Source organism: Pagrus major, chromosome 15, assembly GCF_040436345.1.
Source record: "Pagrus major chromosome 15, Pma_NU_1.0".
In the NCBI taxonomy this organism is placed as follows: domain Eukaryota; kingdom Metazoa; phylum Chordata; class Actinopteri; order Spariformes; family Sparidae; genus Pagrus; species Pagrus major.
In genome coordinates, this window is record NC_133229.1 from 23,933,972 (window position 1) to 24,178,368 (window position 244,397).

Genomic DNA, 244,397 nt, shown 5'->3' on the forward strand with positions numbered 1-244,397 from the left:
TGTAAAGACAGTTCAGTCAGCTCTGAGTACTTGTGAATAGCTCTCTCCATTCTCCGCTGAAAGCTGTCTATTTAATTTCTCTCTTCTGTCCTCAGAGCAGTAGCTATTAAGTGCCTTCATATGTCAAGCCAGTGACACCTCCTCCATTCTCTTCAGCTTGTTTAAGCGTGCCCCTGTATTGTTGCCCGCCGTGCTTGACGTGTTAATAGCTTAATAACGTAATCTGGCAAATAATGACACCTCATCACAAAGACCGAGGCCAAATGTTTACAAGGGAAGCTGTAATGTATGATGACAGTAATCTGAATAAAAATGAATTTACTGGCATCGTCTCATTTGCAGTAAATTTTCACTTCTTCCATGCACAACTGATGCTCCGCGGACACCTTCCTTTGCTCTCTAGCTGTCTCATTACCCTGCCTTTCAAGTGGTGGGAGAAAGGGAGAGACGGGAGAGAAAAGAGACGGAGAAGGGGTGAGAGTGTGAGAGAGGGAGAGAAAGAGGGGGGGAGAGAAAGGGGTAAAGGAAGCGAGACAGAGAGGGCAAGGAGGAGATAGGCACTGATAGAGCTTGTTATTTTCAAAGCCTTTTTCCTTCTCTATTGTTTGCCGTGGAACAGGAATAAGGAAAAAAGAAGAAGTTCACACCGATTTCAAAAAGTCTCACTTCCTTTTTGACAGATGTGGTGTCAGCTTTGCTGTTTAATTAAAAGGAAATGGAGGTGATGATTGCAACACAGACGTGATCTGATATGATAATGTATTTACAATCATCAAGATGATCGTCATTAAGGATGTGTCAAGGACGAATTCATTGTGGGATTTGGGGTCCTGAGCTGTCAAGTGTATTTTTCTGAGGCAGTTGTGAGATTGTCAGGAGGATGCTGCGACTATGACAGTCACAATTAATAATTTGCCAAAAGAAATGTGATTGAGTTTTATACACAGTTTTGTCGTGGCCATTTCCAAAGCCCAGAATATTCATACCAGCAGTGTGAGCGACGGGGAGAGAGAGAGAGAGAGAGAGAGAGAAAACAAGGCCCAGGCAAGACTGAAACAAGAGACAAAAATACCCTTGATACATATGCTGCATGGGATTCTATTATTAAATGACTTTGAATTATTTCATGCACGCTGGCTTGAATTTTTCATACGAGGTGCATATGGAAGGTTCATCAAAACAAATTGTTCGATTTTGACAATTACTACAACAATCACACCCGTCTTTCGCTGCACCTGTTTGAAAATGAATAATTTGAAGTCATTTTAATTGCTTATGTGACAGCTAATCATCAAGGCATTAATTTATTTATCGAGCTTCATTTGAACTTCCTCCTTAGTGATAACATATCCAGCCTTACCCTCTAGAGTAACAAGATACTGATTAAACTGTAGCAACCTCCTTCAGTATTATGCAGATGCCGAGGAGTGAGCCCTGGAGTGGCTGCAATAATAAGATGCATGATCCGCGCTAAGTCGAGATGAACCATGTGCTGGTCATAGGATTGAAATGCATAAAATAATACTTGTTGATCTGATCTTGATATTTGCAGCTAAAATAACTACTGTAAGATGACTGTTTTAGCTCCAAATGTGCTTTTAATCATGCGTCTGTTTTCCGTTAAGTGACCCAAAATGTAACATTTCTAAACACTGGAGTATTCCCCAAATCAAAAGACAAACTTGACAGTGTTGAGTTATGTGACGAAACAGAGAAAAAGTGAGGAACATCTGCCCCAAACTCTCAGAGAAGCGGAGCATTAGCCTGAATGTTTCTAGCTGCTGGTGGCTCATCTGCAGTTGGTGGTGTGCCGGGATTGGTGCGATGGCTATGGGGAAATCAGCCACTGTTCTCTCTCTCTGGGTCCCAAGCATGGCCATTAACTGACTGCCAGCAGCTCTGGGAAGAGGAACAACAGATGCCAGCAACTGAAAAGCCTCCAGCTCTTCAGCTAAACCAATCCCAACTGAGTCGGGACGGGCCTCTGTAGATTTTTGGACATACAGCGAACAAATGTGGACATGAAAGGGGGAAGAGGAGGGCTGTTCTGGAGGTAAAGATTTGTTAACCCTCTTGAACTTGACAAGAGACGGGACCGAGGCACAGATTAGCCCTCTCAAAGCTGGCTTTTGCAAAAGGTTGCTGTGTGAATATGCGAATGTTGGTGTGAAGTGCTGTGTGAGTGCGCACATATGTTTGTGTGTTTGCATGCGCCTGTGCAGCGGTGTTTAAACAAGTTTGCCTGTTTGCACATTCTATATGCCGACACGTACAGTCGTGGTGACAGCGGCGCATTAAATGGTACGTAATTACAGCGATGAAACCATTTAATTATGTTGTAATTACATTTTACTTCTCTGCCATTACCATATCTGTTCTACAGCAAAAGGTTTCTTTTCATCTGATGTAAGTAGATATGATAGTACCCACAGCTAAAACTTTCATTTCTTCCCGAAAAGAAGAAAAAGGACAGGCTAGGCATCGACCCTGAAGGAGTCCCCACATGTTTAAATGATTCAAATACTTGTCTTCTGACTGGAAATACGTAATGAGGCTAAACTATTTAAGGTGCTAATGCTACCTCCGGGTGCAAAGGTCATTACATTATACTTAAGCAAAGACACATGAGGGAAGTGGAATGATTTTGACCACATCAAACTGCGGAGCAACAAGGAAACGGAGAAATGACGGGACGGCAAAGTAGGAAGTGGAGGTGGAGAGCGGGGTGGGGGAGCAAGAAAGCACAAAGCCTGGGTAAACACAGCTAGGTCTGCATCTGGAACCAACTAAAAAGATGCTTAATAATGCAGAGCCGTGCAGGCGGGCCCTGTGCAGCTGTTGTGTGCGCAGGACCATGAAAGACTCTCCATCTGACAGCTGGCTCCATCTAGCTGGCTCCATCACCCTCTCCCTCTCTTTCTCCCTCTCCCTCTTGCTTCCCTCTCTCCTCTGTGGTCCAGAGTGGCAAGGAGACAGCAGATTAGGGATTAGCCAATCCCTGCCATCCTCATCTGTCCCATCTGCCTGCCAGCCAGCCAGGCTTCTGATTCCAGGGAGAGATGGGACATTACTGGGGAAAAGGGGGAGAAGGGGACAACAGTGGAGACAAAGCGGGCTGACTGGGGGAAGCCGGGAGAAGTAACAGAGGGTGAGCCCGGAGTGGGAGTCGGGCCGAGGGGGAGGAGAAGGTGGGTGTCAGAGAGGACAGCAGGACTTGACTGGGAAAGACAGAGACACACGACTGCACAGTTTGGGGAATTAAAGATTAGAGACCTCACCCTCACGATGAACTTCAGGCTACTTTAACAATTTCAGTCAATGCCATGATACATGCCACGATTCTGTAATCTCATGAAACATTCAGAGAACCTGCCACTCTGAATATTCAACAGCTTCTCGACGTACCACTGTATCTTAATCCATGACTTTCTGGCTACAGGCAGCACATGAACGTACATTATTTTCTGTGCAGAAATTTCACCTGAACAAAGCTGGCACCCCTTTATAGTAGCTAAAAATACACCCTTGTATTTTGTCTCGGTATCAAAGAGACCACTTGTCTTTTTAATAATCTGCCAGCTCACATTTGGCAGAGACCAGAAAGCGCACTCAGAGAAATAATTGCTGTTATCTGTTAGAGTCAATAAAACCTCTACAATTGCACTATTTGAGATAAGAGTGTGCTCCTTTGCCATGTGTTCCCCTAAACGAAGTCCCGCTAAATGATTTAGATGTACACTCACTAAGTATCTGCTTATACATTATGAGTGTAATAAGCTCCAGGCAATTGGAGGCTATTGGAAGCATCAGTCATTGAACTAAATAACAAGGAAGCAAACTCTGCACACATGCAAATTCTGGGTTTGAGCCAAAATAATTCAGATATCATCAACACTCTGCTCGCTTTTCATTTCCTGAACATCTTGCAGCCTTTTCACATATCTATCTTATCCAACAAGACACGCATGTAAATGTATTCACTGTATATTTTCAAGTGTTAAGTGAACAATATCAGGTCGCAGCAGCATTATAGCTTTTGTTTTATATTACGATTCAAACTTAAGGGACCAAGTTCTGCTAAGCAACAGGGGAATTTAGAAAAAAAAAAGTTAGCTCCTTTACCTCTAGAAAGGCACCCGGTAGCTTAACAGGCCCTCAGCTGCAGTACCTGGTTCCCTCTGTGCACACCTTTAAATCACACCCAGGATAGTTGCCTTGTCAAAGCTCTCTCAGTGAGCCAGGCATCTGAGAAACATTAAAACACTTCCTCATGCAAGCCAGAGCCTCCCACAGGGCAGCGAACGGGAGCAGAGCCTTTCTCTCAGGCCCAGTATCCGGGGAGGATACTGCTCAGTACCGCTTGGAAAGTCCCAGCTCGGACAGCGGTGGTTAATATTTTAATAGCCTACGGCTGAGGCAGTTATCATCCAAGAGTATTCTTGTTGGTGGATTTAAAAAACCCACTCTCTCACTCGCTCTCTCTCTCTCTCTTTCTCACAGTTAAAAACCCGATTTGAGTTTTTAATTATTCTTTTTTGAATTCCCCAACCAGCTCTCCTCTGTTCTTTTTCATTTGTGCTGTGCAGTTTTTCCAAGACTCGTACCGAGGGAATCCCTGACAGTGTCCTACTTAACTTTTCACTTTCTTTCCTGTGATTTGTTCTTTTTTTTTTCCAGGGTTGAGGGACTATTACTGATCAATCCACAGCTTCTCTCCAAACACCTGCGTTTATATTGATCAGTCATCCGCTTTCCCTCCTTTTGAACTGAAGGGAAGACTTGTCAGCATTACAGGTAAAAGTGATCAAATCCCCTCATGAAGCCACTGCTCTGTACTCTGAAATCCTTTACATGGGAACAATGTTTGCCCGCAAGTGCTACACAGTGGACTTGAATGGGCACCAAAACAATTCCCACCATTGAACTTTTGCAAAAAAAACTTTTGTTGTTGCCACTAATCCACATTTAATTCTTTAATTTCATACAATTTATAAACAGATGAAGAAAAATCATAAAACAAGAGCGGAGTGGAATAAAAGTGATGTGTGCGTGTTCTCTGTGTTAGTGCTTACACTGGCATGTGTACATGTGTGTATTTGCATATGTATGCACGGGAACATGTGTGTCCATGCAAATGCGGGTCTACAGGTCTTTTTCTATGCGTGAGTGTGTGCATGTGTGTGTGTGTGTGGCTGCTCTGAGCCAGCCGTCAGCACAGCCTGCAGGGAAGGGGCCGGGGTTACGGCATCAGCTGCAAGCAGGAATGAGAATGGCTGAGAGTCAGACAGACACTGCCGTGGGTTATTATGTTTGAGTCAGACCAAACACTCCTGGGAGCACCGAAAATATTGCTGTTACAGTTGTAACATTATCACAACAGAATAAATAAGAGCGGACCCGGGACACCCAGGGAAAGATTTAAAAAAAGGAATATATGCACGGGCCAAAAACTGAGCAGGAATAATTAATTAAATAAATCTCATCACGGCACTCCTCTGCACACTTAATTGAAGTGCGCTAAACGTGGCGAGTGCTTTCAAAATTGAGAGGATGGGTCAATCCGAACCTCTGCACCTCCATAATGAAAGAGAAAAAGGAAGATAATAGCACACATAACCTCAAGCAATTAAAGGGCTCTAGAATGTGGTGAACAAGCTTTGCCCTCTTGGACACTGTTGACCCACAGTGCCCAACATGGCCCCCTGGGAAATAAGCACTTATTAAAAATGGAGGAACAGCCACAATCCCACCGAGGCTGTAATATGCTATAGAGTAATTTAATTCTACTTACATGTATCACTTCAGCTTCCGTGCCGAAGCAATTCAGCATTTCATTTGACAAAATATGACCTGTCAAGAGACTGAATAATAACACAGCTAGATCAGATGTGTGGACATGCGATACAGTCTCGTGCATGGCTCCAGAAAAAGGTCCTGCCATTCATGAAGATAGCATCTCCCCATAATTGTCATTTCCTCCGCTATCTTGAAACATGCTGCATCTTACAATAAAAAGCAATACATAAAAAAGCCTCATCTACTTAAGGGATTATTTTGAAAGTCTCTCTTTACCCTCCAACAGACTGATGAAACACACTTCCATGCTTGATTTGATCATCCTTCATAAAGGAGTGGAAAAAAGTATACAGCGGAATCACAAGTCCTGGCATGGGTTTGGGAATATTGGTTGTACCCTTCTCAAGAGTCAGGAAAATCCCCTGGTGTGGTTGCTCTTTCTTTGTGCTCTGTAGCTTCATCGCAAATAAACATACTGTCTGTTATTGTTTTCCCACAAGAACCTCAGAGTTAAAAAAGTATATTTTTTTTCCTTTTGCTCTTCAAAATGAAATACAGGTCAGTGTCCTACATAAGTTTGCTGCAGTTTGGAAAACATTTCCGCAGCATATTTAAAGTGTGAAAGTGTTTTTCTGCTAAATTCTGAAATTCCTCCTTCATTCGACCATTTCCAGTCTTTAAACCTGTTTTTTTTTCTTTCTTTTTTTTTTTAAAGATCCCCCTGCTTGATGTAAATAATGATCATTTTAATAGATATACGTTTAACTATAGAAGGTGGCAGGGGGGGAAAAAAAAGATCTCAAATGCGACCATGAATAAAACAATCGCTGTGGGGGAACAATTTGGGACGTCTGATTTTCTCTGTGGGTGTTGAGATGAATAAAAAAGGCCCTTCTTGAGCATGCATGTGTGGTTGTCTTTGGGAGAGCGGCCATGCCTTGTGGACAGATAAAGGAGTGATAGGACACCGGGGGATAGGGCAAGGACACGTGGCGGCCCGCCCCTGGTCATTGGTGACAAGAGCAGGGGGACGTTAAACACACACACTGGGCTGACTCCACACTTTGATTTAGCGCTTTTGCCTAATGTTACAAAGGGGGGTTACAGAGGCCCACTGGAGATGGGATCAGCAGATCTCGCCGACTGTCGTCATAAAGAAGCCTGCGGAGGGCTCAAACCTCGACTCACATCTGATGCGCGAGCCAAAGCTAGCGTGCATGTGTGAGGGGAAGAGAGAGAGAGAGAGAGAGCAGGAAAGAGGGGTGGTCCACAGACCATAGAGAACAATACACAAAGGGCATTTAATGATTCCATATTGATGCTCTGTAAATGGCTTAATTTGTCTGAAGGCACACAGCAAAGGCAGTGCTGTGGTGAAAACTGTATTGACTCAAAACACATAATTTAATACGTATTAATATTAGATGAATGACTCATTAATGGATGCATCAGACAAATCATAATACTGTGTCATAAATAGATTGAGGGCTTTTAAGAATTTATGGAATATTTTTCCCAAACAGTGCTTCGATACACATCCAACTTCCTTCAATAAAAGTCTTATACTCTAGATGCAGGTAAATAATCTCTCCTCTCTCTCTATTTTTTTTTTTTTTTTTTTCCAGCTAGTTACTCTCACTGTGGGCTGGGAGCTGATCTCTGCTCCAGACACTTTCAAGTCTACTTAATGTAGCCTACACGGGGCTTCACAGGCTGTTTCATGCTCTTATGGAAAACAGGCCTTTGAAATCCCTCAGCAGCCCAATCTTAATCTCATTTGTGAATATGAGCCGAGCCACGACAGGACCAGGAACATCCTCGTCTTCCTAAAGCACCGTTTCATTTGTCAGGAGATTTGGGGCGGTTGACACTAGAGGAGTGATTTAATTGATTTTAATCACACACCTGAGATAGGGAGAGCGAGGGGGCTGCCCTTAACGATTATTCAGAGGGCCCATCCCATGCAGTATCTGTGCTCTCAGCCCCTCTGTTTGTTTTGATACATCAGCATTTTGATGGATAGGACTTGGATTATGAACTTACAAAGCGGTCGGGAATTTCAAGCATGACCTTGGACCTAATATGCAAAAGCGGACCAATAAAACCATTGTTCGTCAGAGAGAAAGTGCATCCCAATCCTGCACATTTTGGTGAAAAAGCGTTTCCCAAGAAGCGGCATGCAATATGGATTTCCTATTTCCAAACGTCGCTGTCATCTTCCTGACAGCGTTGACTTATTATCTGCAGTTGACTGTCTACTCAATGTTTAACGGACACACACTGTGAAAATGTTCCACAGGCAATGCTCAACTTTGTACCGCTTAAAGATGAATTTTTCCCTTTTGCCTCCTCAGGAAGTTGGAGCCTTCTCCCTTCCCTTGGCTCACCACAGTAATTTGTTATGAAAATCTAGACCAAAAGCAGAGGGGGGAAAGCAGGACCACGTTGTTGCAAGCCATTAGTTGGGAAAACTGTTTGGTGAACATTATAATGCAAACCCAACCCGGGAAAAAAAAAAGAGTGGAAGACAGCCTGGGGAGAGAGATTTAAATATGTAATAAACTAATATTTCATTTATTTCCCTCACATGGGAACCTGACCATTTAGCTGCAGCATACTCAGATCAGAACCCCTCTCCTTTAATGAGTGAAGCCAGCAATTAAACACATCTTGGAAAGTATTTGAAAATAGATCTGAAGTAGCCAGGCTAAACATTTCAACACACAAGTCACTGTTAGGCTTTTATTGTGTTTATTTCTGTTGATTCCTTTGTGGTATTTTCACCCGATTCTCAATCATGGTTTAACTTCACAACGGCGGTAAAAATAAAAAGTGAGCTAAAAGTTATAAAACTGCATTTTGCTCCTTATTTCATGATTTCTTTTTGCCCTCATTCCTTCATTCACAGCATTTCTCTGAGCTCTGGTTTTGCACCGTTACAGATGCACTGTGGAAGCTCGTGTTTTATTATCTGATTTTTTTTTTTCTTTTTCTGCTCCGTGTAGAATACAATGGCATTCATTCTTGATGAGGTTGCTGTCACTTTTAATTTCTGTTAGTTCGGGCAAAATGAATGACAGTCAGCCTTGTAATAAATATAACATGCGCTGCATTAATTTTTCAGAGAACAAGAATGGGAGGCTCCCGTTACTATATCCTTTTCAAATGTTTAGATTTATGGCTTTTTCAATGAGCGCCTCTTTCTCAAACTTTGCGGCAGAAATATATTTCCATCTCATTAATGAGCAATTAAGGAAAAGGGGAGTATACAGTCAGAATCTCCATACTAAAGGACATGTCTTTGATGAGTCCTCATAGCTCTGTGTGTGTGTGTGTGTGTGTGTGTGTGTGTGTGTTGGTAGGTGCACGTGTATGTACTGATTTTTGTGCATATGTGAAATATTTACTGTTTTTAAATGTAAACATATTTTGCCTCTCGAGCAGACTGCTGTTTGTACACACATCATGATATGTAGAGTGTGTGTTTCTGTGCATGTGTGTGTGTGTGTGTCTGTGTGTGTGTGTGTTCCCACCTCCCCAGATAGATTCTAATTACTGTTGACTCTTATCCCTGAGTTTGCACTGTTCCTGCTGTCTGGATATCATCATTGACAGGTCGGCTCAACTAACCCTCAGACAGTAAGGGGGAAAGCCTCACCTCACCTCAGCTTGTAGCCACATCAGCGAAAAAATTCAGGACATAATGGTGCTTCTCAGTCAACGTTTTCAACCCAAAGTGAGAGTAATGATGGTTCTCTAATAAGCCCTTTATCAGCCATCTTTGTACCCTGTTAGGCAGGAAATTCACTCCAGCAGTTTTTATCACGGCGAATTAGTTTGTGTTGAGGCCCCTGCTTTATGGCAAAAATAGATTTAAAAAAATGAGAGGGAGATGAAAACGTCTGGATATGCTCAAAAGAAGTCCTCTCTCAAAGGCAGTACATCCTCAAAGAAGTTGGGGGAATCTGATATTCTTTTTAATGTCTGGAAAGCTGTTGAAGACATGAGCTACTGTATGTCCTTGTAGTGGCTCCACCGTGATGATACATTACACGGGTCCGGGTTAGCCACCGGGTATCCCCAAATATCAAATAAAAGTGACATGTTGGACTAAATAAACGCTCATTGTCATTGTTAAGGGAGCGAGAGATAAAATATGGAATTATCAGCTTGTTAGCAACTAAACTGTAGCATCACATGGTGGGATTTGTCACAAATATTTTATATTTTAATTTAAAAAACGACAAGGTGGCCTCGACTCTCACTGTGCGGTAATATAACCTGGCTACACCTACAACGTGCGAGCCATTTCACAGATATACTGCTGTAAGAATTCCATTTTCATACAATGACTCCAGGCTATGCAGTATGTATGAGCGGTAGTTATGGCGATACTTTAGTTATAAGTTGGCAATGACCACAATCATTTCAAGAATGTCTGTTTTGAAAGAGGAACGCTGTAAAAAAAATATATTAGGCATAATTTAAAGACAGGGGGAGATAATCAGGCGAATTGAATCAGCGGCAATCCCGCTTCCATCCAGCCTCTTCTTGGAGCAAATGTCATTCATATTTTAGCCCCTTATTAGGAATGTCTGCTCCCGACTCTCTGAATCACATTTTCAGGATTTCCACTCATCTTGAAAGACAAAATCATTTGAATTCTAAAGATGGCAGACGTTGACGGAGGAGCGACAGAGTGAAAATATATATAAACCCGGAGATACTTTTTCTTCTGGGCCTTTTTTAATGAGCTAAAATCCCCACTTCTTGCCATTTCCCTGCCTTAATTGATGATTATGTTGTTACACAGTAGAAGCGCTTCCCTCTCTCCTCCCAGTCATTATGATATGGACAGGCAGCTCTTGAAGCTTCAAAGGCAGGATGGAGTGATTTAAGCTCAATTCAGCCATCCCCTGGCCCACAGGTAAAAACCCTTGTAAACAGTGAATGCTAATTGCTAATTAGCCCTGTGGCTGAATCACACAATTTCTGTTTGAGCTGACCGCTGTTACGGTCCTGCTTAAGGGCATGTTGTATCTCTTTTGACGGCCCAATTAGAAATTCAGCTGCAGAACCATAAGGCAACCTCGTCATGAATATTTAAAAAGACTGCCACAGATGAGCACGAAGGGGGCACTGAACCGCATGTCATGGAGGGAATATTCGGCAAGTAACCACAATCAATAGTCTCTTGATGTTCTCTGTATTAACGTGATGATTGCTGTTTTTCTTGGGCCTGTAATCGAGGGAGACTACAGGTCATGTGATGAGGGGGCTGAAGTAATAAGGGTCGGGTTCACACCACTGAATGTCCAAATTAAATCTCCGGTGGACATGATCCTATCTGACTCGAAACATAGCAGGCGCCGAGGAATCAAACTCCAGCCTCGGTGGTTCAGCTCAATCTGAAGGGACTGGCAGGTCTGTGCCACTGCCAGGGAATAATTAGGCTACTGTCCTTCACAATATGTCAGGCTAACTGACTGAGGAAATGCTGCGTGCTCTCGCTGCACTTTCACTCCCGTCGCTGTATGGCGAGCACTGAATATAGAGGCAGCCGGTGTGCTGACTCAGTAATGTATGAGGATATTGTGGAACATATATACCGTGTCAAATGCAGACAAAGTCGCAAAGGGCAATAAAGCTGTGCCATTATCACTTCTGCACAGGTTGAGAGCTCCATATTGGCAGGCGTGGTGCCAATCTGCTATTTTTGTGTGTTTTTGTCAAATTCCATATTTTTTCACTGAATTTTTAGTGATCATTTGTTCCTGCATACATCAGACGTTTCCCCCTTTCAAGACAGACGGCGTGTATTAGGGAATAATGGGCTCCTATTTCCTGTTTCCACAATCATTACGACGCACGTGTCAGGTAGAGGTTGGGTGTTATGTGGTTAATTGGTATTTTAATGCACTATCTGCGACACCTACAATTGTTTCTCATTTTACAATAACACTGTAAAACAGCGTGCAACCTCGCATAATTATTTCTGTGAATATGAAAAGTGCCTCTTCAAACCTTATTCACCTCACCTATTCTTCCACACGCGGAGCTGTGAAATAGCTTCAAGAACAGAGGAGTTCTGGCAATGCATCAACAGGATTGTGTTGCTTGTCACTGAATTACAGAGGGGTTCAAACACCTTTCTCAAGTAACCAAGGTAAACATGTTTTTTGAGCCTAGGGGCAATTGAATGAATTACCATTCTTCATCATTTCATTATACCGCTATACTGTATGTTAAATAGCTGTGTATACGGGAAAAAAATGCAGAATATATAGGTTCCTTTTCGCTCTGGAGGGTGATATTTTTCCAGATTACCTCGATAAATTTAACCCATCCGCCTCATCACAGGTAAAAGCGTTTTTTTCTGCTTTGATTTCAACACGAGAGCATCATTGGGATGAGTAGAAAACAACAAGTGTAAACCACTCGCCCTCCACTCACTTACCCCATATCACTCCAGGCAAATTGTTTTTACTCCGGACCCCACGACAGCAACTAAAGACCCACCTGCTCATCCAATAACAGCAAATCAAATCACATAGGCTTCCCTTTCTTGGTTTCAAAGGGACATTCTCTAAGTTGATTCTTTTCATTTAATTCCTGCAAAGGGATAGAGCAAAACCCCCCCTCACCCACACACCCCCCAACCCCACGCTCGCCCTTTATCTGCTCGTGAGAGTGGGGGGAAGAAACAGAGGATTATCGATTTGCACTCAAACAGTGGGCCAACCTAAAAAGCCCCAATGAATTGTCACTCATTATTGAAATTATCAGGCACTAATTAAACTGGCAACCCTAAGCCCCCTGGGCTGTGCTCATCTCCAACTGAATTTCAGCTCCTCAGACAGTAATAGGGAGGCAGCATTAGCCGCTACTGGATGCTAATGAGACCTGGAAGCTGTCTCTCCCTCTTAGGGTTTCACAGAGGCAAGTGCTGAATGTGAACCACAACTACAGTGCAGCACTGTTTGTGAGCGCTTGATTGGCAGAATGAGAGAGAGAGAGAGAGAGCGAGAGAGAGCGAGAGAGAGAGAGAGAGATTCAAGCCAGCGACTGTATGAAGCTGGATGGTCCTCCGAGTACAGCGTCAACAGTTACATTCAGCAATAATTTTAGTACATGGATTTGAAAGATTTGAGGTTTTTTGCACATAATGCCTCCCCCTCAGTCGTTCCTCTGCATATTTCCACCTCGCTCTGCATCTCTCATAGCTGTGCCGAAGTTGTTGACTTACTCCTCGCGCGCTCTCCTCGTCTCCTCTACGCGAATCAACAGACATGGTACCAGTGAGAGTCTGACTGACTTTATCACATGGTACACAGCTTGTTAATAACTTCCTCTGACAATTCCTCCTCATCTTTGCTGATGACCAGAGGGACAGCGGTGATTGTCATGTTTGTAGGGGAAGAAAGACTCTAAACAATGATGTCACGTCAGCCTCTCTATTAAAAGACTTCATATTTTGAGCGGCATAATTAATACTCTTGGGCACGTCGCTTCCAAGTTGGCACTCCAGGCAAAGGGCTGCCACTCACCTGATAATTATTTTTGGAAATGGAGCCCAAATTACAGTGATTGACAAATGCAACAAAGCAGAGACAGCCTCAAGCATTCATGAAGAAAGAAATGAGAAAATAGTTAAGTGGTTAATGCACTTTCACAGTGGATTTAAAGTTGAAATCGCTTGTCCTTTCATGTCTCAGATGGAACTTTGGCTCGGGTCAAATCATTTAGCCCCTGTATCCTCTTAAAGGAGCACACTAAAAGGCCTCTGCAGGAATAATTAACACTTTTATCATTTCTGTGGTCAAAATGTAAAAAGGTTGTTTTTGCTATTTTTAAGCGTAGCCGTATGCTCAGATATATTCGGGGCAACATGCTGCAGTTAGCCAACTGTTATGGTGTCAGAAAGCTCTTCACAAATCACAGACAGCAATTCATATGAATCCAAGTGTGTCCTCACTTCACAGTTGTCTGAAAAAAAAGGCAAACAGTTGTTAGCCCGTCGGGTTGCATCCATTAGATGGTGGATAGAGAAAAGCGGCATGCCTCCATGCTTTTTACACCTCTCGCCATGCGTAAATCAGCCACTCTGTCATTCTACTCGGAAGAGAGGGGGAGGAATTATGTCAAGTTATTTGTTTTGTACCAAAATGAAATATTTATCGGGAGTGAACACCTACCAGGAACAGACGATAGGCCAGGGTGCTTCATCTTCTCAGACTCATATTTGGCTTCCACCTCCGCAAAGGCCAAACCATGTCCTGAGGGTTTTCAGTGATTCAGGGAAGTCCGCTAGCTTTGAATCCACATTTCAAAGCCTGTGCTGAACTGGAGGACTGTGCTGGAACTGGAGGGAGACATGTGTACACACACTCTAACCAATTATATGGTGATCTCCTCCATTTCTCTCTGTGTTTGATGGGCGCAAGATACATAACTTCATGCTTCCTTATTTTTCCATGTTTCCGTATTGGCTCTGAAAATATGATTTAACATTTCTATAATGAAACATACGGGAGAGTGTGGCTGATTTATGCCTTCGCGGTCGGGAAGTTTTCCACTTAAACATTAGGCCGTGAGGGAGATGTTTAGTTACAGTGCAGTCATCAGGGGTTATTTTGTTTTCCCTCACAACACCCCGAACACACATCATTTGCCATAATTTAAGCTTGAAATACTGGTTTAAGGGAGGAAAACAGAAAGATTGATGGAAAGCAGTGAAGAAAAAACGTGAAGGTGGAAACCTTAAATCCTCTTAAGTAAAATCAAATTTTAGGTCTAGTTAACAGAAACAAACTCTGACAGGAAAACCAAGACACAGAGGTGCGGTTTTCAGAACAAATTCCTCCACATCGGATCTCATTGGAGAAAATACTTTTCACAGAGAGAGGCAGCCGGGTGGTAAAAAGGGAAGTATTATTTGCCTATACTCCAAGTGGACCACTTAAACAGTTATATTATTGATAGTGGCAATAATGTGGACCTCTGCTCTACGTCCTTCGGTACGTCATTAAACGTGTTTCAACAACAGCTTCCACTCCCCCCCTTCGCTGGGAAACCCATTACAGACGCAGAATGCTAAATGCATTAACAGAAAAAGGTCGGAAAGCAAAAGAGAGAATCATTGTACCTTTGTCCAAACCCATTACAACACTGACCCCTCTGACTTCAAAGTAACAATGATTGAGTTGGTGTCATCACAGGCCCAGACTTCCCTGCCAGTAGGCCTACCTGGAAAACTCCTTTTCTGAGAGGGCTCTCGTTTGATCATGCATGCGGGCGACGCATGTCAAGCCGGGTTATTCCCACAGTTAATATTCTTTCATAACCTGCCATGCGAGCTGAACTTGATTATTTTGGCACCTGGGCAAACAGCTACAGCTTTCAGGTGGTGCATACAGTATCAGAGACCCTGGTCACAAGGGTGATCTATTCGCTGAAAAGGCAGGGTTCTGGCAAAAGACTCAGCACCTTGGAGTAATGAAGCCAGCCCTACTCTGTGAGCATGGGCAGAACAGGTTACATTAGAAATGCATGAAGGCCAATAGGTGGTTACCTTAGGTCCGCTCCAACCCATTTATATTCCATCAACCGATATCAAAGCAGGAAAATGTTTTTGGAGAGGAGGAAAAGCGGCGAGCGGAGAGGTATATTGAAATGTCTGTGGATCAACAAAACATGCAAAAATGGCTGTCAAATAGCACTGGGCATGTGAAAATGTGCTGCCGTGTCCAAGTCGATGGTTACCACAGAAGGCAAGAGGCGTTTCTTTGGACGCCTCAACTATGGCTTGGATAAAGCCTGGCTTGGATAATGAATCTTTCCTTTAACAACACTTTAAAAAAAGCACCATGATTTTTACTTTGCTGTCTCATTACCAGTGTCCACTTGGCAGCAGCGGGAGAGTGTGCTGCCCAGAATTAAGGCCTGAACCTGGGCAACTTTCCTGCTGTCCACCCACCCTCTCTGCTTTTGCTTTCTCTCTCAGAGACTTGGTGCTTACTTAATCATGATTAATCGCTGCCTGGATAATCAGATACAACATCAAAAGGTTGGAGATGACAGTCCAAGGACGCTTGGGAGGAAACAAGGTATACCAGGCATTCATTAGCTTTGGCATGGCAGTCATACATTAGCCCATAACCCTTTATTGTCCTAATTAGGCTGGAGAGGGGATGCTAGTGTTAACACTTGCAATATTATACATATAGAAGTATAGTTTACCTCAACTTTTGGCCACACAGTGTAACACTCACATGAAAGACTTTATGTCCTGCACTTTATTATCATTTTATTTTCTCTCCCTTTTCTGCCCAGGTAGCAGTTTGTCCACACAGTGTATTATGTTAGCTCACATCCAGCCCCTAAGCCGGGCAGTGTTTTTGATTTACAATCACTTGCTCGGGACAAACATAAGACAGGCTTCCCCTTCCTCCATTATTTTACTCATCTCACTTCACACTGTGAGGTGCAACCCATACTGTATATTTCATTTCTTTTTTTCCCCCCCTCCCTCCGCTGTTTTAAGTCTCCCTGGATGGAGCCTGGCTTGCGGTGCACCATTTTCCCAGCTACAGTAGCAGTGGTGCTGGGCCCTGTTCAACCCCATTATTTCTGGGAGCCAAATTCCCATGGTCCCAGGAACAGGCGTGCCAGCTCTGCCTTCTTGGCTCTCTTCCCTGGTATTGTTTCCTTTGTTACATCCAGAGCTGCATTTCAGCCCGTTAATGTTTGCGCTGGGAGGTCCAAATTCCCAGTGTTCAGCTTTAGAAAAGGTAACTTGAAGTTCAGAATGCAACCACTTTTTTTTTTCTTCCGCAAATTATGTTTTTTTCTTTTTTATTTCTTCCATTTTTGTTCTTTGTTGGGATATAGTATATACAGTGATAACAACACCATAAACTTGTTCAAGATACAAAATTTTGCATGCGGAGCAATCATAAAATCCCTCCCCCTACAAATGGTTCAGCCGGGTGTCTCATCTGTATCTCGTTATTACTTTACATCAATTAAAATTCTATTTTTTTTTTTTAACCACACACTGAATTTACCTCTTTAAAGTAAATTTACACATTACAACTTTTTACCTAATGTTATGTGAAATATCTCCACCCCTAATTCTCCCAACATGACACGATCTCCAGATTATACGAGGCTGATCACCAAATACCGAATCACTATTATTAACATCCTGAGTCTGACTTACTATTCAAGCGTGATGGCATTTCCCCATCTGTAATCCACTTTATCACCCATCATTCCAGCCTTAGCACCCTAACTCCTTTTCTCTGATGTCAACTCATGTAGCCATCATGGCTGCTCACACATGGGATTAAATGCAGGGTTTGTTGGCTCAGCGCAGCATGGAGGGAGCATTTCCGACTGATGTTGGCTGTTCCACTCCGAGCCACAGCACTTGTCTCCCAGAGCGCAGACACGACGGTGTCAGGTAATTCTCTGAGGAAGAGCCACACGCCCCTGCAGAGAGCAGTGGGGGAGCCTGTATCACATCTCAGGAGTTGTAATAGCAGCTTTGAAGACTCCAGTCCACTAATCCCACATCATGTGATCATGTGTCTAATAGACCGGTTCCTAATTCACAGCATTGTGGGGGATTTTTAGCTGTCACTTGCACCGGCAGAGGTTTATAGTGGGAGAGTGTTATGTTTTGTGAAAATAAATATAAGAGACTCCTGCGCATGGCTACACACGGACACACACACACACACACACACACACACACCGCTCGCGCACTCACACACAGACACATCTATGAAGACGCATGAAAGTGAAGGCAGACATTTTGTAAAATTTTGAAGAGTAAAGAGCAAAAGTGAGGACAGGAATTATTTGATCGTTCTGGAGTCATCAGAAGTGTGGTCCACAGTGAAATAAAATGATCAACAATGAATACTCTTTGTGCAGGACTAAATCTCTTCCTTAATAAACAGTTAACAGAATTTATATTAGGTCGGCCTGTGATCAATAATAGCATCTCTGGTGACTCTGCAGACAGTCTGATTATACATCACAGAAGATATTCCTTGTAAGAAATTTGAATCAAATACCTTGAAGACTAGTTTCATACAGTAGAAATTGTCTACTCCATAGTCATAAGCTGTCAAATCTTAGAAAAGAGAAAAATGCAACAAGACCCTCTGAGTATAGTGTGTGATCATCGCAGAAGCCCAGGTCTGTTGAGGTTTGTGTGACATTTTTAAGTCCTTTTTGAGTGATTATCTCTAAGGTACTATGCACATTAAATGGCTGAGTTAACCTTAACACATGTAAAACCATTACGCCTATTGACGACAGCAGTGTGTAATCCTGCTTTGCAGTTTGATATTGACACTCATGATCAAATGCTAAGCTCCGCTAGCGGATAGGTTGTCCCTCTCTGGGGGACTGAGAGACAGGCAAATGAAGCAGCACCAGATTGATGAGAAATGAGTGCTCTGTAAATTGTGTGTGTATGTGTGTGTGTGTGTGGGTGGGTGGGTGTAGTGCATGTGTGTGTGTGTATGTGTGTGTGTGTACTCTTCTCCTGTAAGGGATACTGCAAAGCCAATCAATTAATACTTAAAGTGGAACCAATTCTTGTTTCACTTGGGAACTTACTGAGGGCTTTGCCCCTTCATTTTAATACCGAGGTCTGCATTCCTAATTATGAACAGTGCAAATGGATGTTAAGCCATGCCAAATTAAATCTTAGTTCATTAGATATAAGCTCTTTAAAGATTGAAAGAAAATATTTGAATTTTTAAAAAGTTTCAATGTGCAGTGTCCCATTTTTAATGAGGACGTTGCAATGTGAGGGAGGAAAAAAGGGAAATGTCTTTGTGTGGATGAATAATCTAACCAATATGAAATATTAAGTCACTGTTTTACCCAGTGTTTCTCCTCAGGCTGCAGTGTTAGGCTGGATAATAGAAGATTTTCCTTTGGTGAGGTTCTGCTTTGAATAAAATACAGAGGTGCATGAAGTGGAAGCTCAACTGTCTAGAGGCAACTGGAGTTCTGAATTACATTGTAAATATATTCATTATTCCTCAAGAAAAAAAGGGGCATTGTTGACAGACGTCAGCTTCATCATTAGAAGTGTTCCGAGTCAGACAGTAAATAAGTAAACTCCTTTTATTTTCTGCAGGAAATTGCGCAAAAGTTCAGGATTTCAATTTTTTACAATGTTTGCCGCCTGGAGGAACCTAGTTATCATAACGTCGGCTTAATCTATATTAAATGTGCAAGCTTATAACAATATGGCTTTGCCGAGGAGCAGTGCATTAACACTTACCTGTAGCTTTTAATGTGCTCTTGTAATGGAGGAAGCAGATGTTCAGCGTGGCGGCACCTACTTGCTGCCGTCCCAACTCCACTTTCTCACACCACATGAGGAGAGGCTGTAATGAAAATCTATAGAAAGTTTCACACCAGTGCTATTAAGGGAACATTTTCTTCACAGTCGCTGCCTCCTGAATACAGCATCAAAAGAACACAATGTAACACACTGTTTGCATTATAGATGGCCTACAATTACATTGTCTTGTTCTTTTCTTTGCCCTAATATCTTTCTGTTATTTGTCTGTCATTGTCTGTCTTACGGAGACAGATCTAGTTCTAAAATGGGGAGCTCCGAGGCCCCGGTGTCGTAAGAGGTTTACACAGTGTCCATTGTGTAACAGCTGTAAAACACAGACCAAATTATTATTAACTCCGCATGCTGCTCTGCCTCTGCCTCTGATAAAGTGGAATCCCAGAACAACCTTTGGATTTTGGCCAATAACCTTGGAGGGAGATGGTGATTGAAAACAGTAGTATGAATCCAGGTCAGTCATTATGTCTACACTGCTGAGACAAAGATACAGGACTAAGCCGAGGGTGTGGTGATGCCGTTTCATGCATTAAAGAAAGAACGAGGCAAAGTGGAAAGAGTATATCTCCTTTTGTAAAACACTCAGGGCTGTGTAAAAAGAAACCAAAATCTAGTTCTCCATAAAATTTCAAAGGAAGAGACTTGCCACTTTTTAGCCTGATGGATTTTTCAAAGGAAATCTGCCGCTTAGAATTTCCAACTTCCTCTAATTTCACAATCACTTGTGCTTTTTTGATTCTCACTTTACCTGTTGGGACAGACGGAAATGTCGAATTTGCTCTAGCATCTTTCAGCGTGATATGACACCCAAAACCCAGGAGTGACGGTGTCTCTTTCCCCGCAGGAGGAACAAGGAAGATGATTTGTTGAGGGGCCCCGGGGAACGACTGCGCCTTGAAAACAGGTGGCGCAACATCGCACTGCAGCGTGCCTTCAGGGAATATTTGTAGATATTCAGGAAATGCACAAAAACAAAACATTTCCCTGCGACAGAAGCGAACGCCACCTACAGTACAACACACACTGAGGAGGTGATTAACTCTGTGCCTGACACGTTTCCCCTAATGTCATTTCCTCAGACTTGAAAGCAATTTTTTCTTCTAAAGTAAGTTTTTCATGATGATGAATGCTTTGTTATGACTCCGGCTCTCATATATTCAACATGAGCCACCCTGAGCGTGAGCAATATGTCGCTCGTCTCGTCAAGTCTCACCAACTGAGTCACTCACAGCTGAGCGAGATAGGTCAGCAAGAACAATTTCTTCATTTTGACAAATCACTCCAAAATGTATTAGCAGGGAGGCCAACTGTCAATCCAGCTGCCCAAAGGTCCTTACAGGGCCTTTTGGTGGGTCTGAAAAATGATGTAATCAGCCCGTCCTTCCTCCTTACCCGGGCTCCATCCATCCTCTCTAAAGGCCCCGTCCCCTTGGCCTCGCTCTGGATCAAGTCCCCATAAGGCCCCCTGACCCCGTTAGAGGCGCATGATGGGCGGCCCTGTCACTTCAAATGGCTGCCCAGGTCCGGTCTGAGAGTAACCCCTCACTGTGAGTAAACCTCTGCGTTATTTCTGTTTTATAGGCTACGGGTGGATAACTGCGTGGAATGGATGTGGACAACTTAGTTATTGTCACTCAGGGCGAGGGAGTGAATGTCGTTACCGGGTTGCGAATGGGAGTCGATTGAAAGGTATGAAAAGTTATGTGGTGTAGTTTCACAGTGTGAGAAAAGTAAGCCACATTTCTTACCCCGGCGCTCGCGATGACGGGGGAGTCTGGCAGCCACGAAATTGTCTTCGACGAATGTTATACATTGCAGCGCATGCGGAATTACATATTTGGCCACAACTTACCAAAGACAATGTTCAAAGGAGTTATTTAAATTTCAAGGAAGATGAATGACTCATATATGATGTGTATTTTCACTTCTAGAGAACTGCGCCTTTGATGGCGAGAAGGGAAGACGTGGGTTTGTTATTGAAGTAAAGAATAATAAGGCCACTGCATGTTGGCCGACTCTCCCTGTACAAAGACCTTGATATGAATCCAATGCACTATGTATGCCCCTTAGAACAAGCAGGGATACAGGAAAGCATGTGGCTTTTGATCCTGCTTTCCTTCTGTTGTCTTTCATCTGACCCATCCTCCAAAATTGTCACTAGGACTCATGCAGAAGACAGCGCTGAGATCTGCTAATCTAACCCTCAGGGGCTAAGCTGTTTTTTTTCTTGCTTCCACTTCCACTTTTTGGATGCTCCTGGACATTTTGAGTCATTAGCTTGCAGAAGACAGCGCCTTAAGTCTTAAAAACCTTCCGGTCTGTACATTGTGCACCAAGTGGGTCTGAAGTGGAGCACAAAACACAATTCGGTTTTTGATTCTTAGATTTTTTTTTTTTTGTTACCTTTAAAAAAAATAAATAAATAAAAAAAATCCTCTTCCATGAGTAAACTGTGTTGAATCTTTGAAGAGGTGCCAGGTTTGCTACAGTATCAGCTCCGTATTCTTCCCCTCAGAGGTAGACAGAGAGCATGTTCTCCTAAGTCTCTGCATGGTGAACATGTCAGCGAATTACACACTGTGAGCAACTGATTGAGGCTATGAAGAGGAGGGCATACCAAAAGATAATATGTTTGGTTTGGAGCCGATCCGCTGAACATACATTTTTCTCCCACATAAATTTCCCTGGTCCGCCCTCCACAGCCGAGCACAACCCCCCCTCCAACACAGAAGCTGCCGACTTTAATTCTCTGGATTCAGCATTTCGACTTTATAAATTTCATCCCTTTCACCTAAGGGTAGCATTTATAATCAGAAATGTGAGTTTATATGTACGGTAAATGATGCATTTGAAAGTTTTAGTGTTTCCATACCACACCATAGTGGTGGATTTGCTAGTTAGGGAGTATCCACCTCCGGATAGTTATGGTCGGAGCTTAAATTCCAGGTGGTTGAAACGGACGAGCCTGTGAAACGAACCGTGACATTTGGAAAATTGAACAACAATAAAATTAAACTGTCGCTGCAAAACTGCTTAAAAGTTTTTTGTGAAGTTCAAATCTGCATCTAATCTTCCCGCGTATTTGTTTTGTCCGGCATGGCAACAGCTGAGCGCTGAGTTCCCACTGATTTATCTCATGCACATATAAAGGAGCTTTTATTCTCAAATGCAACAACCTAGAAAGGCTATTATGTCAGTCTTCCACATCGATTTTAGGGCAACCTCGCCACTTCCTAGGTAACAACAAGGTATTCGTATGATAATAATCATAATATGTCAAGTATCTGCAGCCATCAGAGATGCTAGTCTCAGTTTAATGACTCTGGGAAATTGAGGATTACCCAGGATATGAGAGCAAGCCTACAGTTTTCATATGGTGTGGGAGGTTGCAGGGCTCTGTATTAGTAATCACAGGGGAGAGCCGAGAGGTGGGAGAGAAAATCTGCTTCTTCTCTTCTCTCATTCATCATAGCAGTCCTCTGGTGAGGAAACATGGCAAATGGCCAAATGAATGCACTTCATAAAGCGCAAATGTCTCCTCTGATGTGCCTCTCACTGAGGATCTGCAGAGAGGGGGAAAGATTTCCACAGATATATTATTGTCAAACTCTGCTGCCCCCGCTTCCAAGTGTTATTATGATATTGTAGGAGATCTTACAATAAGATTTGGTGACTTCACTCAAGCAGTTACCATAACAATGTTACAATGATGGCAGCAGTTTTCAATAGCCGCCTAAACTGAATGAAGCATATTGTCAGGCCGGATGATAAGTTTTCGCAAAGAGAAGCGCTCTTTTTTAATGTTTTATGATGCTGTAATTTAACGGGGTAATCTTAAAATGGAAAGAAAATTCTCAGTAGGTAGATAAAAGCGACTATAAGCTGAGGACGTGTGAGATAAGATATCGAGAGTGGAACCAATTCACACCACCACACAATAAGATGGTCAGCACCACAGGGAGGTGCTATGGATCTGTATCCCCTATTACATGCAGCACATGTACTTTAATACATGAAAAACACTTTGAACATCTGCAAGATCGTTTTTTTACCCAACACATTTTTGTTGCACTTATTAAACAACAAAATAAAACATATAAAAGACATATAGTATAAAGCAGGAAATAATTTAGAGAGAGAATGTAAAAAGACAAAGCTTCCATCCTTTTATTGGAAATTTTTAGAAAAGGACATCTGGAGTGGGGTAAAAGAGGGGTCATATTTAAGAAAGAAATGTAGAATTATTTACAGGTATTTAAAATGTAATCTACTGCAAATAATTCCTGCATATAATATAATAGATAGATAGATAGATAGATAGATAGATAGATAGATAGATAGATAGATAGATAGATAGATAGATAGATAGATAGATAGATAGATAGATCATTCAAGAAAATGTTTATAAGAAAAGGTGGTGACACACTTTCATGAATTTATATAAAATGTTAAAGTTCAGCCAAAGAAAGGACCCACTTTAAATTTAAACAGAATATAAATAATATGCAAAAAGCATATCTCTAAATGACAAAATATTTACACAGAAATAATGAGGCTGAAATAATCTTCCGTTACCTGGAATATTCCTCGTCTCTTACGCATCTGTTTCCTATCTCTGTGTGATTAGAGCAATTATGCCTTTTATGTACAGTCCCTCATTGTATCACTGTATTAATTACAATATTGAATCAATTTAACACCTAATGCCCAAAAAACATAAATCATATTTTTCTTCCTCTTAATTGTGCGTTTGAACTAATTAAGAGCGGAGCTGGAGCTGCTGTCTTTGAAAAATAAATGTGTAGGATTGTTATTTATTATTTATTCCCTGGGCTGTCACGGTGTTATTCTAATGTGATTAAACTGTTTGTACACTCTAAAGTATACATTTATATTTCTCTCCAATTATGAAGATGTCATTCATAGTAATATATTGTTTTGATTTTTTCTTTATCCTTATTTAATTCAGGCGGACAAAGCCTTTCTGAATATATTTTTTAAAAGGATGCCTCAACAAATTAGATCTTCATTTTTCAATCTCTCTAACAATACTGTACAGTTGCCAATCATGGCATACGTACAGTATTGTACTGCAGCTTTGCTTCATTTATCATGCCAACTTACAGTTACATTTGGACATCTAAAGTGAGACTGTAAGGAAAACGAGTGGCAAGAGAGGGCAAAAGAGGCGGGAGAAAGAGATCCAAGAAGGCTTGGCTTGTATAATTACACTCTCAAGATGGCATATTTACCGTCTCTGCCAGCGAGGTCATGCCTTCTGTCGTAGTAAACGTAGTGAAGTATGAAAGAGCCAATTACAGCACACTGGGTGACCTTTTAACAACTATTACCACATCCCATCAACACATTATCATGATGGAGATTGTGATTCCACGAGAATTACAACATTATCCTGTCACATCGAGCCCGAGACGGGCTTGTTGTGTGATGGCAGTGACAGCACAGCTTTGAAGAATCAGCACAATAAAGGAAGACAAGTGAAATGAAAAAAAGAGGGTGAGACGGAGAGAGATATGGAGGAAGGATGAGAGGGGGGTTAGAACAATAGCCCCGTACAGTACATTAGCTGTGGATGTCAAGCACCCGAGTCGTTCCCAATGAAAAGCACAACAAATAAGACGTTGGCCTGTTTGTATTCATTATCAGTCAGCACATGCCCCGGCTCCTGCATTAAACATTAGACTGCCTCTGATGTCTGCTTAACAGTTTAATTCCCTCCCCGCCGCTCAGCCTGTCATAATAAACCCAGCGAAGCACACACAAAGTCAAATAAGAGTGTGAGGGGGCCGCCTTTGTGTGTATGTGCGTGTGTTTGTATGGCTGTCCTCATGTTTGTTACTGGGTGTGTGTGTGTGTGTAGTTGAGCAACATACAGATCATTCATAATAGCCCTTGCCCTCTATTGCCAGGCTTGCCTTTATTGTAGTTTATCTGATCACAGATTAAGTAGATTGGAGAGTGGCAGCCCCGTCTGCCCATGAGTCCATGTGCGTGTGTGTGTGTGTGTGTGTGTGTGTGTGTGTGAAAGTGTATTATATCTGTGTATACATCAGTGTTACAAGTGCATTTTCGAGTATAAGTGTATATTGTTGTTTTGTTATGTGTGTGTTTACTGTGTTTCCGCCTGTGTGTGTGTTTTTCTTTCTTTCTTTTTTTTTTTTTTTTTCCCGAGCGCTCCCTATCTCCTCGCCACAGCCAGAGGTTGGCACGAACACCACATGGTCATAACAGTCTCCTTGAGAAGGGGACCAGCCTCTTAGGCTGGCAGCCTGGCAGCCTGGCACAAAGACGCCAATCTCAGTCAAAAAGGAGGAGACCAATGGGCACAGAAATCCCTATTCAAAAGAGATGATTGGATTAATTAGATAAATCCACTGTATCCAATGCAATTGTGTGTTGTCCAGAAATATGTTCATGTTATTGGTAAAGGTATGGCCTCTGACACGAGCGTTCACACAGTAACACTGGCATAAGGGTGACCATCTGCTCCCTAATCTGACAGCGCTGGAAATATGAAGTCCTTCACTTCCAATGAACATTTGTATTATTAGATTTATTCCACTTTGATAATTTAATCCACTTATGAATTTATTCAGTGTGGCTGCTTGTGCTAATCACTGGCTATGAAAACATTGCAACAAAAGCTGTCTTCTAATATTAATAAATCACAAGCAGTGGTGCACTGTAAATATGTTTCAGCAACATTATCAAAGAAGGGGAGGGTTTCTCTTATTTCTCTCTCTCAGGGAAAATATTGTAATTACCCCTTGGCGTTGTAAGAGAGCAAAACAGTTTCTGGTTTTACTTTTTCATGACATTTGAACAAAGATATAAAATTTGAAAAAAAAGAAAAAAAGAAGAAGAAAAAAAGAAGAAGAAAATCATTGGTTGTCTATTATTCATATGCTAATGTGTACTCCCTGAATGAAAAGGGTGTGACATTAGGAATTCAACACATTATTATTGTATTTGGGGTCCTTTCTCTTCCTGCTGGAAAGCCTTTATTTGTCTTGTAAACGAGAGGAGAGTAATACAATGCATGTATGTCTTTTAAAAGGCATGTTTAGCCAGCAGAATGTTAACTAAGGTAAGCAGTGTTGTTTTAGCCCCTCAGTAACCACGCCAATTATCTGTAAACTTATTTTTTTCGACTTCCATGCATACTTAATGCATCCCCTGTTTCCCTCTCGCCATCTGCCCCCCCACTCTTCCACCTCCCCCCCTCTCCTCCCCTCCCTCACCCTACCCCCTCTCCTCCCCTCTCCCTCCCCCCTCTCCAACACTCTGGAATTTTTATGAGATAGGACAAAAATGGGCACTTCCCTTATTAACATCTCACAGTGGAAATCAAATATGCAAGGAAAGTAGTGTATCTACTAATTAGTGCTGAATTCATAATTACTGTGCTCATTGATGGAGATACATTTGAATACGTTCATTTCCTTAGGGAGAGAGGCAGGCTGTCCGGGATAGACTGGGAGAAAAAAAAAAATCCCCTTCAGCCCCCCCCCCCCCCCTTTCTTTTGGAAATTAGGGATCCGTGGCACATGGCGATACTACCAGACTAAGATCCGAAGTGCCCGCAATTTTCTTCAGATATAATTAATCAAGTGAAGCATGTAACCTAATGAATGTGTTTGATATCCGCTCCTATTCAAATATGGGCTTTATCACGATGTGTGCCGGAATTGCTTAGAGCTATGCATAGACAGTGACATTGCTTGGAAATGTTCTTCAACAGTTTCTCTTTGCGTGTAAACAATATCCATGCTTGTCAAGGCATGAAAAAAAAAAAAACAGACAGAGAGACACATTTTAATTGCAGTAAATTAATAACAATTAAGCCGCAGGATGCTGGGTATCTTGACAGTGCTTTGTTGTTGCCCTGGAGATAATTTCAGTGAGTGCCTTGCAAGTCTGACAAGCAGGTGGAAAGGTAGGAAAGAGGAAAAAAATTTGACAATTTCACAGAGAGGAATTAAAGAAGGAAACAAAGATGGGGCTGACTCTTTTATTTCTCACAGTAGATTAAAGAAATACAGACTTAATTAACCAAAACATTGACTTTGGAAGTTGCTGACTTATTTTAAGCCTTTGACCATGAAAGTTGACTGATGAGTTCAATGTTCAATCGAAGAACTGTCCTACACACACTCTCCAAAAAATGAAATATGTGAGCGGGAACACACTCGTGGACCGGTGCGAGTCGACAGATAGACAAACGGACGTAGCGGGAAGAAGATCCATAAGTCCTTACTGTGACCTCAGAGTGTCAGACCAGCGGAGTCACGTGACGGACAAAGGCTCTCTAATTAACAGAGAGGACTCTGGAAAGCCGCTCTGTAATGAGGCACCATGCTGGACGGGCCTCCAGTGAGGCACTCGGCCCATATGCAAGGCCAGCATTGCAGGAATTTACATACTGCAGGTCAATTGAACATATGCACACTCAAAACTGACTAATGACTTCCACTAGTGCTCTGATTCTATTTCACAGCCTGCTCTCAGGATGAGCATAGTATAGAACACTAATGAGGATAACATTGGGAGGCGTACGACTGCAAACATTAATATATGTATCCAGACATGGGTTCAATATTAAACCTGGTTGCCGGGGGGAAATGGGTACAAGCACAACATTTCCGAGGGTACAACTTCAAGCTGCATGACTGAACCTCTGGTACAAAGGTAGAGCGGCGTTATATAGTGTGGCTGATCAGCAGGGAGCAAAAGCCAATGTCCAGTAAAGTGCCCATCCTTGTCTTTTTGCCGCACATTTACTCCCAGACAGCTGATGCCCAGTACCTGTAAGGCCACCCATTCACTATTAAACTCTTCCCCCAGCACCCCACAGTTTGGACAGTTTGGGGGCTCGGCAGGGGTGTGTGTCCATCTGTGTGTGGCTGCATGCTCGCGTGCTTGATTGCTCGCGAGTGCGTGCAAGCGTGCAGCCCGCATGCATGTGTATGTATGTGCATGAGAGAGGGGGGTTTATGTTGAGGGGGCGGCGGCGAGTAGTCGGAGGGTGTTAAAAGAAGGAGTGCTGGTGGTGGTGGGGGGGTGGCTCTTATTTGGCTGGGTGTAAAAAAATGCCCCCAGGTCTCCTGATGGAAGAGACAGGTATTAGCTCTGAGACCTCCATAGTCCCAGCTTGCCATTAGTTTCCTCTCCAGCTGCACCAGGATCCGGACTATGAATCTGCCATGGCTGGTCATTCATCAGTTTCACAGTCCGCACCAGCACACACACACATTCCAATAACAACACTGTGAAATAGTGACTGAGTGAGAAAGAGACACAGAGAGAGGGATGGAGTGAGAGAGAGTAAAAGTGTGAGAAAAATATCTTGTCATACAGAGACTTTTACTTCAGCAAGTGTGTATGGCCACTACATACTGTACCTTTGACTCAAATGGGGGGTACATTACCGGTCCATGGAGAGTGTGTGTGTGTGTTCGCGCACAAGCATGCATGACCAAAAAAAGCCCCACGCTCAAATGTTTGTCTCTGCCTGATTGTGTACATGTGTGGGTGCAGTCTTCCACAAAAAGGTGATGAGACATGATATAAATTAACTCGGGGGTTCTGCGCGCTGCCGTTTCGCACAGTTGAGCACTAGCCCTGGTCCCACAGAGTGATGTGGAACTTCCTGTCAAACAGGAAGCATTTAAATGTTGGCTGGAGAGTTATGGAATTGCCTGTGGAAACATATTTGGGGAGGTCAAACGCAGAGGTCAGCACTCCAAGACTTTCCATGTCAAGGTCCTCACTTGTCAGACCCCTTCAAGTTTTTCTAGTTCTGCTGGCTTGTTTTAATTGTCGTGTTCTGCGATTGGAGAGCCGTGCAACTTTATCAGTTCCATCACTGCTGACTGCGGCGCTCTCACCGGAAATCTTTCAAATTCAAATAACTTTTTGTTGACAGCGCTTCTTTTTCTATCAAAAGTGTGCTGAAACAAAACAAATCAATGAAAGTACTGTCTCATCCACACGACATACCGAACCAAAATAACCCCCCCTTTTTTTTATTTTTTGCTGCCCTGAGTGAGTGAAGGCCACAAGCTCTGTCATGTAGTGTATATGCTAACTCAAAAGGAAGGACAGGTCCTAGCGATTCGGTCGCTTGGGTTGATGTGACCAGGACATGGCCATGGCAGCAGTGAAAGCCCGGTTGAGCCATAGTGACACGTCGTCTCCATCCATCTTCAGTCTGAAACATTTTACGCTAACTGACAGAGCGTGGCGCTTGCTTACCCACCTCCCAGAGGAAATAGTCCAGACTGGTGTCTTCTTGACATGCACTAAAGAGTGAGCAGTCCAGAGGTCCAGAGGGGCATTGTGTATTCAGTCCAAGACGAAAGGTTAGATCCTCTGAAAAGAAAGAGTAGTTCAGTATATATTGTTGGAAGTGACAATGACTTTTTTTTTGTTGTGTTATTCAAGCAAATAAACAATTCAGTCAGGCCTTTCAGATTTTTTTTTTCTTGTTGTTGTTATTGTGCAGAGGCGCTGTGTGCAGGTATAATGTAGGTGTGTATGTCTGTGTGAGAGTGTTTTGATCATGACTTCATATGAAAGGCAGATTAAGTTGACTGAGGGAATACCCTGTTTGAATTATCAAAATAAAAAAAGAAATGTGTGAAAAATGCAATTTAACATCACTTGAAAAGGGAAAAATCCAAACTTTCTAGTTAATTTTTCATTCCTCTTTTGGCAATTCAAACAGATTTTTTAAATAGAAAACAACTAAAATATTCCAACACAGATGTAACCTGCTCGCTGACACACTGAATTTTGTCTACACTTCTGTTCATATCCTGTATCTCGGTCAGGTACCTAAAGAAGGGGGGAGGTAGAAAAGGAGAATTGAGCAGTGGCTGTAGTAATAAATCACAGGATCGCTGGTGACATTCATACAATACGGATACAGTGTTAACTCAATGAGTCGGACAGCCCTAGCCTGTTCCTCCATCCTGACCTTGCCTCCCTGTCGTAATCAATCATGTTGGCACGGCACACACGCTCCTTATTTATTATTACTCTGGACCCGCATGTACAGTAAACAATGAGTAGAATACATTGGAAAGACTGAGAGAGTGGGGTGCTATTATAAGAGAGGAGGTAAAGGTCCGGTGGAATAACCGGGGGGCATATGTGTCCGGCTGGCTGGTTAAAAGACTACTGAACAGGACGGTGAGCAACCACCGTGGCCAATAGTCGGCTATAACGTGCAGAAATGACCAATACTAAGTGCCCATTGCACCAAAGAGGTCACGATATTGTCGCTAGTTTAATTTACGAGTGTTGCTGTTGAGAAACATCACAGCGTTGTATTCATGCACTGCCCTTTGTGTGGAGACTGGCTACATACTTGGAGTCTATTTAAAGGAAGGTGTTGTTAACGCTGTTTACGTACTTCGAGATCACATTAAGAAACCGTCAGACAGATGTCATTTTAATTCTTCGCCTTTTGGCTGTTTCCCTTTTAGAGATATTGTAATCATACTTCTGTTATTCTCAGGTAGCAGGTGTATATCCTGAGTGACAAACCGTTTTCTTTGTAAAACTAATAGCTTACAAAGTCAGTGTAAATTAACAATGACCCAATGTGAAGCCTTCATAACACCACCATAACAATCCATGAAAGCCGGCCAAGCCACACGTCATATAGTCCCATATGCAGCCTATGCAGGGGGCCTGTCTTGGCAACAAAACAGGGCCCCCATGTACAGCAGAGGGCCCCTGAACTCTTCATGAAGGATGGCTGGCTACGAGGAGGGCCGAGGGGGAGTCAGTTTAAAACACATACCATATGCAGTTAGGAAGAGCCTCATTTATCAGCCCCTGAAATTCCTGGGTTTTTACACCTCAGACCCCCCAGCACTTTCTCTCCTCCCCTAGGGGTTAGCCACCTCCTAACTGTACACCACAGATGACAGGTCGCTGAGACCCGGCTTTAACCATAGACCACAACTCTGATTTGTCTCTCCGTTGAAATAACAAGGAATTGATTATGTAAGTAATCTAGTGACAGGCTGTGCAGCGGTAAGAATGCGATAAATATGCCATGAAATGAGATCGTGTCACTCTTCTTTTTCATCATTTTTGTCTTGGTTTTTGTTTTTTCGTCTTCTTGTAAAGTCAATCAACCTCTCCTGTCTGTTTTGCCCTTCTCCTACCCTTCCTGTCCAAGCTCTTCTTCGCAGTTGGACATCATCTGGCCCGTGAATGGCACATTGTTATGCCTGTTCCTCAGTGGCCGTCTGAGCAGATGCCACGAGCAGCCGCAACACCGGTCCCTGCACAAGGCTGGTAGCTCGCATTCAACACGAGGCCGTAAATTACATCCCGCGAACACACAAACAATCTGCGCTCAAGTGAGTTTCAGCAGTTAGGCGCGCCATTGAAGGAGCATGGCATATCCTGATTTGGTTTGAGTGAAGACCGGTTTCAGGCAGCGGGGGAAGTGGCCCCGCGGCGCACGACCGTGGCCTAGACGAAGAGATCACACATGGACAGCTGGGCTTTGAACTTCTTACCCCAGTGTTCCTGGGGTCAACAGCTTGGTGGCCGCAAGGGTCAACCAGCAGTAAGAGGCCGTCTTCCAGTGAACTGCCGGACTTGTTTTGACTGGGTCCCTGTGGCATGATTACCCCATGGCGACTGGAGGCGATACTCTACGGAGGGATCAGGTGAAACAAAGTTTAGAAATAACATTTGGATTGTCTGCGTGCACGTTGCGAGGCGTGTGGGAATGGGAAATGCTACAAATGCCTTCTTGAATTGGGAAATGTCTGTTCCATTTAAGACTTAAACAATTAAAAAAGACTTGCCAACATTGTGAGCCTTTATCTGAACAAAACTTCAAACAAAATCAGGGAGTTAAGCTCACTAGAAGTACAGCAAATAACACTATAGATCTAAGATGAGACACAATAAAGTATGATTTGTTATGATCTTGGGAAATACATGGCTCAAAATCCAATCAAACATATCACCAAAGTGTGTTTGAGGAAGAATCATCCTTGTTGCGACTCGCTACAGACAATATTTACACACTCAAATCCCACATCTAGTCAATGCATAGTGGCTCGCTAAGATATATGGGTTACTTTATTCATAGCACTTCAATTACAAAATCATGTATTGGGGGAAGAATAAATTAATAATAAAACCCCCTATCTGAACTTCTAATATTTTGCTTGGCGAAGGGAAACGAATTACCCTTTTCAGAACTGATGATGTATTACTAGCGTTTGATCCTTGGAGGTTTCACCATGCTCACATTCATTACTTTCAAGTGCTGAGGTGTATCTGCAATTAGAAGCACCTTGCAGTGGATTTCTGACACTCCCGCAGACTTGAAACACCAGATCATAGAATCATCACAGCATTATACTGCAGGAGAGGGGACGGTGTCTCCTTCGAATGGAGGCAAAGACGGGGGGGTGGGGTTGGTGGTGTTGGTGGTGGTGGTGGGGGTGCTTAATTTAACCATGTGCCCGTAAGTGAGGAGAGCCGGTAAGCAAATGAGGACCTTTCATTAAATCAAAGGTGATTTTTGTTCTGCTAATGGGTGCCCCAAAAATCTAGTACAGCGGCGAAACATGTGATCATTCTCTGTGGAGCCTGCTATACTGCTACAGACCGGTCAGGGCTATTCTTATTACAGTATGCATAATGTAATGAGCATGCTTGTTTAATTTAATCACACTGAGTGGACTGTGTTAGTATTTCTTTGAAACGACAAAGCCATACAAGCATGTGGTTTGATAAAAAAGGGAATAAATAATACAATCACTCACCCGGCTTGTACACTTAATGCACTTGCTATTTCACAAATGGCAGCCATTTACATGGTATAGTGACTTCATAGTATAGAGTAGTCTTATGGCCCTCTGCAGTGTTTTTTTCCCACCACGGAGCTCAATTTTACATTTGAATGCCCAACTCTCAAATGTCTTTAGAATTATCGTCCTCAAGAATCGCTATCATCCTCAAGTCCTCCACTGATTGGTCATGACAGGGCCAAAATGGCCACTGTGGTGAAACACCTCAGAGAAGCAAAGGAAGTTTAGCCAAAAAACACGCTGAGCCATTATGTTAAAGTAAACGACAGCACTTCCTAATGTCATTTGGCAGTGCTAGCACTCAGCAATTAGGGCCTCTCTTAATGCGACGCTGGGAGCATTTCTCCTCAAGGTTAGCGCCTCATTTCCCCACGATGGGTCTGCGGGGCCGCACCAGATGCATTGTGGGAGCTGGGGGGCGCAAGTTAGGACAGGTGTCCGCCACCTTGGATATCTCCCCTCGCAGCTGGCACCAGCTGGCACCCCCAGTGCCCCATCCGGACGGTCTGCTCTCTCTTCTCCATGGAGGAGAAGGAGGAGGAGGAGTAGGGGGGGCATGTCAAGGGCAGACCTGGTACAAGCTCACTCACAGGGCACCCATGCCATGACATGACCTGGCCCCTAGGGGACCTGCCAGCAGCGAGGGGTAGGAGTAATGTGGTGCAGCCGTGCCCGTTTGGAGACCTGCTCCAGCATCCCTAATGGACCGGCAATGATGAGGCCCAGCAGTGCCAGAGGGTCAGAGGCAGCTTCTGTGGAGGACGCTGCTCCTCCCGCTAGAGAGCAGAGGATGTCATGTCTGAAGGTGGTCTCTCTGGATGCACCGCAGCAGTTTTGCCAAGAGGTAGATGAGTGACGCATCTTTGAAATACTGACACATCTACTGTATGTTTGCACAGACATATACACATCCACAGTAACAACAAAATCTGCAGGAATTGTGTAAATCATGTAAAAGGTGCAATTCCCAGACTTTATTCATGAAAATGCAATGTTTACATAATTTGATTTGCATGACTATGGACAATTTAACACTGATGTGATACAACATAATCTTTACACAGTTTGCTATTTGCTAGTTTAGTAGCCAATATTCATACCATGTGCCAAACACAATATGGGAGACTGAATTACTATTTACAAATAATACAGAATATAAAATTTGAAACAAACAAAAGAATATGTTTATGCAATGTCTATATTTCAAAACCATGTTTTAAACCATACAATATGTGTTTACCTTTTATCAGGCAAAATATTTAAAGTTCAGGTAGATAATATAAGTATTCTAAAATGTATAATAATAATTCTTATAGATTTAGATTTAAGAAAAGAAAGAAAACATTTGTGTCTGCAGTGAAGGGCTGAATGGAGCAGGGTTAAAGCAAATTATTATGAATGTAAACTGGCTTCCTTGCCTCCAGTCAGGAGAAATCACTTCACATTATAAGCACATTATGTTCCAGGCAATACCACAGTGTTGTTCCCTACTCATGATGTGAGTTAATTCACTTAATATGTCTTTAATGGGGAGAGGCTTTTCTTTGTGTAAAATGGTTTCCGCACTGACCATTATCTGAAATCAAGCCTAATGATGGCTCCGGTTTATGATAATGACCATTATCACACAGACCACCATCATGTCTGCCAAATGATCAAATGATCTTGCATTTCTTACTTGCGGTCTGAATTCGTTAGTCATGTAAATTTAAGCCCTTGATGAAGCTTACCCCCCGTTTCTCCTCACACCCTCCTGTATAATATTAGACATCTGATGCTTTTGCTGCTGTTGTTCAGACCTTATATTGAACTAAGGGTGCTTTTGAAGTTCTTAACAGCATATAAGATGCCATCTTTGCCCTCATCAGCCCTTAATGGGACAAAATAATAAGAGCAATAATAATAATAACATGCAGGAACCTCATAGTCTCCTTAGTTAACATCCTCATCAGCTTCAGTATATAAAAGTAACTGTGAGGCAATAATAACAATTTGTAATAACACACAGTGGCTCTTGTGTCTGATGCCACATGAATCCTTTGAAGTGCAGACTGTTGATTACTGTAAATGAGAGCTGTTTCAGGGTGGATTGTGGGTAATTATATGCAGTGCACCCCAGGGAGCAGTGCTAGGACCCAGGGGACAGCAGTTCCACAGGAGAGTGAAGCACAGACAGAGCAACACATGCTGGGCCACCGATTCCCAGCATGAAACAAGTCAACAGGCCTGTCTTTTATTTCTAATGCCTGTGATTTACATGAAAGAACCACTGTCACCCAACCGCAACAGTGTGTTGTATACCGCAGTTTGATTGACAGGATTTCATATTTCACATGTCCCTGCACCCCCTACTCCCTCCCCGAACAACTTGATGATGATTGCAGCATTATAACGTAGAACATATTGCCAGTTCAGCTACTGTGAAATGTAACTCCTCTGCATTTAGCATGCGATACGGATCGCAATTTTTATCTGTTACAGTATGTCAGATCCAAAATTACATTTAGGCAATTAACAGTAAGCGTAAATTTAAATTAATGCGACCAAAAATGTAAGAAAAGAGGACGTCCTGTGGTTCTTTTTTAAAATATTTATTGTATGCAAAGAGAAATAGACAAATAACAAACAAAACATCAGTTATTTTGGTATAACTTTACTTTTACTCCCCCTGCTTTGATGCAGTATATAACTATTTAATAAATGGTTTATAACACAATTCAATGTAGTTGTAAGCAGATATAGGTCATGTTTAAGTGTTTGTTAATATACAGCATTTGTCAACAATTAGAGCTCCCTCTGTGAACCAATATTTTGCATTATTGCATCTTTCATAAATTAATTATCTGTCTATGCACCAGCCTCCACTTATGATCACCCACAGGAGGCGTTATAGATGTTTACATATAGGCTACTGATTCATAGGCTGCATGTAAACATTTAATAAATGCTTTGTAAAACACTATAATTATTTAATTCTTTACATTTGAAAAGGGACAGTGTACCTTAATCAATATTCAAACAAATGTAAATGCACCAGAGGTTTTCATCAGCAGTCCCTTTGCCTGATGTTAATGGACATCACTGAATAAATAAAAATTATACAACATGTACAATAGTTTAACATTAAATAGCATGAGAGAGCAAAGTCCATTATCAGATGGTATAATATAGATGGATAAAAAAAGAATTAGTGTTCACATTTTTGGATGTCAACAAGCCATTTCTTAGCATTACACTTGATATGATGGGGAATATCTAATTGATTGTAGTACTGAATTCCACTGATGTGATGCTCTGAAGTATTTAAAGATGTTTATACTCTATTTACAAGTTGTATCTCAATCTTAAGTTTCAGGTTTATAACACACTACAATGTAATTGTAAGCATGTTAAGTGTTAATATACAGTGTTTGTCATCAATTAGAAATTCCAGCATGAAGACATTATTATTATTATTTTTAATTAATTAATACCAGGCCACCAGGCTCCTCTTATGGGTGGCCATATAGATATAGATCGTGGTTATACACTGCATTGAGAGGCTGCATATAGACATTTGATTAATGGTTTATAGCTAATGTAGTTGTGAGTAGATACAATATTTTTTATTTATTTATGGGGACATAATGGATTATAACATATTACAATGTAGCTGTAAGCAGATATAGAACATAACACACAGTATTTGTCAATAATTAGAACTTACAGACATATTTTGTATTGTTACAAATGTATTTCACAAAGTAATTATGTTATGTTATGTTATGTTATGTCAATTATATTTATGCACCAGCCTCTGCTTATGGGTGCCCATATAGTTATAGATGGTGTTATATGCTGTGTTTATATGCTGTATATGAACATATAAAAGATGTTTTATGACTCACTATGCAGTTGTGTGCAGGTTAAAGTGTTTTTATGGAATTGTCGGTACTGGTAAGTGGAGCTGGTGCGTAAAAGGACAATTAATGACGACACTGTGAAACACATTTGTAATAATATCACATGTGTCTTCATTGAGGATGTTATAATTGTAAAGAAATACTATACATTAATAAATGTCCTTATGTCTGCTTTCATTTAGTGTGTTATAAACCATGTATTAAGTGTTTATATACTGATTATAGATGCTAAATAGGGGGTGTTAAAGTCACCAATTTTTCTAAGTACATATTTTCTAATTGTCCTTATCTATCACATATACATTGGAAATTGAATTTAAATTAGGATGCAATGTGAGGCAAAGTTTCCAATCATGCTGGGAGCCCCGCAATCTCTTTCTCTTCACTTGAGCTCATTTCTCCACTAATGACTTTGCCCTCTGATGCAAGCCAAGGGATCATCAAAGGTCCTTGAAACAAAAAGGGAAATATAGCAATTACTGGGACTTTCATCGGCAAGAAAGAGATTAAAAGCCCTGTGCTTGTATAAGCACCCAAGAAGCAAACCGAGATGTGTTTCACTATTAAATGTATATTCAAGCACTTCACTGCAGACGTTATTCATCGTCACCGTGTTCTTCCTTTCACCACCTTCATTCATTTTTTTTTCTCCATGCATGATAATAGAATCAAATGTATTATGTATTACTAATCACATGATAAAAGCCTGTGGTGCTAGTAACGCATGTAGATTCCAAAATGCTGTGCATGTACAAGAAAAGTCATTGCCTTTTTAACAGTGGCCTGAGGGAATGGAATTGTCCCTTAGCCTCCATAACCATTGACACAAAAGGTCCCCAAACAATTTCAAATTACTGCTTTATTTCTCTCTCTTATATAATCCACCCACATTATTAAATCTTACCACCTTCTGGGACTTTACTGATACAATAATATTACAGTGCTAAGATGTTTACATTCGAGACCGCCAGCTTTCCTTGTTATAAACATGTATGCCCTTAGGACTTGTACAATACGTATGCATACTACTTGGCCTAAATGAGGCACAGGTCATTTTGTTTTTAAGAGGGGTCAATATTACCTCAAGCAAGGGGCCAAGGCCAGCGCCAGAACCTGACTGAGCAGAAAATGGCTCCTGATACTCACAGATGAGATCTATTATACATTAAACATGCTTGTAAATATTCACTAGTCAGACCATTCAAATGGAAAATATGGTTTAGGTCAAAGGTCTATGAAAATGTTGTCTCCAGAGGAAGTCCCCGTAGAATAGAGGCAATGATGATAACAGGGAGAAACACCCATAGGGGACTGGGGAGAACATTAAGAGTTGTTTTACATGTTTGACTGTGGGACAGCGATGATACCAGGGAGATAAATGATAGGCACTTATCAGACTGGACTGACCTAGAGTTATGTACCATGCCTAATGGAATGTAACACTCCCATCAATTATACACAGCCAAGCTGAATTACAATGAATTAACGTCCAATAAAGTTTACTAAATAATTCTGTTCAAGCGTTTTATTAGCATAAAAGATAGAAATAATTAGACCACACAAATATTAGGAATCTCCCCAGGACAGGTAAGCTTTTTTTGAATACAGCAACACTTATTGAAATCTAGGAATAGCAAAGCCGCAAAAGGTACAGAGTAATTCCTGGACGTCAGTTTTATTAGCGGTTTGTCTCGCTGACAGGATCACATGGCTTGAAAATTATTTCATCATGTTCAAGTCCAACTGTGGGACTACGGTGTTATCTTCTATTTTTGTCTCTCTCTGCCGTATATTTCAGAGGCCAGGAACAATGTAGTCTGACAGACATATTCTTTATGAGGGGCTCGTGGCCTCTCTAATTTGACACAGTTGTCAGAGATAAAGCTCCTTAGAGAGTGTGGCCATGCTCTGGGTAAGAATGGGGATTAAATTAACACCCCCACCTTCACATCCTCTGACCCCAATACTGGAGAATAAAACATACATGGTGACTCACTTCAACACCCCACATCTCCCTTCCAACTTCATCTCTGGATGTATTTGATTTTATTGCCAAATAAAACAATGATGCACTGCTCAGCTTCTTTTTCTTGAAGCCTTTTATTTTAAGACAATTCTGTAAAATCGTCCAAGAATGTGGGGCGAATGTAATTAAATAAAAATGTAAAAACAATTTTGAAAATTTAAGTAATTATAATATAAAGAAACATTGTTGTTTATCAGCAAGAATCTTTACTGTAAATGTAGCCAGTGAGAGTGAAATGACACCCAGAACAGCTTACACAGTGTAACAATACACGCCCTCTCCTTGGTAGTTTCATATCAAATGACCCGAGCACGTAAAATCAAATCAACACTGGAATGGATCATATCAAATTCTAATGAAAACATAATGTGCTCTTAAAATGTGTGTTGGCCCGGCAGCCAGTCATCCAGAGAGTCTCCCCCAGATGACGTGATGAATAGGGAACACTGATGGAATATGCATCAAAGTCGAGCTCATGATTTATGTAATAGCAGTCACTTGGACACTGATTAGCTGCTCTGTCAAGCGTGTAATACGAGAGGCACAACCCCTGGTTTATCAGTCATTTATCTGAAGTGCGTCCTGATATTATCACTGGATCCTAATGTCATCATTATGCCGCACAGCATGTGCGGGCCAGTGTGTCATGGTGCCGGCGACACTGCCTGTCAGGAGTTCAAGCCTCTTCATTTGCAAAGTGCTCAGACATTCATAGCACTATGTCAACAGTAAAATAGAGAAGCCACATCATATCAGATATGGAGGGACAGAGGCACACAGGCACACTAAATAAGTGGGCACTTGAGGGTACAGAGAAATTTTGTCACGTCTTTGTGGCTGTGGCATTGCTTATATGATGATCAGGCTAATTCTTTTGAGGGGAGTGGAATAACAGTGTCAAAGTGAAAAGAACAAAATAACGGGTTGCCTTTTTCATGCCTGCCTCATGGTTTGATTTAGAGGAACAGGCATAACATGTACTGTACACCGGGTATACACAATGTGAACACTCAGACCTCCTCGATGTGCAATGTGAGGCCCACAGAGCCATTTTTCCTGATTAAAATGCACACTCACACACACCACTGTGTGAGAGGATGGTGGTTGTTCAGTCTGTCAGGACTTTCCTGCTCTCCTAGAGAATATCTGATATCATAAATGACTTCAACTCCTCCCACGCCAACATGAGAGTGAGATTGCGAACACAGGAAAAGAGAGCAAGACACAGACAGGCAAGTATATGACTGAGCCATGACAATCATACATTACCGGATGGACAAAACTGCTAATAAACAATTTCTGTCATTATGACAAAAAGGTTAGGGTTGTTATTCTCACAAACATCTGGTGCTGTACACTAAAAGGAAGCTGGGCAACGTATAAGTCTATCAACACCTCACACAAACAAAAATAGTGAGGGAAACTGTACAGGAAAAAGAGCTCTTTGAGTCTCAAACAAAAGATATCAGCCCGGCTGCCAACACAGACAGGGCACCACACCTTGGCAACGATGCCGCTCACAATCAAAGGAACAGTCGTCATCAGTGCAGCCGTGTTTTTAAAGGATATCTTAAAAAGATTGAAAATATGTGTCATTATGGAAAACAATTGAGCCTTTAGTATACCATGTTGTTATGTCACTCACACGCACTTCAGGCTGTTTATTTCAACACACCATGGCCAAAGTATTTCCTGTTTTTAAAATAAATTATTTGCACTCATCAGAATGAGTAAATGTGACTGTACAAACTAAATACAAAATGTACAAAACAGCTTTGATGTGCCAACGGTAATTAAAATGAATTTACAATAAATGTAGGATGCCAAAAAGAAAAGTTGTCTTTAAAACATTTTTTATTTGCACGTATGAGATTTTTTTTTTCTCTCTGTAAATGCAGTAAAGCTAATGCAAAAACATCCACTGTGACTGCCACATATGATAATTGTCTGGCCAGTGAATGCAGCATTAAAATGATTTCAAACAGTATGGCTCAGAAGATCCAGCAGAGGGGGCTGCTTACTGCAATCATATGCTGATTAATTGAGCTTGATTCTCCCCATGCTGCGAACATAAGTTGTCCCACACTGTAGGCTACATGTTGGTATGTGGGTAAAGGTTACAAGGCTTTATCGAAGTCACCTTTTACCACAGGTAGCCCTTCACATCATTTTTGATGAATATTAAGAAAACAGTGATTTTCTGATTATCCCTCATCAAGCCTATATCAAACTAGGTTATGTTCATTTTTATTAATTGTGCATGTTGCTCTCTAATTAGCTAATGAGAGACAAAAAGCAGGTTTAGAGCAGAAAAATGCAAATGACTCTTAGAAAATAGCACAAAAAAGTAAATGGCAAGGCTGAGAATCATCCTTCATTGAAATGTCAGAGATAAATGGCTCAAATGTCACATCAATTAAAACGGGGGACAGTTAGTAGTTCATTAAAGAGAGAGCCATATTGCACCGTCGGGTACCGTTGCCAACCCTTACTATCTGGGGCAGACTGGCAGCGGGTCCAGATGGCACGGAAATCCTCACAGATTTCAAAATGGTCTCTGCAGGGGTGGCGTTTTCTCCCCCGCTCCCACCCTCACCGCTGAGATGGGGTGTGGGCCACAGGCCCACGCCGGCCTACACATTCCAAACGGAGGCATGCAGAGAGCTGAAGGCAGCACAGAAATAAAAATAAAGCTGCAGAGGACAACAGACACTTTTAAACAATACATGACTGATGCCACACACTTGGTCATAATGACTGAAATATATGCTTCAGTTAAATCTATGACTGCTCCAGGCAACATAAGGCAACTCCCTCTTCTTTAAACTGCATAAAACCCTGATAAAAGGATTGTGCTCTGCCTCATGTGTTGTTCATAATAACATGCTGACTTTATTAGTTGGTAATACATGAGATGTTATTGGATGTTGGAGTCACATAGGTGTTGTTTTTTTATTTTTTATTCTCAAACATTATCCCTGGGACTCTGAGGACCTCGGTGAAAAGCTGCCACTGGAGATACAGATTTGGATGAATGTCTCAGCTATAAGTGAAAAGATGTTTGAAATTAATGCTCAAAATGTGCATTATCATATTTATTTATTTTTCCTGCTGCAAAAACATCAAGCAAATCAAATATCTGAATCACTACTTTTACTAGTCTTCGGTGTACTGGGGACCCCCTGAAGGACCCCAAATCCCAACTTGAGACCCATTAGACAAGCCTTCTGTGTCTGTCCCTGGCAAGGGGGCGGAGCGGGGACTTTATACCGACCAATTACAGAGCGAGCGCGGACTTTTGACTCTTGTGATTGGCCGGCGCGACCACGCAGTTCGGAGAAACAGGAAGAGACTTTCTGTCACATTTGTTTTGCTGAGGAAGGAGAAGCGGACATCGCACTCGCACCGTATGCTTGCCAGAAGGCTTATTGTAAGCTCAAGAGCTAGTTTACTGCATTAAGCTTCCTTTAAAGAAGCCTGACACAATCGGGCAGTTCAGTAATTACACGTATCCTTTTAAGCTAACGCGGGCTATCTTTTGAGGAAGTTAGCGCCGAACCCCTGCTTGTCTTTTGCTCATTTTAAGTGCACAACTATTATTAAAGGTGTCTTTAATCAGTTTGACGACATTAAAGACACTTAAAGAATTGCGGGGGTCTTCTTCTATGTTTCGGCATGAATTCCCTTAATATAAACAGCACAACAAGGACACATGTTGCATTTTTTTTTTTTTACACCTGCGCAGTCACGGCGCGCTTTCTACTCAATTAATCACGCAGGTTTGACCAGGAACTAGTCTAATGAGAAACGAGTCAAATGATTGACGAGCATGAGGATGCTGCCAGTGGATTTTTTTTTTTTTTATAACAACACAAGCTGCTTATTGTTTGTTGTTTCTCACCGTGAAGAGCTGGGTAAACATCCAAACATTCAAATAGTCACTTAGACTAGTCTGCCGCACCGAAAACGCCACAAAAACAAACATGATAGCATTATTTTTAATCAGTGGAGACTATTAGCCGAGGCCATTATTGCCAAAGTCCATTATTCTATCTATGAGTCTATTACCAGCTTGCTAAATGGCAGGCAGTGTGTTCAGCGCTTATCCAAAGTGCACTGTACCATTGTTTGGCTCAGAAATTTCTCGCCTTTATTGTCAGTTCAGGCAAACCCCCGATGAATACAGTGAGAGCTGCAAGAGTAGAAACAAGAAAGTTGAAGCAGACGCATTTGTGATCGCATACCATGACAGATGTGGTGGTGGTGTGTGTGTGTGTGTGTGTGTGTGTGTGTGTGCAGAGAGGAGGGTGGGGGGGGCAGCTGAAAGTCTAAATGAAATGCTGTAAATGCATGACTACCTTTTATCACATAACCTTTGTTTAATCTAAAAATAAATGCATGCATTCTTAATTTAAAAGTACATGTTACATTAAGCAGTGGAGGATTTTTATTCTTACTTAACAATTTGTTTTATAGCTGCAACTCGTGATTATTTTAATCATCGGTTTATCTGTGAACAGAAGATAGTTTAAAATGTCCTAAAGCTCAAGGAGATGTCTTTAAATAGCCCCCCTTTTTATTGTCCGACCAACCAAACCCCCCCCAAAAAATTCAGTTTACAATCACCGCAGACAAAGGAAAGCAGCAAAATCCTCACTTTTGAGAAGCTCGCACCAGGAAATGTTTCGTATATTTCCTAAAAAATAAAATAAAGGGATGAACTGATTATCAGAATAGTTGCAGTATGCAGTTAATCACTTAATTGTTTCAGCTGTAGTTTGTTAATTGTTGCTTGATTTAGGAACTAGTCTACAAGACTGCATCAAGTGAAGTAAAGTACATTTCTGATGAACCTACTGATTTTAAAAAAAATCTTTTGAGATTTAAAATGTAAATATTAGAGTGTAAGCAGTCTGTTTATATACTAGATCTGCAATGATGGGTTCATTAATTTGTAGCATTTTGAGAATCGATTATTTGTTTGAGTCGCTTTTGTAAACAAAACCTCCAGTTACTCTCTGGTAATGGTCTCTTAGAGTTGAAGATTTTCTACTTTTCCTGTTTTATATCTTTGTAAGCTAAATATCTTTTTGTTGTGGACTGTTGCACGGACATCACAACATGTACGACAAACAACGTATGTAAACGTCACCTCGGACTCTGGGGAACTGTGATGGATATTTTAATCTATTTTCTGAGATTAAACAATTATTTGAATAGTTGAGAAAAAAAAATCAGTCGAATGATCAGTAATGAAAATAGTTATTAGTGGCATGTAAGTCACAATTATTATACAAACGTGATTTCAAATTTATGGAAGTCAATTAAAAATGACAAAAGAGTGATATTGTATTTGTACCCTTTAGACACTTTTCAGTTCAAGGTTCCAGGAAGGAAAGGTTCCCTTAGTTGAAACTCTTACAATCAATGTGACCTTTATTTATTATAACCCCCATCTCTCAAAAACTCACATATAACATAGTCAATCATCTCTCCTTCCCCTCAAAGTAAAAATAAAAAAGGAACTGCTGTCTGGTTATTGCCAGTATCCATCTCAGTCGTCAGAAAAGCTGCACGTTTTTGCTGTTGTTAAGGGCTGGAAACCAGAATCCCATCGGAGTTGCACCCTAAGGAACAAATTTAATGCTAGAAAAACATCCCGACCATCAACCAAAAATGACGGATTGAAAATAATGTCGAGCTATCTTGGGAATCCCCCACCAGACAAGGGAACAGACTGCATTGTTTTTCTCATTTATGTGATATATAGAACAGAAAGAGGGGAAAAAATGGGCGATTTATTGGTTAGATAGGCGTATACTTTTCCATGCACAAAAGAAATATTGGATAGTAATGTGGGGGATCAAGTCACATCATGACATTGTTTGGAGGCTAGGTGTTCAAATATGTAAGTCATCATCCGTTGGTGGCCCGCTAGGTTTTCAATAGATCATTCAATGCAAATATGTGTGGGAAATTGTGAAAGTTGCCACATGAATATGTCAATGAAAGGAGTGTAATTTGTGCTTCCTTAGCAGGGCAGCAAGATGAAGAAGCAGGGGGAGAGCCAGTGCACTCAGAAGACCATCTCATTGCTGAGCCCCCTGGGGACGATCCAAGTCAGTGGATGTGAGAATGGTGTGCACACCATCCAGATCCTAATGGATGTCGCACCTGCTGAAAGGTACTGTACAACAGCCGGGATGGTGACGTGATAAACAAAGGTGTGAAATTTACAGGCGGACAGAATCCACTCCTGTGATGGAGTGCCACCATTCCTCATTGGAAGCAGGGCATTTTTGTAGATCCCACAAGAAATATCCTGGAGAAAGTTGGGCAAATATGAGCAGGCACTAGAAATATGAGGGGCACTAGAATACAGTTGGGCTTGAAATTAGATTTCTGATGGCATGTGGTTGTGATTCTTCCTGCAGTATATTTGAAATTTCAGAAAAATAACTTGTTTATTACCCACAAGGGAGTCGATTAGAGCTGATGTCTATAGGGTCAGCAGAGGCCATGAGGGAGCATGGACTGTTCACTCCTGTTTATTTATGTTTCCTCCAAGTTGTATGCAGTACTTCTGAGTGTCAAGCGACACTCAGAAATGTAATATGTGATTGCTTTTCATGCCCTACCCATCCCTCAAAATTGTTAGAATGTAGACAGTCTTACTGAAGCGATTGAAACTGATTAAACTCTGCGTTAATAAGCACTTATTCCTTATTTTTTACAGGTCCAGATCCTACATCTCAGATTAGTTTTGATTAGATTGAAATTAAATATCCATGTATCGCAGATTCGCATTTGATAAACTTGAATGGTTTGGGAAATTAAACCATTTTCAAATGCACCCAGATAGGAAGCTATCCTTTTGAAAATGTATGTTCAAATTCTAATTTATGGAAACCCATTAATGACCTTGTATATTATACCTCAACATGTGTTTCCTTCTTGACTGTCTGCTATTTCCTAAAATTCATCAAGCAGTAAAAACATTCCACTTGTTGTTAATGAGTTGAAGTGAGAAAATTAATAATATGGAATTTTGATTATGGAAGATGTCCTGTAACCATGCGCAAGCACCTTTCTCCGTCTCCTTGTGAACAGGGTTTAATTTGTGTGTTCAGGTTCAGTAGGAATATGCAAATGAATTTAATGATTCGCATCACTAGATCATTTCTCAGTTTAATATCATTTGCTATGTCGGTCATAAGTGAAGCTCCGATCACATCGCTGTCTGTATGTTCTCAAAAGGTGTGAGCAAGAAATCATTAAAGAAAAATGTTTAGATTGTATCACGACCAGTTGAATACGATGTTATTGTCGTAGGACAGGGGAAGCAGAGCCGCCTCAGATATATGGAGTAACGCAATGTAAACAGGCATTAAGGGAGGCGAGATAAAGTGACAAAATATGGGCTTATCTTTGCAACCGGCTTTACATGTAGATCTCACAAAAGCCCGCCTGTAGCAGTAATAGTTCAAATCAGCCATTTCCATTGATTTATTTATGACATACTAAACAAGGCTCTTTCCAGCTTTGGATGTGGTGTGGTAAAGGCTTAGGAAGTCAGTGTGATAAATGATCTCTAAGAGCATATTTTGGATAAGGGAAATAGATAACGTCCATGCATAACATAAAGAGAGACCTACAAGAAGACGTGTGTGAGCGAGTCAAAGCTTCGAAGGCTTATATGATTGTGTTTGCTTTCTGTTTTTTTTTTTCCAGTATTCACTATTGGTTGGTGGTGAACAGCTGCAGCAGCAACAAAAGCATTCTTGGCATTGATAGATAGTTATTGATAAATGCCATTATAGCTACATAAACGATCTTGAAGTATTGCTTACACACCATGACCGTCAGCTCTTTCTAATAGAAACGTCTCAAGCCCCTTTTGCTTCCTAACTGATCTTAGGAACATTTCCTAAAATCAACCTCCTCTGCCAGTCTAACGACAGCCCTGAAGGCACCATCAGATGAACAAATTCATTACATCTCAACAACCCCTGTTGGGGCCCAACGCACCAGCCTCCCTGTTAACCAGCTTTTCCCCCCTTTAGTTTTTAGCACGGCCTCAGCGTTGCACAGAAAAATGATACGCATTTTGTTTACAGGAGATTACTATTATCTGAAATATGATGCTTCTTGCCTCTTTCACACAGAGCACAGACACATAATACAGAGGAAATCATAGAGTACTTTTTTTATTAGGGTGAAAAATGAAAAAAGGGCTGGACTCCTGCCCCGAGACATTTTGTGAGCATATTATTTTACAATGCTTTGATCAATTTGTCTGTCAAGCTGGCTGAGATGTGGGGGAGCAGGAAAAAAGCAATTTAGCTTGTGAGGTCCTCAATAGAAATGTACTACAGGAGCCTGTGTATGACATGTTGCATTAGAACCTGAGTAGCCTTTATTGCCTGATAATGTCGCGAGGCAATGCTGATATCAATCACCCTTTAACAACCAGTATGATGTGTTTTTATGAAAAGAAAAGAAAAAATAATGCATGAAGCATTTCTTGGAAAATAATTGATTTAATTCTGAGCTGAGGGATTTCTGTTTTTAACAACATAAAAATATTGTGTTGGAAAAAACAGGCACAAAATGTGCTAGGAGCTAAAAATTGTTAAGAACAAGCTCTTTGCATATGCTCCTATAGAAAATTGTAATTAATTTTACACGGATAAACATTCTGTCTCATTTGCATATAGATATAAACAATATATTTGTGCATCTGAATTCCCAGCACACTTGGATCACGTGCTCTGCCTAAAATCCTAAGTGGCTAAAACCCAAAATTATCATTATATTTCCCAGGCCATAAATCCGCCTTTTTTCTCTGACACAAAGCCTTATAAATCTGCGTCTGATTTTTCACATTGCACATTGTTTTTAGTTAATGATTTTCATCTGTTTGTTGTTGCTGTGATAGTGGGGAAATGTACCATATGCTCCGGCAAAAGACAAATGATTAGCAAATGAAATTCTGGACAGCTGTCTGACTGAAAGCGTTTGGTTGATAGCATTCTGCTACCATAATTAGCTTAAGCTTTGGGTTAATTAACTTTCTACCTGGATATGCATAATAATAGCATTCTGCAGAAAGCCAAGGAGCTTCCAGTATATCAGCAGCAAAGGCTGGCTTTTTATTTTGTATTTCGGCAGCATATTTCAATTTCAAGAGGCGATTTAGCTCGGGAGCATCGTCAAATATTGTAGATTTTACTCCCCAAGCCAGATAATTCTGAAACAATAGGGGTGTATTATGTGGCAGAAATGCCATTTCTGAATGTAATTAAAGCGGATGAAAGCAATCACCAATTTTTAAACGCTTTTGTCTAGCATGAGGCCTACTTGTAAAAAAAATACCCATCAAGAGGAGAAAAGAGGCAAGAGAACCCCCAAGTCCTTATATAAGAGGCCTTTGAGACTGAAGTGAAGTACAACAGTAATTAGTCTTTTGTATGAATTTGCCGGCCATGGTCATGATTAGTTAAGCATATGAGAGGGACTGCAGGACTGCATTGGTCTTAAGGAGGAGGGTGTTAAAGTCTATTTATCACCAGTTATCCTCACAGCTTTCCATTATCACTGACAACACTGGATGGGGCCTGAGAACAGCCTAATTGTTCTGAGGTGGAGTGTTTTTGTGTCAAACCCGTCACCCCAGTCACATTGGCATTCATAAGCAGCCAGACATTTTCCATCTATCTAGCCCTAATACCCAAGCTGTCACAACAGCTTTTACACACTACCAACGCCGGTGTGAAATATCTGAGGTGATGCATTTATCGTTTTTCTCACACTCATGTAGTGTTGTGAATCAATGTCCTGGTTCACACTGAATAGCTGTATGGTAAATGTGTTCCCTGTTTGGGGCCTGTTTACATGATGTGCTCGCACACCGGGAAACACATCAACAACTTATTTTTTTCCCCCTACTATTATTTCTCTCTTTCCCCGTCTCTTTTTCCTTTCTCTTTTATTTAGTCTACCACGTAATTTTAATCAATTTAATTCATTATTTCGCTCGACAAAGAGACGCAACTGTGTGCTAAATAAACTGCTTACATTTGTTACTAAAATGCTTTGTCATACAAACTGTGATGTGCTGAGATATTGAATGAAATCATCAATAAAGCAGGGAGGAGACTTTTTGACGTGGTCCCTTTAGAAATGGTATGAATAATTCATTGTGTAATGATATTCAGATGATTTTTGTTCTGTTTTTTACTGCGGCCTTAGAATATTGTTTTGCATGTTGTGAAGTGTAGTACTCAGCTGCGTATTCATTAAGGTGCTGCTCCCACTGGCCCTTGGACCCATCTGTGCTCTATGTTTATGCCTCCATCTCTGGGGACCGTCCCAATCAGGCTGCATGTGCCATTTCCTGTGTAAACCAACACCTGTGTAACACGCTACCTGTAAACCGCCCCACGCAGACGAGACACTGACATTCACTCAGATGAAAATCTGCAAATGTTGTGGTTTCTAAAGCAGAACCTCCAGGGTGAGGACGGGAGCCGAGCGAGACTTACCCTTCACTGTCGAGATGCAGCTAAAAGCAGCTCCTGCACTTTTTTTTTGTTTTGTTTTTTTTTTTCCCTTCCCTGCTGTCGACCGGGAAGTTTTTCTGGCGCGGAGGGTTGTGCTAGTTTGTTTTAGAACTTGATTGGATTCTATATCTGCAACATGCAGAAGTGTACAGTGTGTGACATACTAAAGCAATATGCAGAGAGATGATTCCGCTCTGACATCTTGGAGAGGAGTACGAGTCAATTATGCCCAAGTGTTGTTCTTGCTTATCTTCCTGCGGCACCAAACAAGGATTTAGTCAAGGATTTAGGGGTGAGGGGGCGGTGGTGGGGATCATGGTAAGCGGTTCACAACAAAACACTCAAAACTCCTGGGAGCGGGCACTGATTTAAAAATAAATTACAGAAGACGAAGCGCTAACACTCAAGGGCCCTCAGCAGTGCTGGCGTACACAGGTGAAGATTAGCCTCCTCGCTAATCAGAGGAACAAGGCAGTAATTTGCTCTGAACACAGACAGTAATTAGGACTTGGTGACACTGGATTCCCATAATGCCTTTGAGCTTGACGTGGTCAAATTTTGACAGAGGCTATCCATGCAGGGTCACTGTCCCCCCAGTCTCCTGGCCCTCTTCAGTGGAGGCTCTAAAAGGTCCCTGCAGTTACAGGGGATCCCTAATGTACTTTATGCCTCCCTCACTGGCTCCTTACCATTCGGGTAATTGGAATCTCTTACTGTGGCACTTGAGAATAGAGGCTAAAAACACTATTTGAAACTGCTCAGTAGTCTGTTGTAGATAAACATTGCTGCGTCGGGGTGTGGATACACTACATAATGGAGTAAGAGTTAAGGCTCTGGTAATACATGCCTTCACTGACTCCTGTGGCTAGCCAGTTGGGAGAAGACCTAATTGTTGTGTGCTTTGTTGCCTACTCTGCAGTATTTTACCACCACCTTTATGTATTGGATTGAGTGTTGCGGCCTCTTCGGCGGACATTCGCTAATAAGAGTTGTTGGATATCTAGAGAGCAGTTTATACGGCCGAGTTGTTTTTATTTTGAAACAGCGGAGCACAAAACGTGCGCCCCAGAACAGAATGGGGAAGCGCTCCTAACAGCTTACCACTCCGAAAGCTCTCGACTTTAGCGCTGCAGTAGCTAGATAGGCATCTGAATGATCTTCAAATGGTTGAACGAGCCGCATTGAGCAAGTGGCTTACAATTGTATCACAGCCTTTGGCTCAGAGACCATCAGGATCTTGACATTCATAGAGACATGCTGTATTTTTTTCCCTTTTTAGACAGTCATTTTAGGCTTTTTTCATGCTCTCTTGAGTCTTTGACGTCTCTGAGTTAAGTATCTGCAGCTATAAGGCTGAGGAAAATATTGGACTGCTCTTGGCCTTTTCTATTTCATCCTCTGACCCGCCATGTTACCCATGATCGGTGAAGGAGAACTCTGGCAGGCTGTGTCAAAAGTGACAGCCGATCGAGTCGGGATGAGCGCCATCACGCTTCACAGGATGGAGGCATGAGTTCTGAGTTTTTCCCCCTTTTTGTGCAATATACCATTACACCCTTCGCCAGATTCCTTTCAATTAGATCCTGTGGTTAACCTGTTTCATTCTTACGTCTGCAGCTGATAGAAAAAGTCTTACTTGAAGTCTTGTGCAACTAGAGATACGGAATATGCCAAAGGAAATTGACAAATTTAATGTCAGCTATTCTTTTTCTCCCTTTGTCTCCTTTGATTGTTTCTCGCAGGATGAATGAAATAACCTCCAACATTATATAAATGCTCGATTCATTCTTTATATTAGAGTTGGAAAATAGGTAGAACTCCAAATGACTCCCACTTTACGCAGCAATGATTTATGGTAATTGGAAATTGATTGTGACAGGAGCACAATATTAGAAATTTTCTCAAATCACAATCTTCTATCAAGGGAAATATTCTCTTTAGTGCAGCAGATCCTGGCTAGTTTGGAATTAGTTTCTTATTTCCTTACCTGTGATGAAATAGCAAACGCCTGAAGGACATTGAGAAAAAAAAAAAAAAGGACTTCAACTCGTCAAAAGATAATAAATAACAATTTTGCTTTAACCAGATTTGAATTGTTTATTCAAACTCAAACACACTTGTTAAACACAGTTATTGAACTACTGTTTATAATCACTACTAATTAAAATGATTGGTTTTTTATACAGGAGACGGCAGTAACTTTAAGACAATATAAAGATTGCTCCTCCTCTGAGAGCTTCTTTATAATTAGCCCGACATTTATTACACATCTCTAATCTCTCATTTGAAGGGCAGAGTTTGTAATGTGCCGGTCTGGACTCTATAAAGATCATATGATGCCGCTTGATTTGTGATTCATTGAAGCGACTGGAAATGTTGCCAGCTACAGCAGCTACATCTCCACTGCCCACATGCTCTTTAAAAACAATCCCCCATTGCACCCAGAGGTGACAGACTTCAGCCCGACTGATGTTGTTCCACTTTTATTTATTTATTTTGGTGTTGTTTACCGGCCATAACATGTACTGCATTGCATTAACTTTTAGTACTGTCAATGTTGTATCACTCAGAGCACCTTTAAAGCCAGCGCATCCATAACGGAGGGCTGAAGGGAGAGGAAAATTAGCCACGGTGACAAGTCTGAAGTGTGAGTTGGAGGTCAAAGGTGCCAAGCCTTAAGCAAAGGTGCTCTAGCCTTTGTCCGGTAGATTGTAAGGGCCTGCGGGTCCAACAGGAACATTTCCACACACAATATCCCCGAGCTGTCAGTGTGCAGCGGCTGGAACATCCTCTCAGAGAGAAAGAGGGGCTGCGGAGGGGTAGAGGAGGTGGTGGTGGTGGTGGTGGTGGTGGTGGGTGGAGGAGGCGCGTTGAGGGGGCGGTGGTGGAGGGGAAGGGAAGGGAACAGTGGCCTGAAGATCCTTGCAGAGAGAAAGAGAGGTGGGGGGATGGTGGGTGGGTGTCTGGGGGTGTAGGTGGTGGGGAGCCAAAAGAGCTGGAGTGGGAGGATAGAGAAATAGAGAGGGGGAAATGAGGAGGGAGAGCTGGGGGGAGGAAGGGGAGGGGAGGGATAGAAAGGAGAGACAATGACAAGTAGGGGCTGGCTGGGCACTCACCCATGCCGACAGAGATTGCCATGAGCCATGGCCATTGTTTGAGCGGGTCTCAGCGCAGGACCCGCCGGTGGGTTTCCGAGTTTTCACCACTCGACTATAAACTGCTGTGCGGTTTATTTAGAAATGAGAGTATTTACACATTTTACTGTATTTACACCCACTGTTAAACGGCACCCGAGAGATTTTCATCACACGGCCACAAACTAGCAGGCAGAGCGGCTCCCTGAAAACTGACCTGCTCAGTCATAACACTCCAGTAAACCTCAGCTTCACGTGTCCAATATAAAACGTTGCTCAAACTGTGACCTGCAGAAGTGTAAAAACACTTTAGGGCCGCGTTGTTACGGCGGGCAGGAGAGAGACGGTCTGTGTGTTTAACAAAGTAAATGTCTATTATTAATACCATACAGGATAAGCCAATTTTGAAAAAGGGGCACTTAAATGGTGATATTATTTATTTATAAGTCCTGTACACCAGTTAATGGAATTGGCGGCCAGCTTTAGATCCACAACACAGCTTGAGGTCCACTTTGCAGTAATGCACATGCTAAGAGAGGACCTTCCCAGTAGGGTCTTTAAGTGTCAAATATGGGTCAGTCTGCTTGCATTGACCTGGGGGGTGGTCAGCAGCGCAGAGAAATTCAGCTGTTAAGTGATGCCAACTCAACCATCGGCAAATTCCTCCAAGCATCTACTCATGCTAAGATGCACGTCCAAGTGCAGCGCTTTGCCGGCCAGCGCTGGTCTGGCCAAAAAATCCATTTATTCTTGTCATGAACTATAAACTAGACCCAAGCAGAGTTGAAACTGTTGTTAACGCTGTGCTCTTAACTTTTTCCCGTAACAGCTGCAAGACTTTTAAAAACTCTCTCTCTTTTTTTCCCGTCGGTTCTGCTTCCTTAAAGTTGTTTGAAATAAACTGTTAACGCCTTTCCTTATGACCCGACAATGTTTTTCTTTCATACTCTATCATGCTGCACTTAATATAGATATATATCTACTGTAACTGGAATACTGTCTTTATATTTTCTTAAACCCTTTTCGCAGCACTGATATTCATCTCAGCCCAAATGCATAACTTAAGATTTTAAACACGTCTTGATTGACCAACTTTAGTTTCACAAATTATGTCATCTTGCATCTATATCACATGTGGCGTGTTATTACACTCCTGTGACATATTTTAGCACTGTTCAACCAAGAATGGGGTATTATGATTGTTCCTCTGATCCCCACCTCAACTCCCCATCCTGCCTTATATCCCTCGCAGGAGCGACGAGGCCCCCCTGAGCTGTGTGGTCAACGATAGCCCGGCAGAAACGAGCCCCGAGTTGCAGCGCTGCGTCGAATGGCTCCAGGCGTACTTCAGTGAGCCGCAGACCGCTGGGAGTCTCCCGCTCCCTGCCTTTCACCACCCCGCCCTGCAAGGAGGTCTGTCATGGATAAATATTTGCAGAGCCATGACTGGGATCAGGCTTTCACTCTTAATTGTCAGTTACATCACTTACACTCACTGGCTCACTGTGTTATAATGAAGTATTTTATGGCTGAGAGAGAGAGGGAGAGAGCAGAGGAGAAGCGAGTGAGTGGGTGAGCGAAGGAGAGAAACAGAACACAGAGCTGTAACTTGGTTCAGTAATCTGTGGCAGCTCTTACCACGCGTGTTAGTCTTGGCAAGCTTTTCCATGATTCTTGGCACATTCTTTGAAACTGATCGAATTCCACTCTTGACATTTTCAGACAGGAAGCTTTTTTTTTTTTTCTTCAATGACAACATGTGAATGGTGGTAAAGTTTGAATGAGCTTATTGTTGGCTTGACCAGTCACCTAGGGCGAGTAAAATGAAAGCACCTCAAAAAACGGACAATTAGCGTCCTTTCAACTGGTAGCTGTGGCTGCGGAGTGAATGGCCGAGGATAGAAATGAGGAATTGATTATCCCGGGCGTTTTTGGTTTTTTTTGTTTCGTGGACGCAAACAATACTCGCAGCCTGACAACTCATTTTTGCAAATCGCAAACTTATCGCGCTCGTGCCCTTTTCGAAACAATTACTGTTTCTTTGTCACACCGAGACGCTCGTTGCATTTTAACTTAAAGGTTTTCGCAGAAGCGCTCATTTAGATCCAGAAGCACACCTACGCACGGAGAAAAAAATAACTCTAATATATGCATTTAACAATTGTGCCTCTCTTCCCCTGCAATCAGGCCTTAGTCGCTCTCTAATTTCATGCAGATCTGCAGTGCTTGAGTGATGGCATTTTCAATGAGCAGGTACTCCATCGAGACCCTGTATACAGCTATGAGTCCCACGCTCCCGCAAAGGCAATGCAGAAATACATCAGGACCAATTACGATATCAACTTTCAGTGTGATTCCCTTCGCCACCAAGTGCTTGTGTACCAGCCCCAGGCTCTTTCAAATCGCATCTCATCTGAAGTCTTTGGGGTTTTAATTAAATTTCAGGATAGATGGAATTCTTCATTAGTACCTGATCTGAATAGGTGATTGTGCTGTGTTCCACCTCTCTCCCTCGCCTGTTGTTTTGGGGCTCAGTAAATACAGGGTTTAGGCTTGGATTGCTCTCAGTAGTCAGAACCACAGGCCATGCCAGTATAAAAATGTTAAATGTGAGCATCAAGAGTATTTGTCTTTTGAGGGAGGAAAATAGAAGGTTTCCTTTTTTTTTTTTTTTTTGCTTGTTGATTCACAAATATTAAGCACTATTTTTTGCCTTAGTGCTGTGCAAATTCCTGCTTGATCCAGTCATGCAGCCGCCGCCTGCCTGGGAAAAAAAAAAAAAAAAAAAATACAAGTTTAATCAGGTCATTACAATCTGTGACAACCAACTTTTGTTTGCTCAGTTATCTTGTGGGAGAACCTGAACGCGACAGCGCTCTCGCTGCACTTGTCATGTAATATTGAGTTGTGACCTTCACTTGAAGTGTTGCCATGTTTATTTACACATTTCTGACAAAACAAGCCACTTTTCATATTAGCTGTCACACCATACCTGAGCAACAGAGGTGACATGAAAGGAGACGCGAGGTGTGGTTTTCTATACTGTCTGACTGATTGTCACGCGCAACATCACACGCAAGTTTGGTCGCCAGAGGTGGAGGAATGGCGAGCGAAAGCATCGGTGCGTGCGTGCGTCCTGCTCGGGGAGCTCGTGCATGTTTGTGTGCGCGCGTGCACTCGCGTTCGCCCCCTTCAGAAAAACACAGACACCATCATGAGTTCTTAAAACGATGCATATTCTTATCTCATTAATTATACATCCATATGTAACAGACGAGAGGATCTTAGTCTCGGTAAGCGGCACAGGGAATATGCGGGGAGGGGGGCAAGGCAAAGGGGGGAAGGGCGCTCTTCAAAGCCCAAATGACTGTGTTCCTGCAGGAGCCTGAACCTCCCCCTGTGCACAGCGCAGGGCGAGATGAGACACTCACCAGGACTCGCCCCTGTGATGTGGAGAGGAATTAGGGAAATGAACGTTTTCAGAATATCGAATAATCAGAGAATCATCAGCACCCCGTCAGCCTTCAAAAGTATGGATCCCTCAAGACTCAAGAGACACTTTGACTGGGAGTCAAAGTCTTCCCTCCCATTAGACACAAAGGATAATGAGGTAGCTGCATTTCCACTATTGTCTTTTTATTGTCACTGGCATGTATAAGGTGACTGTCAGCTGGAAGTCACCTCTCCAAATCTATCATTAGCTGGGCTGAGTTCACTTTAATGTTTTTTTTTTTTTTTTATTCCTTTCAAATTGCTTTCATATACAAAATTATGAGCAAATCAATCATATATGTCAGTATCTTCATAATCACTAGATTGGTTCGATTTTTACCCGCGGTCGATCTCTGCCTCTGCAGCAGCCCTATAACCTGGCCTCATGGTAGGTAATGACCTGTGACATAATTATGGGACGTCTGTAAACATGTAAGTGGTTCCTCTCAACTTTTATTTAAACAATTGACATCACTGCACCCCGATCTAAAGAGGGTCCTGACCCCAGACACACCGTATTAGGCTCTTTATGAAGTATGGGGCTAGGGGACTGCTCTCCAAATCATTGCTGGTCACCTCGAGTGACCCGCATGAAGTCTCTGTCACTAACACTGATGAGGGCAAAGTTCTTTAACCTCTGCAGCCGCAGATAAAAAGCGCACACACTTGTTTTGGTCCAGAACTGTTGGAGATGTGAAACCTTTCCAGCAGAAACAGCTGCTCGGGATTTATAAAAGGTGTAAACAGCCCTGTAGCTTGTTGCTCGGTCTGCTCGTAGGCGAAGGAGCGCTCAGCGGCGTCTGCTGGCGTGACGCTGACTCCGGTTGTTTGTCAATAACGTTTGCATCAACAGGGATTTGTCCTAGCCACAGTCTGGGCAAGTTGTCATCTACCCACCAGTGACAAAGCGATCTCAATATGTACCACGCACATCATGTGGCCAAATCCGAGCTTTATGAGGGAGAATAATGCATAAAAGAAATTTCAGGGGTGTATCTTATCTCCTCATAACATTAAGTCTGTCTGCGTAAGAGCCCGTCATCTCGTTGACAGCGTGATTATTACCTGAAAAATTATTAAACAGTACCTACGGGCCTTGTTCAAGACAAAGAACTCACATGGGTGCGCATCAATCAAATATATCCCCTTTAGGTTTTACACTTATTCCCCCCAGTTTAGGCAAATTGCCTTGTTCGCGTGGCTTTGTGTAGCGGAGAGTGACTATAAGGTAGCGAGGGAGCCTGGGGAGCAAAGGATGTTCACTCTGTAGAAGAGAGACAGGGGTGTGACATGTTTTCACACAATGCCAATTTAGAGGGATTTCTCATAGATCACTTGTCATGTGCTCTCTTAGACCATATAAATGAGAGAGAATGGGAGATCACTAATTGAATTTTCATGACTGAGTACATGTATATACTAGAAGAATGTCACCCCCCTCTTGATAACGAGACCATTGTTCCCCCATCTTGTTCTCCGTGCAAAAAAAGAAAAAAAAAAAAGTGTTGTTCGCTCGCTTCACAAGCTCAGTGCATCAACGTCTTAAGGTTTTTCGAGATGCTTCAAATACTTTTCTCCTCTTCTTCTTTTCGGCAATCAGAGCTAGACAAACATGCCTCTCAGTCACTGCCTGGTAATCCAGAAAAAAAAGATAATGCTACTGCTAAAGTGCTAATGAAATCAAAGCCGTTAATGTGGTCGGTTAAGCTGCGGATGATTTGAAGAATTCCGCCATTTAAGTGAAGATGATATAATGAATCTACTCTGAATAGAAAGCAATTAAAAGGACAAATTGGTCTGATTAACCTCAAAGTCATCCCACTGCCACAAATGGTATGCAACATTCAAATTATTATTATTAAAAATCTGGAGCAGATTTGCAGTCTTTTTGGCCTCTCTTAATCCTTTTAAATGAAGGAGCGAACTTTTTTAATTTTAGCTGTGACCTTTCAAAGCATAACCTAGATTTTTCTGCCATAGAAATAATTTTCTCACATCTGCTTCTGTAGCATGTTGATACTAGTTCTAAGGTCAAATTGAGGGACTTGGATGTATTTAGTTGTTTAATGAGTCTTGTAAAGGAGAACGAGGGAGTCATACAGAGGAGGAATTAGACCTTAGACATGGGGTCGGACATTATGAAAAACTATTAAGTGGATCAAAATGTTGTTATGTGTCAGACTCTAAACACTAGTTTATTTCAAAGGTAGTAAAAATGTGCTTAACTGTTGTCTTGTTGTCATCAGCCTCTCAGCCAGCTGTCTCAGTTTGATTGATTAAATGAGGAACTCTCTCTTCCTCTGTTCTCTCCTGCTGTCTCCCGCTCGTCCTTTTCTGTCCTCCGCTTTGTGGCGAAGACGCGTTCACCAGCCGCGTGCTGCACGTACTTCTGAGGGATGTGAAGTTTGGAGAGACGGTCTCGTACAAACGCCTCGCTGAGATGGCGGGAAACCCCAGAGCGGTGCGGGCGGTGGGAGGGGCCATGAGGAGGAACCCGGTGAGTGTGGCTGACATTGATTGACAGGCTTCTCTCTTACTTACTTTATTTCGTCAGATAAGGAAATTAATGGTTTTTAGTAGTACCAGAGACAGCATGACATCATTTCTTCAGTATCAAATATAGAGCTGCAATGATTTGTCGGTTAATCGATTCTCGAGAAAATGGATCTGCAACTGTTTTGATCATCTATTAATCATTTGAGGCTCTTTTTAAAGCTGAAAGTCCAACCATTATCTGATTAAAGCTTCTAAAATATGAGGATTTGCTGCTTTTCTCTGTCTCATATCACTGCACACAGAATATCTTTTGGTTTTGGACCGTTGCTCTTAAACAACAAGATACTTGAAATCGTCACCTTGGAAACTGTGATGGATATTTTTCTCTGTTTTCTGATGTTTTATAGATTCAACAGTTATTTGCAAAAATAATCATCAGATTAATCGATAATGGAGATAATTGTCAATTGCAGCTGCAAACAAATATTAAAATATAACAGCCACACATAAGTTTCAATAGATTAATTTAGTTTTTAAATTTTAAGAGTGTGTAATTCTTTAGAAAAGAGGTTAAAGGGGCACTATGTAGTTTTGGAGAAGAAATTCAAACTCAGAATTTTATTATTTACAATATTAATGAGGTAATAATACAAAGTCAGACATATTTTTTTTTCCATAACTGAATAAACAAGCTGCTCTCAGAGAAAAATAAGGTCCCCAGAACACTGTTTGAAGCTAGGAAGGTGGCAGGGTCCGCCACATATAAACAAAGTGAAACAATGTGAAATTGTGTTGTCCTTTAAGGTCAGTTTGTTTATTCAGTGTTGAAAACGATGTTTGACGTTTGTTTATTTAGTTTGTTTAGGCATTTAAAAAAAATCAGTCAGTGAAGATGTTAGTGCATAGTGCACCTTTGAATGAATGAATGAATGAAGTAAGTAAGTAAACACATACAGAAACAGATTAATAAATAGATGTGATGTGTAATCCATACTGTGGATACATTTAAACATATAATCAAATAATCACTTTTAAAAATGCATTAAATAGTGACTGATTTTCTGTTTTCTTTCCTTGTCTTCCTACAGAAAAGTCCTTGTGAGCTCCGCTGTTGTTTTCCAATAACATAATTTAAAAAAAAACATCTCTCTGATGCAGGATATGTAATCTAAACCGTAGGTGTGTTTCGAAATATGTGCAACGGGCGAAATAAACGCCTCCCACTGTGAAGGGCTGAGAAGTAAAAGTCTACCTACAGCGCAATTTTAAGCCCACACCTTTTGTTCCCGTCCTCTCAAGTCTTTACTGTAGATGTTCGCTGTAAATCTCCGATTCTTGTAGGAAACCTGGCCCGCATCGTTTTGCCCATGAATCCACTGTGTACAAAATGGAGGGCTAGAGGGCAAGTGGTGTGTCTTCTTTTGATCAAACCCTTTGATCAAAGCCCGTTTAGCTCTGCCCATGTAGTGCTGTGGGCACCACCGGTGTGCTCTGTGAGGCAGAGAACACTTCTTGTACAGAAATGCAGCCAGTGAGATGTTCTGCCTCATATGTGCTGTGAAATATCTCATCTAAGTGCTGCGCTTCTCCTCTGATGCTGTTTTTGTTATTAAAGTAGGAAGAAAAGTCATTTATAATAAAAACAAAGTCATTCCAAACACAAAATAAATGCAAATAAACCAGAAAAAATAACATTTGAGTGTTTTTAAAACTACCCCTCAGTTTCTTTATACACTTTATATGTTACATTAGCCAATGGCGTTGCTTCTGGATGGCTGTATAATACCTCTCAGTCTCATGTTTTACAGACATTTCTTTCCTTTCGTCAGGGAGGCTGGGAGCCTGAGCCCTCAGCTCCTGATACAGATCCAGAGTCAGATTGTCAGTGTCAATTACTTGTCAGTAGCGCTGCTCCACTCAGGCTTCAGCTGTGAAAAGCTCAGTGTGCTCAATCGATCCTCGCCTCTCTGTGGCACTTCTTCTTCACCAGGATTTGAGTATTGATAAGCCTGGTGTAGCGCTCTTTTCCCCCCAAGTGAAGAGGCAGATCCGAAGGCCTTGAGGGTACCCTGCTCTCCCTCCAAACCCGGGGAACAGTATTGATCGGAATACTCGAGCAGTATTTCTCTGTCTGCAAGGTTAATCTGGGGCTCGGAAAGTTTTATTGCTGTTGATATGGGAGCGGGTTTAATGATGGATTTGTACCGAAACACACTGCATGTCCAACTTTTATATAAAAGGTTGGATGTGCAGCCATCATGTCAGGATAACTCGGTTAAATTGGAGGAATAGAGTCACAATGCAGCAGCAGTTATGATGTTTTTCTGTCTGGTATAACGAGAACAAAACAAGGGCAACATTAAGAATATTTAAAAAGAAATAATTGCCGTGATTCTCTCCAACCGTTGCCACTCTTCTTGTTCCGAATTCACAATGATCGAAGTGTTTTAGGCTTGCTTGTTTAATCTTTCTCCAGCCATTTAGTTTACAAAGAACTCGGGACCCCCCTGGCAGTCGTCTGCAACAAGAGTAAACGCTCCACCGACTTCCTCTTTTTAATGATCACAGGGTTATCAGATCTTAATGTTGACACCCTCTCGATTGAATATTCATCCTGCTGGTGTTTTTGCCCATTAATTTTTGATTGCTTCTTTGCTTTACACTATTAAAGAGTAAAAAACATTTATACCCAAAGACTGAGCCATCACCCTGAATGTGGATTTGTGCAGGATCAAACCAGACACTTCTGCTGTGGCACTTTGTTTTCATGCAGTGCATGCACATAAAAAAGCACACACAAAAAAAAGAAAGTGCAGATTCATATTTTCTGCACGTTGGTTACTTTTAAGTCACACCGTTTATGCAGTAAATCAGAGGTTCTTTAATACATAATACATAACTGCTATCAAGAACTCCAACTGTTGTGTTGCTGTGGCAGTAAATGTCAACCTGAGAATAAGAAAGCAGTTGAGTTTTAAAGCTACAACCTGATTTTTTTTAAATATTAATTTTTTACTAACACATCATAGCATTGTGGTAACAGTGCTCATCCTTCAAGGGATTTATATTTTTTTACTGAAAAAATATGCTCTTTGCAAACTCCTCACTGAATTTTTAAACTGGAAAATAACATTTAAAACAAACATTTTTAAAGCGTCTCAGTGTGCGTGTAAAAAATGTTCTTGCGTAATATTTTCAAAAACTCGCACACATGTTTATTTCCTCAGAGTTGAGTTTTCTCTCTGTTTTCTGTCCGCCCGTGCCAGGTTCCTCTCCTCATCCCCTGCCACCGAGTCATTTCGAGCAGTGGACAGAGTGGGCCGTACATGAGCGGCAAGGGCGACCATCTCAAACAATGGCTGCTCACCCATGAGAGGCAGTGAGGGGAAGGCTAAAGCATGACAGAGGCCAACTGTCCTTCATTCAGTTCACACACACACACACAAGGCCAGTATTTTTTTGAGAACACAAAACAGGGCCATAAAGTTTAGCGTGCTTGGCACACACTGTGGAACAACTGGAGATACTTGTAGATATTCAGTTTATACTCCTTTTTTTTTTTTTTAACCTAAGAATAGAGATGCTGCATAGTTAATGTGATACAGAGTTGTTGCAGAATTAGAATGTACAAAAATAACTTAAACAGAGAACAGTAGGAATTACAAACATATGCTCCCGTGGGTCTCCGTTGCGTTTGCCAGATAGTGCTGGAATGGTTTTTCTAAAGAATTATTATTCCCTTAAAAATATGTCTCTTGCATTGTTGTTGTTGTTGTTTTTTTTTTTTTCCTAAGCAGAATTAGTCTTTGTACCTCTCGTTGGTTTTTTAATTTCCTGCCAAGTGAATGCTTTGTTCAACATCCAGTGATAAAGGCTCTGAATTTTACTGCTACAAAGCTTTGTAGTGGAGCATTTGTTTTGTCTTCATTTAGATCTCATTGTTTGCTCTCGCCTTATAATCCACCTTCGAGTGGAGACGTCTTATGCATTATATACTGTACTTTTGTTACGTTAGACATGTTTAAATAAACACATCTCAAAATGACAAATCTCGCCTTTTCATCACTATAATTGTATTTAATTTTAAAATTGGTTTCATGTAGCGTTCACTCAGTTCAGCTCATAATTAATTATGCTGTATGTCTTCTCTCCTCGCAGCAGCCCGTCTGTATGTCAGAGCTCCTTTTTTTTTTATTTCTGAGGAGTGTTTTCCATTAGAGGGCAGTACAGAACGGGAAACAGAAATCAACATTTCAACCTTGAATTCATCCTGCACATTTAATCTGTGACTTAAATGTTTATATGTTATTTTATTTTCATCACAAGCCTGTTAAATCCCTCTGGGATGAATTATTCTTTCTTTAAAAAGACCGTATGGAGAGGGCAGCAGCAGTGGTGCTGGTGTGAAAAATCAGTTTAGCTTTAATTGAAAATGTCCTTTACTTTTTATTTTCTGCATTACCTCAAGACGATCTGTTGTAACATTGACAGGGTTTTTTTTTCCCCCACTAAATTCTTGATTCTCCTAACTGTCTGCTGCAGCTCCAGAGTGACCCTTACTTGCCCATCGTTATTCCTCTTCTGTTCAGCCCAGGTAGCCTAATAATCCACCCTCCAAAAATAACCTCGTCTCTAACCTTTGCAGAACCAATTCAAGTGGCCCACTCGCTGAATACATTTGAACTTTGCTGCATTTTTGAATTTCTTATCCGATCAGCTTGGTGCGGCTGCTGTCTTGCCGTGCTGCTGGACTCACTTACTCTGCCGTTGGAGCTCCATCGCAGGCGTAGATGTTGAGGCAGCAGACAGGCAGATGAAGAATGAGACTCAGTCTGTGGTTTCACAGAGGGCTAATGATGCCTGTGGTGACTACAGGCTACAGTCAGCCCCCTAACGAAGGGAGCTGTGACACAGCCACAAGGGGTCCCATTTAAGCCAGGCGCACTCTGAAGTGCACTGTAAGCACCCTCCTTTTTTGCTTGTGGCTAAGTAAATTCTGAGGAATGCTACGAATTTAGCAACCAGAGATACTGATGTCTGTAGAGTTCTGGAGTTGATGTTAAAAAACAAGTCCAGCATCAAAGCGTGAGACATGCTGCCAGTAATTGACCATGTAATTGCTTCGGTACCCAAGGAATCTCTCTGAAATAATTCACACCTTTTATTTTCTCCACAACTCTTCACATTTTCTTTGCATTTATCCGTGTTAGCAGCAGTGTTATTATTATATCTGTATTATTTTGTGGTTGTATTTTCACCATGTGAGCCACTTCCGTATCACACTGGCTCCGAGATAAAAAGGAATTAGATTAAAAGAGGCTGAGACGATCTCATCATCCGCACTGTTAATCTCTGTGAAACCTTTAATTTTGGCCTAATATCTGCCTCCATTTCAGAGAGAGAGGGAGCGAGTGCACGTGCTGCATGCTCGTGCGTGCTTGCGTGTGTGTGTGTGTGTGTGAGAAAGAGAGAGAGAGAGAGCATGTGGCCATGCGTGTTGGTGTGTGCACATGTGTATGTCCATATGTGTGTGGGTGAAGTGGATGATATTGAGTCTGACTTCATAAATCACCCAGACACTGATAAACTCCCCATGCACCCACACACCGCTAATGGGCAACCCTTAAGGAGTGTGAGTGTCTCGTGCGGCGTTTGATTCAACATTTATTAACCCCCTCACACACACTCTCTCTCTCACATACGACACACACTCATTTGAGCCCCCAGAAAGAGCGAGGATATAGTTGGTGGCATCGGCAGCGTTAGTGCGGGGTTTTGACCTGGCCGGGCTGTATTAATCATGGACCGATAGTAGTAAGATACATTTTAGCTTATACAGCCACAACAACAACCTCTGCATTTCCCAGCATTAGTTTCCTTCTCATAACTTATATCCTGTCTCCAAGTCCCCACTTCCCATCTCATATCCTGGCACCCCTCCTCATTATAGAACAATTTTCTGCCCCCACATCAAATACAAACACACTCTGCGCTTCCATCTCTTGCTCTTCATACATGTCGCCTCATAATTCTAATGTTATCACAACCTGCGCCCCCTCGGTACAAGTCGCGAGGCTTAGTGGTGGGGACCCTGCAGAAGTTAATCCTGCAAGCCACATCGGTGATTCACAAATAGCTGCTTTTATTCTTCTTAACAAGTTTGTACGCTTACAGGAAAAAACTTTTTGGAAACAAATTAACTCTGCTGCGAGGGGCGCTCTGCTGCTGGGAAGCCAGAGGAGTATCCGGCATGCAGATAGGCAGTGTCCAACAGTCAGTCAGACAGATAGACACAGGGATAGATAGCTGGATAGACAGACATTAGGCTGGGGCTTGGCTGCACTATCGGGTTTCCTCCCCCTCTGTCTGTCTGCCGGGACAGCCTGGCCTCGGAGGCCCTGACACCGAGGCACCGCGCAGCCAGCCACGACAGCTGCCACAGCAGCATCTAATACCAACACACTCCACGCTACGCCACAACTACAAAGAGAAATATCATTTCAAACATGGCATACTTTGATGCTCTTGTAATGATCTTTGTGTTTTGAGAGAGAAAGCGGGAGGATGGAGGATTCGTATGGTGCCTTTCTTTTTGTTTTGTTTCTTTAGAACAAAGAGACCCCCCCCACCCTCCCTCCACATGAGCAGGTTTAGGACAGTGATGATGAGATGCAGCAGGATTAAATGAGAAAGTAAAAGAAACCCTGAGAGGTATCAGCATGCCAGTGTGTGCACGTTAGTAACCTTGTGTCAGTGTGTCATCGTAACCTTATGAACCCCGGTTGTTGAACTGGGGGTCTCTAATTAGGAACGGCTGATGAACGGCCATACGTTACGTGAGAACGGGTGCCTGCGAGCGCGTATCAATCTGTGACTGTGCAGCGCGGTTGTCAGCGTGGTAAGGAGAGTGTCTCAGCCTGGAGAAAGTGCAGGTCTAGCCTTGGTCATGTTGACGGAGGGGCGGCACTTCACAGGCTCCAGGACCCCATGGCACCAGTCTCCCCAGTCCCCCAGACAGACTGGGAGCATCTGGGCTCTGTCAGCGCCTCTGGCCCCCGCAGACTCCGATCTATATGACGGGGGAGAGGAGTGGATTGGATCAGGGAGAGGGAAAATATGAGCCAGATTCCTCAGCCTTGTGCAAAATGCATGCTTTGCCAGTTAGCATGTTTCATGTGTGTACTTGTGCGTGCGTGTGTGTGGCTGCCTTAAGGCCTGATAACAGGTCTTACTGATTAATTTTATATGATGTGAGATGTGGGCTTATTGATTAGCGTCTAACGTTGGAAAAGTCCTCTCTATAAATTGTCCAATTAAGCATTAATTAAAAGTGTGCAGCTCAAAACATGCAAAGCCCGGTTCTGAGCGAAAACATCAAGATTAGACTGACAGATATCATTCCAGGGTTTCCTTATGAAAGCAGATATGGCTCCTAAGCTTCGCCGCATGGAAACTGATACACACACACACAAGACTAATTAATCCATACACTAAATTAGGAATATAAATTGTGGTCCCAATTTAACAAGGTCAGTTTTAACTTCTCCCTTTTCACTTTATTTAACTGTGTAGGAGAGAAAAAAGGAAGCCCTATCAATGTGCTTCGCTTATTATGATTGACGATTGATGATTAAGTCCTCCAGCTGACACACACCACCAAAGCCGGTGAGTTGGAATTGGATGTGACACATACACAGTTCTGCGTGTTAGGTAATTCGTTGACGAGGGGCCAAATTCATTTATGGAACAGCGGTATTGGCAGGCATGGACACTCTCTGCAAAAACAACGATAATCACAGAGGTTTGGCGCGGCGTGACAAGGACTCTTCAGGGAAAGGCCCTTACACGCTGCTTTGTTGGCCGTTCCTCCCTAAGATGGAGGGAAACATCCGCCACTGTTCTTAAGATGAGAGTCGCTCAGAGCGGGAGGAGAGGTTTATGTAAGGTGTGGATGATGTCTAAAAGGGCTTGATTAGCACTTGTTGGGTCTGTTTTGATGGGAGCGCTTGTAGTTCATTACAATATCTGGAATGTGTAGATTCTTATAAATACAAATTCAGCCAAAGTCTTTACTTTTCAGGGGAAGCAATAAGTGATTTTCTCTTTTTTTTTGCAGGGAATTGATGAAATAAAAGCTCTGATAAATCCCCCGTAATGAAACATGAGGGGGACCCTGTCTCAAGCCATTTAATCTCTTTTCGCATTCTCCATTTTTTCTGCTAATGAGCCTTATTGACAATCAAACAGAAGCTGTCATCCCCCAGGATGCAACACTCCCAGCCCCTGCGTGTTTGTCATAGTGTCCTGGCAATCAGAGCTGCCTGCAAGACCAGGCTGGCAGTTAGTGGTTCTCACAGCAGCACTGCCTGAAAATGGCACACTTCCTGTAGAGTTGCAGCTGCCACCTCTGCTACTTCCATTACTTTCTATAGCATGCAGATGTTGTATCAACATTCCCTGCCAAGGGGACTGCAATAACTGTGAGATTCATGCCATGTTTCAGAGGCACGTCAATTTCTCAAGTGGCACAATTAAAGAGGGAAATACAGTACCAGGTTTTTCACAGGCGCTGAAATCGGAAAAGGGCTTTTTCACTTTTTTTTTTTTTTTCCAGGGGTGGGGTGGGGAGGGCTGTTTCATAAGGGTTAAGAAATCCACCCGATTTTTACTGCCCTTTTCCTGAGTTGAGCTGTTCTGTGAGCCTTTGTGAGGCAGACCTGTCGTGACCCACAGCGGATATGGAAATGGGGCTAAGGTTTTATGGGCCAAACGGATTGGACACAGTCAAGCTCAGGGGGCATGAATATTGGATGTTATTTCTGGTCCCTTTTTATGTAATCCATTGCCAATACATTATTAATAGATGATATCATATCCAGAACTACTGGACAAAGCACTACAGAGGGGTGCTATGAAAGGAGCTCTATGTGGTGGAGACTGTGGCAGAAAATACAGTTCAAGTGATATTATTTTATCACCGTAGCCTAACACTCCCTGACCAGGCGATCTTTACAGTGTAATTTTTGGACTAAGCGAAGTTCATAGAGGAAAAATATAGTGAATACTGTATTTCTACCAGGGGTAAATCCTGCATTTGTGGGTTTGAAATGCACTGAAACATTGATGAAGTATCAAATGACACCCAAATACAAGTTTAATGGATTTTGAAGCACTGGGATACTTTGCTCATCCTCCTTGACTGCAGTGAGTGAAGTGGAAATCTTTTGCGAGGATCTAGAGTTTTCCCCTGCAAAAGCTGACTCCCAGTGTAAAGTAGCAGGGGAGCAGTGTCTTATCTGATGTACCGATTCACAGACAGGAGGTTGTGCAAATGTGGGACTGTTTTTTTGTTTTGTTTTTTTATGAAAGAGGTCAAATTCTCTGTTTTCATTCAAATGTGGAAATTGTTCAAAAAAAGGTCAGACTCTCGATTTTTTTTGATTCATTGTCATCTCGAAAAGTTATGATCTCCTGCTTGTGCAGTTTTTATGAGTCAGAGCAGCAGTATCCCGCTCCGTGTATAAACTTCACGAGAGTTGCAGCCGCTTTTTATTTTTTTTCTTTTTCTTTTACCTTCGCAAAACACATCACTCAGCGGTTACACAAATCCTGTCTGTCCAAGAGAAAATCCTGAAAAAAGTACTTCTCAGCACTGGCCATCGAGCAGAGAGAAGGAAAAAAAACACTACCTTCCACCTTTGAGTTTTCTGGCCTGTCTTCATACTGTACACATGTTGGCACAAAGGTATTATCACATCAACATCCATTAAAAGTGAAGCCCCTCAATGAGAGTTACATAGGGAGCGGATGCGTAAGGTAATATTCTCTTTTTAAGGTCAGTTTGAATTGTTTTTTCTCATGGGAAACGGCAGATTGATAAAGAGCAAACAAAACCTCTTTTCTGAATGCGTGTCCTCCATGGCCTCAATGAAGGTTTCATTCCTTTATATCATCCAGCCCAATTCCCAGCATGCACGGCCATTGTGGCTCTTTCAACTGGAGCTCTCCATTGACTGGCTCATTGTCCGGCCGCTCTTTTGTGTGCGCTATCACCGGAGCACAATCTTTCACCTGAACAGCACAGGAGCGCAGCCGGGATGTGCTCACGTAAAAAAAAAAAAAAACCTACTGAGTCACCCGTGTAGACGCCAGGCTGCACAATTAACCTGGGCCACTAATTAAGAAATATTCAGCGCATGTATCAACATTTAAAAATCTTCCGGTGATGCTCGTTAATAGCGTGGTTTATTTGTCATGCGTCACACAGAGACGTTCAATATTACCGCTCAGGCTTATTTTATTGAGAGGAGTTTTTTTTTTTCTTTTTTTTTTTTTCTTGAAATATAACAATGCACGAGCAGATGTTTGAAGCGTGGCCCTCGGCAACACAAGGCTAGTTAAGATCGATATTGCTTTCAATATTTCTTTCCTTTGACAGATAACCAGTACTGAGGAAAGTCTTGATAAGAGTGGCAACATATGGATGTGGCGAGCCTCGCTCTCTTTTGATTGCGTGACCCCGTGACCTTTGCCTGCGTTTGAGAGGGAGGCGGCCACATGGTACGGTGGGGGTCTGTCAGGCTCTGGTTATGGGGCATTATTGACCCAGGATTTATAAATATTTAATGCACACATTAAGATCATGGTGGAGGGTGGCCATTAGAGTTCTCCAATAAAGAGGCTCTCACGATGATTGAGTGGTGTGGCAGAGCGAGTAGCTTGGGTACAGAGAAACCTGCTGAGACAATATACCGGACCTCCAGCCTGCCTGCCAGGCTTCACAGCTCTTAAAACTGGCAACAACTGAGCAAACTAGTCGTTTTTTGATTGTACGTTTACCCTCAGGATTGTTCTTTTTGTCTTCTCCATGAGAGACTGTTTCCTTTGCTTCATTTATCGGGCAGTTCAGACTGAATAAGTGTACAGTTTGTGCAACATTTTGCCATTGAACAGTAGAGACAGCAGTAAGCAGAGTGCGATAGATCCAAACCTGTGTATGTGTATCTGAAACAGATAATGCAATGTCAGGAAGCAGATGTGTGGCCATTGTTATCAGACACATTGGATTATCGAGGGAATGATTTGAAGCACAAGGCGATCGCAGCTGAAAATTAAATCGCTCTTTTGAGTGTATCTGTCCTCTGCGCTATCAGCAGCTCCTGGACTATCTCCCCGTGCTGCCGAGAGGTCCGTGCATGCTGGTTGACATAATAAGCCGTGATATGCTGATTGCCCACTCGGGTTGCTGTCGTTTAATTGTGCATTAAAGGAAGAGGTGGCCTCGGACAATGTTGCCTTGATGAGAAATTGACATTTTGTGACCTGCCCTGCGCGACCACTCAGGATGCCAGATAAGATGCTCAGTTGTTTTTAAGGAGAGCCACCATTCTTCCCTCAAACACTTCTATCCTTCTGTTTGACCCACTTGATGAGTATAGATTTCACAGTGGCCCCCCTTTCAGCGCTCAAACTATAAGAGGTTCAAAACGATACCAGCCCTTATAGACAAAGGATAACCTTGCTCTTTCAATGTATTGATTCTTTATTAACTAGGTGGCTTAATGCAATGAAATGAGGGATTTGAATGAGCCCCATTTGGGGTGCTTTGAATAAAAAGCTTGCACTGTTTATGAATGACTACAATGAACCTTTGAAGCACCACAGATGCAGGATATGCTGATACAAAGACCAGTAAGGAATATGTCACAATGTCAGAGTGCTTTGCTTGAAAGAATATGAGTTGAGAGCAGTTTTCATCTTTTATGGATGTTACACTTTTCCACAGGTTTCAAACAATTATCTCTATGGCAAAGTCTAAACACTACAACTTACAGACGAATCACAGGTTTGTCCTCAGAAGTTTCGACTGTCTCTTTTTTCTTTTTTTTTGTCCTGATTGTCAGTTTGTCTGCCAGCCAAACTGTACTTATAACTGAAGAAGTCCACAGTTGAGGAGCTATTGTGTTTTTACTGAAAATTTTAATAAAACATCACTTATTCATTTCTGTTTCCATTCCAAATGTTGACATTTTTAAATTTTCTTCCCTGTAAACACATGTAAGCTATGTGGCAGAGTCGTAAGTGGTGAGTAAAAATGACTTCTATACATTCTACAAAACAGAAAAAAATACAACCACAAATGGAGTGTTTTTTTTATCTCCAAGGTTGTCCCTCATGCACATTAGTCTCTATTGGATCTTAACAACTATCATATGGGTCACAAACAATTTATTTTGACAATACAACCAACAAAGTTTTCTCCAAAATGGTCTGTATAGATAATTTAAAATCAATATAAAAATAAACAATGAAGTTTGACTTCCCCTTTAAAAAATGGACAGAGAGTCTTGACGGAGTAACACAAATTTTTGAGGATACACATGAAATATATGCACATTGCATTTCATCAAATACAAAAAGAAAACAAATGAAGGCAACAGTTCTTGGCTGAATTATCTGTGCTGCATCACTATATTAAGGGCATGACGATTAATACATACATAATGAAAAGCAATATACAAAATTTCAGAGATAAATACATTATTTATAGTTGATATGTTACAAAATTTCCCTCAGTGAGCGCAAGTGTGTGTTTGAACAGAAATATGACAATGAACTACTATACTCCTACATTCTCAATGGATTTTAAACTTGTTTTTTAAGTGTTTTTTTGTTGATCTAAAAGAACATGAAAAAGACAGATGTATAAATATTTAGCACAAGTTTGGCAATATCACAATAGTCTACAATTTTTAACCACATATAAAACACATAAGGGAGTTGGAGCTAGAAGGGGGAGACTGCTCCTCATCAACAAGAAACAGACTTCACAGTAGCCTAGGAATGCATTAATATACAGTGCTAGCAAAAAAGTTGAAAAACATGGCAAAACACACTTGCTTAAAAGGAAGCTCTAGACATGGAAGTACATCATATTCATCAACAGAGCAGTGTTTTGTACACGTCAGTGTGCTTGTTGAATCAAAGAGGATTTTTTTTTTTTTAACTTTTGAAGATGAGTTCTAGCTACAATAAATTACAAAATTTAAGTTAAAATGCAGGAATGAAACATGATACAACCTTACCCACCCAGCCCCTGTCCCTTTTTACTCGTATTTGTTGTACTTTTATGATCAATTTTTCTACATTATATATCTCATATATTTTCCAGTTGAAATTCAAACTGTCTTGGCCCCTGTGTATTTTTCTCACACATAAAAATACAAAAAGTCACATTATAAAGACACACAACTGTTGTGAATCTATTAAAAGAGAGTTGAAACAGAAAAAACAATTTCCGAAGTTCATTGGCAAATGTACTGTACATCAGTGTTTTTTTACTTTACAACCAGATGGTGAGTCCACAGAGTCCCTTCCAGTATTGAATGTGTGGTTGATTGGACAGATCCAAGGCCGAAGCGCAACCCGACAAGGTATACAAAATAAACCCTCCATCATCCTGTGTCCTCTTCAAGGGTGATAAAATGTGGGGCCAAAAAACAAACAAAAAAAAAAAAAAATCCCACAGAAAAAAAAAATATTGTTCCTCATGAAATCCTTTTTTTTCTGCAGGTTTTTGCGAAAAGTCATTTAAAAGGAAAAAAAAAAAATCGTTCTTTTCTCTTTTTTTTCGTCTTCATCTTTAAAAACAGAACAAGCGGTTGACTATACATTACACCAGCGTTTGGCTGTGTGCTGAGGGGGTGTCCTGTGAAGTGGTAGTGTGTAGACTGGTGCTTGAGATGATGAAAGTGCATTTACATTGGAGGGACAACCAGGCCGGACATGGCTGGAAGAAACAGAGACAGGAAGAAAAAGATTAGTTTATTGGGCTAAAAACAGGTTTGGATATAAATTTTAAAATTTATTAAAAAAATCTTTGAGCATGCATGTGTGTATGTATGTGTATGTGTGTGTGCATATGTGTGTGCATGTGTGAGTCCAGCCATCTGATGCTGCACGAGTGTGTGAATGTAAGCCTTAATGTGCCTGTTTGCGTATGTGCCTGTGAGTGTTTGCCGTGTCCGCCAGCCTGCTGCTGCACGTCCTCCTAACGGGGGAGAGTTTGAAAACCTCCCTCCTGCTCTGACATTTCAGCCCCCAGCATGCCAGTCTTGCTATGTGTGATATTTCTCCTGGCGTTGGGGTAATGGCAAACAGTGGCCCAGACTCCCAGGAGACGCGGCCGTGGTGACGGCAGAGCAACAACACGGTCACTTCCCACAATGCCACAATGCTACAGTACTAGACTCCCCTCAGATTCCTTCTCCCGCTTCCTTCCCTCCCCTTTCCCATCCCTTTATCCTGCGACTCTCCCCGACACCGCACCGTTACATTGCCACATTCCCCGAGTCGTGCGTCTGCGTCATTATCTAAGAGAGATTAGGCAAGATCAAAGGTAGCTCCCGTTATTTTACCAAGACCATCTGCTGAGGATATCATTAGCAACTGTACCTCACCCTGAGAGTTTATATATTCAGTATTTTCACACGTTTTAACAATTAGGCGACTAGTGAAGTGCTGGGATGATATATTATTATATTGCTCTGAGTATATTTGTAGAGTCATGGTTGAAATGCTTTTAAGTTTGCCAGCGCAGATGATGGCAAGGCATTGCTCATTAATTTCTGCACAACATGTATTAATAAGTATGAACGTGTAGCAAGATGAACTTTAATTTCCCACTTCATTAAGCCCAATGTTATTAATCTTGGGGCACACACTACGGCTAAGCTTGTTTTCAAAGCAATCATGTTGGTCATGACACATGCACAAAACCTAATAAACATAATTACTAAAACAATTCTGGGAAGGTCTTTTCCTGCGACATCAGAGGGGATCATTTGTATGAAAGGGCAACGAGGATGTATGTTTGCGTGTATGTTTGCGCAGTCCTGCACAGTGCTTGAATGATGTGTGTGTGTTTGTGTGTGAGTGTGTGTGTAAAGATCTGTGTGTGAACTGAAAAGGTGTAAATTGGCCTGTCAAAATGCATATATTTGTAATGATTAATCCCTCACCAAACCGGACAGAGGCCTGAGCAGCGGTATCTGACCAGTAGTCCGTAGGGAAGGGATGAGGGGGTGAGGGGGGCTCACCTTGCAGTCCGTTGCCGTTGGCGCTGGTGCAGGAGGGGGGTGGGGAGGCCTGGGGTCGGACCACAGGGGCGAAGGCGCTCTTTTGTTTAACTGCAGAGAGGATAGGGAGGGAAGAGAGGAAGGAGGGAGGGAGAGAGTGAGAACGTGCTGTGAGTAGTGCCGGAGAGGGAGAGGGCAGTTAAGGTAAGGCGAGGATAGTATTACTGCCAGGGGGGATACATGATCAGTACTCACAGGCCCCTACCATCAACATCTTGTCCGGTTGAACAAATACAGGTGGCATATGGTGAAATACACATAAAAATGAATATTTCTCCTACTCTGATGTGTGTTCTCCGAAGTACTAAAACTAAACAAGCCCCTGTGAATGAATAGTAATATATTATCGCCATCAATAATGTTATAACCCTGTCAGAAGTGATTCATAGAAGTGAAAACGAATGTGGGAGCTGGAATTAAATCAGCAGCAGCTTAGTGCTACTACGGCGTGCGATAGTGGCAAGCTACTCACTTCCATATGGGGAGTTGGCAGAGGATCCGTTGAGGAACCCAGGGGAGCTTGGCACTCCCAGGTTCATACCGGCATTGCCGTAGCCATTCATGCTGTTGCTGACGGTGTTGTAGCTCGACTGCTGCGGGGTGCTGCTGGAGATGTAGCCCCGGGGGGACACGCTGCTGGTGTTCCGGCTGTAGCCCACTGAACAACACGGGTGGGGAGATGCAAAAGGAAATTCATTCATTTTTCTTTTATTTTTCCGTATGTACAGTATTTACCAGGGAAATGTTCACTGATTAGACTAAATGATAATGGGAATTTACTGCAGCAATCACACATTTTCATACCAGCACATACTGCAGATTAATAAGAAAAGAATTTGGCTCTTAATTAGACTCTTTAAATGCCTATATTGTGGGTGAAAATGGGGCCAGTGAATGCTGCGTTTTAATGAGTGGAATAAAAAGTGAAATTTAACTATTTCTCATTTTCCTACAAACCCTCCTGGAATCCCCTTAAGGACCCCCGGCGGCTCCCTGGACCCCACTTTTGAGCACCACTGACTTATGGAGCCGTATCCTAAATCACATACCTTGGTCATTCCCTTGTGACTCAGACACATTGACTGCTAGCTGGCTGCTGAAGGAGTTGACTCCCATCATGCCGTGGGAGGCTGTGTTAGCGAGCGAGGGGATCTGGTTGTGGTTGCGGGGAACGCTGTACAAGGCCTCTGCGATGTCAGCTGCCCTCTTCAGAATGATCTCCTGAGAAGCGAAGAGAAGGCAGAGGTTTTGTTATTTATGTGTTTTTTTTTTTATAGCTGCGCTTTTGCTTTGATGCATGCTTCTTGGCTATATGGTTTAACGCATGTAGCCTACATTGTTCCAGATATAGTGGTGAGAATACCCTTTGGTGATACTATCAGTAAATTTTCAATGGTTTTTCTCATGTAGCAAGAGGCTGAAGCAGCTGCGAGGATACGGACCTGATTGTTGTGGGGCATTCCATAGAGGGCTTCGACGAGATCAGCCGCTCTCTTCAGTAACACCTCCTGATGAGGAAAACAGGAAGAGTAAATGTTAAGACCTAGGCAGATTATGTTTGAGACCCCAGTGGTCTGCACAGCAACAAACAATATCCAAAACAACATTACACAGCGGGGTCGGGGAGCGCTTTAGAAATGTTTACATATTCAAGCGCTAAATAAAAGCCACCCTGATTTAAGAGGCACCAGTGTTGCATTTATACAGCGCTACCACTTTGCTCCTTCCAACCATGCAGAGCAGTGAATAATGTTCCCTATCTTAATTAAACTGGCATAGTCCTTTAAAAACAACACCTCACCCCTGATTCTGGGCTTCACGTTTGCTCTGGAGTTCAGCGCCGAGTCCCCTCTCTTCAGAACAATAAAGTGAATTAGCTCTGGGTTAATCTAGTTCTGTTGTAATGACATTAAGGAATTTTTCAATTAACCTCTTTGACTGGCTGTTGCAAAGGACTTCACAAATGACTTCCCATCCAGCAAGAGCTGGGTGCTTGTGCCTTGGGGACACGGATGCTCAGGATGTGGTCTTATCCATGTCTGCATGCTTGCCCCCGCTTGACAATGCGGATTAGCTGTGTTGCTTTGGCTCTTAACACTGAAAATGAGTTGGCCCCGGATCCTGTTCCCCCCACTCTGTTTCGGGCTTTCAGCAAGGTGGGGTTTGGCCCGTTTGTGTGTCTTTATCTGCTCTTTGAATTCAGCACTTACAATTAAATCCCTCTCAAGCAACCAGACTGCTCTCTTTGTTTTCTATAATACAGAAGGCAATATGCTCTATGAAAACCCTCTTCTCCTTTAGAGTGCATTTAATCTGACAAAGGCAAGTTGCAGACATGGCTGTTGCGTGTGTTTTTTAAAATGCTCGCTTGTTGTCACCTGCTGTAGAGCAGAGATTTGTCGACTGTGCTGTTAGAACCCTGGTTAAAAGCAATGCAAATCTGTCACCAGAAACATCTCAGATGGTGCTTGTTTTCTTCCCACATTCGCTGTGTTTTCTTTTGCGGGCCTCGGTAATTTGTCTGAAGTGTTCCATCACTTGGCAATAGCAGTGTGGGATTAAGACGGCAGCTGCCGTAAATGAATGTAAACACAGCCTTCGCGCCTTCAAACAGCGGCCTCCAAGACTTGGCCTGCATTTCCAAGGCACAGCGTATGTAGTGTGTACGGAGTGTGTGTATGGGCCCTTTCATCCTGAGGAGCATATCTACCACAGTCCTTGATTTATCAAGATGAATCACTGTAGAAGCCACTTCCAGCGTATGCCATGCTCTCTTATAGAAACATATCGCTTAATCCACCCCAAGTTACCGGATGGGTGGCTCTTAGAATGGGCATTTACCTCTGAAATTGGTGTGTATGCTCAACGTTGCATGCATCTAGTTTGCATACAAATAAAGAATTATGGTTGTCGTGAGGCAGGTAGACTAAATGAGAGGACCAGCTGTCTTGATGTGTTCTCATCAGGCAGAACAGATTTCTCTCTCTCTTGCTGAGTGAGATAAAGTGGTTTTCTTTCTTTTTGTCTGCAGTTAATAATTACCAATAATCTATTCTATCATATTTCAAGATCTCCTACATGGCTCTCAATTTTAAACAACAATTAAAGCAATTAAGACTGTCGCGTTCACAAGCCATGTTTCATTCTCTGTAAAACGTCCTCTCCCTCCTTGTCCATATGGTACTTTGCAGCAGTGACATAAGGACAGCTTGGAAAAAGGAGGAGAGAAAACGATATTGCCTCTCATCCTTAATCTGTCGTTTACCGCGTGGTGTCTTAACTAACCAAGCTGACTCGCAAGGCTATGCTTAAGTGGCAACCTAGTCATATCCGAGGATGATGAGAAGTGCTGCACCCAATCAAGGAAGAAGTTTGTTTTCTTCTGACGAGACGCTTTCATGCGTATCAGCTCACGCTGTGAATACGATTAACACGGAATAGTGTTCTGAGGGCATTTCCATGTAAATCTCAATACTACTCCAGCATAAGTGTAATTGGCTTTCTTGTCATGGAGACATATCAGAACACACCATGTTAAATTGAAACAATTAAAGGCCTCAAATGATTTCTGTTGTTCTGTGACAAATGCGTGACAGATTTCTGCTATTGTTTGCCTTGCTTTGCATAAAGGTCCCGTGTTCAACAACTGTTTAAATGGGGCTGTACAGATGACAGATCACCCAAGATTTAAAAGCTGTTTTCCGTTATTGCCGGGAAAAAAAAAAAACGAGAGGAAGCCATAACAAATGATGTGTTATAAAAAATATCTAACAATAAGGAGATGTGGTCTAAATCAGCCCGAATGTGATTCTTCAAGCACTAGATTAACATGAATGTTGTATTTATATTATCACAGTTAATAAAAGAGGGCCTAGGTTATGTAGCTTGGAGTGCTAATGCCATTATAAAACTGTAAGGCAATTACTCTGTTAGCTCTAGCCTGAGGTAATGAATGCATTTAGAAGCATAGGGCCATTAGATGAAGGTACTTCAAAGAGCACAGGAAGAGAGATTCATTTAAATACATGGGTAATTGCTTGACATGAACACATTTGTAATATTTTCTCCTTGTGGATTACACAAAGAATTGGAAAAGAATGGGCTTATGCTCATTTTGGGAGGAAAGAAAAGAATCCAAAGCAATCAGCTTAATAATAAAACAATATTGAGTTTCCACTTTTAATTTCATAATGAATCTAATTTGTTACAGAAGAGAGAAATTGAGTGTGATATAATGTGATATCCAGTCTATTTGTCCATTACTGCCAGAGGGCACAAAATGGTATTATAAATTGTCTTTTTTATATTATGAATAGAAAATTGTTTTATAACAAGATCTTAAAAAGGAGGGTGAATTCCAAAGTCTCTCTTCACTTAACGCGATGCCCGCAAACCAATCTCCTTTCTCATCACTTGACTGCTCACACTTATTACTTTCATATTCACCCTGGACTTTGCATTGAATTTTTATATCTCCACTCCTCCCACAGGGTCAGACTGTCATCTACGATGTTGTCTTAGAATTACGAGGTAAACTTCAATCAGAGGCAGCTTCCCCCCTTTTTTTCTCTGTGTAGCAACAATATTAGCGTGCATCCCTTGCTATCCATGAGCACTCCCATATTGGCTTTCTGTCTCCTTACAATTACCACGTGTCTTACTGGTCCCAGGGAGAAGGCTGGTGGAAATCAATATAGCGCAGTAATATTATCAACTGGAGGGTGAAGTCATGGGAGGGGGGGGGTATAGAGGCGGTGAGTGGGCTTGGTGTCGATTTGCCTTTCTGCTAATGCACACCGCGCGTCCTCCAGCTTTATCTTCTTTTTATAGAGTCTCCCTACCTCACCTGCACCCTGTAATGGCTGCTCTCTATATGCTGTTTCTGTTCTCATTCCAAATGTACATGCCAGCCTCAGCCCCGCCGCGGGCTGTTTTATTGGGAATGTGCTTTTGACCCCGAGAGCTGACCCTCAGATGGCAAGCTTAACAATGACGAATCACTTGGTGGGATCATTTACATGCCCCCTGAACCCCATATTTGGGTCCATTAGAGAGCAAATCAAATATTTATGTTGTTTATTGGAAGTGCAGGGTTTCATCTCACTCTGTGATTGTTTCATGCAAAGGCTGGGAGACCGTGCTATATTAAGTATACGCGCAGCCAGGAAACTAATCTTGGGTTCAGTGTCAAAATCTGTCTCACGAACCAACAACGCTTTGTATTCGAGGAAAAGGAGTAAGGTTGCTCTGTAATAAAGCTTTGTTTAACGTTGTCGCGCTCTTTGTTCAAAAAGATGTGGAATTTCGCAAAGACGCTGTGACTTTATAAAATTGAGAGAGTGTAGCAAGATTGACCAGTGATGCCTGCGGAGATGGAGGAAGCCATGTGGATATTAAAGGTAAGTGTACTTTACCTTTTGGTCTACGTTTACAGTTGAAATTAGAGTAACATTTCATGTCTGGGTGTTGTTTCCTGTCTCCACAGGGACTGAGTCTAATTGAAACACTTCATATACTGAACCTGGGACTAGCTGTGATGCTCCATTTCTCCACACCGCCTTGGTCAAACGTCTATAGCTACCACACAGTCTGTTCTTTATTAAATTGTCCGTTGGACGTTAATGATATTGCTGTGTTGCATGCTGGGATTTAATAGATAAGGTCTTTAAAGGTTTTACAGTATTATTAAAACTCTGAGGTGGCCACCGCTTTACTACATGCCAAGGGGTTTTGAATGTACTAATCAGTCATATTATTACACCTGACACATCTGGAACGTCAGTCAACGAAATTGTTACTGGCAGGGTAGCAATTAGTGAAAACACACAGATAGATTTTATCAATAGGAAATGGAAAGAATAAAAGAATCAAAGGCAAACGAAAAGAGTAAAAGAATCAAAGAGTTTCTGCAGGGGAGGAAAATAGAAGAAAAAAAAAAACGTGTGCACCTTCATGCTCGGGTTTTTCAATATGGCAGCCTATTCATGTGCCACACCGGTGCTTCTAAAAACTGACGTGGCTTTCAGCTCCTTCACCCGGGTTCAAAAGAAAACAATAAGAAAGCCAAAGCATAATAACATGCAGTCTTTGTCTATTAGCCGCGGTAAGACGAGGGGGTTTACGGCACAGGGTTCTGTAAACAAAAGATTAAACCAAATCGAGCTGCAGAAAATGAAAGGAAAACATGAGTGGGGTAATGAGGGTGCAGACGTCGTTTCTGACCAGATTACCATCTCCACAGACTACTGGAGAGGAAAACGCCTGATTGAGCTATTTTACCACACAGAGAGTTTACGCCTCTCCCCACACACAAAACCAATACCATTACCACGCTGGTTAGTGGGTAAGCCACATATGTGGAGCAAAGCTGTCACGGTTTGGGGTCACAGTGCTCGGCGTTGATGGTAATGTTGTTTTGTTTATTTGTCACATTCAAGAGTATTAAGGCGTTGGGAGCCAGACAGCTCTGTCTCATTGCTGAGTTTTTTCCTGCAGTGCGCAGACTGACCTTTGGTAACCTCTCAGGATCGCCGGGGTGTCTGGGGATGACCTTCTGGAGCCTCTGGAAACCATAGTCGATGGTTGGCTCATTCAGGGCTGAAAGAAAAGACGGGGGGAGATAAAAATTAGAATCATTTAGGGGCTAATTTTGCCAGAGACAGGAAGAAACTAATTGAGAAATCTGCTGGAATTTACAGTACAAAAGTCATTTCAGAATGCCTAATTTCAAAGAAACCTCAGGGGTGAGACGATGTTTTATGAAACATCACCGGCTTCGGGGAAAGCGAGCGACGGGAAAATGACACGGGCTCCTCTGACACTTGTGTCACCGAGTGTTATTCCATTAACAGCCGTGATGACCTACATCAGTCTGAGAATCCTTCAGAGGGACCCTCCCCCTTTTTATCTGCTTGAGAATATTGACTACAGCAAACTACATAGCGGGGGTCTTTTAATCTAACAGAGCTTTAATAATCTGTGAAAGGCTGTCCACACATTGATCTAGTGTAAGTTGCTGTCATTTCACCCTTCTGCACCAACTGTACTGCAACACTGGGCCCGTGAAATACGGCGGCAGATCCCATGGAGCCATTAATCTCTCCCACCCCTCAAATAGTAATCTGGGGCATGAGGCATATTGGGCGATGAATCAGAGGCACAAAGTAAATGAATCATAACCCAGACTTTGGTGAGAGCAGGGCGTTTTATGTCTGACAGTCCTAATGGGTAATTGAAGGCTTCCTTACAGCTCCGCCTGATTCTAAACAATCATGTGTACACTCATAGGCAGGACAAGGCGAGGGCGGGAGGGAGGGAGGGCAGAGGAGAGAAGGAGGGGAGGAGGGGAGGAGGGGAGGAAAGGAGCAGTGTAAAGGGGGAAGGAATGACTTAATAGAGAACATCACTTCTCAATGTAGATATCATTTTCAGGAGAGTAACTCCGCCGAGCAAGGCGCTTCATAAATCAATGGCTTTCTATGGAGACTAATAAGAGCTGCCTGCCTCTATTCATTGTTCAGCCTGTAATTTGGCCCATCACTCATTACTCAGCATGTAATTTCAGCATTAACACCGCACAGCTCGCTGAACCTGCTGAACACCAGAGAATGTGAAAGCAAGCGAACACCCCCCCCACACACACACACAGACACACGCAGAGGCAAGCAGGGCCACTGAAGCACAAGCCAGGGAGTCACGGCAGGAAAACGAACATTTAGGCTCCTCGCTCTTCCTTTTGTTCCCTTTCGTCTAAACACACATGCAAGCGTGTCACACACACACACGCGCGTACTGTACCTACTCACGCATACGTACAGTAGTCATGTACTAACACATGCACCACTTCTGCCAAAACCTGAATGCAGTAATTGCCAGCTCGACCGTGATCAAATGGAGCAATTATGTGTTCAAGCATGGACAATGCGGGGTGCTAATCGATAGCGAGGATCTAGCTTGCGGATACAGTGGCGTTCAGCCCTACCGGCCAGGCAGGCACACCTGAATAAACCCCACGCCACAACAACATACACTGCTGGAAATCTGATTTGACATGTCATCATGCGTCCCGAAACGACAAAGGTCCGCGTCGGAATGCAGGGGGGATGCCATCTTCTCCTTAATAAAGGATTGATCTGCCGTATTGATCGTACATGACAAGGCTGTAGCAAGGAATTTGCCCCCTTTCTTTTGTTATTTCCACCCCCTTTCTTATCTATGCACTCTGGCAAGTACATGTGTACACACACCGGCATGCATATGTGTGAGTGTGGGTGTGTGTGTGTGTGTGTGTGTGTGTGTGTGAGTGCACGTGCCCGGCCGAGGGAGAGCGTATGTGCACGGCAGCCCTGCCAGACCCCGCTGCTCAGTGTGATGTAAATTGTGTATGTGTAAAAAGCACTCCATAATCAGGCCATCCATCATCAGAGGCTGTCAGTGGGCTCTCTCAGGGTGATACATCACGCTCTCCTGTCCTCTGCCTCAGCTGGGGCCTACACAACCCGCCAGGCATGCTGGGAACACAGCCGGAGAGACGTACAGTACAGGACGAGACCTAGGTTGGGAGAGGTGTTCTGTTTGATGTGCCTTTGCAATGATAATGATGCCCTACTGTAAATGCAGTCCTAAGAATTATGATGAATGTGGTTTGGAGGGAAGGGTATCCTGCACCTTTAAAGAACACTTTAAAGTGGATTTTTACGGCATATGGAGGAATTTAGATGTGTCATACAGAACAAAAACACATTTAATCTTAACACATGGCTCAATGTTCCTCAGCCGCAGTCCAAGCGCCAGGCATGATCTCCGCATGTCGACATGTCGCCATCTCATCTATCATGGAGATGATCTTTGTAACAACCCCGGCGTAATGAAATTGGTGACACAGACCGCCATCTGCTATTGATTTCATGCAAATGCTTTTGACAGCTGATGGAGACTTGCATTAGCGCTAAACGGTGCTGTCAGTTGATGAGTTGACAGTTTTGTAGTCATAGCATGTACACTGGTGCAGACAGACACAGACAATGTCAATAATCCTGTAAGAGCCGCTGATGATATATACTGAGCACTTATATTGAATCTGGAGAATAAATGTGTTATGTGTGTATTCATCGCGTCGCTCCGCACATTTTTTCTCCCCGAGCAAAGATTTTCTTTCATCTGCTGAGCTTTTACAAGAGTCATTGGGGCTGCTCTTCTTACTTTTCCTTAAACCACACACATTGACAGCAGCATTTCCTCCCCCCCTTTTCACTCCCACCTCTTCACCCCATGTCTTTTTTAATCTTTGGCACATTATTACGTTCCGACTTCACACTCTGTCGTAAACTTTACTCTCTTCTAAAGATACAACAGGCAAATCTGGCGATGCCCTTGCATGACTCCATGCATGCCAAAATTAGTTTGGCCCTCCTCGTCCTTCCAACACAATATGGGGATAAAGAGGGAGAGGGGGGGTTGAGGGTGTGGAAGGAGCGTGCCCCCCCCCCCTCTTACCTCCCCCCGTACGGATTCTCAGTCGCTGCAAGGAAACATGAAACCCTCCACACACATCCCATAAATCCTGCACAGGGTGGGGAGTCTAGCCGAGGGGAGGAGGGACCGAGGAAGGTGGGGGGAACTGTGGGGGGGAGGTATGATGGGGTGGAGGGACGGGAGCAAGGAGGAGGGGAGGGGGGGGTCGCTGGCACGTTCCAGTCACGCCCGCTTCCCGGCTCGCGGCCAATCAATACCACTTTCCTGTTTTAGAGGCGGGTAATTATGAGGTGGAGAGATTGTGTGACCTCTCACCCCTGCTGCATTACTCGCCTGATATTAAGATAAATTGCCTGATTTTGGGTAAACATATGCTGCAATTCAAACTGTCAGCACTGGTTTGCTCAGGGATAATTTGTATTGATCTCCTGGCTTCTTCCCCATTTTGCTTACTGACCTCATGGATAATTAGAGAAAAAGAGACACGGGGAGGTAAGGCAGGGCTTGCATTTGAATACTTTGCAGGAGAGATGAAGAGCAAACGGGAAGGGGGGGCAGAGGGAACATTATGGACCAATAGAATTTTCATTTTCTCTCATTTTCCGTTCTGATTTTGACAGGTTGCATATTTTGTTCAATTACAACACTTATATCTTTTTCCTCTGCTACCCTTCTGGTACATATAAAGAGATATAATTGGTCATGGCTTTGTTTCCAAGGTTTGATTAGAATTTAACAGAAGTAATGAGACAACAAAGTGACAAGCAAATATTAAATTTAACAGCCTCTAACTAAAATAATTAGTGCCATATTTGAGTAAAAGAAACATAGAAACTGATTTCTTGACAAAGAGAGAGAGAGACTCGCTCCCTTCTTCATGGAGGTCTGGAAGAAAAATTTCTACGAATATTTCAGTCATTTTCTCACTCTGGAGAGCGAATGATCATGTTTCAGAATATGAAGAAATGGAATGCATGACTCGGTGTGCAGCTGCGACCATATCATTTCCAATTTTGAATATCGCGCATGCGCACGAGCGTCCGTGGCAGAGCTTCAGTGGAAATTCCACTGCCTGGAATGTGCACTTCCCAATCTTGTTTTGATCTGACGCCTTAATCTGCCCGTCGCCTTCCATGCTACAAACACATTTTCTCTGAGAGCTCCTTTAGCCGCCCCAGCTAGCCACTTCACTTAAAATGTAGAGTGGATGGCGTGTACATGGCATCTGAGTGTGGTCTGCTGCTCCTTCTCCATGTTCTCCAGAAATAGGACACGAGTAACCGCTCTGCAGGAACTGTGTAACATGGCCGACGTTGGCAGCCAGAAGTGCTTACATGGCAATACACCACTGTGTGCCCTCGGTCTATATGGAAGTGGATTGAACACATGTATTGACTTACAGTATCGGGGTATAAACATAGGGAAATGTTTGAGCAAAGCAGTAAATTTAAGGGAAATTGTTCCTTGTTAAGTCTATGAGCCTGAATGGAGGCTCGCACAGAGTACTAGCATTCCTGCCAGCCATTACAGCTTATTACGATAACTCTATCTTTCCAGGAGATAAAAACCTAGCCTTGTTGCCATTTGCCAGCTATTACTTTCGCTAATTATACTTAACTGCTTCGAGCTTATCTCCACTCCTCCTACACCATTGAGCAGTTATTTTTTTCTTTCCCCTTAACACAAATTAGAGGTGGAGTGGGAGTTGGAAAGGGGGAGACAGATAAACAGCAGAGGCAGAAGTTCATTCAAGTGTTATTGCATTTGTGACTTGTCAAACAGTCTAACTGAAGCCTTCTAGGCACCTGCAGTCTGTTAGATGGATGCAGTTCAGGAACGGCATCAACACACATAATGACCTCGTCTCGCTCACAGAGAGAGTGAATATCTACTCGGTGTTACTGTGAGGAGTTAAAGTTGAATGCTGTGCATACAAAGGAGGTAAGATATTCAGAGGTCATGCTGCTCCTCCACAGTATACATATGTTTCCAGTGTTGAGAGAGGAGAAAACACGCATGCACATGTAGAGACCATCCTCAAAAAACCAAACCAAGCCAAATTGGAATTTTTCACAGCAAACCCACGCAAAGCAAACCTCATCTGTTTTAACACTGACCATATCATCTCCATCCACTGCAGCCAGTTATCACTGAGTGATTCCATCTCCAGCAGTCTCAAGATGAACAGGAAATTAAAATTTCAAAGATCTGCAGTTAGGATAAATCAATGGAGACAGATCAATGTTCATTGAAATTTCATGAACTTTGAGCCAATACAGATGAAAAAAACCTAGACAGTTACAGTCTCCAGCAGATATTGCTCCTGCAACAGATAAAATGTAATTAACACGGTTAAAAGGGAGCAATGTTACAGATTGCACATCCATAATTTCAGACTCCCTTCATATCGGTCGTATTATTAGAAAGGGCCAAAGACACCTGTTCAATCCTCTTAGATGACATCTAAAGTATGTGTGCCACTTCTCTAAGGACGACGGCGGACTTTCACACATTACCGGCCAACAGAAATCAAATGGGTTCCCTTCACAGCTGATTGCAAGCGCAAATTAATATTGTAAAATGAAGATCAATACATGGACGGGGCACAGATCGATGACGGCTAAATTACGGCCGCGTTTTCCCCCTCATTCAAGATGAGTTGTGTTTTCCTCTCAAAGTCAATACCGTGCTGCCTCCCTCATTCATTTCTCAATAAACTTGCCGATGAATTTCAATCAAAATGCGGCAGTGGGAGGAGGAGGAGGGGGGGAGTTCTTTTAAAGCCCGTTGGGTGTGGATCATACTGAAAATGGGGCAAGAAGAGGAGGTAGAGAAAGGAGGAGGAGGAGGAGGAGGAGGGGAAAGATCCTCGTCTATCAAGAGCCCCCCTCCCTGCCTCCTCCGTCTATCTTTCCTGTGGCAGAGGACTGATGCTGTGACTTAGTGAGGACAATCCATTTTAAGAGCCATTACAAAATAGACCTCTAACGATACTGTGGGACAAAAAGTGGGTCCAATTAAAATTAAATCAATGAATACCATCCTTACTGCGAGAAAAAAAAAAGAAACACACACCCATACTTTCATTTTTCTCTTGAAAGATACGCACAATACATTTCACAGAGCGATGTAATGGGGGGAAAATACATGCTCAACTGCAAGTACTTATTTCAATCAATTTCCCGGAGCTGGATTTCACAGGTCACTTGCTGATAACACGCTGCGGAATAATGCCACAGTGTGCTTCTCAAAGCCTACCTGACAAGCTGCCTGACAGTGGGGGAGTGCGAGCACGTGTCACGTCAGCCCTCTAATTGGACACAAGGACCTTCCTCCGTGGAACCTTGTCGCGCTCCACACAAGCTCACAAGGCCTTCAAACCAGGCCCATCTAGCTTGGCAACGAGTGTCTGCTCCACTCCTGTGGAGCTGGTGCTAAATACCAGAGTTGTAATGAGACAGGCAGGTATGGGGACATGGCTAGTGGATAACATGCTTTGACACATGCTAAAACTGTTGTGCCAACTGGTTACAACCCACTTGACTGTGGCGATGACATTTATAAATCCCTGTTTCATCCTTACGTGCTGCAGTTCATACTGCGGGGTGATTTTAAAAAGAAAAATCAGCAGATAAATTGAAAATCGTCCCAAATCTGAAATGATGTGTGAAGAAGATTTAGGGACTTTTTAAGGCACAGTTTTTTATTTCTGCCACTAGGGGTCTCTCAATCAGAACAGAACAAAAGACGTAAGTAGTTGTTGTCTTCATTGTTAAACAGCCACTATTGCTGATGAAAATCTCTCTGGCGTGACTGCGGTAGAAATGTTTACGAGCGAGATAATGTTTTATTCATGTTATGTTTAGTCTTGTTTGTTGACTTCCTTCCTCACGCTGACTCTCCCGGAAGTCACAGCGACAGGCAACCACATGAAACGCACCGCAACTTGAACAAAATTACGGATTTCTCTGTGTTTGAACATTGTTGGAAACATTTAGGATAGAGTGAGTACACAGCTCAACGAAATATATAACAAAGATCTAGTCATTTGGGACATTTTAATGCAGAAATGTTTCATATCTTTAGGAAAATATATCTTAAAAAGCTCATAGGGCCCTCTCCAGAGCCTTGGTTTGGTTTGTCAGCTCTGGGCTACTGTAGAAACATGGTGGTGCAACAATGCAGACTCTGTAGAAATGAAAGGCTCATTCTGAGGTAAAGAGCACACAACGATTTTTAATTTCAGGTGATTACACACTCATGAAAACATAATTATGAATATTATATTTCCGTCCCTAAATCCCCTCTTAATCCTGCACACTGGACCTTTAAGTATACAACACTTATACGGAGTACTTGGTGTGTCCGTCTCTAAAGCCGATCTGTTTACATACCGCCTGGAATGCCTTTGATTATAGCATATCTTTGCTGTAGGCCACACCCCGTCACTGACCAGGAACCATCGGAGCGCCAAACCCAACCCTGCAGGACAGGAAATGAAAAGGAAGCTCTCCATCTGATCAGCTTCTGAGACTGGGACTTCAAAGCGACGGCAGGGCGGAGAGGAGTGTAAGGATAGGCCCGATTCACCAGCTTGAACGGCAACAGGGACCTATCTGATGTGGTCCGATAAAGACGTCTGAGTTTGTTTATTTAATTTTTTCTTTCTTGAAAGGAGGGTCCGAGACTACAAAACATTTTGTGCCTCTTTCTAAGAGTGGCACAGGAAGTGAGTTTAATTTGGGATTCGAGAGCTGGATATCACTATTTATATCTCTGTTTTGCTGCACTAAGAGGTTGCCGGTTTAAATGCATGTAACTAAAAAGAAATCAAGATAGTTTTTGCAACATTCATGAAGTAGGAGATTCTAGTTGAAGCTTAATTAGGGAGACTTTACTTGTACACCTTTTCCATCCCTTACCAGGCTGACATTTCTTGATCTCGACCAGTATTGAGTGAAGCACACATGACCCTTTTGTCCTTATGTTGATGAATGACTGCCTCATACCCATTTTGTCAGATTTTGGTGCAGTGGAGTCGATAGCGTCACCTTGACGAGGGAAGTTTGTGATCCATCAGCCCTCAAGGCTGTCTGGCCTCAACTAAGGCCTGGCAAGAGCAGCTCACTGTATGGGGGCATCTGCTCCATCCAAAATCCTTCACCCAGTGTGCTGCGATCTTGTGAGGTCGAACGAGCGGCTCTTATTACTGCCGCTTTACAGTGAGGGGAGGAAGAAAAAAAAAAGAAAAAACACTTGACTTGTACTAATAGCTGAGAAGCCATGCTGGTCACCAAAGGTCTGAAGACGAAGCACCCTGTCAGTGCCCAGCTTGGGAAATTAGCAAATAATGTTCCCTTCCCCCTGACAAATGTGTGACAGCTCGCCTTCGCCAATCATTCTCGCCTAACGTTATGATGCATGTCCTGGATCCCCACTGGAGGATACAGGCGAAGTTTACTGACCCTCAATTTACCCATGACAAATGGGGTCCCGGTAAATGTGCGTTTTCTGGGGCGCGGAAGGGGTTCATTTTAAGCAATCCTGGTTATGTGGATGTCACTGATTAGGATAAATAGTGGCTGAGTGTGTTAGGACTGCTTGCAGAACCATATTACCAAGGGCCTGCATCGCTGCCCCTGGAGGGGAGCTCTCGTGGAAACTTGGCCAAGATAGAAAACCAAAAGCTCTGATGCAATTAGGAGCTTAAATTGGATAAATTGTACGCTCAAAGTTTTTATTTATGATTTACTCTTTCATACAGTGCCGTAACTACGCGGTAAAAAGGTTAAGATGCTGCAAATGGGGCTGAAAATTGAGAGTTTTTGTTCGAGAAATATCTGATCAAATGAGCATATTTGCACTGCTTAATAAACTGGAGAGTATAATAAAGTATTGACCTCAGGTACAGCCAGGACTTTCTCCTTTTGATTTTCTACAACCTTGCTGACAGTTGGACCAATGGATAACCAATACATGGATTAGACAGAGGACAAGCCAGCAAGCTCTAAGGGACAACATTTTGTTGGAAGGAAAAAAGTATAGACTGTATAATAGCTAATATAGCCAACATGTCATTCCTTTAAAAATGTGCCAATTAAAACACAGATATAAGCTCCTTGAAGCAGTCTGTAAACTACGGCCTACTAAAGTTTTATATAGTATGTCTGTTTGTCTCATTAGTGTTTTAAACATCCAATAGTCAATGCCAACAGGATTATTTGACATACACTACAGGGTGCTCTCTTTCTGAGAATGGATTGTGAGTTTTGGAGCCGTTCCAGGGTACTAACCCGAGTGAGGACGTGTCCCTCCGCTGTTCGAATTGGCTGCAGTCTCCTCTGTGTTGACTCTTGGTAATTTGTGATAATTTCTTAAATTGAGCGAGTTAAATCTCCACAATTAGGGTGGTGGTGCAAGAAGAGTCAACATGAAGAAGAAGAAGAAGAAGAAGAAGGAAAAAAAAAATGTCTAAAAAGGCAGTCCTCTAAAAACCGCGCACTCGAGTCACGCTTGAAGCCATATGCTTTGATAACTAGACCTTTGATATGCACATGTTGCTCTCCAATATGACACCGGAACATTTTGTGCCTTTTAGACAGCGCTGTGTCACTACATGCCCTTTTCAGTCCATGTAATTTGCTATTGTAACTCGAGGTCATTCCAAACCCATTTGCTCGTGTAGTGACATTTATTTTCAAGTGCTGTAACACAGAGAGAAAAGCTGTGGTTTGAAATGAGCTGTTTCACTCTTAAATACATGATCCACTCTCTTGCACTCGATGCGTCCGCCCATTCACTTTTTAATGTCTGAGAGGAGTAGCTAACATCCTTTCACCTGGCAATTACTGTACATATGGAGTCAATGATACCTCATTCTGGCGTTATGCATTCTGCTCTCTTTAACGGGTTCATTCTCTAAAGCGTCAACCCTCGTACAATCAGGGTGAGCCACACAGGGAATAGCACAGCAGAGGAGCCGGACCTGTCTATTGGTGACTTTCTCTTTTAATTCAGCGCACTAATCAATTGTACCACCGTTGCCTCCAGGGGTAATTGTATCTTTATACTAACTGGAAGTGAGTAGGAACCCAGGGAAGACAGAGAGGAAGAATGGGGTAGGGGGTGTGTGGGGGGATCAACAAAGATAGAGAGTAGGGGACACGTTTCCCCAGTAAAACCTGATGGTAATCATCCCAATCCGCTTAGCCTCTGTGACTAATGGGGTCTGTTCTTAAGGGACCTGGCACTTTCACCAGGGTGCTATAGAAGCCATTAATGTCTTAACTTATACACCTTCTCAGGGCTGTGCAGTAACACATGTACACACAGACACACACTGGCGCACACACATTTTCTCGCTCGCTCCTCGCACAAACAGACACACATGCACTTACGCAGCCACACTACACTCCTGTTTCATTATCCTGGTGCCTTGTTGGCCTCTGCTCCGCTCCTGCTAGGGAGGTTAAATGCAGGAGAGCCGGGCCAGACTGCACGGTTGGAGGAGAAGGGGACGGATGGCTGGGGGTGGTAGGGGTGGTGGTGGTGGTGGTGGTTTGGGGAGCAAGAGAGAGAGAAAGGAGGAGGGGGGGGGGAACTTGATGAGAAACAGCTGCCCCAGGATGGAGGGGTCTGGATGGGGGTTTCGGAGAGAGGAGGGGAGGTGAGTGAGGGGGGGTCCGGGCCCCCACTTTGCAATTCTGCCGTGCTCAAGGCCAGGGCTGTGCTGGAGGCCTGGGGGAAGTGAGAGTGCTTTGACGCGCCCCCGTTTTATTCTGCCCATCAGAGTTAGAACAGACAGAGGCTTCCAGGTCAGACAGGCTCTGACCCCCACAACCTCTGTCTCCTCACCAATGATGACAGATAAGACCACCACTTCCTTCTGTTAGCCAAGATAATCAGATCCCTTACTTATAGTGTGACACACACACCCTTTCTCTCTCTCTCTCTCTCTCGCTCTCGTCTCTTTGCACACTTTCTCTCCAATGAATTCATATTGAACACACATGAGAATAACTTCAGACCCACTCATGCACTTAACCTGGATATTGCGTTTCTAATCTGACTCATAAAAAAATGAAACCACATTTTGCCTTACAAAATCAGCAAATTAGCAGGAAGCACTATCTGTCTCACAACAGGGCAGATAAAGAGAATTGGCAGAATGAGTTATCCTGACAGCTTGAGTTTAACAGAGCTTGGCAGCGCCCTTGTATGATGGCAGGTCAGAGGGGGATCGAGTTGCACTCGTAGGTGCCCCCTCCACGAAAAACCTTTTCGCTAGCAGTGCAGATCTCACACATTTTAACATTCAGCGAGCGGGGCCCTGGTTAGTTCATTATTAGCGCCTGGACTTGGGGCTGAGGGCTCCATCCAGACAGAGGATGGAGGAGGAGAGGGAGGGAGGTGCAGGGGGGGCAGGCACAGGAGAAGCCTGGAGAAAGAGAGGGAGTGAGGAAAGGAAGGTTTTGACTTACCAGTATAGACAAATCTCCCAGGGGCACCTTTGCAGAACTGCTTGGACTTGTAGGACAGCGTGACTTCCACAACACCGGGGATGTGCCGAGGTGGAGTCTGGACGCGGATGGCGTGAGGAGTTATCAGCTGATTACAGAGGGAAAGAACAGAGATAATGAGCCCTCTGAAATAACAAAGTCTGTACGGTTAACACAAAGTTAGTTTTGAGTGGATTTTTCAATATAAAACCAGCTGAATTTCTATACCTCACTCCATACGAGCATGGTGCCGAACACGACTTGTAGGCCATCGAAGAAGTTGTCTCCTATGATGATGACAGTGGCTCCTCCGGTGGTCCATCCCTCACTTGGGCTGATAGCCTTGATGCATGGGGTGGCTGCTTATCCAAGACAAAGAGAGAAGAGCAAATTCAGCACCCGAGCTTCAACATTCCTGCCCATGTCTCTTTCCACAAAGACACATTACTGCATCACCTCCACGTTCAACCCTCCATGTCTCTCTCTCACAAAGACATATCATGGAAATTGCCCCCCTGGAAAAAAAAAATGATGGATTTGTCCTTTAAGGCATGAGAATCAAAATCATTTATCAGCGCGCTGGAGTGGTGTAGTTAAGCAGACCCTTCAAATGGTCCACTTCACAAAGGCTAAACGCCGGGCTCGCCAGGAAAATGATTTGATGGAGCAAATTATGTGTCAGGGCAAATGTAGCTATCAGAATTGATTAAGCATGCGCCCGCATGTACAGTAGAATTTCAAAGTTGAACACATCTTAAATGAGTCAAGAATAGAGGCTGTTAAAGTGGAAATGACAAGCTAAAGCTTTGCTGGTTCATGTTATTTCATTACCTTTGTTCTGCATATGTAGTAGTACAGTGCAGGCGCACTGAGTGTAGTTTCAGGTTTCATAACGTGAAATGCACTCATGAATTATTCAGATTGAGTTTTTTTTTTCTTTCTTTTTGTGATCGATTCAATCCATTTCATATTGTTTATTACAATGCTTTTCATCTGGCATGACTTCTGCTACGTAGCTCTGCCATTCATCAACAGTCTGGGTTGTTATTATAATCTAATTTGAGTGATCTGGTGCCTCACATCCACTGTCATTTGATGCATTACCTTAATATGGTGTTCAGCACAACACCGTGTTTACAACAGAAATAGCATGACAGCTCGCCATAAAATAGCAATATCAAATTTAATGTATTTCCATCAATATCTTTTAATACACTATGAATCGTGCATGTTTTTTCCTGCTCCTCAAAATGTGAGCAACTATTCCGGCAAGTTCCTTTTTTTTTTTTTTTTTGCTTTACAAGCTCACTTCTAAACCTCTATTATCCTTTCCATCCAGTAAGTAAATCACAGTCGGCCATTGTTGTATGGATCACCTCAGACAAGACATCTCCCTTTGTTTGCCTTGCTGTTGGGTCTGTTCAGGTCATGTTTGCTCTCTCTCCCTGCCCATAAAGTGCACACACACACAGTGGTACTACAGGGAATCTGACTTTAACAGGCGCTGTTGACTTCATGCTAATCACCTCGTACAGATTTTCATTTGTGAGGCCTGGAGGAGTGACATTTGCTTTCCTTAATTGCGAAGCGGAGCGTCTGAAAGAGGACCAACCCTCTATGGGCATGCTGGGCCCCCTCTAAGGGCCTGACCTTCATCAGTGCGGACGATTACAGCAAATAATTCACCCTTCAAAATTACTGTAAACAAATTGACTTTGGGGATGAGAGAGGAGAGGGGGGGCAGGAAGGAGGAGGAGGAGGAGGAGGCAAAAAGAGGGCCTGATGGTGACGGTGACTGTTGGGGGGCAGCTGCAGCCTGAAACCTACGACAAGCACACACAATCACGCACAAACGCACACACAAACACAGACGCACCACGTCGGAAATCCCAGTGCCCCCTCCCACACACAGAAGGACCCATGGAGAGGCAGCGACTGAGGCCCTAAGCCGTCCACCCTTCTGCCTAAAAATTTGCATATGTCTCAATGCACAGACAGAGAGGGGAGCATGTGCTGAATGGGGACCGTGGCGAAGTGGATTACACAGTCAGCGCAGGCGATCTGATGACAGACACGCACAATGCCCCCTCAGCAGATGATAGGCATCATGAGGAGAGGACGGATGAGGATGCAAAGAGCCGACCCGACGGTCTGAGTGTTGCATCACTAAGTCTTTGCAAACTTTGGGTTACAGTAGAGGAAAATCTCTCGATTTGAATTTCATATGTCGCGGCTTGTTTTATTTTTTATACGCTGAATTGTTACCCTAGCCATTTTGTTTGTCTGCTTAAATGTATTTCAAGATCCACTCTGCTGCGAGATGACCCCAGGCAGCCGATCTGTGATCCGTCCTAATCTTTTCACTCTCTAGTGAGGGTTAGCCGTAGAGGACGTCAAAACTGATCCGAGATCTGAGCAGAGGAGGTCCCAGCTCTAGTATTGTGACACTCAAACAGGTCTGATGTGGCCCCGCGAAGCCGTCCTTTGTTCTGCCTGCTGAAATGTGTTGTAATTGTGCTGTGGGATGTCCAGATGGTCGGTTGATAGTGCAGCTGATGGGATTATACCTTTTACCTCTCCCTGGGCCATCTGTTCCCTTTGACTCTCTCTCCCTCTCTTTCTCTCTCTCTCCCTCTGCCTCCCTCTCACTCTCAACCTCTCTCTCCCTCACACTCTCTCCTTCTCTTTCTCCTTTCCTCCTCTGCTTTTTCCCCCCTTCCTCCTTTTTCTCCCTCTCTTTCTTCCTCTTAGGCCCAGCAGTCTGGATTCACTTGTCTTTATTGCATAAACCCTAACAGCATTACAGCCACTTGGCATGCAAATGAGGCAGGCGCTGCAGGCTCTATGCTGAGTCTCCTATATTGTCTGGGGCTCTATAATGGTGGAACTGAGCTAAGGAACGTGTGTGTGTGAGAGAGAAAGCGAGTCTGTGTGTGTCGGTGCTGCGCTGTTCGTGTGTGCGTGTGGGGGGGTGACGGTGTGTGTGTGTGTGAAAGACTCGGCTATTTGTGAGCATGTTTATGCACCTTTGAGCCTGAATCTATACATGTTTGAGTGACAGGCAGCCACAAAGCACATTCGTGTCTGAATGCATAATATGCTTGTTGTGTGACAGTACACACAAGTGAACAAAAATGTCACATGGTGAGATTCAGTCTGTCATCTGCGAGCTATCCCGTCCCTGCGCCAATAGGGGGCAGCACCTCTTGATCAATGCGAGGTGAGCGGCACAAGTGCAGCAGTGTGAGCTTCAGAGGAAGGATGCCTCTCTGTTTCAACCACATATCTGAGGCTTCTCGCCCAGTGAACTCCCAGTGAAGAATGTGTTGCTAATTTAAAGCACGCTGCCTGTCTGCCTGCTAGTTGTCAGAGCAGTATGGGGGACATGGCTGGAATTACATTTTATGACCGGGCTCTCCTTTTTCTCACATGTCACGTCTCTGTTTGTTAAAGGTGACTCAAACAAAGCGAGTGATCGCTGTTGATGCATGTTAAATTAGTTTGTTATGGAGCCTGGGAGGGGGAGTTTAAGAAAAGAAAAAAAAACAACTTGTAAGAGCACACGCGGTTAAGCAGAGGGAAGGTGTATTAAAGTTATTAGACAAAGACATGTTCAACGGGGCGGTTGACAATAGCTTCTTTTCTTGCTTTACGGGGCGTCACTCTGCTGCTTTGAAGAGTGTGGTGAAGAGAGGAAGAAAAGGATGGGTTGGGGTAACCTGTAAAGAACACAAGCACACACATACACACACACACACAGACACACAACACATGGGAGTCCCATGGGAGCGGGGGAACATGGAGGCGAGGGCTCAACCTCTTTAATTGCTCCCCTCATTAAGAAACTGGTTGCTAGGCGATCCACACCTATCGTGTCATAAACGTGAAACACACAAACAGAACGTCAGCGAACATAATGACTTTGGTGCTCCGGGCAGGACTTTAATTATTTGATTTTGTTCTCCAGTAGAGGAGTCATTAATAAAGACAAAAACAAATAGATTAGCTTTTTCCCCCACTAGGACTAGAGAGCACCGAGATATATTAATTGTCTAGTCTTTTTTTTTTTTATTAGTCGTTGTTGTATTAAACATTACATTTGCTTTTGGTGATAGAACCATTAATGCCCATTAATGTGTAGAGAAGCTTGTTTTAGTCAGTGGTGTATATAAACTGTTTGCCCAGCCGTAATTGGCTCTTGAAATCTGAAGATAAGCAATTTGCACAATTGGCCCAAGTCAGTTCTCTCCTTCTTTTTTTTTTCTTACAATCTTTCAGCTGTGTGTGCTCCCATCTGCGAGTGGAGGCCACGCGGGTCATAAGGTTATGTTTAGTGCATTTTACTTTTTGGATTTCCCATGGTTTGGTGGTCCTTCTCTTCTCTCTCTTTTGGCTGAGCAGGCAATCAGTCTATCATATGGAATCAGTTGGAAGAAAAACAGTAAGTTCTGTTTTTCTCATAGGCCGCCCCCCCCTCCACCTCCACGCACACACACACACACCATCAACCCACCCTTCTCCCCCCCCGTCCTTTCTCTCGTTCTCCTTTCTCCCCCTGTTTCAGCTCTCTCACAGCTAAATCTGCAGAACCCAATGACAGGAAATTGACCTCACAGCCAAATTCTTAAGCAATTTGATCATGTTTCACAGTGGCTTTTAGGACAAATGTAGGTGCATTAGGGGACTGGAAGTAGTATAACATTTTGAAAATCATGACTTGGCCTGAGAATTATTGCTATCATTAAATGATATCAAAATGATAAACACACTAAGTGGTGCATACTACTTCCAGTCGAGGCACAGCGATAGGTATGAGGGAGGCAAAAAAGCAACTTAAAGAGTAAAAAAAGTGATGGAGGTGCAAAAGGTTCGAAGGAACTAGAAGCAACTAGGTGTGTGATTTGTAAAAAATAAAAATGGGAGGATGTCTGAAAGAAACTATGAGGTGAAAAAGGAGCGTAGCAAATTATAAGATGTAAAAATGTGCCTACCATTCTCCAGATAAGGAGGCGTACCTTCTGAAGGGTCGAGTCTGCGAGCCCTTCGCCCATGCTTGGAATTGTTGTGTACGAACATGTTGTCGGAAACAGCCAACACATGGCCGTCCACATTGACGGTCGTCGATACGACAACCTGCAACAGGAGTGAAGGTGAAACGTGTAATTTAATAACAATTTGACACAGACAGATTTTTACAAACATTCTGGGAAAAAGGGGGAAACATAAATGCTGCGTTCAGGCACAATTGACGAGCAGTGTCAAACCTCTTGAAGTGGTTGTTCTCTTCGGACATATCACATTACGGTTACTTCTCAGCCATTTTGCTTTTTGCTTTTTAGTGTCTTGCATTTGTGTACGGCTAATTGACTTTTCAATCACTAAAATACCATTTCCGTTTACCCACTCTACCAACTGTCATCATAGCCGAAGCTCAGAATTATTGATCAGCTTGTCCATCTATTTGAGGATGGAAGGCCTCCCTTTTAAAATATTACTGGAGTCATTAGCAACTGAACCGTGCCCCATCCCATCACTCAACAAACATTTTACTAGGATCGGATTCCCGGCCACACTCCATATTTCATAATGCTTATTTTTGTTGTTGTTTTTTTGGCTACCACATCTCAAAACAGTGAGCCGCATGTGAATGGCCAAAGTGTTTCTGAGCCGGAAACAGAGAGCCCCTCTCAGGTTTGCTTCGCCGGTGAGTGACCTCGGTGTAGCGGTGGAATTTAGGGGGGCGCTTTTTTTTCTCCTTTTTTTTTTTTTTGGTTGGTTTGGAAAGGGTGGGGGTGTAAGGGGAGAGAAGGGGAAGTGAAAGAGCTCCATTCTTGTGAGCAGGTTCAGAGCTGGGCCAAGCTGAGGATGATGGATTGGGCCCTCTCTGGCCTCCAGCTGGTTTTTGGGGGTAATAAGTGGAGTGGAAGGCATGCAGAATACACAACTTTGGCCAGTGAAACACCTATGGCGGAGCATCTGGGAAATCTATTTAGGGAAAAATGGCATACTAACTGATGGACTGAAGACAAGGGATGATCATCAGGGAGGAAAAAAAATCCAAAATTATGTTGTTTTCGACTTATTATGCATGCTTTAGAGCGATGCTACAACTTTCTTCTTTCCTGCAATTCTTTTGACACACAGGAGTGAGAGGTGAAAGCCCTTGGTGGCTGTCATGCATCAGCCCACATTCACCCTGAGGGAAGATTTGAGGAGGCAGGGGAGGTCTGATGGTGGTGACATCAGGAGGGGACACCCTGTCTTGTCTGTTTCATGTCTGGGCTTCCACCTGGAGGAGGCTGGCTTGTGTGTCTATCACACAACAGTGCTGTCAGTGACGGACGCCCTCCTGTAGTTTGTCGCTATCCTGATAGGACAAATCACACTAAACTCTCGCTCTCTCACCTTGACCTAGTGGGCTGCTCTGTGGTGAAAATGTCTGGGTAGGATGGATGGATGGTTGGATAAATGGATCAGCGAAGGGGGGGGGGGGGGTCAATAATTTCAAGGCTCAACTACCTGACACATTAGACATGAGAGGGTTAAAAGACGCAGTAAAAGTGCTCGACAGTCATGTCCTTTTAGTGTAAATCGCAGCATTTTGTCAGCTCGCGATGATGATGGTTTTCAGATGGCTAAACAGAGAGCTGCATATGCGTGACTTTAAGTGCATGCATATGTGGGTAAGAATGAGAGAGGGATGTAGAGAAAGCAAATATATACACTCCTAGGGCATGCATCCATATGCGTGTGTGTCTGCGTGTGTGCGTGCTTGCGCATATGTGTGTATAAGAAGGTATGCGTTTCCGCTGCCAGACAGATCCTGAGTTAACACTGTTGTTACATGTGGTTGGATCGTCCTCCCCTCTGCGCCGGGGCTCAGAAAGCTGTCAGGAACACAATTGATGGCACTCTTAAATCCTATATCCTTATTTGTGTCAGATGGTATTCCCTAATAAATATTCTGTCCAGAGCGCACAGGACACAGAATAGCCTCACTCTCTCTTCGCCTTGGTTTTTGCCTCCTTCAGTGCCAATAATAGAATTGTATTCATATGTGAATGCGTGTGTCGGTGTGTACGCGTAGTTGCGCATTTATACACCTGTGTGCGAGATGCAGAGACAGAAATAGTCAGAGCATATGTGTGAAATAGATTCACCTGGAATCTGCGCATGTCTCGTGGATTCCCTGCATTCTTCAGACAGTTCTGATTGCACTTGAGAAAGAACTTTAGGAAGAATCTGAAAGAGAGAGAGCACAACACAAAAGCAGAAACTATTAATCATTGTAAATGAAGGTTTAAGTGAGAATCATCAAAACACTCCTCCACACTGATCCATTCATCCAGTCAGTCAGAAGCAAACGTGACGTTACAGTATTCGAGGAAGCCTCTCTGTTTATGATTCCCTCAAAATCACGAGCATCAGTCTCTTTGTCATCTCATCGCCTCACCTGAGTTCATGGGTCTTTCCCAACACCCATCTGCCACTAACATACAGGAAGTCACTTGATATTCCACCCACCTCTTTAATCCCAGGACACCCCCTGTGCAATTAAAGTTCTCCTGTTCAATAGGGAAGCAAATGAGGCCCACCTGTGACCAGGTCTTGTTTGAAGAGCATCAGGGATAAAGGACCTAACAAGGTGAGAGCGCGCCACAAAACTTATAGTCCTGTCAGGCAATTAGGCGGACACTCCTGGGACCACCGTATGCCACACACACACAGACACACAAGCATAACGCATACACACACACACACACACCCATGCACTTGTGGGTGGGTGAGGCAATTATGCCACAAATTACAACCTGGCTAATCGTCTCTGAACAAATGTCACGTCTGAGTGAGATCTGGGCTTGGTTAGTTTGTAAGCTGCCTTCCTCTCCCGCGTTCTGTCGGGTCGCGCAGAAATTTGTTGATAAAGCCTCGTATTGAGAATATCAGATGTGGCCTCGCAGACGTAAAATAGTTAAAAAAGAGGAAGATTAACAACGAGGCGAGCAAGAAAAATCGTCTCAGATGGAGCCCATTGTGTAAAATCTTACACAACCACACAGAACAAACAATGAAATTGACTTGTTGTTTTTGCAAATTCTCCCCACAGAATCATGACTGATTGTGCTTTTGCTTTCTCCGATTCATTATAAATACAGCGCCGTGATATTTATTTTTCATCACATTGCACTGGCATTACTATATGCAATACTGTGGTTGCAATTGTAACACTGCCTTGGCTCGCAGAATCACAGCGGCTCATTGGATTACCATAGATTGCACCATAGATTGCACGGCCATTTCATTCAGCTAAATACAGTGGCTTGTGTGGCTTGCGAGGACGCTTTCACAACACTTAAGTCTTCTCCTTCGCCCAGTGGGATCCTGGCCAGGCCATAAATCAGAGTCTGAAATGACCCTTCTAACCCTGGCCACATTAACACATGCACTGGTCATTTAGAAGCGTTCTTCGATAGACTCCTATACCTTGTGCTTCACTGAGGGCCCAGGAGGGAGAGGAGAGGTGAGAAAATATTTTCACTCCACATCCAAGGAGCTTTGGCTCGGACATCAATAAAAGACGTTTTAACCCATGCCAGAATGCTGATTGCCTGTCGGTGTGTGGTGAGGCCATAAAAAACCTGACTTGTCATTAGTGCATTTCGCTTGATTGTGTTCGCTGTGTTTTCGGGTTGCATCTGTTGGCTGATCATCAAAATGACCATTATGTACTCTAATTCCCTGACCCTGTTTTTATTTCCCCAAAGAGTCATAATGTAGAGCAGCAGACATCTGCGGAAAGCAGACCTGAAATACGACTTTTATTTGTCTGTCGCCTCTCATACAGATTGGGTAAGGCCAGTGTGTGTTTGCGGGTGCGTGCATGCGCGCTCGTCTACACGTGAGTGTGTGTGTGTGTCTGTGAGCTAGTGTTAGTACATGCATCACCCGTTGGTAGACGATTTATGTCAGAGCGAGAGATAGAATACATTTCCTTGGCAATGCATTGACTTCATAAAAGAAACACATTACTTTCAGAGTTAGTCTTGTCTCTTTTCTTGGAGACTTTAATGCTTTTACATACTGGTTCCGCTGCAGCCAAAGCAAAAGTTAAGAAACAATAAACACAGGATATTGAGTGCCCACGCTATCATAAAGTAGCTCCTTTATGTTTACTGTTATGAAGGCAATTAAGCACAATTTCTCTGCTAAAAAGATAAGCTTAATTTTCATAGTCCACAGCAGTGGCAGTGCTATAGCATCCATTACATTTGAGTTGGTTAAGATTCTCCACGAGCACAGTGCAAATTGGTCCTTGGTGAAAAGGGGAGCAATTAAGACAAGGCCCCTCTCTCTCTCTTTTACTTCTTAAATATCTACAGAAGTTTGTGCTGGTGTTTTGGCACGCACGGAGACAAAAGGAGGTTGTTTAATTGTTTTTTAATGGGATATCAAGTCGTCGCTGCCATTAGATGTTGGCAATGGAGGGCAAAGGGGGATAGAGAGAAAGAATGAACTGCAATTAGGTTTGATTAAAGCTATCCTTCTCAATAATCAGCTGTTCTGACAGGACAGGGGGACCCTGGTGGCCGCTGAGATGGAGGAAGGTGTTGAGTGATATTAAGGCCAATGAAGGGGATATTAACATGGCTAATTAAAGCTCTTCCAAAGCCGGGCGAGGAGGCTCTCAGTGGACCGCACTGGATGAAATAATCGGCCAAGGCAGCTATCAGTTGGAGGAGAGAGAGAGCGAGAGAAAGGGAGTGCGGGAAGGGGTGGGGAGTAGTCCATCTGAGGGAAGGGGGGAGTAGAGGGAGGGATAGTGGGAGGCGTAAAGGAAAACTATGAAGTGTGAAGAAAGACAAAGAGGAAGACATCGACAGGCAGATAGAGAAAGACTTCCAGGGCAGCCGTGGAAGCTCATTTTGACATCAACCCTCTCTGTCTGCTTGCCCGAAGTCTGCCAGTATAACTAAGACCTGACATCAGCTTTTTATCTCCGACAGCTAGTCATACAGGTCCACAAATCAACGTTAAAACAATCCTGCTCATGCCTTGGTCTAAGGCAATTAATACGATTCTCCTGTAGTACCTCCATGCTCGCCCACTGCCGAAGCTACTAATCATGCCATAATGATTTCTCTCCCTCTGGTCAAAGGGGAAATAGATTGTCTCTTTAGTAATGCAGCAGGCTCGGCGCCTTCCACTCCCTGGCTTCACAGACCCGGTAATTGAGGAGAAAAAGGCCGACTTTGGCACTTTGACTGATTTGAGGGCTGCTAGACCCTCTTATCTTTACTCTGATCATTTTAGGCTGACACTCAAAGGAAGACCCATCGCCCTAATTCTAGCTCACCCTCTCCCATCATCAAACAGAGAGGGGAATAGGAAAAAAAAAGAGAAGAGAGAGGGGGAAAAAAACAAACAGGCGAGGTGAGGAAGGCCTTCTCTCATTTAAATGGCCAACTTAATTGCAGGGTTGATGTCACTCATGCATAAATGTCCATCCCTTTGATTTGAGTGGAGAGGGCAAATAAGGATAATGTTGTATTATTAAGGAGGCTCCATCGACAGCCGAGGCTAGCTCTCCTGTCAATTTCATTCATTATTTTATCCAGTCATTTTTCAGATTATTTTTAACGACTTGTGGAAAAATTTTAAAGTTAAGTCTGAGCTGTTTTAAATTATTTCCACTCGCCGGTTGCTTAAATCACATTCATAAGAGCATGTTTCTTTTTCTTCAATAGTACACCTTGTTCTTATTGTACAAAAGAGCCTCCTCCATTTGTTTAGGCCGTTACACAATACACTGACAGATGGCCACAGTATCTGTAAGAGTCAGGTATTGACAACTCTAAGCTCCTGATTGGTGCCCCGGCACTAATGACTAGCATGCAGTGTCCACAGCCGGCAGCCATGACAGTGAGGTCATCCGTTGCAGGGCGGTGAGTATCGATCACCACCCAGCTCCAGCCCATCAGGCCCCAGCTGCCTCCCAGACTCAATGGGCCCCTGTTACAGGAGCCCTGTAAGAAACGGCTCCCAACACCAGACTACAATCTGCTGACACCAGATCTCTACGCTGAGATAGTAGTACACGGGTCAATAGCGTATCGGATTTCCAAAACGCCAGGGTCTTAATGTCAAGCCTCCTGCCTTCCCTACCTACTGCTCCAGTTATTAGGCACTCCACTGAACTGCATTCAGATCCCTGTTGTGACAAGGCGGAGCAGGTAAAACGAGAAATAGAGACACTTATAGATCTTAATCTTCCCCAACACTTATTTATGCAACTGAGTGGTCTTGGATATATATGCCAGTTAAGTCCCCGGGAGGCCGAGGCCGCGCCGGCGTGGCCATTTCTGTCGTATTCTGGTTCGCCGCTGTCTTCTCTCGTCAAGCGGAGCTGTTTTTCTCGCCTTAGCTGAAGTAAACCACAGCACATTAACAATATTTGCTCTACCCCTGTACAAGCGCCGAGGGACCAGACCCACAGATCCTATCACTTCTTTATCAGGGAACAAGTGCCTCACTATCCAACCTTATTGGGTTTGGGAGATTAACCCCTTCCACTCTCGAGCTTTCTGCCCATCTCCTCCGAGAGCAGCAAGGCAGATGTCACTGTGATTATTATTGTTCGACATCAAATATCCCAACTGCATGTCTCAGTGAATTTATTGGGTATTTCCAAGGCTTCTTTTTTGGTTTTATTTCTTTATTTTTTCAGCTGCTATTGTCAGTTCATTTTGTTGTTTCATATTTCATATTTTTGTTGGTGGTGTGTGTGTGTGTGTGTGTGTGTTGCAGGAGTGTCACAAATAATTTATGTGCTTCCTCTGCACCCTAAGATGTAGACGTGTCCCTCCATTCATCCCTCTTTACCCTCTCCTCCACCATCCCCCTTTCTCTCTAATGGGCAGAGTGGCATTGACATTATTTCACTTGAGGATCCCTCACTCTGTCAATCCCTCTTCATTTACTCCATGGCTACAGGACTCATTATGGTATCTCTTCCTCCTTCTCTCTCGCTACTCGTACTCTCGCTCATTCTCCTCACCTCCTCTCTCTCTCTCTCTCTTTCTCTCTCTCTCTCCGGACACTGTTAGTTTCTTACTTAAGAGAATCGCTCGTCTTCACAAATGGTTTCACGTCAAACCCACTCCTAGCGAGCCCCTACTGATTCCCTTCAGGCTTTGGCACAGGTTTACTGTAACAGATTAGACGAAGACTCGGAGCTCCTGCTAACTATCCATCACTTGCTAACAGTGGACTAAGGCTGTGTGCTTTATGCAGCTTTAAGCTCCAGCCCGCCACATACTGCATGTTTAGCCCCGAGCTTTCTCTCTGCCTCTCCCATCCCCTCACATCAAGATACCGCTGAGGCTTGTGTACTGTTGCACGTTGCTCTTTGTTTTACTCTGAATACGCCTTTTCTCTACCAGGACTTTGAACACAATATAATAAGGCACAAAACATAAATAATTCTGCGTTGTTGTGCCTTGCGCCACTCCGTTGTAAAAGCGTATCAAACACTGGTTGCCGCTATAGAGCCAACATCATCTACATCCAAACTGGAATTCATAAATATCATTGAGTCATCACCGGCGCCATAAAAAACGTATGATGATGATCACTGATAATGACTACGGCAGTCTCGAACGATGTCGGGCCATGAGGCTGCTGACATTACAAAAAATAATCGCGTACATTAACAATGCAGTTCTCAGGATTATTTACTCTGCGCGCCAGCTGGACGGCTGAGAGGCATCTCCAGGTTATTTTTGCGCAGGAGGAGAAATATGGTGCTTTGATTACTGGTCAGCACTGGAGCTCGGGGCCTTGAGGAAATACCAGTCAGCACCTCCCCGCACTAGTGAGATGGAAGATAAGCATATGTTGGAGTAGCTGGCCTGGGTGAATAGTAGTATTTAGGGTGTTGGACGTGGGGTTCTGGAAGGCCCCAGAGCCGGTCTACAATGAGAGCCATACAGCGCCGTCTCTCTCCTGTGGCACCTTGGAGTGATCAGACCCAGGCAGGGCGCAGAGGAACGCAGCTGTACAGGCAACGCCAGCAGGGGGGCTTTGACCGTTTACTGACAGCCACGCTGTATCCAGCACACCAGTGGGGGCTTATTTGCATGTGTGTGTGTTTTATATATAGGTCGGCGAGTCAGTGGTTTTGCTGTCTGTCCATGCATGCTCAAATGTATGCGAGTGTATTTCTACATCATATTATTACTAATGTATAATACATACATCTAAAGTGGCTGTCAGGACTGGTCAGTCATCATAAAACATGAGGCAGCCACTCTGACATCGCCGCCACATTAACGCATCCTCAGAAGAAGAGGGAGAAAAAAAAACACCCACTGTGGACTGTCATGTAGGCAGGGGGGATAGAGACAGAAAGACAGAGAGCGGGTCGGTGCTTAAAGCTAACAGGTAACCTTTCTGTGCACCTAGGACAAAGGCAGGGGGAAAAAGAAAATGTCAAATTAAGAGAGGCCAGGCAGAGAGACGTGGCTGCCATATTTGTGTGAAAGCCCAGTGCTGTTGGCAGCAGAGATGGCTGCTTTCTGATTCATCTGGGGCCGTATGGCAAAGCTTTGTCAGTCTGTGCGAGGTATAAATAATTCAGGGTGAGAGATGGCAATTACAGGGCCCTGCACAACCAAAATGAATATTTTATAAGGACTAAAACTGCCCTGGAATGAATCACACACATGGAGTCACACACACATACACACACACACGCACGCACACACAAGCATAAGTGAATGTGTGCACACACGTAAGCACACATGCACCCAAACACACACACACACAAAGGTAGCACATATGAACCCTTAGCATGGTTGTAGTATTGTTGACAATATAACTATTATATTACATACAGCCCTGCATTGTGGGTTAATGATTTTTAATATGCTTGCATGTGTGATTTCTCTCAATATTTGGTTAAGAGGGAAGGAGCCTGTTGGATTTGTAGTTTTGTTGTTAAAAAATAAATGTATTCACCACCACAAACAAACAAACAAACAAACAAACGTACCTGTTTAAGATTGTACTATATGAAATACAGAAAAATAGAAATAAAAGCTAAAAATGTTGCGTATATATAGTAAAGATCTACACAAAAAGCAGTCTCCAGAGACTCTGAGCCTTTACTTTTGACCCTGTAAATATGGTCTTTGTGTGTGAGCAAGAGGGAGGGAGGGGGGGCAAAATGCTAATGGGAAAAGATTAAACCCAAAAGCCGCCTGGAGCATTTACCTCTAAAGGGTTTTGTCTGTCAGGTTTCCTGCAAAACTCTGTCTTTATAATTCTGAGACAAAAAATAACATTGTTCCCTAGTCCTGAGGAGCGCAGTGGCTTGGTTGAATGGCCATTGTGTGGGCCTAGCTAATGATACCTTAGCTTTTGTGAGAGGGAGGCCAGGTAGGTCTGTGACATCAGCGCCACACAAGTGCTTCTCTGTCCGGATGTTTAGGGAAGGATTTCGTCCATGGTGGGAAAAGGGTATAGAGAATAAACAGGTCCTGTTTTTGTACCAGAGTTTTCAACCCCTCTGCCAAAGACAGGGGTATCCTGGGAAAAAATACATGTAAAATCACTTTTTTTTATTTTAAATCATTACTTGTATCTAATTATGTGAATAAAAATATATACACATCCATCAATTTCTGGAAGAACTGCTTCAGCAGAGAATGATGTAATTCCAGGAGTGTCTTTTTCTTTTCCCCCCTCTTTTATATTTCAGCGGGAGTGTGGGCGTTTTATTTGTCAGTCCAAAGGGAAGATGGCAACCCTCTGAGGGAGGAGAGACCCCAAGCATGAAGACACAGATCGCATGTGTTGGAAAAAGTGACAGCGAGGCAAATGCTAAGAGAAAGCTGCTTCCTTACCGAACCGCACACTGTTAGCGATATAGCTAGCTGTTGTGAAGGCAGCTGACAAACCCGTAGCGTGGCATGTCTCGCCCCGTTTGTGAGTTTTCAAAGAATATGATTTGCAAATAACATGAGTCTCTGGGCATAGACTGGGCATGTAAGTACGGTGAACAAAGCCCCCCTGCTCTGCTGAGGGAAACCCTTACTTGTCAGCTCAGTTCTTTGTCAGGAACCTGACAGATAAATAGACAGTGTTTTGCCGCTCACTCCTCCTGCCTTATGTACACAGAGGCGTGTGTCTGCTTCCACATACAGGTTGACTTGCTTTAGGGGAGGAATTTGTTAAAAGATACCCCGCCGCCTCTCAGGGCAATGACTGAAAATATTGTGGGCCACTTCAGACGGCCTCAAACAACAAACAATGGGGGTTGATGTGTAACCAGATAAAACACAGATCGAATAGCTGGGTCTAAGCACCACTACAGGGCTTATTTTTCATGCAAATTACTACTAATGAGCTTCCTGAAATCTGACTAATTATATCAAAGTGATTTCTTTAATTAGTTTGTAATAATTCCTCGCATAAACATCATAGTAAACAGATTAAGCTATATAAAAATATCAATTTGTCACACTTTATAAGAGATGCTTGTGCAGTTGACGCTAATCTTGCTTCTCCAAAATGCCAGAGCAAACATTTATTAAAGAATTAAATATGTACTTAGAGAATGTTTGGTAACATTAAGGAAGCATATCTTTTGCATATTTGTCATGGTTTCTTCACAATTATCTCTGTAACATTTAAGAGAGAATAAGAAAACATAATGAAGGGTGCTTAATGATGCAACCGGTGGGAGAGAGTCGAGTTAATAATTCAGCGTTAAAATAAAAAATACAATATGTAATCCTTTTCTTAAAAGTGATAAAACACTGCGAGAATGTCTAACTAAAACAGAGGTAATGTTGTTGTAATCCGACATCAGAGATTACACCACTGAGTGACTGGAAATACTGCATGTCAAATCCGAATACCAATTTGAAAAATAACAGACGACCCCAGAAAAGATAAGAAATTGCGTTTATCCACCACTTTGCACCTCTTGTTAATCCAACAACATTCCTCAAACCCCTGAAGAGTAAAAATATCTAATATACTACCAGTCACAAGAGAACTCCTACGACTACCGATCTTTCTGATACCCTCAATCTGCACTGAGATGGATTAAACATTCAATTTGTTACTCGCCAGACCACCACCCAGGTTCACCACTTACCATACAAATGGAAAACACGCTAGTAATCTATTAGCCTGCCTGGCCTGACACTGTATTATGTTGTATTTGTATTATATTTACTTCAGGGAAATTACGATTCAAGTCATATTTATCTTCATGTGGAAATGTGTGTCTAAATGGAAATCACCTATAGTGCGAGTGTGGATGCAGAGCAATACTAATGTGATCCATGAACCGTGCGATTTAGTCACCCTCTATGGATGCACTATGGGCTGATTCTACATATCAAACATGCTCTCCCCCTGTTAAAGCCCATACCCAGAGCCCCTGATGCTGTTTGATAATTATTACGCTTACATTACAACACAGGACCTTGCCTGTGGAGCTGGAAGAGCAGCCCCCCCCCCTTCCCCATAAACACACATACACACCCGCGTGCACGCACACGCATGCACGCACACCCTTTGTCATATACAGTAGTAAACAGCTTCCCAGTAAGCTGTTTGCACTTCACTGCCCGCTCTAGGAAATAAAAACAAAGAGCAAATTGGGGGTTTTGCGTCTCAGTGAATAAATAAGGTTGTTTTACTCACAGAATCCATTACCTTTTAAAACATGTGCCTAATGCGTTCAGCCTTTTCATTTTACAAACAAAGCCTAAATTAGGAATTAAATACATTCGTATTTAGATAACGGCATTAGCTTTATGACATCAATGTGAAAAAGTTGGACGCCATCCATATCATTCCCATGCTTCCATTGTTACGTTAAATTGCAATATTAATCCTGGCTCAAACCAAGGTACTGTAGCTTTTATGCGGTGCTCTTGAATTATGCTATTGAAGTAATTGATAGTGATTCAGTCATTGAAGGTACTAATCCCATGATTCAGTTCATCTCTCTCAGTGCCATTTACCTCCAGATGTTTAGAGTTTGGGGTAATCAATAAAGAGGGAATAAAGATTGGCATTCACAATACTCCCCTTGACAAGCTCCAGCCGAATGTTTGTCAAGCAAATTAAACACACTTAGACTTTTCACCTGCTCCTACAACGACACCACATATGGCCGTGAAGTTAAAAATAAGAAACTCTGCATACATTACCATGCATAATGCACAACTCCCTCCATTTAATATGCAAATTTTGTAAAATATTACTGAATACCTTCTGTTCGGAATGAATAAATTTGAATTGCAATTAGAATAATCTTGTATAATTAATGAAAACTGTCAATTTTGGTTCCGAAGTAATTTGATTAGCATGTTGATAGGACACTTATCAAGTTCAGTAAACTGTTAGATTAAGAAGATGAAAAAAAAGATTCTAAGGATATTTTTCTCAACGGCTCTGACATTTTCCCTTGGCATTGTAAACAAAGACAGTAGCTGGCAAACTTCCTGAATCGAGGGGCGAGAAAGGGAGGGTGGAGAAACAGAAAAAGAGAAATAGAGACGAGGACAGAGATAGAGAGCCTCTTGAGATAATCTGTGAATCTCAGTCCACAGATGAAAAGGAGTCTATCGTCAAGGCTCCTGAGTGAGCTACTCATCTCTGCCCTCTGCTCTCCAGCTAAGCCCAAGTTTATGGGATTTATCTCGTGAACCATTTGTAGTTTTCACATCACATGATGAGTTAAAAACAGCACACAGCTTCTCTAAATGTTTCGAGGCTATAAATGTAGAGTTCTCAGCTAAAACCCACAGACAACTGATCCCAGTCTGCAATCCTTCTGAGAGTAGCTATCTATTAGCGATCAACAAATTGATGTACGCCATTGTTGTATTGTATAAAACAGAACCATCTGTACTGTCTACAGATGAACAGAGCTAGTGACCTCCTTTTCCCCTCTCTTTCTCTGCTCATTAGCTATCCTGAACCTCTTTCTCTCCTGCTTTCAGTTTTCAAACCCCCAAATGAGACCTAAATCGCTTGCAATACAGGTTAGCTCGAGGAAGGGGGGGGCAAACATCTGTCGTGCTAGGTACCCACACGCAGCTCGGGGTATCTCCTGCGAGGAACTTTGGGGATGTTTAATTCATAAACGCTGTCATCCATGTAAACCTCCTGATTTCATAATGACTAACTCTTGGTGGTTTAATTAATTTAATAATGCCTTTCAGAAGCCATAAATGAAAGGGTCTCTGAAGTGGTGCATTAATTAGCCAGCGCCGATGCTAGCCCTGTCAGACTGGTGGCTGTCAAAAGCGGGGCAAAGCGGAGGATGGGCACAGCTGACGTCCTGAGGTCAGGGGTCATGCCAATCACGCTCCTCACCACACTTAATGAGTCATAATTTGTGTCGAGTGTACACATGTATCAGGGTCAACCTGTGGTCATGTCCATAATTCTCTCCCCTTGCTAGACTACATGAAAATAACCAGCCGGGCGACAAGGTAGTTACATTCTCTGTAATAAGCTGTGGCACGGCCACATTATGCCGCTACTTGTATTTACATGGCAACCTCCTCCGAAAGCACACTCTCTTTACCTTAAGGTTGATGCCATTACTGAACATCTTTTGCTTTAATTACAATGTTATGGCTTACTTGTTCACAAGGTTATAACATAGAATAAATCAAACTTCATTAAAAGTCTCGGCAACTCAACGCATGAGCACACAAAATCATCACAGAGCCGACCAGATTATATTCCAAACTAACTCTGTGCATCTCATAAAGAGGTTGTTTTCCTTTTTCATATTTCATAAATATGAACCAGGGAGGTTTGTGTCTGTGCCTGTCCATTTATTACCATAAAAATCAGCTGACTGAAGTATCTCACTATCTGTGGAGGCAATTAACTGTTTTGAGAGAATGCGTAATACGGGACTTTGTAATGGTATCATTTGGAGTCAAGGCACAGATGCGCCGTGCGGAGCCATACTGTAATTAGAGAGAAACGCTGTACAGGTTTTCCACTAATTAGCAAATTATGCTGAAAATAGCATCAAGCTAATTAACAGTTATTATGGCATTTTTGAAAGTATGACTTTAATTAGCAAAGTCCTGACGCAGGCAATTTCAAACTCGTCTCCGAGAAGATGAGGAAGAAAAGAAAAAAAAAAACACGGGGCATGATCAAGAAGATACCCAGATTATTATGATGCCGTCAAAAACTAAAGGAAGGGGAGAAAAAAAAACAGGAGGGGAAAAAGAGAGACTGACTGAGTGAGGGAGGGAAGGGAGGAGGAGGAGGAGGAGGAGGAGGACCGGGGGGGTAAAGCTTTTGTGTGTTGTGTCTGAATCTCCATCCAAATGAGGGGACATGTGTGCTGTGCCACGTTGCCAAGAGGAGCCCTGAGCCGTGTGCCCAGTGTCAGGTGGCAGCGGCTCACCCCTCAGCTACCAGGCGAAGACGAGAGTGAGCTCAGCTGGTGCCCACAGCCACTCACTTATTCTACTCCGCTGCACATTAAAGGAGCCCTCGAGTGGAGCCAAGCAACGCCAGCCAGCCAACCTGACAACAACACTCCACCTCCTCCTCATTTCCAACAGCTCCTCTTAGCACTTCCAGGGACCCACCTTGGACCTAATGACGGTCGGTGACAGCCGATAAACCTGAAGAGTTCTGCATCCACTTAGTTAAGGAGGGAAAATACCTCATTCATTTGTCAACATCACAATTGTTGATATAATGGCCGAAAGTAAGTATTTGGGAGGTGTTTCGCAGAGGATGTGTTTTTAAAGGCACCTGTGCAGAGGCTTTTGAAGGGAGGAAGTGTCACCAGTGGAAGTGAGGAAAAGAGTAAAAGAGGAGTGGAAGAGATGGAGGAAGAGAGGAGAGAAGGAGAGGGGTGGACTGAAGGGTCTTTGAAGGCCCAGTGTGTGAGAGAGAACAGAAGTGTGCCTAGCCCCAGGCAGCCTACGGCTCAGGCCCATTAGCTAGACTGACCTTGCCCGCGCCTTTGTCTTTGTGCTCTCCTCCCGCTGCTTCCCCTTCTCAAGCATTCCCTTTTTGTTGTCTCCGAGCGAGATTGGGAAGGGGGCCATATCTTTCAGCTTTCTAAACCTCCCAACCCCCCATCTACCACTCCCCCTCACCCCCCCCCCCCCCCCCCTCACACACCCCCCCTCCCCCCCCTACTCGCCTTGCCTGGAGCTTGTGCCCCAGAGGGCTCAGTACAGTGACACCCCTAGCCGGTGGCCACCTCTGCCCCGACGAGAACTTGGCTGGAGTGGTCAGTGCCCCGAAGACCCCCAGAGAAAATGCTACATATCAGGGGGCCCAAATCATGGCGCTGCAGGCCTCGCATACGTGCACCCACTCTGGGCAGCCTGCCTCTTTATTGCCTGCCTCTCATTTGAGAGGATGGAGCTTGGCTGCCAAGTTTTGACACCGCCACATATGGCCTCCTCCATCAATCGGACTAATCAAGCATCAAGGGGAGGCAGGACCAGCTTAATTGCCAGCCAGATATAGCTGCTCTCACTTGACGTGCAACCTGAAATAGAAACAGGTCTGAGGAGACATGACAGAAGATAAATGAATACAGCCATTGTTCTAATAATTATATCAAAATACACTACTTTACACTTAATCCACACTCCACACAAATAACAGCTAATGCAACAGATCCTGTTATTTCAACACGCCAAATCAACACAATTGCAAATATTGCCTTAGTATAGCGTCATCTTCTCATTAAAATGTGGATTATGTCCACATTTGTAATGTTTGATACCCCAGGTTAGAGAAGTGTACAGTAAGTTGTTTTTTTTTTTTTGTTTTTTTTTCTTCACATACAGGCTGCAGTGCTCTGCTCCTCCAGAGTCCTTGAGGCGTTCTGCCTGCCTCTCTCAACTTCCTGTTTCCCTTCACCCCCCACTGGGGTAGCAGCCACGGAATAACTTAGCACATGGAATGAGGAGGAGAGATCAACAGCGGTGATCCATTCATCTTGAGTTTCTCCTGTCACTCTCTCTTTCCGTTTGTAAACACTGAGGGTCTGTGGTCAGAATGGCCTTTTGTCCACTGTGTTTTTCCGCGTCCCTCTCTTATTCACTTCAAAGGTAACAAGTGACAGATGTCTGTCTTCTCCGCGGTCTTAAACACTGAGGCTCCGCGATAGCATCTGGGCTGAATGTCAAACTGTGAATCTTCCCTAAGAATGTACTGTGGTTATGCCAAGCTCATTGTTATTAATGTCAGGGACACTGCCTACAGAAGTATTTAAGATACTCCCTGTAGTTCACAGCGGGGTGCACGTGGGCGGGGGGGCACGTATGTTAAAATGATGGACAACAATTATTTGAAAAAAGAAATATTAAAAAAGATAACAAAGGACAAAGTGAATGGATGAATAGCTCAATTAGATCTATATCAGGATTTCCTGGTGGGCGTGCAACTTTGCAAAGAATCAGACTCTGCATGAATCAATTTAGCCACAGGAGATGATGAAAACAAAAAGAAAAGAAAAAAGAAATGTATAATATGTTCAAGCAGAGGTTTAGCTGGATTAGAGAGTTCCTTGGTGTTGCAGGAACTAAAAAAAAGTAGCAAAGGTGGTGGTGTTTTGAGCTTGTAATCACAGCACGGTGCTGTGTTTATTTAACTTTCTCATCTCCGTCGCTGCCTGCTTTTGGTATTTACATGTTTAATTGAGAAGTGTGCTGCCGGTTTCTTCTGCCCATCTGCCGAGTCCCTTCCTCTTATCAGACTCATTCCTCAAACTGACAGCTCTCCCTTTCTGCATATCTCTCTTTCGCTCCCGTGCCACTACACTACTGACTCCTCTCTCTCTCTCTCGTTGCCTGTCCCTCTTCAATCTGTCAAAGCCGGATATGAGTAATGACAATGCATTTTCCCGCAAATCAAACCAATAAGTAGAAACATGCACAGGCAGCCTAACGAGAAAATTCTGTATCGAGGCTATCGTGTCACGAAACTGTGTTGTGTGGTCCAGGTTTTTTTTTTTTTGCCACCCCACGTCTAAATCACCGCCTGTCAGACGCAACATGTGCGTCATTGTATCCCCATCAGCGTGTTTCATTGTACACACTACCACCTCTGAAGAGCTGCCTCTTATCAGTCGAGTGTCAGAAAGCCCCCAGCACCACCACCTCCTCCCCGCTGCCTTTCTAAATGCTTTTCTATTAAGAGCAGTGTTGTGTCCCTCTGATAGCGGCGGCTTCTCCACTTCATCATTCATAATCCCAATGGGCATCAATGGACTCTATTGCCTCGCTATCCACACCAAAGGCTTTGTCAGTCAGTGCAAATGAAAACAACCTAAATGAGAGTGAGAATCTGAGGAATTCACTTTAGCAGACAAGGAAATGGCCCAACAGGCCAAAGCACTCAAGTCATGAATAGTCCACTCCACAGCAAGGCATTGGCGACACCTCACATGTTTGGAGTGGGCTTTGAGTCCGCCTTTATTCTCTCTAGATGGCAGCAAACATATGGAGGGCATTTTCCAAGTGTAAAATGGCCACTACTTATGTGCTTTGTCTTTTAAACGCTGTTCTATTTTAGCTAACTGCATGGTATGACAGAGAAAAAAACAATAAATTCCCTGAGGTGGACAAGTGCTCTGAAAAAAATCAAGGAATGAGAGCCATATGAGAAAAACAAGGAGGGGAAAAATATCACTACATTATGTCGACGGCGTAGGCTAACTTTCACTCAGCTCAAAAAGTCTAAAATGATGTTCCCGCCCTTCCCAGCATGCAGAAGTCCCGCTGGGGGCCTCAATGTGATCAGCAGCATCCCCACCACGTCTCCTCATTATTGAGTAAATAGGTTTGGGCATGTCCTCAGTAAACAAAGCCAAGACTGACAGTTAAGGGAGTGAGGGGAGTGGGAGGCAGCCTCGTTCCCAATTAGAGTCGCCTCAGGCAAAACTTTAAAGAGGAGATCAATCCTACAGATCGCTAAACTGATCCTGTCACAGGCTGGGGATATTTAAACCGTGGTGCAGAGCAGAGCGGTGCAGGGCAGTTCTCAGTACAGTTTGACTGTGTGTGCTAATGACTTGGGGGTAGGCTCTCTCACCAGGACACACACCCCACAGCGAGGCGGCCGTGATTGACGGGTGAAATCGGACCTCAGCTGCAGTTCTCGGCACAGTAGGGGCCAGATGGGGAAATAGTGATTTGCGTTTTTTAGTATGCAGCTCCTGCACTTACGGATATTCCCTAATTGTCTCCCTTACTTACCTGTGAGGCTGTTTCCCATCACAGATGCAGAGTACATTTCAAATTAACTCAGGATGTTTTGATTTTTTTTTTTTTTTATTTCACCCTACACCTTTGAAGCAGACTTATTAAAAATGTGCCGGTGGGGCTCATCCCTGTCCGTCTACTGGGGGTGAAAAGTTAGTTCTTGCTAATGTTGAGGTAAAATAAAAGGGACTAACATGAGGTGAGTGAAGCTGAGATTGGCGGAGATGACACCTGAGTTGAATCGCGTAGTCAATCCGTGACATCCTACTAAAGCAGCAGATACTGTATCTTTTACTACAAGCGAGTATGGCTGGCACACTGCAACTCCCAGGCACACACGGGTAATGTGTAATGAGCTACCAAGCTCTCTGCAACTGCAGAGGAACTGAACATTTAAATGAGCGAATGATGCATTATGTATATCACCGAGGTTCCTGTGCAGGAATTAATCATGATCATAAAAGCCAAAGACAAAACAACATACTCAGGCCATTGCTAAATTGTTGTGATCTAATGCAAAACAAATTCATTTTTCATGCCATTAAAGATAAAGAAAATCTTAAAAGGTTTGGTTTTGCTTGTCTGCGTCTCTTATTGAGAGTCATTCACTTTCAACTTTATTTGCGGATTATTGCAAATCCCCGGTACAAATCATATCATGAAATCATGTAGCTGGGACATTGGATGTGTTCTGCTAATGCTCAAGGAAGATCCCCTGAGGGAGCCATTGAGTGGGGGAGAAAGGGGAAGGAAAGAGAGAGGGAAGGAGGAGAGGCAGATAGAGGGAGAGAAAAGCGAAAGAAGAGGTGGAGAGAGAGCTGGAGGATGGGGAAGGGAAGGGAAGGGAAGGGCGGGAAAGAAAGACAGAGAGGAGGGGAGGGCGGCAGCAGTCAAGCTGCACTTTATCCTGACAGATCTCCTTTACACACTAATTTCCTTGTTAAAGAAGAGAAAATGGCACTCAATCCGGAGAAATCCTTTTCTCCTGGAGCAGGCCTGTCAGCTGAGGGATGAGTGGATACAAGCAGAGCTTTCCTCCTCGGGCTAGCTCCCTCTGGCACACAGCAGCTAGGCTACCGCTCACAGCAGAGCTCTCTATCTATAGCCATAATTAATACACCATCGGAATATAATGAACCATACCATGATACATGAATTTCAGTGGGTGCTGTCGACAGCAGTCATTTAACCGCTCGCTGGAAATCAAATGTGAAGGGAATTGATTTTTTGATCATGTCATCTCCATCACAAATGGCAAACAAATCGTGTACAAACATTTCATGCTCAGTCGCTGTTTATAAACATTCCCCATGACAAAATGGTAAGCCCCCTCCCTTCGTTCACAGTTACTCGCAAAGACAATAAAATCCAACGAGGCCACATGTTTCACCGCAACATATTTATCACCGAATTTGTAATTCACCAAAGTGTATTAGCTTGGATTTGAAAAAGGGAGAAAAGAAAAGCCTCTTTTATTTTAAGTCAGGGGTGTTAGCTGTTCAGTCTGGATGTTCTCATCTCCCAAGATTACTATTCGCGGGGTGTGTGTCAAGACTACTTTTCAGAAATCTCGGTAACAATTCAGATGCGATCGATAAGGAGTGACAGTTTATTCTAAGGCTTAGCACAGGCCAAGAAAAGAACGACTGGAGCATCAAGTTTAGAGGAATGAATTTGTTTTGTATTTGATTTTTCCATTAAATTTATCACCACTTTAACTCTGCCTCTTCTCCCCTCTCTCCTTCTCACTCCTTCCCTCTCACTTTCTCCCTCGCTCTGTCACTCACATCGACAACAAGGCTGTAAACGGCTGTCAATTTCTCATCTGTGATTTCCATGTCTTCACTTTCATCCATTTTTGATTGCTTCGCACCCTATACCTATGATGCTTTAAGTGCTCATCGGTGACCTTGCGAGATGATGGGGAAAATTATAAAAATAAATTTTCAGTGGCAGAGCGCTGCTGCCCTTTATAACACTTCATCATATCTGCTGTGGACGGAAAATAGTTGAGAAACATTTTCTTACACAACTGCCTAATGCTGGTTTGGCACAAAATCATATGGTAAATCTATTACCACTTTGTCAAGAGAAACCACTTGAGGTTTCCTACAGTGTAGCAGCAGGCAAAGTGGGAAATCGTGACCCTGAAACTACTGTCCGATTTCTCTTATTACAGTGTTTTCAAAATCTTCTCCCTTTCCGGATTTAAGGGTCATTGAGAACGCCAATCAGAGGGACAGGCCAGTCAGAAAGCCAGCGGCGTGAACAGGACAGGAACCAGCTGATGAAATTCATCCATACTTCTCACTTATGATGACATGATTGATTTTCCCTCAGAGTGCTCAAATGTAGGATTGTCTTCCTACCCCCATCTCCTCCTCCATCCCGCCTCAATCTGCCCACCCACCCGCCAAGCTTGCAGCTAATGGATAAAGCCTCTGTCTGTCTCGGGCATGGCGGAGAGTTGACGAGTGGAAGAACAACTGCAACGAATGAAGGGTGAAATCTGAGAGTGCAATTTTCCGTCTGTCAATCTCCCTTCAAGAGAACAAGTTGACCACCAATCAGCGGAGTCGATTCGGGGCTGGCGCTTGATGGGAGCGTTCTGAGTGACAGCATCATGTCACTACATTAACACAGCAATGAAAGACATAAAAAGGAATTTTTTGAAGGGCCGTGGCCAGTTATTCGATTTCTGGATGTGATTTGGGGGGTTGGGACCATACTTTTCTGCCTTAACAAATGAACAAACTGACAGGTTAATGCATAACACATCACTCTATAATTCATGGTTCTGAATTTGGGAGACTGCTATCATCCACTAGGTGCTTCAAAATACAACCAATTAAACTTTACTTAATTATTAAAGGTAGAAAGTGAGGGAGAAACATGCCTTAAAAACTCTTGCTTGCAGTCAATTACGATAAAACTTTAATGAGCCTGGATAGAGAGCCATAAAAACTGATAGCCCCTCCGTCATGAATTATATATCCATATCGATTTTGTTTCTTTGCTATAAGAATTGCAGGTAATCGTATGTTACCACATGTAAAGTGCACTTCCCCAGCGAGGATAAATATTAACTATCAAATATATATGAGGTGTGTGTGCATTTATGACCAAGCTCATGTAGAAAATGAAGAGCAGAGATGTCGAGGCAAGGGCCATTGGGAATGGATGAAGGGTGCCATATCTGACAGTAAGAGAGACCCTTAGCGGTGCTGGCTTGATATGTTACCTAGTTAGCGTCACAGAGAGAGGAATAAATAGTTCTTTATTATTTGTGGTTGCCATCATGTCTCTCCTAATAGACAGGCTATACTGAGTTTAAACCACATTATCCTCTGCGAGACCATCGCAATTACTCTTGAGAGCTAGGTCTGATGTGTGGATAAGGCAGGTCGCCCATGTCTTAATGAACACAAACAATGTGAAATGGAGGAAGGAGCAGTGGGGGGAAAGATAATGGCAGGGGAGGGCTTGTTTTAATAGAGACAGCACTAAGTTGTTTGCTATGATCTATGCCAAGTCTGAGAATGCTGAAAACCCCCAATGTTAGTTTGTAGGGATCTTTTTTCATGATCCTATTACCCAATCAATCCAAACCCTTTTCTCTGCATTTTCGCCGGCGAACAGCGGGCGCAAATCCTGTTTAGCGGATCTCCAGTCGTGGACTTGTGTGTCTTGCTGTCATTGTCACACGGTCCTGCCTTGTTGGACACTCGCGGGGGTTAAAGGGCACCAAACTGGATCACCGTGACACCCAGCGAGAGCGTTATCCCCAGCACAAATGGCTCAGTGCTGGGTTAATTGATAAACTGCCGCTCCACTTCATTAGTCAGACAGACCGGGCTTAACGAACGAACACAGAGAGAGTGTCACTCTGAATATGTTAATCATGACTGGCCATTATGGGGCTCTTCCCTCTACCTCCTTGTCTCAATCTTGGGTAAACTACAAAGGCGAGGTGATGTGGACTGTGCGCACGCTTGTATCGAGCAAGGCTATTTATCAGTGACAATGGAAAAAAAACGGACAGACAGACGCAAGAGTGGTCCTTGGTGTTATTGAATATAAATATATAATAACCATGTAAAAAATGCATCATTTGGCCTTTTCACAAAGGCAGTTGTAATATAGCACTAGGTGAGCACTGTACTTGACGTACACACTGGAGGTGAGGGTGTCAGGGGAGAGCTCGCTGGAGCGAGAGGAGGTTTTATTGTTGCCCAGCCCTTCCGCTTAAGTGCACATGGCTGGGAGGAAGCCGGGACCTCCAGCTCTGACCTCTGCGCATGTATATTTAATAGGCCATCAGTTGGCCGGGGCAGCGCTCTGATCAGGATTCAGAGAGGGGCTTTGAACACCCCTGTGTATTCCTGAGCGTGCAGCCTCAAGCTGCTCTCCCCAGCTGTGTCAATCCGACAGCACTGTTACAGGCACCCAGACAAGGCGCTGGGCACTCCACTGCTACTGCCTAATGACTACAGAAAAAAAAAAGCAAAACAAACACAAAAACAATAACATTTGGCGTATGGAGCTCTGCTACCATCTAATGAGTGGTTTTAAAAAATGAAATATTACGCCAGCTGATATACTGTAGGGTGTGTGGGATGTGTTTGGATTACATCAGCTGCTCTATACAATGCTATGTTCCCCTTAATAATAACAAAATGGCAATCTCACGGTGACTGCACTACACACGCCGGTAACGATTGCAGAAACAAGACGGCAAACAGAGAAGTGCCACTCGTGTGTCTTTTCTTCTAACAAGGTATCACTACTCTTTGAATCAAATCGGCTCGGTGTGTGGTTGTGCGTGCGTGCATGCGCGCGCGTGTGTGTGTGAGCGTACGAACGTCACACTGCACGCATGTGTGTGTGTGCGCACGCGTGTGTGTGTGTGTGAGGGCAGCTTAACGAGGGTGGTTCATTTGACAGGCAATTAGTTTGCGGAGCTGCTATTGACAGCCCCTGTGCTTGTGTTTGTTCAACAGCTCTGGGTGAGTTCCACGCTCCCTGGGCTACGTGACAAAGCACCTCCGACAGGGAGCTCCTGATCTCCACCGAGGCTCGGAGGCTCGCACTGTGAGGGGGGTGGATATGTGACAGCCTAGCAGAGAGAGAAGAGAGGAGAGAGAGGCGGAGAGATACAAAACCCACAAGGGTCTATTAGGGGGTTGTTGCAAGTTAATGTAGCTACAACACACTTTTTTGTGTCGTATTTTGAAAGGCCTGAGCAATGATGTTGTCATTTGTTGTTTGATTGCGGGGATAGCGGAGGGTAATCTTAGGAGACACGCGGGCTCTCACACTACATGCACACACATAAAAATGCAGAAAGAGAGGAGACAAGGAGGTGGGGGAAAGCTAGAGGGAGATGGAGGAGAGGAAAAATATAACAAGATCCAAACACTCTTTTATCCTCGAAAATCCCATATTCTAATGCAAGGGCCCATCCCTCTTTTAGTTGCAACCATTTCGTTTGTAGAGCCGAGCTCCAATCAATATCATTATTTTCACAGAGGATCGAAGCGCCTTCACCGAGTTAATGGGGGATTGAGGTGGTAAACGTTTACCCTCTCACTGTCAGCAGAGCAGTGGTCCATAGTGGGCCCAGATGACAGCACTGGCCCCACTGTGGACACACTATGTGGAGATGTCCTGTGGGTAGACAGGCTGCATGGACTGTCAACCGCCTGCCATGCCCTAGATGGCCTAACATATCAGCCACTTGAGTTAGAGCAGCAGCATGGGCTTTGACTTCTACTGGAGCTAACAGAAACAAACCAGCCAGTGCTGGCAGCAGCATTACTGCGCTGCTTGACATTGTTATTGTTGATACAAGAAAAAGTGGAGAAAGACTTTGATTGTCCTGTGTAATTTTATCAAAATGAATCAACGTAATGCAGAATGTAATCAGGTAAAAATACTAAATAACACGCTGCATTAACATAAAACATTATTTTGTCCGATGCTAGCCGTCTACAACTATGCATCATCTGTTCTGTCGGATTTTTGAGAAATGAAGACTAATCTGCAGCTGGCAACAGCAAAGCAAATTCTCTCATATAGCAGCATATGCTAAATAGCTCTTCAAGCGCGCAGATGCATTGCTGTAAAATACTTCTCCTGTCTGCGTATCTGCATCTCCCAGATGGGTCCCAAGCTGTGCCAAACTGCATCTCATCAACTGCTATGAACTATGGCATCACATGACCGCAGGAGATATGCGGAGTCCTATTCTGTCGTGCCTTGGCACAACATGGTCAAGCGATGCATCATCAGGAAGCCCACACTTTGTCAAAAACTGGAGGTAACTAACAGCGAGAGGAGGCAGGGGAGAGAGTGCTTTCTCTGCTCAAAGTGGTGAAAGTTCGGTTCAATACACGGGAGAAAAGAACAAGACTTTTGTCCGATTTCTCTTTTTTTTCACTTTGGAAAAAAGACTAATCAGCAGAGTTCGAGTTGATTTGGGTTTGCATGAGGGTGTGACAGAGCAGTGAGAGATTTCATGGGACGTTGCCCCATGATTCATTGAGTTATTGGTTTCCGCCCTGTTTTAATCGCTGGCGGGCCTGAGCCAAAAAATCTCGGAGGATTCCGGAGAGCTCTTTTCTCCACCGTTCAGCAGAATGGAATTTGGTCTGCAAGTGCCTCACGTCATTCGAGGCGTCCTTCACAGTTTCGGGGGCCCTAATTCAAACCACATGGAGGCCAGCGTCCGGTTACGGACCTCTGCAGAAAAAAAAAAAAGGACGCGTTCCCATTGGCTGCTTCGGGATGGGAAATGGGGTGTCTTGATGGAAAAAGATAACAAACACATCTAAGTAGGAGTCACAACATAGCCAAAGCACACACACATTCACATGCATAAATATACATACACATGTACATACACGGGACATATACAAATATACAAGCATATACACAAATACACACACACACAGACTGAAACATACACTTATGGGCCTGCAAAAGCTGTTTGCTTGACATGATGGAAGAATGAGCAGCAGGCTCTGTAATATTGCCCCTATTCTTCATTGACAAGCATATATATTTTTTGCTGTTCCCAACTGACTTTGCAGCGCTGAACTCCATTTATGAATTATCTGACATATTTCCTGCTATTTTTTTGACAGCAGTACTCAGAGGAAATTTCAAGGCACCTTTCTCCTGACAAGTAGAAATATCAATATTTGAATAAATTGCAGATTTGGATCTCCTCACATGGATGCTCTCCAGCAAGTGTGTGCGTGTGTCAGTGTGTGTGTGTACCGCGGTATGAATGTGTGTTTGTCTGTGTATGTTTTTGCATGTGCGTGTGTTTGTGTGTGTGAGTGAAGGGAATGGGAAGGGGTTTGTTTCATTCTGTTACCACGGTCTTATCCCCCTGAGCCCGCAGGCAGAAATCTGTATGCAGCATTTCATTAGGAGGGAGCTCGACTGAGTGACATGTGAAGCACACCTCGCCGTCGACCTGATGAAGTTTACTTCTCTCAAACGGCAAAAAGCCACTTTGTAGACTAGCCCTTTTTTCCACAGAGGAAGAGAGGGGGGTGATGGCTGAGCACCAATAAAAGAATCATGAATGTTGTTTCACAGAATGACAGGCCTATCTGTACACAAATATTTCTCTTCGAGAAAAATGTAAGCTTCAGAGCTTTTTTTTTTCCTCCTTTCGTTTTAAAGTAGATTTGACTTGATAGAGCTGACAGTGTTCGAAATATGATCACCTAAATTCGAAGCCTTGTAGGAAACATCTAACAAGATGCACAAAAGGGAGAATAGAAATGTTGTTATCTTGCAAAAGTGGCAAGTGTGATGTGAGGAAGGCAGCATCTCACCCAGTGAACTAAATAATTTACAAACAAATACACTATTGTCCTACAACCTTGATAAATACACCATCGCCGTATAAGAGGTCAATGTCAAGCATCCATAACACTCAGCGCTGTCTTCTTAAAGCTCCTGGTGTTACGTATGAGAGACTTCTGCCTATCTGTCTCACTCTGTTTAGCTGCAGTAGCTGCCATTCTGTCTGCATGTCTGCTGCTGCCGCTGATAGATCACTCTCCTGCCCACCCCTTCAACCTACCCCCTCCCCTCAGCACCCCACCATCATTTCAGGGAGCCTGAGAAATGGCTTAGCCATGTGAGGTTACTCAGGTACCGAAAAGGCTGCGACCCCGTGACCCCCCTGAGCCGACCTCCCTGACCCCAACGTCATACTTTCTCCCTCTCCAGCAGAAAACAAAAACAAATCTTATCATGCGCCTCCGTGGCTCAAAGAGAAAAAAAGGGAGCCCTTATATCAATGTGGTGCTTTGACAATCATCTATCCACATGACCTGTGATTTCTCCAACAGGGTCTGCTTGACACTTACAACAGAGAGGTGACGGCGCGCAGGTTGTCCATCTCTCGCCTCGCCTGCCCTTATCTCCTTTCCTCTCCATCTCTCTCCTCACTCCTCCTTGTGTGCACAACTTAATAAGCAAGCAAGGGGTAGATTCCCATTATGGAAACCCTGGAAAATGGCCCGGACATTTCCCCCCATATCTGGGATCTCCATCTGGAGAAGGCACTCTCGCTCTCACTGCCCCCCTCGTCCAATCTCTGTGTGTGTTCTGGTGAGCCTACGCTGCAGAGATGGCTTTCACTCTCCACTGGCTACAATGAGATTGGCCCACCAGGTTGACTCTATTCGAATCGACAACCCATTTCAATAACGTAACAAAACAGAACAGAGTGGTGATGTTGAATAAAACATTTTTGAGAGCGCCCAGGGGGCAAGATGGGGGTCTTAAATTATCGGACTCTGTACGATTTTGGAACACTTTAGCAGAAACATACATTCATCTACACATAACAAAACACAATCTGCTACGTATTGATTTAATAACAGCATGAAATTTGGTTAGTTTCCCCCTTTTGCGTAGTTCTGAACTGCGTGTGCGCTCACATCAGTTTGGGCTGCTTCATAACTAGAGTAAATGGTTAACAGACTAATAAAGATTACACTGAGGTCAGCAAGTCACTAATCCCCGGCGTTATTAGTAAAAACAAAGTCTACAGCTTTACGCCATGCACCTCATCACATCTGAGTGCCTATGCACGTGCATAAGGTCCGAACATAATATGGTGTGACTTAAACCATACAATGAGAAGAGAAAATAAATATGCTAAGAGCAGCAGGGGTGGACCGGGCCAGGCCTCTGCGGACCTATGTCATCACTCCCTCTGGTCTCGGCTGCGCTCCCCACCCGAGCGAAAGGCTCAATGATTACGGAGGCTCAGCTTCCCTCTAAGAAAGCAAACCGGAGCTGCAGTCCAAACAAGGCCGAGCCAGCAGCGAGGGAGCACTGCTACACCAGGCAGCTCGGGTTTACCGTCGCCTCCGACCTGGCTGGCCCCCGGGCTTGCATTAGTCCCCCAGCCCACCCTCTCTAGGACAAACAAACAACCACCACTTACACAGTCAGGGACGAGCAGTGAGGCAGGGAGAGCTGGTGCCACCAGCACTGTGCGGAGGGGAACCTGACCCAATTGGATTTGCTTTATCACCCCATATAATGACTCCCAGACTGGCCTGTTCCAGTGGTAGAAAATAAAAATTGCCAAAAAAAAAAATCTGCCTGCCTGCCATTCTGAGTTTGGCCCAAAATGGGCAGCTCCCCCAAAACAGATGGGGAGGCATCTCAAAAATGTTCTCTGCCTCTGGGGACATGTGGTTTTCCCCATCATTATATAACTGTAAACTCCTGGATGTCAGAGATTGGGGATAATAACTTTCAGATGTTGGCAGCGCGGGCCAATGCTGGGACCTGCTGGATGGGAACGGTTATTTGGCAGAGGGGAGGAAGTCCGAGAGATTAGGACTAAGATGTGACAGGGGGAAAAGTGGATCTGGACCGGAGCTGAGTGGGTCGCCTTAGTCTGTTCCAGTGTGTTTGACATTGTACCGGACCCTAATGATGACCGTGTGGGAGGCAGGGGCTCGGCAAGTGTGTGCGTGGGATAGAGAGCGAGACACAAATTAATATCAAAACCACAGGAAATCATGTCATCGTGTTAACACGCCGAAATCAAGCTAAAGTGCTCGGGCTTGATCCGCCACTTTTAGCATCCCATTTCAATTTTCAGATACATTTGATATGACAGTTTTAGCACTCCCCATTGCAGTGCAGATGTGCCACTAATTCAGAAACAGACACACCTCCTTCAATAAATGAGTCCTTATAGAAGTGTCATCCCGTTAAACCATTTTTATTGGTTTGTCTCACACGGCGGCGGAGGATCATTGTTCACTGCGGATGTGGTCGTTGCTCGCCGGTGTGGTCAAGGTTTGGTCACACCTCTAATGAAATGAAACATCTCCTCACATTTTTATTTATTCCAGCTGGTCACTGCATGGTAAAAAAAAAAAAAAAAAAAAAGGCACAATCCTTATTTTTCTCCTTTTTAAATATTTTTTCCCCCTTTGCTTTAAAGTATCGATCGCAGTGCTGAACAAGCAGAGGAGTGTTTTTTATTGTAAATCAATACTGATCGATCGGCTGCCTGGGTGTTGAATATGGATCAATATCACACCAGGCTGTGGAGGAGATCTGATTTCAATTGGCAAGAGGAGCCCACAGCAGGTTTCCATCAAGCGGTAATTCAAGACATGGGAACATAAGTCAGATGGATTGATATAGACTAGCCAGGACCTTTCTTGCCACTGAACCAGCTCAAGGAAATTTCTGTCATATATCATTAACGCAGTTGGGGCAGGCAGTAAAAAAAAAAGAGGGGGAGCATTGTACCTCAGTGACCCTCAATGAGGAGCACTGGTCAAACATTGAATAAATACTCCATTATTACCATGTAGTTTTTTTTTTTTAATAAAGAAACTCCAACCAACTTAAACACTAAAATAGACACTGAAGCTCTGCTCTGCTCTCTGTGCACACACACACACACACACCACATTGTGGTCATGTTGTGTGGAACTTCTGGTCCTGATTATGCCGAGGTCAGCTTGAGATTCGTACTGTAAGCTGTTATTAATTTACTGAACAAATGTCCTGGAGAAAACTGGTGAATGGTGAAATATTTTCATTACACTTATCATAAGGTCCCATCTTTATTAAACCTGCACGTTTGTTTAATTTAAACACGGCGAGAAAACACATAATGTAATTTAACAGCACGCATGTGTCGCCAAAGTGCATCGAGCATGTGTGTATGTTAAAAAAGCAGGTCACCCCGTTCATTCATCACTTGTTTGTGATTCCTGAAGAGAAAGGCACTGTTCCAAATGACAGCATTGTAAAACAATAAAAACAGAGCTATAGTTAGAAATAACTTGTCACTTTTAATAAATGACACTGGTTCAGGGCTCTTTCTCAGGGGCTTCTCCTCCGATACATCCCGGGCACCCCTGGGGCCAACAGAGCAGCCAGCGGACCAGCTCGTTTCCCCGAGGTAACTGATGACCCTATCCCTGAATTTCCCCCCATCTTTGTCCTGTGACCTCACACCAGCGGGAGCAGGACCATGTCCGATGAAATCTTCAGACTGCTTCCCATCCTAATCTTGCCTGTGTCACACTACAAATTGCTACATTCAGAAAATGGAAATAGATTGAGGTGGAGATGGAGGGAGGGACTGACAGAGGTAGGGAGAAAGGGGAAGGAGGGGAGGGGAGGGGGGAGTGGAGGAAGAGTGCATCGACAACCAGTCCCCTAAGAAAAATACTTGAGGAAAGAACGACTCGGGAGATCCCGACAAGGAATCACATCTCAGCGAACATATTGATCTGATTTACAAAACCTCCACTCTAATGCGAAACAAATGGCGTGGGCGTGAACTGGTACTTAACCATAAAACCCCAGCATTACTCCGTCTCCGATGAAATACCACATATATCCCTCACCAGGGCCTAATGTGCTGTTTTACGGCCAGATACGACTGAGGTTGACCCAACAGTTTGTTTGACAATTAGGGGAAACCTAATAAGGATTGAATGGGAGTGAGAACATGCCAAGAGAAAGAAAGGAGACCCTTATTCAAAAGAAAAAAAAACAGCTAAAAAAAACACTGGTCTGAGTGACCTAAATGTGATTCACAAAGAATCAGGAGCTGTTTGACAAAAGCTCTTGCGTCATTAATGCTTTAAGAAACCAAACAACATCTTCAAAACAGCTACAAAGTTTAATTATAAAGGAGACCTGCTAAATATTTGAGAAAGAGTGGCATGTTTTATTCACTTCAGATTTAATTTCAATAATGTAAGATTTTCACCACGGTGGCTTATTGCAGCAGTGTGTCGGGGAAAAGTGAATAAATCTTGAGAGATTGTTTTCTTTCATAATATCAAAATAAATCACTCGCATTGCTCCACAGCCGGATTTAAATCACATTAACGCAGCGCTAAACCAAGTCAGTGAATGCGACTGAAGATAGTAAACTTTAACAGCATATGCACCAAGAGAAAAATCTTTGATAACCTTTTTCTTATTTCCATGTGTGTGTAACCGTGTGTGTATATACAAGGTCCAGTGTTGCTCTTGGCCCAGCATTCATCCCATCACCCCGGCTCTGGCCTTGTTTCTGTCAGCAGTGAACCAGGGGAGTAAAGAGAAGGAGAGGAAGAGAAGGAAAAGAGGGAAAGAGAAGGGGGTGGTGAAGGGGGGAGGGGTTGTCTCCATGGACAGATGGACTGCTCTTTCTCAACACATGTGGAACCATGTTTCGTCTTTCACTGCCGTCAAGCTGGAGCCGAATCCGTCGCTCTGTTGGCCCGCGCCACTCTTTCGTACTGCACACCTCTCTCTTTAGCAGAGCGCGCGCACACACACACACACACACACAAGTGCGCACACACACGCACAGAGACACACACACGCAAGCATCTCCGTCTTTCTCTGCACACATGTTAAAGTCATCACCCCTGCTCAGCGCTAGTAAAACACAACACCCCCGGCTTCTCTGCTGTTGTCAAGTCTTGCCATTAGCTGATGCCACTGGGGAATCCTACCCTAGTGAGGTGGGTCTCCCTCGGGAGCGTCAGGCACCACGTTACGTTCAGCCGCCACTCATGTGAACCCAAACATGTGAGCATAATTTGGAAAATATCATTTATACTGTGCGTCTTTGTACGTGTCTTGACATTTACAAACTGCGATAAAACCGACATGAGGGAGGAGGGAATAGAAAACAGGGCGAGAATAATTTGAGGTAATGTTTTGCTTAGTGAACAGTATTACCCAATCCTGGATGTTGGAGCACTGGGAAGGAGGTTCTGGCTCTGGGGCTGCAGAGAGGGTCTGGGTTTCATTTTTCGGCAAGTGCAAGCCAAAGGAGAGCTGCCAAGTACAGCTTTCGCTCTCAACACTTCCTGCTCTTCCTCCTCTGGCACGGGAGGAGACAGGCTTCACTCAAACATCACGTCGACTCAGGCAGGGGTGGCCAGCTTATTCTCCCATTTCTCAATGGGTGTCAAAAACTCACATCTGTCACACGAATTAGACCAAACACGGCAATAAATAAAAACGCCGAGATGGATATGTTGTTAAGCCACAAATAAAAAAGGTGCACGCAGGTGTTTGCACGCGTGTGTAAATATGGAAAGAGAGCACTTCCTATACAAGTTAACAGCTCTAAATGACTCACTGCAAAGCCCAAAAAAACAGTGCGGTGCAGGTCCCACGGCTCAGTAGAATAATGTAAAAAATCCAGAAGGAACACCTGCAGCAATCAACTCTCAATCACAACAACGGTGACCCCATCCACTGCATCATTTTCATTATGGATGGTGGGAGCACAATGCTAGATTAACACTACCTACCGAGTGCCATCTTAATTGCCCCTCTGCAGATGCAGTGAAAACATGTCATTTAGGTACTTCATAAACAGACTTCTCTTTGCAGGTTATCAAGACAGCCGCTCGGCGAAAACACACCCTCGTTTCCAATGCTGATGTGCAATTAAAATGGTTTTAGAAATCCTCTATGACAGTCCAGGGCTTAGCCAAAAATGTAAATGACATTAAAGGAGACAATGAATTTAATTTTGTTTAATGTCCCCTTTCGCTGATTCTCATTTACATCACATTTCCACATAAAGGGCTGACCTTATAAATACTGGCATTTGTTCAGCTTTTGGAGGTAATCACGGTTTTGCAAAAACCAGATGGGTGCACACAAATTTTCCGATTTGTTTCTTAGAAGGCCGAGGGAACCACATGTGAGGCGCTCTAAGACTGCGCTCTTTTGTTTCTGGTAAACAACTTGACAACAAGTCAAGTGCACTCTGGGAAATGACCTCGTAGGTGTTCCACAAATGAACGATAACGCAAAGTCATTTAGAAAATACAGGCTGGCTAATGAGGGACATAACGGAAAGCTAAGCAAAATTTACATTAGGCCAAAATTTAATTGCATTAACACACGAACAGGTGCGGTGAGGCCTTTATAAATGAGCTAAATGAATAAAAGCCTCCCACAGCACAACCATGTGTGCTGACCAAAAAAAAAAAAGAGACAAGGGGAAAAATAAGGGAAAAAACAAGTCAATGTCATGAATTATTCAGTGGCCGGGCTGCACTCCAAAGGTCGCTGCTCTTTGACCTTTGTGACAGGAAGTGAAAGGGAGTGCCGTAGCGGCTGGAATAAATGGAGCTGACATGTTTAGATCTGCTCCACAGTCCGTTTGTGAATGGCAGCGTAAATTGACACAGGATGTTAAACTGTATGAACATATATTAAATTCAGAATTCATATATGGGTAGAATACACACTGATACCACGTTCTCTCTGCCGTCTGTCTCGATTCGACTTGCATAAATTGTTCCAGCCTCCCAGAGTAGAAACGTGACCTTTGAACCCGGACACGCAGAATGAGTCATTTTCTCTCCTCTTTCAACAACATGTGCTGTCTTATTACAAAATCCATGTGTAAGCCCGGACAATGTATCTAATCTTTCACACAAGAGAAGACAAAGTCAATATGCAAGAGAGTGAAGACAGATACCAGACCAGGAGAGTCATCGCAAATTGAGTTATGTTTGGCTATACACTACATGCACTGTAAATGGGAAAAGCATCTAATCAGATATTGGGTACCTCATCACTATAATTCTAAAGACTCAAATTACCGACTGAATAAACCTACACCCCCACTTACTTTAAGGCACCATTAACTTATAAATGTGACATCTGTAGCACTGCTGGATTTATAAAGGGGAGAGATGATTAGACTGAACTGCAGAAAGTGATGCGGTTACAGCCACAGATCTACAATTAGTCACAAGTTAAATTTACTGTTTCTTTTATTTAACGTAAGCAGCGAGTGACTTTGAATTTTTTTTTTTTCCTTCCCTGAACTGGCATTCGAAGGAAGAGAAAAAGTACGCTCGTGCAATTGAAAGACAATAGACTTTTCTTTTGTGGAGCAAAATATGCACCGACTTTCCTAAAAGATATTGAAATTTGAGTCACAACACATAAACCCACCCAAATGCAACTAAAATAGGGCCTTTCTTCATCCAAAAAAGGAGTATGAATAATGCAAGGGCATCAAATGTAAGTGCTGAAATATTTAGAGACCAAGCAGTGCTGAAACTTTGTGACAGCTGTTGGGCCTATATCTAACCAACTTTTTTTTTTTTTTTTAAAGAGAATCCTTCCTCCTATAAAAATCTGAGTGAAAATCTGTATCAAAACTCTGAGAGAAAATAGGGTAAACAGATGTCTGGCTTGACCGCAGGAAAATAGGACACATTTGGAATGATAAGTTTCCCAAACTCCGTTGGATATGCCAGATCCATGGGAACGCCAGTTAATGTCTTGCTAGATGCCAGCTAGCTGTGTGCGCTTTCCCCTCTTACCATCTGGGAAAATGTTACAGCGAATGAACGCCATCAATGATTCACTCCAAATCTGTTTCTTAAGGTTTCGGCCATGCTACTGTTTCTCTAGGAAATGTGGCAGTGCTCGCTGGTTTTCATACTGTAATTGTAGACAGATGAGACATGCCTGATTCAACAATCAAACCTCTCCTCTAGGTTTATGTCACTCAACTATGTTCTACTCAATTGGAAATAATCAGTTTCTGCCAGCAGCGACCGCAGCACAGGTGCCTGTAATGATGTGCATGAGAAAATGACAGATGTAACAGAAATGGCTGTAAAACATGGGAGCTTTAACTAAAAGCTTACCCATATGCACAGCGGGAACAGTCGAGTGATTGCGGTAAATAATCTTACAGTGTGCTCTGGTCAGGTCCGTAACTCTTGCTAAACCCTGCAACCTTTCACAAGCACCCCTCTCTGCAAGCCTCCCTCAGTCACTGGGAACCTGTGTGGGTCTGTTAGGGTGAGCTGACGGGCTCATAGTTACGACATGGAGACAATGGGAGGGTCTAATGAGGAACATATGCTTTTGTGTTTCAACAGAGCCGCTCATTGTGCAAGGAAAGGGATACTCTACTCCTATTCAGGCTCGTCACAATGAAAATCCGAGCCCTCCCTGAGCCAGTTGAGCTTACAATATCCATCCGCTTCTTTTTTCCCGTTCTTTTTTTTTCCCACCCCTCTTTCTTGACTTTAATTCTCCATGCATTCATTTTGCTTATTGTACTTATGTTACATGTTTTGTCCCGCAGATTGAAGAACAATGGTGTGCGAAACTCTAAGCAGTAAAAAGGCAGCAGAGCGACACAAAGCAAACATAAAAGCGGCGGAAATTAGGCAAAGTAGACGTCTCAAGTTATATGTTAATGCTCGCGCTGTCGTCCCCTTCGCTAACAAATGCACTTGACTAATAAATTAAGCGATCCCTCAGTACTTTTTTTGTATATGATGCACCGTGACTGTCAAGCGGAAAAACATAAACAACACGCAAGCAGCATGAGGACGTGCACGCTTGTGTGTGGGTGTCTGTCTGTCTGTCTGCTGAGTGTTTGTGTCCTCGTCTGTGTGTGTGTGAGTTTGAGTTCAGACAGCAGTAGCTCTGGTAATCCATCCAGGCTCCCAGGGCAGCCAGCTCCTACTTCCTGATGCATGAGAAGCCGCTGGAGTGGAGTGGCAGCAACAACTGCTCAGCCCTATTTGATTACTAATAAGAGAGTTGTCCCCTCTGTCAGATACCAGGCATTCTCCACTAAGCAAACAGTGATTCCGGCTAGTCAAACATTAGCATTGCTGTCTCTCCCTGCTACGTGGTGAGAGTTACATTGAGATCGACGCTCAAACGACACCCCCTACCTCACCCTTATATCCAACACACACACACACACACGCACACAACTACCTAAACATATTCAAACTGAGCAGGACATATAGTTTCACAGTGTGAGAAAAATGTCAATGCCTGAGAGAAGGCCATTCATTCTCCCTCTTTAGAAAGTGATGAAGGTAATATAAATGTGGCAGGTGTAGCTTCCCCGAAGGTGCAGAACAAAACAGCAGACATAAAATGTTTATCCCTTCTAAAACGAAACTTTAATGGCGTCTAGCTCACAGCTAACTTGAGAGAAGGAAACAGTCAATGAAAAACAACTATTGACAGTGTAAGCATCACTGTCGTAAACAAAGAGGAGAAGCCAGCCAAATAAATGTGAAGTTGCCTAAGCTAATTAGGTGTATTCCCAGCATGATCCTCTAGTGATTGAACCACCTGTGATTGAACAAACCCTATCCAGGTGGTGACCGCCCCTCGGTGCACAGGTACCTGGGAAAGACGCCCCTCAGCCACTCACACAGAATCACCCACAGTTCCCACACTGTGGGCTATAAGATGCAAGTCAGACCAACTGGGCCGTCTGGCACACCGGGAGGGAACTCATTTGTTCACTAGCTCGTCCGTGTGCCTCAGTCACTCATCCATTTAGTCACTCAGACGCTCACTCATTCACTTACTCGTTCACAAACACAGAAACGAAGCGGCGCACAGCCTACCTGTCAATGATCACAGGGTCTGATGGAGTCTCGTTCCTGTTTCCGCAGCTTTTCTTGTCACAGCATCGGCTATGGGAACATAGACAAGGGTGTTTCAGAATGAGCAACACTTTGCTAAATAAATAAAAATAAATAAATAATGCACACAAAACCACATACATTTATTAAGTGCCTTGGAGTGGTTTTTCATATCGGGTAAAAAAAAAAAATTGCCATGAGATTTCCTACACTCAATCTATCCATTCCATTGATGCTGATGGCTGATAAAAATGGTGAAAACAACATGTTGTGTTGTTTGGCTTAGTGTTGGAGGGGAGGGGAGTGGGGATTGGGCCAGGAGGCAGGGGAGTCACTTTTCACAGCTTCAGCTTTTGTTTACCTCTAATTGCCAAGCTGCTATTTCTGAGGGAGATGCAAGGTGCCACCCTCAACCAATATTTCTGCGGGGCATTTATCAATTATGGCCTCAAAAGCACTAATCTATCTTCCACCACATGTTTCAGCCATCTCCTCCCTAAGCCTATAGCTTGCTGCCTCTCACTTCTTTGATTGGGACTTGAATCAAAAACTGCAAAAATAAACAAATACATCATCCCAGCTTCCATTGGAAATGAAAACATATAAACATATGAGAATAAGATTGATTTATGCCATATGGTGCAGAGAGGAAAACAAAGATTCTGTGCAAAGCTACTGTCAGTCAAGCACACGCTATTTAAATAAGTCTGATTTACATGACTTTCTAGCAGCAGTAATAAAGATGTGTTTTATAGCTGAGGCGCCTAATAGTATTAGAGGAAAAACATAATTCAGAAACCAGTGTATTACAAGCCTTAAAAAAAAAAGATATCAAAAGATTATTCTTATTAGAACTGCTCTTATTATGCATATCTTCTTATCTGATAAACTACTTCTTTATTCAGCAGCAAAATGCACCTTTTCCTGACAAAAAAAAAAAAATATTACCTCCAGAGCACAAGCATATTCAACGTGTCACAAATAAGTGATGGATGCTTGTATAAATTGAGCGTGAGTGATGAGTTTATGCATGGAAAAAGACAAATCATTCTCAGCTCTCATGCTGCACTTGCTCCCAACCAGTAACTTGAACAATGCACCGGTGCAACAAAGGAGAGGTTAACCGACAGTATCCGAATTCAATGTTCACAAAGCTCATGCTGAGCTCAACAATAACAACAAAAGGCGTTTTTCCTTTTAGTATCAATGACACCGCTGAATAGCAGCGCAATATGAGAGGTTGAGATTTATGTGGTTAAATGACGCTAAAAGGCTCGCTGATCATTGTTGACAGGTGGGATCAACCGAGAACTGACTCTGTGCTGGAGTGAGAGAGAGAAAAAAAAAACTGATACATAGCGTGCGACTCGGATGCATAACTTAACAGAAAACACATTGTCTCTGGCAGGCTTTTCTTTAAATATAAAAAATAAATAAACCGCAAATTAAAAAACATAACTTGTGTGCTCTGTCACTGACTGTTTATTACACATTCAATTTCCCTTCACTGGGAAAGACAGTCAGTTCACTTTCACTGTCATATTCATATTCATATCAAAGTTGAATCACAAGCATATCAAAGTTAGAAATGACAGCAGCTCTCTCTCTCTCTGTGTGTCTCTGTGGCTGCTGGAGGACCACAGGACAGTGTGGATTGCTGCATCACATCATGAGTGTCAAAACTTATTGAAGGGGAGGGAATTACTTTTTGCCTGGATCTGCAAAATGGACCGAGCGGAAAAAAGAAAAAAAAAAAAATAATGCTTACCTGCACATAATTTCATGAGTAAGAAGAACTCTGCACATTTCTGGATTCTTGTCCTGGCCCTCATAAACTATGGCCTTTGGAAAAAAAAAGAAAAAAAAAAGGGGGAAATGAGATGGAAGCAGAGTGAAAACACAGTCATCTCTTAAACACATATTAACTCGCAAATAATTAGAGTCACGTTTCTGCTATTTTAACACTTGATAAAATAAATCAGGGCATGAATACACATGATGACAGGACAGCAGAATATTTTTCACACCAGTGCAAAGGTTAAACAGGAAACACGGTTAGGATAATCAGCGATCTCTCAGTGTTATAAATTATATTAATTAATATAAACATCAATGACACCTATCTAAATAATTACAAAAATAACTATCAGTAACAATAATAACAAGGAAGCCAACGAGAACAATTCTAGTGGCTGTAATAATAAAACATATAATTACAAAATTAATGCCAATGATTAGGATGATAATAATAACATTAAATTGTTTTTTTTGTTTTTTTGTATTAATCTAGATAATATCCTGTGGCTCAGACAGACAGACAGAGAAAGAGAGAGAGACAGAGAGATTTTCATAAGGAGAGATCCAATAGAAGTGTCATCAATATGCTTATAATCTGGGGATATTTGGGGGAAAGTGTTAATGGGCAATCTGTTGTTTATTTTGAGCCGCTAACAATGATCTTTCTGTGGATAAAAAGCGGTGTCTGGCGGTACGGTTGAGTAATTTTTGAGCATTGGCTGAAACAGATGGCGTGGAGCTATCAGTTCTGCCGCTCTTCTCTCCCTCCCTCGATCCCTCCCTCCTTCTTCCATTTCTAAGGATAGACACTTCAACTCCCCTCGTAGGCAACACTGAACCGGCACCGGGTGTAAGGAGAAAAAAAAAACAAAAAAAAAAACGCGAAGCAAAAACAGCACATTATTGACTAAATACCTGAGAAATAACACAAACAAAAAATATGAGAAAATAAACAGCGTGTTATTCCTTTACATTTGACAGGCATTGTTCTTTTTTTTTTTTTTTTAAATATATTTTTTTCTGGCACTTTTGAGGCCAATATGAGAGTGATTGTGAGAAAAGTGACATATCTGAACCAGGTCGCATCACTCCTCTTATTTTAAAATCTGTCCTACTTGACCTGATGTTGTCTGTCTTTCATTCCTCTAATTTTGCTCCTTTCCTATTCTTTTTTTTTTTTTCATCATCTGGGAACCGGGCGATTATCTATATTGGTGTGATTTATGTCGCTGTTTGCAGCTGTAGAAACACAAATCCATAAATTGCTTGTTCTGCGTCATTGACTCGGATCATTCGCACAGGAATGTCTGTGACCAGTGGGGTCCATGCTGCCTTCACGGCTCTATTCAAGCAAAGGCTCTACCTTAAAGCCTCGATTTAATAAGGAAAAGTGAGATGCAGGGCTCGAATAACGGCGTGTGATTTTATTTCGAGAATTATAATCACGTTTGCAAATGTTTGCGTTGGGCTCGAGACGCGCGTTAAGACTTTATAATAACATTTTACGCACAGGGCTCTGGGTTAAAAAAAAGTCACCCTGATGCTTGAGAGGAAGATGAAGGAAATATTTTTTATTTATAAATATAATACCTGATGCAAATTTTAAAAATGTGTTTAGAGCGTCACCTCTGACTCTTTGCGGGGAAAGTCATATTAGATCATATGGAGCAGACGCAGTGTTTAAATTTTAATGTTGGACAAACTGAGCCCTGCAAAGAAGCCCAACTCTGCCCCCCTGACTAAAATTGACTTTAGGACTCTTGCAATATGATATGGAGCCGAGCATAAACAGTCAAAATGGAAGCTGTCTGCTCTTGTTACAGCCGTAATTTGATTTTATTTTGTGCCACAGATGCATTTTGCAAGCGAGTTTTTTTTTTCTATCTTTGCAAAAACGCGTGTGGTTGTATGTATGCATCTCAGGGGGTGATGATTTTGCACGGCGTGTTAAGTTTTTCTCCTTTTTTTTGCACAAGTGAACCATGGATGTGTTGCACTATACGCGTTAGAGAAACAAGTGTAACAGCAGCTTACCTGCTTCGTCATGGAATCGATTAGCCGTATGTAAAGATCCTGTTCTGTTCTGACGCCTGGGGAGAGAAGAAGAAGAAGGAGAAGCAGAAGAAGCAGAAGAAGAAGCAGAAGAAGAAGAAGAAGAAGATGCACTTGTGAATTTTGCAGGAGATAAATTTAAAAACAAAGTTAAGCAACATGCAATAATAATATGAAAAGCCCAGACACTCATCACACTGGTTTTATTATTATCATAATAAATATTACTGGAGTTGCTTTCATGCATGCAGGCAAACTTAAGGTTGATACATTTGCACGTGTTTGCAAAAAAATGAACGACACTTGAACTCACCATTGCTGTACAATAACTGTAGTTTGTAATGTATCCCATTGTTAGTTTTTTCACTGGTTGGTTCCTGCAGGAGACAACAGTTTGTGAAAAATCAACAACAGCAAGACAACTTCTCTATCACAGCCACCACATGTCTGCGTGGTGACATAAAAATTAAAAATATTTAAGAAGAGAAGCAGCTTTAGTCGCAAAAACGACTCTCTGTCATCAGTTTTTTAAAATCAATATTACACGTGACATCCCCTTTTAGTAACCCACTGCCATTTCAGAGAACATAATTTCGATACATGTGCTGATTATGTACAAGGGGTGCATGTATTTTCTAAAATACCCCGCTTACTTTTTCTTTCTCCACAAAGTCCACAAAAGCTGTCCTTTCGATCTCCACGGGCTGACCCTGTCTGTCATACAGCGCCAGGACGAAATGGAAAAAATTGGATTTTCTGAGGTTGGAAGGGGGCTGCTTTTCATAATGTGCCCGTGCCAAGCCGACACCGCTGCGGGGAGAAAACAAGAGACCATCTCGGTTAAGCACCGGACACCGGGGATACTAGATGATGGAGAAGCTGATGGAAAACATTGGAGATGCAGAAGCACGCTTGAGTATACGGGGGAGATTTCTTGATTTGTCACAATAATGGGTAATCTGATGTAATGAAAGAAGGGAAAAGCCGAAGGGGGGGCATTTATTGGGAGACCGTAATTGATACAGAGTATTCAGGGGATTGAGGGGTCGATATGATGAGGAGGGAATGCGTGAGAAAAATCAGATGCTTTTGGCATGCGTACCTTTGGGCGGCTGTGTTTGCATCCACCACCCCAGCTGTGTGCATCCAGGAGCGGACCGAGTTCAGTCCACCCAGCGGTTCCTCCTTCATCGTCGTCCCACCCCGCGGTATAGTTTCCTGAATCCCAAACATTTAGGACAATTTGCGTGGAAAAAAGAGCCTCCTGCGAAATTAGGGGGAAAAATAAACGTCCAAGCGTGTTATCCTTTAGGGTTGCTTTTTTTCACGGGATAAGTAGCGAGAGCCGATTCAGACTTGCGAGGGAAAACCCGGTCCACAGGTCTTGCCTCCCTCTTCAGTCCGTCCGATGTGAACAATTCTCAAAGTGCTGTACTTAGTTAGAGCGGTATCCACAGACTGGAAAAGTGAATTGTTCAATAGACAAGATTTTTTTTGTGTTGCTATTGTTCCTCTTTGTTTTTTTTTTTGTTTTTTTTGTTTTTTTTCTCTTCGTTTTTTTTTTTTGTGCTATTCACAGAAAAATCGATGGCAGTTGTTTGTGTTTGTGGGTGATGCTGCTCTCAAAGTGCCCACATCCCTGAAGCACCGCATCCAAAACCTTCAGGACTTCTTGTTGAATAAAAAACCCACTCCTGAAAAAGGTGCTGCTGCTTCTCCACAAGACAAACACAGGCAAAGGCTGATCACCAGTGGAGGTGTTCCTAGTACACAGGAGAGGTGGATAAGGGGCCCTTTCGCGTCGTGCAGGATGGATGGGAACATGCAAAACTAAGCCCTCTTTCCCCGAGGACTGAAATCTTTCCCGGGAGCCAAAACTCTAAACCCACGGGAGAGGCGCTGTCAGAATATGACGCTGAAGGGGCGTGGTTTTGACCATATATGGAGCTCTGACGGTTCCTGTCAGGCAGTGGCGCTCCACCGTACGGGTACAGCCCAATAGTGCAGCAGCCTGAGAACACTCATTCGCTCCACTTTTCCTCTTGCTTAGGCCCTATATGTGGTGAGTGTGATTTTTTTAATGATATGGAAAATTCAACCGGGTGTAACCATCACACATAATGAGGAAAAATAATAATAATAATAAAAAAAAAATCCATAATAATAACTCGGAATTAAGGATTCATTGCTGATTTTTTTTTATTTATTTTTTTTAGCTGGCCTAATGATAGCAATTTCCGTGATTACTTTTATTATATTGGATTAAAATTAATAGTTTTTGACATATTTATTCGATTAAATTTGTTAGCGTTATTACAAATTGACTTGATGAGATTGTTTGTTCACTAATGTATCGAAAGCATCTCGATAGCTGCGTGAATACAGGGCCATAAATCATCTTTCAATGATGGCAGATCATGTTTCTTCACAGAACTGATACATCCACGTTGTGCATCTTTTTTTTTTTTTTTCTTTAGACTCTGCGCTGCGGGTTATTTTATTGTTATTAAAATGTGATTAATACAACGCTGATTTTCAGAGAATCAGACGTGATTATGAATCTATTAATCCGCAATCGCTATTCATTGAGAGTTTTCTTTTTAAACAGCAGATGATTGATTTTCAATTGTTTGGCTTTGTGTTATCGCAGAGCAGAGGATTTCTTTATTTATTGCCGAGAATAACATATGAGCAAAAAAAAGTTTGAAAATCCAGACATAGTTCCTTAGCAACCATGTTAATAATGTGGGGAAACAAGCCAATCACACCACCGTGCCATTTACAGAAGATAAAGTCAGATCTCCTGACCTCTTTAAATGGGCTTTAAAAAATCAGAGCCACAGTGTCTCTCATGACATTAAACAAACTTCAGGAAAAATCCCATGGTTCTGTGTCTTCTTTATTTCACGCACGTCCTGTGGAAAAAAAAAAAATCAGTAATAATCAGAAACATCTTAATCATTTTTAAAGAGCCAACTGCCTACATGTCCGACTCTGTCCGAGAGGGGCAAGCAAGCAATTCGGTTCATTAGTGGTGAAAAGGAGGAGAGGATGGAGGGAGAGAGGGGAGGAGGGTGCGAGGAAGAGAGATGTGTGCTATATCCTGAGCAATCTATCTAGCTGGTGCTGAGGGTTAATAGCTGCTGCCAAAGATAAGTGAATTATAAGCTGTTGCTTTCACCTCTACGCAATCTATTGCCAAATTGCCCAGTCACAAAATGAGGGTGTGGATGTTTTACTTTTTTTAAATTATTATTATTATTATTTAAGAGAAATCCAAGTTTCAATTTGTGAGAGGGAGGGAAATAAATATGAGGAGAAACTCAAAGGGGCCCTTTGTAAAAAATGTTATCTTTCCCTCCTCTTTAGATGAAACAAACCGAGACGCATGTTGTAGGATGTTTTGTCTGTTCTAGCGAGATTGCAAATATCTTTTTTGCACAGAACTCACTCTGCTTTCTTTCTCCTTTTTTTTGGTTTTTTTTTTTGCACAGTTTCAAGTCGCTTATTAGAACTTAACCCCTGATTACACGCACCAAGGCGATTTAAATCTGATTATCAAATTAGGAGACTTTGAGACAAATCCTCTTAGATCTGATACTGTTGACTGGAGAGGGAAAATGGATCTCCACACCCGTCACGTAGGTAACGATGCTGTCCTGAAAGGGAGTTTTAAACCGTATTTGACAACAAATGCAGCTGCCCCGCTATTTCAGAAGATATTAGAGGAAAATGAATGCAAATCTGTGTGCAGGAGCCATCTGGACGTGGAGAGAGGGAGTCAGCTGCTCCACACACTGAGGCGCGGAGCCTGAATCCGTCTCAGCTCATTCTGTGGGATCATCTGCGTGGTGGGCTTACACCGTGGAAAATGCGCTCTCCATCATTAGGTGAAATGTTAGCATCAAAATAAAGGAAATGTTGATCCCCGTTTGTTTTAGTGTGTTGCGTTGCATGGAAACTTTGCACGGCCGTGGAATCAGAGCATCTTTAGTCACATTTGCTCATTTTCTCTGCCTGTTTTCTCAACTGGAGGTAAGTGATGGGTGACACAAGCAAGGGGGAACAAGTGCAAACTATTTGCCTGATCTCTTGCAATCTTGGCCGCTTTTCAGCCATGCTGCTTGTACGCTCATTCAAATGACCGCTTGATGACACGGAGGGGGCTGTTATCTCATTCTTCTATTCAGTGGCCACAATGAATGAACCCCCAAAAGATTTGGGCCTGACCATTGATATAAAAACCAAAACTCCTCGGGACGCGTGGCTCCCAATAAAAATGTACATGATGACTTCGAAGACCTCCCGTCTCGCCGGGACGAGCCTCCTCCGTATTGAGGGTGACGTCTTCTTTTTTGTGTGAATTTACGGGGCGAGGCCCTCATGATCTCCTTAAATTTGCATGTAAATGGCGACATCAGCCTATACGCGTGCCAGGGGCCAGCGGGCCTCCCAGATGTCAAGGCAAAGTCAATCAGCCGGCCGCTGCCCAGCTGTCCATCGATGCACTTTATTGGGACAACACTTTCATTATGCTCACCTGCATTGTTTCCTAATGAATTGATTGGCAAAAGAGAAGGAGGAGGGAGAAAGAAAAGAGAGAGAAAATCTTATTAGCACCCACCAAGCAAGTTCGCTCACGGCTTTATCACAGAGGTTGTTTTAAAGTGATCCTTTTTCCATTAAATATTAATCAAATACGCCTACAGTTACGCATCATTCTTAATTCCATATGGAAGAAACAGGCAGGCAGCCCACTTATTGTTTACAGCAACAAACTGTGTTCATCCCATTGTTTGGACTTGGAATATTCTGTGTATATGGATAAACTTACATTTTTTTATTTATTTATGTTCATGTGACACGTGCGCGTAAAAATACAAATACAATCCACCTCACTTGTAGCTTTATTTTGAAAGGTCAGCTTCAGTTTACACACGCGTGAGATTTTTCTCATAATGACGACATTTATATTTTTTTTATTATTATTATTTAAAATGAATAAAACGCTGGATTCCTCTTTGCAGTGACGAATCCAAACTTTTTTTTAATTTTTATTTTATCAGGCCCTAATAAATGCACGTCCGCGATTCGATGTGACACATTCAAATATCATATTAAAATACAGTTTGCGCGTTATTTTTAATTATAGGGGGTAAAACACAAATGGCCAAGAGTGATGAGATCAATCATGTGGGCTGCTCGTGTCAAGCAGTTAGAGCTGATAGACGGACAGCGCCCCTCGTTGGTTACACTTGAGATCATTGTGTCGATATGAGGCAGCTGTGTTCTTCAGTGACAAGATAGCTAAATCTCAACATAGGTTTATCTAACAGCCCCCCACCCCCCCACCACCACAGCCCCTCGAGCGGCCAAAAAAAACCCGGGTGTTTAGCCCATGTTCAGGAAAAATTATGTCAAATAATAAAACTATATTTTGGGGGGGGGAATTGTTAAGAAAATGGTCAGCGTGCACAGGAAAATTTTAATTAAATGAAAATACATATTCACAGAGGGGGAAAAGAGCAGAGCGCGTTGTTCTCCATGCGTAAAATGGCACTATTATTATTTGTATTATTATTATTATTTTCTTTTTTTTTGTATGTGTCAAATAAATACAACCACATTATCTGACACGCAGCTGGTGTGACCTCACATTTCGTCACCAACTTCTGTCAGAGTGCTCATGTTAATTGTGTGCAGTGGTGAGTTCTGTCAAGGGCATTGCCCGTGCGCACGATTTGCATTTCCATTCTGCTGTGGAAATGATGAGAGAGTTTTCTGCGCGGTTTAGAGCCTCGCGGCGCAGTCTGTGGGCGAATTACATTTAAAGAAGGCGAGAGAAATTAAATAAGAAACCGAGACCACTTCAGGGCTATTAACATCTAAAATATCCCCTGGAAATTTAGACCAAAATACACATGGCCAAATATCCATAGCATACCTTCGCTCACAGTCTTGATTGTGTCAATCAACTGGCTTTGAGGGCCTGTCTGAAAAAAATCTTTATTTAAAAAAAAAAAACGCCATTTCTCAGTGGCGTTGATGGACGTGAGGTTAATGTGATTATTCAGCCTTAAATCGGAATATTAACATATAATATAGGCGTGTGGCGCTCAGCAAAACGCCTGCAAAAAACCCCACTCAGAAGGTCATTTAAAAAGCTCATCAATAAGTATGATATGGGTACATGTTGCACTGAGCAAAGTGGCCTCCAAAACGGGAGGCATCAGCTTTAACCTTGTTGTTTTTTTTTTTCTTTTTTAGAGCGCATGTGCGTGTGCATGACCACACAGGCAGCAGCCTTTGCCTCAGTCCTCTGGAGAACTTTAATTTGCCTGTTGACCCCTGTGATGGAGCTACTGCCAACTCACTGGCCCAACCTGCAGGAGTCCAAATACTCTCAAGTCACCCACAGCACAATGTATATATTTTCTACATGTTGCATCAGCGCCTCTCATTCTGCTTTTTACTGCAGGGATCACCGTCATTAAGGGGATACACGTGTGACGGTGATTGGCAAGGTGTCTCCTTGTAAGAGCAACGCAGCACAATTCATTACAGCTGAATTTTTGATTTTAGTCAGAGATCCTTATTAATATTGAACTGTGTTACTATTAACAGAAATGTTAATTATGATGTCAAGACTGAGAGAGAGTCAAGGTGAAAGCTGCACAGCAATAGCTAAAAATAATCCGTGCCAGCCCGAGTACAGTATGATCCTGCAGAGGAGTGTTACCGGCAAGGGACCTTTTTGCTGCAACAAAGAGGTGGAAAAGAGGAAGTAAATGAATTAGAGTACAAGCCAGATTTTGTCTTTTGTTTCATCCACACTTGTCCTGTCCCTATTTTCCAACCTCTCCCTTTTCCTTGCTCATGGAAGTGCTGCAAATTGTATAATGCTGGTCTTTGTTCTACAGAGTCAAGCCACATGAATAGCCGTCCTGAGCACACACAAAAACACACTGACAAACTGATCATCTTAAAAAAGCAACGCCCTGGTGCTCACTTGGCCTACTTTCCACGGCAGCGCTGGGACGTGGGAAGAGGAATAGAATTCAGGGGAGGATGTTCTTGCACTCTGGGAAACATTCAGTATAGCGAGTGTGATGCACATAAACATAGCCTTTGCATTGTCAACCTTAGACCGCATTTGCCCCAGATAACTAGTCCCCATGTGCTAGACTATTCTCTTTGACTTTGCAATTGAAATCCTGAGAAGATTATGCCAAAGCTAAAAGAGGCAAACTCCAGGGTGGGATTTCAATTGTCAATTCCTGTTGGATTTTATAGCATTATGACATATAGTACACCATCTGTTACGCTTCCTGTGACTAGGTCTAGGCACGAGTGCAGCCTATTGACGTGAACATCATTACAACTAAGACCTATGGCTCTGAGTGGACAGCAATATTCAATCATCAATATTTCTCTCTTTACACGCTCTTTAACACAGACGTGTGACTAAGCGCGGGGGGTCTGCAGGTGACGAAACACACGGTGAATTAGGAAAGGTGCAGGAAAGTAACCACTCCTAACTTCAGCTAAACAGACTTCCTGAAGCGCTAGATAATCTGGGGCTTCTATGTACACCGCCTAACCAAATGTCGACATCTGTGAGGGTGTGCATAAAGAAAAGCTCCTCAGAGAAACGGGGGATAATAATCTTAGTTCCCCTCACCTTCAGCTTGCCCATAGGGGTTTAAAAGGGAGATGAAGAAATCCTATGTAAACATGCCAAGTCAAATTTTCACTTGAAATGTGACATGGAGGCAAAGGCCAACCTTGGTGCATCACTAATGCGATTCTGCACATGAGTTTTTCAGTGCCCCTGGATGTAAACAACCTGTGTTTTCCGTCCATGGTTTTGAGCACTGACTCACTATGCACACTTAGTATGTTTGCGCATCTTTTTTTATCCGTGACTGTACGTTTTGGTGCATAGGTGAAGAGCCCAAAGAAGTCGACACAAAGCTCGTACACAATCGCAATGTCTGTACCAGATAGCTTCCACGAAAGTGAGTTTCGCTCTCTTGAGAAACATACAAAGTTTGAGCATCTGTTCCATCATGTAGTCTTTGTTGAGAAATTAAATATTGAACTGATCTAGTGTACCATGAATGTTTCACTCACATAGTGATTAGACAGACTGGAGAGGCAAGACAATCGCAGCACTTTACACTCTATTTTAATATAATGTATTTGTTCTTCCTGCCTTTAAGTGTTTTATACACCAGATTATATTGTTGTTGCAGGAAACGCTTCTAATTCGTGCTTCAATTAGCTCAACATGCACATGTAATTCGAGCACACATACTAACGCACATGCAAATTTATATGCGGGTTATGTATACGTGTGCACAAACACAATCATCCACTGCACACAATGAGCATTATGAGTGTAGTCTAGCTGGTAGTGCACATCAATTTAATTGAAAAAAAAAAAAGAAAGAAAAAAAAAGAAATTAGAGTTTTTGGCTTTATGGTTCAATTAATAACTTCCTGGCATCTGTTCTTACAATTTTATGTGCTGGTATTTTTTGTGAACCATATAGAAAAGAAAACATTTATTTAAATTGTTTTTCTCGTTCGCTGTTAAAATCTCTCCTAACGTCACCATCTTTTACTCCAGATCAACAATTGTCCCGAGGGAAGATTTTTTTCTCCTTCTTCACATTTACAACATTTCGGATTAGACGAGCAGACCGAGGTAACATGCGAGCAAGGAGAAGGAAACGGTATCATCACAGAGATCATAAAATGGTGTCGTGAGTAGTCTTTTGTCCGGGACCATAGGAGAGTTCTGTTGCTAAAGGGAAGGACAAAAGCAGAAGGCGCCACGGGTATAAGGTTCCCCTGAGCAACAATGCTGAAAGTTTCAACTTGCAGCACATGGGTGTAACTTTAACTGGAATACTGTGGATCAAAGACTCACAAACAAAGTGGGTGGAAATGCTGGAGGAGTGTCTGTGCTCGAGTGAAGGACAGGTTCACTAGAGAGAAAGCGAGAGAGACCATTTTTGAGAGACAGACCAGGCAATCAAGGCTAATTACTGAGACTGTGTTTTGTGAACTCAAAGGGCAGCGTGATTCAATTAACAAAATTGATGTGTGTTATAATTTTTGCTCATTTCGAAACATAAAATCACGCCACTTGGAAAACATGTGGCCGAACAAGCATATGAGACATAAAACAAAATCAAAATTTAATTGAATTTAACAAATGAGATTTGAATTTTGTCACTGCTTCGCAGAGAAGACGATACGCAGAAGATTTTTTAACATTCAATCCACACTCACTGTCTTTGTCTGTCATCTTGTAGAGAGCGACAGAATTATTCACCTCTGCTTCTTTAAATAAGAAACACAGCCTTGAAATTTGTGGGGCTTAAGGCAACTCATCAGGTTAGATCAGTGCAATGTGGATGTGTAACCTTTACACTGCAGTTGAACCTGCACATACAAGTGTTATGAAAGGTCCCTGTGGCACTCTGCTCTTCTGACATGGATTTGAAGACTTGCCACTTTATTAGCTGCTAAGCCCCCAATACTTGTTCTATATAGTGGAGGCCTATGTTATGAGCTGGGATCTCATTGTCTTGCGTTATTAGAGGAAGAGTCTGCAGCACTCTCTTGTCGCCCCGAGAGAATAGCCCCGACTGTTTGGAGGAAAGCTACAAGTGCAATTTAACCCATCTTATTTACAATATGATCTGTTACAAGGACATCATTGCAGCAAGGATTCACATCTAATATATCCCCTCAATGTGATTTTTTTCCCTCTTGATTCGGGGGAGTATATTTTGTTTGATGTTCACTTGAGCCTTTAAAAAAAAAATCTTGTATCTGTCAAGTTAAGAGTGGACTTGCAGGTAACTGCCAACTCTTGCACTCCAGTTCAGTTTTTTTTTGAGAGATATATATTTCACTTCAAACTTTGGCATTTAAACCAAAAACAACTGCTTTGTGCCTAAAGGTCAAAACAGTTAATTAATAAATGTGAGTGGATGTGGAGCTCGTCGTGATAATATCAACACCAGCTCGGGGAAAACAAGCAGTTTGTGATCATCACTTGTGTCAGCAGCACACACTTATCCTCCAACATGGAAATTATCAATTGGTGTTGAATAATAAGTGCCATAGTGCCATCTAGTGCACAAATTTGCACACTGAAGAATGACAGTCACTGTGTGCAAAATGCACACTACATGCATGCATCTTACACATATAGAGCCTTACAGGAGAGGCACGGAAATAAAAACACAGTAAAGGACAGTGTACTACTTACTCTGGTCGCTCTCGTGCTTCATTGTGAGGTTTAACTACCCTCGGTGACCACAGTGAACATTTCCACTCATGGGGGAAATAAACACGGAGACAAAGGTTTGTCTTCCAAGCCAGGTCTTTGACAACCCTCAGTTGTGGAAAGCCGCAAGGATAATCTCCTTCAGACAATGAGACTCTGTTGAAGGCTCTGCATGCAAATTATACTCTGCCATCTAAATTACAAAGACATACACAGACCTCAAGTCATCAGGCCTCATATCTCACTCATCGGGGCCTCCTGGCTGTTAGGTTGCCAGAGGATGCTATAGAAACAACAGAACAGAAATAATAAGAGAAAAAAAAAACACATGAGCCAAAACAAGAGTCTTGAATAATTGATTGTGTTTGTCTTTGCTGTTTGTGTGTATGAGTGTGTGTGTGTGTGTGTGTGTGTGAGAGAGAGAGAGAGTTAAGACTGAGGGTCTGGACAGAGCTTATGCCCCAGAGCAGAGCAGACACATCCACTGGCCAATGGTTTGTGTTAAAAACTGTCTGATGGACCAAATGTGGGGGGAAGGGTATGTTTGTGTGTTTGTGTGTGCGTGCGGGATTGCAAAAGCATGTGTATGGGTATTTACGTGCGTGCATCCGTGTGTAAATTCAAACTAAATCAGACGAGGACAGTAGCAGCGCTTGATCGGGTCAAAAGAGGCTCGAACACGATGAGCTCATGTTAAAATCACGACTGTTTTTTTTCGGTTACATGTGAATAAAATGAAGTAAAGGTTTCCAGGATAACAAATGTGTGTTGTTAAACGGCTCAGAAATAGGTGTGCTGTAAGATGTTAAAAAGTCAATATACCTTCATTTTGTCTGTGCTGGTAATGAGCCATATTTTCTGGGGAAAATGGCTGCTTCTCCGGAGGCACCATGTCTACTGAATGTGGCCCTGATCCTGGATAAAACAGAAGGCTCACCAATCAATCTCTCCAGGTTGCCCACAGCCAGAGAAAGCAGCTGCACCACATGTTTGCCTTGCGCGATAGCGACAAGTTAACATACGGGCAGCACAGTAACCATCCACAAGCAGCCTCTAGCTGTCTTATAATGAATTCCCACAGGGATGGGGAACTATCAGAGTCAGTGGTGTTACTGGAGGCTCGGAATAAAGTCAACACCTCTCCTTATACCTGATGAAGCTACGGCACGGCAGCACACACACACACTGGCGCTCGCACACACAGTCACAGCCACAACACTGAACTTGTAAAAATGGGAAAAATCTCATGTACACAACAATTAAGCTGTATGGTTTATTAAATCACAAATTGGGCTTGAGTCAAATGTTTCTGCTTCACACTGTGATGCTGAGTACAAACAGTTTCGTATCTTTTTAATAGGGCAGGATTAGTCAAGGCTGCAATTATTTTCACTTTTCACGTGTAATATAAAGAAGAATAGACATTTGAGAATGCAAATAAAATACAATTAAAATTCAAAAACACTTCTTTCAATTATTAGAACGCAAAAGCAGTGTTTAGTATCCTTTATTCTCACCTGGCCATTAGTATAGCACCTGTACCCACACTACTGCACGCTTTCTAATGGAGAGGTGTTCGTATTCAACAGATAATATCGACACTACCTCATCAGACAGCTACATAATTTCAGCCAGAAGCAGGAGCGGAAACCGCTACAAACTCATTTGGCGCAGTGTGGAACTACACAGGGCTCCTCGTGGAGAAGTCAGGGATGTTTTAGAGGTTCAAGTGGTTTCTTAAAATAATGATGCTTTTACAAAAAACACTGGCGAACCATCTATTTTTAATTTAAAGCGAACATCCCCACGTCTGCAACGAATGGGATCGATACACAAGTAGCTGTCAGACGCTGCGGTTCGACAACACTGTTCAGCAGTATTTTAGAGAACATCTGTCAAATGTATAATTTATACGCAAATTAAAATGTTTTGTGAGGTTTTATGATGTCACATTCTATTTCATATTTCTAAGCGTGCTCTTTCACATCTATAAAGACAGTCTCAGACCATCCAACTCGTACACTATAGGTACAAGTTGGTCCTCCAACTATACAGATATACAGTAGATGTGAGCTTACTAACCTCCAGGCCTCTGCTCTGCTTCTCCCTAAGGGACGCTGTGTGAGTGATGAGCGGGATGTGGAGCTTGGGAGAAACCGAGCAGAAGGTTTTGGTGAGATTTGGTCCAGGTCTTTCTTGGTGCATCCCTATTAATTCACTTGCCACCTCAGGACAACCTGCAGAGGCAGCAAACAAAAAGTTTAAAAGAACTACGGAGACAATACCGTCGCTGTGTAGCAGTTATTAAACGTCGGTGTAGATGACACACTGTAATATCTGGTTAAAAATAATCTTTATTTTTTAATGATCACTTTTGGGGCACTGTGCTATTTTAAAAACAAAGTGAGAGGAGAATATATTAGCAACTTAGCAAACAAAGGATCTTATTTCACATTTCAGCAAAATTAGTTTTACTTTAGACGCGTGTTTCTCTCAACTGGTGCACCGAAAAGAACATATCTCTGTTTATTCTATTTTATGCGCTGAAATGTGGCCCAGATATTACATATTCTCACACTTCATCAGCATTTGCCATTTTTGTTTTTGGAATGTGACTTTTTTTTTTATTGCACATTCAGCCCCTATGGGCTATCCTTCTCCTCCCAGTTCTTGACAACCCCAACCCTTCAGAGAGCGCTGTTTACAGAAAAATAAGCATACGACTAAAAAACAACTAACGCGGCTCTAATATCTATTTTTGTACATATATGTTTTTTTTGCACTGTGATTTTGAGCGCGTGCTCACAATGAAAGAGATGTTCGTGGCGTACTTTTTGACGGATTGTGAGCAGAATCTGAAAAGTTTGTTCCCTGATGTGATATCCACCGTTTGAAGAAGAAGCGATGCACAGTGACTGACAGTATACCATGAAAGTGCTGGGTTAACAGGTGGAATCGACCAAAATAAGCATTGTTTTCCTTTTTTTTTTTAATCCATCTACTCCTATCGTCTACAGATAGATTTCCCTTAACCACTGTAAAAGTTTCTTGTATGTACATGACATCTATATGGCAGATGTACAGCCTATAGGGTTACAGGAATAACGCGCTGAAGTCAAACCTTTAAGAGTCAAGGGACTTTTCAGCCAAAACTTATAACTCTGAAACAAAAGTGACGCATTTTAACTTGTGTTTATTTTAGGTTGACTTGATTGACTTGACTCGATTGTTCAGGTATTGCAGACCAAGCCATATTAGATTAAAAAACATACACAATGCCTCTGTTAGTGTCTTTGGAAAAGGGACTGAGAGGTACAATAGCCACCGAAAATCAACTGGAGTTTCATCATTTCCCCACTAGATGTCACCCACTGACCACACAATAACAAGCCGGGGTACATGCAGGGTGTCACACAATCCTGAGTGAGGACACAGTTCACATCTAACCACCAACAACCAAGCCAATTAAAAAGTTTCATCATGAATAGTGTGTGATTAGCACATAGAAGATGTGTTTTACTTGTATCTCTGCAAGAACTTCAGCATTTACTAATAATAAGCAAATCACACTTATAAAAAATACACCTGGCCTATGAAAACAAATAACATTTATGCTGTTATGCTGGCTAGTTTGTGTTTATTTGATTGCATGTGCTCCAACTTTAATCAGAAATACCTACATCCAGATGTGCACATTACATTATTTGTCCAAGCCCATCAGAGGACAGCTGATCTGGCTTTAGGCTCAATAAGCACGTGTTAATAACGTGTAATCTAATGAAATACAGCTGATGGCGTGGAAAATAAAGACTAAAAGCACATCTGATGATATGATGCTCAGGAGGGATGGATGGAGCCAGGATGTGGCATGTGTGCATGACGTCATTTCTCCATGTACTGTGCGCCATTTTGGAAGAAAAAAAAAAATCACGGATAATTTCCGTGGTCTTGACAGATCTGGACCCGAGTCTTCACACTGATTGTGGATGCTATCTCTTTCCCCGAGCAAGCCGCATTGGTTGATTAGGTATTGGAAGCCGTGTACAGCAAGAGCTGCTACATGAAGCAATGGCGGGTAAGCTACTTTTGAAGGCAGGAAAAGGACCCACCTCACTTGGTGTGTGTGATGGCCTGAATCTGCAAGTTAGCTTAGTAGCCAACGTTAGCGGCTGGCGAGCTAAAGTTGCTAGTTGTCAAAACTGTGTCACTGTCGGGTCATTTTATCTGCAGGCGAGACGCGAAGCAGATACTAACTAACGCTGTGCTCTTTTCCACAGGAGTTGCAGGAGGAAATGATTTTCAGTGGTGTTTCTCTCAAGTGAAAGGAGCGATAGATGAAGATGTTGCGGAAGGTATGTAGCTAACGTTAGCTTTGGCGGCTAAGCTAAAACGGTGGTGTAGCTAGCTGGATGGTCTGATGATGATGATGCTCAGGGGGCTTCACATGAGATGCACGATAGCTAGATGGACGAACGGGCTTTAATATAACACAGCTGTCGTGACTGATGCGAGTTGGTTTGCGGATCACTTGCACGAACGCCCTTTCCTGTGTGAATGACTGTATGTCGCTAGCTAGCTGTATGCTAGCTGGTGGCTAAGCTATTAAAGGGGAGCGACCGTGTCCGTGACGTCAATGTGCTGCGTCCATAAATTGTCGAGTGACATCATGCTTGTTTTCATTCATTCATTCATACATGAATGGGTGTACGTGTTGTGCGTGTCTGGCTGTCAAGTGTGCCTGCTGCTTTATTTCAGAAAAATGACACGAGCACCAGACTGCAGTCTTCTGTCCTAGCTGTCAACAGCACTATCATCCGGAAAGCTGAGCTACTGAGTCTGATTCACTCTGATTTATGTCCACTTTCAGCTGACATAATCTCAACAGTTGAGTTCAACTATTCTGGAGAATTGCTTGCAACTGGAGATAAAGGAGGCAGAGTAGTGATATTTCAACATGAACAGGAGGTAAGATTCCCATCGCACATCAGACGAGCATCTTCATTCACAGTTTTACGTTGCGGTGACTGAACGTGTGTATCTTGTAACTTGTGTTTATGCAATATTTGTCTTCCAGTCTAAGAATCGTCCACACCTGCGCGGGGAGTACAACGTCTATAGCACTTTTCAGAGTCACGAGCCAGAATTTGACTATTTGAAAAGTTTAGAAATCGAAGAAAAAATTAATAAAATAAGATGGCTACCCCAACAAAATGCTGCTCACTTTCTACTTTCGACAAACGGTAAAGGGTTTACTGTCTTTTCTGTTTTGATTACTTTTGCGATTTAAGAATTTCAAACCGTGTGACCTAACTTAAACGACTTTCTGTTGTCTGTTTTCACCAGATAAAACTATCAAATTGTGGAAAATAAGTGAAAGAGATAAACGAGCGGAAGGCTACAACCTGAAAGACGAAGATGGACGACTCAGAGACCCCTTTAGAATCACCTCTTTACGGGTTTGTTCAGTCACACGTCGGACCTCTCTCATGTTTTTGGACGCGGCTTTTAAAAAAATCTCATCTAAAAGCGCATGTGTTGTGTTTCAGGTACCAGTACTGATGCCAATGGATCTCATGGTAGAAGCAAGCCCACGGAGGATCTTTGCAAATGCGCACACCTATCACATTAATTCCATTTCTGTAAATAGTGATCATGAAACGTACCTCTCCGCAGATGACCTAAGAATAAATCTATGGCACTTGGAAATCACAGACAGAAGTTTTAGTATCCTTTTTCCTCATCAGAGAGCCGATATGAGAATACGTGCTTCATAGACGAGCAGATTCTGCATTGTATAATCATGAAACGTAAGACTGCTAGTTCCTTTAACAGTGTGTTCCCAGATATTGTAGACATCAAGCCCGCCAACATGGAGGAACTGACAGAAGTAATCACAGCTGCTGAGTGCCATCCACACCAATGCAATGTATTTGTGTACAGCAGTAGCAAAGGCACCATCCGCCTGTGTGACATGCGAGCAGCAGCGCTCTGCGACAGGCACTCGAAGTGTAAGTACCTCCATTGTAGTGCTTGAATCTTTAGTTGATTAGTCTATCAGTGTAAACGTGCTTGAGGATTTATTAAATTAGCAGCAATTTATGTGATATTTAGATTTCCTACTTGTCCCCATTTTGTATATAGCAATTAATAGATAAGACTAAGGGTGTTTCATGTGATGTGTTATAGATTGTGTATTCTCAAAATGATTACATGTTTCAGAAGATAAATTATATGCTAAAAGAAAATCATATTGCGATTGAGTCAGTGTTAGTGTCGTGTTAGTTACAAAAAGGAAGAAAATATATATGTTTATAAAACTAGATTAGCACTCGGTAGATTGCATACCTCTGCCCAAATAAAAAAAAATAATACCAGCCACCTAAATACGGCAGATTGTTCAAAATCAAGATGAAAATCCATGAATTATTACCTGACAAAAAGACAAAAATCCTTGCAATGTTAAAGAAAGTGAGGGGGAAAAAAAGCTGGGTTCAATCCTTTAACTGGATCCACACCAAATGTTAATGGGGTCTATTTTGGGCCGAGCCCCATCAATGGAAATCGGTTCAGTGGTTTTTGTCTAATCCTGCCTACCAACCAACCAACCAACAGATACAGGTGAAAACATAACCTTGTTGACGGAGGTGTTGGTGATGATGGGATTATTGCGGGGGTTTTGTACCAAACAAGCATGTTCCCGAACATCTGGAGAACAGGATTTGTAGGCATCTGTAGCATCACAGTGCGTCTTATTACGAAAACATTTTGATGAATTGTTCAGGCTGAATGTGTCGCTTCACTCGCTTAAACCAATAAAGAGATAGTGGATAGTGACGATTTCTCTTTTTTGTTTCAGTCTTCGAGGAGCCTGAGGATCCAAGCAGCCGATCCTTCTTCTCTGAGATCATCTCCTCCATCTCGGACGTGAAGTTCAGTCACAGCGGACGCTATATGATGACACGTGACTACCTCTCCGTCAAAGTTTGGGACCTCAACATGGAGAACAGGCCAGTGGAGACGTATCAGGTGCATGAACATACTTATCTAATGGCTTCAAAAATAACTGACGTATGAGAGAAAACAATAAGCCCTGCAGCGTTTTAGTGGCAGTCTTACATCAGATATTGTGCATTTCATATAGACAGGAAGGCTTTCTGTGATCAAGGGATCGAGGCTTCAAACGGTTTCATTTCCACAATACATCAGAACTTTCCCCCAAAAATATAACAATTTGTTTTCTTAAAGCTAGTAATGGTTATATAAAGGTGTGAAGATCGCACAGAAGTACAAAGAATATGATCCTTTCATCGAAAGGCATGCAGTCTCCTTGTGGCTCACAAAAATAGTAGCCTCGCAGTCGGACTGATTAGCTACACAATCTGCACTCACCACACAGTACTTTAGCCGGATGAGCTTTTTACACTTCAGTGATGTCCATACAGATGAAGGCAGTGAATATTTAGTCTAAGTGACATGTCTTGTTTCAGGTCCATGAATACCTTCGCAGTAAACTCTGCTCCTTGTATGAAAACGACTGCATCTTTGACAAGTTCGAGTGCTGCTGGAATGGCAGTGACAGGTACGTTTCTCTATTCTTGCACGTGATAGCCTTTCACTGGTGACATCGTGTTTTTCCTGAAGTGAACGTAGACAACAATTTGAATTTTCTCTCTCCATCAGTGCCATCATGACCGGCTCCTACAACAACTTCTTCCGAATGTTTGACCGCAACACCAGGCGGGACATCACACTGGAGGCGTCCCGGGAGAGCAGCAAACCACGGGCTACGCTCAAACCACGCAAAGTGTCCACCGGCGGCAAGAGGAAGAAGGATGAGATCAGCGTGGACAGCCTGGACTTCAACAAGAAGATCCTCCACACTGCCTGGCACCCCAAAGATAACGTGATAGCTGTGGCAGCCACCAACAACTTGTACATTTTCCAGGACAAAATCAACTAGAAGATTTGGGGCTCCAGAGGATAGGGCTTTTACCGTACCTGTGTAGTTAAGCCTACTACTTGTCTATCTGTATAAGAAGAAACAGCCTCGTTGTCCTCCTGGTGAAGAATTCGAAAGCACGTGTCTACTTTTTTTGCCACAGGAGGTTGATCTATAGGCCTGTTTTATTTTGAGTCTGAGCTTAGGTTGTTTTTGCCTTTGGCACCAGGGCAATCAACATGCCCCCCTGACCCAGAAAGCCCAATTCGGGTCTAATTGATGGAATGGCACTCCCTAGAGGTCAAACTCTTGAACGTTGGTGTTTGTGTTGACATTTTAAGCCTTCATTTCATGATTTAACGACAGAACTCTTGGAAGCCCTTAAAATGACGTCTTGTCAAAGTTGTAACATCATCTCAAAGGTTTTGGGCCCTCTGAAGCACGGATTAATGGCCAATAAGCCTAACTGTAACATTCCCCCATTGGCCATGTATTCAGGCCAAACTACTGGTGGAAGAGGCCATGAATTTGGAAAGTGGACCTGTTTCTTTTCTCCCCCTCCCCTCCTCTTACTTTACCCCAGTCAATACGGTGACATAATTTCACTGACTGTATCTACTCAAGTACACCTTGTCATCCACATAATAAAAGAAACTAAAACTACAGATGTGTTTTTAAATTTAGAAGTATGTATTAAAACATGTTTATTGCTTTGCATGTTTTTATGTTGTAGAGAGGTGGAAAAATGTCCAGTCACACCACTGTCTTTGAGCAGATCTCAAGCAAACTTGTTATGGAAATACTATTCGGGGCTACCAGTTTCAGAACCACTGTTGGAGACAACCGATGATGTGTTTGTGTCAAGAGATTAATTTCTAAGTTTTTGACCATGTTTTAGGATGCAGGCTGGAAACTACATGGCACAAGATGGGGCCCAGGACAAAGGGAATCTGCAGCCTTAATACCTACTTCTATCAGTGACAGCTACAAGTTATGTCCCCAAACGTTTTACAAACCTCATGTGCATTATTTGTAAATCCTATTTTATAGAGTTATGTCCTCATATACTGCTGCTATATGTGGCTGTCTATGAAAATACAAAGGAGGAAAATTGCACATCGTACAGTTTATGTGATAGAGTGCCTCCGAATCATGTAATAAGTAGGAAATTCAGACAGGCCTCATACATGTGCCCTTATTCATTTATTAGGGATGTCACCCAAATTTGAGCCGCGTTATTGCAAATGTGGATCTTATCTCCGTAGTTGTGAATGCAGAAATGAAGGTTGACTACACGACACACAAAACATATACTGATTACATTAAAACAAACACATAATAATGCATTGTCTTTGTCCATTGATTCCTAACATGGTGGCAATGTATTCACTTGTTTATTATTTTGACCAAAGTTCAATAAAATTTTAATTGTGTTCATCTGCATGTCTTCCTTTTTCTTTGTAGTCAACTCCATGTTTCTACGCATAAATCCATCAGAGCCATGTACGTTTTTCCAACTTTTATTTTGAGTAGAGTGAATGAAGTGGACCACATCAGCAAGATATTCGATTTTCTTATAATCACAATTTACAATTGCATAAATAGAGCAATCGATAATGAATGCAATCACTTAAAATACTAGGCTAATGATCCCTTGGACAAAATAAAAATACAAGTCAAAACAATTCATCCATCGCTGATCTGAAGAATGATACAGGACAGTAAATCATTTTAAATCGAAAGTGATTTCTCATTGCAAAAAGAAAAAGGCAATGTTGACAGCATACATCAGTTCCCTAACGTGCAGATTTAAGGAGCAGGAAGCAGCGAAACAGTCATCTCCAGGCCAGGACTACAGCAAGGAGGAGAGAATTGGTCAGTGTTGTGTTCAAGTGCATGGTACACCATGAAACAGCAATGACAGATCCTCAACTCTCCACGCTGGTGGGGCACTCAGTCAAATCGGACCGTGTCACGTGGTCCCATTTTAAGGCATGCCAAGATATCAAGTCGGGTCAAGGTGACGTGGTGTCACAACACGCCACCGCCCTTCTTAGTAGGTGTTGTGGGAGGTTAGACGCTTCCCAATGTATATCCTAAAGAGGGAGAAACACAAACGTAAAGTAAGTTAATCTATGTACGCCTCAACAGAGGCCCTACGCCCCTATTCAGAAATTCCTGCTGTGCTCGTTTTATATACTTAGCTGCTTTGCTAGTGTATTTGATATCTTTCCAACAGAGACATCTCAGACTAACTGCTACTTTTGGGTCAACTCAAGCTGTCATTTTCTTTAGTTTGTGGTCCAACAGGTAAACAAGGTCTTCAATCTGATGTTAGGAAACATTATGGTTTCTATTGGCTACCTATCCAACCATTCATCCAATCACTCTGAACAATCAGCATGTGAATGTTCTCTGTGGTGATTTTCTTTGTTTTGGTGATTGTTTTCTCTTCTATCCTGCGTATGTTCCTGGATTCATGGGAGACAGGTGAAGCATTTGCAAATGGCAAATGTAAATACAATTGTTGTCCCAGCACCAAAATACAAAACACAAGACTGGAATCTATCAGTCTCAAATTGATTGACAGGTGATTAAATAGGTACACCAACACCAGACAGCCACTAAATTATTCATGTTGTGATGGAGCAATTAAAAGGTCTGTTTGCATCAGTGATGTTCATGAACCATTGGTAAACAGGTCTATATTTTCATGTGTGATTGTCTAAAAACATAATGTTGTTAATAAGGTTTCCATTATTATTATTATTATTATTATTATGTGAATATACATAAATTGTATGTGGTAAATGCTTCTTTAGGATCCCTCTGCGATTGCTTCTACAGGTTCCCGTTAAGAGTTTTAGCTTTTCAGATACTGTAATGGGACCAGAGTTAGAGACTGAATGATGTTGCTTACCCTAGGCCGACAGCAAGTATGTGAGATATGATTAATGAGGGAAGGAACAGCTTCAGAAAGTCAGCAGACAGAACGCCTCCCTTCTTCATGACGCTGGTGTTCCTAATGCTGAGAGAGGTCGAGCGCTTAGGGTACTTCAGCAGGAACTCCCTACAGAGAAGCACATTAATTTTTCAATGTTTTGAATTCATTAAAATCAATGAGAGCCAGTCGAATGTCATACTGACACATCTGCTCACACAGACATCATCAGTTTTATCTTTTTTCACTCTATGAATTACAATTACAAATCATGGCATTAAATAAATATACTAAGGCTAATATTTTTAAGAGATTAACACAGATTTACACTCAGCTACTGTGGAAGTTGTTCATAGTAGAGCCAAACCGACACATAGGTTGACTGATATTGGCATCTGACAGATATATCTATATCAGCGTGTTTGTTGAAATGTATTAAATTCCTAATAAAGTTTACCGTTTCAGTTCAGTGATGTCATTTTAGACAGTACCGTTCTGTTTATTGTTACACAGTAAGGTTACATATCATTGTCACAAGTATATAATAACCATATTTGAAGGCTCATCGCAACAATATTTGTATATTGGCCAAAAGAACAATGTTGGAATTTATTTCTCCCCATTATCAGTCAGGCTCTAGTTCATGGTCAATAACTATTAAGTCTGTGATTGTGTAACAGCACAATCTTGTGTAACCTGGGAATGGTAATGTTTACTAAGATAACGCCACTTAATTTACATTACAAAGTTGGCGGTGGCTACATACTTTGGTGGACTGTTCTCAGGTCGACTCGACCAGTCCCAGATCCAGTCAGCATTTTTCTTCATGAGGTTCTCCACCTCTCGTCTCCTTTCCTGGAAGTCTTCATCTGACTAAAAATAGACAATTGATAATTGTGGTTGAAAACACATCCAGCAACGACTCAGCCATCACATCACTGATATTTTAAAACAAGACTATGCTGTAAAACATTTCTGACACTCAGTAGTTGCAATCATCGTGACTTACACTTATTCTGACATAACAAGAATAGCCTCTATTGAGCTACACTAATCAAGATAGTTTTGATCACTAATTTTGAGCAGTGTATAGAAGTTATCTGGGGAAAAGTCCAAATGTATTCAATAAAACTACACCATTTGAGACTTTGGTACAAATATTTAAATACAAGTCAGTGGTTTCAACAAATGTACCTGAGAGCTGTTTCCCTCAGAGCCTCTCCACAGAAGAAGTGGGGTCTGTGCTCTAAGTGGGCTGTTGTGAAGACAACAACAACACAACGCTGGTCACTTAAAACACATGTTTGGAATACCACGTCTTGCAACACATAAGGAGGACACAAACGTTGCTTCCCTGTTTCATCACACACAGACCTGTTGCACTGAGAGCTTCCTTTGGAGCTGCTGCGGCCTGACTCGTGCTGTGCGTCTAGCAGCATTTTCTCCAGGTCACCCTGCTGGATGGCCGTGGGGATTTGCTCCTGGCTCCCGTGATGACTCGTACTTTGGGAGCCAGTGCCACTGAAATGCAGCTCTACCCAGGAACCTTGAAATCAAAACAACACAGTTATTATACACTGTTTATAGTATAGTATCACTTCCCTTCACTACACTGGGACTCACTGTGCTGAAGGGTTGGGTAACTCACAGAAGAACAATTAACAGACACAGCCTGTCCTTGGCTTGGAGGCATTTGGATTTCGCAATGTTGCAAATAAGCCCCATTACCTAACTAGGTCAACAAGCTGTCCTCTGTTGATCTGCCCTCGACTTAAAGATCGATAAAATAACGTTTTAACACTCAAGTTAGCTTAATATCTAGGCTGTTCAGCTCAGGCTATGTTAGCTAATTTAAGGTTATGTACCTCCTGTTTACTAAACTCAGCTGGTGCTAGCATCAACACTGACTGGTTAGCTAGGCTACAGGCTGCTTTGTCGTGTGTACTTTACCTTGCAAACTCTCGTCCGATGAATTATCCTTCTGGAGAGACATCGTAGCGGTATAATCTTGTGGGGGTCCGCAGTCTTAGAGGCCTATATGTAAGCGAAATGGTGGCGAAATCTGTGTAAGCAGCTGGAGCCCCAACTACCACAATAACAATGACGCAAGATTGTGTTTATCTAGCGCGCGATTGGCTGTGAAAGGGGCACGCAGACTGGCCGCAGCGCGCATGCTCGCACGCAAAAGCCCAAATAAACATGATTGCTGAATGTCATTAGCTTAGCACCAACGTTATGTTTATAAAACGACAGGGAGGCATTGCTCGTGTTTTTGTGTTTTGAGTGAAACTTATTTATGACGGCAGTTCCACACACCTGTCTGCAGGTGGCAGTCAGAGCTCATAGCTCGCCCTGTATTTGCTTCAGCACACAGGGAGTAGCTCACACACCACACCTGGCCTTCAATTTAAAAAAATAAATAAATATTACAATATCAGATTCAATATCAAGCATGTTGTGTTTCTATTGCAGAGTCTTAATGTTCAGGCCTGTATTGATCAGAGTCCCAACACATCAACAGTGTTTACGTCCTTGTTTAAGGAGCACAGAAGGATGTAAACATTGTCTCTGCTGATTTCTTTTAATCAACAATCCCCACAAGGGACTTCTGACAAGGTAAAACAAACATATTTATTGGTCACGATTTCTTGAAGAGGCAACTCCAAATTTGAGACCGGCAAATGTAATTATGTTCGTACCATGGAGATTAGTATGACTGATTATTCTTGCAAAATTAAATTATTTCCACAATTGAGGGGGCTTATTATTCTGGGGGTAGAATTGTCCTTCCTGGCAGACCTTGGTTTATACAGAATATACGGAGCTTAATGGATCATTTCAAAACAGAGATCAATTATTTGGGTAACCATTAAAATGTACTGCACTTACTGCAGTTTTCCTCCTTACCAAAGAAAAACAAGCTTGCACAAACAGGCGATATTAATTCACTCCCCTTTAGTGCTACATCAGGGTTTTGTTTTGCAATTACTCTTATTTTCTGTACTTATTTTTGGGGGTAATTTACTATTCACATTGCAGTTACTGTAAACAGTAAGTACACGTTCTCTATTTTGTCACATAATTAAGGGAACATTCAATTAAGAGCCATGTACAGTCAGTCTCAATAAAATACATACTGATTAAGTCAAAAATAAAAAATAAAGATCCATTTTCTATTTATTCTTTTGTCATACTGCACATAGCAATACCTGGCCAGACGGATACATCATCCACAGTAGACGTATTAACAAATAATAGCATTGTGAGGGCCAGTAATCACCACAATTTCCCCAAATTCACGTCAGTGCCATGACCAGGCGTATGGAACTGAAACCAAAAAAGTAGGCAACTCTCAAAACAAAGAAACCAATAATGTGAGAAAGGAAATGCTTTTCTATATTCCAAAAACAAAGCCTTTATTTTCTAATAACCCAAACCTCTAGAGAGTATTATGTTCAGCATTGTTCAATGTAGTCAAAGCTGCGATGTTAAAACATTTTCAGGGTGGTTGTTGATTCGATCAACGATGCATACATTTACGGCGCTCAATAACAACTAAATAAACATTTATGAAAGCAGAAGCCATAAAAAATGTATCACGGTTAATATTTCAAATGATATTACATTCTGTTGGTGTAAGTTGTTTATATTTTCATGTAGTGCTGTCAGAATTTATGATGGAGGCAATACTGGCAGTAATTTTGTTAAGTGTTATGAATGTTGTTTTCCACTCCCCATCCCCGCTCTCATTAAAAAAATGTGCTCACCAGATGGCATATGTACCGAAACGGATGCATTGTACAGTGTTATAATACCCCACCATTGCTACATTGAATTGTCTGCCGTTCCATGTGCGCCACATGGCTTTGACTACAAGCTTAATTTAGGCTTCAGCACAGCATCTGATAAACAATAACTACACAAAGAACCATGAAAAACACATTTTAGCCCTTTTATAAGCTCACAAGAGCAATGTGCACTGGATTAAACAATGCCACTCGATGAAAGGGAGGAAGTCCACCCCCCTTTCAGGCCATTTAATTAAATCAGAAATTACCGTCTGGAAGTCTATCCCACGATCACCACAGATAACCTACTATTGCCAGAAATAAAGTCGTAACGCAAAAGAAAATCACATCCTGTTTTGGATCAGCAAGATAGAGGTAGAGTCCATGAAGTTTAACCTAAACCGCATAAGGAAATCAACCATTATTGAAGGTTATTAGTCAGTATTACTTTCTGGCACAAGAAGAGAGAACACAAACATCCACTCATTTCAACCACAAGCCATTCTCTAAACTGGTTTGTACGTCATGTAGGCCTGAACTTTCTCCTAATGATACTCAGTTCTGTCTTGACTCCACTTTTAGCAGGCATGGTAATGTATTTGTTGGAGACATACCCACATGGTGGAGAATACCAAACACCGATTGGACTGTAAGCTGTATAAGAAGAAAGAGGCGTAAGATAAACAAAGAAGCTAAGAATATAATAGATATAATGCCAGTAAGTGTCTATTAATGGTAAGTCCAAATTTCCCGAGTAAGCACTTCTGCAGGCCATTATATTAAATCAGAAATTCCCATCTGGAATTCTATGCCCGATCACCACAGATAACCTACCATGATCAGAAATAAAGTCGTAAAGCAAAAGAAAATCACATCCTGTTTTGCATCAGCAAGATAGAGAAAGAATTAATGAAGTTTAACCCAAACCGTGTAAGGAAATCAACCATTATTGAGGGTTATTAGTCAATATTAGTCACTGGCACAAGAAGAGGGAACACAAAGTGTAAGTGTGTTTAAATGGTAAGTCAAAATTCAGTGCTTTATTCATCTGACAGGGATACCCCCCAAGTTGATGAGCTGCCCTAATAAGCACTGCTGTGTATGTGATTATATGTAATGATACAGCTACAATATTCATATTTCTAGATTTCTCTATCCATAATGTTGTTATTTACTCTTATTTTATATGTTTTAACCCTCATATTTTCCTAATAGTAGTGAGATTTACCCACTTCCGGCAGCCATTTTAATAGCAACTTGGGAAATGAACTTAGCTAGCATAAGTTAGCTAACGTTAAACACGTAGCTTCATGATGTACACTGATTTTATTTTATTTCAAAGCTATAAAGGTGTCTCGAGGATTCAAGAAATGTGTGAAAAACACCGGTAGGTGTTGCTACACACCAGCGAAGCTTTTACAACTTGCTTAAACAAACGCTAGCTCTTAGCAGCTAACTTTAGCTAATCGTCAATTCAAACGCCTCAAGTGCAACTCACGTAGCGGCTAACGTTAGCTACAGTGGGGTCATATAATTAATTATTTTATACGAAATACATCGTTTGTCCACTGTCAGTCATATTACAATCGTGATGATTCAATTATCCTTTAACACCACTTTATATATCAGCATACCAATATCTGGCTAGCTAGCATTACCTCCACAGTTACCACGTTCAGTTGTTGTTAGCAACAACGACCACAGGCGATATCAGAAACAAAATGTCAAATACATTTCTAAAAGCCATTACCTGTTCAGGAGTGGGAAGGCAGATTTCTAATACTTGACGCAGGGCCATCTGATGATTCAAGTCATCTGGAAATAAAAAAACACCAGGTGCCATCTGCTGACCTTTACAGGTAACTGCCACAACACACCCACCTGAATCCACACACTAAATGTCACAACTCAAGTATGAGTGTAGTAAGTGTCAGAGACATGATATGAACATGGTCACAGGCTCAGGTGCATCTGCAGGACCACTCTACTATCCACTCCTATGCTTGAAAACATGGAAGTTTCTATTAAATATCCACCAAAGCTGATCACTGAAATTGCTCCTCACAGTGTGTTGTCTTGTCCAGAAAACTGGATTTCAACAGCCGTCACTGACATCCTGATATATTATTTTTACTGCAAGTAATAACCTCAGATATTGATTTCTGCATGATGTAATCACGTCATGTTTTCACTTCAAATAATCATTTAGCTATTGCGACTTGTGTTTTCCAGTGTCCACAGCAGTAGTCAGTAGGTTTGTCCTGTCAAAAAGAGATTAAAAAATAGAAGATGATGCTGACACCCCTTGCAACAGATGACAGGTGGAAGGAAGAGCAATGACTCCATCGAGATGCCCCAGTTGATAGTGTGGCACAGCTGTGTGTAGGTGTGTTTACTGACATCATACTGAGGGATGAATTGTTTTCCACAACAGCTGATTGGTGGAGACAGATAAAGTACAATGATAGTAAGCTGGTGTTTACTTTGTGTTTCTGACATCCTGTGTTTTGCCCAAGCGTGTGCATGAGGACGAGAGTAGGCCAGACGGGAATTGGATACGATCGATGGCATAGACAGGACGAGACGGCTAAGGAAGAATTATGGTGTCCGGAGCAGGAGATTTGCCAGAGCTTAATTTTGTATCAATGAGGATTCACTGCAGAACGTAGAAAGCATAGATGTAGATGATGCATGAAGTTTCACAGACAGCAGAGTATCTACTTGTGATAATAGTGAGCAAAATAATCCAATTTTTCAAACTCATGCAGTTCTTTTAAATTGAATTTGACCTTATTTGTGACAGATTTTTAAGGTTGACACTGTTCTGACCAACTGGTGTCCATATAAATGATATATTTTCTTAACATGAGAGATTTTGAGGTCATGGTAAAGACAAATGAGTATGTTTTGGGACAGTATCACCCCTTTGCCCCCTATTTTTTCTCATCTCTCTCTAACCCCATATTATACACTTTTTACACAAATTTTCATGTTTATGAATGAATCATCACAGATTATTATTTTTAAAATGCTCAAAATGAATGAACAAAACAGAAAGCACCTAATTTGTTATACAAATATTAGATGAAGAATTATGGACTAACATTTCAAACCTCATATTTTGTGCTATCCCTTCAAAGTTATCATTTCCTAGCTTACGTGTTGATAAAAGAATAACGTGATATTGGATGTTTATAGTATTTTTATCTTTGTAAATGTGGTAAATTCAACAGCCCATGTGAAATACACTCCTGTTAATGTATCCTGGTGGTTGTTGGGATAGATAATTTGACATTAAAGACATTTTTGTCATATTCTATATATTATAATTCATGCCTATATTTAAATTTGCTAATATTTTTGAATGGCATATCTATTTATTTATTTATTTATTTATTGAGTCATTTATTTATTTATTTATTTATTTGTTTATTTTTCATTTTGGCAGTACTGGTCCATAATATCTTGGGGAAAAAGGAGGTAAAATATGAAAACATGAATGAGTAAAGACTGTCTTACCCAAAGAATGAACCTCCATTTGTTGATACTTTTGATATATTTAGTAAATTCCACATCATCTATGTGTTTTGGCTGTCTGAAATCCCAGTGGGATCCTCATTCCTCTGGGGTTTTCTTTAGCCCCTTTCAGATGAGCATGTTTTGCTTTTTTTTTGATGAGCTAAGAAAATATAACAACCTACTATCTACTATCTTTTTTTTTTTTTAATCCTAAATACTAATCACAATAATCCCCTTCTCAGGGATTGCATATCAACATGCCCTCTAATAGGTACAATCTTGGCAGGCAAAAAATAAATTGGCCTGGCAAGTCATTCAGAAAATATCCATGTTATCAAATTTTCGTACTGATGTGGTTTAAAACATTTTTAGGTCCTGCTAAAAAGGCAATCATCCTCTCCATTCTTAGACAGCTGTAACTAAATGCATTAAACACACTAGAAAACTAGGGGTTAAAGTAAGATTCATTGAGAATAATTCCCATTACAGATGCAACGTTGAGCAGAATGAGTAGACAAAGTAACAGAGATTGCATGAGGCAAATTAAGCAGGACCTTCCTGCTGCTATCATCCCTCAGAATGTAATTTGATTATCTCGCATCCTTATCAATTCAAGAGGGAGGAAGTATTATACGCATGATGCATTGTGCCCAATTCATAATGAATGACCCAACATTCAATTAAAAACACTCTATTCATCACAAGCTATGATTTAAACTTGTTAGTATGGTTTCGATGCGTCTGTCTGACTCTGTGCGATCCCGCCTCGCCATCCTCTGCATGTCTGGTGGGATGTGGACTGTTCTCTCTGGCATGTTTTGCTCCAGCCTCTTTCAGATACATGACTAGCAGCTTTAACAAGCACTCATTGAGTCGTATGCGGGTGAAATTAGAAGGCGAGCTGTGTGAAAGTTGTGGGAACTCTTGCCAGAAGCAGCTTATAAAGTATGGTTTTATAAGCTCTGGTGTCACGGCGAGCATAAATCGTGATGCTCTGAAGTGGCCTTTAGAGGGGGTAATAAATCATTGTCGCAGCAAAGTGGACGTGTGAGTGTGTACACAACTAACCAAACTGTTTACAGTTGTAACCAGCCATAATTTACAGCGATGTGACGTGAGGCGTAGAAGATTGAAGGCCAAATTTCATTGAAACATTACAGATTATAAAACATTCAGTAACTCAGGATTAATCAAATATGTCACCATTGTTTATGTGGTTTAACTAATCAAGAGATATCGCCGAGTCAACTCTTGATTGAATTTTTATGATTTCTTCCATTTCATTTGTCTTTTTGGGCAATGGGTATTTTGACATTTAATCTCTCTATTGCTTGGCGAGTATGCGCTTTAAAAACGTAATGAATGCCTCTTGCTGCTCAAGCATAGCGGCGGACTCCATTATAGTTGTCATTTTAATTAAAGGATGCATTCGGATTGCGATCACTACGCTTTAATCTTTCGAGACACATTGATGCACCATCGATGTGGGCCAAGCAGAATTATTTTTAGGACTGTCTTGCAATTTTTTTATGGTACTAAATGTAACATAAGGTTGATTGCTCGGTATTAGCCTGATATAAATGGCTACATTTAAATTCAGATGTTCCAACAACAGTAATAACTGATTGAATTTTTTGTTCACTCTTCATAAGTGCTGTTATGGCAGGGGCCACTGATTTTTCCCAGTGCAGTTTAAACATATTGATCCCAACTGTGAGCGTCAGTGTCCCAGCAAAGCCTCGCAATGTTTAAACAGCTTACGGAAATGGCTTTATCTTGCGTAAACTGTCTTTGCCGCAGAACCTCAAATACTAACATTTTGTTAATATTTCTCTCATCAGATTGTTCGTGGGAACTCAGCAATACAGCAGGTCTATAGTTCAGCATTTGTGGTGAGTAAAAGAGGTTGTATTTTGAGATCCAGAGACGTGGTTGAACCCAAACATGTGTACCACAGGAATCTCAAAACACCAGAGTCCCAGAGAGCGAGTCATGGGAATCATTTACTTACTGTCCTGTATATATGAGAGGTGGTTAGTGGAAAAGTTTAGTTAGAGCAATCAGGGATGGCACATTTACTTTATGTTATGTTCCCAGGCTGCTGCTGGTCTAAAAGTCTTTGTTGAATAAAAGTCAATATGCAGAAAGGTTATGGTGTTGTGACAGGTGTGCTAACAAAGGAGAAGAGACAGAAGAGACAAAGTAAAGGAACAGAACACATTGATAAGCTTGTGTTGATATTAACCTCACAGTGTCACTTGCAGCAGCCACTCATATTTCTAACGCTGCCTGATTTCTGTTTGACTCCAGGGGATGATTTAATGATATCCTGATATGCAGGGCTATAATTCATGATAGCCTGCATTCAATATTGTTGTGCCATGGTCCACACCTCCTAGGCATAATTATCTTTTGATGTAATTGTCTTGTTCTCATGATGAGTGAAGGAGATAGTTGGTGGTATGGGAATACCACCGTTACAGATGCAATGTGCTTTCATGTGTTCTTGCTGTTTGTAGACAACAGTTGTACAAAGATAAATAGTTAAATAGGTCACATTTACAATAATTATCTGCTTTTCTAAGTCTGATGGCAATTACGGAGAGTTTCTGAATAATGTGCGTCATTTTGGGGATTTCATTTGACGTACTTATTGAGTATGACTCAGTTTTCAGTCATTATGAAACTATTGGCCATGTTTGTCCACATTATTTGTGACAAATTGCAAAATGACTGCGGGTAAAAGAAATGTTGCACTCCAATATGGCTGTCGTTTTGAAAAATGGTTAAATGGTGTTTGCATGTGCAGCCTTAAAGATCTGACTTTATATGGCCAACATTGTTATTTTCACAGTTTCCTGTTAGGAGTTATATGCAGCAGTAATCTTCCACTTTTCCATGTCTAAATCAAATGTCTGTCAGGAGATTATCTCTGACTTATACATTTAAAGGCTGTTACAAAACAAACACACACATGCAGAAAATGTATCATTTATGTTGTCACAGGTGTACAGTGTCAAAATCTAAACTCACAGGTTGTCACAATGTAAAAGAAACTGCACATGAGATATCTGTTGCATTATTTAATACTAGAAAAACAAACATTTACTGATGTGGAAGAACACACACTGTTACAACACAAAAAGCAAAATATGCAACATTTCACATTTTTCAAATATTCAATAAATACATTTTAATATCTTCTTAATGTAATATTTACAGTGATGTGACCCTTAATGCAGATGAACAAAAATGCTGTTTTGGAAATGCATTCATAAAACTCTTATTTATAACTGTCTCCTGTCCCTTTTACAAAGGATCTTTTTAAAAGACTTCCTGAAGTCATGATTGAATATAGTGTATATAACAGGATTAAGTGAGCTATTGCAGTAACCCAACCAGAAAAACATTTTGAACAATGTCTCCGGGACGAAGTCGCGGCAAAACACAACAGTGAGTGTGTATGTGAAGAAAAAGGGGAACCAGCAGAGAACAAACACTCCCATGACAACAGCCAGAACAAATGTGAAGCGCCTCTCTCTGCGCTGCCTTTCTTTCCACCTGCCCACTCTCACACAGGGCTGCACCTCTGGCTTCAGAGGGGTTTCTCCCAGCTTCACCTGAGCCACTCTGGTTGTTCTTATAGCCCTCTTCTTCATTCGGGAACACAGGATGGTGTCATTCCCATCAGACGAGGACGGCTCTTCCTCCACATTCAGCCCGTCGACCTCTCTACCCTCCCCTCTGTCCACCTCCCCCGCTTCTCCCTCCTTTCTTTCCAGGTTGCCAAATTGTTTTTGCTTTTCACCTGGCGGGTGTCTGGTTCTTTTCTTGGCAATCAGGTAAATTCTTGCATACACCATAATCATGACCGCGCAGGGTACAAAGAAAGAGGCAGTGCTGGAGAAAATGATGTACCATTGTTCTTCAATAACTTCACACTCAGGGCAGTCCTTTTCACCGTCATTCTTTTTCATTAGGATGAGCGGAGGGAATGAAATGAGGGCTGCCACTACCCAAACTATGAGGATTGTGCATTTAACCCTGCGCGGTGTCCTTCTCAGGTTGTACTCAATCGCTTGAGAAACGGACCAGTATCTGTCCAGGCTGATGGCACACAGGTGAATGATGGACGAGGTGCAGAAGAGCACATCCAAAGCCAGGTAGATTCCACACCACCCTGGACCAAAGTGCCAGCAACCCATCAGTTCCTTTGCTAAAGAGAATGGTATCACTAGGGTGGCAACCAGGATGTCTGCACATGCCAGAGAGACTAAAAACAAGTTCTGGGGTGCTCGCAGGGCTCGGCTTGTGGTCACAGCAATTACTACCATGACATTGCCAAACACAGTCATCAGGATGAGGATACCCACCAGGAACGTTAGAGGCAAAGAGGACCACACAGTATAATTATTAGGCTTATTAGAAGTCTCATTTACGCTGGTGGAGTTAAGACAACCCATCACGATGAGCCGTGATTTCGATGATATTGACTGAGCACCGTCTTTTAAGGAGGTTTGGAAGCGTTGATTGCCAGAAGTCTGTTAGTATCATCCATTCGAGAGCGCAGAATCAGAGAACTGAGCCTCCTCACTTTGTTCACTGGAAGAGATTGTTGAAAAGAAATCTTTGCTTCTGTCAGTGAAAAAATAGACACCAACTGAGAAGAATTACGAGAAATGTTTCTTAATATTAAAAAGACAAAAAATATATTGAATTAACTTTAATTTAGTTCCCACATCAGATCATTCAAAAATAGAAATATTCTTTTAAAAAGAATTCTTCATCCACCAACCTTTCAGAATAAAAACTTGCATCCCTTGGAAGACATTTCATAAAACAGACTTACATCGCAGAGAGTGCTGGCTCAGGCAGATCTTTTCATCTGTTGTGGGTGAAGTAGAGAGTACGTCTTTTATATGGGTTGATCTGACGCTGAGGATCTGTGATGCTGGCTCCACTTCAGTGAGAACGGGAATGGGCGGAGTTCATCTGCAGCAGGAGATTTAAAAGCAATTTGGTGAAGCTCCCAGACCCTGAAACCATCGGCTGATTATGACTTTAACAGTATTTGTGATTTATTGGAGTAATATCTGCAGTCTATTAAATTACAATGGATTAAGAGTACACTCTATATGGCTTTGCGGTTCATGAGCAAAATGTTCAGATATATCTTCAGAGAAAATAATATCCGAATCTATAGAGAAGATCAGAGCCGCTTAGTGAAGAAATCTGTCACTAGTGGTGCAAGAGAACAGCAAGAGCAGGATATTTGAGAGAATACAAATTTCAGCTTGACGAATGTTTGCTTAACTTATAACAAAGTATCATAAATCAAAGTGTGCTGAGTCATTTAATCTACTTAATACACAAATAAAACCATTAAAAGTTTTTGTGTTTCTTCGACTAAACTGTAGTCAACTACACTGCAAAAATGTGCTGCTGTATGATATCTAGCAAGGTTGCACTTGTGAGTGCCGGATAATAACATACACTGCTGACAAGGATTTTGACGGTGGTAGCGTGCGATTGCATGCAACAACATGAGTAAAAGGAGCACGCCGTCTAGGGATTTCCATTGCATTGTATTATTGTTATTGTCTATCAATGTGCTGCTTTATTTAAAGTTGTTTCAAGCATGCCAACCAGCATTCACTGACAGCCATCAACTTTAGGATTGTTATGTGATCCATCTAGCACTTAACACGTGATTTTTACCATTATGACTTAATGATATTTAGTCATTAGGAGCATTAAAAGGCTTTGTGTGTGTGAAGAGTTATGTGTTTAGTCCTCTGAGGCATCTCTGTGCTGTACTCTGGTCATTAACATTAATACTAAAGTACAAAGTCTTGTATGTTTTGTTTTAGCACAACTTTGCTAGATCACTTGAGGAGAGGAGCACACTAAGAGCTCCAAACCCTCTCTGCTTGTAACCACTTAATACGAAGCCACGTCTACATGTGGCCATGTCTACTTTAAATTATTAATAAGTAGCCATTTTGTTTCTCATCCTACTGATCCCTTAGTAATGATCTCATGACCACTCAGACTATTCTCGCGACCCTTGGGGTATCTCAGCCCCCAGTTTGGGAAATCCTGTGGCTGTGACACCACACCGACCTTAACCTAAAGTTAGCCATTATCTCTTGCGATGGAAAGTCGTATGAAGTTTTGTAGTCCACAAAACATTTCTGGAGCCTCACAGAAAAACAACCGGAGTAGATGTGGACTTTTTTACGACATTAAAAACATCTCATCTCATCCGGTGTATTTCAAGTCTCTGGAAGCCCAAAATTGATTGAAAATACATTATTTACACCCTCGACACACTTTAAGTTTAGCAGCTGCAGGGTGTATAGAACATATTTTCTAATACATTTTGGATTAAAGGGCTTCTGGAGCTTGGATTACACTGGATGAGCTGTTTGTTTCTTTTTGTTTGTTGTTTCTTTATGTTTTTGTTGTAAACCCCCAGAAATGTTTTGTGGACAAAGAAACTTTCCAGAGGAGTAGATAATGACTGAATTTTCATTTTTGTGTGAACCTTTTCTTTAAGTCATAATGGTAATACTTGCATGTACATTTTAGCTGAGTTTTTAACCCCATACTGAAGATGCTACTGTGAGCAGTGCCGCAGGGGGCGCTGACGAGCTGCTCCTCTGTGTACTGGACGTGATCTTCCTTGTTATCGCGAGAAAATCCTATCACGAGCTTCCGGTTGACGGAGAGCGTACTGTTGTTCTTTTGAGCAGGCGTTATTGGCGATTTTTTACCGAGTTTACACTTGAATGCTTACGGTATTTATCTGTCAAGAACATATATACCGAGGTAAGATTACACATTTACACATTGTTTTATGATTTCCCCTCTGCCTACCGTAGCTAGCATTAGCCGTCGTCCGTTATACTTATGTCGACGAAAGAGGGCCGAGGGATCTTGCTAACCGTGTTAGCGTAAAGCTAACGTAAATGTTGTGACATAACAAGCTAGCGACATTATGTTTTCTCGCTAGATTTGTTTTAGCCCATGTTCATCTCGTTTAGCATTTAATACACGAGCTGTTTGTGTCTATAGGTAATCGCCAATTTAAGATAGCTTTCTTATTTAAGTTGTTTACCTTTAGCTTTTCGGACGTGCTAAGTGAATACAGCTACAGCTAGCCAACTTTTCCAGAAAACTGTCCTCTTTTTTTTTGTCAATACGCAGATGTCGGACGACTTGATGAAACAGTTAAGCAGCTACAAAGCCCAGCTACAGCAAGTAGAAGTTGCTCTATCCACCGACCCTGACAATGAAGATCTCCTTAAACTCCAGAAAGACTTGCAGGTTTGTGTGTCTGTGTGAATAGGATGCTTCAAAGTGTTGGATGTGTACATTACACGTAAAGCGTATTTGTCATTGCTGGAGTTGTATGGAGGCATAAAAAGACTGTTTAATGAGTAACTGAATACCAAATCCTTAATATGATTAAATCAGTGCTGCAACGATTAATCAAGTAGTCATCAACTATTAAATTAACCGACAACTACGTTGACAATTAATTAATCTATTTGGGTAACATTTCAGTCAGAAGTCTCTGATTCCAGCTTCTTAAATTTCAATGTTTTGTAGTTTCTTTACTTCTCCATGCCTGTAAACTGAATATCTTTGGGTTGTGGACATAGAAGACATTTTAGGACGCCATCCTTGGCATTGGGGAAAGACTGATAGACATTTTCACCATTTTCTAACATTTTGTAGACCAAAACACTCATTGATTAATCTAGAAATTAATCTAATTAAGATTTAAAGACAAGGAAAATTATCCCTAGTTGCCCTAAATTTAAGCACTATTGAATATCGATTATTGAAAATTAAACTGAATCTATAACACTGAAATAGTGTACTCTGAAAACTACCACACTGCATTTATGTGGTTTGAATTCCACTATTTATAGTTTTGCATGTCAAAAAGAAATTATACTTAGGTGTCAACCTGCCTACAAAAATCAAAACCTACCCAAACATTTTTTTAATTTAGTGCTGTAAATTATTTTACAATGAATAGCTTCTTTTTTTGCCATGGTCTATATTGCTAACAAAAGGGGGAAATTTCATATGTGCTCCATGAACACCTAACCCACTTTTGACTGTGTTTGTTCTACAGGAAGTTATCGATTTGACAAAAGACCTCCTCACCTCACAGCCCACTGAAGGTGCTTCTACCACCCATGGCTCAGAAACAGTCCCCGTTAAGCTCGGCTGGAAAGTTGGGGACAAGTGTATGGCTGTGTGGAGTCAGGATGGACAGTGAGTATCACCGACCTCTTCTCAGAAAACATTACATGCAACCGCAAACCTTGTACTCTAGCAATGCAATGCAATTTGAGTTATTTATTTGAGCAATGTTTTTTTGTATTTAGTTTTGTCCACCCATGTTAATGTAATGAGTTTTGATGATTTTAGTTTCATGGATGTTCGATCAGAAGGGACAAATGTTTGTTTTTGCAAACTTTATATTCTTGTGGTGAATTGTATATAGAAAAATGGCCAAAGAGTGTCCTATAGTCACATACCGCACAGATTTTTCATCCAGTATTATTTATGAGTGTTAAGCTTTACTTATATAGTGGAGCTTGAGTCTTTGGCTCATACTCACCTGCTTACAGACGTGATTCTTTGACAGGGTGTATGAGGCTGAGATTGAGGAGATAGACCGAGAGAACAGCACTGCAGCAGTTACCTTCGCTGGATACGGGAATGCTGAAGTGATCCCTCTGCAGAACCTCAAAGCAGCAGAGGAGGGGAAACGTTCTGATGAGGATGGGAGTGGAAAGCCAAAGTCAAGGTATGAACAAAACTCTTGTGTTTTACTCACTTAATGTACATACTCATAAATCTGTACTTAATTCTTGTGTATTAACATTATAATGAAAATACTGGGATTCACATGTATGTTCTCACAGGAATTACTTCTTTTTCGTGTCATGATTGGAAATGTGCTTTGATTTTCACTCTTGCCTAAAACGCACAGCATTTTATTTTACCTTACCTTCCACGTCTCATGTAGGCCTGAATCTATATCATATTTGGAGGCTCCCGCAAATTTTATGACCATAATTCTAGGAAATAAGCACAAGCGACTAGTGTTCAGTAAACACCACACTTTGACATTCTCATTTTGCCTTGTGATGACATCCATCTATTCACCTGTCATTTCAAATTGGTTGCACAGTAGATGATTGGCAGTTTTCCCCTTCATATACTGTAGACATCTAAAAAAATCCTTTCTTGGCCAGGTTGATCACTTGTTGATTTTTGGGCAGTGTCCTAAATTAATATTTAAAAAGGAAGCTATTATGGCAGCTCTGGAAACATCAAATGTTAAGTTATTCTTTTCACTGGGCTTCACTGTTTTTATTTCATATTTGTTATAACATGTTTGTTATTGTATTCGTACATCATGGATGGAGTTTAAATGTCTGTCTTTTCTTGTCTGTCTTTCTAGGAAAGAGCAGATAGCAGAGCAGAGGGAGTACAAGAAGAAGAAAGCCCAGAAGAAGGTGGCGAGGATGAAGGAATTGGAGCAAGAGAGAGAGGAACAAAAGTCAAAGTGGCAACAGTTCAACAACAAAGCGTACTCAAAGAACAAGAAAGGACAGGTACGTTTTCTTTTTATGGAGGCCTGAATTTATTTTAGTGTAGTGCTGGGAAACCTGTGGTGCATTGAGCAAAGGCAGTGGACAGTAGTTATATTCTGTAGACGTCTCCTTTCTTGCATGATGTTGGTTTCCACAGCAGCAGGTCTGTAGTGAGTTCTCGAATGGGATTATGTTTAAATCAGCCAGGCTCTGTGATGGAAGAAAAATATAAGGAGACAACTGGCAAAGCATGGTGTCCATCAAGTTGCAAAGTCGGGTGATCTGGTCTCTCTTACCAAAACAAGGACCATGGTATATCAAAACAAGGTGGTGATGTGAATTCAACTGCTCAACTTCACAATATACCTTATGTAGTCAAAAAAGCTATTGTTATAAAAATGTGTAATAACTGTCAAACTGCTAACCCTATCAATATGCAGGCAATGGTTGTAGCCAAACTTTTTGGGTTGCTCATGTTCAGTGGATAATATATTTCTATATATTCTATTGTCATCGTTTATGATTTAATAATCTTTTATTTACTCTTTGACCTTCTTTGGACACAGCTACATGGTCAGTTTATGAAATATAGGACTACACCTGTTTTTCACTGAAAAATGCCCTGGGTTATATTATAATAACTGTAATTCGATAGACAGATCAGATGTAGACAAAAATTCATTGGAAGTTGGAAACATCCAAGTACATCTTTTTAGATAAAAAAATTTAAACTAACTGAGATTCTGTCTTAATTTCACAGTAAAAAAATGACTGGTAAATTAATCCATTCCCAGACAAGGCAAATGTCAAATTTGGACTTTAAATGAGCCAGACTGAAACGTATGGTTCTCCTAAATCAAATGATGTATGGCACTCGATGCTCACTGCTAGAATAGGGTGGAATATTTTAAACGAATACTGGGGAGTCAGGCAGCACAAAAATTGTTCAAGGACTTTGGGGGTTAAGCTCTTTGCAGGAATTCAGTTCCTGCATTGAAACTGAGGTATCAAATAAAAATAACCAAAACTAAACAGTGAATTCACACGGTTGAGAAATTCAGAATGTTGGCAGACACCAGAGCTGTGCTAGCTAATCCACCCCTTGTCCTTCACACTACATGGTATTGCACCCTGCAGCATGGTATGCGACTGGCGGGGCAGGTAACTTGAAACTAGTGGCCTGCTGCCCGTGAATTACTGCTGGAAGATTGTATGTGTCTGTAGTAGATGTACCCGACAGACCATTCCTGTATAATCATTAATTATGGCTTTTTCTGTTTTTCTTTTGTAGGTAAAGAGGAGTATATTTGCATCCCCGGAAAGCGTAAACGGAAAGGTTGGAGTGGGAACATGTGGTATTGCAGACAAGCCTATGACCCAGTATCACGACACGTCAAAATACAATGTCAGACATCTAATGCCACAATGACCTCATATATTGTGTATATAATAATCCACTGTACACTAGCTGTATCGGTGTTTTCCATTGTGTTTATACATGATTTAAGTTTCTCAAGTAAAGAAAGCTTTGAAAGGAGTTGCTTGCACACCATTGTTTGAAAAATTGATGTAGTTTTCTTATATATTATGTAGGTACAACAACATAAAAATCCAAATGGAGGGGATTTCCCCTGTATTTGAGCAAGGTCACCTGTCGTGTAAGAACAGGAAGTGTCGTTGTAGAAAATCCGTAGAGTTTGCTGCCTGTGTCCAATTTCCACGAGGCCAAATACTAAGATGTGTACAAATGTACACCTGTAGACTTGGTGTGTACATTTGAATCTGAACCCTGGTATATTGTGGAGGAGTCTGAACGTTAATAATGGTGTTCATTTAAGAGGGCTGATTTTTAAGTTTCCATTTCTGTATATTTAACAGTGAAATAAACATTGTTTTGTTTTCAGTTTTTTAAATACTTGCTTTCATCATTTTGACTGTTTGGACAGTATAGTTTAATCGTGGCTCTGTCAGGTCCTGTAGGTGGCAGTAAAGATTTGTACAATTATTATTAAATCCATTTCAAGAGCAGCATGCTGCAACTGTTACTACAACTCGTTTTTCCTTTAACTTGCATGATTTTTTTTTTGTTTGACATGTTCAACTGTAAAATGCTGAATGCAGTGTTTCATACAGAGCCGATTGATTATATATGTGATACTTTTCTTTGGACAAAATTAAGGCTGGCAACAGTTGCAGTCGGTCTTTAATACAAGAGACACAAGTTGACAATATTAATGTTAGGCTTCAAAAAGGACAACGCTGGTTAATGTCTGGGTGGTAGAGGTTTATTAAGATTCCAGGGACAGTTATGAGGAACTGATACAAAGTATTAGCAGGGGACCAGCAGCACATGTTTTGCAAAATAGTCACCTTGGATGGCTGATTTGAGCACGAGAGAAAACATTCTGGGGTGTGCTTTGACATACTTCCTTAACAAAAGTCTTTTTCATAGTGCATTTTATAGTTTCCCAAACAGGTTGGGGGGAGAAAAGACCTGTAACAAGGAACTTTGTGCAAGAGTCATATACCCATGTTAAGACACAATTTGGTGGTGATCTACTTCGGACTTGGACCAAAAAAATGCAGATAAATGGTCTTATTGAAATGTCTTATTTGGTTTCATGGATTCTAACAGGTCAGCAGTGCAATTCGGTGTGTCAAATACACATTGAATTATTAGTGGGAAGCCTCCAAATTTCAAGGATTTGAACTTTTTCCTGCTACAATACAAAAAAGATACAGTATTAAACATTGAAGTAAAAACCAAAATTGGTATTCTGTAGTGTTTATGTTCATGCTACAGACATTTTTTTTAAGACTTGTCAATCCAAAGCACATTACAACATGATTAGACAAGCTACATTCAACACACATGCACCATTGCTTTTTAAAAAAAAATCAATTACAATCGTTTTGACTTCAGATTATTATTAACGGTTACCACTACCGGAGCAAGTGGAAACTAGCAAACTGCAATTTGGTGTTGGACGGACAGAATAATGTGCTAAACACAGCCAACGTTCAAGATATGCTAAAACTAGGCGCGTTATTGCTTGAGCCTTGTGCTTGGACAAGTGCGGGATAGCTTATTACTGTCTAAATAAAGTTGAATTTGCACACAGTGCGAAAGAGATGTGTCATTCTTTTAACAAAACACCATTTGAGTAATGCATTAAACCTGTAGCACTGCGTATGGGCTTAATTGTCAAGTAATTTGGTAAACATAAAAAAACAAAAAACAAAGAAAAGGGCTGTTTTTTTTCATTCAAGCATGACCAAGACCTAGCTACAGTAAAATTAAATATACCAAAAATAAATACTATAATCATATGCAAAATAAATTAGAGGAACGAGGGTGGACTACACCACCTGTTTGGATGCGACTGTATGTCAGTCAGGAGGGACGCCACAGGGATCAATGATGGTTGTGGGTCCTAAAGCAGAGGTTATAGAAGTGTAATCAACATTTTGGAATGCAGACATAGTAGCCCTTGCCACTGGCTTGTACACGGACAAGAAGTGCCGTCTGGATATCGCATCCAAAGAAAAGGGGCAAAGTTTTTACAAGGCAAATGGAGCAAACGTTCCCAATGGTGAGCTTCTAGCTGGTATTGGGTATGTTTGTGTTTTCATGTTTTTTTTTGTTTTTTTTTGCTGGTTTCAGAGGATCAACTTGACTAAAGGTAGCGTTTCCCCTTCAGTGTTGAACACTGGTGCGGACACGGGTCCTCTACAGGATCGGTATTGGGTGCAGGTTTGGTTGATTCAAGCTGGTAATGGGTTGCGGGACATTCAGGTTATTGTCAACTTGGAAAAATGAGGAAACTGTATATTGCCAAAATTTGAGGCTGTTGTGTAAAACGTTTCGTGTAGAGGAAGCCCCTTGGCTTTTGTAAGGAGACGTTTTAAACTTTTAGACGTGAGTTGAACATAAGGCTGGTTCTCAGGGTGGAGGAGCTGTTTCATTTGTCGGTTAAAGGTGGGATTGAGGCTGGTTCTTCTGAAGAAAGGTTACCTAAACTGCGGGGGAGAATGGAGCTGTAGGCTGGTACTTTGAAAGGTGAAAGCCATAAAAGACTGCAGCTGAAGTAAGAGTATAGGCTGGTGTTTTAAGCAGAGAAGGCCAGTTTTAGACTGCAAGTGGAGTAGCCCTCATCACTGGCTGTGCTCTGCCGGCTGCTGTGGTCGTCCAGGTCACTTGCACCACTGGTGCTTACACTGTCCATTTCTCCATGGGAGAACTCAGTGCTTTCCACATCGACTTCAATCTCCTCTGTTCAAAAACAAAGAGAAACGCAAATGAATACAGATACATTTTCAGAATCATGTGAGTGTGAATATTTGAAATTGTGCTTGGATATGTTTATTGGGTTATAGATGCTAAAACTCTAATGATGCTGCAAAGTTTTCTCTCGGATAAAGGTCTGATTCACTCACCTCTGTCAGACTCTGAGCGATCAGAGTCCATGCGGGAGCCCAGGCTGTCTGTACGGACCCTCTCCCGCTCTCCATGAGTCTGCAGCTGGGCTAGCTGCCTCTGCAGATGCCTCTGCTCCCTCTCTAAGGTCTCCAGCTGGTGTTGACTCCTCCGGTCCATGTCTTCAAGTTTCTGAAATGCAAAAGAGTTCATTAAACTCTTGTTAAATTGGGCTCCAAAGATAATCAAGACAATCAACGTGCGTGGATCCAATGTGACATATTTGGTGTTTGCATGAATTAAATCAGACCATTATGACTGCACCCCTGTAGATGTTCCTCATGATTAACATGCATGAGAAGATGGTTAGCTCATATGCAGTGATGTGAGGCCCCCTGTGCCTCCTTATAAATTATTCAACACACGAGGATTGAAAGTTGCTGGTTGTAGAGGAATATCTGGTGTCTCTATGAAGTGGACGTACTATAACGATCACTGGATGAGAAAGCTGGAATAATTTGTTCATGGGCTACAAGTCATCTTGTCCTGCATATAGCTGAAACATTTATCTTGTACTCCCAGCTCTTATATACTAGTATTGTGTATATTATATTTATTGTATTATAAATATTCTATCTATTGTATTATGCACTACTAGTATTAGTAAATGCAAGTCAGAGCACTGCGTTTCCTGTCACACAGTACAGGGCGTTTTCTGTTTTTAATACTTCCTGCAGTCATGAGCTTAATGCTTACTGCGCCTGCACCACGCTTTTTACCCTCACACACAACCTCTGGTTCCAAAAATACAACACAGCAGCCTTCAGAAGCCACATTTCCTGGACTTCCAACAGGCAAGTCCAGAATAAACAGTGGAAATCATACAGTGGGTACTTTATCCACTACCCCCCACTGTGATAAACTCCCAGACTGTTGCCAGGATTGTTTTCTTACTGCAGCCCTCCATCACCCCTCAACCACCTCCCATTGCTAGAGTCTGCAAAGACTTGGCTTAAAAAAAAAAATCCAATATTTCCCCCAAAAAAAGAAAGTGTATCTGGCTTTGACTGTAGCCATCAGGGGAGCAAGAGTGTTGAGTCCTGGATGCTTTACTGCTTCACAATCATTTGTGCCCATCGCCGGTCTCATGCAGTTTGAAACACTCAGCGATCCATTCAGTTCCAACATTCGGGACATGTTGCTCTCAAGACCAGTGGTCAGCGGACTATTCACATTATCCGGTAGTCTGAAGGACCTCAGTCGCCAAGGCCCAGAATCCAAAATCCAATAATCTGGAATTCAAAACCTAATTCTCCACATTATGATCGTCTGTAACAGTTTTGTAATACTGTACGTTCCTAATGGCTGAGCCGGTCGGATGGTGAACCTTAACAGACTGATGTTTTTAAGCCGGGCTATGTCATGAGTTTTGGTGAGGATGGCTGAGCAAAGTAAATAAAAGTAAATTCATCTATTTGTTTCAATCATGGATCACTATAAATACTCTACGTGGGCACACAGTGATAAAAAAAATAAATCAAAAAAACGTTACAATGATAATTGTTTTATTATCGCATCATAGTCGCCCTGAATCAGATGTTTACTTTAGACATGGAAGTGAGGCCAAACAGGAAGAGCTTTCTTCTCTTTTTCTGCTGTCAGCTATGATTGCTAAACAAGTACGAGTGCTGTTATGTCTTTATCGACCTGCACTCTTTCATCCAGCGGCAGGTGTTGAACTAACACACCAAGGAATATCCTGATGGACAGTAAGGTGTCAGGACAGCACGGCAGCTTGTACTTCAAGGAAAAAAACAGAAAGTGTGGGCCATCGTTAATGTGAGCTCGGAGACTAAAACACAAATGTATCCCATGAATAAAAACAGGATCAGTCTATTGACTGGTAAGGCTTACATTACGTTAGATATCTAATGCACATACAGTCTCAGATATTGTTTAAATCTTGGAATCAGTGAGTGGCTGGTGCTGTGCTTTACCTACTGTGAGAAGTCCAAATATCTGCTGTGGAAAAACAGCCTATTTTAGCACGATGACTGTTTATGGTTACGTTCCTACATTAACACATGGCCAGTCAGGAATAAAAAGCTGAATTTAGCCCTTAATCCCATTATTGTACCACACTACAGAGGTTGCTATAGGCTACCACACCTTGATATGTGCTTTGGCCTTGTTGAGCAGTCCCAGTGTGGTGTGTCGACTGCAGTCTGGTCCCAGAGGGATGAGGGACTTCAACTTCTCCAAACACAGCCGTAGATGTGCTCGTCTGTGGGAAGAGACACAGTCAGAGGGGTCATTTCTCTTTAGAGACAGCAGACATGGAATAATGTGCATTATTTCCAGACTAATGCATTCTTGCTCCTCATCCAATTTGATTTGTATCGTAATAGTTAAGACATATAGCTATTTGATTGGTACTGATCGATTCGAATTTGGATGCCATTAATTTGTCTGTGATGAGCAATGTAACAGTCAAAGCATTCAGGCACAATTTGTCTGTTTATCCATTTTGCAGTAGCAGTTACATATGGATCTGTGTGGCCCCGGATTCAAAAGCGACTGCTGACACTCTGTTTCTGGTCCACCGAGGCCTCTGGGCCTGTGGTCTGTACGAATGCAGAAAACTGACAAAGGACACTCACTATCCTTTCAAATCATGGAGTAAAATGTAGGTCAAGTTGTGATGTCATCTCTCCTCTCTGCATTGGCCACCATTTTAAAAAAAAAAAATGTGAAAGAAGCCTCTTCCTCTTGAAGATGCAATTTTTTCCTCGTCACTCGGTGCACGTCTCAAACCAATATTCTCACACGCCTGGCTCACCTTTGAAGATTAACTGGGCGTTTAATTTTAGGATAAATGTGTCCTGACATTTGTTTCCTGCTCAGAGCAAAGGGCTGCCTCATCCTGGAGCAACACAAGCAAGCTGCTGTTAGATCTGCAGCTGAGAATCTCTCAGGAAGGAGCCCTGTTGTCTGGAAACAGACGGTTCCCGTTTGCTGACTGGGGAAATGTCTGCATGTCCTCCAGGAGCAGCGCTGCTACTGAGGCTGCATTACACCTCCCGTTTATTTGCCTTGCAAAATGCACACTCGCAGTCATTTACAAAAGGCTGAATTTCCAAGTTGTTGATAAAAAATAGCCTTTTTTTTTTTTTTAAAGGCCTGCGATGATAATAAGCTGATTTATAAGCCTGCAGTACATCTCGGTATGGTCACCATATTTAGCATAGCACCAAGATATGCAAACATGGCAGAATGGAGAAGGCTTTCGGTTTATCAGCTTGAAGCTCCATTTTGAGACAGCTGGCTCTCGAGATAAAGGCCCATTTGCAGAGCAGTTTAAATACTGTGGGGATTTGTCTTTCTGCTTCTTCTGCACGTTCACATCCGGAACTTGTTATGCATACGAGACAAAACTTGATTTAAGTGAGATGGAAGTATGAATCTAAGCTGACTGCCCTTCATGTCTTTCAGTACTTGACTGTTTTTGTCATAAACATACAAGCGACCCTCTCAGTTTTGTCTCACTCACCTATTTTTTTCCAGCTCATTGTGTGCCGACCTGTTGAAATAACAAATGTAGAAACAAAACTCTTATTAATGCAAAATACAACATGTTACACTACCTACGTGTGCAGAGCAAATCAGATAGCTGTGTGAACTAATGCTGCAATGGTTTCATAACCACGCTTTACATAAATGAAGACAAACATTAACATACCTATTGTGAATATTGTCCAATTTCCTGTTCTTGAACTTGCGCTGCTTCTGTTGGTGTGCCGTCTGGCCTGCAGGATATGTCGAAGCGTAGCCGTGCTCGCATTCTGGTGATGAAAAAAAAAGATCAAGAGGATTAAATAGACTGTGCAGTTTTTACAAATGTGCTACAAGCAAAAGGCTCCATGAAGGCTTGGATTTGCATGATGCATGTGACCTGATTTGGCCTGAATACTCAATTATATTTAAATGTGTGACCGAAGGCAACGCATGTAGAAACCTCAGTGAACCCTCCTCACAAACAGCACAGCTTCCCTACAATAAACATTTCTGATGCCAGTGCATTGATCTATCTTGAGAGTAAGAATATTCAGTGGACACACTCATATACCCCAGCTGCACTACATTTCCCATGAACCCCCCACCCCAATCCCAGTAACATGCGACGTCAGACATGAACCCGGCGCGCTATTGGCTACCTGCAGTGACTCTCGCGCTGGGAACATGCGTCCCGACCAATGACAACTTTACAATTAGTTCCATGTGGAAACCATGTGAACAACACATACAAGGAAGCAGCAGCAGCTGCTCCTGAAAACGATAGGTGCGCGTTGAATTGGACACTTTGATGGGGGAAATAAAGCTCCGAGTCGCGGTTCCGTGCGTGCAACAGGGTCCGTGAATGCGATATTTCTACGGATTAGTGGCGAAAGAAGCTTGGATAGAAATATGAGCTCGGAAATGAGGTCTCAAACACCACAAATGTCTACACGTATTAACCCAAATGTGCACACATGCCGAATAATAAAGCCACTGAGCGGTGCTTGATCCAGTTCGGTTCTGCAGAAAGCAAACGAGTGTGAGCAGATCACTCAGCTGCGAGGCTACTGTTGCAGTAAAAATGCAAAGTGCTTCCTGGGTCCAGACAGAGGCTGCCTTTCCGCTTCTGTTACATTTCCCCTCATATGTGGTCAGAGTTGGTGGATTAGTGCACAGCCTCCCAGGAGCAGGTGAATTACCGCCGGCCGCTCCGGGGCCAGTTCATCCGGTCCGCTGCGCGTCTTTTGTCGCCTTCGCCTCTATTGTTGTCTGCCCGGCGCATTACGTGTTAATATCCCCTGCAAGCCCGTGTTTACTTACTTCCGCTGCTCTTCTCGACATTTTCTATGTAATTCGCTGCATCGAGCAGCACTTGCACGTTCTTCATGAAAGTGCCGATTTGGTCCATTGCGGAACATTTGGAGTATAAAACGTCGCTGAACGAATAGTCGGACATCTCTCCGAAATCCTGCTGGTCCATGGACGCATCAGACTCCGACAGGACCTCTTCGGGTTTCAGCTCGCTGTGCTGTCGCATGTACTTAACCATTTTTCACTTCTTTTTTTTTTTTTTTCTTTTTTTTTTTTGTTTTGTGGGGGGACGTGACAGATAAAGCGACGCTGAAATGTGTGTCTTCCTTGTCCCGTCTGCGAGCTCTGAGCCGATGACTGAAATGAACTGGGCTCGATGGAATTGCAGTCCTTAGCCTCAGCCACTTGCCCTACTTGGTGGATAATCCCTCCCACTATCGCATGCACATTGCATTCATTGTCAACCGTGCCATGATAAATCCTCATTATCAATACTGCAGGAGAGTAACAAATAACACACATATAAACGCCGGCTTTCATTTGTCGGAACAATAGCTGCTTTATTTCAGCCGGCATTAATATGGGAATAATTATGACAAATGAGGAAGCTGCCTTTCATGTGCACGCAGCTTGTGTCTGCAGACTGGGGGGGAAAAGTGAAAAGCATAAAAAGGCCACATGGCAGAAGATGGTTTTAGGTTTGATGAAGTGCAAACTGGATATCAGGGACAGGGGTGATCTCTGATGGGATGCTTTAAAGGTGCAGTGTGTAGTTTAGGGGGGATATTTTAAACAGGAGCAAAATATCTTTGATTTTTTTTTTTTTTCATGCCTAAACAAACAAACTCTTTGTTTTCAAAACTGAATAAACAAACTGACCTTTAAAGGACAATCTCATACTGTTTTACTTTGTTCGAATGTGGCGGACCCTGCCTCCGTTCTAGCTTCAAACAGTGTTCTGGGGACCTTGTTTTCCTCTGAGAGCAGCTTGTTTATTCACTTATGGAAAAATGTATTATCACCTCATTTATATTGTAAGTAAGCAAATTCTGAGTTTGAATTTCTTCTCCAAAACTACATACTGCCCCTTTAAGGTGATTTACATCCTGAGGTTAGGAGTTTTGAGCTGTTTGTCGCTGCATACAGAACATTTATATGATTTCAGAGGCATTTTGAGATTATTTTATTCTCCATTAATCTCATATGTCTCTCTTGAAGTCTCTTGTTTTAAACTCACTCACATACGAAGGGAATAACCCGATGAAATTATGTCTAATGTCGGAATCTTCTGTCGCTGCTCCAGTTCAGCGAACAACCAAATTTACATGGTAGTGAATACTTTCCTAACCTTGAAATTGAGTTTACTTCTAGCTCAATGGTCCACTTCTGTCGTCCCCCAGTCCTTTTTGACTGATTAAGAAGTCATTTTTCTTTCCTCCCACACTGTGAAAGATGGAGGAGGACAGAGGGGAAAGGGCCTGCCTTTACGAGGCCAGCCATGCGTGCAGGGCTGTGTTGTGCCTCCGAGACAATGGGTGCAGATGGCCGGCCGGCTGCAGATGTGGCCAGGCCTGTAACGGACGCCTGTGAGAGAGCACACCCTCCCATGGAGTCTATTTCAGCTGCCTGGCAAGGCCTGACACACACAGACGGCGCTGATCTGGAGTCTGAAACAGAGACGCACACTTAAGGGGCAATAATGGGCGACATTTGCGGACAGATGCAAAGGTGGCGAGTAAAATCTGAATAAATACAGGTCGATTTTGCATCTTTTCCATTTCAGTGAGGTTCCTGTTATGGAACTTCTCCCATATGACATCAATGCAAATCATCATCTGCCACCCATGTGCTCAAAAAAGGACAAAAAAAAACATAAATGGAGTCAGACATGCACAGAGAGTTCAGCGGGGGGATGGAAACTGACAGCATTTCACCAGGAAAAGGCTCATCTGTGCTGCGAGGCTCATGTGCACACTGGCTGAGTGTGCATGCAGCACGCTGATAGCGGCAGCGTGGAAAGCTGACCCGCTGTAGGTTGGTGTAGAATGTGACCCCAACTGGAGTAATCTGAAAAGCCTGAGGATTACACCAGTGGCTCGGCTGTCACAGAGGAGGCACAGCGGCACGGTGCTGGTGTGTGTGTTTATGAAAGAATGTGCCAAACATCCCACACAGCAGAGAATACAAAGCATTTTGAGAGTATATCTTTTGATCGAGCGCTATCTATCTGCTAATCTGTCTGCTTCTCATATGCCGGTGGTCTGCAAGAAGATGGTCTCAGATTAAGCTTTGTGCAGCAGCAGCAGCAGCAGCAGCAGCCGTCCCTCTGTTGTTTTAAAACAATAGCTGCACTTTGCCCCGAGGTCACAGCAGAAGGACACTCCAGCAGGCCAGACGTGTGTCACCTGCTCCGTCCTCTCCTTAGCACTGTCAGGACAAGGAAGGAGCTCAGCGCTAAGCTTTGTCATCCACACATTGTGAGGGGATTGTTTGGATAACAAGTTTGGAAGCTGGCGATTATCATGCTTATTAGATAACTGTTGAAATAAGTCAGAAAAAGTTGAGAGAAGACCTGTGAAAAACCACTTCCCACGACCAGTGTATTCTCAATAGCTGCCACTCATTCTCGTTAACATAACGCTCATAAATATCTTATTTCCACATAATATTTTTCCAATTTTTCTCCATTTTCTCGTTTTTTTGTTCAGTTAAACCGCTTTTACCTTTTGACCTCATCTTGTCCTTATGCCATCTCTTTGGAGAGGTGTGTGTAGGTTGGGGGGTGGTGTAGGTATAGATCCTGTCACTCCCCCAACATGAACACCTGTTGGAGACACCAAATCCCCTCTTTGTCTCCGCTGCCCCCTCTCAGTGGATTACCATGACAACGCCCATTCATATCATGGCTGGAGACTGATTATACAGCTTCACACGGTCAATTATCACTGAACAGAGTGCATTGTTTTAGGGGGACGCTGCTTTTCTAAAAAAAAAAAAAAAAGGGGGAGGCTGTGTAAATAGTTTTCTAGAAAGCTTTATTTCATACTCGAGGTGATGTGTAGTCTTAGAGCGGGGGTATAATTAGCTGGAGTTTCACACCAAACCACAGCTGAAATAAATGCATCCAGCAACATTCAAAAAAAAAAAGAAAAAAAAAATCCTGCTCATGTTCAAACGTGTGTTTGAGGAAAGATAAGAAACGATAACAGCAAATATCGTTCAGTCAATGAGCGAGAGAGCAATAAAACGCTTATGGAAACATATGCCAGCTTTTATTACATCAGGTGGAAGGCAATTTTAAAAGGACTGACTTTGAGGCAAGGTGACTGTAATGTAAAGCACCGTGGGGACAAAAACCCAGGCGACGCAAACAGCAATGTAAACAGAGAAAGTACAAGCACTAGGCACACACATTACTTAAGTAATACAGTCTGTAAACACAATGCGCTGTGCATTAAGGTGGAATAAAAAAAATTATGATGAAAGTAGTGTTAAAATATTGTTATTAGATTGTACTGTCACATTTCTATGTTTCATTGTTTAACATTTGGTTTAGCGCTTAACAGAAGAACGTCACAGAAACAAACTATTTACAAAGGCAAACTCCCTTTGGGTCAAAACAAATCATTCACATTATTGACTGGGATGTAAATATATGGTCCTCTAATATACTTTATATCAAACTCTAACAGTGGCTATGGAGACGGGCTTTCAGCCGCATATTGCCATCACCTGACTTTCTGGATATAATGAGTCAAAGCATCCATCACATTCAACTTTCCGTGATTCGTTCAGCCTTGGCACTTTCATTGTCACCATCCAAACAAGTAGTAATTTTCTGTCAATTCCGTAAAAGTCAGACTTTTGTCACTCATAAACATCAATATGCAAGAATCATCACGTTGCGGAGCTCTTTCTGTCAGTCACAGTCAATTCTTTGTCACAATTACAATAAAGCAGCAACCATGGGAACAATACCACTGACAGGAATGTAGGAACAACATGAATTATTACTGTATCATCAATCACAGGATGTTTAGTATAAGAGTTAGTATGTAAAGTAAATATGTAAAGACTATCAAATCATTTATTTAACTATCAAACACTATTGTAATACCTATTATATAAACCGACATATATTATTACAAGATAATATAGCTATGAAGAGGTTCAGATATAAATCGTACTTCTTTAAAGGCCGAACGTCGTAACGTCTTTATATGTTCAGCCACGGTTACACGACTCCTGGATTGTTACTTTTTAAAATTGTTAAAACAATTTCCGTAGCTTTCAGTATACATTCAACGATGACCCTGTTTACACCTGGCGTTAACATGCTTCTCGGGGGATCCGTTCAGAAGCGGACAGCTGTCGGTATGCCAGTTCACACCTGATATTACAATGAGTCTCCACATGCGTCTCGAGTGACACTGTTTGAATTGATCCCACGTCCCCGCGGTGTGCAAATAAACACCGCTTACATTATTTCTGTTCGCAAAGACCAAAAGGGTTGTTATTAACAGTAGCCAACACGCGACAAAACTGACAAAATGTTTTTACACAAAGAAAGAAATAACTATATGTATAACATTAGCCGAATTTACAAGAAGGCCCAAATAATTAATAATTTGTCAGAGACAGCGATTCACAAAGTTTAGAAAGGTTCTCCTAACCAGTGTTGATATCGTTAACTAAAACTATAACGAAAAATGTTTGTAAGGACCTTTCTTCCGTGACTAAGACCAGATGATGACAAGCTAAAAATAGATCCTTCATAATAAAAACTACAACGAAATGTATGTTTTGTTTTTCAATGACAAGAAAGGACGGGACCAACATGTACGGTGCGTTCAGACCAGACAAAGGAAATATTTGCGTTGCGCTACTCGCTCGAGTTTGATCACGGGGTTACTAATTTTTATCCACGTTACTCGCGCAGCACCCAGCGACGACAAGCAAACAACTTTTAAAAGTAAAATTTTGACTGAAAGTGATGACTTAAATGTTATGAGTTGTCTTCAACTAAAACTAGACTAAAACTTTGAAGGTTAAAAATGACTAAAATGTGACTAACACGAATAAAATGAATAAATCGAAAATAGCTGCCAAAATTAACACTGCTCCTCACTAAACAATTCACACAATTGCACTATGTTTTAAGGGAGTCTGGAGACTTTCTCCAACGGCAACAAAGACGTAGCCTGGTTACTGTTTATTTTATTTGTAAAAAATTGACGTGTTTTCTGTCAATAAAATATTTAGTCATTTTTGTGTAAATGATGAAATCAACTAAAAAAACATAGGGTTCAAACAGCTGCTTAGCGTTTGCAGGTTACGACACACTTTTAGAGACGGAGAAGCTGACAGGCCGGTACAGCGACACTTTAAGGAAAGAAACAGCTTATTGAATTCAATGGCGAATTTACAAGAAGGCACAACCGATTTTAAGAATATGCCGTGGCCATTTTGCAAAGTTAATTAATTTTCTCCTCACTCAACAACTCTCAAAATTGAGCAGTTATTTTAAGGGAATCTGGGGATACTTCGGTTACGAGTTCAACGGAAGTAGGACAGCGTGTTTTGTGTGTATTTATGCAGACGACGTCAGTTAAGTAGGCGGTACTTTGATGTGACCCGGACCGGACCTCGATGCGTCTTGGGTGCTTTCACACCTGTAGCTGATCGGATCACTCAAGACGCATATTACTGCCAGGTGTAAACAGGACCAATGATCTTGTGCAAAAAGAAGAAAAGTAATCACGAACACGTAACTGTAGTATGATGTGTTCATAACCTTCACAACCCATCAGTCCTGTTATCATTTTTTAAACCCCATTAAAAATATGGGTAATAACAACCACAAATGTGCGGTTCTGTATTCACTTTTCATTTGATTTCATTTTTACCGAGCCCTTCAGGAATAGTCGATCACAAATTTTCATGGGAATAAAAAAAAAACAAAACATCCATTTTACCAACTTGGAAAAAACATTCACATGAAATAATAGCTGTGAATGATGGAAGATGTGTGAAAAAAAAACACAGTCCTGGGAGACTTACTGACTAAGTGATAGTCATTTGTCTTATTTCACTTCCCTTCAACAAGCTGAAAAATTCAGAACTCAATTCAGATGTTTTCCTAACAAAACACTAATTGTTTTTACGATAAATGCCCTCAGGCTTCTGTTTTTTCTTTTTCTTTCTCATCCTTCTTTTTCTTGCTCTTTTTCAAGAACGAAGGTGTGCGGAACTTCTTTTTCTTTTTCTTCGGGGACTTGGTTTGGCTCTCCGGGGTCTGAGCCTCCTCCGACTTCTCCTTCGACGTGATGGAGATTTCCACCGTTTCCGTAGTGCTCACGCTCATCTTGGATATCTCCATGCTCAAGTCGTCCTCCAGCTCCGACAAGTGGTCTTTCCCATTAGGAATTGTGTCTGCCAAACAGTGAAGAGGGTTGTGGATAAGTAGTGCAATCACACAGACAAGGCTGTAATAATACAGATTACCCCAGAGGGACATAAACCACAGAAACAAACAAGCAACTAGTTCTAACGTCATTTCGGTGCCTGTTGACTTGCTAATTACCTTGTTTAGCTGGAGTCATTATGGGAGAGAGGGAGAGGGAGATAGTAGAGCCATCAAATGTCGTCATCTCATCTGCATCAGTGGCATCATCATCTTCTGTAGAATGATTGCAGCCATCAGTGGTCAGTCATTCAGCAAGTTATTGTTCATGTGAGGTGTATTTCATCAACATTATCTTTTCACTGCTCACAGAAGCAACAAGACTAAAGAGTTCACAGTCATGCTAGCAGGTCTAAGATAAATGCTATTATATACATGCTAACATGCTAGCACTTTTCAAGCTCTTTAAAAGCACTTAATCAACATTTTCCACATTCTTGAAGCCTTGTATATAACATCTAAAATATTACTGTTAAATTACAAAAAATACGTTTACAGGGTTTCTTCATAACCAACAATCAATGCATATTGTCACTTGATTTATTTCACCAGCTAAACTTTGATTGTATGTAGAGCCCAACCAGTATATCAGTTGGCCAATATTGGCATATCAGAGATATATAGGTAGTGGCATATATGTTGTCCGATACGTGTAAATATGACAGCTTTATTTTAAGAGAAGTGCACTGATGTCATTTTAGACGATAAAGTTCATTGTTAAACTGTAAAATATCCTGCCTCCATTACATCTTTGTGTTTGACAACCAATAATCGAGTTTCGGTCGGACTGTAATTGTATGTTTTGATCATTGTTGTTTAATTCTTGCCCGTTTTGGCGAGTGTAGAAAAATGCAAAAATGACAAGGGGGTTGTTTCATTTCAAATGTTAAAAGGTTTTTGGTTTACATGAGTGATCTTGAAGATGAAAAAACAGATTATGTTGAAAATCAATCATTTTTCAAGGATTAAATTTAAGGATATTACTTGTTTATAATGGTTAGAGACTTTAACATTGGACATTGCTAACATACTGACATTTAGCAGGTTAGCAAGCATTTACCTTCATCATAGTCTGTTAGCATGCTAACATTTGCTAATTAGCACTAAACACAAGGTACAACCAAAGCTGATGTGAATGTCATTAATATTTTGACCTGATGATGGAACCATATGAAAAGTCTTCAGGATTCACTCTGTGGATGCACAAATGTCTGCAGAAAATGTGCAATCAATCGAATAATTGTTGAGATATTTCGGTCTGGATCAAAAATTGATGATCCGACTGATCAACCCAGCTGACACTGCCATCGAATCCCATGCAGCTAGCAAAACCAAAACCAAAACAACACTGAACACTGAGCTGCTTTAATAACTCTGCTATGTTCTATTAATATCTATTATCTGATGTGCTTCAAGATTGTCACATTATGGTGACGGTGAAAAGCAAAGGTGCTACGTTAACGCACAGCTGTAGACACGTTTCCCGCCCACACACACATTTTTTTCCGGGACGTGAGTAGTTTGACAGGACCGAGGTCTTTGCAGCTCATTTCTCACCGTCCCTGTGAGCTGACTTCACAGCTCAGAGAAGAGTGAAGCCACAGACATCTTTCTCCTGCTGGAATTCTTGCAGGAAAATCCTCATTTACGAGAGAACAGTTCCAACATTTTCTCTAGGCGGGAAGTGAGCGAGCACTATAATCAACTGCCTGGACTGCAGGCTAATGACACTGTTTTTAAGTGGATGCATTAAGTACAACAAACATTTGGGATATATAAAACTAAAACACTGGCACCAGACCCAAGTAATCAAGTAATCGAATTCATGCAATTACATCTAATGTGTTCTCCTTAATTGAAAAGTCAAAGAAGTTCAACCTGAGTTCATAATTCTTCAGAAATCAGCATTTAACAGGTTATAAACTCCAAGTTTCTTTCTGGCGTTGCTTGAAGTCAGAGATTGCTGTTAGCCCCTCAGAGTAGCTTTGTCTCTGCGTCTCACTTTCCTTCATGACCTCTACGACCCCAAAGGATTTACTTCAAAACATCACTCACTTATAATCTACATGGGATTATGTCAGATATGAGTGTGTGAGAACCCCAGTAGGATTTGATTAAGTATGGTGCACTGCAGACTACCTTCTTGGCCTTGCTGCTTTTTTTCTACTGTGTTCTTGTATTCCTCCAGCTCCTTCTCCGTGAGATTATCGAAAGGGTTGGGGGGAAGGGAGCGAGTGTGCTCCTCGTCCTCAATGATGAAAGCCTGATTGAAAAGAGAAAATAAGGAGACATAATGGTCACTTGATGTGATGCATTTTGCAGTAAATAGAAGTAATTGCTCATACTTTTTTGCACAATTGTCAAATAAAGATCCAGAGATCAAATGTATTGATGTCTTAATTTGATCCAGAGGTGCACTGCATTAGCCTCTGTGATGAAAAAATCGATTACATGCTGTTTTCAGCAACAGGACATTTGGCTTTATTTTCGGGTTGCTGTAAGTCTCAATGAGAAAGTAAGTAAGAGGTCCTGTCTGTCTGAAGATGCCTCTGAATGCCTGTAGCCACTTAGTGGACGTGTTGGGAACACTCTACAAATAAGTTCATCGACAGCCCCTGTTAGTCACTAATTAAAAGGAATCAACAATTAAACTGATGGGCTATTACACACTGAAAAAGACACCGTTGAAATGTCAAGATCACTGCTGATTTGAGTGTAAAATTGTTTTTGTACTTGAATCTCACCTTGATTATCTGCACCTCAGCTCTCCTTTTTGTTTGACCACAATGGCTTTAACCTTCTACTTTCTTGACTTAGGCAACAATTAAGGAACATGTGTCTTTGGTGGCGATAAAGAGGGCTTTCACGCATATTAGAGCTGAAGCGATTAATCAATTAAACGATTAGTCGACCTAAATAAAATGCATTCTTCATTTTCATTTTTTTCCAGTAAAAAATGTCAAACATTTGCTGGTTCCAGCTTCTTAAATCTAATGATACGCTGCTTTTATTTGTCACTTATGATGGTGAATGAAGAGTCTTTGGCTGTTGGACTGCTGGTTGAACAAAAGAAGCAATATGAAAGCATCACTTTGGGCTCTGGGAAACTGTGATGAGCATTTTTCAAGATTAATAGACTAAACAATTAATCATGAAAATAATCAGCTAATTAACTGATGATGACATATTTTGTTAACTGCAGCCCTTATGAAGTTATTTACTTTTGACATGAATTAAATGTGACCACATTTTCATAACTGCTAACTAAATATACTCACTGGTCCTGGGATGGTGTCCACAACAATGCCTGCTAGTAGCTGAGACTTTGGTCCTGGAGTCATCTGGTCTCCTCTGTGCTGTTCTTTTATCTGAACAAATGTATCCAACAAAATCATTTTAAAACCTGGTTCAGGAATCGTTGACATCACATACAATATCTTTATACAGCACTACACTTGCTATCAATGGCGAATGCTTAATGGATCAATAATCAGTTTATTAAGCTCACTCCAAAAACATTAATTGATCAATAATCAGTTCATTGTTTTGGTTATTTTTCAAGCCAAACTTTTGCTGCTGAACATTTCTTGGTTTCTAGCCTCTCAGATGTGAGGGTTCCTCTGAATAAAACAAGCAATTTGGCAACAATCAATTTGGTCTGCGGGAAATGATAACAGACAAAAAACTATCGAGAAAAAATAAATTGCAGTTTAATCGATAAGAAAAATAATTGTAGGTTGCAGCCCTGCTTTAAGAACAGTTGCTGTAATCACGATACAACACCGGCAGAAAGAATGAATGAAACTAGTCCTTTAATATTCTGAGTATTATAATGTTATGTGAAAAAATGTGATGTTGTTTCAACTGACCCGGTTCCTCTTGTCCTGAACCTCTGTGGGATCAGTGTTAAGTGGGACAAACTGGTTGGGGTCCTCAATCCTTATTGGTGTGCCGATGCTGTTGCCTGGCTGTGAAGACTTCATCCACTGAAGAAACAAAAAAACAGATTAATAAGTCAAAACTGAAAGTGCATTTAACAAACTGACCACAAGAGGGTAGGCTAATACAAAGGAATGACAGCTCCCGACATCACTGCTTCCTTCACAGGCCAAAGACAGTCAGGGGGAGCTCATTATTTTTCTTGTTACAGTTTGACATGAAAATCAACGCACCACAGTCTTGGTCCTGGGGCTGACATCTCCGCTGGGTGACTGTTCAGGAACATTGACCCTCAAGTAGCTGTTGGGCGAGTTGAGCCACCGAGTCCTCTCTCTCTGCTGTTTCTGCGCCATAAACTTGAAGGGGCTTCGCAGACCCAGCTCGCTGTCCTCCGGCGGCACGGCTGACACCGTGGCAGGGATCTCCACGTCGTTCTTAGAGCGGGGCTTTTCACGGACGATGGGGTTCCTGTAGGAGTAGCCCGTTCTGTATCCCTTGAAGGTCACACAAAGAGAAAAAGATTATTTTAACTGATTTCCTTTGCCAGAATGAAATGGATTGCAGTATTTTGTTCTTTAGTTGTCCCTCACAATCCATTAAATAAGTAATTCCAACTCTAAAAGATACAAAAATTCAAACAGATGCATGGGTCGCCCAAGATCCACTTACACAATGCTTCTAAATATTTAAACAGCGCTGTATACACAAACAGCCCTTTTTGCAGATGTGCCCAGTTTCAGAGGGGAAAGATAAAACTTTGGTTTAAAAGAGTGTGTCGATAACAATACATCAGAGACAAGAGAGACAACTGGAACACTGATGGGGACTCTGAAGCCAGCCGTACAACACTACAATCGAAATCAAAATTGGCATTTTCTTGCAAAATGACAAGTTTGCCACAGAAGGAAAAAAAAAACAGTTTTAGGCTTTGATCGCCACAGTATGTGCAAGCCAAAGTTTTTTTTTTACAGTACAGTTAACTGCCACCCAAAGCACAGTTTCCACTCAGTTTATGTCTACATTGTTCTGATTAATGATCGAGAGCAGAGAGCGCTTGCTCAGTATCTGTTACCACCTCTCAGGTAGCTCTGATTAAAGAAGACATAATGGTAAACAAGTAAAACATACAGACCTATAATTATTTTGTTTGGGCTTCAAAACAGAGCGACCGTAATCCAGTGAATAACAATTTTTTACCAGAAAAATCTGTTGAAGTCCAACAAATTTGTATCTCTTTGTCATATTTTCTAGTTAAAATAATTCACCACTGTTCACACCAAACAATGAAGCGAATTTTTTGCACAGCGCGATTATACACAAAGTCAATGCAAGCGTATTCGCAGTTGAATTGAAAATAGCAAAACAGCCGCTCTTGTTTCGGGCTTTCCAGTGTTGTGTTCCAGAACCGGGCGGCGCAGAGGGGCACAGCCGCTGCTGAGAGCTGGGGAGCTTGGGAGGAGACAGCAGGGCGCAGAGCTGGGGCTTGTGGAGGAATAATGGCCTGCAGTGACACCGGATTCTGCTCTGATCCGGAGCCATTTACCAGCGGGAGATCTCAGACTTTACCTTTTTAAACGTATGGGATTAGAGAGTGGGTTTATTTTTACTCTGGTTTCCCAACCTGTCGGCAGCAGCGAGCCATGGTGCAATGTAGGCTACTGTAATTAGTCTCTTGTCATTCTAGTTGACTCCTGACTGGAGGGGAAATGTACTTCTAGCAGCACCTCATCTATCGTTCCATTTCATTTCCTTCCTTAGTTCAGGCAAGTAATATATGTCCTTTTGTTGCTGTAAAAACTGTCCGGGGTCAGCTCTAAATCCTCTCCTTCACTCTGTATTATTAGCTCTGACCTTTAGTGTTTTGGGATCATTTTTGACGTCATCACATTCAACACAACTAGCGAACTCCACATTCTGGCACGGACAGATAGATCTCCTGTTGCAGTAAGTGTTGTGGCATTTACCCCCAGAGCCATATCGAACAGTCTTTGAGAAAAGGCCAAATCCGATTTCCAAATTGAGTACATCAGAGTCCTCGCACTAAGTGATTGTGTGGTCTGTTTGCTTGTAACTGCCCACAGCGTGCCTCACCATCTGGAAGCTATGATCGAGAGCGAGGGCGGGCTATGATCACACAGAGCTAACACAGCTGCAGCCCACTCCGGCCACAGTTGTTAGCGAGTAGCACACTCAAACAGACACGGTCTGACATCTTCTGTGTCCACAGTACATGTCAGGGCCTGGTCATTAGCTGTGTGGTTAGAATAGCAGGGTTCAAATTGACACAAGTGCAGCGCAGCCCAGAAATCTTACAGGTGGAACAAGACCAGCAAACAGTTTGTTAGCCACAGACAAGAAACAGAGCCCTGTGCTTAAAGGGACAGTTCACCCCAGAATTTAAAATAACGCATACTTTCCCTTTACACATACTGATATTTATCCATCGAGATTGTTTTTAGTGTGAGTTGACAAGTTTTGGAAATATTGGCTGTAGATCTGTCTGCCTTCTATCAAATATAATGGAATATGGATGGCACTTGGCTTGTGATGCTCAATGCACCAGAAAATACATCACCTGCAGTGTCAGTTTCCAGAAATCACAACTCTGTTACTCAAGATAATTCACAGACCTTGTTGTGAGCAGTTTCCATGTAGAAACTATTTAATTTCTATACCGTATCACCGCGCAGAGGGAAACACGCGAAAGGCAACAAGGTCTGTGGATTATCTTGAGAAACAGGGTCATGATTTTTGGGAAGAGACATTGCTGTTGAGTTTTTGATGTTCATTTTTTTGGCACTTTGAGCACCACAAGCCGAGCGCCAACTAGTTCAATTATATTTGAGAGAAGGCAGACATCTCTGCAGCCGATATCTCCAAAACTTGTCGACTCACACAAAAACAATCTAGATGGATAAATGGCACGACAGTTAAGAGAAGGAGGGTGAACTGTCCCTTTAAGATAATCGGACATTAATGACATGAGTTTCTGTAATTTCCGTGAAAACTGAACTTTTCACACTGACAGCTATCATAAAACAATCTCATTCAATTACACAAACCCCTTTTCAGATTAAATAAATAAAAAGAACAATGTAGTTTCATTGCGTCTTCTAATCAGACACTTCCCGAGGAAGCGCCCGAGACAGGAAACTCAAAGCATGATGGGTAAAAGGCACAGGTCAGGGTTCACTCACCAGGTTGTCCAGCATCCTCATTAGGGACTCGAACTCGGCCTCGCCCACTTTCCACTTGACCTCATTGTCCATCACCAACCCGGCAGTGGCCACTCCCTGGGTCAGGGGCTTAAACTTCTCCCTGTCCAGGAGCACGAGGTTGTCCACACTGCCTGAACATCCTAAAGCCTTCACCTAAACAAGGACACGTGATAAAAAAATTAATTAATCTGAAATTACAAGCCAAACTATTGTTCTGTGCAAAACTAGACGATTTCCCATTGTGCATTACATTTAATTCAGCAATTTCTTACTACAAAAGAAAAATAACATCGCTTCACGTAGGATTTTTATCTCAACAGAGATGGAATTATATATGAACTGGGCTGTCAACACGTGTCAAAAGCAATAGCAGAACAAACGCGGTCCAGAAACAGCAGGGTGGTGAAAAACACCCCTACTGCCTCCCGACACTAAACAACAGGTGTCTCAGGAACACTGCAGGGTTCCACCTGCCTCTGACTGTGAGCACCGTTCTCGAGCGCGCATTTGACTTTGCTCGATGAGCTTTATTCAATCGCAATGTATGTTAGACATCGGCCGTGCTTCCATTTCAGGCACTGCGGTATTATTGCGCTGTTTGCAACCAAGTCTGAATCGTTCGTAAATTAAAAGTAAACTTTGTGAAATATGTGCATCAAGGCAGCATTTGAGTTTACAAATTGCTCTGACCTGAATGGTCCAATTGCATTTCATTACGGGGAAATCAAGCATTTTATACCTGGATTTCACAAGCTTGCTGAGAGTGGTACACGTAGTGAAAAGCCTCTTCTACTGTTTCTCCCAAAGCCAGCAGCCCGTGGTTCCTCAGCATCATCACCTGAAAAACACAGGAAACACTTGAGCTGCCTGATGGCCCACAATTATCAGCATGATACACTGAACAACGTTAATACATGCCCACGTATGCTAATGTGAATTAATTAATTCATGTATGCATTAATTATGCATTAATTATGACAACACGTGTCATACTAATGCAGTCTGGAATTTAAAGCAAAAAATCAGCATAAAGCAAAATGTGCTGTTCTCTTTCGCCCTTTGAGTAATTTTGGACTGTGGAATTATTAAGTATAAACACAAACAACTGTCTCACGTAGTTTTAAATATGAGCATCAGAAGGTGAATTGATGGTGTCAGCAGGTGACAGCTTTTGGAGTCTATCCATAAATTCTTTCAGTGTGAAGCTGACAGTTTAAGAGCTGTTACATTCTGTCCCTGTCATGTATGAAATAAGGTAATGTGCTTATTCGAGTTCTTGTGGGGGGTTAGATGAGAAAATTGATACCGCTGTCATATCCCTCTACAGCCCACAGTCGATTAGCTTAGCTAGCTATTAGGACTGCTAGCAAGGGAAAACAGCAAGACTAGTTTTGTCCAACATCAAAACATCGGTGGTGAACAAGGCCGACTGTTGTGTCGCCTCATGTTGCCTGTGTCTCAACCAAAAAGCTGCAATCGAACACATCGGCAAAGGCTACAGCTGATGACCACCTAGCTCGAACGCTCTGTGCCTACATGAGAGGAAATACCTCTCCACACCACCAGGTAGCGGTCATTCAAAAGGGGAGATTGGAAGACTGCTACTCTTGCCAATAAAGCCACTTCTGATAGAGAATATGTCTAATAAAAAGTTGCAAATGGAGTGGAAAAAATGGCATAAATGGACGGATACTTTCCCTTTCTTTTTTCCGTTTCACTTTTTGTGCAGTTGTTCTCTTAGCTGAACAGCCAATCACAGTGATTTCTCTCATCGACCGGCTCCACTGCCAACTCTACCTGCTCCATCGGCCAAAAAACAGCAGCAAGATTTTTTGTAACCATTTGACCGAGCCGCGCTGTTTCTTCCTACTCCTACTCTTTATCCTACTCTAACCAACTCCTGACTTTAGCTTCATATTCAGCACAGATATGAGACTGGTATCTTGTCTAACATTCAGCAATTAAGCCTATTTATATTTATATTATCCCCATTTAAATAATTTAGCAGGAAAAATCTCTATTTTGAAGTTGGTCGGCAAAAGACAACTTTTATCAACAATGCATTTCTCTTATTTTACATCATATGCACATCTGTTAATTCATTTATATTTACTAACTAACAGGTATACATAACCTTATAGATAGCCAGTTGTGCACTCTGTCCCATGAGAAGTGAGCCTGTCATTAGTGGAGTCCCCTGGTGTTACTTTACCTTGGCAGTAGGGCCCAGAGCTTTCTGAAACTCCACCTTCTCCTCTCTATTATCCAAGCTGCCGTGGTAACCAAAGCAGCTCACGTCTCCAAGAAGCAAAGCCTCCTGGGAAATTGGCAGTATTCCACATTTCATCGTGGACACCTGTTAACATGGGATAACGCCAACATGTAAATAGAAGCACGTTTTTTGCTATCAGGCACAAATAAAACTTTACACTGCAGTGTTCATCATGTGCTGTGAATTTTACAGTCGAGCTTCAAAGGAAATGGTAAAAGTGCGTTACAGGGTGTCGGCATCTAAATTAACTAGGCATGCAGGAGGCTGCTTTTAATTCTGCCCCTTTCCTATGGTGCAAAATACGCATTTAGCAGCAGCCTTCCGGCTTTGATTAAGATGAAGCTCATTTAATATCAGCCTGGAGCGTACTTACTGCAGCTGTTGCAGGCGTATGTATGTGGATGATACATCTCACGTCTGGGCGCATTGAGTATATGGCTGCGTGAGGAGCGAACCCAAAGTGGTCGATACCCAGATCAGTAGATCCCTGGTCCACCACCTCACCTATAATGTTTACTTTCACCTACACACGGCAGAAAAAAGAAGAACAAGCTCATTGTTATTTCAGAACATAAAACATAGTTACTGTAAAAAGGTGATTACATACAGTATGACTGAACCATTAAAGGCACCCCGTGGAGTTTTCTTGAAAACATGTGCAATCCCCCCTTTTTTTATAGCCTTTTGGCTTTGATATATTATGTATAATGGTGTCTATTTTGTACGCTCTCAGCATGTAAACCTTTTGTGTCATCTCATCTCTTGTTATTGTATTGCTTCATTAACTTTGATTTTAATTCACCTGGTGTGTCATCTGGGTCATGTGAACGCCTCCTATTGGCTGTGGCCACTATATAAGTGGGGCCACGTGGTGTTGTTTGTCTGGAGCGCTAACAGCTCGCTGCTAGCTTGGGAGCTGACATGTTTCGACCATCAGGTCTCCAGATGGTCGAAACATGCCAACTTTTTTAATGATTGTCCTTTTAATGATTTAGCCACTACAGGAAAGGCTTTTTAATATTCCCTTCTTCGTTTGTTGATATTTTCTTTTTTGGAGTGCCTGCATTGCCTCTGGAATCACCCTTTTCCAACTTTCGACCCAATTTTTGCCTACATTATGTTTAATGAAGTTGTCATCTCTTCTTTTTTCCTGGTCAGTAGATTTGTTTCATTCACCAGCCAAAGAAACAATCATAATCTAGCTGGTAAATTTTTAAATATTCCCTAGCCATTTCACCGAAGCTGATATTATCAGATACGTCTACTGTTAACCCTAACAATCCACTGATGCTTACAGGTACCGGGCTATTCCAAATCAAATAAAAGAGCCACAAAGATTTCTTACAACAATCACACAAGGGTAATGTTGCCCAAATTCCTGTTGTAAAATCTCCCTGACACTGCACTCTGTAGTCATGCTTGGAAAATGATGACAAAAACACACAAATCATGCTTACCAAATTTGCTCCTGTCACCTCAGCAAAAGACAGACCTCTTGGACTGATCAGAACATGGTCCTGTTCTTTATTGACACGTACCTGAGACAAAAATAAGATATTATAATCCAATCTGGGTTACATAAAAACAAATAGCATGAGTAAAATCCAAGCTTCTGATACATCTAAGAAATATATACGATGTCTGACCCGTATAATGCCTCTGCAGGAGGTTTTCCATCATTAATACTCGTCAGGGTCAAACAGCCTGTTAAAAAGCCTCGATGTCACGGGAGACCAAATCTCTACACTTCACAAAGTTCTTTACGCTGGGTTAGCAGCTACTCAGAGCAGGGAGACCCATTTCACAGATTCAAGGGTACAGGAAACTCTAAACCACAAAAGAAAAGCTCTCTTCACTCTGGGAAAAAACTAAAAAATTGGTTTGTGTGTTGATAAAACTTACTGTCTAGGCTTTGTCTGTGGGGAAAATCTGAGCTTTACAGCTTTACATCTTGACATCGCAGGTGTTCATTACACATTTCAGCGTGAATTCATGCTGTTTGGGAGCTGTACATATTCACAAATGTGACTTTTCCCAACCATAAATAATATATGCTTTCTGAAAATAAAGAGGTATTCCCCTTTAAGCCTTCCAGGAGCCAGAGAAAAGCGAGGCTCACATAATGATACCAAAGCTCGTGCAGCATACATAAGCAGATGTGCAGTGGAGCGCGAGGGTGAAGTTGTACTCACAGTAATGTAGGAGCTTGTAAAACGAGCCCAGCTGAAGAGGTCAACAAGCCTGTAGAGGCTGGCCAGCCTGCAGCGACTCTGTTTCTCCCCTTTAGCAAAAGAGGGAGACTCGATGCCAAACAAGTCATTGACTGGAGTCACCATCCCAAAGCCTGCCACAAGACATAACATCATGGGTAATTTGTCATGCAACAACAACATTAAAATTGTATTTTTTCCCAAACACCTTTTCTTTTTCCGGGGCCTAAACTGAAAGTTAATGGTGGTCCACGGGGCAAAAGAAGGCACTGATGGGTTTTGTATTGTTAAGATGCATAATGGTACTATACAGGAGCCCAAAGAGACAAGTAAGACAAAAAAATACTAGTGATCATTTTTCAGTCAGTCAGTCTTTTTTCACTTGGCTCCGAGGGATCCCAAGTTCCATTAAAAAAGTATTTCACAGATGGAACGATGGCCCTTGCATAAAACGAGGCTGTCTGTGCAGGACAAAGATGTGATTGATGCTATGTGACCAGAGAAAACAGAGAAAAGGGGTTGTGGCATTCCCTTTTGCTGAAAAAAGGAAGAAAACCTCCACACAACCAGAATGCACTGTGCCGTACCGGACCAAGAAACACTCCCGTAGATGGATAGGCTTGGGCTGGGATGAGATGTAATCGAATATCGCCGTATTTGCCGCCATATGCCAGAGTTTTCGCAATATTGATTGCTGAACAGCTGTTACGCCATCTTCTGGCTTATCCACACATCTATCCCAGTACTGGGCTAGCATACGTTAGGGTAGGGTTAACTGGCCTGATGTAGTGGCATGCACGCAGCACTTTAACATAAAGACATGGAGGACTTTGTCTCTGGAAACACCAGCTCAGCAATTTGGCAATAATTTGGCAATAAGCGGGAAAGAATGGCGTGCCAAAGGATTTGAATTAGGCTACATGTCGTCTGTGCTGTAAGCAGGTGTTTACTAAGCAGGGCAACACCACAAATATGTGGTCTCATCCCAGAGATTATCACCCAGCACAGTCGGCAAGTCCAACTGAGCAAAAGAGCAACGATAACGCCCGAGCCTACTGATGGTTGAGGTACTTTGAGTTGAGCAGTGCCAGGTTTTGGCTCGTTGCCCGTTTTGAAGCAGGAAACAGTAAGGTAGCCAAACAATACGTATTACCACTCAACAGTACACATTTTAGGCGACCAATAGACATTGAATTTTGGTTCATATTTGATCATCTCTGCCCAGTTTTCCAGTTTGATCACAGTTTTTTCAGCCTTCATTCTCACAATACATGCACAAGTTGGCGTCCACTTCTTGTCCACATTTTTGGCAGGAAAATCAGCAGTGTAGTGGCAGAATCTTGGTTTGTAGTTGATCAGCACTGCCTGGTTTCGACAATTTGATTTGAGTTTGGTCAGACGCGCCTCACTCGATCCAAGAGACAGAGAGAGGGGCGGCTCGCTTGCTCAAACCGACTTTAATATTTGTGTTCGTTGTACAGGCAAAATGGGGAGAAGTTTACCATTGTTTATTTACATATACTACCAATATTGTAGTGATACAAAGCTAGTTGAAAATCAGCAACGTTCCTGTTTATTTGACTGACTTCCTGCACAGTTAGTGGACTCTGCCCACCATGTCAGATTATGAAAAAGAATCAATAATTAGGGATCCTGCATATTCAAAAAGCTTTTTTATCCTGTCAAAAACAAATTTGCACTACAAACATCTGGAGGTCCACATCAAACCTTATCGTGGGCCAAAGTTGGCTCACGTACCCCTGATCTACAAGTATGTTTACAGGGTTTGTATCCACATTATATAAAGATAAAACCTCCCAGGGAACTCGAGTCTCTACGGCTGAAGCTTAAAAAAGGTCTTTCTCAATGTTCCCAACAAGAAACTAAAGGGTATTTTGGGCTGTAATACCATGTAAGGGCATGTATTGATACAGGACACTATCTTTTACAGCCACTTTAGCTTTTTTTTAAAGGAGCAGGTCTGCCTCAGTGACCTCACTACAGGGACTTTTTCCAAACATTTACAGTTTTTTAAATCAATCTTTTAAGCTCCAGGGTGCCCTGTGACCTCTGCAGAAACATAAGGCTACACTAACATAATTAGCATTGCAAACTGCTGTAATTCATTACTGGTCATGAGGGCTACTTAATAGAAACGCTTCCAATGAAGAATGCTGTCAACAACTTTCTGCCTTTTCTGCTGTTTCAGGGTTACTCAGCGTCACAAGAGCCTGACAACTCAGCCTCTGACAATGAAGATATTCAGCCCGCATAATGCACATAGACAGAGTATACGCACTGAATGACAATCAGGCCCGAAGGGAGACAGATGGAGACATTCACCCACACACAAACACCAACACACTGCCACTCACTGATGGGTGAAGTCAGGGGACCGACCCCTCCCAAGGTGCTGGCCATGACCAGGTCAGCAATCTGCCTCAGAGCCAAGAGACCTGAGGGGTTGTTGCCCTTCGTCATCTGGTCCTGAATCAGGCCTTCCAGCTCATCTTTGAACACCTTTGGACAGAAAGAAAAAGTTTTTTTTTTAAAGGGTGAAGTGAGGTGAGGCATGAAGAAGCACAAACACACCACCATGAAGCTGCATTGACATAGCAACTGATCTACACACAATGCAACCTTAAACTCGTTCCAACACCTCCTCAGGAAGTGTCAAGGAGCACAGCACGCTTTCAAGCGCTCCTTATTACAACTGTACACAAATCACGACAGACCATTAAAAGCCTCTTTGTACGCCTGTGAAAGGAGCAGGAGGGGGATCACATTAAACCAAATTAATTTTTGCCTTCAACAGTAGCGTGTGAATCTTGAAACAGCAGTTATTTCTCTGTGTGCCGCAGCTAAGCTCCGGCATTCTGCTCCATCCGACCACGGTTCCCATGGTGATGAGATGAGCTCCACTTGTTGGACCCCGTTATGCAATCGCAGATGAGTGTGGGCTCGTCTTATTTCCATGCACTTCATTGGCGTGTGTTTATCGCACCTCCTTGTACTTCACCTAACCAGACTGCACTGCTCTGTTCATCGTCCAGTTGGTTTGTATAATACAGAGATAATATCTGTTATCACATGAGGAGAGATCTTTTGCAGGAACAGATTATCCTTTTTTGTATTTATTATCCTGAATCCTGTTTATGTGTGTGTGCACTCCAGGGAATATCAATCAAACAGGTGTTGGGGTCTTCTGATAAGATATCTCTTTACTAAATCCTGTCTTTTTTTTAGTGTACACTCCAGGGAACTGAATCAAAGTGGTGTGTGTTTATTTATTTTAGGAATTGCCTCAAATTTGTTTTTGCAAATGAACTCATACAGATGCAGAATTAAAGGAATTTGGTACAATTATGACGACAACCAAACAGGGCTAGGCAATATACGGATATTATGTAGTTAACGTCTACATATCGTCTTAGATTTTGGATGTCTAAATAACAGGACAAGGCATACGTGTTGTCTTTTCATGGTTTTAACAGCTGCATTACAGTGAAGTGATGTCATTTTGTAAAACTTACCAGGCTGTTCTAATACTTGTCTTTAGCCACTTAGTCTTTACATCCACATTACTGATTATTATAATCAAATATCTCAATATTTTGTGAAAATAACAATAAGTCGCCTAACAATATTGTCAATTGTGGAGATATTTGGTCACGAGACACATATTGTGTATCGTCATATAGCCCAGCCGCACAACCAAAGAATATTTTCATTATCATTTAATTATTTTAGCTTTAAAACGTCAGGAAATAGTGCGCAGAACGTCTTTATATCACCTGTTTTTTTCCCCACCGTCACAATAAACCCAACACTATCAGTCTAATATTGTGCAAAACAAAGAAAGCACCAGCAATTATTCACATCTGTGTAGCCTGAACCTGACAGTGTTGGCATTTCTGCTTGGCATTTTAGCAAACATTTAATCAATCGTCAACATTTTTGCCTGTTAAATTCTTAGTGTTTACTCAACTGGTTTCTTAGAGTATGCAGTACACTTAAAGGTCCATGTAGGTATGTAGGATTTTGGCATCCAGTGGTGTGATAACAGCTGGATGCCCCCCGCCTCACCCTACCCTACCCTATGGTGGCCAGTAATGGAATGTAACTTACTGTACTTCAGTTCCATTTTGAGGTACTTGTACTTTACTTGAGTATTTCCATTTTCGGTTACTTTATACTTCGGCTCCACTACATTTTGGAGGCAAATATTGTACTTTTACTACATTACATTTATTTGATAACTTTAGTTAGTAGTTACTGTGCAGATTATATGCTGCGTCAGAGTCAAATGAGTGGTTTTTAAATGATTTTTTTTTTTCAGAGGAGAAAAATGCTGAATATCGGATCTGATAATCGGCCGATTATCGGTTGACCCACAATATACAGCACATACATGCTAATATGTGTATAATTTACATTTATATGTACTTTTACTATAGATCATTTAGGATTTTTATGTAGTGTTCATCTTTACTTTTACTCAAGCATGAATTTTGGATGCTTTTTTTAAACACTGGTGGCTGTTATAAACTATAAAACTACAGAAGACCCTCTTTCGAGTCAGTGTTTGGTTATCTGATCTGAGCCACTGTAGAAACATGGCGGCGCAGCACGGTGGACTCCCTCTGTAGATATTAAAGGCTCATTCTAACGAAAACACGGCTACTCTTAGTTTCAGGTGACGACAAACGTATGAAAACATAATAATGAATATTATTTTGTGTTTCTGCTCCCACATCCCATCCACTGGACCTTTTAAGCATGCAGTCTATTATGCCTTTAAAAATAATTGGTTAGTACACTGCAGTACTCTGCAATTACACTGATAAGACACAAAAGACCGAAAAAAAAGTGTAAATATTTATGCATACCTACAGTTTAACACTGAACTCCTTGATAATATTCATAAGCTTGGAAAGTGGCCGTATTGTAGTGAGTAAACAAAGCTAAACCATTATCTAAGCACAGCAGAGTGGCTGAAACGACCTTCACATAAACATGGAAAAAAACAATGCATTTCAATCTGTCTTATGTGAAGGTACGCTTTTTCCTCTCCGGCTTTCAAAAAGCGCCGTTTGTGACTCATCTTCACTGAAAGCTGCGTGTGTAGGAGGGCACTTATACAGAGCTGCCGGCTACATACTGGACTCTGCAGGATCTGGGTGACCCTCTTCTTCTGCTCCATCATGTTGAAGTCCTGCCTCAGGTCGGGCGACATGTTCCTGCTGCGGAGGTACTCCGGGTCACTCTCGTCCACGCGGTCGAAGTAGCGCTCCTTGGGGTCGTTGCTGGACAGGGACAGGGTGAGAGACCCCGCCGTCTGCCTCACCTCCACCAGACTCATGTTTGTCACCGTCCTACTCGTTCCTCTGGAATCTGTGCGAGAGGGATGAAACATCACAGATCAATTCACATTCAGGCTGTCAAGGCAACCGGGTTGTTGCTTTTTTTTGTTTTTTTTTATCAGGAAAGATACTGTATGGGTGCTATGGTGACTCATGTAATTACAGGGATGGAGACAAAAGCGAGGAGAACATTGTCGTATGATTGATGCTGCTTTTCGAGTGCGAGGCTGTTGATGTGCAAAGCAGGATGAGTTAGTCACAGCTGCTGTGAACATAATGCAAGTGTTTTTTTGTTTTTTTTTAATGAGGCAGCAATGAATGTGAGCATCTTAACTCTCACCAAGTATTTCTTCTCCTCTACACAGATGGAGGCAAGCTCAGAAAGTGTGAGGTGGAAGTAGCAACACTCCTCTTCAACTGTTGGGAGCTTTGTCAACACTAAACAAAAGGCAGGCCCTCATGCAAATCAGCCAGCATGAAGAGCTGTTAGCACCTTTAGTGCTACCTGGACGTGGGGGGTGGGCGGGGGGTGGAGGGATACACGAGATTCCGCAGCGGGGACTACTTTTCATCAACTTTACGTGGAAATTGAATTGTTTGACTCCGACATAACGACATTAAAACTCGTATTACAGTCGAGCAGCGGCATGGTGTCCGGATAACTGCGTGCAGGGCATCAAATTACAACTTGCAAGCCCCTTAAAAAAACACTACGAAAAGTAACGCGGGAAGCCGAAGCTACACTTCTTCTCGAGTTCAAGCTCCCGTTAACAACAAAGCGAACATGAAAGCCCCCATGAGGGAGGCTGCTACTGTAAAAGTCTGAGACATTACCTGAAACAAAACGCTCACAGGACGGCGTGATGTCGAATTTCTCCGACAGAGGCTCCAGCAACAAAAATAAAATAAAAAAAGGTGGATAAAAGTAGCAGCAGGCGGATGTTATTCCCGGTTCGGATACATTATGTTAAAATAAGAAAGCTCAGTGCGCAACTTGATGCCGCTCCAGTATCCAGACGGAGCAGACTGCCCGCTGCGGGGAAAACACAGAGTTGAAGAAGAAGAAGGAGAAGAGAAGAAGAAGAGTGGCTGCATGGAGGAGGATGTGGGTGTGTTGGTGTGGGAAAAAGGAAAAGTGACCATGTGACTTCACTCATCCACCCACTAGGCCTTATGAATGCAGCGGGACAAAGGAATGGGCCACTCAGGGATCAGTGGAGCTTTTTTAAGGCTCTCCTTTACAACCACACTGTAGCTCTCCTGTAATATTCCGACCCCGGCTGCAAGTTCAGCGACCTTATTGTATTGTTTCACCCCCTCTGGTGTCCTTAATGTCCCCGCAGGAACTTGTTACAGGATTGTTACAGCTCTTGTAGGAATTTGAAGCTTTTTTTGTGTGTGTGATTTATCTTCCTCTCTCTGTCAGTGTGTGTGATTCATTAACTCCTGCCACTTCATTTCATAAATAACTGAGGCTCCTGTGTTCCCACAGCCCCTCGGTAGAGGGTTTTCATCAAAGCTATATGGCCCAGTCATACCAAAACAGAGCACTTCAAAGCCAGAACAAGTGCTCCCTTCAAAAAAATGAGAGAGAAAAAAAAAAAAAAAGTTTTACAAAATATAAGATGTTTGCTCGCAGACAGCAATGAGACACAGATGTTCTCCGCAGAAAGAAAGACGACACTATCTCTGATTCTTTTGTTCAGCTCTCGCTAAAGCAGCAACGAATCGTCCATCGATCGATCAGTCGTACGAAAGAAAATTAATTGCCAACTATTTTGATAATCGATTAATCATTTCAGCCATTTTTTTTTCAAGCAGAGATGTTGGTAACACTTTATAAAAACCATTATTGATATTGGTAAATGTGTATTTGCATGTAAATTGGTGGATTTTTGGTGAATTTACAGTTAAATAAACATAAATATAGTTATTAGACGGCTAACAAGCAATGAAGTGTTTATAAAACATTTATTAAAGGGGCAGTATGTATGAATTGTTGAAAATGACTCAGCAGAATGTGAAGAAACAGCAGTTTTGACCTCACAATGTTTGTGTATTGTGCTGCAGAGATATCTACTGAAGTTAGCATGCTAACCAGCTAGCCCTTGCCTGTACTGGTTCAAAGCTCCGGTGTAAGCAGTGAAAAAAATGTCCCAAGTATCCAGCCCGAACCGCTAGCTGCACAGCAAGCTGAGCTAACTAGCTGACGCCAGCTACATTTGGCAGCAGCAAGTGGTTACACTGGGGATATGCTGCCCCCTATGTGTTTGGAGTGAAAAATGAAAGTTCCCATGTAGTAGCTTTAACTTTATATTTACCATTTATCAATGATAGTTATTACAAAGTGTTACCAAGATGTCAAACACTTAGTGGTAAAGATCTGCTGCTTTACTTTTTCATTTATAACAGTTAATGAAGAGTCTCTTTGGGTTTTGAACCTGCAGTTGGACAAAAGAAGATATTTGAGGATGTCACTTTGGGCTCAGGAAAATTGTGTATTTTTTACGATTTGATTGACGTTTTAAAGAATGAACAATAAAAAGGTTAATAATAAATAGACTGAGTCACCGTGACATTGCACCAACAACAGTCACTTCCAGGTAGACTTCTTCAAGGACAAAAGCCGTTGTACTGTTTTGCTTTGCTAGCATCTTTAATATCTACACAACAGTGACCTCCTATGCTAACTGCTAGTTTGGGTGAACTCAAGCTGTGAAAATCTTTGTAATTACTGAGAAATGACAGCATCAAACATGCATTTCTAAATCATAATGAAAAAAGACATAAATTGTATGTAGGTTTTCTACCCAGATGTTGTAAACAAACATTGTGATTCACACTATGTAATTGATAGTTGCAGTCCTACATCACACTTCCACCAACATAATGTATTGTGATTATGTGCCAAACATATATATATGTATACATATGACTTTCTGGGCCTGATCTAGATACATGCCTCGTGCCTCCTTCCGTCAAGGGGCTCAGACAGAGAGGAATCAACTGCCTACATTCAATAATGTGTGGAACATAAGTTCATATAACTATAATATAGTGATAATAGCACCAGCTGCGCCTCACGCTCGGTCGTTTCACAAAACACTTCCATGCTGCTTCCCTTCAAGTGAATTAAATTGGCCCTCTTACTGTAGATATGAAATAGGATCAAGATTAAAGCAAATGTGAAGCTGTGCAGATTTTATCCGTCTAAGAGATCAGGGATCCCTCTTCCCTTCCCACCTCCTCTAAGCTATTTTCTGCCTTGCTGGTCAGTCTCTCCAAAGAGTATTTTAGCCGTATTCAAAAGCACGCTGTATTAAATGAAGGCAATTTTGAGAATCTCTAAATTTTCTCAGCACCCTGCTCCTGCAAGGCCCACTGAGTTATTACCCCTTTAATCACGCACACTCACATAAATATCTAGCTTTTGGGAGATAAAGAGGGAGAAGGATTAGATCACTGACTGACATAACAATTCCAGGAAACAGAGTGGAGTCTGGGAGGCGGTGCACATATGTGGACATATGGCTCGATGTAATGAAAAGCAGAACTTTCTCACTCCAGAGCAGTGTGGACCCCCCCACCCCCCCAAAACCCTGAAAAACCCTGCCTCTCTGCTCCTGGCAGAGTTCCCAGCGAAACCACATACAAGCTTAAATGTCTGCATACACACACACACACACACAACATCCTCCCACTCGGCCAGCCTACGCATTCTCGCTGACTATTTGAACTTTTCAGTGAGGGCACTCTGTCTTGGATGCATTGACCAAATGTCAGGTGTTATTAGTCGACGTCTCATTCATACAGATTACTGCTGAGGATATTGATGTCCACAGATAAAAGTGCACCTTTGTCTTGTCACAAACCGGCGTTTCCACTGGACAAATGCAGGCGTATAAATGCGGCGTGGATAAATCAAGGAAGAAACATGAACAATAGTAATATGGAACGAGGCAAATGACCACCATTTATTTATGGGATACATCCAAGAGATACCACCGTGAAAAATCTGATGCAGGAACTGAAATGTTTCTTGGCTGAAGGAAGCCTGAAGAAATAATGACATGATCATTCATGCCAGGCCTAATGTAGAACATGGTGAACTTGGCTTATTTAATCAGTTTCTCTGGAAAACTCCCACAGTGACTTTACTGCCTTGAAATTCTCCTGTTTCTTACAACAGATCCTGGTGCATCGACACAAAGTGCATTCTCATTCTACTCCACGACATCCAAGAGCCAAATATTATACTTTCTACTCCACTACATTTGTCTGACTGTGTTAGTTACTTACATTTCTAAAATCGTGTCATTTCACATTGCATACGAGCCGACTTTCATGTCAGGAGGTGAAGGAGATAATAGTGGCGTGACGGCTGCCCAGCCAGAGGCTCCTGTTTGAGACGGCATTTTAACATTTGTTGATGTTTTTTTTGTTTTGTTTTTTTGCCGTTTCATGGCTTTTATTTAGAGTACAGCAGAAGAGTGACAGGAAATGGGGTGAGATAGCAGATAGCATGCAGCAAAGAGCAACAGGTCAGGACACAGCCTCTGTACATGGGCTGCAAACTCTACCAACTGAGCTACTGGGGCTCCCCAATGTTTTCACATATGTAAGTGAGAAAATACTGGATATTTTTAGTGATACTTTCGTGCTACTGGGAACAAAATTGGATATTTTTTTATGAGAAATCAGGACAATTTTCAGCCATGTTTGTGGCGACCGAAACCAGGTAATCCCAAACATGGTCTTAACCCTAACCATGGTCTTTGTGGCTAAACCGAACCAAACCGTAAGTGCAGCATTGTCGAAACAAAACATTTAAAATTTAACCTACAGAGACATTAAGTTGCAAAATAAAGACATAAAACGCTTCAATATACCTGTCGTTTGCAGACACGTACATCAGTGATAATTATTCTGGGGATTGGGTTGAATCGCGTGACATGAATGCATGACTAGGGGGGCGCTCACAGGGCACTGTTATCCAAAAAATGATCAAAATCGATGTAGCTAAACCAGCGATATCTTCTTTTTCATTCCATGCATTCCTCTCCCTGGTCAAAAACAGGCGCCTACCACTTCACAACTCAACTTGACTGCCGTCTGTTCGGTTGGAGATTGGGTGTGTTACAGCTCCCATCCAACGTAGCCTGGAGTCACTAGCCTCTGGCAGTGACGAGCAGGTATAGAGGTCTGATAACCTTGTTACTTTCTAACTCAGCACTTTGATGTGTAAAATTTGTGGAGTTTCAACTTCAACGGGAGGCTTCAGAGTATGACAAGCCAAAAAAGTCATAGTTGACTTTCCATTAGAGAGTCAGCAGAGGCCAAAATTGTCAATATATCATGCTATGCTAGCTGAGGAACCAGGGTAAATCCATAATAAAGCCTGCAAGAGACACATCAGTACAAAGAGTAATGAGCCGTGCCATTTTGTGGTCAAACTTTGGTCGAGTTGTAGAGAAAAGTCCAGTACTATTGCAGGCAGAGCATATTATGGGGAAGCATGAAGCCACCTTCGACCTGTGGTTTCCCTCTCACTCACAGTTTGGTCTCATCTCTGCTGCTTGTGGGTTTCAGGAGGATTATGATGTCACCGAGGCTGCTGGTGTTTTATCTGGTTTCTCTGAACAGGGAGAAGCTGAGGGAGCCTCGGTTTTTGACAGGTACATGATATACTTCTCAGTAAGTACAGGGAGAATGTAGAGGAGGCCTCTGAAAGCCTGTTATGTGGTCTGCACTCTTTTCAACACCACAAACAGGTAGAGTGACATAATAATAATGTGTGGACATGGATTCATGCGCAGCCCATTCGCCAGAATAAAATGTTGGCAGTAAATGTTTCTGCAAACCACTGACAGGTTAACATCTGTACGTGTTGTACGTACCATAGTCACGTTCATGTGCATGACACCACTGGATATTTTTCAGGAGGCCTTGGGACAATTTCCAGCCCTTTGCAGCAAAAACTTTGGGGACTTCTAACAGATAAAAAGAAAAGATTGATCCAGTTGAGCTCTGGATATTTTTCTTTTCACTTTTGTCTCATTTCCACTCGACTTGACTCTGCAGTCTTTTGTCTTGCTCCCTTCAGCCTTTTCTTTAACAAAGGTCGTCAACAGACACATACAGAGAATCAAGAACACGATCCCATCGACATCCTCCACTGTTCCCTGTGTTTGTGTCGTGTCGAAAATAATGTCACAGCAGTTTCATGCGGCGTTGCTATGACAATCAGCCAAGATTCCCGCCCACATTGAAGGGGAACTATCTGCACTGGAAAACAAAATCAACACAAGTACCTGGTACCGTTGAGTCAAGCCGTGTCAAGGTGTACCTGACCTGATGACCTGACTTTCATATCAGGACATGGAGGGGATGGTGCCTGAGTCAAGGTTGGGAGAGAAGGCTGCCGAGCCAATGACCGCGGTTCGAGCCTGTGTTTCAACATTTGTGTTGAATACGACTGGAAATTTTTAAGGAGACCTTTGCACAATTTCCAGTTCCGATATTTTTGACAAGAAGTCTGGAAATTTTCAGCCGTGTTTGTGGCGACTAAACCAGGTGTTTTTTGACGAGACCTCGGGATATCTCCAGCCGTGTTTGTGGTGCACACCTGGTGGTGAACATGCACATCTTTCACCCGACCTCCACACCCCCAAATTGATCCAGATTTTTTAAACCTGTTTTGGTTTTCTGATGACATCACAGTCAAGATTATTATCTGACAAAAGCTCCTTCATAGCCATTATTCTCCAACTGATCTCACAGGTTGAGTAGTACTTGACTTAGAAGTACTTGTGTATCTAATTGATGAAGTTCCTCTTGAAAACATTGAATTTTATTTACTTTTTATAAATCTACCAGTTAATCCATGATAATTATTAGGTTGACGCAGAAAATGACAGTGCATTTCTGTATACCGAGCCTCTGACAGCGCTCAGCAAGTGTTATTTTTGGAAAGCTCTGTGCAAAAACCCCATTTCATTATTTTTCATGCCTCGTTTTTTTTTCAAACTATGAATCTTTGATAGTGTAGACCTGTTTTATCCTCGGGTCATTAATAGTCATTTAAAAGACACAATAACGGATGATTTGTATTATACTAGACAAGATCAAACCAGGCTTTAGGTGACGATGTGTTGGTCCATTGGATATTATTATAATTACTTGCTCATGTAGCCTCTTTTAAAGCTGTAAAATTGTGTGGAGCTGAAAGAAAATGTTTCCTCTTTCTCTGGGATCTGCAGAGTCTCCTCCTCCAGCTGACAGACGCTGGTCTAAATTCAGCATGTACTCTCAGGTGCCACAGATGTCACCAAAGTACTGCAGGACAAGAATAATACACACCAGAGCCTGCTGTCAGTGGATTCTTGTTATTTTTCACGATGCGGAAAAAAAGGCTTATAGACTTTTTTTTTTTTTTTGCAGACATAATAATCATCGTGGCACAGCTAACATTGAGAGCAATAGATATACATTTTTTGTCATGATTAATTTGGAGGAGAAAAAAAAAACAACTTTTTCTCAGGTCTGAACCAGCACAGTTGCCATGGTAGCCAGTGCTTATGCTGTCTCTTGTCTGAGGCTGAATTAGCAGAAGAGTGAAAGGCTGCCAGATAACGTCCACTTTTACAGACAAACAGGTTTTATCTGCACAATACATGAAGAACCAGTTCTTTGGAATACAATGAGGAGAACTTATCATCTCATGTGCAAATACAACACTTGTTACTCTGCCTCCTTGACTTATTGTTCTTCCCTGTAATTGGAGCTGGAGGTAAAGGGTTGTTGTATTTCCTCATTAACCGAAGCTATTCTGTGTTGAATGAAATCACAACTGTTTCCACTCCAACTACAGACATGTTTGAACTAATGGCCAAAACCCTTTCAGAGTTTTTGCCAGCCTCCATCCTTGCTGTTCCTGGAAATTATACTTTGGCCACTGCTGAGCAAGTTTTTAATCAACTCAACTCGATCCTCGACCCTGACCCTAACGGTGCGCTCCATTTGAACTGGGAAGAAGGAATTTCTCGATTTCAACTGGAACGTCCCCTGAAGTCGGATTTCCAACTCGTACCCCGACCTCAGAATCCAAGATGGCTGTTCCACACTTCACCAGCTGTGAAAGCTGTAGGATATACTGTTTATTCACACTTCTGTCTTACTTGTGTCTCATGAAATCAGTCTTACGCACAGTACTGTCTTTCTTCTATCAGTGGACATGTTGCTTTAGTGTCTGTCTGTGCAAAATACCACATAATGCGTTGTTTTCAACTGGTATTGCTAACAATGCCGATGGCTAACTGACTAGAACTGTTTTTCCAATTTGTTGTACTAGATTGCAGTTAACTCGGCCATGACTTTGTTTCCGGCTCTGATTTACCGCATCTGAGGCAAAAGGAAAGGCAGCATTAATATAACTGACTGTTTAGAGCCGTATGGCAGCACAGTAATTTGTGAAGCTTGATTTTTGTTTCCAGATCCAAATGTTTAAATGTTTTTGGATGATTTCACCAGTGGTCTCAAGAAAACGTGACTTTAAAAGGTCAAATATGTAAGATTTGTTCGTGAAACACATAAAATTTGTCTCTGAAACTATCAACAGAATGTCAAGAAATAATAGTGTTGATGTTATGGTTATTAAAGAAGTCTGTATTAATTGAATTCAATCAGTATAAATAATAAATCACACATGTAGTTATTTAATTCATTCACATTGACTGACTGTCAGTGTTAACCACAAAGCTTTAGACAACATTTTACATGTATTCAGTAGTCTCGAGTGAATGTCCTTGACTAAACTGACTTGGGATAAACATCTGTGCTATTCTTTCTAAAGACATTCTCTCATACAGACAAGTGTAATTAAATTAATATCAATCTGTTTAGATTGCTCTCTTGGTTTTCATTAAAGTTTCTGTGTAAGTTAATGGACATTAGGAGCTTTAAATGACTGATCATAATGTAAATGTCCTGGGAATGGTCTATTTCCTAAACACAGTCAAAGGTTCATGGGCGTAGAGGGATGTAGCTGCGTCTCCTTGACATGAAACAAGAACTTCCTCCTACACTGTAGTTTTCCAGGAATACTGTACATTTTGAAATACACATTTGCATTAAGCCAAACTCACACACGAAGCTTTTTGCATCGAGGATGGAAGGTTGGAGAGAGAAGAACTTGTTCACCAGAGTTTTTATTTTTTGCTACAAAACAATGCCGTTGTTTTGAGAACATCACACAGAATATATCACTCTGCAACATGCTAAAAATGGTCCTGCTCCACTCCCACAGCAGGGTGGGTGGCAACAACAGAGCACACTTTGAACCTGGAACAATTTACATTGTTACAGTTGGATCGGTGCCTTCACAGCGTTCGGGTGAAGAGCTGCATCGACACACACAGATGCACGTACACACACACACACACACTAATACATTGCAGTGGTGTGGAAAGAGACAGACCTTGTTTACTTAAGTGGAGAAGCTGGCCGTAGTCCCCACTGTGGTTGTCTTTGGATGGCCTCCATGTTGGAGATCTAGTGGTTAGTGTGTGGTTGACTTTACCTCAGTGCCAAGGGAACGGTCTGGCTAACAAATCCCTTACATGTTGTCGTGTTGTAAACCAACACTATGGGAAAATGAAGTGGTGATTCAATTAACTAAAGCTGTAAAAATCCTGTAAACCGCTAACCTTTATACAAAAACCTGACATTTACCACAAAAGGAAAAACATCCAAATGCAGTGCAGTGAAAAGAAAAGAAGCCATTTATTTATGAAATTCATTTAGCGAGAAGCTGATGACTTCATAAAACTTAATCTAACGTAAAATTCATAAAATGAAAACTGTGTAAAACCTGGAACGGGAACGATCCGTTTGCACGGGTGACAGGGTTTGGGTCACGACCTGCCTTTTCAGTTTAATGGCTCTCTATAACTCACATCACCAGGCACACATATTATGAAATCCTGTGCTTCCCCCAGCCCCACATCTAAAGTCAACAAATGCTTGTTCGGTCGGAGTAATGTTTCTGGAGGGTGACGTTAATTGAAAGCAGCTGTTTGAAGTCTCTGCAGCTGGAGTCGACGGTGCAGCTGCAGAGAGGCCAGTTTAGCAATGAAGATCTACCACGATGTCGATTGAGAAAATTACGTAAAAATGGACGCAATCAAGTCTGACTTGAAAAAAAAAGCTAATGCACTCAGAAGCCATGTAACCCAAGTGTTCAAATCAAACAAGAGATGTCTTTCTCGTAGACCATAAAGTGTCCTTTACCTGCTATAAGTGGACTGAAAATAAACCTTGCTCCTCCAAAGCTTCAAAGCCCACCGATCACACAATTGCACCAAGCTACAAACTTATATGCTTTGATCTCAGCTCCAGCAGCTCCAGCAAATGCGCAACCACAATGAGTAAAAAGGTTAAAAAAAAAAAAAGGGAATAAAACTTACAGTGTTGGTCGTTTTTTTCCCACTCTTAATCTTCAGGAGAATTCTTCAGGTTTTTACTTCAAACTCCCACGGTTCCACCAGTTGCTAGCTGTTTACATTATCACTTTGAAGAAGGTCATCTGGTTTTTCCCAGAAGAGAGGCAACTGCTGCTTTGCCTCTGATCTCCTGAACTCCCTCGGCTCCTCTGTGACAGCGGCTGCCTATTCTCACAGGAAAGCAAAGGAAAACTTGTCAGAGGAGGTTCTGAAGACCAAGCTTTCAGATGGGACTGGACTGGGTTGCAAAAAAATGGGAGGGACGAGCTTCCACCCACAACATATGTATAAATATAGATTTTCCTTATCCCTCCTTGCTCTAATGCTGGCTAATTTCCTAAATCACATGAGATATAAAGCACTTCAAAGCTAGATTTCTTGAAGGTAGTGCTCCATGTTTTATTAAGCAGGAATCACTTGCAAATCTGTGTCTAACCATAAATGGAGGAAAACTGCAGCAATCTCCTGCCAAGCATATTTTTCCTCTGCATATTGAGCATGCCTCATGTTCTAAATTTTGCTGTTGAGGAGGACATTGCACACAGCGAATGCTTGCCCGCTATCACCTCCTCCCACATACTCTTGTACAGTGAGTGAGTAGGATGTGCTGCTCTCCCTCTGTGCTGCACCACCTGAATACATCTATAGAGTCCCTGGCTGCTATGGCTGAGTAGAAATACAAGGCAATTACAAGCTACGGGCAATGAGTTACCATTTTGACAACGAATGCACAATGATGACGAATGATCAAGCAGTATATGTGGGACGGAGCAAACCATGCATGCCGTGTTAGATGGTTCTGGGTGCAGTTTGTCTTATCAAAGTAGTAAGAGCACTGAAAATGTATCAGGAAACAAGAAGAGTGTGAAATATGTTAACTTCTAGTGCAGATTACAGCTTATATATCTATATATATATATATATGTCTCCTGTGACATCCACAATATAATATCTATAATATTTATGTTCCCCATAAACATAGATGTTATCCATGTAATGAAAATCCAGATGTTTTGGATGAGAAACCAACAGGAAACTGTCCTGCCGATGATTTTATTTGACTTGGCAGCAGCTGATGAGTTAAATTTAGACGTCTCTCTTTTTCCTCCCCGCCACGCTGTTGTTGTTTTCTCTTTGCGCAGCCTGATAAAACATTCATTTCCTGAGCTTTCTGCAATCACTGAGCCACACCCACTGGACCTCCCCAGTCAAAGAGCACATCCAGCAAGGTCAAAGGTCACGGTCAGATGAAGAAGACAAGTTATCAAAATAAACATCCCAAATGGGGAGGAGGCTCAGACGCCATATATATATATATTTATATAACTACCACCTTAACTTTGAGCAGTTATTGCATTTTTGTGACACAAACACAGAAACTGAGATATGGAGGACTGAAAAAGTTTCTAAAATGATGGCATATGTGGTAAAACTTGTCAAACATTCTTCCTACACTACACTGCCATCTAGTGAGGACATGGCAAACATAATGACAGTGGAAGATGTCACCTCTCCTCCCGTGTCTCCCCCTGTCACAAACGCTCTTGTGGTCTCTCTCTCATTTCGCTTTTGGACAGGCTGAACCAGCTATCTGGAAAATCAGGAAAATAAGAAGCTCAGGGGCAGTGGAGGCAGGGAACGTCACTCTGTGGCTGGTAGCTTTGGGCTGTGAGGTTCAGATTTGGGCAAAACATACTTCAGTTCAGTGTCAGTCAGATCTGTTGTTGGCATGCTGAGGGAGAGTGGAACGATGATTGCGAGTCACTTTTTTCTTTTTTTCTTTTGGGTTATTTAAATCAGATCTCACCAATTCAAGACACTTGAATTGGTTTAATGAGAAAACAAGACCAGAAATAACAAAAAAAATGGCAAAATATCACAAGCAATATTCAAATGTGGCTTGAATGTATTAGATTCTTATAAAAGATTATTCAAATATATACAATAAATTATACATTTTAGAGGTCAAAGAAGTCAATCCTTCAACAACATTTTGCAGAGAAATTCCAAAAGATCTTATAATACAGTTGTTTTCATGGCAATATTTTCCTTGCAGATAGCTTTTCCCCCTGCAATCTTTCACTGAATATCAGATTCATGAGTATTTAAGCATAAACATGGCTTCAATACAGGAGGGGATTTTCTACAGGTCACAGAGAAAAGTCATGACATGATCACAAAAATTGGCTCCAACAAGACATCCCGCAGCGTACGAGGGGAGGATGTCAGGTGTGTTGACGGAACGAATGTGACAAAAAAAAATGGCAAAAAATAACCGGGTTTAATCTGACATAGTCTGTTATATAAGCATCCCTGAATGACCTTGAAACGCACGAATGAGACTAATGAGCAGTGATGAGCTAAACTTTTCACGGAGTTATTAAGATTGGATCAAATTAATGTTCGGTTAAGATGTGGGTCTAATTCTTTGATCTCAGTCCTGCAAAGTAATAAGTAAGAAACAGATTTTGTTCTCTGGAGAGAGGGCTGGAATGTGAGCGTTTTCAATTAGGTATTCATTACTTACAACAAGATGTAATGCAATAGGGTCGAACACGCCGTGAAGCTAAAGAGGAGTCGTAAGAGCTGCACGAGTCAAGAGATTTTTCAGCAGACGTTTTATAGACGAGCAGCATTTGTACTCATGACTGTGACTTGTCAGAAGCACTGGCATCAAACCCATGCATCACTTCAAAACATGTAACCAATCACACGCACCTTTGAAAAGGCTGATATGTGTTGCACATCACCTTAATCTAGCAGTGGAAGGATGATCATCTGATGAGATCTATCTAGAGATAGTCTGGGACAAATGAGCTGCCTCTCTTGTCAGGAGGAGACACTGGAGATGAGAGTTCTGGTTCTTTCTTGAGCTGCTTTTATGTTGGCAACAACATGAGCATGCACCGCCAGTGTTCGACTCCACTGCTGTTACTTATCACAGAGCCCAACAGTTTGTAAATAAATCAAAGCGTCTCCCTCGGGGCTACAGGGCTGTGGCCTTTGTATTCAGGAGGCTTTGCAGCGTGCCATTCTTGTGCTGTGCTCATGTCATTCAAGCGCTCGCCAAGCCGTTTGCTTTGGTCATTTACACCATCAGCTCCTTTCGATGGGAACTCGCAGATCGGGTGAAAATGTTAATCAGACTCCCCTCCTTGACTGGCTGGACCGCTCTTGGCTCCCTGCATCTCCTAAGGCTCACTGCCTGCTACGCTCGCCACTGAGCGAAAAGAGGGAGAACGGCTCTGATCTAAAAGGCAAAGCCCCAACTGGGGTTTCACTTTATGTTGGAAGAAGTACAGGGTGCTGTCAGACCAAATTCCCAAGTACTTGAAGAGGCTGTCACAGGCACAAAGCAATTAACTGTCGTTGTGGTTGTGACGGAGCCAACTGGGATGCGCTACTTCCTTAATTATAGATAGATTTAGTTCTTTATTGATTTTATCATAACTGATAGAGTAATTGTCAGCCTTCATTTTCTATAATTTTTACCGTGCATATTATGTTTAGTCTCACAATATTAGGAAAAATGGAATAAAAAGCTATTCACTTCTATAATGGGTTCATTACCTGTGCGCTCCAGGTAATATGCCCCACAACAGACAGCACTATAGCATTAATATTTGAATGGTAGAGGACTCACTCATAAAGTGACCCAAGGTAGCCTAATGGCTGCTGCAGATATAGTGTAATTTCCTTCTGCAGCACCATAATAAAGACGAAAATAGCCCCTTTCTTTAAACAGTTATGCCTCCATCATCCCAAACAATACGAATGGACTCAGACAGGTTCACTCAGGAGGACAGGAGCCACTTTCCCAACTCTAGTACTCTGGCTCTGTCGTTGAATTACCCCCCACACTGCGCCGCAGATTGCCAAAGCATGCTAGTTTGAGCAGCCACAACATCTCCTGAGGTGACTCCGAACCTTAATTACCCCAGAAACAGAGGCATAGATGGATATCTAAGACAGCGTCTCACTGAGTGCCGCACTGCCTCAGAATCCCTGTAAGGCAATTACTACTTCTGCAAAGAATCAGGAGGCCGGGGTAAAGAAAGGAAAGCAAACTTCATTAAAATGAAAAGCATTAGAAGCGAATCCCCTCCTGTGATCATCATTTTCTCCAAACCTGGCCAAGGCCCAGACTCATAGAGGCATCAGACTTAGTCGTATCAAACTGAGAGGGACTTAAAGACCGCAAAGCTCCGCCAAAACCTGCCCGCCAACAAATACACCCAAAGACATTGTTCCTATTTTGTCATTTCTAAGTTAAATTGATTTCTTGACCCTGCAAACATCCCCTTCGAATTTGGATTCAAGCCTCTATCTGCCTTATATTCATAGCTATGGATTAAAAACAATAACTGTCTAATGGTAGAAATCTCAGATCTGGAGCACGACCAAAATGCAATCAATTGCTCTTTGGCTCAAGGCCTACCTGTCCAGCTAATATCATGTAAATCCATTCATACATTCTGAGATAGGCTATCTCGTGGAACATAATAACTAAGAGGGAAAGATGTAACCTTGTTAGCGTAGGTAATAAGGGGGCTGATTTGAGATAAATATTTAATTCATTCCGAGAAACGCTCCATATTTTCTAGGTCAGTGGATGGTTTCTACCATTGGGTTTTAAAACATAATTATTTTCTAGTTATTTCTAGTGGAATAACAAGGGAACATGTCATTAAAAGTTACTTTCACTGACTTTTAATGACTGAGATGATGATGCGGATGATCACTCCCCTGAGAGCTGTAATACTTTGATATGCCATATAAGTTAGCAGTAAGAGTGATACGAGAACTTTCCAATGTAAAACAATGTTGAGACAGAATTTAAATGCTCGGATGTGTACAGCAGCTTTGCTCACAGACGGCGTAATTTGTTACCTTTTTATTGTCCCCAGAGTGCTCTATTATTTGTTTGATCTTCCTGGGTATTTTCAAAGGAACAAAAGTGTTTGTGATCTGAAATACCACGCTGTGTTATTCGCATAACATGTCTGGTCATTTGGATTCATATCTGCGAGATCAAAAAGTGTTTTCGACGCGTTTCCAGTTGATAGATGAATAACACTTTAGACTTATCTGCAGCGCAGTGTCCTCTGAACACCCAAGATTTGAATAAACACATGCCTCCTTCTTATATTAGGTGTTGTTGCTGAGGCGATTACTAAAAGAATTTCAATGCGTTTGTCTTCTGATCATTTTCTCTCAGAGATGCTTGATGAGAGCGATTTCAGCTAAACATGTGTGTCGGCAACACAAGCCTGACTTGCACCTGAACTTGATCCCTCGGTGGCCCTTAATGTGATCATCATTGGATACTTGAAGCTTTTCACTATGCAAGAAGACATAATGTCTCTGTAGAAGAAGTGTTTTAGCTCTGGGTTGCATTAAATACGTGGAGCACGGACATAAATGGTTTATCTAACCTTAATCTAATGCTGTATTTTTATCTTGATACTTATTCAAGGTACCAAGGATTTTCATTGTTGATGTAAAGTGACGACGACTGTCAGGAAATTAATTTGTTGATCGAGGTGAGTTTTTTGTCACCGTCTTGTTCCCTCTTCCTATTGAACAAAATTTAGAGTCAGCAGTCATGTTTGCAGCTCTGTGAGGCTACCTCGGCACATTGTTACTTCTAGGTCAAGGTACATGCTAATGTTTTGATGTTCAGCAGATATGAGGTCTACCAGGTTTACCGTCTTAGTTTAAAGTGTTAATAATACCGCTAGATGAACAGGTAGGGGATCATCAAAATTCATCCTCTGAGGACCTTGAATGTCTCTAAATTCACGCCAGCCCATCAAATTGCTGTCAAGATATTTTTACCAAAAAATACCAAAGTCATCAGTATTCATCCTCTGAGGACCATGAATGTCTGTACGAAATCCCTCTTGCAGATGTTGAAATATTTTACCATGAGAAACGTTTGGGCTCCAGGTGCTACAAGCAAGGTGGTCGAGAAAGTCATTAGGAGTTATCCTCTGGGGACCATAAGTATCTCTCAATAAAAAATGCAGGACAATCGCTGAATGACATTTCACCTAAAAAACAAAGATATCAAACTCATTGTGACGTTAGAGGAATTGCCGGGGGACAACCACATTTGGTTGCATTTACCCTCTGAGGACCATGAACATCAGTACAAAATTTCATGTCAATCCATCCAGTAGTTCTTGAGATATTTCAGTCTGGACCAAAGTGGTGGACTGACAGACAGACATTGCTATGTGAGTGAACTGCTGTAGGCATAAAAACCAGGATTACTGTCTTTGTGGACCCTCCATCAAACTGGAATCGAATCTGATACCTAGTTACGAGAAGTAAAAGTGAGTCATTATGCTGTTCTTTCCTGCCGGGCGTTTATGTTCTGACCAACAACAGCTCCACTGGTGAAGAGCAGTTTCTAGCTGGCCTCTGATATCAAATTCAGTCTGACTTGTACAATGCTGTTGCCTATGCCACTTTGAAGATGAAAGCGGAGAGGGAGTCGCATCTTTTCAGGATAGAAAATAGGACCATCAGTGTAGAATGCAGCAGTCTCCTGAGTTCAAACTTCGCTTAACTTTGGCCACAGCTGACAGTTTAGATTCACAGATACAATTCATCTCTGGCATCGCAGTGTTGCCCAGATTCAGATGGAAATGAGGGAAGAGGCTTAATGATTTTTTCGTCCCCCTTTGTTGAAAGGATTGTTATACCAAGTGTGACTCCATTCAATATCAATATTCTGGAGGTTTTCATTATTCGCTGAGCAATTGTTGATGCAGCTGAATTCTCCACGACGTAAAGAAATGCTTTTTTCACGGAGGATAAAGAACTGGACATGAGTTTATGATTACTGTAACAAAAAATATATATTCTGAGTCATTTTTCACCGAACACAAAGAGCGAGTTAAAACACATTGTGAATAAATCTGGGAGATGCATTATCAGACAATCATCTTTTAGAAAACTGTGTCTGCCCTCTGGGACATAAGTGGCATATTTATGTACATCAGTTTCTTTTTTAGTTATTGTATTTCAAGACAACAACAGCAAAATAAGATATATATATATATATATATATATATATATATATATATATATGCTATCATTTTTTTCAGCATTTCAACAAACAATTAAATCCTGTCGCAGCCGTCTGCATGGCTTTCATGGCTGTATGTCACTTATATTGTAACGGCTGTGGCTCAGGGGTAGAGCCAGTGTCTTGTTATCAGAAGGTTGCTGGTTTGATTCCCCTGGTCTGCATGTGGAAGTGTCTTTGGGCAAGATACTGAATCCCAAACTGCTCCTGATGTGCTGGTTGGCACCTTGCATGGCAGCCACCACCATCAGTGTATGTATGAATTACTGTAAGTCGCTTTGGACAAAAGCATCTGCTAAATGACAGTGTAACGGCTTTAAGGCTACACAAATATATAAAAATAGTCACTTTATTATGAAATCTCATTAAAAACACATGCGAGTTCATAGATAAATCATTTCTTTTAAACTCTATATAATGCAGCATTAGAGCAATGTCCTCATAGCAGGTAAGAAAATGGTTTTGTACCAACAGTCCAGTCCAGTTGGATCCACTCCTGGTTTCTCTTTACACCTTCAGTGAACGCAGTCCAGATCCAAAATCCAGCGCCGTCGGCCTCGATGCTCTGCTGCCGCCCTCTGGATCCGGAGCCCCTCACCACACAGAGCGGACTCAGCAAACAAACAGGCACCTCCAGCGGCGCAGAAACACCTGACGGCCTCAACCTTATTTCTCATCCCCCCCGCGAAAATCTGGCTTCCTCCTTTTGAAGAGCGGAAGTCCCCCGCTGGCCAATGAGATCACTGATTAAAAGGGTTCAACAGGTGTGCCAATCAGCGACACGTGCTTTAGTTTTGACACGCCCACTAGGATTTAAAGCAGCTCATGCAGTTGTCCATGGCTCCTATAGCTCCTACAGCAACACATAATAAAACAACATCAATAAATACTATGTGCACAGCAAGCATTAAAGATCCCACCGTACATAGGATTCACAATAAATCATAAATCATGCTGCCATATGTCATACTGTGTCAACAAAGGCATTTTGTAATTCATGACAACAGTTCACAGTCTCTACAAGCATGTATCACTGTTCTTCTTACCTTTAATTTATCTTACGTACAATAATCATGGAGTCGACACAAAGTACAACCTATACATCAGGCAGGTTTTTAAAAAAGGCCAAAGCCCACACTGTGGTTTTGTACAAGAGCCTCAGGTCTCCACAAACTTGATCTGACAGTTGCAGCTTACTGAAAATGTTGCTGCCAGAGTCCTAACAAGACAGCACAGCACATCTCTCCAGTTCTTAGATCTTTACAGTGGTTGAAGAATTGATTTTAAAATACTACCATTCCTTGGCCTGGATGGTTTAGGGCCAAAATACCTGTCTGATCCGCCGCTATGCTATGAACCATCCAGACCTCTCGGGTTGTGCAGGTTAGCTTTCTGTTCCCAGAGTCAAAGCTAATCGTATTCCCTGAAATACCATGCTCTGGAGATACCATGGTGCCTTGAAACTTTGTGCAGACAGTAGTGGTGCCAAGAGGAGGAAATATAGAGTATGACGCAAGATTTGGTTCAGACGTCCACGATGGCCAGATGACATTTTTCCTACCAACTTTGCTGATGCCTTAACCTTTCCTCTTGTGTCAAGATGAGGTTGACCTTTATTCTTTATATTGAAATATCTCAACAGCTACTGGATGGATTGCTGTGAAAGTTGGTGCACACATTCATGCTCCCCAGAGAATAAATTGTAATAACTTTGATCCCCTGACCTGTCATCTACAGCACCATCATCAGGTGATTTATTTCGTCCAACACTTTGGTTTATAACCTGCAAAACTGATGACATTCCCATTAATGTCAGCTGCACCTTGTGTTGCGTGCAGCCCAATCGCCAGAATAAATGTTAGCCGAGTACGTTAAAACCACAGATAATTTAAAACCGAACATTTCTTTATGTTGCAACTACATTGTATGTTTATGCTGGATTTCCTGTTTCTCTCTTGTCACAATGCTGTGCTCGCCACAATTGCGGATAAAGACGGTCCGACGTCCAGGGAAAATAGCTGGTTTTGACGCCACAAAGACTGATGCAAAAAATATCCAGTGGTTGTTTGACAGCGTTGTTGGCTTGTAGTAACGCCACCACCATCCCCTCCACCTCCTCAAGTGAAATGTGGCTAATAAGCATTTAATGTGAAGGTTAATATGCCACGTTCAGTACAAGTGTCAGCTTTGGACGTAACTGTGGTTTTGCAGAAACGTCAACTGCTGACATTGTAACATTGCATGGGTTGTTGATGTTTGTTGTCAACTGGCAAATTTCTGTCATGTAGATGTTTGTAATGCATGGCTGCAAACCAAACTATCTTCAGGAAACTAATAATAAAGTAAAAAAGAAATAAAAAAAGAAATTCAAGAGTTGGGGTGAAGTTTCATTGATATCGAGTCGGTCAGCAATGTGGATTGTTTCTAATCGACATCTGAAAGCCTGTTTTGAAAGACTGAGCTTTTATCGACGTTGTGTGCTGCTCTGCGTTTAGTGTGTCTGCCTTTCCTTTCATTGATTCAATAGCTCACCCTAGAAAAGAAACTGAAGAACTGAATTAAACCTTCCATTTACCTCACTTTTTATACATGGTCTCCTACTCGACTCTCTGTCGTAAAAAAAGAAAGGAAAATGGAGAGATTCTGAAAAAAACTTAAGTAGATCTTTGCCTATAATTCATAGTAATGAATGTAATAGATGGAAATGAAAAGCCCCTTTGGTTCGTGAAATATGGCCCAGGGTTGCGTGCCATACCTTGTGCTCTTGGTTGTCATTGTCATTATCAAAGCGCAACACGGTTAAATGAAAGAATTAACGGTCATGACATCAGTATCTTGGCTGTGATTCATGTTAGCCTGCTGTCCTGGGATTTGAACTGTGGCTCTTTGAAGACCAACTTCAATCATTTTAATGAGTCCATCATATCGCTGCTGACTGAGATGTCCCTGATGTCACTGCAGGGTCCGCATTTAATATATTCCATTGTTGTAACCATTGATTTTTTTTTTTTTCTTCTGATACATTCATTTTTAATGAGCCAGGTTTCCTCCTCGCTCCTCAGAGGCAATCAAAAAGTGACACACATACAGTAGGATCCCCGGTGGTGCCCGGACACCTCACAGCCTCTATAGGATGAAGGTGCAGAAAATCCAATAAAATAAACCGAAAGGAGAACTGTGCACTTTCACAATGTACTCAAGCATGACCTTAACCTTAAGCTGTTCCTCATGAAGGGACTCTGGATCAGGCTACATGAACTCAGCACTGTCTAAAACTGGCCTCCATTAAGGAATTAACCCTGCATTCTAGCCAGCAGGGGTCGACTCCATTGGTTTCTGGAAAGAAAGAAGAAGATTTGAAATGTAAGCTTATGAGAAAATGACCCTAGTTCTCGCTTGATTTATAACCTCGATGAATGGTTTCCCAAAGATTTTATGGTTTCAATCCGTAGTTTAAAGTCTTCTTCAATGGAGCATGATGTTCATTTTGAAGATTATGGTCCCATTTAGAGTAAAATAAATGATAAACCAGGGCAGGCAGAAGCTTGATAAAGGAGGCAGCAAAAGCAGGTAAAAGTATTGAACTGAAAAAATCTCACCCTCCTTTCAGGCTTCCCTTCAGAGCCGACTACCAGCTGCCCTGTAGCTCTTGCTGGCCAGCTGGGAGGTGTGTGTTACCGGCTAGTTCCCTACATTCAACAAGCTGTCTTAGCTTTTTTACTCTAACAAATACATAAATAAACAGCTCTGTCGATGCTAAAATGCTATGGTCATGCTTAAATAGCTGGAAAAGGCTACCTAGCATGACAGGCGGTGTGTGCTTTGTGCTACTTGGGTTAGCTTGGCTCAGGGGCTGTGTGCTTCGTGCTAAATTCAGCCGCTGTGTGCTTTGTGCTGAGGTTAGCCACTGAGGAGGCTATTGCTGCTGCCCCGGCTCAGTTCATTGGCTCGGGGCTGTGTGTGCTTTGTGGTACTCGATTAGCGCTGAACGACAGTCCATCACTACCGCTGCTGCTCACTTGTTCTAGTATGTTAGTATTGGAAAAGTTTGGCTTCACTGTCTCTGCCATTCTCTTGCCACTAGCTTGCTAATACCTTTCGTGATACAGCCACTGTGTGCAGTGTGTGGGCAGGGAGGCTTGTAAGTAGGTATATAGACAGGTAGCCTGTATAATCTTTTCGTCTTTTCGTTTTATTTGGCCTGAATAAGATTCATGGTTGGTCTTAGTAGAGACCTTCAGCAGTGACAGCGCGTACGGTATTTTCTTCTTTCATTTGTCAGAGCATTTGATTTATTGTTTGCTGTCAGGTTGTCGAGAGATATTCTACAGGTGTAACAAAAATGCTTCATGAATAACTGACCAACCCTGGCTTTAAAGAGACCATATAAAGATGATTCAGTCTTATAGATGATACCCACGCAGGGTTCACGCACAAAGGCAAACTCACCTTGAATTTGTAATCTGGTCTTCAAGCCGCAGTGAATAATCATCGTGTTAGCCTTGTTATTGTCCATCACGACTTACAATGTGCAACAGCTGCTATGACTGATACCTTTATGAGCTGGATTAATGGGTTACCCATCTTTAAATGGCCTTATCATAGCCACCACAGGCCCGGGATGTCACAAACAAATGATTCAATTTTGACTGCACCACAATGCAATTAAATCATCGTTAGGACTCTCATTAAGAAAAATAATGAGATCAGAACCCGAAGAACCCCCACTTTTGATTGATTTCTTCAGTACAGGGCAACATACTCAGATGCTTTGATCATGACACGCTATACTTTGAAAGTGACAATGACTTTGTTTGTGTCTCTTTTTTTTTTGTCATCACAAAAGATCTATTTGAAATCATTGTAGAACAACCGGGACAGCATTTCTTTTTGTTGCTTAAGCACACCCATGTGAACATCATATTTTATTTATAATGTCTGAAAAGTGTGCCACAGAGAAGGCTCGGCTTCCTACGTCAGGCTTCAAAAAACTGGATGGTGCTCATAAAAGTTTCAGCTCCTTTCAGAATGGAGACTTTAGACATGTTGTCTTTAATTATTTCATTTCACATTAAAAGTTTGAAAACATTCACTCCATTTCCAAAAAAGTTTTTTTTTTTCTTTTTTTCTTTTTGGTGCATTCTGAGGGTAGCCCTTACTGGACCCCCTGTCTTCATTCATAAAACATAAGAGACAAGGTTGGCCTGTCTCCAATAACCAAATCTGACTTGCCTTTCTCCTAAGGTTTGACTCTTACTCTCAGCAGATGTAAGCAGACTTATTACACGCTAACTTTTCAAATTAATTCCACAAAGTACCTTTCCTGCAAATGGACAAAATAAAAGGGTTCAAGCACTTCAAAGTCAAACTCTGCTAGTGCAACCTTCTTCTACAAAAAGTCTCCAGCTAACAGGTGTCTGAAGATCCCTGTCTGGATCAGAAGAGATTAGAATTCTTTGAATTAAGAATCAAATGGAGGTGGATTCATCTTTGTGTATTTATTATTTAGAGCTACACTTTAACTCTCACTTTTATGTCACACAGGCTTCTGTACAGTTTTAGTGTCCACAAACGTACGGACCATGACATTTGCGGAAACTCAACATTGCCGAAATTCATCATTAGCGAGAGTTTGCCCCAAAATTTGTAGCTTTGATGCCAGCGATATTTCCAATGCTGTCACATCAAAAATGCTCTGAGAAGCCACTGAACTCTGACAGTCTCCCATGTGAGATGCTTGTACCTCATTTGTGACATGTTTCTTATTTCAGTCTTTCACAACAAAGCACAGGGAGTGAAGCTGGGTAATGATGAGGTCATGCAGTTAAATAAAGAATCGGTGTCATCACCCTAACGCCGCATACTAATGCTGCCATAAATAGAGAGTCTATTGACGTCACAGTACGACTCCTCGCACAGATTAATTTGAACCTACATTTCTGATGGCCTTGACAACTCTCTCTTCCCTCACACCTCCGATAAAACTCAACTGAGGAGTCTGCAAGCCTTTGTGTGTGCCTTTCACAGAGGCAAATCTCAGAGGAGCAGCGGCACGTTGTGCTATGACAGTCGAGCCTGGGACGTCGAAGTCTCGCACTTTTCTTCTTTTCTTTATCTTTCCTTTTTTCCCTTCTTGGCTACTGAGAATAGGCTGAGTCTTCCCAATTAGCAGTTTTCTGAAGAGGTGTTGTGACAGCCAGGGAATACAATTTACAGTTGTTAAAGTGTATCTGAAGTTGCTCTCTGTGTCTAACAAAGATAATATTAAGCTTGATAATAATCCAGAAATCTATATGAAGTAAAGTATTGTGATGATTGATTGGACATGTTTGGATCAAAGGTAATTTAATCCTTACAGCACATCTGTCCAAGCGGCTTAAACACCCCTCCTGAAATTGCTGTCGGCTGCCAGATAATATAGACCAGTCACAAATCACACCTGCCTATTGTAAGCTGGCGTGAGACCTGCACAGCTTAGCAGAGAGGAGGAAGAAAATTTACAATGGGGCGACTGAGAAAAAGGGAATGTGAGATTGCTGCTGTTTCCTAGAAGTGCTGTGACTCCATTTATTATTATCTGACAGGAGACAATGAGCAATGCGTGGATGAAAAATGAAATGAAGTACTTTCACAGAGCTCGCAAACTTGTCTTATAGAGTGTCTCCACGAAAAATACGTTTTGATTTCACCTGCTGCAGCTGTAAAAACAGCACACCACAGTTCTACGAATTAGAAAGAAGACATGACGTGGAGTTTGTTACCTCTGAACAGAGCTAGGCTAACTGGTTTCCGTGTGGAGAAGGGGCCAGCTGCAGCGTTGCAGACGAACCATGCCTCCTGCAAAACACGCCCACTTGTACACAAGGATGTGGTAGGTGATGAAGACGATAGACCACAGCAACACAAAAATACATGGAAATGGTTATTAAAGGTAGAAATTTTAACAACGATGAGGCAAAGCCTAAAAAACAACCACTTCTTCTTCTCTTCTTCTTCTTCTTCTTCTTCTTCAATGGAAATAAAATATATTTGTACATAAATGTTGATATTTCAAGCAATTTCATTGACCTTGGGCCTGTTGGTAAAATGGTCGGAGTGAATTTATCAGATTGAATGCAGCTTACTCGGGAGCCACAAAGGCTTTATTCCACTCTTATCACATGCAGTAGCACTTCCCAAGACCTGTAAATACACTTTAATGTGTAAAATTGTTGTGAGTTACAGTTCGTGACCAAATCACCCTGCACGAACCCTATTTGGAAGTTCAACTTCCTTCACGTTTGTGCTGCCGGCTGCAGCTGAATATACTTGCCTGTTTGCAGTCTGTGTGCTAAGCTGCTGGCTGTTGCCTCATACTTAGCCAACATATAGACATGCGAGGGGTGTCGATATTTCCATCTTACTCTCAGCAAGAAATCAAATAAATGTAATTCCCCAAATGGCAAGCTTTTTATTTAAACAGGATATTGCAAGCTTACCTTATCCACTCCCGCCGCGTCTGACTCGTGAAGGTGATCTCATCGTACCTCGTGGGCCACGCTGTGAGGCAGCCACTGTTACATCTTGCCGGTGGCATCGGAAGCAAAAAAGGCTCAAAAGTATCGATTTCAAATGGTTGTTTTTAATCTAGTGGGGAGTGCCATTATGTGAAAGCTGCTCCAGTGAACTCCATTGATTAATCCTGTCTTTTGAAATGGCAGCCAAGGGTCCAGCAAGTGTATTTCTTTTATATGGATACACAGGCTCAATATGTGGTCTTCTCCACTATTGTTCTCAGCTTTCTTAGTCAACTTTTTCCTCCACTCACTGCTCAGCATGTCTTGGAAATGACGTAGCCAGATGAAACGAGCCCGTCAATAGAATGCACACTGACATGTTCTCAACACATGCCTTCTCCCTCGCTGTGGAATTGATTCATTTCTTTTTCTCTTTATTCTTACGCCATTCATGACAGTCACCTGCATGCTGATGACTTCCTCCTCCATATCCTCGCATTGTGAATATGAGCACACACACACAAGCGCAGCCAGAGTTTTGTAAAGCCTGGTGCAGTGTAGAGCAGCTTGCTGTATAATCGAGAACTGGGAATAGCGGCGAATGGACTGACCTATATGAAAGGAGCTGTGCATTTTTAGACCTTCAAAACAGTAAAGTAAAACCTTCATAAGTGGAGATTGACAGCACAGCAAACTGTGCTTGGGGAGTCTTGGGGAAGCGCTGCCAAATGCTGTGCCTGCAAGCGTCCCCGAGGTACAGTGCAGGGTCAGCGCTGGAGGTGGCCACCTCAGCTGGGTGTAAAATGGCCAGTAAATCACAGGCGAAATAGGACAGTGCTTGTGAGGAAATGTGTGCGTGGGGGGGAGGGAGGGCAGAATATGTCTAAAGTCTTTTTACATTTCAATGCTGCTCATCCTCAGAGCTCTGACTACACAATGCATGCATGATCAGCCAGGACATTATGCATTCGGGCATCATGGTAGTCTTTGTGCACTGGTGGATGTTTATGTTTGCCTCTTTGCCAACATTTGCATGTGCATGTGTGTGTCTGTGCGTGCGTGCAGGTCACCCTGAAGCTGCCAGACCAGATGTGCAGGAGTCTGGATTGCGCGGAGTGATGAGTGGCTCCCTCGCTGACTCTGCAGACTTGGAACAATGCACACAGGTCTCTCCAACTAATGAGCTCTCTATATAGAGAGCACACAGTGAGAGCCTCCACTCTGCCTACAGTTTCAATCAGGGCCTCCATATCTGGGGAGCAGAGCTTTTTATGGTTGTGCTGGCGTCGGACCAAGGAACTTGATACAAAATGCAAATCAGCATCGAGTACCTGAGGTGGTTCCAGTTTGTTTGTGTCACAAGGTGGAGAGTGACAGGTTCTTTGGATCAGGATGGAGTAGGCATAGGAATGCAGAGGCTGCAAGGCTATTTTTGCATTTCACTTTCTCACAGATACGTAGGGTTCGCATCTGCATCTTGCATCGGATTCTGTTGCAAAGCACTTTCTGTATCTGTGAGAGCAATGAAAAACATATAAAAATACATTCTAAATAACTTCCCAGGTATGTTGTGAGGATAAACATACCGTATCACATTTACGCATCACAGCACAAGGACAAAGATGAATCATCTGTTTTAGCGTTTCAAGCTCGTTGTATTGGAAAGGCTCTGCTGCTCCCCGACGGGCTGTTAAAACCGACTCAAACAAATATAGGTTACAGGGGCTTGGAGAGTGACGCAGCACGCCTTGAGGCAAGTGTCCAGACTTCTTACTGAGAAATGACTCTACATTATTCATTTCACCTCTAATGTCTTTGTTTTGCAACAGTGCTTAAAACAGAACAGAATCACTACTCTGAGCTGCCCAACCACCAATAGGAAGCTGCCAAGAACCTCAGATAAAAGTTCACTCAGTGCATTAAAAAAAAATCTAAAAATAGATTTTTTTTGTCAGCTGGAAATATACAATAAAGGAGCTATGGCAACTGTGTCTCATCATTATTAAAAGGCCCCACAAGGAGGGGAAAAGTCTTTTTATCATCACGATAGCAACAAAATGAAGCAGGGCATGAGCCAAAAGCCAGTTTTCTGGATGCTAAATATGGCTCTAATGAGTCAGGGAATTATGGGCTTTTAACCTAGGGTAAATATTTTTACCTGCCTGGTGGTTTCTAACCTCAGGGGAGACAATAGAAACACCGGACCACGTGTTTTTTGGACTGCTGGGTACATTTAGACTTATCTAAGGTTGGTAATGATGAAATTTTTTGCACAACAGGCAGTTTGGAATGCAAATCTACTCTTATGCTACCAATCATAGCCTGGTAGCTATATCATAAAATATTCATTTTCACAGGAACCCTATTCTGTGGTGGTGCAAAATCCTCTGCCTCTGATGGAGCAGTACAAAGATAGACTCACATAGCCTACAGTGTTCCGGTGCCATATCGTGTACCTGTCAGGGAAATTACAAAGACTCGTGAGCCTGCGTCAGATTTCAAACACCTAACCTTTCTGTCTTAGGTTTGTGTTTCTCTGGCAGCGCTAAATATATGAGATGCCCTCTAGTATCTTACAAGCTTGCTGTTTTGATCTATGAGGTTGTGATATAAGCTTTGGTTAATAATTGATGTCTAGAAGGATATCTCTCTCCGGCTCCTTCATACGACTCAAAAATGACATTCTTGAAAATAAGAGGGGTCCTCTGCAGGATGAAATATTTCACTTTGTGAATTACTGATGCACCGTGTGGGAGTTCCCGCCGCCTCCTAGCTCCCTTGTTATTGTGCAGAGTTCAGTGTTTTTAAGTTCGCCATGGCCTTTAGACTGGTGAGAAAAGGCTGCGCTGACCTCATTAGTGGTTACCGACCAGTGTATGAAGCTAGTGATCTGTGTCCTGAAGTTTCTATCTGTATGCTTAACAACAAAAATGACCTTCTCATTTACTCATATACTGTATGTCTCTCCGTGACTAATTAACGTAGGGAAGAGGGACTGGAAGACGACTTCTTTGCGAAGAGCAACATGAGAAGAGCATGTTGCTGCCAGAGCCAAGCCGCTGAAAACGAGCGTGTGAGCCAAGCACATTGGAATAATTTCACTGTTGAGGGAATACACTTATTTATTGTCTTGCTTAGAGTTACATAACAAGCTTGATACCATTCTCGTGTGTTGGCGGTTAAATAGGAAGCTATAGCCAGCAGCCGGTTGGCTTAGCTTAGCATAAAGACTGGAGACAGAGGAAACTGCTAGCCAGGCTCTGTCCAGCCTCACCTCTAAAACTATATTTAACATGTTTTTTTTAATTTATAAAAAAGCCGTACACAATCAGAAGTGTTAAGACAGATTTTGACCAAGTGTAAACCAACAGTGACATCATCCATTGCTTTCTGGAATACATAATTTCATAACTGTAATCATGAAACAAGACTTGAAACTAGAGACCATAAACTCAATTGGAAACTCTTTACTGAGGTAATAAATCAAATGAGAGGAAGAGTTATTTTCTCATAAGCTTAGATACAATCAGACCTCTTTTTGAAACCAGTGCAGTTGCCCCCTGCTGGCCATGAGAAAGAACGCAGGTTTAAGGCTTAACATATCAGACTAATTAGCTCCATCAAAAATGTAACAGTTCATGGTTCGGACAGAACTAAGCTAGCTGTTACGAGTTTTTATGGTACAGTAAGCTAAGCTAACTAGCTGTTGGCTGTCGCCTCATATTTACCGTTAAGACATGAGTTGATCCTCTTCTCTAACTCGCTTCAAGAAAGCAAATAAGTGAGAAGGTCCTCCCAAGAAAAACAACAGCATCAGTTGTATCAACCAGTGCCCCAAAATAATATATATTTATGTTCAAGTGAGAAGCAAAGGAGGAAGAAGGCCGATGTTGTTTTGGAGTGAAAAGGTCCACGTAGGGAGAAGGTCAAGGTGTCTGGATGATGGGTCCACAGACAACACGGGAGACGGCTGTCGGTCAATGTCTTTTTTTAATTTAATGGTTAATGTTATCATTAAACTTTAACCTTTTATTATAAAGATGACACCAAAGGTACATTAACCTAAACAAACTACTTATTTTAACCCAAACCATGATCTTTCCCTCAACCTAACAAGGTTTTTTTTTTCTTTATAAATGTAATCATTAATTAATCAGGTAGTCTCATTGCGATTAAGATCTCTTTTTCAAGAGAGACCCAAGAACAAGAAACCTACAGAAACAGAAATCACACAACATAAAACAATTACGAGATCATCAGATAGCAGAGCTTTAACATCTCCGAGGGGAATGTAATAATCCGGTTTAAAAGGTGCCTTATACCTGAACCTAGTTCTACTAACATTAGTGCGTATATATAGGGACGTCTAAGGTTGAGTTGTTTTTGGCTAAACATAACCAAACCTTGAGCATAGCAAAGTCACATGATAAACGTGGCTCCTAGATAGATAGATAGACGGACAGATAGGGAAATATTGGTGCACAAGAAAATGGAAATGCTGAATTTCCCTCTGAATAAGTCAAAGACATTTTTATGATAGAAATTGCACTAATTATTATTCAGTAATCAATAGTAGCCTACAGCAGAGCATGGGTTTGTATGACTCTTGCCATTTAAAAAATTGAGTAAACAGCCATATCTATAATTGATAATTACAAGCGTGTGCGTCACGGTTGTGCATCTGCTGTTGGGGGCTAATTGAGACAAACTACAACTCTGACCGCGCTGAAAGCTGTCGGATTTTTTCCGGCTGGATGATGAGAATCAGGTTTGACCCGCATATTTCTTAACACGCCCCCATGAACTCGCACCAAATGTTTCATTTATAGTCTCCGTATGTGTTGTTATTACTCAAGATTTCAAAGATTTCTCCCTCTAGTTGCAAACCGCTGTAATCATCTCGAAAGTGAGCGGGTCAAAAAGAAAAAAAGACATTTTAATGATTAAATCTTCAGCGAGAGGGCCCGGACCTCTGTCACTACCACACAGCCTTAAAGAAGACAAGATGGGCTTCTAAAGTTTTAATTACGAGCTACTTCAGGAGAAAACGCCAGTCCTGCTGTTCCAACATTTCAATATTTCTCTCAGATATTAATGTTGACAGTCAAGGTGCCTTCAACTACAGGTTCAGGTTTATTTTTGCACTTTCAGGGCTTCCTCCGACCACCTGAAGCCGTCCCTAAGGGATACAATTTGTTAATGTAATAAAGGGATGAATCACCATCACCTCCCACAGTGTCTCCTTTTACAAAGAATAATAAGACACGGGGACATTACCTCAAACATGTGAATTTGTTACCCTAAAATGAACTTTACCTCTCGTCTAGAAGCGTCCCTGTGGATTTGACTTCTTCTTTGCTTTAATTTTGAGCATCAAATAAAAAGGACATTTGTAAAGCAACATTGTTCACTCACACAGGGAAAGCTATCAGCGCTAACATCTCGTCCGACTCTAATGTACATTCTGAAAATTGACGCTTTTCCTATTCAAACAGGATATTAGACATATATACATATATAATAATGCAAGGAGAGATCGGTCCACGTGTGCAGACCACTGGGAGATTCATCAGGGAGATATATTAATAGAAGGTGCAGATGGGCTCTAACATACATGATGGTGGTGATGATGGTATCAACTGTTTTACAGGATAAGTTCACCCAACAATGATAACTCACTCGTTATCTACTCACCCTCATGGCGATGGAGTTTTGTAGTCAGCAAAACATTTTTGGAGCTTCGCAGCAAAACAGTGTTGCATCAGTCTCCTAAACAACTGAAGTAGATGGGGACTTGTTTTAAAACGTAGAAAAACAACAGAAAGGAGATATAAAAGTGGCTCCATACTGCTCGTCCGATGTCTCCGGAAGCCCTGAGATCCCAAAGTGATTTGAAAAAGACGTTATTTACATCCTTTTTAGCCTGTAATCTGCAAAGCTAATTGCATTAGCACGCACCACGTCTGAAGTGAGTGTCCGAGCCTTATTGCGTGTTGAGGGTGTAAATAATGTCCCTGTCTACTTCAAGAGAAAGCTGCAACACTGTTTTGCTGTGAAGCTCCAGAAATGTTTTGTGGACTTCGAAACTTTACCTGACTTTCCATCAGCATTGGAATGTGTAGATAAAGACTGAATTGTCATTTTTGGTTGAACTTGTTGTTTTCCAAAGACCGAAATAAATCAAATTAAAGAAGTCATTTTTTCAATTAGTTGATCAGAAGGAAATAATTATTCTCGAGCGCTTTATTCGACTTTATTCTACTAAAGCTTTTCATTATGTTCTCTGCATCCTTGCAGTTGCACTAAAAACCCTTTTCATCCAAATATGCATAATACAACAATCCATGTTTGGTGATGGACAATATGAAGGCAATATTGTGGCTTTATTCCCCACTGAACGTTGTTTATCTAACACTGTCTTGGCAGTCCAACACACAAACACCGACCAACACAACTAATACAGCTTAGTGGGTGTGTGTTGTTACAAGATAGTTTAGCCAAAAATATCCTTTTGGTCCAAATGGATTTGAGTGAACTGGTTGGTGCTGCCGTGGATATAAGCATATTTCCATCCAAGCTCTGATGCTCTGAATAATGAATACCTTACGGAACAATCTGCTACATTTGTTCTTAAGTGCTTATTAGGGACTGCATTATCTCTTTCTGATATGTGCTGGTGATTCAAACCATAATGAGGTGGTTCGTCACGCTTCTGTATAATGAGAGAACTTATACTGTTTCAATAAATCTCCGAGGAATTGTATTTTTTTGTGACTATGTTTAAAACTATTGTCACATAAATATGTTAATTAGTTATGAGCATTGAAAGCTGTGTCTGATTGGTTCACTACTTGACTCGTTTGCACTGGTGGACTCAGGGGGAAAACATGATGCAGTGCCCTCGCTTCATTGTAAGTATATCATGACTCCCTGTGCACCGGTGCCCCACTGCATACAGCTGGTGCCCCACTGCCTAATTCGTCCCTGCCCCTCAAAAACCCTGATTCTGCCACTGCTCCTTTGTACTTGTACTGCAAATATTTTTTAAAGGTACCATATGAAACTAAGTTCAAAATTAAATATACATAATTGGCTATATTTTACCACTTTTCGGCTCATGGTTAAGTTAATTCCTGGTGCCCTAGGCTACAGTTCATTCCTTCGAATCTCGTAAGCAGGGTCAGGGCAGTGATGTGCTCCCAACTATCACAAAGGTCATGAAACATCATGGCATTTTGACATCTTAACAGGAGCGAAATGAGAAGAAATGTATGCCCTCTAGCTGAAAACATTACTTTCTTATCAAATTGTGTGAAGACTTTGCTCTTTTAAATGTGGATTAATGTAACTTTGCGATCGTATGAGGCTGCTGTAGCTGTCCTGAGCTGCACCGGGGTAATATTCTGAACACACGAAGGTCAAGAAAAGAAATGTATAAGAATGAAGATTAACGTGATATTGAGGAGGAATCACACCTCGCTGATTACTGAATCTGTGCTGAATAAATTATGGTTTTGAATCAATGAAGGTTAACAAATTAAAGCTGCACTTACTGCATTTTAGCTGCTGTATGATGAAAGAAAGCAGAAAATAAAAAAGAGATCGCTGTACTTCGGCTAATCACACATTTAAATGCATTTACACAGATCTGTAACGCTGAATAACTTTCTCTGACTAGCTAAGAATCATTTCACCATTTTACCTCACTGCCTCCAAACCTTACATCACATATTCGAAAGAGTAACTAAAGGATTTGAGGTATCAAATGGATTCAACCCTGCAGCATTTCACCGGGGTCAGAGCACTTAACCTGCTGCCTGTATTGCATTTCACCGTATCTCTCAATAATGTAATTGAAATCATTATTTGAAAAGGCAATTTTCTCTCCTGGTGCCCCAGAGGTGTGTTCAGTGCTAATTAAAGTGGATGTCTCAGGTGTCTATTGCTACCTCAACACCTTCTCTCTCGGCGCGTGTACGTCTGTAACACATCCGCATGAGGCCACATTACAAAACCCGAACAGAACTATCACACTTTTTTTCCCCCCCATTTCTATTCTTTAGTGAGAGGATTAGGTTCAGATAATTACTGAATGCTGGAAACAGACGTTTCAATGACAGCTGTGTGTGGCTTTTGTCATTTACGCATATTGCAGCTGATGCTCCATGCTAAGGCAGATGTTAGCTTTTTAGTCGGAGCAGAAGGGAAGATAATGTGCTGTGCATGAATAATGTCCTGACCGTCTTTGCTTTTTTTTCCCTCACTGTCATGAGCATCAGAGTAATTAGGACGAAGGTGAAAGTGAACCAGACATCAGTGTGGAAAAGGTCTAATTTCAGACATGAACAGTGCTGTTTTTCTCCTTTCACACAGTTCTATTGAATTATAAAAAACAAGAAATAATCCAACAACATGGGCTGCTGTCGTCTCGTTCCTTTGTGTGCTTTTCACACTGTCTGCTCACAAGTTTCCATCATAAAAGTATGAGCTCGGGGAGCATAGCGCAGTTTGTATTCAGTCTGTGTGACAGCCGGCAAAGCAGCAATCTTGTCTGTCGAAAGACAATGATTCCACTCAGCTGCCATGTTGTGCACACAAATGTGCAAGACGACATCAAGTCCTGAAATCTGTCACCTCGCGCTGTGAAATTTAAAGTCTGTGAAGAAGTCAAAAAGATCCTCCCTGGATATGTGATATTTAATGCACACCAGAGTCTGCTTGTACTTTGTTTGCCTGCGAGGGTTTTATTTTTACATGGGATTTCTGAACCTTCAGTTTATACCAGACGTCAACCTCTCGCTGTGGCTTCAAAGACAAATCTACATTATCAATCTAAATGCAAATAGTTCTTACAACTCAATTAGTCAATCGACAGGAATTTAAAGCAGCCACAACAGCCGATAACAGATTCAAATGTTGGGAGTTAATGTTTCTACAAACTACTGATACGTTCACATTTGTACGTGTCGTATGTACCATATTGAAATTTTTACAATAGATGTCGTATCACGTTTAACATGTGACATTCATATGCATTTTAACATTTGTAAGTGTGAAACCACTTGGTACTTTCTGATGAGGGACCATGATATTTCAGTATTTAAAGCATGACACAGCTGGACATTTTTAAGGTGACCTTGGGATAATTCCCAGCTGTGTTTGTTGTGACAAAAAACAGATATTTTAAGCCAAAACACCTTCTTTTCACAATCCTTAACGTGTGTGTTTTGCTAACATTTATTTTGGTGGTTGGGTTGACCACCACGAACTTAACATTTTTGTTGAGTCTGGCGCCTCCTGTGGACAAAGCGGTACGAGCACTGCTGCCATGTGTCCAAAGTTTCTGATCCGGCTAACGAGTGAGTTGACTTTGAAAGCAGGTGAAAGAAAGACGCAGCGTGTTTCCAGTACGCATAGCGATGAGGTAACGTATCTATTTTCAGCTATGTAAGATTAATAAATGTAATTTGATGGTCCTGGTGCTGTGAAACCCTTAATTCGCCCTTAGCACTTTGCCATAAAGATAGTTTGGATTTTTAATGACTTACTTTATGACTTCTCCGATCTTCTTGCTGATGGTCTTGTTGCTTAAGTAGGTCATATAGAGGCACCAGGATTAAACTTACACTTTTATATAACCAGGTAAAAAGTCCTACATTAAAATCTGCATTATTTTAATAGTCAGTTAATTGCTTGAATCATTGGTGAAGCGAAAACATTTCTCAGTTAAAGCTAGTTCCAAATGTGACTTTCTTCTGCTGTTCGTTGGTTCAGAATGATTGTGAAGTGAATATCTTTAGTTTTTTGCCTGTTTTTTTGGACGAAACAAGTACATTGAAAATGCCATCTTAGTCCCTTGGAAACTGTAATGAGCCTTTTTTTCTGTCTTTTATGTTTTTTAAAGTATTTTCTGACATTCAAAAGTGCTATTTGTAAGAAAAGTTCACTTCTGAGTCTCATTCCCAGCTCGTCAAATACTGACGCATTGGGATTGCAGGTCGGGCTGGGCCGCCGTCCCAATGTGTCACTTTTTGACAAGTTGAGACTCAAAAACCAACTTTTCTTGCAAAATAACAACTTTAAAGGTGTAATTAATAACATTCAGCTACTAAATGTAGCAAACGTTAACATTGCTATCGCTAGCTAGCTAACAGTAGGGCATTACAGTATGCTGGGTGCATAGAAATCAGAACTCAACCTGGCAACTACCAAGACTCGTGATCGCTGACCAAACACAGACACCACGTGATGCCAACGACTTTTACTACTGGCTGATCAACCTTGTAGAAGCTGGGACCAATCATCAGAATTCTTACACAGACATAAACAAAACAATCAATCTGGACCTGACAAACATTGTACAATGATTGATTCACAATCGTAATAAGTTTTTAAAGGAGAAGAGATACTTCATTCTGGGCCTTCCTACAAGCTCTGTCGAAGCATTATTCTTTTAAAAATGAGTTGTCTGCATAAATTCTTATCAATATGACCTTTAAACAGTTAATTGGTTTTAATCTGGATATATGATGACGATAATGAAGATAACTGTTGGTTGCATCCATCTCGGGGAAGTTATTTGTAGCAGTTATTACAAGAAAAAACAAGACAAAGCACCAGAAACGAATTATACACAAACCCAGTGTGTGCACAGCCATCCATGTCTAAACTAAGCAGACAGCTCAGGCAAAAGTCCATTATGATCACTCCACTATGTCATTGCAGATGTATCACAGGCACAGTAAGTCAAGAAAAATACATGTAAGAAGTCGTGCAGGTGCAACACACTGGCAGTAGATCTCCCTCTGCATCAGAGAGCCGGACTGTGCATTAGGTTTGCATTACAGTCGAAGAACTTGAGCTTTTTAGGCAACGTACTCCATGATTGAAATTCTCAGTCAGCCATCAATCTGCATTATAGACTGGTTTCCCCTTGTCTGGTGGGGGCTAACTGAAACAGATTGAGACAGCTCTTGCTCACTGCATCACTAATGGCTGCCAATGAAAGACGTCTCTGTGCAGTTGACCCGTATGTGGAACAGGATCACGTCGCAGCTCAGAGCGATGGGGAGAACACAGCTCAATATAAGGAGTCTCTTCGGCATCAGTCACCAGTCAACAGCATCCTCATCTTATTGACTAAATGCTGCCCAGAAATAGAATCTAATCACAGGGTTTGGACAGGCTCTAGTTCTCCTAATGGTTTACCATTAGCTGACTGGAACAAAGCCCAAAGTATAGAGAAATATAACAATATATTCCAGGGTGTCCGCATTGCATGGCAATAATGGGTTCTCCATTATTGTCATGGCACCTGGCGGCATTCTCCTCTTTGCTTACAACAGCAGAGACCAGAGGAGGGTTGTCGGAGAACTCGCTCACCTCTGATTTGAATCCTTCTCATTATTTTCTGTCAGACAACCAACCATTAACCAGAAAAAAGGGGGCAAAAAACAGGCTAAAATTTTGGGGGAAATATTGCACTCAGCTGTGTGGAGCGGATGGTACAGCAGGGCAGACTGAGCACAACAATTTTCAAGCCATTTTGCAGTTGGGCCAAAACAGAG

The 244,397-nt window shown here is 42.1% G+C and overlaps 8 protein-coding genes across 21 annotated transcripts; 3 read left to right on the forward strand and 5 right to left on the reverse strand.

Annotated features, from left to right (window-relative positions):
* Positions 1–42,316: 42,316 nt before the first annotated feature.
* mgmt (O-6-methylguanine-DNA methyltransferase) lies at positions 42,317–62,715 on the forward strand. 2 transcript variants are annotated; one of them, XM_073482645.1, is made up of 5 exons: positions 42,317–42,412; positions 45,021–45,166; positions 53,931–54,091; positions 58,528–58,667; positions 61,933–62,715. In XM_073482645.1, the coding sequence occupies exons 1-5, from the start codon at positions 42,392–42,394 to the stop codon at positions 62,047–62,049; spliced, it is 585 nt and encodes a 194-aa protein (XP_073338746.1). In that variant the 5' UTR covers positions 42,317–42,391; the 3' UTR covers positions 62,050–62,715. The 2 variants fall into 2 exon arrangements, with proteins under 2 accessions (XP_073338746.1, XP_073338745.1); XM_073482644.1 differs by having other exon boundaries at positions 42,341–42,412; positions 45,018–45,166; positions 61,933–62,146.
* A 9,708-nt stretch (positions 62,716–72,423) lies between these two features.
* Positions 72,424–138,108, reverse strand: ebf3b (EBF transcription factor 3b). Of its 10 annotated transcripts, XM_073481901.1 has the most exons (18): positions 137,978–138,108; positions 137,529–137,685; positions 137,189–137,252; positions 136,858–136,913; positions 134,795–134,868; positions 133,009–133,077; positions 98,936–99,017; positions 96,767–96,908; positions 94,449–94,454; positions 92,004–92,134; positions 91,758–91,884; positions 80,312–80,400; positions 75,246–75,311; positions 74,853–75,024; positions 74,276–74,461; positions 73,946–73,967; positions 73,765–73,913; positions 72,424–72,455 (listed from the first exon to the last, which is right to left on the reverse strand). In XM_073481901.1, exons 1-18 carry the CDS (start codon positions 138,106–138,108, stop codon positions 72,424–72,426), a joined length of 1,755 nt encoding a protein of 584 aa, XP_073338002.1. The 10 variants fall into 10 exon arrangements, with proteins under 10 accessions (XP_073338002.1, XP_073338004.1, XP_073338003.1 ...); XM_073481903.1 differs by lacking the exon at positions 94,449–94,454 and having other exon boundaries at positions 96,791–96,908; XM_073481902.1 differs by lacking the exon at positions 94,449–94,454 and having other exon boundaries at positions 92,004–92,137; positions 96,791–96,908.
* Positions 138,109–151,134: 13,026 nt separating this feature from the next.
* Positions 151,135–155,783, forward strand: LOC141008958 (serine/threonine-protein phosphatase 2A 55 kDa regulatory subunit B delta isoform). The gene is made up of 10 exons (XM_073481335.1): positions 151,135–151,256; positions 151,459–151,533; positions 152,049–152,146; positions 152,256–152,421; positions 152,525–152,637; positions 152,728–152,905; positions 153,025–153,189; positions 154,038–154,207; positions 154,669–154,760; positions 154,862–155,783. Exons 1-10 carry the CDS (start codon positions 151,250–151,252, stop codon positions 155,139–155,141), a joined length of 1,344 nt encoding a protein of 447 aa, XP_073337436.1. The 5' UTR covers positions 151,135–151,249; the 3' UTR covers positions 155,142–155,783.
* An 841-nt stretch (positions 155,784–156,624) lies between these two features.
* On the reverse strand, positions 156,625–160,163 carry bnip4 (BCL2 interacting protein 4). Its single transcript, XM_073481336.1, has 6 exons — positions 160,012–160,163; positions 159,436–159,607; positions 159,256–159,316; positions 158,828–158,934; positions 158,041–158,190; positions 156,625–157,216 (listed from the first exon to the last, which is right to left on the reverse strand). The coding sequence occupies exons 1-6, from the start codon at positions 160,052–160,054 to the stop codon at positions 157,174–157,176; spliced, it is 576 nt and encodes a 191-aa protein (XP_073337437.1). The 5' UTR covers positions 160,055–160,163; the 3' UTR covers positions 156,625–157,173.
* Positions 160,164–167,160: 6,997 nt separating this feature from the next.
* smndc1 (survival motor neuron domain containing 1) lies at positions 167,161–176,904 on the forward strand. 2 transcript variants are annotated; one of them, XM_073482540.1, is made up of 6 exons: positions 167,161–167,260; positions 172,578–172,697; positions 173,518–173,660; positions 174,037–174,198; positions 174,859–175,012; positions 176,283–176,904. In XM_073482540.1, the coding sequence occupies exons 2-6, from the start codon at positions 172,578–172,580 to the stop codon at positions 176,418–176,420; spliced, it is 717 nt and encodes a 238-aa protein (XP_073338641.1). In that variant the 5' UTR covers positions 167,161–167,260; the 3' UTR covers positions 176,421–176,904. The 2 variants fall into 2 exon arrangements, with proteins under 2 accessions (XP_073338641.1, XP_073338640.1); XM_073482539.1 differs by lacking the exon at positions 167,161–167,260 and adding an exon at positions 171,759–172,199.
* LOC141009818 (alpha-2A adrenergic receptor-like) lies at positions 168,656–169,831 on the reverse strand. The gene has a single exon (XM_073482537.1). It carries the CDS (start codon positions 169,829–169,831, stop codon positions 168,656–168,658), a length of 1,176 nt encoding a protein of 391 aa, XP_073338638.1.
* A 350-nt stretch (positions 176,905–177,254) lies between the features above and the next one.
* Positions 177,255–187,441, reverse strand: LOC141009819 (max-interacting protein 1-like). Its single transcript, XM_073482538.1, has 6 exons — positions 184,284–187,441; positions 183,148–183,250; positions 182,959–182,988; positions 181,578–181,692; positions 179,429–179,600; positions 177,255–179,264 (listed from the first exon to the last, which is right to left on the reverse strand). Exons 1-6 carry the CDS (start codon positions 184,510–184,512, stop codon positions 179,101–179,103), a joined length of 813 nt encoding a protein of 270 aa, XP_073338639.1. The 5' UTR covers positions 184,513–187,441; the 3' UTR covers positions 177,255–179,100.
* An 83-nt stretch (positions 187,442–187,524) lies between these two features.
* Positions 187,525–225,884, reverse strand: add3b (adducin 3 (gamma) b). Of its 3 annotated transcripts, none has more exons than XM_073482536.1 (15): positions 225,803–225,884; positions 207,538–207,770; positions 204,752–204,896; positions 202,359–202,510; positions 201,624–201,704; positions 200,540–200,689; positions 200,107–200,250; positions 198,634–198,732; positions 197,874–198,047; positions 194,910–195,170; positions 194,607–194,723; positions 194,016–194,105; positions 192,877–193,000; positions 190,858–190,953; positions 187,525–190,706 (listed from the first exon to the last, which is right to left on the reverse strand). In XM_073482536.1, the coding sequence occupies exons 2-15, from the start codon at positions 207,736–207,738 to the stop codon at positions 190,450–190,452; spliced, it is 2,091 nt and encodes a 696-aa protein (XP_073338637.1). In that variant the 5' UTR covers positions 207,739–207,770; positions 225,803–225,884; the 3' UTR covers positions 187,525–190,449. The 3 variants fall into 3 exon arrangements, with proteins under 3 accessions (XP_073338637.1, XP_073338635.1, XP_073338636.1); XM_073482534.1 differs by lacking the exon at positions 225,803–225,884 and adding an exon at positions 218,203–218,363; XM_073482535.1 differs by lacking the exon at positions 225,803–225,884 and adding an exon at positions 208,574–208,753.
* Positions 225,885–244,397: the final 18,513 nt, after the last annotated feature.

Bases quoted from the DNA above. Each gene is read 5' to 3' on its own strand.
- LOC141009819 (XM_073482538.1), bottom strand. From the start codon at position 184,512: ATGGTTAAGTACATGCGACAGCACAGCGAGCTGAAACCCGAAGAGGTC. The intron at 183,251-184,283 runs GTAAGTAAACAC...TTTCATCACCAG, and splicing joins TGTCGAGAAGAGCAGCGGAA to AATGCGAGCACGGCTACGCT. The intron at 182,989-183,147 runs GTATGTTAATGT...TTATTTCAACAG, and splicing joins TTGGACAATATTCACAATAG to GTCGGCACACAATGAGCTGG.
- bnip4 (XM_073481336.1), bottom strand. From the start codon at position 160,054: ATGTCTCTCCAGAAGGATAATTCATCGGACGAGAGTTTGCAAG. The intron at 159,608-160,011 runs GTAAAGTACACA...TTTGATTTCAAG, and splicing joins ATCGGACGAGAGTTTGCAAG to GTTCCTGGGTAGAGCTGCAT. The intron at 158,935-159,255 runs GTACATTTGTTG...GTCTATTTTTAG, and splicing joins CTGAGGGAAACAGCTCTCAG to TCAGATGAAGACTTCCAGGA.
- add3b (XM_073482536.1), bottom strand. From the start codon at position 207,738: ATGAGTCTGGTGGAGGTGAGGCAGACGGCGGGGTCTCTCACCCTGTCC. The intron at 200,251-200,539 runs GTAAGTACGCTC...CCATGTTAACAG, and splicing joins ATACGCCTGCAACAGCTGCA to GTGTCCACGATGAAATGTGG. The intron at 195,171-197,873 runs GTGAGTGAACCC...GTGACCTTCAAG, and splicing joins TGAGGATGCTGGACAACCTG to GGATACAGAACGGGCTACTC.
- LOC141008958 (XM_073481335.1), top strand. The intron at 152,147-152,255 runs GTAAGATTCCCA...TTTGTCTTCCAG, and splicing joins TATTTCAACATGAACAGGAG to TCTAAGAATCGTCCACACCT. The intron at 152,638-152,727 runs GTTTGTTCAGTC...GTTGTGTTTCAG, and splicing joins TTAGAATCACCTCTTTACGG to GTACCAGTACTGATGCCAAT.
- ebf3b (XM_073481901.1), bottom strand. From the start codon at position 138,108: ATGTTTGGGATTCAGGAAACTATACCGCGGGGTGGGACGACGATGAAG. The intron at 137,253-137,528 runs GTAAGCGGGGTA...TGTCTCCTGCAG, and splicing joins ACTTTGTGGAGAAAGAAAAA to GAACCAACCAGTGAAAAAAC. The intron at 99,018-133,008 runs GTAGGCTGTGCG...TCTCTCTTTCAG, and splicing joins GACCCTGTGATCATTGACAG to ATTCTTCCTAAAGTTCTTTC.
- LOC141009818 (XM_073482537.1), bottom strand. From the start codon at position 169,831: ATGGGTTGTCTTAACTCCACCAGCGTAAATGAGACTTCTAATAAGCCT.
- smndc1 (XM_073482540.1), top strand. From the start codon at position 172,578: ATGTCGGACGACTTGATGAAACAGTTAAGCAGCTACAAAGCCCAGCTA. The intron at 172,698-173,517 runs GTTTGTGTGTCT...TTTGTTCTACAG, and splicing joins AACTCCAGAAAGACTTGCAG to GAAGTTATCGATTTGACAAA. The intron at 173,661-174,036 runs GTGAGTATCACC...ATTCTTTGACAG, and splicing joins GTGTGGAGTCAGGATGGACA to GGTGTATGAGGCTGAGATTG.
- mgmt (XM_073482644.1), top strand. From the start codon at position 42,392: ATGCTTGCCAGAAGGCTTATT. The intron at 54,092-58,527 runs GTCTGTCATGGA...TTTGTGGCGAAG, and splicing joins CCACCCCGCCCTGCAAGGAG to ACGCGTTCACCAGCCGCGTG. The intron at 58,668-61,932 runs GTGAGTGTGGCT...CGCCCGTGCCAG, and splicing joins GGGCCATGAGGAGGAACCCG to GTTCCTCTCCTCATCCCCTG.